General features: G+C 41.5%; 1 protein-coding gene across 2 annotated transcripts; it reads right to left on the reverse strand.

Moving 5' to 3' along the window:
* Positions 1-15,132: 15,132 nt before the first annotated feature.
* Positions 15,133-128,387, reverse strand: GOLIM4 (golgi integral membrane protein 4). 2 transcript variants are annotated; one of them, XM_063442615.1, is made up of 16 exons: positions 127,861-128,386; positions 59,255-59,329; positions 48,970-49,019; positions 45,171-45,224; positions 44,152-44,302; positions 39,257-39,339; positions 37,586-37,669; positions 35,684-35,854; positions 32,457-32,819; positions 22,939-23,174; positions 22,766-22,845; positions 20,166-20,278; positions 19,003-19,164; positions 18,450-18,518; positions 16,699-16,773; positions 15,133-15,528 (listed from the first exon to the last, which is right to left on the reverse strand). In XM_063442615.1, exons 1-16 carry the CDS (start codon positions 128,045-128,047, stop codon positions 15,388-15,390), a joined length of 2,094 nt encoding a protein of 697 aa, XP_063298685.1. In that variant the 5' UTR covers positions 128,048-128,386; the 3' UTR covers positions 15,133-15,387. The 2 variants fall into 2 exon arrangements, with proteins under 2 accessions (XP_063298685.1, XP_063298686.1); XM_063442616.1 differs by lacking the exon at positions 37,586-37,669 and having other exon boundaries at positions 127,861-128,387.
* Between the last annotated feature and the right edge of the window lie 159,971 nt (positions 128,388-288,358).

The following is a 288,358-nucleotide window of genomic DNA, read 5'->3' on the forward strand; positions in this document are numbered from 1 at the left end:
AAACATTTAAATACATAAAGGGAATCAACACCGTAAAGGAGGAGACTATATTTAAAAGAAGAAAAACTACTACAACAAGAGCACATAGTCTTAAATTAGAGGGGCAAAGGTTTAAAAATAATATCAGGAAGTATTACTTTACAGAGAGAGTAGTGGACGCATGGAAAAGCCTTCCAGCTGAAGTGGTAGAGGTTAACACAGTAAAGGAGTTTAAGCATGCGTGGGATAGGCATAAAGCTATCCTAGACTTAAGATAAGGCCAGGGACTTCTTAAAAGTATTTCGAAAATTGGGCAGACCAGATGGGCCGATTGGTCCTTATCTGCCGTCACATTCTATGTTTCTATGTTTAATAGTATGAAAAATATTTTTTAAATGTTTTAATATTTTTAATATATCAATATTGTACTTTATATATGCACTTTTGTTTCTGTTTCTGTTTCTGCAGTCCTAACCACACCTGCCCTCGTTGTGACTCATACACAGCCTGCATGAAAAAATGATTTAATTTTTAAACAGGTCTGAAAACACAAAGTGTATATTTTACTAATGTTCTTCTCCTGCTCTGTTAAATTAATTTTAATCACACAGAGGAGGCTTCTGCAGTCTCTAGCAGGATATTAACAAAGCATGAAATTCAAAACTAAACAGACTGTGCAATAAAAAGTCTAACAATTAGATCTGTCTTTAAAGGAAATGTATGGGGGAGACTGTATGGGTAACACGCGGGGAGGCATGGCTGCCTAAACAGGGTGATTTAACTCCTAAATGTCATAGAAGTAAACAGTTAGACTGAAGGCATGGTCTTCACAACGACACCATTCCATTAAACTAAACTTGTTGTGGTGCTTCGAGTATCCCTTTAAACAGGAGTCCCCTTTCAGATTAGATATCAATTTGTTCCTATTTGGACAGAATTCACTGGTTGAGAGTATCAGCTGATGCTCTAAGCCAATGTATGCCATCTAAAAATGGGTGGAATGGATATTTCTAATTCAGTAGTAGGGACTTCATTTTCCACTAGGGTTATCTCAAGGTGTCAGACTAGAGCAGGGTTGACACATTTGATCTGAATGTAGTAGCCAGCTTAAAAGGTAGGATCCAGTTTTTATTTTTTTTAAACTATTAAATCTTTACTGTATATTCAACGACAAAAATAACCAATCTAAAATTTACACATAAAGAAGACTAGAACCAAATGTCATGGGCATTTAATTTATGCAGATAATGAGTATATTCTGATGTGACATAACAGATGTTTTATGTAATGTATCAGTTTTTGTCACTTGACTTTTTGTGGTCATGAGCATGCCTTGTATTTTTAAAATTAAAAGAACACTATAATGTCAAGAATACAAATATGTATTCCTGACAATATAGTGCTGGTGTGGCAGTTTGGGTGTCTGCACCACCACCTCCCCACCCCCCGTCTGTGCAGTTTACTCACTTTTTTCAATGCTACTCTTGCCGCAGGTGGCAGGACAATTCATAGTCACCATGGCGACCTGGCGCCTGGAACTTGTTGAGCCCTGGACTAAAGGCCTCTCAGGGGACCCAAGTAACTATCAAATTGGTTAAATGTGGTTTTAATATTACGGTAGGATAGTGCCAAGACACTTCTGGCACCATGACCACTGCAGCACTCTGCATAAGTTATAGTGCTTAGACTACCCCTTTAAGTTCTCTTTGGTTAGAACTTAACCATGCCGGTATTAAAATCGCTTTTATGCAACTGTTGGCCATATACAAAACATGCTCTGGCTGGTATCATATTTTTAAGTTGCAAGTGGTTCACTCATTATAAAAAAATTACAGTTTTCCTTCGATTACATGCAAAAATCTACATTTCCATTGGCACGTGAGAGTCATCAACAGATTGTCATGGACCGAGGGCACAGAGGTATCTGTCTGCTTTTAGCCAGTTCCATATTTGCTCTTCTATGCCAGTAAGTAAATCGCTGAAAAGGTTTTCTTTACATCATGAAATAATATTATACACGTACCAATTCAATCACTCTGTATGCTCAAACACTTACATGCTGTGCTGCAGTTAGCGAGGTAGAAAGAACATTAACGTTTATAAAGTGTTCAGTACTAAAACGCTTTCATTCATTAAAGGCAGCTCACTTAGTTTGAATGGAACCATAAATAAACTAAGCAAAGACAGCACAAAGTTTAAAATAAGATTTTAAAACAAATGGCGACTATACTAAGCAGGTAAACTTGTTTTGACATGATTGTATTAACATTATTAGAAGGGAAACGGGCATAAGAAAGGAAAATACTAGAGACCTTCTGGAAATGTGCAAGTGGCTTCACATCAACAGTGCATATTTATTAAAGGAACGCTATAGTCTTATGAATACAAAACTGTTTTCCAAATACTACTGTGTCTCTCTGCCTAACCCTTTCTCCCCCCCCCCCCACCCCACAGACATCCATTTAATTGCGGGTATATCTAAAACAAGCTTGCAATAGCTGCAGAACTCCTATCTGCAGTCTTTGCAAGCCCTCTCTTTTTTGCCAATTGTTTGAGTTTCAAGGCATATAGGAAAAACAAAAAGGTTAATTAGATAGGTACAATTAATCAAGACAGACACAAGTAGTCATTGATTGCTTCAACACAATGCATATGCATGACATCATAACCAAACAGCACCTGTATGTATCAGTTGAGTGTACTTCTAAAATTATTAGCATGCAGTAAGTGAAAGCCCTCCCATTTTAACCCTGCCCAGAGTATCTGTCACTGTCCAATCAGAGACTTCCCAATGCAACTCAATGAGACGTCTTTGCAGGTTCTCTGAGCAATTGCTGCCTCCTGAGTCTAGCTCCACTGAGCTAACCAAACCAGGACGTAACAGGACCTGCTGTCTGATTGAGGGGTGTAACAAGGTTAGGGTATAAAAGTGCCAATTTCTATTGATATCAAATGAAAGCTCAAGAACTTTAGGTGTATGGAGGTACAGCTGAGATACATGGTAATTTTGGAATCTGCTAGGCTCCTCTCGACAGATGATTAAGCATTGTAGCATCATAGCATATTATATATACTCAGTGTTAATGAACAGACATAATCATATGTAGTGAAAAATGCACTCCTACCTATACATTTTCCAAATATGTTCCATGCCAGATAGATTCCTCCAGGGTAGCGACAGGCTGGATACTGCTGATATAATTATATTCCACTGATTTGCATTATATTTACTTTGCTTTTCATGAATTTAAAACATGTGTTTTCATCTAATGAAGTTGGCAGTGATGTTCCTAACATTCTTTGAAGGTCTATTGAATTCTGAGCCTGATTATGACCAGACAGCATGTCAGTTAATATATTGAAAGTCACAATGAAGGTTGATACACATGGAGTGCATGCCAAGTACTCATTATTCTCAAACACAAATAAGTAGCTAAAACTCACTATTTCTGTGTCTTTTATGCTTTTTTTTTTATTTCCTTCCTTCTCCAATCAGTTACTCCAATAACTAAAAACATTTTTTTATTGAGTTATGCAAATGTTTAATGTTGATTTAATTGACATTTAAAAATACATGAACAATTTTTTTCCTTTAATAAAGTATAGAATGTGACTGCAGATAAGAACGATTCGTCCCCTCTAGTCGGTCCAATTTTCTAGATATTTTCATTAGTCCCTGGCCTTATCTTATATCTAGGATAGGCTTATGCCTATCCCACACATGCTTAAACTCCTTTACTGTGTTAACCTCTACCACTTCAGCTGGAAGGCTATTCCATGCATCCATATCCTGATATTTTTAAAATCTTCACCCCTCTAATTTAAGACTATGTCCTCTCGTTGTGGTAGTTTTCCTTCTTTTAAATATAGTCTCCTCCTTTACTGTGATGATGCCCTTTAACTATAAACTATATCCTATGATACAGAGTGGCAAATCCATTGAGTAATTGTTACATTAACCAAATGGCATACAAGATCAAATATTAAAAGGAAATCGTCACATCCCAGGATTTTGTATTATTTTACTTATCTCTATACTTAACAGGCACGAAAAATACAAATGTAGAAATCTGCAAATCATTATTCTGCAGCCGGGCACATTCATTACAGCCCCATGTCGGTTATTATAAACTCTGTCCTTCATTTGTACCTGACATTCAGCATAGAGAAAGCATGCAGAGAAAATGACAAATTAAACAAGATTTGTTTTGGTTTCTCATCTTCACTTGCGTTTGCCCTGACTTTCCCCTGACCAAACTGGATTTTTATGGAATTATAAAGTAATTTGCTATATTTATTTATGTATATGTAAATTTAAAAGAAACAAACAAGAAAGCAGTACAAGTTGTATGGGATTTCCAATGTTCTATTGAATTGTGTAAACTTCAGAAAAGTGACAGCCTCCGTTTGATAGAAAATAGAATACATTTCCAATGGAGACTGCCTGCCATGAATAAGAGACACGGTAGCAAGACAATATTACATCTGTGGCAATCACACAGCATTGCAGCAATGTAATATCTGTCGAAGAGACAAATAGTTCCCTTTGGTAGAAGACATTAGCTGATAGAAGAATAAGAAGGATTATAGAGGTAGAGGAAGGTGTAAATAGAATCTGTTATCCAGGCAATGTTTCAAAAACAGAGAATGTGCTCTTATCACTCCACACCATCTCATTATCCACATGTTCTACAAGTTGCTGAAATGAAAGCAAAATCCAAATTCCATCAGCCTTTTGTAATGGCACTATGCAGGTCTGTTTGATATATATACATCAATATATAAATATATAAAACACCAATAGCAATACTGTGATCAATTTAAAAGCACCTCTAATGTGCACAGGGCCCTAATCCACAATGATGCTACTATTAAAACAATCCAAAATTTCTATTGTCGGTCCATTTTGTGAGGCATTTCCATTTCTAAGGAGGAACCCACTGAGTTTCTATATCATTCTTTTAAAATGATACATCTCATACATGAATCAGATGAGTATGCTGGCTAAATTTAGCAAACACTATATGAATACAGATATTATATGCTCTGGGCTACTGCGCACCTGCCTTGCCCACTTCAGCTCATTGAGAAGCACTGGAAAGCTGCAATTGTTTGTGCACTTATGGCTCAAAGCTACGATTGGTCATTTCCCCAGCACAGACTAAAAGTCCGCAGCATTTGTAAACTTTTTTTTTTTCACATGCTCACAGAGAAAACATACAGGAAAAAAAAAATGCATGCATGTTTAAGATACATCTCCAAAGAGTGAAATGAATAATCAAACAAGTGTTCCTGTCTTATATAGGTTTTCCCTCAAACTGCATATCTGCCATAAGGACACACGTGGCTGAATATGTATCCCCATTTTATCATGTGGTGGAACCTTCATCTGATTATTTACATTTTTATACTTTTGGCAGTTATACAGCTCTTCTGCCTCTAACATTTCTGATCCGTTCTACGGATAAATGCAAATGTGATTGCAATTAATATTACCATAATTATGTTAGTTCTACTTTAGAGACTATTTTAGTTCATTGATCATATTTGTGCCTTTATTTCTACTCAAGAAACAACGAAGGCCTCACACTTTAGTCATACAGCAGGACAAAAATACATTTTACCTTTGAATTTATTAAAAAAATACATTAACCCATCATTATCCTCTTTTAGAATTTTCAAGTTAGTGTACGGGGGAGCTGGCTTAAGAGCCATTGTGCTCAGTGCAGATCTGTTTTTATATTTGTTACTATGCAACTGTTTTTATATTTGCTACTATACTTGTTTAGTGTCACACATTTTAGTTGCAAATGTATATTGAGACTTTTTTTAACCAAATACTCAAAATCACCATCTCATACCTTTTATCCTCTTAAAGCTGCCTGAACAAACCATCTCCCACCAAAAAGTGAGGAATTGTGGAGAAGTTCGCTCAAAGGGTTAATAGAGGTTGTTGTTGGCCAAATAAATATTTAAGAATGTACTGTGATAAAGTGAAGGCAGAGAAGCCATTTAACCCCAGGGGGAGTATATGTAGTTTGTGTTTTGTACAACACAAAGCGTTGTTTAGTTATGGGCCCCTGGGGTGGAGTATTTGGAGAGAAGGGAGGGCCAATGCTCCACTCCACAGTTTAGTGGTTTTCATGGGAGACATAGATCCAGGCCAGGGTTTTTGGACTGTCTCCAACACACTGCCCAGCTGCAGGTAATCGGCTGCAGCAGTGGGAATAAACCACTCCCTGCTAGGCAGGTACAGGGGGATTGCTGGCTTCCTCTCCGGAAGCAGGTAGGAGAGAGGGTGTTCTCTCCAGTAAGAGAATCAAGGAGACTAGGCACTGGGAGTGCTGGCTTGAGGCACTGGGAGTGCTGGCTTGGAGCACTAGGAGTGCTGAGAAGAAAGACTGGAGTGCTGAGAGTGGACAAAGACTCTAGGTTGGTGAAACCAATATTGTTTTGTTTAGTTTAACCCCTGAGAGATAGGGAATCTGATGTGAGTTAGTGCTCAGACGAGCTAGGCTTTTTGTTATAGGGATTTGTGTTACATTATTTCATTTATGGTTACATTTACTGCTGTCTCCTGTGTGGATTTACAATAAAGTTGCCTGGATTATATAAAAGCCAAAGGACTGTGCATGTTTTTGCCCTAGAGGACCGTGCTATCTACAGACAAGGATCACAATATGGTGGAGAATGCGGGCACAGTAGCACATTGAGGGTCTGTGGGTGTGCCAGTCATCCGTTGGTCTGCTTATTGAGGACTTTTATTTTGTCAGACCTGCTAATCGAAAAAAAAAAAAAAAAAAAAAAAAAACACTGTACCTTTAAGACTGTTACCTGTGTGGTGCTATAATGGAGGACCTGCTGAAGGCTCTGGTACAGGCAACCGCTATACAACAAGACACCAACCATTTCCTGGCTGCACAGGTTAAGAACCAGAGGGACGCTCAGCAGGAGCATAGAGCTGCCCTTACTGAGGATTTGCAGATTGCCCCCTGCAGGGAGCGTGGGGACAAGGGACCCCGTAACCAAGCTACTGACATCCTGCATAAGATAACAGAGGCAGTAGAAGAAGTCTTTAGCAAGCTGAAAAGCATGGAGGAAGCAAAGCGTTATGTTGAGAAACACGCAGAAGAGTCAGAAGGCAAGAAGGATATAATTGAGCCTGAAAGTAGTGATAATGTGGAAGAGGGTGAAAAGGCAGCTGGATCCTCCAAGGAACAAAAAGCAAAAGAAAAAAAGGTAGTAATGAGACCAGCAAAACTAAAGGAAAAAGCAGAATTGTCAAGAGGCAGTGATGGTGACACTGATGACATGCGCCAAAGTAAGAAAGGTCAGAGGACTCCGAAGGGAGAACAAGACAAACTGATAACTGAAGTTGACAAGTGTTTATTTGAAAAGCAAAACATTGTAGCTTCACATGAATGGCATCACAACAGAAAAAGAGGTCTTGGGAAAAGAGTCAGAAACAAAAATATTTTCACGCTCAGGAGCTGAATCTTGCATGTTTCAAGAGAATGCTGGAAAGACATTAGAAAACAGAAAGGTGCTGATAAATCTTCCCAAGGCAACGAAAGGGGAAAGAAAGACTGTGGCTGAGGCCAGCAGTGTAAAGTCGGTGTGTGCTATAAAGCATGAGACAAGTAAAAATACACCATGTAAAGGTGATAAGACCAAAGCATGCAGAAACATCCTAAAGAAAACTGCAAAGATGAGAAATAAATGTACGCAAGGCCAAGTGTTGGTCGTAAGCAAAACCCACCCGGAAGGTGCAAGTGAAGCTAGTGGATACAGCCAGGGAAAGAAAAATGAAGCAGAAGCCGCTGATGTTCACCCAAGTGAACAAGTTAAAGGCATGAGAAGCAGACTGACTTGGGGAGTCAGAGAAGACAACAGCGAAGGAGCTGAGCTTAATAGAGAGAAGCAAAGCACCCCAGTTGAGCTAAAAAATACTGTGCACTGTTTAGTAGAAGAGGCTACCCAAAAAGTGCAACCAGCTGTTGGACAGTTTGGCAGAGAAAAGCAAGGCAGAGAAGTAGTGGCAAAACGAAGTCAAAATAAGAAAGGCAAAGTAGCTGCTTCTGATCTAAGTCAAGAGAGAGCGACAGTTACAGAACCAAGCTGTCGTGACAAGATGGGTATGTCTGCACCTAAGCCCAACCAAGTCGAAAGTGACAATGTAGATGACATTGGCATAGCAGAATTAAATATTTCTGAGACACCTGCTGCTGCTACAAGGCCTGGGTGCACTGACTACCTGGAACAGCTGGCAGATTCTGGGGACACAGCCATGGAATTAAAGGCGGAGCTCGGAATGCCTGACCGGCTGTTTGATACCGGGGCTGTCATGACCCAGCGAGAGGCCATAACTGCGTCTCTGTACACCCCTGAGGGAGCAGGGAGACCGCCAGACAGCCCAGAGGAAAGCATTGCTGACATTGGGAGGTGGCCACTCAAGGCCGAGCAAGCAGAACTGATGGAGGGTATTGTGGAGCCCTTCATGGAGGGACTTGTTCCAGTGAAGGATGAGCTGGTGACAGAAGAGGTTGAGCACCTGGAAAATTCAGCTTTTGAAAGTAACTTGGACGAGTTAAAGGTGGTGTTCAAACCCAAAATGGATCCAAGACAACTGTCGGTGATGCTGATGTTAGCGCAGAGTAACCCTCAGTTATTTGCTTTGAATGGAACAAAAGCCAACATATATAAGGAGCTTAATCGTATCGAACGCTACAATAAACTGCAAGAGTCCAGTGAAGACCAGCTACTGAGTAATAACCGTGCACTCTGGGAAGAATGGCTTCACAAGTACAGCACTCGGTTGTCAAAAGACCAAGCAACTACTGGGGATAATGATACATTTGTGGCTGAACGTGTGAAAATAATGGACTCTAACAATCCGGCATTTGTGCTCAGAAATTATATTGCTCAAAACGCAATTGATGCAGCTGAGAAGGGAGATTTCAGCGTGGTACAGCGGGTATTGAGAATGTTGGAAAATCCATACGATGTAGAAGTCTCTTTCCAACAATCACCTGATGAGGCAGGCGATGAAGATGATGAGCTTGAAGAAGAAGCTGACTGGATATATAGAAATACTTTTGCAACACCAACAATATCTCAACAGAAAAGCACGGACTACCTGGAACGTGGACAAGTTGGAGCCACCTTCAGCAGGAAGGGTCCAAGCACTATACAGAAGATCAGAGAGGCCCTAAATTTCATGAGGAATCAGCATTTTGGGGTCCCCTTTATTGCATTCTACAGAAAAGAATATGTGGAACCAGAACTTAACATTAATGACTTGTGGCTTGTGTGGCAGTGGGATGAAAAGTGGACCCAGCTGAAGATTCGAAAGCAGAGTCTTATCCGCCATTTCCAGAAGATGCAGGCTTACCAATATGACCAAATATCTGCAGACCCTGACAAGCCTTTAGCTGATAGAAAGAGGCTAATTACACACCAAGCCTTTGTAAAGTTTGCGCTTGAAAGTTACTCCGACGTTGAGAGATTATCAAATCAGAAGCTGCGGATGTGGAAGCAGATGATGATGATTGAGCGGAACTTGGCTGCTAAGGAGCCACACCGTATTGAACTTCAGCCTAGATCCGCTAACAACCATATTAGCGGGGAAACTGGAAAGAAAGGAGAAAACCTGATACTGAGCCTGGGACAATATAAATATGATGGTAGAGTGTACCCAAAAGTCCCATTATGGCTACGAGACCAGACTGAGAAAAAGCTCAGATGCTTCAACTGCCACCTGCAAGGACATATTACATATAACAGTCCTGAGAGTGAAGAGACAATACAATGTGACATAGTATTAAGGGCTCTGCATAGGATTGTATTGACCTGCTTAAAGATGTGTATGGCGACTGGTGGTGATGTTACAGCACAGTTAAAAGTGGTGATGGTGGAAGGGAATTGTGCACAAGCACTAATTGATTCAGGGAGCGAGGCTACGTTGAAAAGTGTTCTGCTTCAGCCAGAGAAATGTGATATAAGACAAATGTTTAATATTGTATGTACACATGGTGACACCCGCACATACCCCAAGGCAGAGGTAGAGTTTGTCACTGAGGTTGTAAATGTTAAATGCCCTGTAGTACATTCAGCTCAAACGCAAGAGCGTATAAGTAAGGCCAGGTATCTGAGTACCTTGGACCTGGTCATAAGGTATTGGCAGGTTCCCCTGACAGAGAAAGCAAAGGTAAGGACAGCGCTTTCTACTACCGAGGGATTATTACAACATAAAGTATGGCCATTCAGGTTGCGTGGTGCACCGGCCCTATTTCTGCATATGGTGAAAAGGATACTTTGGCACCACAGAGAGTATGCAGCTGCCCACCTTGGTGATGTGGTGATTCACAGGGTGGACTGTGAAGCACACCTGATGAAGGTCCAGTTAATTGTGCATAATGTAAGGGCTGCCGGTTTGACCGCTAACAAGTGTTATCTAGGATTTGAGGAAGCTAACTATTTGGGTTATCCACTTGGGTGGAGGTTCCTTAAACTACAAGGGAGCAAGGTAGCAGCCATCTACAATAGGCCACTTCCTGTAACTGAGGAGCAAGTCAGGGCTGGTACAGGCCTAGGTGACATGAATGTTCACGGTTGGTGTTCTAAGGCCGCTCGACCCGATGGGTCTGAGCTGGGGAGGAGGATATGTGATAAAGTGAAGGCAGAGAAGCCATTTAACCCCAGGGGGAGTATATGTAGTTTGTGTTTTGTACAACACAAAGCGTTGTTTAGTTATGGGCCCCTGGGGTGGAGTATTTGGAGAGAAGGGAGGGCCAATGCTCCACTCCACAGTTTAGTGGTTTTCATGGGAGACATAGATCCAGGCCAGGGTTTTTGGACTGTCTCCAACACACTGCCCAGCTGCAGGTAATCGGCTGCAGCAGTGGGAATAAACCACTCCCTGCTAGGCAGGTACAGGGGGATTGCTGGCTTCCTCTCCGGAAGCAGGTAGGAGAGAGGGTGTTCTCTCCAGTAAGAGAATCAAGGAGACTAGGCACTGGGAGTGCTGGCTTGAGGCACTGGGAGTGCTGGCTTGGAGCACTAGGAGTGCTGAGAAGAAAGACTGGAGTGCTGAGAGTGGACAAAGACTCTAGGTTGGTGAAACCAATATTGTTTTGTTTAGTTTAACCCCTGAGAGATAGGGAATCTGATGTGAGTTAGTGCTCAGACGAGCTAGGCTTTTTGTTATAGGGATTTGTGTTACATTATTTCATTTATGGTTACATTTACTGCTGTCTCCTGTGTGGATTTACAATAAAGTTGCCTGGATTATATAAAAGCCAAAGGACTGTGCATGTTTTTGCCCTAGAGGACCGTGCTATCTACAGACAAGGATCACAGTACGCAAATACAAATTTCTGTAAATCAAGTTTTGCTCCTTCAGTAGTGAGATCTTCCCAAACCAGGAACGTACTCACCCAATCATAATGCTCCTATAACTTTTTGTGTCAGAACACAGCAGGTTATTTTCTTTTATTTGGTAGTTGTGGCGGAGTTGTCAGATTCCTACACTAGAAAGATAACAACTGACCTAAAACAAAATTCTTCGCTTTGCCTCACATGCTGTATTGTGCAAGCATAGGGTGTGGGCTTATGGTTAAAAATTACGAATTCATAAAAGTTTTTTTTTTTTTTAAAATAAAATCTGAATTAATAAAATTCACTTGCACAGATCTCTCTCTCTATCCACATGCTTTAGTAGAATATAAAAAGAACCACCCCCTTACCCTCCCAAAAAACACAATACCTTACTAAGGTACAAAAATAAAAAAAATACACAGTTTTATTGTTGGAAAGAAATTTATTGTTGCAAACTCTAACATCTTTGTAAATTGGTAACAAAGGAGAACTGCATTTATTAAATATCAGAATTATCAATGAAAATACAAACTAAAATATCAAAATAGTTTTTGTATTTTGAAATACGTATGTACATAATATACATTTTACAGAATAAAAACTACACAACCTTCAGGGTTTTTGTTTTTTTTACATAATATTTTGAAAGTTGGCATTATATATCCTGCCTAAATGGTAGATATAGTTTTCCTATGTTGCTTAGCAGCACCTAAAATACATTTTAAATCTCAAACATAATACAAACAATAGACGCAACAATAAAAATATATTACAGTCATAGAAACAATATAAAGTTGCATACAAATAAAGATAGTAACTACTTTTCTTCCACTGTAGGAGACCGGGTTAACAAATTGGAGACCCTTTTCACAAGGCATCAGATAACATACCAGAGATACACCTTAATTTCTTATGCCATCCTTGCTCAATAATTCATAAATATGTATTTTATATTTTAGAGAAAATGCAGTTGCATTTAAATGAATAGAAGTTCTGTGACAGGTCACAGTGATGGCAGCTGATGTCGCACCTCTTAACAGAATGGATAGGGCGGACTACTAAAATACATTTGTAAACTCTATTAGTACTAGAACTATTCAAAGAGCAGTCATTTATCTTTAGAACGTGTATAGAATTACCGAGTTGTGTAGCGTTACAAGAGTTCATGAATTTTGCTTAAGTAAGGTATTTAGAAAGAAAGAAAGAAAGAAAAAAGTATAAGGAATATTTCCCATCATACTTCATTCAGGGAAAGTACATATTTTAATAACATTTTCACACAGTATGTCTTTCTACGTAACAGTAAAAACATCCAAGTACTGGCATGTATTATGTGACATTATATGAATCCAACTGACTTATGCTGCTGGCTATTATTTTTGGCAGCTGGTACATGGCTTCCTTCTCAGCCTGTCTACTTGTGTCATGTCCCTTTTAGAGCATCATTTCACATAGCAGCCAATGTGACAGATAAATCAAAAAGCAGTTTGATGGTCAGAATAAACAAAATGTTGAGTTGGAATGGTAATTAGTCCACGTAACATCAACACTGAAGCCATGAATTTCTTCCAGCCTCCCACATAATTTGTACAATCATGATAAAACATTAGGGGGGGCGACGCAAGTATTGTTCGCATGGTGGGAATAGATGAAGAATACTAAAATCTGATTTAAAAAATAAAAAAATAAAAACCCTGTGGGTTTTATTAAGTTCACGATTCAGAAAATGGCTTCATGTTTGAGTAAAGGTCTTCATAACCCCTATTCAATGCAGCATCCCTTACTGGTAAGAAGCAAAATCTATGGTGCAAGAGGGTTCGGATGTTTAGCATCTTATATGTACTATTTCTCGTTAGGAATACACCCATTGAAAGGCTGAGAACATAAACTGATGCTCTTGGTCTATCATCAGCCTCCTGGGTAACATTCTTTAACTGCACTGCATAGAGCAACGGAAGCAGTTAGGAGAGGTGTCGGATCACCAACTTTAAGGTTAAACTGTTGCTAAACTGTTTAATCTCTGAAAGAAAGAAGGAACCCACATACTGGTGCCCCCATAACAAATTAAATAAATGATTGTATAGCTGGGAGTGTACCTTTAAAAGAGGCTTAAACACTAAGCAAAGCCCCAGTTACAGTGTTAGGAGTTCAGCTGTAATATGGAATCACAACACAGAGCAACAGGAATAAGTACAGGAGGCAGCTGTTGTTCGCATAATATCTGGCTAAAAAAAGCACAGACAAAATGTATTATAACACTACTAGCTAGTCTCAGTCTAGTCACATTCATACACTTAACCTATAAGAAAGCACAGTCACAAAGCTGCTGTAATTCATCTGAATGTATTCAGCATACCGGGAATTTATTACCGTGTTATTAAGGCCAACAATTTTGGGTATACGTGAACGATTTAATCAGTCTGTAATGTTATAATGCTGACAAAGGAAAACCTCCATTTCATGGTGGGCAAAGAATGAAACGCTATGGCTAGACTGCATCTTCCAACAGCCATAAATGCCTATGCTAGATGAACTGAGTCAGCACTTTACGCAGTTATGAGATAATGCTAAATCTGGCCACACCGTTATCTTGATAGGAAATTATTGTTTAAATACCTAGAAAGAAGATCCCCAAAAGCAATTTGTCTAGAACTACATTCGTACCTTCATTTACATGAAAACCGTTTATGAACTATGAGTTATCGACAGTACTATTTAAAATGCTTGCAGTGTTGTACAAGCATGTAAGATTCAAGGTAAAATAATATTTTATGACAATTGACCCTTTAAGATTGCCTCATGTGATGTAAAAAGGTCCTTTAGCTAGAAATGAATTATTTAGGAATCCCTACGTGGGTGTTTTGCACATGTGTACAGAGGCATGATAGTACAATGCTACAAGCAATCAAGAAATACAATCAAGTGCATGACATTACGTTGCATCTTCCGTCTTGCAATTTTTTATGTTTAATAGACAGGTAGCACTGGAATACATATCCATAATGTACTAATTTCTAATCATTAGACGAACACTACCATAAAGCTCGCCATGATATTTATTTTATTTAAAGGCATTTCCACAAATACTGCCAAATTATTTTTGTATAATATGGAGATAATACCATGAAAACCATTTGGAAATCTGTCATATATTGTTAAAATTATACAAATGCTTAAATGGCTATTTTTAAAACCACAATATAGTCTTTGTCTCAAGTATGGAACGTCTCAGAACCTCCAGACTAGTATTGCAAATGACATGCCACCCAATTTATTTTGCAATTATTCTGAGTGCATCAGTAGTGAGCGGTGGGTTTCATTTTAGAAAATGACCAAATTGTTACTAAAATGTTTCGAGGTGCAAAAGTAAGCTTTCAAGGCACAGTCCTTTTGTCATGAAATTTACAAAAGAGAGAGGTTAGGGAACATTGATATTTGCACTTACATACAAAAGGTTACTATTCTTTAACAAAAATGTGACTCTTCTGTCTATTTGTCTTTATTAGCACTGTGTAATTTACAAAGGCTCTCTGCATGTGATTACTGACTGTTGTGGGAAGCAAAGAAGAAATGCCTTTTTAAGAGAAGCATGTAAATGTAAATACTGGAGATTTTATAAATAATAAATAAAGAAGACATCAGGACCATCACTAAATCAATAGAGCAAGGATTAGAAAATCCAAGCTCTGTCAATCTACCTTTGTGACAAGGTAAAAGGTTGCCGCTCTGGAAATCAAAGGAAGAACAGCAAGAGTGAGGCAATGCTCAGCACCACTATACAGTACAACTGTGCTTTATTTTAGATCGGCGATCATCTTTAGCTCAACAGTAAATATCTTTTAAAACATCCTATCCATAATTATTGCATAAAGTCTAACGTTAATAAAATAAGCATTATTTAATAAAATACAGATTTTTTTTTTATATATATAAAATTTCTCATCTGTTCTGATGGAAACAAATACAAAAGGAATAAGATAGAAAAAGGCAAACTTGGAATTTCGGACATTTTATGGGTTTGTTTTAATGTGGTCACATTTCAGCTCTCTGGTTGTTTTTACCCCCGTCCTCTTCTTCCTCCCCCTCTTCTTCATATTCGTCTTCATTTCTTTCTCTGTGCTCCCCGTGTGGGGCTTCCTGCTCTCTTTCCGCACCAATATGCTTGTGCACAATCTTGCAAGAAATTAAGTAAAATGAGACAACAATGAGAAAATAAAGTATGGTTTATCAACATTTGTGGACAATCATACTATGGAAAAGCTTTATATGAAATTAGAACTTCTAGTGGATATATTAAAATAAATTACCCTAAAGTGAAGATTTATTGTACATTTGGTATGATGGAAACTGTGCTTTATTGGTTGAACTTGATACCATTCTTAAAGAGTACTACAAACTTATTTAGATCAACAATACATGAGAGAATAAAAGGCATTCATGCAAGCTGAATGCAGAGTACATTTGTTAGACATCTTTCCCTTTGTCTTGAGCATGGGTCCTCAAACTCCGGCCCCCCAGATGTTGATGAACTACAACTCCCATGATTCTCTGGCTATCTATGTAATTCAAAGAATCATGGGAGTTGTAGTTCAGCAACATCTGGGGGGCCGGAGTTTGAGGACCCATGGTCTTGAGGATAAAAAAAAGTTTCTAAAGAAAGTTTTATTTCCCCCAACAGTTCTTTATTTTCTTCTTTTTTAATTCAGTTTAGTTATTTACCTTTATAAAATATCCTGCTATTTAAAAAAAAAAAAAAATAATAATAATAAAAGTTTTATCTTTTTTTTCTATTTTCAACCTTCTGCATCCCATAGATGTCAGACTAAATGGAATAAAAGAAAGGAATGCACCCCCAAGAGTTGATAACCTCTTTTAAGGAAACCCCTGCTTATTGAAATAACAACCATATGTGACATCTGCAAGGTATAAAGAGCCTAAGGTTTTCACTACTGCTCATGAGTAAATCCTGCCAGCATGGTGACTCCCAGGAGTGAGGAAGTTCAAATAAGTGATGAAATGAGGTTACTGGATTTCGATCTCTCAGTATGCTGCTCGTGTCAGGGAACAAACAGCTATATTTTATTAGAAATCTCTTTGCCGTTAACTGAGCTCAGGTTAACTGGTGCGTGTCAGCATTTTAGAATGTCTGATATAATAGTTATATAGAAATCATTTCAGTGTATAATGGGACACTTCACTGGTTCAGATCACTATCATGCCGATAAGAACAATATTGAATTCTACACAATCTTCACATCACATAAATAATTCCATGATCTCTCCAGAGCCAACAGCTAGCACAGTACAATGGAAAACTGCAAACCTCATCTGTGCAATACTTACATTTTCATCATGCTCCCCATAAGGTTCCTCGCCATTTTGTTCCCTTTTTCTTTCTTCTGTAAGGTCTTCTTGAACCTAACAATGTATGGATATATGTAAAATAAAATCACTCTTATTTTTTTTTTATTTTTTTTTAACTGCAAACGATGAATGCAATAAAGGTGGATTAAAGTATATTCATTTTATTTTACTGCAAGAATAGAGAAAATAAAAATTCTCATATGTCAATTTACATGTAAATTTGTTTGAGCAGGTTCCTCTTCACTTCTTTCCCATATGTCTAAATTCACTTTAAGATATACAAACTAGAAGTTGGTCCTTCCTTTGTATGTATATATTCAACTCCTTTATTTATTCTGGTTTATATGTCACAAGGGTAAGGGAACCCCTTGTTGGTGAATTGCTGTGATATTTATTGATAGTAAGTGCCTATCTCTACATTATTCTGCATTCTCCAAGAGATGGCTGTGACTGGAGGGTTCCGCTGGCTCAGAGCACATGCGCATGCTTCTAGCTGGCGAGGGAAACGTGGGAAGAATTTGTAGGGGTTTAGTTTAGTTTTTTTTATATAACAACCCCCCCCCCCAAAAAAAAAAAAAAAAAAACAGTTTTAAGGGAGGTGGGAGAAACGCAGAGTGGGAGTGAGAGGTGGGCATAGCATCCATTTGCGAGAATCTTTGAACGCTGAGGACAAATTTAGAATATGCACAGAATTGAAATTAGACCGCATATTAAAGACTGCATTACTCTGAATGCCCAGTGTTTCAAGCAGAAACTCTGCACATCCAGACTCCTACCACCATGACCACTTAAAATCACAGACGTGGTCATGGTGACTGCAGTAACCCTTTAGCAACTTAATGTATTATAATAACATTGTAATAAAATAGAAACTGCCAACCATACAATTGTGGGTGACAGGTATACATTCAATAATATTTAAAGTTATATTAGAACTTATGGTAGAAAAGATTTTACAAAATGTGTAAGTGTGCAGCAAAGGAAAAAAAAAAAAAGAGGTTTTCCTTTCTATACTCCAACTATTCCCCTCTTCTCTATATCAATCAAGAAAATAAAATCATTTATCAGTCTGAGATACCATTACTGGTTGGAGAGTTCTATAAATGTGCCAAAGTGATAGGAAAAAAAAAGAAAAAAAAAAGGACAAAATCAATACAGTGTACAGACTCTGCTGTACAAAAAAAATAAAAAATATAAAGAATGAGAACGTGGTGAACAAACAGTAAACTTGTATTTTGAGATATGTTTTCTAGATGGGATTTGTGATTGGAAGCACAGTTCCATAAGCAATCAATTTTCATGTCCTTAGTAACCTCAACTAAACCATTTGTAAGGAACCCAGTCGTGAAATTAGTCACAATCATTGGACACCAAGAGAAAAAAAATGAGTTTATCTTTCACAATTCATCTTCAGGGTCTCTACATGTTTTGACCACTTGAACATGAAGTGTATCCATGTATGTAAATAAATGGACCTGAGGGTGGTAAATATATTGGATGGGCAAGTGCTTGTGAAGTAAAAATATTAAAAACAACAAGTATAATATATCACATTACACTCCTAAATGCATGGACTAATAAATACTTTCTGACCTCTCTTAAAAGGTGTACATAGTGCATTTCACAGAGTCCGGGATGCTATGTGAATGTATGTATGTATGTATGTATGTATGTATGTATGTATGTATGTATGTAACTAAAACACACACACACACACACTATGCACACACCTCTTCTTCCAATTCTTCTTGGTACTGTTCATCAATATTATCTTCCTGTTGATCTGGGTTACCTGCCATCTAAAAAGAAGAAAAAAATGCTGTAAGAAGCTTGCAACACCTATTTAAAGGTGGTATAATTGTCAACTCTACGAAACTACAAACAGTGCAGAGCACACACATTTAAAGTTATACACATGTATTTTTCACATCTGTTTGGAACCTGGAATGCTAAAACAGGATATATAACGAGTGTTACGTGTATTTATTGCTACTAAACAGAAATCATGTTCCATTGTGTAATTGTCTGAGCCTGGAAAAACAGGAGAATTTCATTAAAATAATTATATCATATTGTGGCAAAAAGATTGTTAGCCATTTGCTTTGCAACTGAAGCATAACAATTTGTGCTCTATGAAAGCATTTGCTGTGCTGGCTGGGAAAGCATACTGATAAAGCCCGTGGCTTTTCAGCATTTGTAAAAGACTCTGTGTTTTGTGGAGTACTTCTGCCTCCAAGTGACATATCCTGGCAGTTTATTCACTGTGCTGATGGAATTCCTTACCACTAAATGCTCTTGTCCTTCTGGCTGGCCCTGATGTTGCAGCCTGTGCTGTTCATTTTCATCTGGCAGATTCTCTTCTCGCTCCTGTTCCGCCTCTTCAAATTCATCCTCACCTTGATTATTTGGATCATCTGCAGGGTTAACGTCTTCTGCAGGAGCCTTCTAGGTGTGCATAAATCATGTTACATCCCATTAGAAAAGCAATGGTTACATAATGTCTATTGTCACTTCTATTAAATACTAGCTATGGCTGCCAACTTATGGCATGCCAGCTGTTGTCGATAACATTTCCTCTGAGACTGGCTGAGCCTTATGGGAGACTTAGTCCATGACAGCTACAGGTTAGCCATCACGGCCTCTATCGTCTTTTCATTTTGGTTCTTTTTTTTTTTTTTTTCTTTTTGATTAAATGGATTATTTTATGCTATGCCATTACATTTATTTTAGGAACAACGGATAATAAAAATGAATACTAGTTTATCCAGTGACTAATAGTAGATGACACCATTGTATAAAAATAACCATAGAGTTAATTAACGCAATACTCCTATTTGGTTTACAAATATAGAACACTCTTCACTTCCCTATGACAAGTTGTTGTTTTTTTACCTCTTTTGAGACACATGTGATTTATGGATATTTCCTTTGTCTTGCGCGAGAAAAAGCAACTTTCATTTAGTTGCATACCTACGAGTTCACTTTGATATTGGGAATCTCACCCTTTTTCTCAAAGCTCGTAAGTCATCCTGATTCTCTAACCAAACATTTGGCCTCAGTGAGCACACTGAATCAATCTCTTAAAAACAATGCAGAGAGGGAGAGAGAAAAAACAAAAACCCAAGCTCACCTGTAAGTGTAAAATGATATATTATGGATCGATGCAGCCTGCGAGTTAATAGCCAAATTTACACATGCTACAAACACCCTTATAAAGGAGAGTAAACTTTTAATGCTAATCAATAAAGAAAATGTAAATACTTCATTAGATCGCCAGCCATTGTATCAAGCATTTCAATTAGACGTGTTGGGTAATTTATTTAAAGTGCAGCAACGAAATCCTTCAGTTGTAATAGAGTCGTTGTAATGTACTTAATTTAATTACTCCGCCAATTGTCCACAAAATCTATTACTGCTTAGTTGTTATCTCAACAGATCATACGTACCCCTTGCTGCTCTCTACTGTGAGCTTGCTGAGCCAGGCCCTGCTCCTCATTCCCATCATTTGCAGCTAGATCAACGTCTTCAGCTTCATCATGGTGGTTATCCCTATCGTATGCTAGAATGAAATGTCAGGTGTTAAGGATCCAGCATCAAAACTGCACCTGAAAAGCTATGTGTGATTCATCTCATAAAAGGAAAATGTATAAGGCCATTCTTTTTTTCTTGGTCTGATGTTTTAAGAAGGCTGATTTTTTTTTTTTTGTGTGGGGTCTGTAATAGATGTAAGAAAGGATTACCTAAAAAAAAAGATCCAACTATTACAATGTCTATACTGCTTTATGATCACGTCAGTGACCTTGCATGTAGCCCTTGCTGTCACGAGAGGTACAAAATGTACAAATCACCTTTTTTTTTTTATGGAAGATTAGCTTGCGACTGATTTAGTGTGCACTTCACAGGTTTAATAATGGAACCATCCATCCTCTGTGTAGCTGAATCACTGTGAGAGTCATTTTATTGGGACACATTTTCAAACAAAGTCAACATCAATGAACAGGAAGCTTGGTAATGTAATACTGTAAGCAATATGATCCCATTTATAAGAACATGCCCTCCTTGTATTAGAAATATATATAATTACCCACTTTTGGGTCCATAACATAACTCATATATTTAAAAAAAAAAAAAATGCTTCAAATTTGCTTTACATTTAGGTGTATATATTTTTGCAACGGCAGTTAGTAAAAAGGTTCTAAAAACCATAGGTATTATGACTCCATTTGTTAGCTGGCATTGCAGTTTCATGGACAAAAAAAAAAAAAAAAGTATTTTTACTGGCGGAAATGCTACGCCAACTGAGGCCAGGCGTAAGGTTTCACGAGGCAATTACACGAGCACAATTAACCCTTTCATTGGCACAGAAATGGCAGTGTGATATGCTGTTCTACCTTGTGGCACTAAAAATTAAATGAAAATAGGCATATAAACAATAGAAACCTAAAAGGCTCTCTTCATAATACAATAACAGAATAGTGAGTTACAAAAAAAATAAACAAGAGGTTTAGTGAGTTGCTTCTTCACTTCCTGTACCCTGTGGCTTGGAGGCTGAAGAGCAATATACATGAGATGCCCAGTCTCCTAAGTCCTATTACAATGAAGGGCCAGAAGAGGCCTAGGCTGGAATACCCAAAATTTGTAGGCTTTTTTTTTTTTTTTTTTTTTTTTTAAAGGCCCAATAACATCCCATGAGATACCCAGTCTTCTGGGCGCAACAACTTCTACTTTTGATTTGAAATCTTGTTTGCTCAATCCTATTTTTTAAGCCCTAACAAAAGGCCAAATAAAAAGGTAAAAAATTGCAACCTCAGAAAACAGTTTACAAAAAGACCTCTACAAAAGAAAAGTTCTGGTGAGTGGTTTTGTCACTTTATCTACCCTTTGGGGGTACACTGATCAGTGATTGTTTGGCTTTAATTGCAATGCAATGTGTCCCTGGTGTATATTAATAAAGAAGAAAATATTTTTTTTTGTAATGGCTACCAAAATCCTATTGCACTATACAGAGCAATAGAGGTGTGATGATTCCCGTTTATTGCTTGTTTTGCATTGCCGGACATGGATAGAAATCTACAGTGCTACATTTGTAACTTCAGGACACAATTCCATGCTTCACTGTAAATAATTAAACAAACAAAACCATTCATTTATAAAACAAATCAGATAAATATTAATTTGCAAGGACTAACTAATGTTCTTGGTCTTTGGGATCCTTATTGATGAAATATCCTTATTGATTAAATAAAATAACAGATTATACGCTGTAGACTAATATGTCGTGCTATAAATATTAGAAAATATTCAGTTTCACATGAGCTATTTAAAAAACAAACAAAAAAAAAACGTTCAACAGAAAAGGAGGAAGGTGGCACAGGGTGGAAAATGTACGAGTTTCATAAGTGTGATAAAACCTGTGACGTGATGATGGTAAGCCATAATTATAAAATGTATTAAGTTTAGCATTTAAGTGAAGAAGTCTTATATGCTAAAGCAATAAATGACCCGGTTAAAATTAACAAATAAAACCAGAGACAAAGTAACAAATGTGTGGCAGTTTAGCATCTAAATTTGTGTATGCATAGAATGTTTAGTAAGGTAAGGCAATACTATTTTCTTGACCACACATCATTCCACTGTGTTAATATGCACTCATAATGATATTGAAATATTTCAGTACACCCTACAGTTGTATTTAAGTTGTGCGAAAATATGTAAATTTCACTAAAAGGTTCACAACAGGTTCTACTACACTTGTCTTAAAATGAAATATTCCCAACTAGAAGCAATATAAAGTAAACTCAACAGGGCCAAGCCTAGCTCACTATGTAGACCCAAGTTCTAACCTAACTGGCCGGAGTTTTAACAACAAAACACATTAGATTACAGTCAAAGCCTAATGACTGCACTGAAAATGAAAGATACCGGATATAGGTTTGTACAGGGGATGTGTACTTTGACAATAAAACACGGACAAGATCAAACAAAATTAGAAATGGTCAACAAACAAATTGATTTTTCGGTTATCTTTATTTTTAAGGGTTCATACCTCCACCTTCTTCCTGCATGTGTTGTCCTTCTTCCCCTTGTACAATATCCTGGTCCATGTTGTCATACTGTGCTTGCTTTCTACAAGAATTGTGGAAATCAATTCATATTAATGTAATAGTGTACTTGATAAAACAATTTTTTAACAAAACAACCAAAGATGTAATTGAATACCTAATCTTTTCTACAAGCTGTTCTTTAAATGTATTCTGCCGTTGCAGCTCCAGGTCCTGTTCACGCATTTTTTGCTGCCGCAGCATGTGTTCTTGTAGTCTGTGTTGATGCAGGGATTCTTGCTGTTGTCTCAGTTGCCTGGCTCTCTCCTCATGCTGGGCTGCTAACTGCTGCTGTTCTAATTGCTCCTCGTAGGCAGATTTGAATTTATTTTGAGGCTTCACGGTTTGAGAAATCTGTCCCACAAGAATAAAAAACAAAAAACAGAACAAAACGACAAGCATAGTCAAAAGTTTCCAGAAATCCAATGTGAAAGAAATCTCTCGCTTGCTAAACTGTATAACTGCTACATATATTGGCAGCTGTGTTAGAAAAACAATAGCCATGACAAATCTAAAAAGCAGTGCTTGATTATGTACTAAATTAATTATAAATTGGACAAGCGAGAAAAAAACAGAACAAAAAGATAAATATATATATATATATAAATATAAAAGACTTAAAGCGGCACTGTCATGCCGAACTTACCTTTCCTCAATCTCTTCCTCTTCTCCCCCTCTCTCGGGATCTGTTATTCTTTTCTTCCTGTCTTCTTTAGTTTTCTTTAAAATCATAAGACAAAGTAGGGACTCTTTGTCTTATAATACAGAAAATAGGGCGCCACTTATCACCATGTATGAAAAAACTGGATATAGTTACCCTCCAGCGAATGGGTAGGGAAATTCATGTGGAGAATGCTCATATGGAAAATACAAAGGAGAACATCATAGTGCAAAACTATTTAATATATAAGTATTTAAAAACACATAAATCAAAACACTCACAAACGGTGTGGCACAATTGAGACAATCAATATGTGCAAAGATGCTGTTGCCTTAAATAGGCTAAGAATCTCCGGTCTGGCAGTCTGTGGAGGTCCGTTCGAAATTCTACAGCCAATAATGGCTTAGTTGATTCACCATCCGCTGCTTCAGATATCCGGGTTGGTAGCTGCTCGACGCGTTTCGTCTCTTCTCGTTCAGACTTTCTCAAGAGCGTATCCATCTTCTTCCTGGTTCGGTGTTTAAATATGCCGGCCGGCGTCTTAATTGTGCAGTTGCGCATGCGCGACCGGGCGCCAGGTTGATGACATACCATCAGCTGACTTCCGTCGCGCATGTGCGTTCCACCTTGGAACGCATACAACTGAAGCTTTCTTATTCTAAGCATCAGGGGCAACACTCGAACCCAATAAATTAGGATGGAGTGTGTCCCGGTGCTACAATATATCGGCTGTGCATATATAGATCAGAACATGGAAAAAAGGGTGGAAGAGAGGGAAAAAGGTTTGTGTGCATGTAAATATCATATGCACAACCAACATATTACCCCAAATAGACCATATAAGAAAAAATAAATAAAAAATAATAGTAGAAAATAGTAAAAGATGTATATCATCAATTGTGAGAACATTAATTTAGAGGATATGGTATTTTAGCTTATAAGACTTTAAAGTGACAGTATCTAAGGAGCACAATTTATAATGGCATAATTTTAAACGGCATAATTTTAAAAATCATAAAAAAGGCATAATTTTATAAAAAACAGTTAAAAAATAATAAACTACATTTTACATAATACATTTTCAAATAACGTATTTTAAATAAAAATGCAATCATTATATCAATTTATACAAAAAGTAACTTAGACTAGACAATGTTGGAACTTGGACTAGACAATATTAAAAATCCATAATTCTTTAAAAACCATGTAGTTTAGCTCAATATAGGACACAAAGGAAAATTTATTTAAAATTTAAGATTTAAAATTTAAATTGCAGGAAGGAAGGAAAAGACAAAAGATTAGTATTAGTATTAAAGAATACAGTCATAAAAGCATTAAAATACATTCGCATTTATGCAATAGAGAGAACATCTCGGTGGAATTAGTCCATAAACACTAAAATGTCTAAGTCAGTATTAAGACCGTCTGGAACAGAAGTTTTTAATTTATAAATCCATTCTGTTTCTTTCATCGCTAGACATTTTTCTATGTCTCCCCCCTTCCAATGGGGGCTGACCCGATCAATACCAATACAACTAAAATTTTCCATTTTAAAATCTTTACAATTGTTGCAGTGTCTTGGTACACTGTGTTTTATACTTTTCCTTCTAATTCCACCAAAGTGTTCCAACAGCCTAATGTGCAGTGTCCTTATTGTGCGGCCTATATATTGTATCCCACATTTGCACTGTAACAAGTAAATTACACATTTGCTTTGACAATTTATAAAATGTTTGATATGAAAAGACTCTCCAGTGGTGTTACTTTTAAAATCTAGTGTCTTATATGGTTGGGATTTACAAGTGCTGCACCTGCCACACTTGTAAAATCCTTTTGGTTTTTCGTTCATAAAATTATTCGAGCTATCCTGCTCTTTATCTTTCTTAATTTCCGGTAAGACACTAGGAGCTAAAATTGATTTCAAATTATCTGGTTTTCTATATATTATTCGAGGCCTTTTAGGTAAAACTTTTTTTAAAAATTCATCTTGATTTAAAATAGGCCAATATTTTCTAATAGTCTTTTCGATTAGGTGTGCTTTATTATTATACTTAGTTATAAAGGCTGTATTAAAATCCTTGTTACCTTCCTTTTTCTTTTTTCTTTTTAAGAGGTCCTTTCTATTGTATCTTTCTACTTTTTCTTGAGACTCATAAATAAGGTTGGTTGGATAATTCCTATTCTTAAATTTTTTATTTAAAATCTCAACCTGGTTTTCAAAATCATCTCTTCCTGTGCAGTTTCTGTATATTCTCATTTGTTGTCCCTTGGGTATATTTCTTAGCCAATTAGGATGATGGCAACTTGAAAATTCAATAAAACTGTTGCCATCAGTAGGTTTAAAAAAGGCTTTACTTTGTACTTGTCAAGACGGACAAGTACAAAGTAAAGCCTTTTTTAAACCTACTGATGGCAACAGTTTTATTGAATTTTCAAGTTGCCATCATCCTAATTGGCTAAGAAATATACCCAAGGGACAACAAATGAGAATATACAGAAACTGCACAGGAAGAGATGATTTTGAAAACCAGGTTGAGATTTTAAATAAAAAATTTAAGAATAGGAATTATCCAACCAACCTTATTTATGAGTCTCAAGAAAAAGTAGAAAGATACAATAGAAAGGACCTCTTAAAAAGAAAAAAGAAAAAGGAAGGTAACAAGGATTTTAATACAGCCTTTATAACTAAGTATATTAATAAAGCACACCTAATCGAAAAGACTATTAGAAAATATTGGCCTATTTTAAATCAAGATGAATTTTTAAAAAAAGTTTTACCTAAAAGGCCTCGAATAATATATAGAAAACCAGATAATTTGAAATCAATTTTAGCTCCTAGTGTCTTACCGGAAATTAAGAAAGATAAAGAGCAGGATAGCTCGAATAATTTTATGAACGAAAAACCAAAAGGATTTTACAAGTGTGGCAGGTGCAGCACTTGTAAATCCCAACCATATAAGACACTAGATTTTAAAAGTAACACCACAGGAGAGTCTTTTCATATCAAACATTTTATAAATTGTCAAAGCAAATGTGTAATTTACTTGTTACAGTGCAAATGTGGGATACAATATATAGGCCGCACAATAAGGACACTGCACATTAGGCTGTTGGAACACTTTGGTGGAATTAGAAGGAAAAGTATAAAACACAGTGTACCAAGACACTGCAACAATTGTAAAGATTTTAAAATGGAAAATTTTAGTTGTATTGGTATTGATCGGGTCAGCCCCCATTGGAGGGGGGGAGACATAGAAAAATGTCTAGCGATGAAAGAAACAGAATGGATTTATAAATTAAAAACTTCTGTTCCAGACGGTCTTAATACTGACTTAGACATTTTAGTGTTTATGGACTAATTCCACCGAGATGTTCTCTCTATTGCATAAATGCGAATGTATTTTAATGCTTTTATGACTGTATTCTTTAATACTAATACTAATCTTTTGTCTTTTCCTTCCTTCCTGCAATTTAAATTTTAAATCTTAAATTTTAAATAAATTTTCCTTTGTGTCCTATATTGAGCTAAACTACATGGTTTTTAAAGAATTATGGATTTTTAATATTGTCTAGTCCAAGTTCCAACATTGTCTAGTCTAAGTTACTTTTTGTATAAATTGATATAATGATTGCATTTTTATTTAAAATACGTTATTTGAAAATGTATTATGTAAAATGTAGTTTATTATTTTTTAACTATGTTTTTTATAAAATTATGCCTTTTTTATGATTTTTAAAATTATGCCGTTTAAAATTATGCCATTATAAATTGTGCTCCTTAGATACTGTCACTTTAAAGTCTTATAAGCTAAAATACCATATCCTCTAAATTAATGTTCTCACAATTGATGATATACATCTTTTACTATTTTCTACTATTATTTTTTATTTATTTTTTCTTATATGGTCTATTTGGGGTAATATGTTGGTTGTGCATATGATATTTACATGCACACAAACCTTTTTCCCTCTCTTCCACCCTTTTTTCCATGTTCTGATCTATATATGCACAGCCGATATATTGTAGCACCGGGACACACTCCATCCTAATTTATTGGGTTCGAGTGTTGCCCCTGATGCTTAGAATAAGAAAGCTTCAGTTGTATGCGTTCCAAGGTGGAACGCACATGCGCGACGGAAGTCAGCTGATGGTATGTCATCAACCTGGCGCCCGGTCGCGCATGCGCAACTGCACAATTAAGACGCCGGCCGGCATATTTAAACACCGAACCAGGAAGAAGATGGATACGCTCTTGAGAAAGTCTGAACGAGAAGAGACGAAACGCGTCGAGCAGCTACCAACCCGGATATCTGAAGCAGCGGATGGTGAATCAACTAAGCCATTATTGGCTGTAGAATTTCAAACGGACCTCCACAGACTGCCAGACCGGAGATTCTTAGCCTATTTAAGGCAACAGCATCTTTGCACATATTGATTGTCTCAATTGTGCCACACCGTTTGTGAGTGTTTTGATTTATGTGTTTTTAAATACTTATATATTAAATAGTTTTGCACGATGATGTTCTCCTTTGTATTTTCCATATGAGCATTCTCCACATGAATTTCCCTACCCATTCGCTGGAGGGTAACTATATCCAGTTTTTTCATACATGGTGATAAGTGGCGCCCTATTTTCTGTATTGTATACAGCTTTTTGTTGCACTTTTGGTTAAGGGACACAGGGAGTGCTTCCCTATATATAGTGGCTGGCCTGCACTAAATTGATAACCAGTTTGTCTCACTATCTACTTTTTGGTTTATACTCTTTGTCTTATGGAGGATTCCTCCGCTTGACCAGCTCTGACCAGCGGAGGAGCAAAGTGTGCTTCATTTCCGCTGGTCAGAGCAATTTTCCCATGATCCCTAGCTTTCCTCCCTGTTCCCACAATGCTTCCTGTCAGTATTGCCGAAAGTCCTGTCACTTAGGATGCAATTCGGCAGTTTTGCCGGCGTTCTGTCTAACAGAATGAGAAGCGTTTCTTCATTGGTGTTAGGATGCAATTCGGTACTTTGTTCGGATCGGAATTTCATTCTAATGAATGAAACTCCGATCCTATTCATTGCCGCGGCTGCATCTTGCAGCCGCTTAGTAGATAACTCCCTAATTCCCACGGTATCAGGGAGCTATCTACTAAAAGCTGAATTGGTCTTTCAGCCAAATTTACTAACACTAAGTAAAAATGACTTGGTATTAGTAAATAATATGCCCCCTACTCGCTATACCGCGAGTAGGGGCATGTCTAGTAAGCAGTGAGCAGCCTGTGGCTGCACACTGTAAAAAAAATAAAATAAATAATAATATTGCCCCCCACCCCTAAACGCCGGGTGGGGACCGTAAAGTAAAATAAGGGAGGGAGACCTACTGTCCTCTCCCCGGCCCCCACCCCTGGCCGGCGGGTGGGGGCATAAAGGTAATAAGGGGGGGGACCTACTGTCCTCCCCCCCCCCCGGCCCCCACCCCTGGGCGGCGGGTGGGGGCCATAATAGTAGTAGGGGGGGGGGACCTACTGTCCTCCACCCCGGCCGGCGGGTGGGGGCCATAATGGTAATAGGGGGGGGGACCTACTGTCCTTCCCCCCCGGCCCCCACCCCTGGGCGGCGGGTGGGGGCCATAATAGTAATAAGGGGGGGGGGACCTACTGTCCTCCCCTCCCCCGGCCCCCACCCCTGGGCGGCGGGTGGGGGCACTAAGTAAATTCCCCCCCCAATCAAGGTGACTAGGGGTCCCCAAGCCCCTAGTCACCCACCCAAATAAAAAATGCCCCTACCTACTCCCCTCACCCTAAAAAATAGTGAGGGGGGAATAAAATTGCTAACCTGTAAAGTAAAATTAAACTTACCATTCGACGTCTTCTTTTTTCTAAAATCTTCATTTTTCAGCCCCAAAAAAGGCCAAATAAAAAACCATCATAGCCGTCGAACTAAAAATAACATAAAAAACCCGAGCGCAAAAAAAAAAAACCCGACGAAAAAGAAAAAACCAGAGCGCACAAAAAAATAATCCATCTTCACCCATGGAGGGCTCCACGCAGACTGAGCTCCGCAGGGCGGGGCAAGGTTTATAAAGCCTTGCCCCGCCCTGCAATTAGCCTAAGAACACTCTGATTGGTGGGTTTAAGCCAATCAGAGTGCTCTGTGTCATTTTACAAGCGTGGGAAAGTTCTTTGGAATTTTCCCACGCTTGTAAAATGACACAGAGCACTGTGATTGGATGGCTTGAAATCCATCCAATCACAGTGCTCTGTGTCATTTTACAAGCGTGGGAAAATTCCAAAGAACTTTCCCACGCTTGTAAAATGACAAAGAGCACTGTGATTGGATGGCTTGAAATCCATCCAATCACAGTGCTCTGTGTCATTTTACAAGCGTGGGAAAATTCCAAAGAACTTTACCACGCTTGTAAAATGACACAGAGCACTGTGATTGGATGGATTTCAAGCCATCCAATCACAGTGCTCTGTGTCATTTTACAAGCGTGGGAAAATTCCAAAGAACTTTCCCACGCTAGTAAAATGACAAAGAGCACTCTGATTGGCTTAAACCCACCAATCAGAGTGTTCTTAGCCTAGCCTTGCCCCGCCCTGCGGAGCTCAGTCTGCGCGGAGCCCTCCATGGGTGAAGATGGATTATTTTTTTGTGCGCTCTGGTTTTTTTTTTTGCGCTCTGGTTTTTTATTTTATTTTTAGTTCGACGGCTATGATGGTTTTTTATTTGGCCTTTTTTGGGGCTGAAAAATGAAGATTTTAGAAAAAAGAAGACGTTGAATGGTAAGTTTAATTTTACTTTACAGGTTAGCAATTTTATTCCCCCCTCACTATTTTTTAGGGTGAGGGGGGTAGGTAGGGGCATTTTTATTTGGGTGGGGGGTGGGTGACTAGGGGCTTGGGCACCCCTAGTCACCTTGATGGGGGAGGGGGAATTTACTTAGTGCCCCCACCCGCCGCGTCCACCCCCCCCATTATCGTTATGGCCCCCACCTGCCACCCAGGGGTGGGGGCCGGGGGGGGGGGAGGACAGTAGATCCCCCCCCCCTTATTACTATTATGGCCCCCACCCGCCGCCCAGGGGTGGGGGCCGGGGGGAGGACAGTAGGTCCCCCCCTATTACTATTATGGCCCCCACCCGCCGCCCAGGGGTGGGGGCCGGGGGCTGGAGGACAGTAGGCCCCCCCCTTATTACTATTATGGCCCCCACCCGCCGCCCAGGGGTGGGGGCCGGGGGGTGGAGGACAGTAGGTCCCCCCCCCTTATTACTATTATGGCCCCCACCTGCCGCCCAGGGGTGGGGGCCGGGGGGGAGGACAGTAGGTCCCCCCCATTACTATTATGGCCCCCACCCGCCGCCCAGGGGTGGGGGCCGGGGGGTGGAGGACAGTAGGTCCCCCCCCCTTAATACTATTATGGCCCCCACCCGCCGCCCAGGGGTGGGGGCCGGGGGGGAGGACAGTAGGTCCCCCCCCCCATTACTATTATGGCCCCCACCCGCCGCCCAGGGTTGGGGGCCGGGGGGTGGAGGACAGTAGGTCCCCCCCCCTTATTACTATTATGGCCCCCACCCGCCGCCCAGGGGTGGGGGCCGGGGGGTGGAGGACAGTTGGTCCCCCCCCCCCCTTATTACTATTATGGCCCCCACCCGCCGCCCAGGGGTGGGGGCCTGAGGGGAGGACAGTAGGTCCCCCCTCATTCCCATTATGGCCCCCTCTCGCCGTCCAGGGGTGGGTGCCGGCGGGGGAGGACAGTAGGTCCCCCGTCCCCCCCCCCTTATTACCCTTTTATTTTTATTTTTTTTTACAGTGAGCAGCCACAGGCTGCTCACTGTTTAGTGGACATGCCCCTACTCGCGATATAGCGAGTAGGGGCATTGGGGAGATTTTAATCTCCCTTGTGCTATTATGGGGGTCATATTGACCCCCATAGAGTGAGGGGGGGACCTGGGGGGCTTATGAAGTGGTGGGGAGCACTGCTCCCTGCCGCTTCTATAGTTACATATTACAAGGAGGGAGCTGCAAGCCGGTAGCTCCCTCCTTGTAATAAACCGAACAAACACACGAACACTGATACTCAGTGTTAGTTTGTTCATCTGATTTTTTTCTATTCATTCATTTGTCTGTCTGATGAATGAATGGGTGAAATTCCCGTTCGCATGTCCAGATGTTTCACTGGGCATGTGCGGGAATCTCACAGTATATCTAGTGTGGGCAGATGACGTGTCCCATAGGGACTTCACCTACCCACACAAAGATGGCGGCGCCCTGAATATAGATCGGGGCAGAAAATAAAGAATAAAAAATAGGTAATGTGGGGGCTTAGGGGCATTTGGGGGTAACTAGGGGGTCGATTGGATGTAGTTGAGGCGGGAGGGGGGTTAAAAAAAAACAGAATTCGGCATGACAGTGCCGCTTTAAAACTAAAATATAGCAATTTTCAAGTTATTCAGAAAAGTTACAAAGGGACCGAATAGAAATGTAAATATATATAAGCAAACATATGCATTCCCAGGTCATTGGTTACTTTTATACATTTGTCTGTGTCTTTCTGACATCAGTGCTGAAAACATGAATTCCTGAGCACTCATTTCAGAAGGATGATCTGAGATATAGAGCGGTTTCATTTTTACTTGGCAGATTTTCTCTTCATTACACATATATACTTTGTTCCTATAAGTGTCAACAATTCATACTGGCTGGCTGCTTGCTATATCTGTACAATTCTCACGGCTTATGTGGATAACATTAAACAAACAGAAGGCAAGCTGACTTGACCAAGAACATCTTTAAGATCTTCTAACTTACATTTTCAATTAGAACCAGAGTGTTAATACAAACAAGTTTATGTAATGTAGCATCATGGGTGTGAAACTTTGCTTAATGAGACCCCAATGTATTTTAAATTATTTTGCTACCTGTTAGGTCTATTTTATGGTCTTTGGTCTATACAGGAAAACCCGTAATGGCCCTAACTACTCAATTCCATACCGCTGCTGCGTGATTGTGCTCCTGCATCATGTTGGTCTCTTCTTCCCTTTGTTCTTCCTCATTGCCTTCCACTCTCTGCTCTTCTTCTGAGTGTCTCTGTTCAGGTTCTTCCTGTATTTGGTCCTGATCCTCAACCAAACGTTCTGGTTTTCCAACCTGTTCCATTTCTTCCTCCTCCATTTCTTTCTTGTGTTCCTCCTCTAATTCCACCGCATGTTCAGTCGGTGGTTCCACCTCTTTCTCTGGCCTCATATTCTCCACTGACTTTTCAAGAAAAGATTTTCCTCTAGTTGAAACTATGACTTCTTCATTAGAAACTCTGATATCTGGGTTTTGATCTTCTTCATGGGTTCGGACATTTGTCTGCAGAAAACAGGATGCAGACAATTAATTTATAAAACAATAATGCTGTATTCTGACATCGTACACTATACATATTTCGGTTAATATTACCACTATTTAGTTATATGCGAGTAGATTTAAAAATAAATTACTACGTTAAATATATACACAACTCAATACTTGGTCATACACAAATACACACACACACATATATAAAGGGGACACTATGGGCACCATAACTACTTAACAGCAATTAAGTAGTTTCTGTGCCAGGGCGATTGCCTTAGGTGGCAAACCATTAATAAATGGTTTAAATCACAAAGTTTGCTAAAACGGCACCCAATCACTATGCCCTTTTCATTTCCTATGCAGGTCTGAGATTTCAAATCAGGAAAGTGTGTGTATTATAATTTTTTTTTTTTTTTACTAATTTTTCTCAATGGTGAACTACTGACATGCAGAGAGTGTGCATGGGCCTCCTCACACCATAACAACTCACAGTGTTTCACAGGAAAATAATGCCTTCTTTAGCATGTGGAAACATTTATGAATTGGGATACAGGGAGTAGTAGTTTGAGCGAGGTGAATCAGATTTTTGAACTTGTTACATGACAACTTCATGTCACAACCGGTACAAGCATCAACTAGAAAGGATGTTTGTCTAGATATGGTTATAACAAACAATGTTGATATTTTGACCAGCATTCAAGTAGGGGAGCACAATATGGTATCTTTTGAAATTAACTCAAAAAAGCAAATGCACATGTGGTATACTAAAACCTCTAACTCTAAAATGACAATTTCAACAAGATAAGGGCAGCTTTACAATATATCGACTGGCAAACTATTTAGTGAAAATACGGAGGATAAATGGAATATATTCGAACAAATATTAGAACAGTATATTAGAACGGTAATCAGTATGTACCATTGGATAATAAACATAAACAAATTGAAATCACTGTGGCTTAATGGGAAAGTAAACCATAAAAATAATATGGCATTTGAATTAGAGAAATCAGAGGCATTCTATACAAGATATAAGGAGGAAATCCCACACCTTGTCAGACTTCCTCCATTATATTCATATTGTGTTCATACAGCACAGCCCTCATCTTTGCTAAACAATCCTACTTTTCCGCTCTTGTTAGTTCATGTTCACGCAATCCCAGGCACCTCTTAAATACCGTCAACTCTCTCAAGCCACTCCCCAAACTAATCTTTCAGCCGATAGCCTTGCATGCTACTTTACCGTCACGATTGAACAGCTAAGGAAAGGGTTCTTCCCCCCTTCACTCTAATGAGACTGCTCTTACAAGTTACAAATTACCTAAATCACAGTTAAATCCAAAGGCCACTACTTCATACTATTTTTTCTTGACCTCTCTGCTGCCTTTTACACTGTTGATCATGACGTCCTTGTCCAAACTCTTCAATCCCTCAGGCTCTGTGACACTGTCTTCTCGTGCTTCTCCTATCTCTCCCAACGTTCGTTCAGCATCTCCTTTTGCAATGACACCTCCTCCTCTCACCCAGTCTTGGTTGGAGTCCCCCAAGGATCTGCTCTTGGTCCCCTTCTAGTCTTTCTTTATACTGCCTCTCTTGGCAAACTCATTAACTTCTAACATCTGTATGCCGACGACACTCCAATATATCTCTCCTCCCCTGATCTCTCCCCCACGGTCCTACAACGTGTCACTGCTTGCCTTTCTTCAATCTCTGACTGGATGTTCTCCCGCTTTCTAAAACTCAATCTCTCTAAAACTGAGCTTCTATTTTTCTCCCCTCATAATGCTGATTCTCCTCCTTCGCTTTCCCTGCAAGTTGATGGTACTGGCATCAGTCCGTCCTTGCAAGCTCGTTGCCTTGGTGTTATCTTTGATCCTGGCCTCACCTTTGCACTTCATATCCAGAATGTTGCTAAAACCTGTCGATTCCGATACCTTGCCCCTCTGTCGATCCGTACAATGGTTTCCTGTATCCTATAGGTGTCAATTCAAAATACTAATCCTTACATATAAAGCTTTAACCAACTCTACCCCTCTTACATTTCTTCAGTGATTAATAGATTTACCCCTTCTCGGTCTCTCCGCTGCTCGCACCCTTACTGCTAACTTGCGCTTGCAGGACTTCTCGTGGGTGGCTCCCTTTCTTTGGAACAACCTTCCTACCCCCATCAGACTCTCCCCTAGTCTTCAATTGTTTAAAAAGTCCCTCAAAACACATCTGTTCAGAAATTCTAATGGACTCACAGAGTAACGTATCTATACCTATCCATATCGGTCTCTCGCTCTTCTAAAGAGCCACACTACACTCTCCAGTTATGCTACATTTCCACCTTGTTGGTGGCTGTCACCCTTGCTGCCCTGTTGTGTATTTGTACCCCACCTCCTCTAGACTGTAAGCTTGTTTGAGCAGGGCCCTCATCTATCTATTGTTCCTGTATAATTTATTGTAAATGTCCCCCCCCTTTCATAATATTATAAAGCGCTGCATGATTAGTTGACGCTATATAAAAAACAATAAAATAATATAAGGAAGGCAATAGGACATGCAAAAAGGTGATTAGACTGGCAAAACTAGAAAATGAGAAAGTGATAGCCAGAGAGAAAAACCAACCACAAATATTTTTTGTCCTAGTTACAAAAAGTGGAACACTACTAAATCGAAATGCGTAAAATTAAGTGAACACGTAGTTCTCTGGAAAATATCTAATACCTGGTATAGAATAAATGTACAAGTGTTTGTTGAATTGTGGATCAGTGGGTGTCCTACACACAATTCACATTTTCAGCCAAGGAGCTTGAGGATTGTCTAAATTCATTATGGTAGAATAATGGATAACAATAACATTAGTAACATATTAAACATATTTTGTGGTTTACCTGCTCCAATTCATTATTAACCCCTTTGGCATTTAGTTGTACAGACTGCTTGTGGGCTGTCTCAGTCGGTGGGCTAGCATGTTCAGTCATCGTAGTGTTCTTTTCATTCTGTCGTAGGCTTGACATTTTATTAAGAGCTTCTTTCAACTGTATAAACTCTTCTACCTGACTCTGAAAAGTGAAAAACGTATAGGAGCAGTAATCTTAGCATTTTTACACAAACTTTGTCTAGGAAGAACACATGGTCACTCTTGCAAAAAAAAAAAAAAAAACATAGAAAAAAAAATATATATATTCAAAACAAATTAAAATTGCTGCAACAGGAGAAATGAAAAAAAGGATGAGAAATGCATGAGGTCTGCTGACAGATGAGATTTTTTTTACTTTCCGACAGAGAACCAATGGAACAACTGTCAAAAGGATTTCTTGATTTAGGATTTATAGGAAATAAATTAAAGTCATGTAATCCAGAGGCCTGAAGCAGAGAACGTAAAATCTTCTTCAAATCTTGTCAGATTGCAAATTGACAAACAGTCAAAGGGTGACAACTATTTTTTTTTTTTCTTTTCTAGGATTCAGGACATGGATGAGCAGCAGGTCATAAAAACCTCAGAGACAAACAAATAAACATGATACATATTTCAAAAGCTACTAGCTTTAAATAGAAAGGTAACAAATCAAAACCAGTGAGTTATAATCCCTTTAACAGTTATTCCAACTTGGAAGGAAGAAAAAAAATGTTAAAGAAAAGTGCAGGCAAGTTAAATTAATATTTTTTTAAGTATTTTTTTTTTTTTACTAGAGAACCGCAATAGATAACATGCTGCATCTTACTTAGAACATTAGCAAGCAACAATTTATTACCATGAGACAAAAACTTGTGATTTTTAGGTTCTGTGTAAGGTGCCTATAACACATTGGGAAAATGGTACATGTTGCTTCTCATTGTGACTGAGAGGACTCTGTAAATACATGGTTTCCAGAGAACCTCTTACATTCCCTCATCTCTTTCTAGACTTCAATTTGTAACCTGCTCAAGATACGTTTGGGCTCTTCAATCTTGGAACAGCTAGCAATATATTCTATATTAAGACAGATATATTTGCATATAGACCTTGCCAGTTGTTTTAGACAAAATGCATTTGAAGATTTTATGCTTTAACTTTAGTTTGCTACAACAAATTTTCTATTTTTTAAATAGACTGAGCAGTTTGGACATTTTCTTTGAATTATGATTTTGCGCCATTAGCCTTGTTTAATGTATTTAATAACAGCTTCAGGAGACAGCATTACATGTAAGAAACTGTATCAATAAGTATACATAGGAGCACCCGACTAGACACTGTATGGCAACATTGTATTTATTTTATCTCTGGCCCACTTGGTCCCAATAATGATTTGGATAATAAACGTTCCAGGCCAAAAAGTTTGGGTAGGATTAAAAGAGCTGCATTTCAGCTACAAAGCTGCATTAAGACTATCCCTAAAAAAGACTTGACAATTTCCCCAGATAGACTGAGTATTAACTTCAGAATTATCTGTTTGTAATGTACACCTAACTTTATTTCTGAAGGCATTGCATGAAGTTCCATCACAGCTTTCTACAGTATTGACCAAATCAGGGGATGCTGCTTGCATTGGAATTCAGTTGGGGGAAGATTTATCAAAACTCACATAAATCATTGAGATTGAATGGAAGATAGAAAACACTATATCTTGTCTATCTTGTCTCTTAGCGGTTAGGGTTTTAAATAGCTCCCTTTCACCGACGCAAAGAATCTTAAAGCTCAGATCCCACGAGTTAGAGTAAAAACAGGTTGCCACATGCAAGTAGAAGGCACTGTAATTTAACGGAAGAAAACAAGAGTAGTTAAGATGCAAGGAGGGTGTCTTTCTTCTGACCTGTGCAGCTGCCAGTGCACTCTTGTGGCTGTCCAAGTTCAGTACAACTTGTTCATGTTGAGAGAGCAAGTTCTTATGCTGTTGCTACATTAAAAGGAGAACGCTTGCATTATGTACTTTGTAGCATAATAAGACATGAACAAATAATGCACTGGGAGATAGGAAATCCTCACTTTATAAATATGTAACTTGGCACACATTGAACAGACTTAATCCCACAGCATTCAACATCACACAGTTTGCAGGAAATAAAAAAAAGCTACAGACTCTTCTTGACCTCTAGCATCCCAGAAATCAATAATGACATTAAAAAATATAATAAATGAAGTAGTTGATGTTATTAAAGGAAACAGTTGAGAGCCACTCGTGAATATCTGCTTTAAAAACAAGCTTGTTCCACAATTGCTGGCTAACCTTGGGAAGGTATATAGATTCAAATATGTAAAGCGAAAAAGAACGTCATGGGGAAATATCGTTCATGTCAGGTGCAGTGCGAGAGAAAGGCTTTAATTGCTCTAGAGATGATTTTTTTAGATTATGACCCACTAAGCCTTTCAAATCAGCCCTCAGAAGCCAGTGTCTCTACTGTACCCTGGGCCTACATCAGTCACTAAAAATATGGACACATGGTAATGAAGGAAAAACAGGCAGCTTAAATTATGCACCTCCCCCGGAAGATTTGGTAACCCCATAAATAGCATGACAGCAATTTAATAATAATAATGCTCTAGAACAGCAGTTTGCTAGTGCCTTTCTTAATGACTGCAAACCAGCAAGATGTTTAGCTTATCCCTGTATGAATGAAGGGCAGTCAGTAGAAATAAATTAACAATACTAGGTCCGGTAGTACAACAAATTCTGGTCTATTTAATTGCAGCCTTCAAAGTCTAGATTTCAGAAGGACTATATCTAGTTATGACAAATACAAAAAAAAAAACAAGTCCTGTGCTCAAACTCCCATCACTCCTGGGTGGCAGCAACTACCATAGTACACATCAGCTAAAATACATACAGTAAAAACCAAAGAAAAACCTGCGCTCTTCCCAAATCACTATGCATATTTAAACAAACTGAGGTTATTTAGTTTCTCCAGTGGCCATTAGAGAATTTAGCACATTTTTAGCCCACCTGGTGGGCTGAAGTCTCTCATGGCCATTGGAGAAACTAATTAACCCCTATTTGTTTCACCCCTTAAGGACCAAACTTCTGGAATAAAAGGGAATCATGATATGTCACACATGTCATGTGTCCTTAAGGGGTTAAATATGTATAGGGATTTGGGAAGAGCGCAGGCAACTTTTTTCTTTGGTTTTTACTATATCTAGTTATTATATCAAAACATGCACCCTCAGATTAACAGGAATTGATTTAGTGGTATTTTCACAGACAGTAATGGCAAATTACCGTATCAACGAGGAGGTTTGAGAAGCATGAACAAACATATTTGCTTAATTTTTGCATTAGTAAATATAGCCATTAGCACTGATTTAGCAGCATAGTATCATTTTCCAAACACCAACATTAAAAAAAATACTATTATGGAAGATCTAAAACTATTTAACCCTTGTCACTGAAGCAGAAGCTCTTGTATACATTCCGGACAAGGCCTTCCCAGTGATATACGGATTACAAGGTAGTGATGGAACCTTTAGGTAGGTCAGAGGGTTTTACCTTGACATCTTGAAGCTGAATATGAACATCTTGATGGGCTTTTCGGAGCTGTTTATTTTCTTCACGCAAGTTATAAACATTTTCTGTTTAATACAGAGAAAGAAAACAGATAGTTTAGTCACTGCATATTTGTTTTGTAACAATATATACTACACACACACACACACACACAACCATATATTAATTGCTTGCCTTTGCATATAAAGCACTTAGTTGAAAACTAAAGTCAAAGGCTAAGAGATATAAGGAACATGAAGGAAATGCCCTGTGGGCTCTCATTTAAAGGATTTGGTCTGCATTTTTGCTTAATTTTATTATATGGCCACAAGGGTAGCAGACACAGAAAACAATGGTTTTAATATCTAAATGCCAGTACTGAAACTTGAAGGCATGCCTCAGACTGTAGGTCGCTCCAATGGAAAAGCTAGCTTTGCAAGATTTCCAAATTTGTATACAAAAAATAGAATTAAAAAATGTTGCCCTGACTGTTTCATTACACATGGGAGGAACAGGTCCTGCGTAAATCTTTGTTAATATTATGTTTCATAGCACCATGCCATACATAAAGTACCCACGAACAAACATAAAATAAAATAATTTCCACAGCCTGCTCAAAACCAACATGTTTGTGGTCTTAATTAAGTTCTAATAATAAATAAAACCTTCTTTATATATCATAGAAATAAAAATATAAATAAAAGAACAGCTATGCCTAAAACTATGGAATTAGTGCCATTTAACAAACATTACTTGGTTTCTATTGCATCTACCAACAATACAGAAAAAACATATATACTGAATTACCTTACTGTGATTGTTTATACAGTAAGACTGCGAGGTCCACCATGTTTTCCTGGACTTATACATACCTCCCAACTAGCTGTACAGTCTTGCTTTTTGGACTTCTGCCCAACCATTTCCCCTTTGGTGCCAAGCTTCAGGACACACTAGGTCATTTGCCCAGAAAACATAGTGCAAGCTTATCAAAAGATGTAAAACACACAGAAAAAACAATAACTATCCCTTACGGAGATAGTAAGTGGTATACTAAAGTGCCTGAATTATAAAAGCAGCTCAACACAAAAAGTGGAATACCCTAATCCACTGTAAGGTGCAAAATACAAAAAAAGAGGTATAAACAATATACCAACGAGTGGAGCGCTATAATACATACAAATAATGTGGGGATATACTCACCCCTCCAATACAGTGACAAAATATATCCAAATGTACATACAAAAAAAAGAAAATATATAGTGCAGATGGTTTACAGAAATGGGAATGAATAATAGTAACAATTGGCTTAAACAACTCACGTGGATTGGAGCCTATAAACTATTGGCTCCGTAAGTAGCTCCTTTTTGCCTTTAAAGGTAGCAACACACCCCTTTGTCCCAAACAATGTTCTCCTGGGGATATAGAAGCAAACAGAGAGAAAGAAACAACATGGGTAGAATTGTACTAAGAGTAAATATAATGTAATAAGGTGGTAATAGTTATGCTCACCTTAAACAGAGCCTTGAATTCCTGGCTCTGAAGTTTTTTGGCAGTATGCTAACTTAACTGGGATAGCATTCCCCACATGAAATTCCTGGAGGCTAGAAAGGACTTTATGGACTAATATAAATCAATATAAAAAGTAACGGTTTATTGTAAAAATAAAAGATAATAATAAAAACAATGCTAGACTTTTCAAAAGCATATAAACAAAATGAAAAAAGTCCAAGTGTAAAAGTCCAAAATCCAGCTAAACGCGTTTCACTCTTGTTTGAGCTCCTCAGTAGCTGTAAAGTAGCCTCAGGAATCTTCTGCTTTATAAGTGTTCAAAAATGCATATGGATCCTCCCTTTGAGGTCACTAGATGTGTAATTATCCAATCATAAGATCAGAATTTTTAATATGGTTCATATGTTCTAATCACCTGTGGAAAAAAAGCTCACATTGGCTGAATTGCCTGTCAATCAAATGAAGAGTTTGATTAGAAAAAATGTCATTGGTGGTTGGATGGGGCTATCATGAAAGGCACCCAATCAGGGCAGTGGTTGGCGGAAGTGACGTTTTAGAAAGAAACATCCGCCACTTCCGCCCTCCATCGCCTCCCAGAATAACCTAATTGATTAGAATAAGCGATCTGGGATGTCACTATTTGAAGGGAAATGTCATAGGCTTCAACTTAGCTTAGTGGGACAGCTTTTTAAAGTTGTTCCCATGTAAGGGTCCGGGAGCCGGCCAGGGGGAGTGGGCTCCGGTGACGTCACAGACAGAACGTCGTGCACCACCTAAGGAGTTCACATAACCAAGCCGGCCTAAACGGAACCTTAAATCAGAGAAGGTGTGGATAGGGGAGACATATTACAGATGTCACCATCAAAGTACTGAAACTTCCGGTCGGAGGTTGGTGGAAATGACGTAACAGACTGATCCGTTCGCCAGGTCTGCCCCCCACCGTCGGAATAATATTGATCTAAATTATCAGAATTTCAACAAAATAAAATAAATACAGTAAAAGGAGAGTAAACCTCAAGTATAGAATAAAGAGGTGATACAGAAAAAAGGATCAATATAAAACTTTCTGTATGTGGAAATGCAATCAAAGCAAGCTCCTCCCAGTAAAATTCTCAAGTTTATGGGAATACACAAAGAGGAGGTGATTTTAATACAATTTTAGCTCAAAATTAAATGAGATGGATTTTCAACCTTGGGACTTGAACTCTGCCATTTCCTTTAAATTATTTTTAACATATTTTCTGAAAATTTTTACAATTTCATTTTTAGCAATATTATATTATACATATGTACCATCTGTAATATCTTATGTTATTTGTTTTTATGCCCATTCTCAAAATGGAGTTTTGAATTTTACTGGGAGGAGCTTGCTTTGATTGCATTTCCACATACAGAAAGTTTTATATTGATCCTTTTTTCTGTATCACCTCTTTATTCTATACTTGAGGTTTACTCTCCTTTTACTGTATTTATTTTATTTTGTTGAAATTCTGATCATTTAGATCAATATTATTCCGACGGTGGGGGGGTGGACCTGGCGAACAGATCAGTCCGTTACGTCATTTCCACCAACCTCCGACCGGAAGTTTCAGTACTTTGATGGTGACACCTGTAATATGTCTCCCCCGTCCACACCTTCTCTGATTTAAGGTTCCGTTTAGGCCGGTTTGGTTATGTGAACTCCTTAGGTGGTGCACGACGTTCTGTCTGTGATGTCACCGGAGCCCACTCCCCCTGGCCGGCTCCCGGACCCTTACATGGGAACAACTTTAAGAAGCTGTCCCACTAAGCTAAGTTGAAGCCTATGACATTTCTCCTCAAATAGTGACATCCCAGATCGCTTATTCTAATCAATTAGGTTATTCTGGGCGGCGATGGAGGGCGGAAGTTTCTTTCTAAAACGTCACTTCCGCCAACCACTGCCCTGATTGGGTGCCTTTCATGATAGCCCCATCCAACCACCAATGAAATTTTTTCTAATCAAACTCTTCATTTGATTGACAGGCAATTCAGCCAATGTGAGCTTTTTTCCACAGGTGATTAGAACATATAAACCATATTAAAAATTCTGATCTTATGATTGGATAATTACACATCTAGTGACCCCAAAGGGAGGATCCATATTAATTTTTGAACACTTATAAAGCAGAAGATTCCTGAGGCTACTTTACAGCTACTGTGGAAGCTCAAACAAGAGTGAAACGCGTTTAGCTGGATTTTGGACTTTTACACTTGGACTTTTTTCATTTTGTTTATATGCTTTTGAAAAGTCTAGCATTGTTTTTATTATTATCTTTTATTTTTACAATAAACCGTTACTTTTTATATTGATTTATATTAGTCCATAAAGTCCTTTTCGAGCCTCCAGGAATTTCTGTTTGCCTCTATATCCCCAGGAGAACATCGTTTGGGACAAAGGGGTGTGTTGCTACCTTAAAGGCAAAAAGGAGCTACTCACGGAGCCAATAGTTTATAGGCTCCAATCCACGTGAGTGGTTTAAGCCAATTGGTTACTATTATTCATTTCCCTTTCTGTAAACCATCTGCACTATATTTTTTTTTTGTTGTCTTATTTTGTATGTACATTTGAATATATTTTGTCACTGTATTGGAGGGGTGAGTATACCCCCACATTATTTGTATTTATTATAGCGCTCCACTCGTTGGTATATTGTTTATACCTCTTTTTTTGTATCAAAAGATGTGTTTGCACATTATTGTCGCCATTTATATAGTGCCAACAGATTCCGTAGCGCCTTACAATATTATAAGGGGGGGGATTTAACTATAAATAGGACAATTAAAAAAAATGTACAGTAACAATAGGTTAAAGAGGACCCTGCTCAAACGCGCTTACAGTCTATAGGAGGTGAGGTATAAAACACAATAGGACAGATGAGCTGTCTAAAGTGGGGGTGGTTAGTGTGGTGGTCATATTTCTTTCTGGATGAGCTCCACCATGTTTCCATATATTTTCTTCCATTTTTCAAGTAGGACTGGACCATATGGCATTCCCAGTGATGTACTTTTAGTCACAGGCTGGCCTGGCACACCATCAGCCCACATCCATAACTCCCAATGTTGGGAGGTATGCCTGTGTGACCTCTCCATGAAGATGAGCCATTCTATTGCGATGTGCTTTCTATTGCTGCAGTTTGTAAAACTTGCGATGAATCAATTCACTAGTCTCCTCTAGCATGGTAAGTCTACATACAATAGCAGCATGAAAGAATGGTGTGTGTCCAGGAAAGCGTTGTAGATCTGACGCAGATATGGTTCGACACCGCATGTTCCTTTTTTATACAAACATTAATCCACCCCAGTTGTGGATTACTTATGTGTTGCTATTAATGCTGGAATTTGTGACTTTGAACATAAAGGCTGCTTACCTTTCATCTTTGAGAGCTCTTGCTCTTTATCTTGCTGTAGATGAACATACTTTTCTTTATGGTCGCTGAATGCCCTAGTCAGGTCTTCACTTAGTTTTTGATGTTCAGCTTGGAGGTCAGTATGTTGTTTCCTTAGATCCTCATGTTGACTCTGCACAAAGCAACATCAAAATGTATTCTGTCATTACATCAATTTGAATCTATCATCTATTCACCATTCAATATAATATATATACTAAGCTCCAAATTTTCAGCTGAAAACATTTGTAAAGGTCAACAAATTAAAAGAATTCAAATAGTCTGAACACTAAAGGCACTTGTTATGTTAGTTTACAAAATGTAAAGAATTTTAGCAAAAAAAGCTTGCTAAGAATAAGTTAAATGACTGAGAATTGAAGCAATTATGCTGGTTATTAACAGCCAAACAGTAAGTGAATGGCCAACAATTAAGTCAAGCAAGGCTGCTTCAGTGGTAAAGTCACAGATTTGCATAATGACTCTTGTGGTTCTGAATTTATATACTGAATGTAAGTCTCGCCAGCTGCATTAGCAGTATTTTTTATCAAAATAAAGGCATAAGTATGCAAATACAAAACAGGCGGAGGGGTTAATAGAACTTGGGGAAGACCAATAATAAAGAAAAAAATAAAATTATAAAAATAAGCTAAAGAACATGGTGGAATGCACTCTATTTCCCTAATGATCTGTTGGACGATTACATTGTTGAGCAGATGAGCCTTCAGCTACAAGCACACTTATTCCCCCACACCATGAGCAATAGGGATTATCTTAAAAAATGGAGTAGTCCTCTGGAACCTCTAGTAACCTGCAGGAACACTAGATCCTAGGCTGCATCTATCCCTCTATGGAGGGAGTAAATGTAATAGACCTGATGGGTCCCTAACATCCAAGCCGATGTATTTGCCCACTTCTCCTTTCCTACATACACAATGCCACTAACCGTGTCTAGCTCCCGAGAATGTAATGTGAAAACCAGCTCCTATCAGTCTGGCACTTACCTTTAACATTTGGTGCTGGACACTCAAGGCATTATATCGGCTATTTGAATCTTGCTGCAAAATACAGAGGAAAGGAACATGTTTTGAGATGTTATATTAGCTCTTCATACCAAATACCAAAGGTCAAATTTGTGCCGTTTCCTGCAGTTAGCGGTCTTTTGAATACCCATGGACATTTCGAGAAAATACTAGACTTTCTCAAGTTCATGCTCTTCACCAGCATGGGTCGCCATCAAGGTCATGGAGCCCACATCAAATATGCGGGCAATCATGGTTCTCATATTTTTCTTTTATTAAACAAAAATAAATTCCTATTTCAACGTTATTCATAAAATTTGTGTAAAGTAGATCAAACTTTCTTGCAATGTACATTTACCATTTCCTAGACGTCTTTGTATTGATTTGCATTTTTTCTCCTTTAATATACATTTAGTAACAGTCCATCCAAAATTTACCTGGAGCATTCTTTAAATGTTTTAATTCTTTTTCATGCTAACTCACTTACTTGCACTGCTATGACATAGTCATAGATTCATTTCTTCTAGATGATTTAGTTTTTATTTGACAGAAGAACAAAAAAAAACACAACTGTTAATTCCATCACATGTGACTTGGCCTTAGAATCACAGTAAACCATGTGGCAGAATTGATAATACAGTTTAAAAAACCTGGCTGAGGATGATGGAAATTACAATCCAGCAAAAAGATGGAAATCCAACTGACTACCCAAGGCTAAAAGACGTTGCTATGATGAAAAGAAATGGGGCTAGTTGGCTTTTACAATGTAGTGCTCCTTTTCTTTAAGCAGGGAAAACCTTGTATACTGCACAATAGTATGTAATACAAGCTGGTGTTTAATGTTTCATCTACATAGTTGTTTAATTTAAAAGAACTAAATGAACACAGATGAATGCATAATTAATGCATGTTAACAGATCTGGTGGTAGCATGTGCCAAGGGATTAAATTACTAGTATTTAATAGAAATATGAACTCTTGATATTTTTGATGTATAATTTGTTTTATTGATGTGTATATGCGCTAATATAAAACATCTACAGTTATTTGCTAAATGGAGAATGGCAAGAATTCAATTAATTCAAAGTGAATTTCAAATCTGAAGCCACATTTAATAGTCAAACCGAAAACGGAATTGTCTAGACTGCAACGAAATTTCTGATCTGGCAGGACACTTGGTCAGGAGGTTGAGAGTCGGGGACAAGCTACCCTCAAGTCTGCACGCGCTGAGGTCCTGTCTCACCTTACAGTGTGGATGGCTGCAGCAGCTAAGCACATATATCTACCATCAATAACCCACTTGTATCTATACAGGAATGCAGATATCTTTGTGCCTCTAAAAACGTCCATAGACGTTCAATTATATGTGATTGTTGGGTTTAGATTCATTTACTCACCTGGTTATTTACTACATTATTTTAAAGTGAATTTTAAATTAAAGGCCAAAGTAACTGAAATGGATAATTCTCCCAGACAGATATGCTACCAGAGCTTGGTTAATTTAACCTTAAAGGGTATTTGTCATGCCCATTTCACTAACCTCTATTGAATTCCTTATGAAAGATTATCTTTACATAATGCTAGTGAAATTTCTAAAAAATTTATAAATTTCTCATTATAAAATCGCAAAGATTGCTATCCCCCTTCTTCCAAGCAGGCTGACTCTTGGCATTTACTCAATGCCGACATCTGGCTGCATGACAACACATCTACAGGCTGTTCTCCATGGGTTCTTGTGTGGCAAGAGCATCATTAAATGCAGCTGGCACTCTCACTGAAGACCTGGAAAATGAAGTGATTCCCAGGTCTATGAATGGACTTACTTGCAAATATCTACGCCCTATGTATATAACATGAAGGAGCCTCACCAATATACTAGTCGTTATTTGCGGACCTCCCTTCCAGCTTGCAAGCCCTCTCCTCCAGCTTGCAAGCAATTCTCCAAGGCATACAAGCCCTTCCCTGGAGAACTCCATTCAATCTATTGATATGTTGTCAATTAAGCCAGAACATTAATTTTAGCAGTAGGGTTTCCAGGTGCTGGGAAAGCCATCCGAGACTTTCCTATACATAGGCAGGGCAAAGAAGAGGCAGCACAAACATAAATGTGGGCTAACGGCAAAGTTGGAACATTTGGAAAGGAGGTGAGTATCCTGAAAAAAAAAAATCCCAAACCTGTATTACAAGATATGAAAAAAGAAACCGTTTGGGTAAGTATTTATGTTCATAAGTACAGGTTGCAGCAGAACCGATTAAGCAGTTTTGAGGGGTCAATGCTCGGGCTGTGGTGGGGAAGGCAGGTGCACCTGGTCTCATTGCGTTCCGTCCATCACCCCATTTCAGTAGCCAATATGGTTTGGACCGGAGTACTTTGAGACTTCGCCACGTGGGCATATTTAGAAAACAACCAGTCTGTGATCGCGACGCAAAGAGCTTTTCGGCAACGGTTCAACATTCCGTGCAACGACGACGTTCCTTATGCGAACACAATTCGTCATGGGTTAGGCAGTTGGAGGAAACTGGTACCATACTTAGAAGAGGTACACATGGCCGACGCAGGTCCATAAGAACACTGGAAATGTGCAGCTGGTGAGAGCAGCAATTGAACAGTCGCCAGGACGTTCTGCTCGAAAGCATGCTGTTGCTTTGGGAATGTCAGACCGCAGTCTGAGGAGGATTATTTATTTAGATGTGCCGTTTCATCCCTACAAGATGATGTTGGCTCAGGAATTAAGTGTAGAAGATTATGTCAACCGCAGAAATCTGTGTGAGCAAGTGCTTGCACAGATCATCTCAATGTTGGAAACTTTTCTACAGCCTAGAATGGAAGAGATTGTTGAAGAAGAGGAATTGGGGGAGTTCTGGTTCCAACAGGATGGGGCTACAGCCCACACAGGACGAAATTCACTAAATGTTTTGAAAAAAAAAATGTTTCCCGTCTGGTCTCTCTGAGGCGTGATGTAGGGTGGCAGGTGCGGTCACCAGATTTGAGCATTTGTGATTTTTTTCCTTTGGAGATATCTGAAGTTAAAAGTATTCAAACATCACCCTCACACCCTACCAGAGCTAAGGGAGCAGATTATTGAAGAAGTTAACGTCATACCCCGTGATATTTGTGAACGAGCTGTACAAAACTTCAGAGGTCATCTCCAACAGTGTGTTGCTGCTAATGACCGCCTTCTCGAAGACATTATTTTCAAAACGTGATGAATATAAAATTGTATTTACTGGTGAATTCGAAAATAAAAACAGTTTTTCTCTATATACCTCAGTTAATTTTTTTTATAACCTTTCAAAACTGCTTAATCGATTCTGCTGCACCCTGTATATTTAACTCTTGCTCAGCAATGGACAAGAATTAAATATATTTCACTTCCAATTAGAAATTCACTTTGAATTCCTGACAATTCTCACATTAGTAAATAACCGTGTTAATCTCTCCCTTGCTTGGCTTATTATGGCTATTTCTATCCGTCCTGTTTTTCTCAGCATCTGCTATTTATGACACTCCACTCCACCTCTTTTTCATCGGTATATCACTTTTGTCTTAAGTTACAAATGGTAGATTCCACTATATCATACAGTATTGACCGTAAGCAGAGGAAGAGACAGAAAAAAAATAGAAACCTTGAAAATGTGTATATTTATTGTTAGTCAAAAAAAAAAAAAAAAATAGATGTCAATGCATGCTGCAATTATGTTATTTTAGCACCTAGTTTAGTGATTTGACATAACCACATATATGTGTGTAATGCTGGAATCATTTCATCCCATCTACTTACCCTCCCTTTATTCAACGTTTCCTGTGCTTCTAACTTATAAACAAGATAATCTGAAAAAAAAAAAAAAAGAACAATTTTAGGACAATAAATGATTAAATAATGTAATAATTTGTAGAGCTATATATTTGAAACTGTTTAGAATCAACGGATGGACCCTACAGCCTAATATATCCATAACCAGTACATTGCCATGTAGTGGTGTGTCTTTAGGCCAGCGGTTAGCGATGTAAGGTCAGTAGTGGTAGTAGCGGTGCTCACATTCAATGTATTCTGGTATGCCAGATAGTGCTCCAGTAAAAGAAGAAAAAATGTTTTTTTTTTTAAATAAAAAAAATTGTGCTTTCTGTAATGTTAAAATAATAAATAAATAAAAGGAGATATACTCTCAAAGGAAGAGCAAATAAGTATTGCTCAATCCTAAACAGCATAGATGGTATCTTCCCCACCAAGGATTATGGTTCAAGAAAAATCCTCAATGATGAAGATAAACAGGTGCAGAAATTAATAAAAAAGCTAGCTAGTTTTATTAATAAACAAAATGATAACATAAAAAAGTAGCTTAAAATATTAAAACACACTAACGCGTTTCACCTGCATAAAGGCTTTTTTCAAAATTTCACAGTGCTGAGGACCTTCACTGTTTAAATAGCTCTGAAATTTTAATAAAATGGTCAGATGAGGTCATCGATCCTTTGACAGAAATCAATTAACATAAATACATAATATTAGAGCATAATACTCTAGAGAGCAAAGTAAATATAGAAAGTCTTTTCTTACAGTATTCAAATAGGATTAAAACAAAATTACATTTAATAAAATTTAAAAAGGAATGAAAACCATAAGAGTCCCAAAATGGTCACGTTGTCATGACAACCATATAAACAAGCAGGCAAAATAGACTAGGAGGGACAGGGGAGGGGATACTGAAATTGGAGATTTTATTAAAGGACACGGAGGCTCATATTAGGCTTTATCTCTTTCTTTATTCCTCAGCAGCAAAGAAAGGATATTGATATTTTTTAATATAGCAATAACAAAAAAAACACAAATACCCCTAAGGGTTAACCATGTAACATTCCATATCTGTTAACCAATCGGATCAGTCCTTGTACTATGTCCCTTCATGTGACCTAATCTACTTCCTCTTTCTTTGCTGCTGCCTCAGCTAAGTACCACATAATTTTTAAGCTCTGACAAATTGTTATATTTACTGTGCTTTTACTGTACTTTTAATGTTTAAATTTTGCCTTTTAATGTGATTGTCTATCACTTGTGTTTTTTTTCTGTGTTTGCTCCATCTGTCCTCCGTGCAGGGTACTTGCCTCTCCCTTGGGGCAAGCCACATCCTGCACTGCCTTTTCGGGTTGTTTATAACCCGTTTTTTCCCATCACTATCCACCGAGTGGGGGACGCTCTCGGGACCCCGAGGCATCCCCCTCCCGCCCCCCCCTCACCTCCCCGGGTCGGAACGAGTCTCTTAGCCGCCAGACGGTCGGCTATTACTCTGACCGCCACTCAGACCGCCCGCGCATGCGCAGTGCGCTCTCGCGCATCGCGGCGGCCATCTTGGGGTTGGCAAAATTTGCCGCTCTTTTCGCTCGCGCCATTCTGTCAGGGAGGGGCGCGAGCTGATTGGCTAGGGGTGTTGTCAGGCAGCTTACCGGTGCCCCCAGGAGTCATTCCTGAGGGAACACTCGGTAAGCTACCATATTATTTGTGCCATTTAGCGAATTTGTGCCTTAATAGCCTGTGCCTTGCCATAGCTGCCTGTATACTTGTATACAGCGTTCAGCCAATTAGTTTGGAATACATAAACCACTGCAGTGGTGTCAGTGTGCATCTGTCCGTTGGTGACAGTTCTGCTGTTAGTACATTATTGTATAAAATTACTGTGACATATCCTGGCCAGTATGCAGTCCCCTGCTGATAAACTGACTGTCACCCCCCCCACTTCTACTAAGCCCAGCAAGCGTAATACAGCAGCCCAGTCTACAGACACTGCTGCCACTGGGGGATTTGGGGATGCACCCCAGGAGCACGTAGACTCAGAGGAGTTCCAGGCGCTCCTGGATGCTACTATGAAGAAGTCAGTGACACAGGCCATATATAATGCCATGGGGGTGATGTCGGACACCCTGTCCCACTCTATCTCCTCCGCTATAAGGGCATCCAGCCAACACCCGGGCTCTGCACCCCCTATATCCTCTGATAGCAAGCCAGTGGTCCCTAGCGGCCGCAAGGCGACTTGCAAATCGCACCATCTACCAGGTGCTGCCTCCAAATCTAGTAAGACGGACAGGTTGCGCCCTGTTGAGACTGATGACGTGGTGCTCCCACGGAAAAGAGCCCCCCACCGGGCAAAAACGGTGCGGAGTTGGAAGAGGGCAAAAGCCCTACTTGATTCGTCCGACTCTGATTCGGACTCAGAGGAGGTATCAGATGGGTCCGATAACATCGACCCAGTCGACTCAGATGACTCATCCCCCGAACGCGGCGAAGCCGCGCCTCAAGCGCTGGACGCTGAGCAAGAGACGGAGGAATCCGCTGTGTTAGACCCCCAAGGGGAACCCCTCTTTGACCCTGACACCTTGCACAATCCGCGCTCAGCGGACTGGTACCCCACAAACCATGTGGCTATTTACATAGCGACCAGGGTGAGGAAACCCCTCGACAAGGCCACAAGGAACAAACTGAGGGCGGAATGCCCACGCCCCACTGTCCCAGACATGGCCTGCGCGACCCCCGAGGTGGATCCCAAGATCGCCCAGTTCCTGGGTAAGTCAGGATGGAGGGCCAAAAAGGGATTGGATTACTCCCTTAAGCATTGCCAGGACAAGACCCTGGACATACTCGGGCCTATAACTAAAATCTTCGACATGGTCGAAGCAGCCCTTACGGGGGGGACCCCAATAGACCTAATGGCCATCCGAGGATGGATTCAGAGGGGCATATGCCTGATTGGAAATGCCAACACCGCGTTGGCCACAGAACGGCGTAAAGCCATATTAATGAAGATTGAGCCAAAGCTAGTACACCTGGCAATCTCCGAGCCTGGCACACAGGCAAAAGGTCTCTTATTCGGTGACGATTTTGTTAAAACCCTGGGCAATTACGTCAGCACGTTTACGGCACTGGATAAGGCACAACATAATATGAAGCGAGTGTTCTCGCATAAGGTTTTTGGTGGGGCCGGCAGACAGCGGGGCCGTCTGTCCGGCCGCCCCTCCCGGACTCCGTTCCGGGGCTATCGAGGCTCCGCCACAACACGTTTCCACCCGCCCGAACCAAGGACACAATCACCGTTCTTCCCGACCAGGGGCAGGTCATGGCACCCACGTGGAACCAGGGGATCCTCCTATGGCCGCCGGCCTTATGGTGAGTCACTTCTCTTTACACACCCATTCCGTATCACAGGTGGGGGGCAGATTGTTTCATTTTCAAGAGGCCTGGCACAACCTAACCTCAGATGCCTGGGTCCTAGAGACCATTCGCGGCTACCACATCGAATTCACACAGCAACCAATCCAACTCTCACTGCCACATCGGATTGTCTTTTCCACACGAGACAAACATCTGGTGTCAAAAGAGATTCGCACACTAGAGGAGAAGGGTGCGATATACAAAGTCTCACCTACCGCCCCCGGGTTCCTAAGCAACATCTTCCTAGTACCCAAGAAAGGTGGGGGCACCAGACCAGTAATAAACCTACGGCCGCTCAACGCCTTTGTCACATACCATCACTTCAAGATGGAAGGGATACACTGCCTACGGGACTTGCTACGATTGGGAGACTGGATGGTAAAATTGGACCTCCAAGACGCATACCTCACGATACCGATTGCCGAGGAATGTCACCACCTACTTCAATTCCGATGGGAACAGACTATGTGGCGCTTCCGCTGCCTCCCTTTCGGCCTGTCCTCAGCCCCGTGGTGCTTCACCAAGCTGCTGAAGCCGGTGGTCGCTCTCCTTCGCAGCAGAGGTGTACGACTCATCATATACCTCGACGACATGCTGATCATGGCCCAGGACACCCAACTCCTGACCCAACATCTATCCTGGGCGTTAACACTTTTGCAAAATCTGGGTTTCCTAATCAATTGGGACAAATCGATCCTGCAACCCTCCCACTCGATCGAGTTCCTGGGCTTCGATATAGACGCAATCCAAGGAACACTCAGTCTACCTACCAAGAAGGTAAAACTTATCAAGAAGGAAATCCGGAGGACGTTGACACGACCGGTCCTAACCCTCCGACAACTAGCCAGGATAATTGGACTGTTAGCCGCCTCTATACAAGCGATCTTCCCAGGACCACTACACTACAGATCCCTGCAACAACTCAAAACCACCCACCTACACTTGGGTCAATCCTATTCCGATTCTATACCTCTAGACTGCGCGGCAAAAGAGGAGCTGGCATGGTGGCTTCAACACATGGAAGCATGGAATGGCAGGGCAATCTTCGGAACAACTCCGGATCTCGTCATAGAATCCGACGCGAGCAGACTGGGATGGGGAGCTCGTTGTGGTCCTACCTCTACAGGTGGAAAATGGTCTTCAGAAGAAAAAGAACTCCACATCAACGGTTTGGAACTTCTAGCCGGGTCATTTGCCCTCCGGAGTCTCCTCGGACACACGACCGATTGCTCCATACTTCTGCGCATGGACAATATATCGGCCGTTCGCTACATCAACCACCTGGGTGGCACGAGACCCGCAACACTCACAAATCTAGCGAAAGAATTTTGGTATTTCTGCCTGAGTCGCAACATATCAGTACAGGCGGAATACCTCCCAGGTCTCTCAAACACCGTAGCGGATTGGAATTCCAGACACCTAAGAGACAACAGCGCCTGGAGACTGAATCGCACAACATTCCAGAGGCTTCACCAACTCTGGGGACCTATGCACATCGACCTTTTTGCCTCCCGGCTGAATGCTCAACTTCCCTCATTCTTCAGCTGGAGACCGGACCCAGACGCCACGGCAGTGGATGCCTTCCTACAAAATTGGCCGAACAACAGGCTATACGCCTTTCCTCCTTTCTCACTCATAGCGCGAACTCTCCTACACCTACAGCGCTCCCGAACATCGTTGGTATTAATAACGCCATTTTGGACGGCACAGCCATGGTTCCCTTCACTCATGGAAATGTCGATCGACCTTCCCCGATTGATCCCTGGAGGCACGGAATTATTGTCAGACCCCGATGGGAACTCTCACCCACTCCTAGTGCAAGGCCATCTCAGACTCATAGCATGGCTCCTCTCAGGGGACCCTGGTCCGTGCCAAACGTTTCACAAGCAACTTTGGACTTATTGGCAGGAGCTTGGGCCCCAGGGACAAGACGAGCCTATACTCATGCCTGGAACACATGGTATAGTTGGTGCGTGGAACAACACGTGGATCCCATATGTGCTCCTGTAAATCAGGTGCTGGGTTTCCTGACTACCCTTTACGAACAAGGTTTGGCATACCGCACCATAAACGTGTACAGGTCAGCGATTTCAGCTGGACACAACGGTTGGGAAGGCTCCCCGGCCGGGAAACATTTATTAATTTGTCGCCTATTACGAGGCATGAAATTTGCACGGCCACCACAACCTCGCTACACGACATTATGGGATGTGAATATGGTCCTTCGTCTGTTGCAAGACTGGCCTCCAAACTCAGACCTCACACTCAAACAAGTGTCAGCAAAATTAGCGATGCTCCTGTGCTTAATTTCCTGCAAGAGAGTATCAGACGTGCGGGCCCTGGATATCGATGCACGATCCTTCACCCCACATGGCGTTCTGTTTACGATTACCAGACGTACGAAGTCGAAAATCACTTCAGTCTTCTACCCCTCCTTTCCTCACAACACTAACCTCTGCCCGGTGGCATGTCTGCGGGAATACGAACTACGGACCCAGTCATTCCGGAACCCAACAACACCGGACCTGTTCTTGGCAGTGAGGAAACCTCATCATCCAGTATCCACAGGAACTCTGGCACGATGGGTGAAAGGGATAATGTCAGCTGCTCACATCGACACATCAGTTTATGGAGCACACTCTACTAGAGGTGCTATGGCTTCAAAAGCATTCTCCATCGGATGTAGACTGGAAGACCTCCTCCGCACAGCTGATTGGTCCAGAGAATCGACGTTCAAGGAATTTTACTTTCGTCCAACAGAACATATCTCGTCTATGGTCGTTTCACAGCTTTAAACTAGCCTAATATGAGCCTCCGTGTCCTTTAATAAAATTACCAGATTTTACTAATTACATGACGTAAAGTCATGATTTTATTAAGGACACGGAGGCGAGTATTAGCCCGCCCAATGAAAGGTAAGCAATACATGTAATTTCCCACCCAATTGCTCATAAACAGGTTGGAGTGGTTGACTGTTCAGATTCAAAGTTATATATAAGAATAATTGATGTAAATTGACAATCTAATGGAATGTTTCAGATATGAATGCTGTTTTAAAAAATGGATATCGCTTATATGCATGACAACGATATTCGAACATATTTTACCATATCTCTCTCTGTCTCCTACAGCTTAACACTGTGATGAAACAACCAGGATCATCCGCTATCTCCTAGTTTTATCGGAAGACTCATCGGAACCCTCTACCGGAGATTATCCAAGTTTGAGAAAAGTTTTCCTGTTGATGAGTTCAGCTTCGGCACCAGTCAGAAAGAGGAAGTAGATTAGGTCACATGAAGGGACATAGTACAAGGACTGATCCGATTGGTTAACAGATATGGAATGTTACATGGTTAACCCTTAGGGGTATTTGTGTTTTTTTTGTTATTGCTATATTAAAAAATATCAATATCCTTTCTTTGCTGCTGAGGAATAAAGAAAGAGATAAAGCCTAATACTCGCCTCCGTGTCCTTAATAAAATCATGACTTTACGTCATGTAATTAGTAAAATCTGGTAATTCTCCTGCATGGAGAAAAAGGAGAAGAGAACTCTAGGACCAGGAAGGACTACATATGAAGTTGCCTGCTGTTTTTATAAAACCTCATATTATGATGTTTTTAGGTTAATTGATTTCTGTGCCACATGATCTATGACATCATCTGATCGTTTTATTTGAATTTCAGAGCACTGTAACACTTTGGGAAAGCCTTTATACAGGTGAAACACGTTAGTGTTATTATTATTTTAGGCTACTTTTTATATTACCATTTTGTTTATTAATAAAACTAGCTTTTTTTTTTATTAATTGCTGCACCTTCTTCTCTGCATCCTTGAGGATTTTTCCTGGAGGACTCCATATTCCTTGGTGGGGAACATACCGCTTATGCCGTTTAAGATTGAGCAATACTTATTTGCTCTTCCTTTGTGAGTATATCTCCTTTTATTTATTTATTATTTTAACATTACAGAGATCACTATTTTTTTGTTTTTATTTTTTTTTCTTATATTACTGGAGCACCATCTACTGGCATACCAGAATACATCGAATGTGACACCTCATCACATAGTATCAGGGCCATCTACATATCCACAGACTGGGATTGTACTGTCCAGGCATAGTGATCTGGAGCCGATCTTTAGCTCTGGAAAAGTATAAGTGCAATCTGTTTTATTTGCCATATTTGATACCCTAAAATACTACACTATATTTGGGTTTTGTCCCTTCTCTTTTTCATATTGCTCCATTGGGAATAAGGACTTCAGTTGAAAGCGCTGCTTCCCATCATTCTTTTATTTATTCTCCTCTACGACCAGAAGGAAGAGACTCTGGTTTGGGAAGTTTGAGCTGCTACAGATACAAAAAACCAAGCGCCAGAAATCTCTCTCTTGTGTTTAGACTCCCACTTTAGCATTTGCAGTATGTGTACGTATGAGGTTATAAAAGACCGTTAAAGAGACACTATAGTCACCAGAATGACTACAGTTTAATGTAGCTGTTCTAGTGTCTATAGTTGGTGCCTGCAAGCTTTTTGCTGTAAACACTACCTTTTCAGAGTAAATTAAAGAGAAGCCACTGAATGTGCTTCCTGGGACAGTGCTGCATAGTGTGCAGCACCGACTGTCAATGTCTTCATGCTCTGCATCTCTATAAGGAAATGCCGATTGGCCAGGCCCATGTTTGACCCTGCCTCCACCGCACCTCCTTAATGCTCTCAGCTAATCCAGTGCTTTGGGAAACATTGGATTTCCAATGGGAAACATTGGATTTGCCAAGATCTTCAATTGTGAGTTTGTGGGCTGTGGCTAGGGCTGGTGAACCCATGCAGCGCTGGAAAAAAGGTATGTTTTCTTAACTTTTAAGGGGGGCAAGCAACCTAAATTGGGGTTTTAACACTATAGGTTCAGAAATATAAGTTTGTGTTCCTTTAATGATACAATATTCAGCATGTATAACTGGACATGTATCATTTAATGCTGATTGGCAGCATATGAGGCTCTCTCGTTCTCTCTTTGCTGGGGCCAAGTCATACAAGATCCAGCACTCACTCATCCACTAAACAGCAATTTCAAGGCCCACAGAATGTAATAGTGTGCTGGACCTTGTACGTTGTATGAATTGGCCCCAGCAGCACCCTTATAATGTATGCATATGTAGGTAAACAAATCCATCTTGGTTTCATATATACATATATTTTGGAGTCCAGGCCAACTTCCCAGTTTTGCATCCCTTCCTGTCACAGGTACCTCATTGAAGGGCCCTATTTAACCTTGACCTGCAAAGAGCTCCAGGAGGAAGGATTTCCCAACTAAGTTAATTAATTTCATATTCATAGGCATTAAGTTGCTAGAGTAGGACCTGCCAAGAATGGGGTACATTGGCGTTGTGGCAGGCTTATGCAATGTAGGATCATATACTGTAACTAAACCTAAGTGAGGTGTTTTAAAAGGGACAATAAAGGCACCCAGACCACTTCAGCTCACTAAAGTGGTCTGGGTGCAGTGTTCCAGTCCCACTTAGTCCTACAGTGTAATTTCATACAGATGTTGAGTTATGGTTTTGAGATTAACATGTAACTATTATTATATTCATCATGTACATCATGCCAAAATATTGTGTAAGGCTTTACAAGCAATTCTTACACATGTGCAAAGGTAAAAAATAATCAATTCTATCACTTAGGAAATAGTGTTCTTAAGTAGAACATTTCTTGTCCTTCATGGTCTCATACAGTTAAATAATACCAATTATAGATCATTCCTATAGATATGGACTTGGAAAGCAACTGTTTAAACTAAAAATGTACTTTTGAGCTTAGTACTACATTGCCTAGTGATGGCAAAGATGCATTGAAGAAATGATAAGTGAACACTAGATGGCGGTAGAAAGAAAGAAGCTAACAAAGCCTCCAAAAACATTAAATATTTTGTGTAATAAAAAAATGAGCAGATGTCCAGGGTGATGTCGTAAAATCCCAATAATAATAATAAAACAGGATCACAGGGATGGTCTAGGACAAGCATGCAGAAGTGGATATTCTAACACCACCTACAGCTAATACGCTCTGTGAAACTGCCTTTATAGCTGGGGTGGATGCTATGAAAAAATTAAACCCATATTTCCAGCAATGTTAAAAGGGAAAAATAAAGAAGCATTGATAATACTAGAGGTTAGAAAAGCCTTCCTTTTATTACATAACATTTAGACTTTTTCATTACTTAATTTCTATTTCTGGATCTTGATAATTTTTTTTGTTGGAGGAGGAATTGCAATTTCACACTTTATAGGTTAGCAAGTGACATTCTTAATTGTCTTAGATCCCTTAATTTGCATGGAACATCTTCACGGAAACAAAAACTGCATGCACTTCACTTTTTTTATAGCTGGGTTGGAATGTTTAATCAGGCTGCGTACTATGCCTGCGCTACGATTTAACCCTTTTGTTTCCGAATTGTATAACATAACCTTTTTCGCACACTAATGGCTAAATATTGTGACAATGATAGCTAGTTAATATTCCAGCATTTCTGTCTAGTAAATTAGTTTTTTCCAAGTACTAAAATAAATATTTAGAATATTCCATAATGTCCACTAGCTTTAATGAATTATTTGTGAATATAAATAATACTATCACAGTGAAGCACATGTATAACGAACAGGGTTATTTGGTAAAGTGATAATTCACAGTGAATTTAAATTTAAGGTCACAGTAAATCAGCTTTGATTTCAGTAAAGCTACTCTTGCTATAAATATGAAATTATAAATTCACTTTGAATTCTCAATTTAGTAAATAACCTGACAGTTTCAAATAATTCACTGATTTAGCAAACTCAAGATAGGGAATTCCAGTCCAAATATATGTACCTTCCTTTGCTTTCTTGTGTTCAAGCCTTTCCTTTTGTAATGATTTTTCAAGTCGTGATCTGTGTTCGTACACCACTGAAAAAGAAACACATTTCCACAAAAATTTATATAAATACTCAAACTTTATCTTTCAAAAAAAGAATACAATGTGAAAGCCAAGTGTAGCAATTTTATTACCCATTGTGTTTGAAAACAAAATAAGAAACTTGCTTATTAAAGGGATACTATAGGCATCAAAACAACTTTAGCTTAATGAAGCAATTTTAGTGTATATAAATCATAGCCCTGTAGTCTCACTGTACAATTCTCTGCCATTTAGAAGATAATTCACTTTTATTTCTATTTATGCAGCCCCTAGCCACACGTCCACTGGCTGTGACTGACAGAGGCTGCAAGAAAAAAATAGTTTCATCTTCAATCAGGTTACCTCTGTAAATTGAAATTTAATAACACACAGGAGGCTTCTTCAGGGTTTAGATGGCTATTAACAAAGCAGGAGATAGATTTCAAATTAAACAAACTGTAATAAAGGAAGTTTAAACATTAGAAGTGTTTAGGAAGTGTTTAGGAAGGTTATGCACATACAGGGAGGAGTGCCTAGGGCTGCATAAACAAGGTGATTTAACTCCTAAAAGGCAAAATATTGAGCAGTGAGATTGCAGGGGCATGATCTATACACCAATACGGCTTCATTAAGATAAAGTTGTTTTGGTGACTATAGTGGCCCTTTAAGTGTTCAAGAGCCACCAACCGTCCAGGAATTGAGGTCCTCTTGAATTACACACAGGTGTCACAATGAAAATGACTGAGCCACTGATAAACGCACCTGCGCTAAAACAAGGAAATAATGAAATTCTCATTTGCTGATGGCTTTTCAGGACAGATTTGGTAAACACTGCTTATAAATGGAGTCAAAACTCATATTCAGTGGAATCCTAATCTGATCAGTGATACATGCTTATAAAAAGAAAAAGGATCCAATTGGGGTTGACTTTACCTAGCACTCTCAGTCTATTAGTACTTTAAAAATATGGATAGGCTAATGCAGTAAACCACAACAGGGAAGCCCAGCTGTAGGTTGTGAGAGAGTCCATTTTTCTTTTTGTTTAAACCAGTGATTCAAATGGCAACAACCCAAGAAAAGGGCACCCAGACTCTTTGCACTACGGCTACTTCATTGGGTTATAGTGGCTATGAGTATTACATTATAGGAATATTCCCACACTGAGTGGCAGAACATCAGGGGTCGCAAAGATCACAAGTGTTCCACCTGTCACAGTTGGCTCAAGAGCAGGTCAGCAGGCAAGCTTAGAGTGCCCCAAGAGGGTGGTGCTCAAACCTAAGGAAGAGTAGGCATCGGCTTACCTAGATGTCAGGTTCTTACTAATACCACAGTCTTACAGACCATGCTTTCAAATTAACCTTATAAAAACCTATGATCTCCAGAGAATATGATAATTAACGAAGGATGAGTGGAGAGCGCACATACTACTTTATGTGAATTTTTTTCAAATTTGTTTTAAGGTGACCTGGTAATTTTTTATTACTGACAGCAAGTCACAATCAAAAGGAGTTTACAGAAAATAAAGGTGAAATGGTAACAACGTAACAAGCAGCTAATATTAAAACCACTACCTCAGAAATGCTACACCTGGTAGCACACTGTATTAAAGGCTCTGTATCAGCATTCACAAATTGGGAACTCAAAATTACATTCCCAGAAAGCAATTCCCTTATAATAAACTGTCATGAAGGAGATGGAAATCTATAATGGTTTTCTCCTCTACTGCCTCGAGGAAAGAGTGTAATATTTCCAATATAATCATACAGGAAGCAGCACTGCCCCTACAAACAATATTTATTGTTTCTCTCACATGGAAGGCACAAAAACATGGGGGAAAGAAGTATGCAGCCCAATACTGTAATTTTCCTTCAATGTCATCCCAGTACTCTGATGTACACTAAGAACTGCTGCAGGCATTTCTTTTCCCGAAGTGTCAAATACAAATGAGAGTAAAATTTGCAATAAGCCTTTTAGAATATAATTCATCTTTTGGCCATACTATAAATTTTGCCCTGTCTTGATGTCAAATGTATTCTTATTTCTTGAAAAGTCTGGATGGTTCTGTTTCCCTCGTGTCTTTTCCAACCAAAAGGACATTTAAAAAAAAATGTATTTTATTTTTAAATATAGGAAAATTCAACTGTAATCTTAAAACCATTAGAGAGCAGTAATATACATTCTTAGTTTAAAATTTGGGTGAACTGTGCTGCCTGCTATGTAAACATAACTTAAAGGACCACTATAGTGCCCCCAACCTCATGGCCCCCCTCCTGCCGGGCTCAAGAGGGGTTAAGGTTAAACAGTTACCTTTCTCCAGTGCCAGACTCCCTCGGCGCTGGGGACTCTCCTCCCTCTTCCAACGAATTTCTCAATGCTTTCCTATGGACGGCAGCGTCTTCTCACTGTGAAAATCACAGTGAGAAGCGCCTCTAGCGGCTGTCAATGAGACAGCCACTAGAGGCTGGATTAACCCTATTGTAAACATAGCAGCTTCTCACTCACTCACTCTGAAACTGCTATGTTTACAGCTGCAGGGTTAACCCTAGATGGACCTGGCACCCAGACCACTTCATTTAGCTGAAGTGGTCTGGATGCCTATAGTGGTCCTTTAACTACTATACTTGGTAAGGCCAGCATCTATCCTCTATATATACACGATGACTGGAGCCAGAAATCCAAAACAGTTACTAGTCAACTCAAAGTTGAGCTTCAAGTCAACTTTTATTGGGCCATATGCAATTTTTAAGTTATCATTCTGCCAAACATCATAATGTATATCATTTGAGGCGACATTCCCACATACCACCCAACATTTCAAATTGACAAGAGGGATGCTTCGATTTTAGGTGTGTGAGAGGGCATGTTGGCAGGGACGAAATTATAGTGACAGGAAAACAAAGTTGGAATCAAGTAAGTTGACAGAAGGGGTTGTTAACCCTTTCTGCACTACGGGGAGGGGGAGGAGTGAGACAGAAGGGTGCACTATAGGGAGCTAAAGTGCCAGAAAAACAACTTTTTTTTTTTAAACTGCAGTAATTGCCTTTGCAGGGTTAAGGGACCTTGGACACTGCACCCAGACCACTTAAATGAGCTGAAGTGGGTGCCTATGTGTCCCTTTAAGTGACTTACTAATAACAATTGATGCAACTAAAATGTTATTTAGACCATGTATCTTATTTACACAAACTGCTTCCTAAACACATTTATTGTAGTTTAAAGAAACATTGCTTTTAGTATTAATGCTGTGGAGTGCAATTATATGGAGCTCCTAGAAAAGAGGGACAGATGACTTGGTCCCAAAATAGGAACTGTTCCTCCTCAGTATATACATTTGGGACACCTTGAAGGTATGCACCCATACGTCTCTATTAAGGAACACAGAGCTAATATGGACCAGACTCACTGCATACAGCGAGAGCTGCACTGCACTGATGAGGTCAGAAGACTTCCTATTTTAATTCTACAGATTAAAAAAAACAAACAAAAATATTTTGTGAGAGATCATCCTGATGGGAGGAGAAAATAAGGGGTTTGTTCATGGCAGGTAGGTGCCAATGGCATAGCTTACTAATGAAGTAACAGTGCCATATTATCTGTACCATAAAGTGTGACAGCTCAGCACACACGCAAATTGCATTTGCCCAGGTGTCCCGAGGAGTAAGCAACTGAGCCCAGGGCAGTTTGGAGGGGTGTCTGTGTACACTGACTTGCTGTCTGATTTCCCTTGATAAAATATAGACAAAGTAGAAGCAACAATATCACAAGTGAATAGAGTCCTTGGACATTCTATAGATGTGTAATGTTCACAGAAATATTAAGTTATAAATCCTCTAGAATGTAGGCTTGTTTGAGAAGGGCCCTCAAAATGTTCTGTTCCTGTACATCAAACTTGCCTTGTTGCAGACACTTGTCTGTAAGTCCACCCATTGTACAGCGCTACTGAATTTTTGGTGCTTAATAAATAATAAGTATAATAATAATAAAATTAACTATGAATAGAAGATTACTACTTCTGAAGTATTATTTTAGAAACCATGCAGAGTAACAGTCATGAATGGAAATAAATGATGTAATCTCACTTTGTAGAATGCCAAGATGTGTGTGCAGTGTCTCTGCTCTCATCATTTGTAATATTTGCTGCTGAACCTAGATAAGGGGCTTAACCTCTGTCAAAGGAAGCCTGTGGTGTTTGCAGAAGGCATAGGTTGTGGTACATAAAAGGACTTTGTAATTACAAACACAACAGAGTCCTGTTTTTTTTTTACTGGTACAAGTCTACAAAGTGGAAGCCGTCATCATTGCAGGCAATGGAAGTTAAAAAAAAAAAAAAAAAAAAATGACATGTCATGCAAAGGAAAGAGGCTACCCCAAAAATAGTCCACTGTCCACATCCTTCAAACCTCTTACCATGGTCCCTACACTATCACATTACAGTGTCTTCAAATCTCCCATAGGAAAGCATCAAGTCAATGCTTTCCTATGGAGAAGGCCAAATGCGTGTGCTGCGCATGCGGTTCTCCCCATGGCTGACGTCTGGAATCAGGTAAGTTTTAAAAGGGTTATTTTATCCTTTACTTGCCGGGGTGAGCTGCAGAGACAGCAGACAGGCACTATAGTGTTAAGAACATTTGTATTCCTAACACTATAGAGTTGTTTCCTCGGAACAGCTGAACAAAACATAGGTTTAGGATGACCAAGAAGAAAAAGGAGCATGATATTTGCATGAGCAAAAGAGTATCTTTGGAACACAACTTGTATATGTCAGAAGAAACCAAAATTATTTTACATTTTGGAAGAAGTCAATAACAGACTTCTTATCAGCTTGAATGTCTTTTTTTAGGGTTCTTTTTGCATTGTTGCTTTGACAGCTTTTAGCTTATTTGTCAGCCTCTATAGCTTCAACTAACTAGAAGCATTTAAAGGAGCATTATAGGGTCAGGAACACAAACATGTATTCCTGACCCTATAGGGTTAAAACCACCATCTAGTCACCCTGGTCCCCTCGTGCCTCTCTAAAAATAGTAAAAGCTTACTTGTATTCAAGTCTGGAGCTGCAGTCTTTGTCCCTTTTTCCTTTAGACCTGCCTACTGCCTGCTGACATCAGCAGAAGTGGTAGCCTGATCCAATCACAATGCTTCTCCATAGGATTGGCTGAGACTGACAAAGAGGCAGATCAGGGGCAGAGCCAGCACAATTCAAACACAGCCCTGGCCAATCAGCATCTCCTCATAGATATGAATTAAATCAATGAATCTCTATGAGGAAAGTTCAGTGTCTGCATGCAGAGGGAGGAGACACTGAATGTTTGGATGCATTTTAGGCAGCCATAGCCCAGGAAGGACCTGTAACAGCTATCTGGGGAGTGGCCAGTGAAGTTATCACTAGTATGTAATGTAAACACTGCATTTTCTCTGAAAAGACCGTGTTTACAGCAAAAAGCCTGAAGGTAATTATTCTACTCACCAGAACAAATTCAATAAGCCGTAGTTGTTCTGGTGACCATAATGTCCCTTTAAGTAATACTAATGTTTAAATACTGGGCACACTAAAAGCGAACATTTATGTGGATGGTGTTTTTACTTTATTCCTATCCCCCAATTTCACAGAATGAGATCAGGAGAAGGGCAAGTGAATCATTGCAGGATCTGAATTATTAAAACACATATGGATCTCTTTTAGATATGTTTATGCCTGCCTCCATCAGTAGGGAATTGGGAGACCATTCCAGGCGTTCTGGAATTCCAGGATTTTTTATTTTTTTGTAACTGCTCACCTCCAGCAAAAATGGATTCAGGGACTTATGGTTGTTAAGCCAGTTGGCCTATGTTTATTTCCCAGCTAGCCCAGTATTCCAGGAGGGATGTATTGTATAAATCATGTAAACCTATATTTAAATATTATTTAGTTCAAATAAAAGTTACATTTCTTTTTCAGATTTTTACTGAAGTTTCCATTAAGCAAGATATGATATATTCATATTGAGACGCGCAGGTCCCTGAATGTGGGAAGTATGTCAAGATATACAGAGTAAATTACAGCAAGATTCACAGGTCCCCAGTAAACAGTAGAAGGATTCCAAAGATAGTCTGACTTCATGCTCACTGTGGCAATAGAGTCGTAAAATCCATTTAGAGGGTACCAAGTTAAGCTGGTAATCATTAAGAATGGGTCTTAAAAACCACCATCTATTCTGCACGTCAGCAAACAAATATAGTGCTATACATCTCAGAGACATGTAGTTAGACTTGCAATCAATAGTGTACGGTAGGAATGTATGAATACAGGTGATACTCGAAAAATTGTGCAAAAGTTCATTTATTTCAGTAATGCAATGTAAAAGGGGAAACTAATATATGAGATAGACGCATTACATGCAAAGCAAGATAGTTCAAGCCGTGATTTGTCATAAGTGCGATGATTATGGCTTACAGCTCATGAAAACCCCAAATCCACAATCTCGGTAAATTAGAATATTACATGCAATCAATAAAACATGGAGTGTACATAGAACAATATCGGACCTCTGAAAAGTATAAGCATGCATAGGGACTCAGTACTTAGTTTGGGCCCCTTTTGCAGCAATTACTGCCTCAATGTGGCGTGGCATGGCAGCTATCAGCCTGTGGCACTGCTGAGGTGTTATGGAAGACCAGGATGCTTCAATAGCGGCCTTCAGCTCTTCTGATTCTCTATGAGGTTCAGGTCAGGCGAGTTTTCTGGCCAGTCAAGCACAGTAATCCCACGGTCATTTAACCAGGCTTTGGTGCTTTTGGCAATGTGGGCAGCTGCCAAGTCCTGCTGTAAAATGAAGTCAGCATCCCCATAAAGTTCGTCTGCAGAAGGAAGCATGAAGTGCTCCAAAATCTCCTGGTAGACGGCTGGGTTGACCCTGAACTTATTGAAGCACAGTGGACCAACACCAGCAGATGACATGGCTCCCCAAATCAACACAGACTGTGGAAACTTCACACTGGACTTCAAGCATCTTGCAGTGTGTGCCTCTCCATTCTTCCTCCAGACTCTGGGTCCTTTGTTTCCAAATGAGATGCAAAAGTTGCTCTCATCAGATAAGAGGACTTTGGACCACTGAGCAACAGACCAGGTCTGTTTTTCTTTAGCCCAGGTAAGACGCTTCTGACGTTGTTTGTTGTTCAGGAGCTGCTTGACAAGAGGAATACGACATCTGAAGCCCATGTCCAGGATCCGTCTGTGTGTGGTGGCTCTTGATGCACTGACTCCAGCCTCAGTCCACTCCTTGTGAAAGTCCCCAACACTTTTGAATGGCCTTTTCCTGACAATCCTCTCCAGGCTGCGAACATCCCTGCTGCTTGTGCACCTTTTTCTTCCACACTTTTCCCTTCCACATAACTTTCTATTAATGTGCTTTGATACAGCACTTTGGGAACATCCAACTTCCTTCGCAATTACCTCTTGAGGCTTTCCCTCCTTATGGAGGGTGGCAATTATGGTTTTCTGCGCAACTGTCAGGTCGGCAGTTGTCCCCATGATTGTGATTCCTACTGAACCAGACTGAGAGACCATTTAACCCCTTCAGGACCGCTGACGGTTGAGGATCGTCAGCGGTAAAACGTGCGTTTGGTCCTGAACCGTCATAACGGTCTGGGGCTACTTACCTGATCGCCGTCGGTCCCACGGCGGCGATCAGCTCTCCTCCCGGTCCAGGGGGACTGCCTGTCTGCCCGGGCAGTCCCCCCTCGGCAGATCAGGACCCCACGGCCATGTGATCACTCGATCACATGACCGCAATAGGTGTCCATGTGTCTGCCTGCAGGGGACTGTCTGTGCTGACAGGCAGTCTCCCTGCAAGTGAAAAATCAAAAAAAAAAAAGTGAAAGTAATTTTAATGATTGCAATTTGAGGGACCTGCCTGCCAACCCAGGCCAAAAGTCCAGATAATTTAATTTGCTAGCACTGTGTTTAACCCTGTAACTTTCTATGACACCCTAAATCCTGTACATGGGGGTACTGTTTTACTCGGGAGACTTTGCTGAACACAAATATTAGTGTTTCAAAACAGTAAAACATATCACAGCGATGATATTGTCAGTGAAAGTGAAGTTTTTTGCATTTTTCACACACAAACAGCTCTTTCACTGAGGATATTATTGCTGTGATATATTTTACTGTTCTAATACACTAATATTTGTGTTCAGCGAAGTCTCCTGAGTATAACAGTACCCCACATGTAGAGGTTTTATAGTGTTTGTGAAAGTTACAGGGTCAAATATAAGGCTTGATTTTACTTTTTTTTTTTTTATTGAAATTTGTCAGATTGGTTAGGTTGCCTTTGAGAGCGTATGGTAGCCAAGGAATGAGAATTAGCCCCATGATGGCATACCATTTGCAAAAGAAGACAACCCAAGGTATTGCAAATGGGGTATGTTCAGCCTTTTTTAGTAGCCACTTAGTCACAAACACCGGCCAAAGTTAGCGTTTTTTGCATTTTTAACACACAAACAAATATAAATGCTAACTTTGGCCAGTGTTTGTGACTAGGTGGCTGCTAAAAAAGACTGGACATACCCCATTTTGAATACCCTGGGTTGTCTACTTTAAAAAATATGTACATGTTAGGTGTGTTTCGGGGATTTATGACAGATAACGGTGTTACAATGTCACTATTGATACATTTAAAATATATATATATTGAAACAGCAATTTCCTACTTGTATTTATAGGCCTATAACTTGCAAAAAAAAGCAATAAAGCATGTAAACACTGGGTGTTTTTAAACTCGGGACAAAATTTTGAATCTATTTAGCAGTTTTTTTTCATTCGCTTTTGTAGATAAGTAAAAGATTTTTCAAGTAAAAGTCCAAAAACATGTTTTTTTTTTTACATTTTTCACCATATTTTTTTTTTTTTTTTTTTTAAATACAATATATGACATAATATAAATAATGGTATGTAAAGAAAGCCCTTTTTGTCGTGAAAAAAAACAATATATAACTTGTATGGGAACCGTAAACGAGAGAGCGGAAAATTACAGCTAAACACAAACACCACAAAAGTGTTAAAACTGCTCTGGTCCTTAACGTACAAACATCGCAAAAACAGGCCGGTCCTTAAGGGGTTAAAGGCTCAGAAACCCTTTGCAGGTGTTACCATAATCGTCACACTTATGACAAATCATGGCTTGAACTATCTTGCTTTGCATGTAATGCGTCTATCTCATATATTAGTTTCCCCTTTTACATTGCATTACTGAATTAAATGAACTTTTGCACGATATTCTAATTTTTCGAGTATCACCTGTATTATCAGTGCGGCCCCAGGAATCCAATAAGAAACAGAATACAACATTGACAGAAACACAAACATTGGCCTTGATTTGAGTCGGTGTCTTGCCAAATGAAGGCTGCCTCAAAGGAGTGCAGTAGGTGAGAAGCACGCTTCCCACCGCACAGGTGCTAAATAATAACCATAGGTTATACTGTAATAGTAGCATCATATGACTCCATTATATTTCTTGAATTCAGATCAAAGGCTTTTGAATATACTTTCATTTATGCAAGTCATTAATGGAAATTCTGAGTAAATAACCCTCAAACATTCTTAATGCCTGAGCTCTACATATAGAATCCTTTTTCTATAAAATTAGTTATGGTTTTTTATTTTTATTTTATATTTTTTTTTTTTTTAGAAGAAAACATTTGCTAGTTCCAGATAAGACATGCTTCAAAGATCTTACTATTTCGAAAGCATATGTTACCCCTAAAGGCTTCATTCACAAATAAGCATTTAAACAGATGCCTTATTATTTTAAACCAGCTACTCTAAGCAAACAAAATAAATGGATGAGCTGCAACCTCTGCATCTGTTCTTCTCCGACAAGAGGAAACATTTTCTGAAGATGGTTAAAGGCTCACATTTTCTGTAAGAATTAGGTTGTGGAGTTTGATCAAATATATCTTTTTAGAATATTCAAAAGAATCTGCGTAGCTCAAAAAACAAAACAAAACAATATGGCGACCGTGGGCAAAGTTTGCAATATTATAGAGCCAGCTGGGCAGTATGAAAAGAAGGATAAGAACAATGGACAATCACGTATTTCAGGTATGTGTCAAATCTAAGGTGAAAATAGTTTTTTGTTTTACGGTTATGCATCTGAACGATTTTTTCATTAATATCTTTATGATTAAGGTTCGGCAAATCCCTTATTAATGTGAATAGACATGGTGCCCAATATATTATGTACAGATAGCTTATTTAGCAGAGGTCACATAAAGCAGATAGTAAAATGTATTACCCATTCAGCAATGGTTTAACTGCAAATGGTTGACAAATACACAATGTGGAGTTGAATGGCTGCAGAGACATTTAGAATGGCTAATAAACTTCACTTAGTAATTTTTATGGGCAGTGCAACAGAGGATCCTTTATTTCTGTCACAGCAGAAACCTGGGACCAAAAGTTACACCTACGTCCACCTGCATGTTTATCAAGCTTGAGTGCTCACATTGATTAATTCACCTTATTAAATGTGTTTTCTGATCACATGCTCTAAGCTACAGATAAAAGGTCACTGGAGCGCTAGCAAAATGCCCTCAAAGTGAACTCATTGCTGATTTTGAACACCTGCTCTCCATTCATTGTCTGACCAGTCTTGCTGCGGTAAAATTTAAACATGAGAATCGTGCTGACAGAACGACACACTATGAACTGTATTCTAATTGGACTATCATTCCCCTTTCTTACCAACGATGTGAAATCGTTTTTAAACTCACCTTTGCTTTAAAGAAACGATAGTCCCCCAGACTCAATGGTCTGACAATACCCTGTTAATTCTTCAATTTAAACATTGCAGTTTCTTTAGAAACTACAATAATAACATTGCAGGGTTAAATATGTAAAGACGGAGGTAATTGTACAAGTTCTGACAAAAGCAAAACACAGAATTTGAGCTATATCTGTTCAACCATAATTTACCTATTTTATATTAAAGGAACACTATAGGGTCAGGAATACACATATGCATAGCATTACAATTGCCCCTGGCCACCCCTTAAAATTCTGGTACAGGCCTTGTTCCCGATCCGGCTCCTTGGCTGTCAATTCTGATTACCTCAGCCAAGTAGATAGGACGGGGGGCAGAGCCAAACATCAACCTTGCCAATCAAAGTTCAGGGCCTCTATGCAGAAATTATGCAGCACTGAGCCAGGAAGGACTTGTAGCGGCCCTCTGAGTGACTGCTGTAGCGGAGCCCTGGTCCTAACAGGGACTATTCTCCGCAGGATCCACCAAAGTAAACTCAGGAACAAGTAAAACACCAAAGAAATATCCCATCTCCTTCCCAGCAACTGGCACATACACAGCTTTTATTCCCAGTTTTATGCAAGGGGTTTCACACAAATATTCAGGGGTTTCAATCCCAGGATCTTCTGTGCCTGGGAGATAATTAAATTAGATGAGTTCTCAGGCAATTATCTCCCAGGTACAGAAAATCCAACAAAATATCCTGTACCCCAAAAGTACCTCAACCATACCCCAGAACCCCATGAAAAGTAAATTCCCGATTGCCCCGATCTGAGTGTCCAACATATTCAAGAATCACTCAGAATGGTTCAGCAGAACGGGAATGCCATTGTGGTAAGGGTTTGACCCGCCAGACACTAGGCGCTAGCCCAAAACAGTTCCAGGGAATTAGGTGTCCTGGCCGGTCTCTGTTCGTGGGGTTCTTGCGCGAACACCAAACAAGGGAATCTCTTTGTGCATACAAATGCTCCCCCTGTTCGGTAGTTCATATCTCCCGAACGCCGTTCATGTAGGTGGTCGGGAACAAGAACGGGCAGCGGTCTAAGGTTTACCGGTGTTCGTGTGAGTGCCTAGCCGAAAAGAGTTCCAGGCACTCACTGACCAAGTGCCAACGTTAGGGAAACAAGATAGCCGTCATTCACTTTGCCACACGTTCGGTTATACAAAACGGTGGCCACCCAGGGGAAGCACTCATTGTTTCTCTTGCGCACTTAAGTGGTTGGTGTCAACGTTCTAATGGGGACCCTGGGTAGTCCTCGTTCGGGAGACGTAGGGATTCTGTTCGTATGAAGTCCACTGAACAGCCAAAGAGAAAACACACAAAATAACAGGGGGAAAACACATGAAAGGTGTTAAAGGGGGTACAGACAGCTAAAAAAGGGGAATAATTTTTTTTTAGCAAGCGTCCAATTCACTACAACTGCCACTGGAGGTGTCCCTAGGCAGCAATGTAAACACTGCCTTTTTTCTGAAAAGGCATTGTTGACAGCAAAAAGCCTGCAGGGACAGGCTATAGACACCAGAACCACTACATTAAACTGTAGTTTATCTGGTGACTATAGTGTCCCTCTAAGTGTATGAACAGGTTACATAATGTTTTGGAGTCATAAAGAGCTTGCCCATTTTAGTTTTTACACATTGTAATTTGCCAGATTGGTTTGCTGGGCCTGTTGCCTTTTAGATTGTATGGCAGCCCAGGAATGAAAATTACCCACCTCATTGCATACCATTTGCAAAAGTAGGCAACCCATGGTATTAGACATGTGCAATTTGTTTCGGTCCGAATATGTAGTCGGACGCATTTCGGACAATTCGGACATTCGGGTACTTCCGAATGTCTGAATTGCCGAAGTACCGAAGTTCCAAAATTACCGAATTTCCGAAGTGTCAAAGTGTCGAAGTTCCGAAGCACAGTATTGCCCAAGTATTAATATACTTACCCAGTGAAAGAAGAAGAATGTTACATTGTAAACAATTTTAAATAAAAAGTATACAAACATAGCCAGGATTCAGCTGTAAGCAGTTGCAACACTTACAACAATCAAGTAACATACATTCATATAAAATGTAAGTTACTTGGCCAGTCAATGTTATGACAGGAATGAATAAGTAGATAACTCCCTAATTCCCACGGTATTGGGGAGCTATCTACTAAAAGGCTGAAAGACCTAAATTGGTCTTTCAGCCAAATTTACTAATACTAAGTAAATATTACTTAGTATTAGTGAAATATGCCCCTACTCGTTATACCGCGAGTAGGGGCATGTCTATTAAACAGTGAGCAGCCTGTGGCTGCTCACTGTAAAAAAAATAAAATAAAAAATAAGGTCCCCCCCCCCACCTGAGCGGCGAGTGGGGGCCCTAATGTAAAATAATGGGGGGGCCTATTGTCCTCCCCCGGGCCCCCACCCCTGAGCGGCGGGTGGGGGCCCTAAATCAGAATAAGGGGGGGACCTAATGTCCTCCCTCTTGGCCCCCACCCCTCAGTGGTGGGTGGGGGCCCTACGGTAAAATAAGGGGGGAGGGACCTAATGTCCTCCCCCCTGGCCCCAACCCCTGAGCGGTGGGTGGGGGCCCTAAATACTAATAAGGGGAAGGACCTAATGTCCTCCCCCCTGAGCGGCTGGTGGGGGCCCTAAATTGGAATAAGGGGGGGACCTAGTATCCTCCCCCCTGGCCCCCACCCCTCAGCGGCGGGTGGGGGCCCTAAATACTAATAAGGGGAGGGACCTAAGGTCCCCAAACCCCTAGTCACCTCCCCCCCCCCCAATAAAAATGATCCCCCTATCTACCCCCCTCACCCTAAAAATAATGAGGGGGGGACCTTTAACTAAGTACCTGTAAAAAATAAAATAAAACTTACCATTCAATGTTTTCTTTCTTCTAAAATCTTTTTTCAGCCCCAAAAAAGGCCAAATAAAAAAAACATAATAACCGACGCAATTATAAAAAAAAAGAAAAAAAGAAAAAAAAACAGCGCTAAAAAAAATTAATCCTTCTTCATCCATGGAGGGCTCCGCGCAGAATGAGCTCTGCAGGGCGGGGGAAGGCTTATAAAAAATTCTATGTTGGGGGATCTGCCTGACAATCCAAGCAGTGGCCTTGCAGTAAATCTCATGCATGAGATTAGGTCCCAAATTCTCCTCTATGAGACATGGTCTCTTCCATTTTGTCACGGGAGGCAGAGAGGTGGACATCAGCGCGTAAAAAAAAGAAAAAAAGTTAAAAAAAAAAAAAAAGTTAAAAAAAAAAACAACAACTTATTTTAATACACATTGGGGGGGATTTAAAAACAAGTAGGGACAGGAACACTATAGTGTTAGGAATACAGATTTGATTCCTAAAGCTTTATTATCTCTTTAACCCCTTAAGGACACATGACATGTGTGACATGTCATGATTCCCTTTTATTCCAGAAGTTTGGTCCTTAAGGGGTTAAAGGGACACTCATTCAGCTCATTGAAGGTCTGGGTGTAGCGTTCCAGGTCCCTTAACTCTGTAATAGTAATTATTGCAGTTATTGAGAAACTGCAATAATTACTATCCATTGTTAACTCCACCTCCAGTGAGCGAGGTGGGCACTATAGGGAACTATACTGCTATGAATACACTTTTTTATTCCTAGTCTATAGCTTTGGTTTAACCTAAAATAAACGTCATGCTCTTTATGACAAAACCTTCTTGACATGTTAACACAAATGTCTTAGACGCTCACTGAGCTCTTATAACTATCCTTTCTTGCTGCTATGCACTTGTTTATTCTGCAACTCTTCCACCACCTTAGCACTTGTCTGTCAAATGTCCCTCCTCACAAACCCTTTAGTTTCCTCTCTACACTTGCAGCTCTCTTCTTTTTTTAGACACAACTATAAAGTAAAGTGAATCAACACAGTAAAGGAGGAGACTATATTTAAAAGAAGAAAAAAGTACCACAACAAGAGGACATCGTCTTAAATTAGAGGGGCAAAGGTTTAAAAATAATATCAGGAAGTATTACTTTACTGAGAGGGTAGTGGATGCATGGTATAGCCTTCCAGCTGAAGTGGTAGAGGTTAACACATTAAAGGAGTTTAAGCGTGCGTGGGATAGGCATAAGGCTATCCTAACTATAAGATAAGGCCAGGGACTAACGAAAGTATTTAGAAAACTGGGCAGACTAGATGGGTGGAATGGTTAAATAACAGTCTATTGCATTTGATGCTCATTATCATTAGCTCACAAGGAATTATTTCAATAACATAAAATGCACTTCTTGCCTGTACTACTTTTATATACAAAATGATTGTAAAGTATTCATTTCCCAGCTTTCTACAAAATAGGCCTTTTAAATTATTTCACAATTGGCTCACTACAAATGGATAAAAAGAATAACATGTCTCCAAGTGGGTTAACCTCTAGACACTAAAGTTTCAGATTTGCCATTAACAGTTTCAATACTGGAATTGCATTTGGAACTTTTGGATCAACAGCAAAAACCATATGTGAGGAAGGCTGAACTTAATGGACGCAAGTCTCTTTTCATCTATGTAACTTCACCCAACATAAAATAAGTAACACGGAAATATAAAACGTAATCACTCAGGAAGCAGAGTTATTGAACCAGCGTATGATCACCCACAGTGTTGTGGACAGTCCCAGAAATCATAACATTGGCCTACATCCCAGGTATCTCTCTAATGAGCAACATCATTGATTTTATGAGCAAATAAATCTGAACGGAATGAAATGCAATGCAAATTGGTTCTACTGTGCAAATCCAATGAATATCAAGTGACTAGCAAGAGATCAGGCTTTATCATATAATGAAGAATGATTCATAGAAATAGGGTCACATCACACTATTACACCAATAACAAATTTTCATCTTGACATCTGTACATTTTTTTTAATTATTTTATTTTTTTAGAAATTAACATAAGTACATGCAGACACACACACACACACTCAAAAGTTTGCATACCCTGGCACAAATTGTGAATTTTTGGCATTGATTTTGATAATATAACTGATCATGCAAACAATGTATTTTATTGAAGGATAGTGAGCATATAAAACAATTTATTATCACATAGCTGTTTGGCTCATTTTTACATCAGAATGATAACAGAAATCACCGAAATGGCCCTGACATACCCTTGAATGTTTGGCCTTGTTACAGACAAACACAGGTTAAAATGGCAATTAAATATCAATTTTCCACACCTGTGGCTTTTTAAATTGCAATTAGTGTCTGTGTAGTAAATTAGTTTGTTAGCTGTCATGTGGATGCACTGAGCAGGCTAGATACTGCGCTATGGGGAGCAGAAAAGAACTGTCAGAAGACCTGTGTAATAAGGTAATGGAACTTTATAAAGATGGAAAAGGATATAAAAAGATATCCTTTAACATGCCAGTGAGTAATGTTCAATCACTTATTAAGAAGTGGAAAATTCAGGGATCGCTTGATACCTAGCCAAGGTCAGGTAGACCAAGAAAGATTTCATCCACAACTGCCAGATGTATTGTTTGGGATACAAAGAAAAACCCACAGGTAACTTTAGTAGAAATACAGGCTGCTCTGGAAAAAGACAGTACGGTTGTTTCAAGGAGCACAATACGACGATATTTGAACAAAAATCTGCTGCATGGTCGAGTTTCCAGAAAGAAGCCTTTACTGCACCAATACCACAAAAAAAAAAAAAAAGACTAGTTACAACACGTTGAAACACCTCACTGCTTCTGTGACACTGTAATTTGGAGTGACGAGGCCAAAATAAAGCTTTATAGTCACAACCATAAGCGCCATGTTTGGAGAGGGCTCAACAAGGCCTATAGTGAGAGAATTCCATCCCCATTGTGAAGCATTGGCTCACTGAAGTTTTGGAGGTGCGTGAGCTCTAAAGGCACAGAGAACTTGTGAAAATTGATGGCAAGATGAATGCAGCATGTAGATCAGAAAATACTGGCAGAAAATTAGTATTCTTCTGCACAGTGGCGGATCCAGAGCCTGATCTCGGGAGGGGCACTTGTAGATTATTTAAATAAATAATCCAGACACAATAACCACTACAGCTCAGTGTAGTGGTTATAGTGCCAATAATGCCAAGACCCCCTCCCAGAGTAAGTAGTCAAACTGTTTAAGAACTGTTTGACAACTTACCTGAGGTCCTCTGGGAAATGGGGCTGTTGTAGGGCAGAGGAGCAGTGGTATGTGTGAGTGGTGCAATGTGTGAGGGGTGCAGTGTGTGTGTGTGTGAGGGGGACAGTGTATTAGCAGTGTGTGTGTGAAGGTTGCAGTGTGTACGTGAGGGCGGCAGTATATGTCAGGGGTGCAGTGTGTGTGGATCAGTATGTGTGTGTGACAGTTACAGTGTGTGTGTGTATTGCAGTGTATTTGTGGGGCAATGTATGTGTGTGGGGGCAATGTGTTTATGGGGGCAGTGTGTGTTTATGAGGGGCAGTGTATGTGTATATGGGGGCAATGTGTATATGGGGGGCAGGGGCAATGTGTGTGGATATGGGGGGCAGGGGCAATGTGTGTGGATATGGGGGGCAGGGGCAATGTGTGTGGATATGGGGGGCAGGGGCAATGTGTGTGTGTGTGTGTGTGTATGGGGGGCAGGGGCAATGTGTGTGTGTGTGTGTGTATGGGGGGCAGGGGCAATGTGTGTGTGTGTGTATGGGGGGCAGGGGCAATGTGTGTGTGTGTGTATGGGGGGCAGGGGCAATGTGTGTGTGCGTATGGGGGCAGGGGCAATGTGTGTGCGTATGGGGGGCAGGGGCAATGTGTGTGCGTATGGGGGGCAGGGGCAATGTGTGTGCGTATGGGGGGCAGGGGCAATGTGTGTGCGTATGGGGGGCAGGGGCAATGTGTGTGCGTATGGGGGGCAGGGGCAATGTGTGTGCGTATGGGGGGCAGGGGCAATGTGTGTGCGTATGGGGGGCAGGGGCAATGTGTGTGCGTATGGGGGGCAGGGGCAATGTGTGTGCGTATGGGGGTAGGGGCAATGTGTGTGCGTATGGGGGGCAGGGGCAATGTGTGTTTATATGGGGGGCAGGGGCAATGTGTGTGCGTATGGGGGGCAGGGGCAATGTGTGTGCGTATGGGGGGCAGGGGCAATGTGTGTGTGTATGGGGGGCAGGGGCAATGTGTGTGTGTATGGGGGGCAGGGGCAATGTGTGTGTGTATGGGGGGCAGGGGCAATGTGTGTGTGTATGGGGGGCAGGGGCAATGTGTGTGTGTATGGGGGGCAGGGGCAATGTGTGTGTGTATGGGGGGCAATGTGTGTGTGTATGGGGGGCAATGTGTGTGTGTATGGGGGGCAATGTGTGTGTATGGGGGGCAGGGGCAATGTGTGTGCGTGTGATAAGAAGGATTTTTTTTTTCATGTGTGTGTTGTTTTTTTTTTTTATTATTTAATTAAATAAATGTTATGTCCCCCCTCCCTTCTTACCTTTACTGGGAGGAGGGGGGACATCTTTCTTTCCCTGGTGGTCCCAGTGGGGTTCATTGGTGGTCCCAGTGGTAGAACTGAACTCTAGCCCGCGCTCCAGGGCTAGAATTCACTCTCGCGAGATTTGGAGCGTTGCCGTGGTAACCGCGGCAATGCTCCAAATCTCGCGAGAGGAGGACCCGGAGGAGCTGCTGGTAACAGCTCCCGGGTCCTCTCTCCCTCCCCTTCCGGTCGGCTGTCAGTAATGTGCCTGCGGACCGGGGAGGGAGATCACTGTTCTCCCTCCCCGGTCTGCAGGCACAATGCAGGGCTGGCACTTGGGCAATGTCAGCCCTGCATTAGCCGGCAGGGGAGAATCTCGGGGGGGGGCAATTGCCCCGTTGCCCCCCCCCTGGATCCGCCACTGCTTCTGCACGAAGGCTGCACATGTAACGCTCTTGGAGTTTCCAGCATGACAATGACCCTAAGCACAAGGCCAAGTTGACCCTCCAGTGGTTACAGCAGAAAAAGGTGAAGGTTTTGGAGTGGGGGGATATCAAACGTGTAGTTCATGCAAGATGACCAAAGACTTTGCATGACCTGCAGGCATTTTGCCAAGACGAATGGGCCTCAGACAACTATTACAAAAGACTGCACGCTATCACTGATGCTAAAGGGGGCATTTAGTAAGAAGAGTATGCAGACTTTTGGACAGGGGTAATTTAATTCTTTTCGTTGTTGCCATGTTTAGTTTTAGGATTGTGCCATTCTGTTATAACCTGCAGTTGAATATAAATCCCATAATAAATAAATTAAATGTGTTTTTTGCCTGCTCAGTCATGTTTTCTTTAAACATGGTACACATATTACCAATTCTCCAAGGGTATGCAACCTTTCGAGCACAACTGTATATACATATGCACACTTACATACATATAAAATCCTATGTAGTAAAGTGTTTTAACAATGGTGGATATTTGTGCATTGGGACTATCTGCTCTAGCTATAATCATCAAGCATCACAAAGAACTAGTACGAGGATTACATGTACACAGACTGGTTTCCCCGAATTTCCAGATGATGAGATTCAGTCTATCCAGATCTTTTGTTCAAGAGTGTAAGGTTGAACATCAGTTTACATCTAAAAAGAGCGCCAAAGGAAAAAAAAATGTACGAAAGATTTATAAAATATATACGGTACTTTTATTTAGATGACATAAAACATTAAAAAAATAAAATAAAAATAAAAATTAAATACAGAAAGACTTACAATAAAAAAAGGGGGAAGGAATATTCACACTGATACTCCCAATCTCAAGTGTGCACACTACAACTCCCAAATATGAAAAAAAATAAGTCAAACCTGAGCTGTATGATTAGAGCTTGTTCCCAAGTAAGTCTGCCAATCTTTTGGTGCAAAGATGTCATAAGTGTGTTGATTCCAATCTTGTAATTCAAGAGTGGACGTAAACAGGAGATATATCAGGTCCACGAGCTCCGAGGGAAATCTTTTCTCCATCTTTGCGTCTCTCTGGTAAAGTGCCCAAGAATACAAATATACCCTAATGATTTGGGAGGGACTAACTAGTGCTTTGGGATTCAAATGCCCGCAAGTGTATCCTACATTCAGCTCAAGGTATTTCATTCATTGTGGGGAATGTATAAAGTCATTTGCAGCAGTATAAGTTTTGGTAGCAGAGAAGGTATTTTCAGCATCTTAAACTGCTGACAAACAGAACTTTACCCACACTATAATTTCCTGAGATTACATATACAATATCCGTCCAGTGAACCGCATGTTTGTGGGAGAAAGCACAAAAGATGTCAGGCAGAATTGCATAACAAACGTGTGGTTGACCTGCAGCAGACGACGACCAAGAAAGATTTGACTCTATTCAGATAATAGGAAGATGAGGCTACACAGGTTCCTCAAAACTGGATGATGGAAGAATTACAATTCTCATTGTAGTGTTTATGGGGCACAAAAGCCTTTGGACACAGTACCTACAGTTTTCGAATGGTTTAACAAAAAACAAAAACAAAAAAAATCAGGGCTTTTATGTCTCCTTACTGTACCTAGATAATGCTTTTATTTATTTCTGCAAAAAAGGTATAGTTACAAAAACATACCAGATGGGAGCGCCATAATCACAAAACGTGTATATAGCTACCATACATATTCAATGGAGGACATATAAAAGATAAAAAGCTCTGCAGAAAGTCCTCGGGATGAAACGCGTTGAGCAGAGAGGCTTGCCAGTGTCACCCCAGAGATTCTGAACTTATTTATTCGTCTTTGCCTGGTTCATCCTCTTATATTTATTTGGAAGGAGAACATTTACCATCAGAAGGCATTGATACCGGATCTACATTTAAAGGGGACTTAACCCAGGAGGGGTTGACAAGCTCATTTGCACAAATTGATATCAGTCTCTTTGTGCCATCATCTTTGTGAGTGTACATATTGTTATTTTATCATCTTATGTGCCAATAAATACTTCACCATATATGCTTTTTATCTATTATATGTCCTCCATTGAATATGTATGGTAACTATATACATGTTTTGTGATTGTGGCACCCCCATCTGGTATATGTTTTGGGAACTATATATTTTTTGCATTTGTGTATCTTTTAGGATTGGGAGTGATCCCTGATTTGGAGTGGCTAGCCTGCACTACTTAAGCACTTTATCCCTACACCGCTTTCCTATATTTATTTATTTTCTACTGGGTTTAATGCACAAACATAGGCTATCAGTTTTATGTAGTTGTTTTGGTGTGTTTTGTATTTCCCTGTATGTCCCAGGCTGTGTTTACTGTCAAGTAATACCCCTGCGTGCAGTCATTAAGGCAACCACTAGAGGTGCTTCCTGGGGCAGTGATGCACAATATGCAGCAGTGGTGTTCAGTGTCTCCACGCTCTGCATGGAGACGCTGGACGTTTCTCAGAGAAGCATTGAGTCAATGCATCTCTATGAGGAGATGCAGATTGGCACAGCTCAGGGTTCTGCCACGCATGCGCAATAGCCTCACAATGCATTCCTATAGGAAAGCATTGGATTGGCTGAAATCATCAAATTTGATCTCAGCCAAGAGGGCAGAGCCAGCCACAAGGCAATGGGCACAGTGCTGAAAAAAAGGTGAGTAAATCAACTTTTACCTTGCATACAGAGGGGCTGGACACCTAAACAGCACTATTTGAACTATAGTGTCAGGAATACATGTTTTTATTCTTGACTCTATAGCGTTCAGACAAGTCCAATGTTCACAAGCTTATTATCACCATTCAAATTGATACAGTGGTGACATTTCTCATTACATTGGCTGTACAAGAGGTTATTGGCTTTGAATACCAAGAGTTTTTTTTGGTTGTTTTTTTTTTTTTTTGACCTGTTGAAAACAGTTTATAAGAAAATGGAGAGACTACACTCAAAACACGTTTTGCACCATGACCACCACAATAAGTTGTATTTGTTATGGTGCTTTGAGTAAAACACTATAAGCTGCATTAACCATGCTGTTTTAATGCTCATACTTTCGTTTTTCAGATTTTACAATCACGGAAGTGAGAGCTATGTAGATTGAATTTCATTGGAAAGAAAAGGCAATTTGTCAAAGTACCAGTCAAGTTACAACATTCTACAGACACTTCCAACTACAGCAAGTTTGCCCTAGGGCAACTTCTATGACTCATAGAGCTTTTACAGTTTCTTTGCTGCAAAAAGATTTCAAAAGGACCTAAAAAGGTGAGACATTATCAGTAACAGTCATAGCTTTAATCATACTTAAGAATCTTCCACCAGCAAACAATACCATACATTTAGGACAGATTTAGGCTAAAAGCAGGCCATCAGTGCCACTTTTTGATCATGTCATATAGTTTAAGTAGCTCAAGGGCATCTAAATGTTATGGGAGGTGTATTAAATAACAGCCACAAATGGGTAACGGCTGTTATGGAACAAGCATCATAATAATCTATTGTATTCTCACTTAGGGAACTAAATGACAAAAGCTTTTTCATTCAACTTGTACCCAGTAGGTTTTGAACACGATGTGCAATGAAAATGTAAAGCACAATATTTCGACATGGCAAATTTTCCTTCCTCTGTTTAACCCCCAATCCCTGAAATGTTTTACAGCGCTGCTAGGAAGGAAGAGATGAAAGTTTCAGCCCTGAATGCACAGTACATTCAGTCATTTACAGAAACAACAGCCTTTTAGCTCAGTGTGCTCCCGAAAGACAGAATCTGCCAAGGAAAGGCTTGCCAGAGACGCTTTATACATTCCCAGCTGAACAGAGCTTTATTTCAGCTAGCTTGAGACAACGTTTGTGTTCCCAATTAATCAGGATATCGTTTTTATATCCAGGAGTATTCATTGATTCTTGATGCGGAATTACCTCTAAGACAAATGTCGAACTGACAGGATGATAAATAACTCTCTATTTATAGCTAGGGCAAACAATGTATGGCCATTAAGCTTCCATGATCCATTGACAGTTTATGAGTGATGGGCGTTAAATTCCAGCTTAATATGTAGTTTTTTTGACGAACCCAGATTTTTAAGGCCAGCTCCTCTATGGGTTGCAGTAATTTATTTATTCACCATGCAGGTTGTGAGCCGACAACAGTGTTGCAAAATGTTAGACACCATAGCAGAGGTGGGAATATGAGTTGGTACTTTTTATCAATTCAAGTTAAATCGACAACAATCACTGCAAAGCAAATAATGCAAAACAGAATCTGAAAAAAAGGCTCAAATAGTAACTCATTAACTCACTTATAAACTGAAATCAATTAATAGAAATGGGATTCGCTCAGCTTCAGGTATCATAGAATATATGGTGAATTATACAGACTGATCACAACATTTATAATTTGGCTTCAATTCACCACAATTTGCTAAATAAACCTTACACTCTGGGCTAAAAATACCGCTATCAATGTATAAGTTAATGGACATTCTTTGCTAAAGACCACATGATTCCTCTGTGGCAGTATCCAGTAATCAGTTCAACTAGCTGTGTGCAGCCTAATGCCCTGCGTAACACCTTAGCATCCTACGATGTGTGGTGCTGGCATCGTTCGGAAAGGGTGGGAGGAGGTTTGTGTTTTTACAAAATAAGGGGTGAATTGCAGTCTGGAACACTTTAGATCAGGGCAGCCCAATAGACAGATCCCCAGATGTTTTAGAACTACAACTCCCATGATCCTTTGTCATTCTAAAAGCATGCCAGTTTGGGATCTATTTAGTGGGCAGCCCGGCTTTAGCTTCAATGTACACATGTCAGAATCCACTATTAACAAACTCACACCAGCGGCAGGTCTAAATTCGAAACAATCAAATGCCAACACTATGCATTCACTTGGGCAATACATTTTTACTGATCAAGCTGCTAGAATATTGGTAAACTGCTTCTGTCCACTGGATGCAATACTTTCTGTACAGCCTAACGCATTTCTAAATGGTATGCAATGTTAGCAATGAATGCTAAATGCCCTGACAATTGTATTGTGAAAAGGTTATGGAGCAATGAATGTCAAGGATAATTAGAGCTGCTATGATGAATCAAACATGAAAATGATACAGTAGCAAGATTGCAGAAAGCTAAACATATCAGGAGATACAGACATCAGAGTTAGGTGAACATTATTTATTTGGTATCTTCTTATCTTCAGTTCACATAAAGAAACATGTACTTGCTTGTGTTGTTTTGCCAAGTTTGTTTAAAGCGGCAGTGTCACCCCCGCTGAAAAATAAGCATTTTGTAAAGTAAAATCTTTATGAAATACTCATTTTGACTGTGTTGGAATTTTAATGAAATTCCGACCCAGTCAAGACATATACAGAGACAAAGTATGGACTGATTTGTCTCTGTAAATTTCATTTAGCTGAAGCTATAGTGACAGCTGCAGGGAATTGGTTTAGTCTAGGGATGATCTTGCAGGCTCCTCCTCAGACCTCAATGCTGCACTCTCCCCATATTGGCTTCTGGCATTTAAGCACTAGGAGCTGAAAAGGATCCATAGGAACAAAGTGGCCATGCCTGTGAGGTACTGCTACAGGTAAGTATATGTCAGATTTACCTGCATCCCCCCCCTCCCAGCAGTGATGTCAACGAGGTCTTTGAAAATTTGGCAAAGTTCCCAGACGGTGACAGTGCTGCTTTAAGTTTATAAAGTACAGAGGAAGACTTCCATTGTGCAATATCATTAATTGTATTACAATTATTCACATATCAAATAAAAATGTAATAATATGCACAGACCAGGACAAGTATGTGCACATAAACCACAGTCTCCGTTGCCTTAAATCCTCCTTGCAACAAGAAACCTAAGGATACTCCAGTGGCAGATTTCATGAAGAGAGGTTTTTGGTGCAAAAGATTTGTTGGGACGCTCCTATATACCAAGAATGGAAAAAAAAAGGTAGATACTAAACTATCTTAAAACACCCAACATGCTTTGTCAACTGTAGATGTACCATTTGCCCATCCTTGCTAGTTTATGTTTGAAAGCTGTGTGTATGTGTTTGAATGCAAGCATTTTTGTATGGTGTATGTTTGTGTGCATGCAGTCAGGGGCGGGCTGGGCCGGGGGGCAGGGAGGCAATTGCCCCCCAGGCCGCCCGAAATTATTTTAGGACCGGCCGCGGCGGGCCGGCCCTTTAAATGCTGCAGCCGCCGAGCGCTCTGTAAAGAGCGCTCAGACGGCTGCAACTGCTTTTCCCTCCCTCCCTCCCCTCCCCTGTAGGTGGCCGAGCTGCACTCCGGTCCGCGGTCCCGGCCGGAGTGATGGGAAGGTGCACACTGAGTGTGCACTTCCTGTCAGTCCGGCCGGGTACAGGAAACAGAAACTCCTGTTCCGCGCGGAACAGGAGTTTCTGTTTCCTGTACCCGGCCGGACTGACAGGAAGGTGCACACTGAGCACCTTCCTATCACTCCGGCCGGGACCGCAGACCGGAGTGCAGCTCGGCCACCTACAGGGGAGGGGGTAAGAAGAAGGGGGGGGGGCGGAGAGAGAGAGTAAAAAGAGGGGGGGAGAGTAAGAAGAGGGGAGGGGGGGGAGAGTAAAAAGAGGGGAGGGGGGGGAGAGTAAAAAGAGGGGAGGGGGGGGAGAGTAAAAAGAGGGGAGGGGGGGGAGAGTAAAAAGAGGGGAGGGGGGGAGAGTAAAAAGAGGGGAGGGGGGGAGAGTAAAAAGAGGGGAGGGGGGGAGAGTAAAAAGAGGGGAGGGGGAGAGTAAAAAGAGGGGAGGGGGGAGAGTGGGGAGGGGGGAGAGTAAGAAGAGGGGAGGGGAGGGGGGGAGAGTAAGAAGAGGGGAGGGGAGGGGGGAGAGTAAGAAGAGGGGAGGGGAGGGGGGGAGAGTAAGAAGAGGGAAGGGGGGAGAGTAAGAAGAGGGGAGGGGGGAGAGTAAGAAGAGGGGAGGGGGGAGAGTAAGAAGAGGGGAGGGGAGGGGGGGAGAGTAAGAAGAGGGGAGGGGAGGGGGGAGAGTAAAAAGAGGGGAGGGGGGGAGAGTAAAAAGAGGGGAGGGGGGAGAGTAAAAAGAGGGGAGGGGGGAGAGTAAAAAGAGGGGAGGGGGGGGAGAGTAAAAAGAGGGGAGGGGGGGAGAGTAAAAAGAGGGGAGGGGGAGAGTAAAAAGAGGGGAGGGGGAGAGTAAAAAGAGGGGAGGGGGAGAGTAAAAAGAGGGGAGGGGGGAGAGTGGGGAGGGGGGAGAGTAAGAAGAGGGGAGGGGAGGGGGGGGAGAGTAAGAAGAGGGGAGGGGAGGGGGGGAGAGTAAGAAGAGGGGAGGGGAGGGGGGAGAGTAAGAAGAGGGGAGGGGAGGGGGGGGAGAGTAAGAAGAGGGGAGGGGGGAGAGTAAGAAGAGGGGAGGGGGGAGAGTAAGAAGAGGGGAGGGGAGGGGGGGAGAGTAAGAAGAGGGGAGGGGAGGGGGGGAGAGTAAGAAGAGGGGAGGGGAGGGGGGGAGAGTAAGAAGAGGGGAGGGGGGGAGAGTAAGAAGAGGGGAGGGGAGGGGGGGGAGAGTAAGAAGAGGGGAGGGGAGGGGGGGAGAGTAAGAAGAGGGGAGGGGAGGGGGGGGAGAGTAAGAAGAGGGGAGGGGAGGGGGGGAGAGTAAGAAGAGGGGAGGGGAGGGGGGGAGAGTAAGAAGAGGGGAGGGGAGGGGGGGAGAGTAAGAAGAGGGGAGGGGAGGGGGGGAGAGTAAGAAGAGGGGAGGGGGGAGAGTAAGAAGAGGGGAGGGGGGAGAGTAAGAAGAGGGGAGGGGGGAGAGTAAGAAGAGGGGAGGGGGGAGAGTAAGAAGAGGGGGGGGGGAGAGTAAGAAGAGGGGAGGGGGGGAGAGTAAGAAGAGGGGAGGGGGGAGAGTAAGAAGAGGGGAGGGGGGAGAGTAAGAAGAGGGGAGGGGGGAGAGTAAGAAGAGGGGAGGGGGGAGAGTAAGAAGAGGGGAGGGGGGGGAGAGTAAGAAGAGGGGAGGGGGGGAGAGTAAGAAGAGGGGAGGGGGGAGAGTAAGAAGAGGGGAGGGGGGAGAGTAAGAAGAGGGGAGGGGGGAGAGTAAGAAGAGGGGAGGGGGGAGAGTAAGAAGAGGGGAGGGGGGGAGAGTAAGAAGAGGGGAGGGGGGAGAGTAAGAAGAGGGGAGGGGGGAGAGTAAGAAGAGGGGAGGGGGGGAGAGTAAGAAGAGGGGAGGGCGGAGAGTAAGAAGAGGGGAGGGGGGGAGAGTAAGAAGAGGGGGGAGAGTAAGAAGAAGGGAGGGGGAGAGTAAGAAGAGGGAGGGGGGGAGAGTAAGAATAGGGGAGGGGGGAGAGTAAGAAGAAGGGGGGGAGTAAGAAGAGGGGAGGGGGGAGTAAGAAGAGGGAAGAGAGGGAGTAAGAAGAGGGGAGGGGGATAATAAGAGGGGGGAGTAAGAAGAAGGGGGAAGTAAGAAGGAGGGGAGATAAGAAAAAGAGTGGGGAGTAATTAGAAGAAGGGGGTAAGAAGAAGAGGGGGGTAAGAAGAAGAAGGGGGAGTAAGAAGAAGAAGGGGGAGTAAGAAGAAGAGGGGGGAGTAAGAAGAAGAGGGGGGAGTAAGAAGAAGAGGGGGGAGTAAGAAGAAGAGGGGGGAGTAAGAAGAAGAGGGGGGAGTAAGAAGAAGAGGGGGGAGTAAGAAGAAGAGGGGGGAGTAAGAAGAAGAGGGGGGAGTAAGAAGAAGAATGGGGTAAGAAGAAGGAAGGGGTAAGAAGAAGAAGAGGGGGTAAGAAGAAGAAGAGGGGGTAAGAAGAAGAAGAGGGGGTAAGAAGAAGAAGAGGGGGTAAGAAGAAGAAGAGGGGGTAAGAAGAAGAAGAGGGGGTAAGAAGAAGAAGAGGGGGTAAGAAGAAGAAGAGGGGTTAAGAAGAAGAAGAGGGGGTAAGAAGAAGTAGGAGGGTTAAGAAGAAGAAGAAGGGGGTAAGAAGAAGAAGGGGGTAAGAAGAAGAAGGGGGTAAGAAGAAGAAGGGGGTAAGAAGAAGAAGGGGGGTAAGAAGAAGAAGGGGGTAAGAAGAAGAAGGGGGTAAGAAGAAGGGGGTAAGAAGAAGGGGGGAGTAATAAGAAGAAGGGGGAGTAAGAAGAACACAGGGAGGAGGGGGGTAAGAAGAACACAGGGGGGGGTGAGAACACACAGAGGGAGGAGTGAGAAGAACACAGGGAGGGTGGAGGGGGGATGAGAAGAGCACAGGGAGGGTGGGTGAGTGTGAGAAGAGACCGCTATGGGAGAGTGGGGGAGAGACCACTAAGGGGCAGGGGAGAGCTCTAAGGGACAGCTCTATAGGACAGGGGGCAAGACAGGGAGCTCTTTAACACTACGCACACACACACACACACACACACACACACACACACAATGCACCCCTATACATACACAGAAACACAACATGCTTCCCTTACACACAGAGAAACACACAATGCATCCATTACACACACACACACAATGCAACCCTTACACACAAAGACAATGCATCATTTGCACACATACACAGAAACATACAATGCAAACCCTTACACACACATGCAAACACACACACTGTTTTTCTTACATACACACAGAAACACAATGCATCTCTTACACTCAATGCAAACACATACAGACACACACCTTGCATCCCTTATGCATACAAACACAGATTCACACAATGCATCCCTCACACACAACCAGAAACACATAATACATCCCTTATACACAAATACACATTGCTTCCACTACACACAAACACACTGCATCACCTGCACAAACTGGTATCCCTATACACTACATACCATAAGCACACATATGAGATAACACATAACACATCCCCTACACACTCCACTCCCTGTGAGCGAGCTCATGGGTGGGTGGGTGGGTGGAACATATAAGTGGACTTATGAGTGGGCCTTATGGGCATACTCACCGTCAGGCACTGGGGCCCAGACCTTGAGCTGTGTAAGAGGCCCCCAAAAAATGGAGCTGCTTCCAATTCTCCCAGAACGTTGAATTTTGTGACCACAGTTGCAAACAGCCTCCAGAGGTCCTGTTCTACACCAGACCAGTGGAGCCAAACTGCAGCCCATCATCATCCTCATCTAATTGTAAGTAGGCAATCTAGTATATTATTAGTGACACTAATCTATAATTTACCTCACATTAAAGGGACACTATAGCTTAATGAAGTGGTTCTGGTGTCTATAGCTTGTCCCTGCAGGCTTTTTAATGTAAACACACACTGTGTGCAGCACTGGCGTTAGTTCATATGGCAGATCATATGGGTGGGGCATTGTGATGTCACATGGGGGGGCGGCAAATTTATATTTTGTCTAGGGCGGCAAAAATCCTTGCACCGGCTCTGATCCTGGGCAGGTGCACCAGTCTACTGGTGACCCACAGGAGGGGAGTGCACTGATTGCACTGCACTCTCCTCCTGCCCAGACCCGTCTTGACCGCAGTGCAAGTGCCCTCTGCCCCTAATTTACAGTGGCTCACACTCACAACAAGCAGTGCCTAGAGCCCTTTGCAGAGACGGAAACAAAGAGGTTCTGCGGCAGCTGGCCGTCCTGCAAGCATTACATTAAACAGCTGTTCCCCATGCAGCCACAGGTGGCGTTGTGCTGAGAGACTGATTACTCTTCACTTCCTCCCAGCCTACAGAGCAGCGCATGGGGGAGAGAGAGGAGGAGGCATGATTTAATCTTACAATAAATCCTCTAAGCAAACCTTTATAAATTTTGGGGGATCAGCTCTGTTTCCACAGTTTATTGGTGTTTACTCTGATGTCTGTATTAATATTGAGGGATGTCTAAGTAGTAACATCAGTGTGTGTCAGCAGGGCCAGCCGTTAGGGTGGGCAAGCTGTGCGGTCACGCAGGGTGCCATGACAACTGAGGCGCCCGGCGGCCAACACAGCTCACAAGTTGGGTACACCAGCATATTTAATTTAAACGATTCGCTGGTGGTCCACTGGTGCGCACCAGCAGTAGGTGCAGTCAGATCATATCCTCTCCCTCGTGGTTCCGGCGCTCAGTTAGTGAGTCAGAGCACAGGCTCAGAGATTCTCAGCCTGGCTCTGACAACATTGAAAGTCAGAGCCGTGAAGGAGCGGGTATGGCAAAGAGCTACTGATTAGCCTCACATCAATATCCATTATAAAACCAGAAAAGGGTGGGCATGGATGGTGAACTGATTTGGTGGCGCAATGGGCCACTTGACTGGTTTTGCCCCCCAGGCCTAAGGCTGCCAGCCCTCCCCTGCATGCAGTGGTATATGTCTGTGTAGTGTTGCCATGTTTAATGTAATGCTGTATTTTCCTGCAGTGTTGGCTTTTAAATGCTGGTGTGCATTTGTGTATATTGTTGTTGTTGTATTGAAGGGGTGTATTTGTGGGTAGTGTTGCTTATAGGTGTATTTGTTATTAGTGTTGGCATTTGAATGCAGAGGTGTTTGCACATACACTGCCACACAAAAAATTCATAACTTGCATATTCTAACCACCGTACTGTTTCCATTCCTGTTTGGTAAATGGCTTCACAATACTGGAGTCCAGTATGAACTGTGTGTTGTGAGAGGGAGCAGGTCGGGCTGGCTGACGATGATAGAAATCTGACTAAGGCTAGTTGATGTTCTCTCACTCCTTTCCATCGTCTCTTGCAACTTTCCTCTCTAACAAGATTGCTCTACAACAGAAGGACGTGTACTCCCTTCCACCCAGCACTGCCACAATATGACAGGGGCAAAGTCCACTATGTAGTTAAAGGTCTGTGGATGTATTGTGCTTTTCATAGGATATTACTTAAAACTGTGCTCAAAAAACAACTAGAAACCTAGGAGTTGAAAAGAGGTCACAGTGCTTACACATGACAGGTGCATTGTTGCCATAGGGGCGGGAGGAGCTGTCTACTACCTTATACCAAACCCACTCCTAATAATAATAACACTGACTCTTAGGTGTGGGTCAATATGTCCACAGCTTCAGTTTTATTATTATCATAACAACAACAATAACAGATGAATAAAAACTTTTTAAAGTCATTGCCCACCCACAAATCCTCAGCCATCCAACATTATCATTACCCCACATACCAAATCACAAGGCAATGACTCATGACATAACATAACATCTGTAAATATAACAAACAAGATCCAACATTTTCCACACGATCCTGGTAGAGGTATACTTTGATACGCCTACACCACCCGGGTTCTGAGCTCCCAACGAGCTCGAAACCCACCAACATCTTACCAACAGGTAACCAACCATATTAACCAGCCAACTAACTTCTCTTGCTCTTCACTAACCTAAGCAGGCCCATTACCCCCTTAACCTTCCTTATACCAAGAGAAAAAAAAAAAAAGACAAACCCCTAGAGAAACCGCTCACACCAGCTTCTCCAATCGAACGTATGACCAGAAGCTCACTGATTCCCACCGCCCGATCTTCTTGACCAGCTCATCACCCAAGCCTAACCGAGTTGCCTCAGTGGCTGCCCCTATACGGAATGAGAGTGTCCTGAACTGAGTGAGCCACAATTCCAGCTTGCCAAGCCCACCCTGAAAGACCCTGAAGAATTAAAAACAGGGAAGTGACGAATGGTCCTCGTGCATCAGAAAGGAACCCGGCCCTTTCAGGCGCTGCCCTAAATATCAAGCAACACTAGCCACAGGGCATAAGGGAGACCAGGGGAAACCATACAGCACGTCATCCATACCTCTACTCCGAACATCCGTTTTGGACCCGCGGAGATGTACCACAACTCTGCCGCCCAACGAACGTAGGAAAGCTGAACACCCCAATAATCAACCCGATTGGAGCTAACCAGTTCCCCAATCCAAAACGCCCTGAAGAAAGCCAAGAGGAACGCCGCTTCAAATAAACCCGCCTCATAACCGTTGTAGCAAAGCCCCGGAAGACCGCGCACAATGCCCTCAAGTAAGTTCAGCGAGACCAGCTTCCTCATGTCAGGGACACTGCACCCCTTCAAAGCCTACCAAATGATAAAATTCTTGGTATAGTCCTCCCACCACTGAAACTTAAACCAAAATGCTAGCGCAGACATGTGCCAATCCACGACTGCAGGGGACGAACCCTTGGCCAAAAGTCGGAAGTTTTACCAGAACAGCGTATCCAACCTGAAACCCCGGACTACTGCCAATATCCAACCCTGCAATAGACTGCTCCCAAGCATCCCAAACCTTACAATAGGCCATCCATGTCCCAGGGGCCAATGATGACCAAGTGGGCTGTTCCGAGACTCCACATCTCCCCTGGGCATTCCTGAGCTTCTGCCTCCGGTGCCTCCTTCCAAAATTGGGACCACTGCGAACAGAGCATCAGCCACCACATTCAAATACCCTGGCACATGAAGCACGCAGAACACCAAGTTAAGCGACATACAGAGCAAACTAAGCTATGCAGGAAGCGCACCACGGGGGCCGAAGAGGCCGATTATTAACCGCGTGCACCATGGGCATGTTGTTAGTGTAGAAAACCACCTTCCTATCCCTGAGGAGATCACTCCAGAGAGATAGAGCCACGAACAGAGGGATGAGCTCCAGGAAGGCCAAGTTCTGCATCAGCGGGTCAACCACGACCAGGCCTCTGGCCACGTCACATCACACCACCGCCCACCCGAAATAAGCCCCAAAACCAGAGGCGTCCGCGTACAGCTCTAGGTTCCGCTGCCGACACCACTGCCTTGCGAAAGAATACTGTACCATTAAAGTGCTCCAAGAAGGTGTCCCAGACATCAAGGTCCGCCTGCATGGGATATCCGAATAAAATTATGCGGAGACCGCACCCCCGTCGCTCGTGAGAGACTATGACTGAAAATCCGTCCCATCAGGATCACCCAACATGCAAAGTTAAGCTTCCCTGTTAGTGACTGCAGTTTCTGAAACGCGACCTTCCGAGACCGACAGACTTCTGCAACCGCCTCTCGCAGACCCAGGAGTTTTTCATGGGGAATATGATATTCCCCCCTGGCAGGGAGTCAATTCCTCAGGAAACTGAGACTCTCCGTCAAGCCTTCAGTCTTGCCTTCCGCCAGTGGCACCCCGAACACGCTGGCCACCTATTCGATTGGCCGCAGCAGATAGTGGAATACTCGAGAATCAGCCGGGCCTACACAGAGAAAATCGTCCAAGTAGTGCACTACTGACCGATTCCCTGATTACTTCCAAATCATCCATTCCAGAAGGGTGCTAAACTTCTCAAAATACGAGCAAGAGATGGAACAGCCCATAAGGAGGCAAAGATCCACGAAGTAATAGCCCACAAAGAAACACCTCAGCAGGTGATGACACTCTGGGTGCATGGGCAACAGCCGGAATGCCGGCTCGATGTCCACCTTGGCCATCAGCACCCCCCACCTGGCCTTCTTAGCCAACTCAACAGCTTGGTCGAATGATGCATACGAGAACAGATCTCTGGCAATGTGGTCATTCACAGAAGCCCAATCACAATCAGGCTCCCCCTAGGCCAGCCTCCAAGCCCTGTCAAGGCCCCCCTCTGCTAAGCTGCGCTTTTCTCCTTGGGACTACATTTTGTGAACCTTGTGAATCTCTGCTCACTGAACATCTGCTCACTGAATTCTCTGTTTGTTACTAAACAGACAATTATTGGAAATTGAATGGACATTTTAGACCAAAATAGTGAGTGAAGTTGAAGTATATGCTCAAAGATGTGCTGGATTTTTTTTTAGTTATAATGAAAACAGAATTGTGCTTCACATATGCAACTTGTAATGCTTATTGAATAAATACTCGAGGCTGATTTAAGCATTTAATACACAATGAATGAGGCAGGTTTGTCAGATCTTCAAGTGCTTTCTTGGCAAATTTGTCACTATTTCAGGCTGACTGATAACATTTGAAGAGCCCTGTAGTATTTAGCAGGTGGGAACATGATCAAGGTTGTTTGGCACTTATTTGGGATGCATACTTTATAGATCTGATTTCTGGCACAGATCACATCAATGCAATATATACAATTCCAAACAGCATAGATGAGATATACAAATAAAGATATACAATATTGATATTTAAAAAAAAAAAAAAACACATGTTGAACTGGTAACATTAGTTTCGAGTGAATGTCTCTCCCTCAGATGAAAAACAAAGACCTTTTTGTTTTTCTCGAGTAAGTTAGTTTTGCGAAAAGGAAAAGAACAAATCTTCCACACAAGTCTCATCTCTCTAATTTAGTTTAAACATAGTTCCCTGATTAAAGAATAGCCATTCACAGAGGGGTATATCTTTTATAACCTGAACATAAAAAAACCAACAATAATAATAAGGAAGAAAATAAACTGACAATTATCATGAAGCAAACATTTGAAGAATTAGCAGTTTGGTATATTCAGCTAACTGGTGAAACCTCATCTGCTCAATTTGGTACAATTCCACAGGACAATACGCAGCTATGTAAACTAAAATAAGTATTTATGAGAAGATGCTGATTGGCCAGGGCTGTGTTTGGCTTGTGCTGGCTCTGCCCCTGATCTGCCTCATTGACAAGCTCAGCCAATCAAATGTATTTCTATGGGAAAGCATTGTGATTGGCTCAGTTCATAACTTCTGGTGAGGTCAGTCAAGCAGCCAGATCAAGGGCAGAGCCAGCAGCTGCAAACTGGAATAAAGGTAAGATTTGCTATATTTAGGGGGGAAAGGGGGCCAAGATGATGTTTTTAACACTGTAGGGTCAGGAATACAAGTTTGTGTTCCTGACCCTAAAGATTTCCTTTAAGCTACAGTGGTTTGACATCAGACATGTAAAAACTAAGTCAAATAGAGTTTGAACAAATATAATTATGCAATACCCGGAAACTAGCACTGCATAAATTCCATGAGATTAATAAAGAAAATAAGGCAAAATCTCACAGCATGTCAAATAGAGAATATGAGTGCCTTATGACTCATGGATTTATGGGAAGAAAATAATGAGACTAATCACCTCAAATACACTGATCTCAAACAAAAAAGTAAATTCACTCCATATTTGGGAAACTATTGCAATATTGATTTATTCCTAGAAACTATGAAAAATGAAATTGACAAACTAGACACTAGATCCCTTGAATTTTACTCAAACATGAACCTGTCCAGAAAAGAGCAAATAGCCCTAAAGTCTCTTAAAAACAACACTGAATCATAATTAAACCCGCGGATAAGGGCGGGAATATTGTTATGATGGATCTCACAAACTATGTGAAAATAGTACTTAACGTTCTGGAAGATGGGAATACATATAAAATTCTAAGGTCGGATCCCACCAATGACTTCCTTAAAGGGACACTGTAGTCACCTGAACAACTTTAGCTTAACGAAGCAGTTTTGGTGTATAGAACATGCCCCTGCAGCCTCACTGCTCAATCCTCTGCCATTTAGGAGTTAAATCCCTTTGTTTATGAACCCTAGTCACACCTCCCTGCATGTGACTTGCACAGCCTTCCATAAACACTTCCTGTAAAGAGAGCCCTATTTAGGCTTTCTTTATTGCAAGTTCTGATTAATTAAGATTTTCTTATCCCCTGCTATGTTAATAGCTGGTTAGATCCTGCAAGAGCCTCCTGTATGTGATTAAAGTTTAATTTAAAGATTGAGATACAATCAGTTAAGGTAAATTACATCTGTTTGAAAGTGAAACCAGTTTTTTTTCATGCAGGCTCTGTCAATCATAACCAGGGGAGGTGTGGCTAGGGCTGCATAAACAGAAACAAAGTGATTTAACTCCTAAATGACAGTGAATTGAGCAGTGAAATTTGCGGGGAATGATCTATACACTAAAACTGCTTTATTTAGCTAAAGTAATTTAGGTGACAATAGTGTTCCTTTAAAAAAATATAAGGAGATTCAGGACAAGGGCCGCAGTGGAGGGTTGCTATCGGGGATGAATATGAATTCATCCTCAATCGTTACCCTAAGATAGCAACCTTCTACTGCTTGCCTAAAGTACACAAAAGCATGACTTTACCCCCGGGTCGCCCTATCGTTTCGGGTATAGAGAATCTGACACAAAATGGGAGCATCTATATGGACAAAATTTTAAGACCCTTTGTTGAAAAACTTCCATCTTACCTTCAAGATACAAAACAGACCCTTGCCCTCCTAGCTAACCTTGAGGTACCACCTCTGGCTAAACTCTGTAACCTAGACATCGAGGCTTTATATTCATCAATTCCTCACTCAAATGGCATTAGGCATATATGCCATTTCTTAGAACAAAGAGGCGAGTCTGCTAGGCCACACACTGCATTCCGCCTTGAACTACTTGAATTTATACTCACACACAATTACTTTACCTTCAAGAACAAATATTACCACCAAATTAGGGGGAATACAATGGGGACAGCTTGTGCCCCATCGTATGCCAACCTCTATTTAGGGTGGTGGGAGGAGTGTCTATCCCAACATACAGGGATTTCACAATATCTCCCCTTTATTTATCTTTGGCGTCGCTACATTGACGATGTCCTTATTGTGTGGCTGGGCAACCTCGAGGACTTCAATGAGTTTGTCCGGATTCTCAACATTAATGATGAAAATTTAAGATTTACGAATGAATTCGGGGGCTCAAGTCTAAACTTCTTGGATTTAACGATCTCCATTACAGCTGAAAATAAAATACACACTACTCTCTACCGGAAGCCATCTGCATCTAATAATCTCCTGACATGGGACAGCTTCCATCCGACACCTCTTAAACAAGGCATTCCAACTGGCCAATATCTCAGGATTAGATGCAATTGCAGTACGATCACCGAATTTAAGATTAAGGCCAGAGAACCAAGGGGACACTTCAAGGCAAAAGGGTATCCTAACAGATGCCTAAAACGGGCATATAAGAGAGCCCTTGATTCAGATCGCAATAACCTGATTAGTGTGAATCCCATAAACCATCAGAAGACCCTAAGGGGACCATACGTTTAATTGCCACCTATGACGCAGGCTGGGAGAATGTAAAAAGTTCCCTCAGACGTTTTTGGCAATTACTAACAAGCGATTTACATCTACAAGAAGTACTAGCTCCAAATGTTACTATCACGGCCCGTAGAGGCAAGAATTTACGAGATCTGCTAGCCCCCAGTCATTTGAAAACTGGACCCCCCACAACATGGCTCCAGACCCCTTTAGTCGGAATCTATGGGTGTGGGAGATGCATTTCCTGTAAATTCATTAAAAGGGACTCCAAAAAGGCGAAAGACAGTTTAGAGAAGGAGTTTAGACCTAACCTCCTTCTTTAACTGTAATACGGCAGGTATTGTTTATCTAATGACCTGTGAATGTAACAAGAAATACGTGGGCAAAACATTCCGCCCCTTTAAGAAACGGATACAGGAACATATCAGATCATGTAAGAATTTGACTGATAGCCCTAATTCAAGACACCTTTGCGAATACCACGACAGCAACCCTAAAGGGTTACGCTTTTGCGGTTTGGAATTAGTCAAGAAGAATCCTAGGCGAGGAGATTACGATAAATTCCTTAGGCAAAGAGAATGCTTTTGGATTTACCAACTTAAAACCTCGAGCCCACAAGGTCTCAATGAAGGATTCTCGTTCTCCCCCTTCCTATAAATAAATATAAACATTTAGATCTTGTTTCTTAGACACTTCTGACTAAGTGGACATATATTCTTAATGTAATGTTTCATTTTAACATACTTTATTTGGTAATTTTTAACTTCTTCAAACTTCTCATGGTTCTAAGTACCTACTATTTTGAAAGTTCTAAAAATGTATTAGCAGTCCATATTTATGGTGCTGAAAAACTTTATTGTTACTTTATTGCACTTTTCAGCTCTAGGATACATTATTATTTTTTCAATTAAACATTATAGTAATTACAACCTGTCAAGGCATAACAGTGATACATTTGTTTGTTTTATTAATGAACTACTCTAATAGGTATACACGGTTTCCAATATTGAGACTGAGGGACTACATGTGTTACTTTGATGTAGCGATCTACTTCAATAAGTTATGTATTTACACATGTTTCTCCCTGGTCTATAATACTATCTGATCGAGACGGTTAGGCCCCTCCCTCTCTCGCTACGGGGCGGTTCAGGATTGGCAGCATGACGTGTACTGATGAGTACTGAAAAAGTCTCGGCGGGCTCTGAGTAACCTCACCGCTCTTGACAAATGCGCCACATAGCGCCGAAACGCGCGTCGAGTAAGACGCCAGACTTAGGCTTTTAGTTTTAATTTCACTATGGGCAGTCTCGTTATACATCTCGTGGGATGAATACTATTTAACTAGGGAATATTGATAGCTTTGCCTGGATAGTGGACTATGATAATGAGACAAGAGATTTAGGGATCTTTAGACAGCATATTCGTTCTATATCAATCCCATAAGACTACTTAATAAGCTCTCTTTCGCTGCAACTATGTATCCTTGTCTGTCTAATCCATTATTTGGATACTGATTAGCTATTGCTTATAAGGGGGATGATATACATGTTTTCATCACCCCCACAATTTTGGCACTGAAGTTGCTGATACATTTGTTGCAGGTGGAGATATCTGGCATTTCAGATTGAGAGTGAGACGATTAATATAGACATTCATTACATCTATGCCTCTATCTACTGCACTGCAGTTTTTTGTTTGATTGCTTCTACTACCAGCAGCATGTGACAATTCATTATAGAATAAAGGTTAATAGGAAGACAGTTTATACCATTTTACTGTTCTATATATTTAGTTAGTCTGGGACTGATCTTAGACTTAGAGGAGTGTTTATCTCCCCCACAATATAGGTACCAATAATATATGCAGGTCCTTTGTAACTAATACTCTATCTCCTTTAGGCTACTGACTCCCAGGCAAATACAAGGTCTAATCGCCCCAAGTACCTTTTACACTTGAATTGTACTAGACAGACTTCACTTAAGATTCAGACCCAGTATGTTTAGCACTTTTTTTCACTTCTTTCACTATTTTTAGGTTGTAACACTGATTTTTAAGATTTTTCCATTAAAGATTTATTATTTTATTGATACCCTATATACCATGGGACTTGAGCTATTTATCCTTACGTATGGGCACACCCTTTGTTAGCGTTTGTTGGAAGCTGGACTCTTGCTCTCCCTTCTAGCAACTCTGACTTTTTGGGAATTTCTTTCTACTGTTTATTGCTCTGGGTTATGCCCATATTTGTTGCCCATCCAGTCCTTTCCTTGACTCCAGGGTCAGTTTCATCTCACTCTGTAGTCATTTTTTCTTCATATCTAGTAAATGTAATAATGTTACATCTAGAAAATTTGATTTTTTTGAGATTAAAAAATTAAAATGTCTGCTTGTTGTACGTTAATGTTCATTAAAAGAAGTTAAAACAGATTTATAAAAAATAAAAAAAATAAAAAATTACATTAACATTTCACTTCTTGTGATTTTAGATTGATTCTTATGAGCTTATAGCAAGATTTCTGAATGTATCAAATTTTGGGGAGAAAAACAAATCTCTTTTTTCGATAAGCTCTATAGAAGAAGATCATTGTTGATACATGGAGGAAATTGCAGGTTTGTAAAGTTTATTATTTGACATCATTTTTTTTTTAGTCACCTGGACTGTAATCTGTGTAATTTTGTATTTTAGCATTTATACCAGATTAAGACACTTTTACATAAACTATATTATGGAGAAGTAAAAATAAGTTTAATATTGACCATGGGGGGAAAAAAATAATATACATACATAGCTAGATATAGATATATCTCAATCCCCATCTATGTGTGTATATGTATGTATATTTCCCCCCCACCCCTTTTTTTTCTCTCAATATCGTTTTCTTCTCTATAATCACACACACACACACCACCCCCCTCTATCTCACTATCCATCTATCTACCAACAGAGTTGTGGTGGGGAACAAAGTGTGGAAGAAAACCCCTTCCACCTGAAGTGGATAGTTAATACATTGCTAAACACAAATACACACATCAGTCAAGCCATTAGACTTGCTTTTCCCACAGAAATCTCGCTTTAACCATGCTGTCAGTACGGCAAGGGATTCTGGGTAGGCGTCTGCAATTGAACTCAACAGAACCTTATTTTATAGGTTTTTCCGAACTATAAAGGGTTGGTGTGTAATTACTAATACAGACTAAAATACTAAAAAAAAAAAAATAAAACAGCTTAAAAAGGGTTGAAGAAACCCATTAACTAACCATTTTGCTCATGAACAACCACCCACATTCAGCTTTGATGTTTAGAGCAACAAAGACTGTATCCTGGGGCAATATGCAATACTGTCCTCATAACAGCTGTTAATGTAGACTAGTGCCAGGCAGCATTTTCACAATACAGACTGAATGAGTCCTAGAACTTTTGGTGGCCCAACAAGATTTCACTAGCTCATTCCTTTGTATGTCTTTTATCTCTGTGCTTCAGCTGCTCCTATGACAGAGTAAGAATTTAATGCAATATCGTTGCTACTAAGTAGCAATGGATTTCTCTTAGATTTAATATATAAGGTACACGGATACACATTAAGTACATTTCCATAGTTACTGTTTCAGATGGTACTGTATAGTTCCTATAAGTACAAGGCATAAAATCTCCCGCTTTTAACACATAGCTTCCCTTCCAGTAGCGAGTGGGGTGTCAGCCAATACATATAAAGGGGCTGAGGATCTGCAGGGAGGCACAAAGAGTGCAAAAAATGTGCAAATAGAGAATACTGTTCTGTGTGCTAAATAATCTAGGCATGCTTCTGTTTCCTTCCTCTTACTCCTCATCATAACCATCTCTCACCCCTTAAGTATTCACATTATTAATATTTCTCTCTCCCCCCCCCACTCAAAATCTCAGAATGTTTCTTTGCTACTATTAGTTATAAACCCACTCTCCTCACCGATTGTTTAGCACAGTAAATATATTTTACAGCTAGAAAGGTTTTTTATTTTTTTAGAGAATATTACAAAATTAGAATATTCTCTACTTGTACTCCAATGTTCATAAAAAGAAGGTAATATAGATTCAAATAATTAATTTGCCATTTCACTTCTTATAGGGGCTTTAGATTAGCTGTTCTGAAACTGTACTTATCCAACATCTTATAGCAAGATTTCTGAATATATCAAATTGTATGGAGGGGGGAGGAAAAACAAAATCTTTTCCCCCCCATACGCTCTAGAGAAGAATATAATTGTTCCTACATTTAGGAAATGGCTTGTTTGTAAAGTTTATTATTTGACATTATTGTCGAAGTCACTTAGACTGTAATGTCTGTGATTTTGTATTTTAGCACTTATACTCTGGTAGGGCAGACGCAGAACAAAAAGCAGCCTTGGGGGGAAAAAAAGTCCTAACCAGCCCAATAATGTGTGGCTCCAGAATAGTTTGCAGACATAGAGGCAAAGAATATAAAATTAAAAACTATTACTGCAACATAAAAAAAGCACTCATAGGGCTACAAAATAAATAAGAGAGCAAATATATTTCAAGCAGACGTGCATTTGCATATAATCAATGTTTCAGTCCAACTACCTTGACATATTAAGAACAGTTTGGTAATTGGACTGAAATGGGTAATGTATGCTGCTGCACAGCTGTAAATTGTTTTCACTACGCAGTCTAATAGAAAGTGCTCACAACTTTACTTGTATGCTCGGCCATGCTAGATGCACTGACCAGCAGGAGGGGAGCGCTTCTCATCTTGCCAGTAACCCAGTGACTGCGACCCCCCAACGTGGAGCGAACTAGGCAGCAGTGTGCCAGCCCAAAGGTATGCCTGTCCACTGAAAACTTTTCCGTTATCCTTTTCCTTTCTTCTTACATGCTTCTTTTTATTTTTTCTTCACAACGTTTATCTTTTCTCCACTGTCACTTCTCTCTATACTTTAACCCAGCGGTTTCTAAACTGTGTGTCTCAGCACCCTGGGGTGCCACGATGGGCACAGAGGGGAGCCACAAGATATTTTCCGGGTGTTCTAATCATAGCTCCGGGAAATGTGCTTCTCTCTCCCCTGTCGGCTCTGCAGGACCAGAGGGGAGAGCAGAGATCTCCCTCTCCGACCCGCTAGCAGTGTACTGCTGCAGCCGGCAGGGGAGGGAGAGAGGACCCAGGGGAGCTCTAACCTGCAGCTCAGCTGGGTTCTCCACTCTGAGCGTTACAGTGCTCCGAATTTTGCGATCGTGAACTCTAGCAGCTCCTGAGGCGGCTAGAGTTCACCCTCACCACTGGGACCACCAGGCACTACAGGAAATGTCCCCCCTCCCAGGCAAAGGTAAACAGGGAAGGGGGATATTAAAATAATTATTATTTTTTTTTAAATCAAACTAAAAAAATAAATAAAAGTGTATATTTATCTGCCCTCCTATCCCCCCCCCCCCCCCGACCCACAATAACTCGCCCTATACACACACACTGCCCTCCCACACTATACCCCACACACACACACACACACACACACACATATACAGTTGCAAGAAAAAGTATGTGAACCCTTTGGAATGATATGGATTTCTGCACAAATTGGTCATAAAATGTGATCTGATCATCATCTAAGTCACAACAATAGACAATCACAGTCTGCTTAAACTAATAACACACAAAAAATGAAATGTTGCCATGTTTTTATTGAACACACCATGTAAACATTCACAGTGCAGGTGGAAAAAGTATGTGAACCCTTGGATTTAATAACTGGTTGAACCTCCTTTGGCAGCAATAACTTCAACCAAACGTTTCCTGTAGTTGCAGATCAGACGTGCACAACGGTTAGGAGTAATTCTTGACCATTCCTCTTTACAGAACTGTTTCAGTTCAGCAATATTCTTGGGATGTCTGGTGTGAATCGCTTTCTTGAGGTCATGCCACAGCATCTCAATCGGGTTGAGGTCAGGAGGTCAGGACTTTGACTGGGCCACTTCAGAAGGTGTATTTTCTTCTTTAAGCCATTCTGTTGTTGATTTACTTCTATGCTTTGGGTCATTGTCCTGTTGCAACACCCATCTTCTGTTGAGCTTCAGCTGGTAGACAGATGGCCTTAAGTTTTCCTGCAAAATGTCTTGATAAACTTGGGAATTCATTTTTCCTTCGATGATAGCAATCCGTCCAGGCCCTGAGGCAGCAAAGCAGCCCCAAACCATGATGCCCCCACCACCATACTTCACAGTTGGGATGAGGTTTTAAAGTTGGTGTGCTGTGCCTCTTTTTCGCCACACATAGTATTGTGTGTTTCTTCCAAACAACTCCACTTTGGTTTCATCTGTCCACAGAATATTTTGCCAGTACTGCTGTGGAACATCCAGGTGCTCTTGTGCAAACTGTAAACTTGCAGCAATGTTTTGTTTGGACAGTAGTGGCTTCCCTCTGTGGTATCCTCCCATGAAATCCATTCTTGTTTAGTGTTTTACATATTGTAGATTCGCTAACAGGGATGTTATCATTTGCCAGTGACTTTTGTAAGTCTTTAGCTGACACTCTAGGATTCTTCTTCACCTCGTTGAGCAGAGAGGGGGAGAGAGGGGGAGAGAGGGGGAGAGAGGGGGAGAGAGGGGAGAGAGGGGGAGAGAGGGGGAGAGAGGGGGAGAGAGGGGGAGAGAGGGGGAGAGAGGGGGAGAGAGGGGGAGAGGGGGGAGAGAGGGGGAGAGAGGGGGAGAGAGGGGGAGAGAGGGGGAGAGAGGGGGAGAGAGGGGGAGAGAGGGGGAGAGAGGGGGAGAGAGGGGGAGATCCCATGTAAGTTGGCAAACTGTTCTTAAACAGTTTGACTACTTACTCTGGGAAGGGCACTACAGCACTACTGGCGCCATAACCATTACAAAGTGATGTAGTGGTAATTGTGCCTGGATTGTTTCTTTAAATAATCTGCCAGTGCCCCTCCCTAGATCAGGTTCTAGATCTGCACTTTTACGGCAAGCATTTCCGTACATTGCCAGTACTGCTGTGGAACATCCAGGTGCTCTTGTGCAAACTGTAAACTTGCAGCAATGTTTTGTTTGGACAGTAGTGGCTTCCCTCTGTGGTATCCTCCCATGAAATCCATTCTTGTTTAGTGTTTTACATATTGTAGATTCGCTAACAGGGATGTTATCATTTGCCAGTGACTTTTGTAAGTCTTTAGCTGACACTCTAGGATTCTTCTTCACCTCGAGGGGGAGAGAGGGGGAGAGAGGGGGGGCGAGGGGGGGCGAGGGGGGGCGAGGGGGGGAGAGGGGGGGAGAGGGGGGGAGAGGGGGGGAGAGGGGGGGAGAGGGGGGGAGAGGGGGGGAGAGGGGGGGAGAGGGGGGGAGAGGGGGAGATCCCATGTAAGTTGGCAAACTGTTCTTAAGCAGTTTGACTACTTACTCTGGGAAGGGCACTACAGCACTACTGGCGCCATAACCATTACAAAGTGATGTAGTGGTAATTGTGCCTGGATTGTTTCTTTAAATAATCTGCCAGTGCCCCTCCCTAGATTAGGTTCTAGATCTGCACTTTTACGGCAAGCATTTCCGTACATTGCCAGTACTGCTGTGGAACATCCAGGTGCTCTTGTGCAAACTGTAAACTTGCAGCAATGTTTTGTTTGGACAGTAGTGGCTTCCCTCTGTGGTATCCTCCCATGAAATCCATTCTTGTTTAGTGTTTTACATATTGTAGATTCGCTAACAGGGATGTTATCATTTGCCAGTGACTTTTGTAAGTCTTTAGCTGACACTCTAGGATTCTTCTTCACCTCGAGGGGGAGAGAGGGGGAGAGAGGGGGGGAGAGGGGGGGAGAGGGGGGGGAGAGGGGGGGGAGAGGGGGGGAGAGGGGGGGAGAGGGGGGGAGAGGGGGGGAGAGGGGGGAGAGGGGGGGAGAGGGGGAGATCCCATGTAAGTTGGCAAACTGTTCTTAAGCAGTTTGACTACTTACTCTGGGAAGGGCACTACAGCACTACTGGCGCCATAACCATTACAAAGTGATGTAGTGGTAATTGTGCCTGGATTGTTTCTTTAAATAATCTGCCAGTGCCCCTCCCTAGATTAGGTTCTAGATCTGCACTTTTACGGCAAGCATTTCTGCCGAACAGGGGCCCAGTATATGTTGTGATTCTGTACATATATACAACCTAAGAAATTATTTTAACTTTGGAAAATATTGAAATATTAAGGGTACCTTGGACCTAAAAAGTTTGGGAACCACTGCTTTAACCCATTTATATATCTGTTGCACGGTTTGGTCACTTCCCTATACGTATGCAACTCTTCGCCCTTTTGTGTATGGCTCCCTTTCTTTTCTAGCATCAACTTTGAGCAGGGCTATTTGCCACCCTCCAATAACCACTCCCAAAATCATTCTGGCTGTTTTACTGGGACATCACACTTTCCATTTAAATGTGGTTGCTATACTGGCAGATCATTTTCATTTACTCCAAATAACACTGTAAACAGCAATAATTTCATTAATCCTTGATGCAAATTAAACAGAATATGCCCAACACAGAGTTTCCACTAGAATGATTCCAACATGAAATTATTGACTGGGTGTGTTACTAAAATGTACCATACCAAAGTAAAAAGATGTATACTTAAAAGAAAACTCTACATTACTAAATGAATATTTTCCAATGCATATGCATGAAAAAATGCATCTGATTTTTGTTTCTTTTATTCTAACCTCTAAAAGCATACATTGTATTAGCTGCAAACCTTGCTTCTACGTGCTAATGCTGACTAATTGGACAGAAATGGATTAATCAATGAACCCAATGCTTCTCAGAGATAAGCACTAAAATATAACCAGCTTAGAGAGATGGGAAGAGAAAGAGGAAGCACACCCGTTGACCTGGTACGGGGAATGGATCAGGCCGTGTGGGTGCGAGCACTGTGCACACAGAACAAGCAAGCAGCCTGTACTTGCAGGAATGCTCACATACTATGCACACTAATAATGAACACAAAAGCTGCACACATTGTACTAAGCCAGCCCAGAACTCTAGTTTGTGGCTGGGAGATCAATAACAACTGCTGCAGGTGTAGTTACACTAGAACAATTTAAATATCTCTGTAATTGAATTATTGGCTGAGAGCATTATACTGAAACACTGCGCATACAGACTTCACGCACTACGATTTTTGTTTTCCTATGGAGATTTAACCAAGCAGCGTGAGGACGTCCAGCATCAGTTAGTTGTCCAAAAGTCGCCTAGCAAGTATTAAGTGCCTCTAGAGGCTGTCTGAGTGCCAGCCACTAGAGGTAGTCTTAGTCCTACAATGCATTAATTGCAGTTTCTCTAAAACTGCAATGATTTACATTACAGGACAAAGAGGGACAGGGACATTGCACCCAGACCATGTCAGCTCATTGTGCCTAGAATGTTTTAGAATATAAAAATTTACAGACACCACATGCCCTGAAAGTAGTGGTTTATTTTAGATTTGTGCTGCCCTAGGTAGGACGAAACTCGGGCACCCCTTCCTGTCAAGACCGCAAGCACTTTGCATGTCTCAGTGAGAAAGTGTCTTTCATTCATTCACTGAAAGATACAGACATTGGGACACACACACTTTCACTGATTTGACAAACTCACAGACACACACTATTACTCAAACACACACACTCACTGACAGACACAAACACATTCACACACTCACACTCACACATTTGACCCAACACTCACAAAATATGATTTATTTAAAATGTTAATTTAAATCCAGCCTACCTGGGAGAGCTGGAGTGGATTCCTTAGCTGGAGTCAAGTGGGGCTGCTGGGCTGGCTGTTGGGGCTGCTAGGTAGGTGTATGAGCACGCAGGAGGCAAGGGAACTATGATCTTCCTCCTCAACTCATTCGCTCACCGCTAAGTGAACCCGGGAGCTGGACTGACGTCATATTCCGGCTTCTGGCTTCACTAAGTGACGCGCGAGGGAGCTGAGCAGGAAGAGCTTACAGATCATTGCTCCCTCGCTGCATACCAGGTGCCACCTGCCTCCGGCGGGGCCAAAAGGTGGCCAGTCGGCCATCGCTTGGGCCCCACAGGACACGAAGCTAACAAGGCATTCGCCGGGGCGTTTGGGGGGCTGCTATTTGCTACCCAAGGCAAATGACTCACGGTACATACATTACTGCCTGAAAGCTTTGTAGATAAAGCTTTATTGTGCAATCATACACCGGAAAATGTGTCAACGTTTCACTCCTCTATGGCATATTTCTCAAGGTCAAGAACATAGAGGACTGAAACGTTGACACATTTTCTGGTGTATGATTGCACAATAAATCAATTTTTTTTTATCTATATGGGATTTGATGGAGCAATGTGCCCTGATTTTTCCATTAAAATTTACAAAATAAACAAACATTTTCTGTCAACCACCACTAAGGCCTTTTGGGTTTATGTTCAGGATACCTGCACCTTTGCAAAACACCAAAATCTTAGTATTATGTAGTTTAGTATTAGCTAGGTTTCCAAAAACACTGTCTTATGAGCTTTTTCTTCACAATTTAACAGCTTACTAAGCATTAGCTATTGGTTGTGCTACTGGTCTGACTATTCTCAATCCTTTTTATTAAATGGACAGTGTATGACTGCATGTCCTTATTCTGCAATATAAGTTAACCTCCATGGTGCAATATGCACACATACTACAATATGGAAGAGATGCCCATTCATATTTGTATAGCATATTTCTGCAAATGCCAGAGCAAGTATGAGCAGCCTTCTTCCTCTTGTATTTTATGCCTCATCTCCTCTACATTGTAAGTTTGGTTGGAGCAGGGTCCTCATTTTCCTCGTTTCATGTTAACACTTGTAATACTTTCTTTCTTACTTGTTTCTTGTTATATCCCCACATTGAATTGAAAAGCACTCTAGAATTTGTGGACGCTATATAAATGCCAAGAGTAGTAATATGTATATATTAATAATGAGAATAAATTTTTATTATGGTGGACATAGAACTGTATAATTCTCTTTACGTACTTTTGTTGCATTCCTCAACTTAGTAAAGTGTTTAATATTGTTTATTGGGGAGATGGAACTGTCAATTAACAGTTCTGCTTCTAGATTAGCAATTACATTTAGAAATCAAAGTGTGTTTTTCAGGTTTATCACAGTTATTACACAGATTATTGTGATAATTATAGGGTACTGACCAAGGGCATTGCCTAGATGGCAAAAATAACAGGGGTTTCAGCCCAACAGTAAATGTTATGGCCCCTCCTAAACCTATAGATCTTAATCTGTGCTATACATCGCATTGTGACACCAAGTATCACAAATGTATTTATAAACTACACACCTGCTGTATCAACATTCAACCCACTGCATTAAATACATGCACCCCTATTAATACCCCCACACTGTGCTGTATAAGTAACTGCAAATGTGGTGAGTTGAAATGGCATGGTTACACTTTATATAATTGAAGGTGTTATTTCTCACTCACGGTTACAGAAGACTCTGGGTAAATAACAAAACTATAACAACATTTGACCTGGTGCTTTTTTAAAAACACTCTGGGTTCCACTCCATCAGTCCCACCCCCAACAATGCCCCTGTTATGAGATTGCTTATTTTAAAGGGATAATGTAGGTACCCAGAGGGGAGCAAGCCACCTAAATGGAAGGTTAAACACAATAGGGTCAGGAATACAAGTTTGTGTTCCTGACCCTATAGTGTTCCTTTAACTCTTCCTCTAGTGGCCGTCTACCAGACAGCCACAAGAGGGACTTACGGGCTCTCAGGCAAATCATTCACTGCCATCTAGGTTGGAAAGAAAATAATCATTGTTAAAGATGATATGTTGTCTACAGATGAGGTGGAAAGCTGCAGTCTATGACAAATCATTCCTCAACAGCACACTTAAAATGTTCTTTAAGATGGTTTTAATTTGACAGTTACTGTATCTTTGTTAATGCCTATTTTACCATATGGTATTCAGGGATTATTTGAAGTGAATGACTCTATTTAAACCCCATTTGCACGAGTTTCATGCTGTTGTGTTAAATGGCAAAATTATACACTATTACGAGAACCTCCAAAGTATTGGAGATCTCCCATGATATTGCAGGATACATGCTGCATGATGCTTATGCAACCAACGGAATGCTTGACAAATTAGATCATTATAAACACATGTAACAAACCATTCCTAAAATATGGTATTGTGGATGTTCTTCATGAATACAGTTACAGATCATTGATTAGTACCACACATATTCCATTGATGGAAAGGGAGGAGGGGTTAAGTTAGATTTTCTATGAATATAGTCACATGTTAAGATCAAATTACAGGTCAGTGAACTTTACTTTTCACGTACCAAGATGATGAGGCTACTTACAGAGTTCTTGAAAGTGGACTTGTTTGTGGGCGGAAGGCCTTTACAAAGCACTTTACTAGTACATTGCATATATGGTTAACATATTTGCTGGTGGTCTTGTTTAGAATCAAAGGACCACAGTTTACTTAAAGGGGCACTCTATGCACCATAGCCACTACAACATGCTGTTGTAGTTTTGGTGCTAGAAGTCCCTTCATGCAATTTCCCAGATAAGTTGTGAATGGTTTGACACTTACATGGGTTTTTCCAAGTGCCAATTGCATACCCAAAGTGTCCCTGTTTAGAGGGGACAGTCACTCTGTCCATCTTTTCTTTCCTAAAATCCATCTTTTCACAGAGTCCTGTGTCTGAGTGTATAACATTTCTTCACAGCAATAATACTCACATAAATTAGTCTTCAAAGGCATTCTATAGTTTAAGGAATACAAATCTGTATTCCTAACACTACAGTGCCCTCTGGTGCCCCCTTCCCCCGTGTAGAACATAACAGGTTTAAATACAATTTAAAAAAAAAAAAACAACGGGGGGGGGGGGGGAGGGAGCGGAGCCTAACTGCCGAGCCAGCCGGACGCTTTTTACGAGCTCCTGGGGAAAACTACCCAAACCATCAAAAAACTACGAATTACATAAAAAAAAAAAAAAGGATTGTACTGCTCACAACGCTCGTATGGACCCTCACACTTATTAAGCCACCGGAGTTTGACCGGCGTCTGGCGGTTCTGGACCGCGGGAAGATGGAGGACTACTACACGAGGGAGAAGGGGAGGCGGCCGATCCCTCTACCCTCGAGCTTCCATGTCCTCGCAGGGCCCATCACAGCACAGCCCACTCCCCCCTCCCGCCGGTGAGGGAAATCCCGGCACCTACCAGCCTGCTGGGGGGTCTGAGGGCAAGCCTGCTCAACCACGAGAAGAGACAGATAGCCCCAGGCAAATGGCAGTACAGACCTCCCCTGAGAAAGGAAGACAGCTGCCTGACCTCGAGCTCAGACTAAACGAAATCGTCGCAAAATGTTGGCGCAAGCTAGAGAGCAGAATGCACCCATCTGCCTCTAAAATGCCCAGCAGCCATCCACCCAAAAAGCTGCCTCAACAAGGGAGAAGGAATCTAAAAGCCACAACAGCAAACCGGGCATTAAAATGGCGGCGGACCGAGCGACGCACCCAACCCCTGCACAAGAAGCCAAACATCCACATGACACATCACCAGGGACACAGGGCACAACTGAAGAGCATGACCACACAGATGTACCTGACGGCTCCGGAATCCAGAGTATCGCAATGCCCCACTCCACTCCAGCTGCGGACACTGCACGCAAGCCAGCCACCAGTATTGACATACGGGCAGGGAAACCTTTACGGCCCGGCCACACTACAGAGAGGTGGGCTACCCCTGACAGGCATTGGATGAGCGAGCTACCCGGAACAGAGTACATAGCCCTGGCATAGACGCATTGCAGGGACCCACATGCAGCGGACGCCAGAGAGAGGTTCCACAGCACATACCACAGAACTGTATTATGTTTATGTCTATGACTAAGTCTAAGTCCCAGATTTTTCACTCTGTGATATAACGAACCATGTGCATCTTAGCCCCCCTACCCCACAGTTAGGAATGACTAGCAACTACTCAGGGGCCTAATGCCCTCATTTTAAGCAGATCTAACCAGTGCTTCTTTTTAAAAATATAGTTGACCTAAAGTTAAAAAAATAAAATGTATGCATAGATTTAGCATGATCTACTTTACCAAAATAGTGCAGTATCTCTTGATGTTTTGTGTATCACTGTTATGACTTGTATTGTCTATTTTCTCACAAAATGTCATTCAAAACTTGTATGCCTATCAATGCACTACAAAAATAAAGAATTACAAAATGTAAAAAAAAAAAACACAACACAACTTTATTCACTTACCCAATTCAAGCACTAATGTCTCTTGGTGCTGTATCACGCTTCACCTCCTCCAACGTCATCCGACGGGGGGCACCTAATGCGCATGCGCATCGAGCACCGCAAGTGCATTAGGCCCTTCCCATAGGAAAGCATTGCCTCAATGCTTTCCTATGTGGTTTCACTGACACACTCATGAAGAGTGTGGGGATGTCCAGCATTGTTTAACAGAGTCAAACTCTGTTAGAATCCAGGAAGCGCCTCTAGTGGCCATCTAATAGACAGTGACTAGAGGCAGTCTTATTCCTGCAAAGTAATCATTGCAGTTTCTCAAAAACTGCAATGTTTTACATTGCAGGACTAAGTGGAACAGGTACACTGCACCCAGACCACTACAATGAGTAACAAACATCTGTTTTTTGGAGCTTTGAATGTCTCTTAATGCTGAAGTCCACACCGCTACCACAAACCAACCTTTAGCTCATGGTGTCGGGAAATTTTGGTGGCATTTTATATATTTATACAATAAAAAAAAAAAAAAAACAGTCTGTGAGCAATAAAATAACAGATCAGAGGTCCCTGCAGTGACAGCCATGCAAAGGATGAGCACATTTATTTACCACAATGGAGTAAAACACATTTGCTCTCTCGAACGAGACTTGAATTGTTCTTGATATAATTGCATGGACACAATGACAGGTTTGTTTTAATACCACTGGTTTGCTGGGTATACAAACCCCTTATATTCATTGTGGCTTTTTTGACATTACAGTCAGTAAAGTGGTTAATTATCCCTATGCTAACATTTCAATGTTACCTAAAAATAAATTTAAAAAATCTTTTGACTTTCAAAAGGGGATGAGGCAGCCCAGTGCCATGCCCCCCCTACATCATACCGTACCCCCCTTGTGTGTCCCTCATAAATGCAGGGCCAAATGTATCAAGGGGTGTGGGAGCACAGTTCACACAGGTCCAGCTAGCCGCGTGGAGGACTTCATTATTGTCCACCCTGGACAGTTTAAAAAAAACAACAACAACAAAAAAACATTGTGGTGGGGCTTACCATGCAGTGGGGGTGGGGTCAAACGACTGTGGGGCGGAGCTATAGCACCCAAAAGACTTGCCGGTCGGGGGCACAGGAAGGAGTCCCTGCTTCCCCAACATCCAGACTCCAGGAGCTGCAATGCCTCCACTCCCCTCTTCCAGCCCATAATGGAAAGATGTAACTGTGTGTGTGACTGTTTGTGTTGCTGTCTGCCTCTGTATGTCTAACTTTGTGTGTGTGAGGCTGTCTGAGTGTGTGTCTGTCTCTGTGTGTGTTTTTTTTCGCACAGGGCGCCTAAAGACCTAAGGCCAGCCCTGGCTGTATCTATCCTAAAATTACCACATGGACATTCCCGGTGCTTCCTCCTGTCATGGAGGAAGCAGATTATGAACCCCTGAGGTGGGCGGCTGTGAGAACCTCAGAGGCGGCGAGGAAGCTGTAATCCTCCTGCTCTGCTCCCTCGCACGCCATCTACTGATGCCAGGAGCCAGAATCCTATTCCGGTTCCCTGCATCAGTAGACGACGTGCGAGGGAGCAGAGCAGGAAGATTACAGCTCCATCACCGCCTCTGATGTGCCCACAGCTGCCCCAGTGGTCCACGGGGACAGATCTACTCCAGTTCTCCTAAAAGTAGGGTGGCTTGGTGGACAAATTAAAATAATAATATATTAGTAATTTGTGAGTGTATGTGAGAGAATGTGTGTGTGTCCATGACATGATAGAAAAAGGACATGAACAGAGACATAGATTGAACGGTATGGGGGGAGGGGGGCAGAAAAGACATGGATTCTTCAATTCATGTGGTAGATGCGAGCTCAACGGACAGTGAGGATACATCTACATTACCTACCTGGCTGAGAATGCACTTTGCAGAGGGATTAAGGGAGCGTGTGTGTGTATACACATACATACACACACACACACACACACACGTTTTATAACTGTCCCCCTACTTTTGTCCCTGACCCACCATGTGCCCTCCTCTCCCCCCTCCTACCCTCTACTATGAATCAGAGAGACTACACTGGGGATGAGAGCAACCCCCCAGGGCTTCTGATTACAAAGCACTTAATTATGGAGTTCTGCAAATTCCAGATGCTACTGTGTTAGATGTTACATTCCCAATAAACCACTTTTCTACTGCAAACACTGAAGTTAATTTACCCCAAGCAATAAGAACACTAAAAGGGTTAAGGCTGAAACCACAAAGTTAAACAAATGTTCTACCCTTTATCTTTGATGAATAACCACATTGTGTTCATTACATTATAAACCCTCCCTTGTTTGATAAAATTTAAAATGCATTTCTAGTTAATCAACTGAAAGTTGTATACGGTAATATTGGCCTTGGAAAGTATTTGCATATATGGATTTACATTTTATTGTATTGTTAGTATTTATTTTTCTTTCATTTTGTAAACAACTTGTTCTTTACATATGACTAATCTTGAGTGAGGTAAGCTCTTAAACAGTAAGAAACATTGACAGTCTAAAAGGGAGCCTTATCAAAGAGTCACTTTATGAGAAGCGATGGAGAGACATAAAACTGGGACAATTACTAGTGGAATATCCCTGCCGATGACATTGGCTTCCATGAGGTTTGTCTCTCTTTAAGGAGTTTGCACCAATTTTCAAAATGCAACCCTCTGAAATGGCAATCGCCATGGAAACCAATTAAATCTGTTTTCTATTGACTATTTCATTACTTTTTAGAAAACATATAAAGGTTATTTACTAAAGGGAGAATTTCCAGAAATACAAAGTGAATTTTAAATCTAAAAGAACACTATAGTATCAGGATGACACACGTATTCATGACACTAGTGTTTAACAATTTAGGTCCCTGCCCCCCTAAGATCACATGGGAAAGGTGTTTAAATTTACCTCACAGTGCTCATTCTGCAGGTGCAAGAATTTAAAGTAAACTATGCTTACATTTCAGCTACTTTGGCTTTACATTTGAAATTCACTTTAAATTCCTGAGAAATTTCACTTTAGTTAATAACGCTGCTTGATAAATCTCACCATATGTTTACTTTCATATTCACTTTGGTTGTGTGCACATACACCCCTTTCTTGTATAAAACTGTTGAGGACTGCCATCATAAATTTTGGTGCCCCTTACACATGCCAAGGCCTGGGCCCCAGAGACTCGCATAAAGCCTGACCACATGGCAGACCTTACATTCATTTCATCACCATCTCGCATACACTTAAATGAACCCTATAGGGTCAGGAACACAAACATGTATTCCTGACCCTATAGTGTTAAAACCACCATCTAGTCCTGTGGTGGAATCTCGGTAAAAATAAATTTAGTAGGCAGAGATTACCACGTGGCATGTGTACGTGCATATGCTGACGTATCGGTCGGTTGGTTGCACGTGGTAAAGATACGATCAGTAGTGTACGGAGCATGTGCAAGAATACCGTATGTAGTATTCCCCTCCTCCATTGTGCTGGACAAGCCATGCGGTCAAGCAGGAAGTTAATTCTTATTTGTTTTGATTGGTTAAGAGAATGTGCGGGTGGAGCTTAATATGGGAGGAGTTATGTGCCTATATAAGGAGCCTGCACTATTGTCCGGGTCTCAGAACTTGTTGTATTTTGGTGACATTAGTCCCTCTGAGTCCCGATCGGTGAACCGAATAAAGAATCTCTTCCTTCCTGAAGAAACCTGTGTCCATCTCTCTGTGCTTGGCTTCCGTCAGTTTCTCCGGTATCAGTCCTTCGGCCCCTTCTTGCCTCCCTAAATATAGCAAAATCTTACTTTTATTTAAGTCTGCAGCTGCTGGCTCTACCGCTGACATCATCAGAAGTGGTGGTCTGAGCCAATCACAATGCTTCCCCATAGGGCTGTCAATGAGGCAGATCAGGGGCAAAGCCAGCACATGTCAAACACAGCCCTGGCCAATCAGCATCTCCTTATAGAGATACATTGAATCAGTGCATCTCTATGAGGAAAGTTCAGTGCCTGCATGCAGAGGGTGAAGACACAAAATGGCAGGAAACACCTCTAGTAGCCATCTGAGGAGTGGCCAGTGGAGTTATCCCTAGGCTGTAATATAAACACTGCATTTTGTTCTGAAAAACAGTGTTTACTGCAAAAAAAGCCTGAAGGGAAGGATTGTACTTACCAGAACAAATACAATAAGCTGTAGTTGTTCTGGGAGAGCGAGAGAGTGTGTGTGTGTGATGTATTGTGTGTTTAGAGAATGTAGTGTGTGTATTGGGAATCCAGTGTGTGTGTGAGGGAGTATGTGTATATATAGTGTAAGCAGTGTGTAGGTATAGTGGATGCAGGTTTTGTCTAGTAGATGCAGTTTGTGTGTGAAAGGGATGTAGTGTATGTACAGTGTTAGGGCTGAGACAGTGGCGGTTTCGTGAAGGGGAGAGGAGTGTTTATTTTTTTTTTGTTTTGCTTTAATAATTTTTCCCCTCACTTTGCTTACCTGTGGCCAGGGAGGGGCATACTTCATTACCTGGTGGACGGGTGGTACTGTAGGGGCTGTCTGTTTGCTCCTGTAGGCAGAGTCTGAGTGTTGCCAGAGTGTTGCAGCAACGCTCTGATAGCCTTTACTTGCAAGAGATGGAGAACTCGAAGAAGACAGCCTCCCAGGCACCCTCTCTCTCTGGAAAAGCCAGCAATTTTTGATATCCCTCCAAAATATATATTTTTTTATTTTATTATTTTTTTAAATTATTTTTCCATATGTACTGCCTGTACCACACTAGTGGTGGCCCTGAAATGGTTTATTCCACGTTTTATACTTTGGTGCCTTTTTCTTCCTCCAGCTCTATAGTGTACCAAAATAATCAATCTTTTGATACCTCTTTAAAAAATGTTTACTCCTTTTTTTCCTGATTATTTTACTTCTCGTTATAATAGCATAATACAAATAAGCAGTATCTCATAAAAATAATGATAAAATAAAATGATATAAGGGGTGTAGTAAGTAATATTTTTAAACAAATACTTTTCATGTATAACCATTTAAGGCTTCACTTTAATATTTTTGGATACATTTTAAAATGTATTTTAATAATTTTTGGGGAAAGACACCATATATAAAAATATTAAAACTAATGATTTTTTCCAAAATATTGCCATTTTAATGTGTAAGCCATTACACAGAACATCTACTGTGTATATAAACAAACATGGATTTGGCATATAAAGACACAGAGGCACACAGGTGTGCCTAATGAAGGTCCAGAAATAACATCTTAAGCGTTGTGTGACATGTTCCATTTTTTAATACGTAACATTTTCTTCAACTGCAACTCTCAAATAAATGCATCCTAGAAAAATAAAAACTGAATAATCCACATTGTTTTACATTTTAAAAGACATACAAGTATATTAAGTATATCAAGTATAGACACATTTTAAAGCTGATGAGTAACAAAGAATATGGATATTTAATATTAATGTTTAAAAGTATGATACCCTTGTTCCCCCCCCCCCCCCACCCCACTTATTATTTTTGAAAAAACTGTAGGTTAATCACATATCTTGATACATTGTACAGATTGTACAAAGAATACAGAACATTCAGGCAGGTGATGCATGAATGCACAGTTGAACAGGCCTGGGTGCTGTTATATCAGCCAGCAGGTAAGCCATCTGTCACCTGTGCAGGCATGGCAAAGCAATTAAAGGGGAACTGTAACATCCAAGGATTTTTAATACTCTATTTACTTATACCTATATATAACAAATATGTATCTGGGAAGTGCCATTATAAAATGAAATGTAATAGTTCAGTCCTCTTTAAAAGAGCACTATATGGTCAGGAACACAAACATATACTTTTGAACCTATAGTGTTAAAACCACCATCTAGTCCCCCTGGCCCCATCTTACCTCCCTAAATCTAGTAAAATCTTACTTGTATTAAAGCCTGAAGCTGCTGGTTTTGTCCCTGTTTTTTTCAGAACAGCAAGCTGCCTGCTGACATCATCAGAAGTGTTGTTCTAAGCCAATCACAATGCTTCCCCATAGGATTGGCTGAGACTGTGAAGAAGGCAGATCAGGGGCAGAGCCAGCACAAGTCAAACACAGTCCTGGCCAATCAGCATCTCCTCATAGAGAAGAATTGAATCAATGAATCTCTATGAGGAAAGTTCAGTGTCTGCATGCAGAGGGAGGAGATACTGATATATTGTGATGCACACTAGGCAAGACCGAGATAAAAAGCACCTCTAGCAGCTATCTTACGAATGGCCAATGGAGTTATCACTTGGCTATAGTGATTTCCCGAACGGTTCGCTGGCGAATAGTTCCTGCCGAACATAGCACGTTCGCGTTCGCCACGGACAGCAAACATATGCAATGTTTGGTCCGCCCCCTATTCGTCATCATTGAGTAAACTTTGACCCTGTACCTCACAGTCAGCAGACACATTCCAGCCAATAAGCAGCAGACCCTCCCACCTCCTAGACAGCATACAATTTAGATTAATTCTGAAGCTGCATTCATTTTTTTTGTGTTTATTATACATTATCCCCCCACAACCAGTAACCTGTGTTTATTATACATTATCCCCCCACAACCAGTAACCTGTGTTTATTATACATTATCCCTCCACAACCAGTAACCTGTGTTTATTATACATTATCCCCCCACAACCAGTAACCTGTGTTTATTATACATTATCCCCCCACAACCAGTAACCTGTGTTTTTATACATTATCCCCCCCACAACCAGTAACCTGTGTTTTTATACATTATCCCCCCCACAACCAGTAACCTGTGTTTATTATACATTATCCCCCCACAACCAGTAACCTGTGTTTATTATACATTATCCCCCCACAACCAGTAACCTGTGTTTATTATACATTATCCCCCCACAACCAGTAACCTGTGTTTATTATACATTATCCCCCCACAACCAGTAACCTGTGTTTATTATACATTATCCCCCCACAACCAGTAACCTGTGTTTATTATACATTATCCCCCCACAACCAGTAACCTGTGTTTATTATACATTATCCCCCCACAACCAGTAACCTGTGTTTATTATACATTATCCCCCCACAACCAGTAACCTGTGTTTATTATACATTATTATTAAACTTACCCTTTGACGTCTTTTTTCTATAATCTTCATTTTTCAGCCCCAAAAAAGACCAAATAAAAATCCATCATATCCATCGAACTTAAAATAAAATAAAAAACCCGAGCACAAAAAAATAATCCATCTTCACCCATGGAGGGCTCCGCGCAGACTGAGCTACGCAGGGCGGGGGAAGGCTTATAAAGCCTTGCCCTCCCTGCAATTAGGCTAAGAACACTCTGATGGGTGGGTTTAAGCCAATCAGAGTGCTCTTTGTCATTTTACACAGCGTGGGAAAGCTCTTCGGAATTTTCCCACGCTGTGTAAAATGACACAGAGCACTGTGATTGGATGGCTTGAAAAACCTCGCCCTGCGTAGCTCAGTCTGCGCGCAGCCCTCCATGGGTGAAGATGGATTATTTTTTTGCGCTCGGGTTTTTTCTTTTATTTTAAGTTGGTCGGGTATGATGGCTTTTTATTTGCCCTTTTTTGGGGCTGAAAAGATTTTAGAAAAAAAGAAGAAGACGTCAAATGGTAAGTTTAATTTTTTTTTTACAGGTTAGTTATTTTACCCCCCCCTCACTATTTTTAGGGTGAGGGGGGTAGGTAGGGGATAGTTTGATTTGGGTGGGGGGGGGTGACTAGGGGCTTGGGACCCCTAGTCACCTTGATTGGGGGGGGGGGAATTTTCATTTTCAGTGTAGAATTTAATTTCAGAGAAGTGACCAAGTGCATGATTAGATGATGCAGGTGGTAGGTTGTTAAAGGAATACTTTCCTATTGGCATTTTACTGATGTTGGATGTCCTCATGCAAAGTTACCAGTCGCCTAGCAAGCAGGAAGTGCCTCTAGTGACTGATGATTGACAGCCACTAGAGGCTGTCTTAGTCCTGCAATGTAATTATTGCAGTTTTTCTAATACTGCAATCATTTATATTGCAGGACTAAGGGGAACAGGGACATTGCACCTAGACCCCTTCAATGAGCTGAAGTGGTATAGGTGCCTATAGTGTCTCTTTAATCAGGAAGTATGTACATTGATCAGCCACAACAATCTAAATAGAGACTAGGACATTACAGCATTGGGAAAACATGTTAGCATTCCTTACGCTATAGTTTTCCTAAGTGTGTGAGTTAGCAGACAGTGATAAAAACAGAGTTTAAAAATATATGTAGATTGGAGTATAACCAAATTCATTCATAGCGAAGTTAGTTCCTGAGTAAGGCCAAATCTTGATTTATTACAAGACATCTAGGGGTTTCAAAAGGGATGTTAAACAAAACAAGAATGGAAGAATAAATGAAAGGAAGAGAGAAAGCCAAGCGGTGGCATGTTCACAGAAAAAATGACAACCAGACAGATGGTATTAATAAACATACATTAATGATGGATTTAATAGACTGAGATGTAACTAAAGTGATGGACATGATAGACTTCAAAAGGAGATGAGAAATATAGGGTCATAAAAACCTTTTTCAGTCTCTAGCTATGGGTTTGGACAAGCTTAAAAAAAAAAAAAAAAAAAAACAGATTGAATAAATAAAAGCACAGCTAGCAATGCCACCAAGTCATGTTTATGGAAGTGCTACCAGGAAGCAAAACTGAAGCATTCAGCTACTGAAATCGATTTGTGTATTATATCAGATAAAACAAATGTTTGAGTTAGGCACGAGAAAACAGGAAACAATGGAGGGGTCACAGAGCATTCGTGATTGCCAAATTTGTATCAATACTGATTGTAGAGTAAGGGGATCCCACAGATTCTAACAGAGGATAAGACTTGGAAGACCCAAAAACTTTTCCTGAATTGCAGCAACAAATGCAATAAGAAATTAACATTTTACTTAGGATGAAAGAGGGGGGAATGATGCGGGGCAGTTGATGCGGGGCCAATGATGGGTGTTGTAAACATAACTAACAACAAAAGTGGCAAAGAGGAAAAGAAACAGAAAATATTGTGATGAAAGAGCAAGGATAGTGACAAGGTACCAGGAAGGACACATGGTTATCATTTAATCAGACAGCAGGATAAGGAGAGATACAGTTAGCAGCACTGCAAGGAATCCAGGAAGAAAGGCATGCTAATTACAGGGTTCATTTTGGGTTACACCCAGATGCAATTATTAAAAGGTGGTGCTTTTGTATGAGGTGCAAAACATTTAAAAGGGGACGGCTAGTTACTAGAATGAAATAATTACCCAGCAACAAAAATATAATGGAAAGAACAATGTTTACTAAAACAACTTATTATTAAATGAAAAATAATTCACATAATTACCACCACAATAACATCTAGTTACCCATCATAGTATTTTAGACACAACTGCCAAATTAACATTGCCATACCGGATCTTGTACGGTTTGTGGTATGTATAAATTGTAAAAATACAATATAACATTCTGGTGTTTTAGCAATTTAATAAATACTTCTGTATTCAGCTTAATATGTTTAAAGATTGATCACACTTTTACCTTATGCGCTTAACATACCTGAGAATGCACTAACGAAATATTTGGAAATTATATTTTCCCTTACACGCTAAACTCAGCACTGACCATAGTTAGAAAGATATGCAAGAATATTTAACAATGGATTTTTCCAGTTGATATAGTCAAAATTCTACTAGAGAAGATTTTTAAAAACAAAACACAAATGTGGCAATATACGGTCTTAGATGATTAAGGACAGGATGCATAAAATGGAAAGATAATTCAATCACAAAAGTTCTTCACCTGAGTAAACCATGTAGGAATTTGGCATAGCAATGTTACATTCTGATAGACTCCAGCACAAACAAGGCTCATACTGTGAGATAGATCACTCAAACAAAATATAAAATCTTCTAGTGTATCTAAATATGTGGAAATCCCATAGAATTTAAATGCCAACAGAGGGTTTATAATATACAGCAAAAACAAACAATTAGAAGGATGTCATCTAAGCACTGCACAATAGTGATATTTACTACACATGGACTTCTCTGCCTTTTCAATATCCATGGGGACACTGATTTAGATATATATTATTTAGTAGATATACCACAATAAAAACATGCATGCATTTAATTAAGGGGAAAGGGTTATATCTAAAACGGCTTGCAAAACCTGCAGATCTAATCTGAAACTTTTCCAAGCTCTCCCAATGCAGTTCAGCAAGAAGTCTTTGCAGATGCTCTGGGTAACGGTCTACCTCTTGAGTTAAAGGGACACTATAGTCACCTGAACAACTTTAGCTTAATGAAGCAGTTTTGGTGTGTAGAACATGCCCCTGCAGCCTCACTGCTCAATCCTCTGCCATTTAGGAGTTAAATCCCTTTGTTTATGAACCCTAGTCACAGCTCCCTGCATGTGACTTCCACAGTCTTCCATAAACACTTCCTGTAAAGAGAGCCCTATTTAGGCTTTCTTTATTGCAAGTTCTGTTTAACCCCTTAACACCGCAGCCAAATGTACAAGTTGTGAACGAAACAAAACGTAAACAAAACCTGGCATTTGCGCTATATGTCTGTCCAACCGTAATTCACCTCTTTCATATTAAATGCACCCCCCCTTATTATATATCATTTTATTCAGGGGAAACAGGGCTTTCATTTAATATCAAATATTTAGCTATGAAACATAATTTAATATGAAAAAAATGGGAGAAAATAAGATTTTTTTTGATTTCTTTCGTTCTACATGACATTTTAACTGTCAATGTCATAATACTGTTTGCTTTTACTGCAATAAAATACACATATTTGTATTCAGCAAAGTCTCACGTGTAAAACAGTACCCCGTATGTACAGGTTTTATGGTGTTTTGGGAAGTTACAGGGTCAAATATAGCGTGTTACATTTGAAATTGAAATTCGCCAGATTGGTTACTTTGCCTTTGAGACTGTATAGTAGCCCAAGAAATAAATTTACACCCATAATGGCATACCATTTGCAATAGTAGACGACCCAAGGTATTGCAAATAAGCGATGTCCAGTCTTTTTTAGTAGCCATTTGGTCACAAACACTGGCCAAAGTTAGCGTTTGTATTTGTTTGTGTGTGAAAAATGCAAAAAATGCCAATTTTGGCCAGTGTTTGTGACTAAGTGGCTACTAAAAAAGACTGGACATACCCCATTTGCAATACCTTTGGTTGTCTACTATTGCAAATGGTATGCCATCATAGGGGTAATTTTCATTCTTGGGCTACCATAGGGTCATAAAGGCAACGTAAGCAATCTGGCGAATTTTAATGTGAAAAAAATTAAACACAAGCCTTATATTTGACGCTGTAATTTTTGAAAACACCATAAAACCTGTACATGAGGGGTACTGTTGTACTCAGGAGACTTCGCTGAACACAAATATTTGTGTTTCAAAACAGTAAAAAGTATTGCAGCAATAATATCGTCCCTGTAAGTGCTGTTTGTGCGTGAAAAATGCAAAAAACGTCACTTTTACTGGCGATATCATGGTTGTAATACATTTTACTGTTTTGAAACACTAATATTTGTGTTCAGCGAAGTCTCCCGAGTAAAACAGTACCCCCCATGTACAGGTTTTATGGTGTCTTGGAAAGTTATAGGGTTAAATATAGTGCTAGCAAATTAAATTCCCTATACTTTCGGCATGGGTGGTCAGGCAGGTCCCGCTAATTGTAATTAATTAGGATACCTAATTATGTAAAATTATTACATAAATATATGTGTAGAATTAATATATGTATATATATACATGTGTGTATATATATATATATATATATATATTTTTTTTTTAATATTTTTATTTATATATAGGTGTATATATATATAGTGATATATACGTATATATTTATGTATATAGATATATATATTATTTCATTATAAGTGTATTTTGATATAAATATATATTAATATCAGAATACAGTTAGAACGAAATAAAACACATCTATATATTTTTTAATATTTTATTTTTAATTATTTTTTTATTTTATTTTTTTACGTATTTACATATTAATTTTTTTTATATTATTTATAAATATATATATAACAATAATTATATATATATTTAATCAGTATCAGTCTACGTGTAATTTGATATTAATATATATATATAATTATAGATATATTAATATTAAAATACACCTAGACGGTGTATGTGTATGTGTATATATATACTTAGATCATATATATATAATATATATATATATGATCTAAGTATATAATTTATTTATTTTTACACTGTTTTAAAAAAAAATTATTTGATTTTCAGCCAGCAGGGGGACCAACTGTCATTACAGTTGGTCCCCCTGCTGGCAATGCAGCAGGCAGCTATACCGGCCATGTGATTGTGAGGTCCTCGCAAGGACCTCACTCTCACATGGCCGGGAGGGCTCCTGGAGGGCGGACGTGCCGCGGGGGGCTCCCTGGGAGTCCCCCGAACCGCGATCGCCGGCGTGGGACCGCCAGCGACCGGGTAAGTTACTAAAAACCGGAGGGCGTACTATTACGTCCGGCGGCGTTTAGAGCCGCTTTTAAAAGGACGTAATAGTACGCCCTCCGGTCTTAAGGGGTTAATTAAGATTTTCTTATCCCCTGCTATGTTAATAGCTTGCTAGACCCTGCAAGAGCCTCCTGTATGTGATTCAAGTTCAATTTAGAGATTGAGATACAATTATGTAAGGTAAATTACATCTGTTTGAAAGTGAAACCAGTTTTTTCTTTCATGCAGGCTCTGTCAATCATAGCCAGGGGAGGTGTGGCTAGGGCTGCATAAACAGAAACAAAGTCATTTAACTCCTAAATGACAGTGAATTGAGCAGTGGAATTGCAGGGGAATGATCTATACACTAAAGCTGCTTTATTTAGCTAAAGTAATTTAGGTGACTATAGTGTTCCTTTAAGCATTCATCATACATAAATTACTTCAGCAAACTAAAGTATTTTAGTGGTCTGGAGTGTCCATTTAACCCCTTAGTGACCAGACTGTTTTTCAATTTTCTTACCGTTATGGACAAGTGCTGTTTTTACATTTCTGCAGTGTTTGTGTTTAGCTTTAATTTTCCTCTTTCTTATATTATATACAGTTATTCTCGCCATTAAATGGTCTTTCTAAAGATATCATTATTTTTATCATATCATATCATATATAATTTACTATAAATTTTTTTTTTATAAAATATGATGGAAAAAAAGTTTTAAAAACAAACTTTCTAACTTTGACCCCTAAAATCTGTTACGCATCTACAACCTCCAAAAACCAACCATGCTACATAGTTTCTAAATTTTGTCCTGAGTTTAGAAATACACAATGTTAACATGTTGTTAGCTTTTGTTTGTTTTTTTAGCAAGTTATAGGGCAATAAGTACAAGTAGCACTTGGCTATTTCCAAACCCTTTTTATTTTTTCAAAATTAACGAGCGTTACATGTTTTGCTGATTTCTTAATTTCATAGCAAATCATTTAGCATATTATAAATATAATTTTGTACTCTACAAATATGTCATGACCACCAAATAGGTGTCATGCTAATGTTAATGTCAAGCATAATGTATTATGCCGATAAAATTTAATATAATATAAATGTATGGGTTTTACATTTTCATTTGCCTGTCCGTATTTTTATTTTTACTATATGTACAGGTTTCCACTCTGTAATTTATTTCTTAAGTCTTCACTGAGTGCCTCGACACCTCAAGGCACTCAGCACACAGGCAGAACATCGGAAGCCTGCCGCTGGCTTCCGATGCTCGGCTACACTGCTGGGCACCACATGGGGCAATCCAAAAGTGATCGCTCCTGGGGAGCGATCACTCGGTGGCCCGGCAGCCAGGAGACGTATTTAAGGATGCCTCGACATCGACGTAGTCCTTAAGGAACGTTTTTGTGGGACGTACCTAGTACGTCTGCGGTCCTTAAGGGGTTAAGGTAACATCTAAAATAATAATACAGACATGTCAGAAGTAACTAAACCATCACCCAGGCAGATAGCATGATCCACCTGATCCTATTACCCAAGACATTAGTCTGCACTTATGATGCTCCAATGGCAGTAATGAATTCCATCATTGGGCTCATAATACTATACCAATAATACACGACAACTGGGACAACTAGTATAGGCAAAATCCCGTTTGATGAAGTGCATGGTGTGTCTGGAGTCTGACATAAAAGTGCCAATTTCAAAAGAGCTCTGCATTTTTATAATTGGGGCAAACACATACCAATGTTTTCTTCTATTGCCTGCCTTCTTTTCTTCTTAATCAACTGTATAACCACACATTGAGACGCACAGAAAAACTGCGATCGAATGCGCAGGTCCAGCACAGATGCTGTGAAAGGGCTGTTTCAAAGGCAAGTCTGCAGCTTTTGCAAGCATTTTTCCCGCAAAAGAAAACATGCACAAAATACTACAAATATGTTTTCGTTGGCGATATATTTATTAAGTTGTAAAGAAAAAAAGAAAAAAAAAAAGTTCAAAAAAAAATATACATATATCAAAATAAGTGTTCCTTTAATTCTGGACTTCTCAGGAAGTGGTGTTTCCCAGTGGTGTGTGGGCACCTTTCCACAGACTCCAAAATATATATTAAAAAAATCTTGATTCCACTCACATTCACAGACACTATGACATACTATCTCCACCAGTGCATACCAAACAAAAAAGTTTTATAACCTTGTTCTCCCCCTACATTAATCATAATACAATTTAGGTTCATGTTCATTCTTTCCAGTGTACTATATGTTGTCTGTGAGTAAGAGAGCCATATAATCATGTTGATCCCTGCATTAGATGACACAGTATGACGGTTTGGCACCGGGTCAGCTAGGAGAGGGTACCATGTGTTCGGCCCAGAGCTCAGCTGTGACACAGACAGTATTAAAGGCACAGTCTTACTCCTGATGCATGGTTACTAAACTGTTAATGGCTTAAAAAAACAAAACACAAATCAGAGAAAACTCCGTAGGTGACAAGGCAAACTTCAGCAGCGCATAGATTTCCTTTGAATTTGCAGACAAATAATGCATCAAATTGTGACCCATTTATGATTGAGGGAAAGTAGACAACGATACACAAAACTAAAAAAAGAAATAGATAGTAAAAAACAAACATTCTAAAAAAATCTACATCTTATCTCCTACACTTGACCAAGAGGAAAAAATAAACATTAAAAACACACACACATTTAAAAAAAGAATTAGCAAACAATATAAAAAAAAAATTTAATTAAAAAATAAAACTTTTTGCCAGCTTTTGTTTCTGGTGTTTTGAGTGGCAGTTGTATGTGTGATTTAGCTGAATTGTCAAACATAGATGTTGAGAAATCTTGATTTTCTAATACACTTATCTGTTAAACTTGAGTTTCAACTTTATGAACTGCATTTTAATCAACATAAAACTAATTACACGCACATGAAAAATATTCAAAAAAAGCAGGTCCAGGCCACAACCAAAATGCAGTTACACTAGAAATAAATTAATATACAAACATAGTGCAAACACTTATGCATAATCTATTAACGATTAGCTACAAATAATGATTGTATCTTACTTGCATTTTGCCATTTACAAAAAATATGTCATAAGAAAACTACTAAAAAGTTATTGGCAAAGCATAAGCTGGACAGTAGCAGAACTCTGTCAATCCTGGGTGAGATGTGGAATAAGCGCTTAAATCGATGGGTAGGAGTAGATATCAATGGTTCATATATTCCTCAAAACAATATTTCATGGTTTATTTAATAATAAACAAACAAACAAAAAGTCCAAAAATTAGGCTGACCATATTGGGACTTGATCTCAATTACAGTCATATATTCGTTGTGTTTTTATAGTGTAATTTGTAAAATTAATTGATTTACTCTTTTTATAAAGTGTATGAACACACACACACACACACACACACACACACACAGAGTTAGAAATGAAAACAGTAGTTCAGAAATTGATTGAAGACTTGCAAATTTTAGGCCCAAATAACTGAGCTAACAATTTTCCCAGTTTGGCCTAACATTTCTAATTAACTGTCAAATCCCTATTTTATTAAAGAATACTAAATGTGTCTTGATGAGCCATGCAATAAGTGTTCCGAATATGGACTAGCACAAAAAGGAAATTTCTGAAGGTTGCCCCCAGTCATTCTGGTATACAATCCATGTGCTAATGGATATTGCTTAGCTGTGCCATTTCATTGTGCATTGTTTGGTGTGTATATTTGCGTGGTATCTTACTACAATCTATGTCCATGGCTGTCAAGCCCTGGGCACATGCTTTAGAATTTGACTTTTCCTGTGACTGCTAAAAGCACACCCATTTAGAAAAAGTGCCTTGTTCAAAACAAATCAAACACCACAGCTGCTTTGCATTCAAAATGCTTTTGAATAGGCCAAAAAAGTACAGGCATATTAAAGGATTTGAAAATGGTCCATAAATAAAGGGACATCATTATTATATCAATCTTACAGCATGTTCCTGCTGAATAATTTGTCATCCTACTAGGAAACCAAAATAAATAAATAAATATATTTTTATTATTTTTTTTTCCTGATATACAGTTTTATTTAGACACAAAATAAAAAATAAAATAAAAAAACATTTTCACATGAGGAATTCCATCAGATATACAGCCTTAATCTTTCTGAATATCTGCACATATTCTAATTCACCTTGAGGATATAAGCCATGACTCATTTATTTTTTATTATTTTAGTGTAGGACAGTTTTCCCAACAAAAGAGCGGAGTAGGGATGAGCCATTCAGTTCTGAGACTTCCCAGAATATGGACACGTCTAGCAGCCTGGAGGGGAGGAGGAAAGGGTATTAAAAGTTTACTTTAGAGGTAGGGGATCGTGATGTCTGACATTCCTTTCAGATAAGTGGGACATGCAGTTAGATCATCTGCAAACACTTTCTCACATCTAACAATACCATGCAGCACTGGGGGCTGTAAACCCAGCGAATGCATGCAGTTTTCTAATAAAATAACTGTGCCTTCTTTGATTTCCATATCCTCCTGGAAAAAAAAAGTATTAATGAATGAAAGGGGGGAGAACGACGACAAACAAACAACTAATTGTTCAGAGATGTATCAAACAGCTTAACCCCTTAAGGACCAAACTTCTGGAATAAAAGGGAATCATGACATGTCACACATGTCATGTGTCCTTAAGGGGTTAAACTTGTTTCATTTTGAACATAATACACAAATCAAAAACGTGCTGCATACACTAACATTCCAAACACTGGACACTGGACAAAACATCACACTACAATACAGCTCACGCTTCCACATTCATTTTTCTAAAAGTTTGCTTCAACAGGTCACACACCACTTCTGGTCCACAAATCATGGTTTATTTCAGTTGCATCAGATACATTAGGTATCCTTTTAGGAGACATTAACATTTACATAAAGTAAAAAAAAGCCAAAGCCAACCGTAAAAATACACTGTAACTAGAAGTCCATGGTTCTGTGGAATCTTACAGCAACTTTAATAAACACTGCAGACTAGCAAACACAGCATGGGACTGTACGTACACATGGAACACCCAGCCAGCCCTGAGCGATAGGTGGTTCTTCAAACACTACTGACTCCCATAACTCTCAGCCCAAAGCAACCGTTGTAAGAAATGACATATCCACCCATGTCTCTCCCAATATAATGTGACCCTTACCTTGCAGCTGTGCTGATAAGGACTCCTGATGCTGCTGGTATTTCCCAGCTACAGCCTCCACTTTCTTTAGCTGCTTCTGCAGATCATAATTCAGCATTCCTCCATAGATGAATCCAACAACCACAACTAGGAAGGCGAGAGCCTGGAAGACCCTCTTCTGTTTTCTGGAGCACATACCGTTTCCCATAGTCCCTGGTCATGGGGCAGGCTGGAGTGCAATCATAGCACACTATGTGGCAGGCAGGTAGCCTCTCTCTCCCCCTGCTTGCAACTTTGTATCCTGTGTGCACAGCCCCAACAGAAACTTATAATGAGTCAGGAATGTTAGCAGAGCCTCAGCATGTCCCTGTGCCCCTCTCCAGCTCTGCCTAGCAAGACACAATCGTCCTTCTGCTATTTCCTTGCCACAGAAAGCTTGCACACAAAGGAAGGCTGGCTCTTATTAAAACATCCTAGCAATGTGAACTGCAAACTATGCTGGGCCCTCTAGCTCTCTTTCTCCCTCTCTCTCCAGCTCAGCTCAGACTAAAACTATCTCTCTCTCTCTCTGCCAAAAGCTTTTTTTTTTTCTTTTTTTTTTTTTCTTGCTTTATTGCTACCAGACAAGGAGAACAATATGGTCAGGCTAAAGCCCCCCTGGCTGGCTGTGATTGATGACAATTGAAGCAAAAGTAACGCAGGACTACTGCTTCTTGTCTGCACACAGAGAGTTTTTTGCTAAACCCCAAATTAAAGTGAATTAAAAACAAATGGAGAAAAATAGAAACATATATTAAACTGTAGATTTGTAAGCATTTCTTAAATTCAGCTACAGTCACAGCTTGGCTTGTATAGTTTGATTTTTCTAATATGCTTTTCTGGTCTCTACAATTCAGTGTCAGTCAAGTGAATAAAGCCCAAACAGATTTTTTTAAAGTGGTTTATTCATTAAATTCTGAGTTATTATTATTATTGTCAGATTCTGTAGCGCTTTACAATATTATGAGAGGGGGGATTTAACTATGAATAGGACAATTACAAAAAACTTACAGGAACGATAGGTTGAAGAGGACCCTGCTCAAACCAGCTTACAGTCTATAGGAGGTGGGGGGTAAAACACAATAGGACAGGAAACAGCAATCAAATAAGGTGGGCGTGAAGCAGAGCTGGAGGAGAGAGTAGAGTGCTGCCCTTTAGGCATGGGCGTAGGAAACAGGGGACATGGGGGGGGGCATCCCCCCAGCAAATCATGCGGAGGGGACAGGTTATGGGGAAATCCCCCCCAGCTCCGCCGGCCCCCCTCATGCTGCAGCCGCTCTGCAGAGAGCCTCAGGCGGCTGCAGCTTTGCCTTTTTTCCATGAGGGCGCACTGCCTGGGCACAGCATGAGGAGAGGGGCTGACAGGAGGGAAGCGCTCAGCGCTCCCTCCTGTCACTCCCTCACTGTAGCGTGTCCGAGCCCTGTATGGTCCGCGGGTACAGGGAGCATTTGTCTCCTGTACCCGGCTGGACTAACAGGAAGTGCACACTGAGTGTGCACTTCCTTTTAGTCCGGCCGGGTACAGGAAACAAAATCTCCCTGTACCCGTGGACCATACAGGGCTCGGACACGCTACAACAGAGGTAGGGGAGGAGGGAGGAAGAGAATGACGAGGGAGGGGGAGAAAAAAGAGAGTGACAAGGGAGGGAGGGGGAGAAAAAAGAGAGTGACAAGGGAGGGGGAGGAAGGGAGGGAGGGGGAGGTGGGGAGGGAGGGGGAGAAAGAGTGGGGAGGTGGGGAGGGAGGGGGAGAAAGAGTGGGGAGGGAGGGAGGGAGGGGGAGAAAGAGTGGGGAGGGAGGGAGGGGGAGAAAGAGTGGGGAGGGAGGGAGGGAGGGAGGGGGAGAAAGAGTGGGGAGGGAGGGAGGGAGGGGGAGAAAGAGTGGGGAGGGAGGGAGGGAGGGGGAGAAAGAGTGGAGAGGGAGGGAGGGAGGGGGAGAACGAGTGGGGAGGGGGAGAAAGAGTGGGGAGGGAGGGAGGGGGAGAAAGAGTGGGGAGGGAGGGAGGGGGAGAAAGAGTGGGGAGGGGGGGAGAAAGAGTGGGGAGGGAGGGAGGGGGAGAAAGAGTGGGGATGGAGGGAGGGGGAGAAAGAGTGGGGAGGGAGGGAGGGAGGGAGGGAGGGGGAGAAAGAGTGGGGAGGGAGGGGGAGAAAGAGTGGGGAGGGAGGGTGGGGGAGAAAGAGTGGGGAGGGAGGGGGAGAAAGAGTGGGGAGGGAGGGAGGGGGAGAAAGAGTGGGGAGGGAGGGAGGGGGAGAAAGAGTGGGGAGGGAGGGAGGGGGAGAAAGAGTGGGGAGGGAGGGAGGGGGAGAAAGAGTGGGGAGGGAGGGAGGGGGAGAAAGAGTGGGAAGGGAGGGAGGGAGGGGGAGAAAGAGTAGGGAGGGAGGGGGAGAAAGAGTGGGGAGGGAGGGGGAGAAAGAGTGGGAAGGGAGGGAGGGAGGGAGGGGGAGAAAGAGTAGGGAGGGAGGGGGAGAAAGAGTGGGGAGGGAGGGGGAGAAAGAGTGGGGAGGGAGGGAGGGAGGGGGAGAAAGAGTGACAAGGGAGGGGGGAAAGTGTGACAAGGGAGGGGGAGAAAGAGAAAGAGTGACAAGGGAGGGAGGGAGGGAGGGAGGGGGAGAAAGAGTGGGGAGGGAGGGGGAGAAAGAGTGGGGAGGGAGGGGGAGAAAGAGTGGGGAGGGAGGGGGAGAAAGAGTGGGGAGGGAGGGAGGGGGAGAAAGAGTGGGGAGGGAGGGAGGGGGAGAAAGAGTGGGGAGGGAGGGAGGGGGAGAAAGAGTGGGGAGGGAGGGAGGGAGGGGGAGAAAGAGTGGGGAGGGAGGGAGGGAGGGAGGGGGAGAAAGAGTGGGGAGGGAGGGAGGGAGGGGGAGAAAGAGTGGGGAGGGAGGGAGGGAGGGAGGGGGAGAAAGAGTGGAGAGGGAGGGAGGGAGGGAGGGAGGGGGAGAACGAGTGGGGAGGGGGAGAAAGAGTGGGGAGGGAGGGAGGGGGAGAAAGAGTGGGGAGGGAGGGAGGGAGGGAGGGGGAGAAAGAGTGGGGAGGGAGGGAGGGAGGGGGAGAAAGAGTGGGGAGGGGGGGGAGAAAGAGTGGGGAGGGAGGGAGGGGGAGAAAGAGTGGGGATGGAGGGAGGGGGAGAAAGAGTGGGGAGGGAGGGAGGGAGGGGGAGAAAGAGTGGGGAGGGAGGGGGAGAAAGAGTGGGGAGGGAGGGGGAGAAAGAGTGGGGAGGGAGGGAGGGGGAGAAAGAGTGGGGAGGGAGGGGGAGAAAGAGTGGGGAGGGAGGGAGGGGAAGAAAGAGTGGGGAGGGAGGGAGGGGGAGAAAGAGTGGGGATGGAGGGAGGGGGAGAAAGAGTGGGGAGGGAGGGAGGGGGAGAAAGAGTGGGAAGGGAGGGAGGGAGGGGGAGAAAGAGTAGGGAGGGAGGGGGAGAAAGAGTGGGGAGGGAGGGGGAGAAAGAGTGGGAAGGGAGGGAGGGAGGGGGAGAAAGAGTAGGGAGGGAGGGGGAGAAAGAGTGGGGAGGGAGGGGGAGAAAGAGTGGGGAGGGAGGGAGGGGGAGAAAGAGTGACAAGGGAGGGGGGAAAGTGTGACAAGGGAGGGGGAGAAAGAGAAAGAGTGACAAGGGAGGGAGGGAGGGGGGGGAGAAAGAGTGGGGAGGGAGGGGGAGAAAGAGTGGGGAGGGAGGGGGAGAAAGAGTGGGGAGGGAGGGAGGGGGAGAAAGAGTGGGGAGGGAGGGAGGGGGAGAAAGAGTGGGGAGGGAGGGGGGGAAAGAGTGGGGATGGAGGGAGGGGGAGAAAGAGTGGGGATGGAGGGAGGGGGAGAAAGAGTGGGGAGGGGGGAGGGAGGGAGGGAGGGAGGGGGAGAAAGAGTGGGGAGGGAGGGGGAGAAAGAGTGGGGAGGGAGGGAGGGGGAGAAAGAGTGACAAGGGAGGGGGGAAAGTGTGACAAGGGAGGGGGAGAAAGAGAAAGAGTGACAAGGGAGGGAGGGAGGGAGGGAGGGGGAGAAAGAGTGGGGAGGGAGGGGGAGAAAGAGTAGGGAGGGAGGGGGGGGAGAAAGAGTGGGGAGGGAGGGAGGGGGAGAAAGAGTGAGGAGGGAGGGAGGGGGAGAAAGAGTGGGGAGGGAGGGAGGGAGGGAGGGGGAGAAAGAGTGACAAGGGAGGGGGGAAAGTGTGACAAGGGAGGGGGAGAAAGAGAAAGAGTGACAAGGGAGGGAGGGAGGGGGAGAAAGAGTGACAAGGGAGGGAGGGAGGGGGAGAAAGAGTGACAAGGGAGGGAGGGGAGAAAGAAAGTGACAAGGAAGGGAGGGGGAGAAAGAAAGTGACAAGGGAGGGAGGGAGAGAAAGAAAGTGACAAAGGAGGGAGGGAGAGAAAGAAAGTGACAAGGGAGGGAGGGGGAGAAAGAAAGTGACAAGGGAGGGAGGGAGGGAGGGAGGGGGAGAAATAGAGTGACAAGGGAGGGAGGGATGGGGAGAAAGAGTGACAAGGGAGGGAGACACACACACACACAATCATGCAACCCTTACACACACAGAAACACACAATGCATTCCTTACACACACTCAATGCACCCCGTGCACACACACACACACAATCACACAATCATGCAACCCTTACACACACAGAAACACACAATGCATTCCTTACACACACTCAATGCACCCCGTACACACACTCAATGCACCCCTTACAGACGCACACACTGCATCCCGTACATACACAGAAACACACCTTGCAGCCCTTACACATACAAACACAGATTCACACAATGCATTCCTTACACACATATCAGGACATCCCCTACACACTCCACCCCCTGTGAACAAACTCATTGGTGGAACATGAAGGTGGACCCTGGGACCCAGACCTTGAGCTGTGTAAAGGGCCCCCGAAAAAGGGAGCTGCTTCCCGTTCTCCCAGAACATTGATTTTTGTGACCACAGTTACAAACAGCCTCCAGAGAGCCTGTTCTACACCAGACCAGTGGAGCCAGACTGCAGCTAGAGCCCATCATCATCCTCATCTGGTTGTAAGTAGGCAATCTAGCATATTATTCGTGGCACTAATCTCTAATTTACCTCACATTAAAGAAACACTATAGTCCCCAGAACCACTGCAGCTTAATGTAGTGGTTCTGGTGTCTATAGCCTGTACCTGCAGGCCTTTTAATGTAAACACGGCGGCACTCCAGCACTGGCGTTAGTGAACATGGCAGAAAAATAATTGGAAAGAGTTAGGGGGGCTACTAATAAGGATAGGGGGAGAGGGGTAGGTAGAAAAATAATTGGAAGGGTTTAGGGGGGCTACTAATATGGATGGGAGGAGGGGGGAGGTAGAAAAATTATTGGAAGGGGTTAGGGGAGTACTAATATGAATGGAAGAGGTAGGGTGGGTTCTAATATGCATGGAAGGGGTTAGGGTGTACTAATATGCATGGAAGGCTTTAGGGGGGTACTAATATGCATGAAAGGGGTAGGGGGTTAATATGCGTGGAAGGGGTAGGTGGGGTTCTTTTGTGCATGGAAGGGGTAGGGGTGGTTCTAATATTCATGGGAAGGGTATGGGTGGTTCTAATCAGGAGGATCCCGGCGCTGTATCCGGGTAAGTAAAACCCCTTCCCTGAAGTGACCCTTTAATGTTATTATTGAATCATTTATATAGCGACTGCAAATTCCGTAGCGCTGTACAATGGGATAAACAACTCCTAGTTTATGGAATAAGAATATACCCGACGAGTAAAAATTTTATCCCCCCAGATTTTTGGGGGTTCCTACGCCCATGCCTTTAGGAGAGAGCAAGAGACAGGTATGTGAGCTTACTCTGGGAGGCCATAAGCTTTCCTAAAGAGATACGCGTTAAGGCACTTCTTAAACGATTGAAGACTAGGGGAGAGTCTGGTGGCGGTAGGCAGGCTATTCCATAGGAAGGGAGCCTCCCGCGAGAAGTCCTGCAAGCGTGAGTTGGCCGTATGGGTACGAGCAGCTGACAGGAGAAGGTCACAGGCAGAGCGAAGAGACCGAGAAGGGGCATACCTCTGGATCTATGAAGAGATATAAGAGGGGCTAGAATTGGTCAATGCTTTATAGGTATGGGTTAGCACTTTGAATTGACTCCTATAGAATACAGGAAGCCAATGTAAGGACTGACAGAGGGGTGAGGTGTGAGGGGACCGACTAGAGACAAAAATCAGTCTGGCGGCAGCATTCATTACAGACTCCAGTGGGGCAATACGGTTTTTGGAAAATAAAATACAACTTGAGTGTATAGTCACAGTTTGGCTTTTTGAGCTCCAATTATAGCTGAGATGAAGCATTTTGGCCTAACTGTTGTCAGCTCAAAGTTTCATGAATCTTTTTGAATTCACATTGCATTTATGATAACTAACATTTCACCCTGAAAGTGTCATTTTATTTAGTAATTTAGTTTTGCTAAAGGGAACTGAATTGTTTTGTAGTATTAAATCATGTATTTGTACCATGTTTTTTCTACATACACTAATGACTAAACACATTTGTAAACCCTTTTCAACACAAACACTATTTCCAGATACAGGTATTTTATAAAAATCATGGCCCAAGTCAATATAGAAAACATACTTTTCCCCACAGTTTGTAGTGTTACAGCCTGGAATTAAAACACATTTTATTGAAATTTCTGCTATTTTATTCATTCTCTAACATTTTAAAAATGCTAAATATTTGTTTTGTTCATTGCAAAACAGCAGTAATTAACCTCTTATCAACTCAGGTTCTATTACCATTCCAAGCTTAATCTTTCAATATACCCATGCATAATAAATATGGTTTTTAAAAGGGCATAGTGCTCTTTCTTCTGATTGGATACGTATGTTTATTAGCCTCATCTGCCTTGCCTGTGATAAAGACGTGGGTTGATTTTCATCGGGGGCAGACTGAGCTTGCACAGTGGGAAAAGGCCTTATAAGGACTTTTCCACACTATACAATCTTAATTACAGCTCTATGATAGGTTGGCTTGTAAACCGACCATCTGATAGGCAAGTCAGTCTACTTTAAATGATCTAATTGTAAGTAGCCGAATAAAATAAACGCATGATTTAATTTTTGGCTATGATCAAATTTTCTTTGTTAGCATTTCGTGCAACTTACAATTAGTTAATTCAACTTTCATATGAATTAACTAATGCAGGGCTCGACAAATCCCAGATGCCAGATCGCCATGGCGCCTAGGAATTTTGTCTTGGCGCCTGGGATATATGAGCCCGTTACCTCCAGGGCGGACGGGAGGCCTGCTGGGGAATTGTGGAGGCGGGGGGCAAGTTAGGGGATTATGGAGGCTTGCGGCATGCTGGGGGGGGGTCACGGAGGCGGGAGACTTGCCACTTAGTGAGACTGGACCGGAACCCAGAAGTCATATTCTGGCCCCGGCCTCACTAAGTGGTGTGCGGAGGAGCAGAGCAGGGCATCACAGCTCCCTCTTCGCCCGGCATTAATACGGGCAGCTAGCCGCCCGCCTCAATGAGGCCTCAATGATGATGTTGGGTGTCCTCATGCAGAGCGTGAGGACGGCCAGTCTCTAGGCAACCACCAGAAGTGCCTCTAGTGGCTGTCTGGTAGACAGCCACTAGAGGTGTAGGTAATTATTGCAGTTTATCAATAACTGCAATAATTACATTGCAGAGTTAAGGGGACTGGGACACTGCACCCAGATTACTTCAATGAGCTGAAGTGGCCTGGGTGCCTATAGTGTCCCTTTATTGACTATTTTTTATTTAAAAAGAAATACAAAAAACAACCTATGTGGGTCAATATGACATCCATATTCATATAAACATAGAAACATAGAAACATAGAATGTGACGGCAGATAAGAACCATTCGGCCCATCTAGTCTGCCCAGTTTTCTAAATACTTTCATTAGTCCCTGGCCTTATCTTATAGTTAGGATAGCCTTATGCCTATCCCACGCATGCTTAAACTCCTTTACTGTGTTAACCTCTACCACTTCAGCTGGAAGGCTATTCCATGCATCCACTACCCTCTCAGTAAAGTAATACTTCCTGATATTATTTTTAAACCTTTGTCCCTCTAATTTAAGACTATGTCCTCTTGTTGTGGTAGTTTTTCTTCTTTTAAATATAGTCTCCTCCTTTACTGTGTTGATTCCCTTTATGTATTTAAATGTTTCTATCATATCCCCCCTGTCTCGTCTTTCCTCCATGCTATACATGTTAAGATTCTTTAACCTTTCCTGGTAAGTTTTATCCTGCAATCCATGAACCAGTTTAGTAGCCCTTCTTTGAACTCTCTCTAAGGTATCAATATCCTTCTGAAGATAGGGTCTCCAGTACTGTGTACAGTACTCCAAGTGAGGTCTCACCAGTGGTTTAATACTTCCTTTATGCTCCACCCGCCATACCACAGTTAGACAAAGGTTTGCCAAATGGTGAGCAATTGGTGGGCACTCACAGTAAATGCTGCTCCGTCACTAATAATATATCAAGAGGACCAACCAACAGGAGGGCTCTGACTGAGCTTGCATAGCTTATGAAAGCCTTATAAGGACTTTTTACGCCTTGCAAGCTCATGGATCTCATGAAGTCTTCACTGAATGAAGATGGATTATTATTTTGTATCTCAATTTTGTTTTTGTCACTTTTGTAAATAGGGTGTTGTTTTTTTTTTTTATTCTTCATTTTCGTTTTTTTAAGTGTAAATAAGTTGACATAGACTTATTCATGTTGTCACAATGTAACAGACATATGAAAACGCACATAACAAGGCGAGACATGGATATGGCATGCAGAAACATTGCACTTTTATATTTCGGACTAAGCAGTTGTAGCAAGTTCATTGCTAGGAAATCAAAATTGAAGCAGACTCGGGTTAATGCAACTACACAGTGAATTTGCAGTATAAATTAGGCAAGCTATGTTTGAAGCTATTGGTAAGGTGTTGTGCATCAGAGAGCAGACTATAACCTGGTGTTAGGCCTTTCCCAATGTATCTGATCTGAGCGATATTGCCCATCCTATGAGGTAGGTACAAGTGACTTGGTCACTAGTGTGCTTGGGGGGCCTAATGAGTTATGACAGCTCTTGTAACAGTTATGTGTTAAGATAGCTACATGTGAGTCAGCTAGGTAGAAGCAAGCGAATATGAAGCGTGAGGGTAGTCGTCTGTAACATACAAAGCTTAGTGAGGGCACCTAACGTGCTGAGAGTGTGCTTTAATGGCCATAGTACCCCGATACCAAGAGGCGATGGTGGGTACATCACCAGAGCAGAGAATAACAGCCGGAACCTGCAGAATTTGCGTCAGACAAACACAGAGTAAAATAAGCTCTTATATCTTGGACTTGGTAACAAGCAAACAAAAAATAATCATATATATTAATGAAAATATATAAGTGAGCATTAGTATGACTTGAGGTTTCAGGCTTTAAGTCATGGAGTCTCTTTTATCTCCAGGTGTTGAGATATGTACGCTTTCTGCATTTCTGGAATGGGATCTTGGTAGTCCCTTTGTGGTTGTAGTACAGTCGGAAAGTCCTAGTGTTGCTAGTGACCTAGGGGTTGACCACTGTAGTTAAGTCCTGCAGTCTGGAGGAGGTTAAGTGTGGCTCTACTAAAGTCCTGAAAGGAGGCAGTTTGGCACGATTAAAACTCGTAAGGTGTCTTCTCTTGAAGTACTGTCATTAAGACCATCTTGTCGGGAAGTAAAATAAGGTTGCATTTCACCGAGTTTGGGGCTTGTGGCAATTTGGTTATTTGGTATACGCCATCAAATGAGAAATATTCTGCTGGTTTTGTGGGTAGGACACCAGGCGCCTGATGAAATGTGGGATTTCATCCAAGAGCACAATTTCTGACACCCCCTGGATTTAAAAAAGAAAATTCTCCTACCTCTGTTGTCTAGTAGGTTAACTTGCCGGGTGCGGTTGGCTTGTGAGGTTTGCAATTGGCACACTGTTTTGTTTAGTGCATCCATGCCTTGCTTAAAGGACCACTATAGTGCCAGGAAAACATACTTATTTTCCTGGCACTATAGTGCCCTGAGGGTGCCCCTACCCTCAGGGAGCCCCACCCGCCGGGCTGGATGGAGTGGAAGGGGTTAAACTTACCTCTTTTTCCAGCGCTGGGTGGGGAGCTCTCCTCCTGCTCTCCTCCTCCTCTCCGCCTCCTCGGCTGAATGCGCATGTGCGGCAGGAGCCGCACAAGCATTCAGCCGGTCTCATAGGAAAGCATTTACAATGCTTTCCTATGGACGCTTGCGTCTTGTCACTGTGATTTTCACAGTGAGAAGCACGCAAACCCTCTAGCGGCTGCCAATGAGACAGCCACTAGGGGCTGGCTTAATCCTAATATAAACATAGCAGTTTAGGGTTAACCCTAGCTGGACCAGGCACCCAGACCACTTCATTAAGCTGAAGTGGTCTGGGTGCCTATAGTGGTCCTTTAAGGTTGTGGGGATATTTATGGGATGATTATATTAAACAGTCGAGAATTGCCCACTATTTTAATTCTCTCAGATCTTAGAGATCGTTATCATGTAAGTGAAATGTATTCCATACAAACAAAATCACAATTTGTTATAAAAATAGATATAATTTATTGTGACAAATAAAATAATAATATTAGGCAGCATGCATGATAATAATCAGTGAATATTTAGTATAACATAAGAATGCAATACAATGGCAATGTTAAAACACTTTCCAATGGCTAACACATCAACTGTCAAGACTTTAGATTTATGAGGGTACAGACAGAAAGTTAAACTTCAGCGAACAGCCATAAAACCTTGGCTAACAGTTAACTGAGTAACCCTTTCAATGCTGGCTAGATCCTCCTAGGAATTTAATATCCTATTCTTATGTAATTTTCAAATAAAATAACATTCCAACCAGCTCATTAATCGTTTCCTGGAACCATCCAATAAGAATAATCTACCAGATTCTATAAGTCGAATTTTAATTTGCCTAAAAAGATATCTTATCCTATTAAGAGCAAATCAATACACCTGAATAAAACATTGGTATGTTAATACGTGATAATATCACACTAATATATAATTATTCTTAATTCCACCTGCAGAATGGAATGTTTATAACTATATATTCTTTAGTTAACTAAGATTTCTAAATATTGAAATCTAACCGTGATTTATCCAGTCATATATCATGCTATTAGATTTTTAATTAATTTAGATTAATTAAATAAAACCAGCATAATTACCAGTTAAGTAGATGTTCTCATCAGATGTTCTTAGGTAGCTAAGTGTACAGGAATGTTTCTTGAGTTGTGTCCAAGAGTGAATATCTGAACAGAAAAAGGATAGGGGGCACACCCGATACCTGAATTTTGTATGAAAGGTGCTGCCGCTGTGACCAAAACTTCATGAATGAGAGAATAAATAGTTGCGGCGCACTACAAAAAAAACAAAGAAGGCTACTAAAATGCCTATCTAAGTATAACTATGGGGATTTGGTTTCACCATATGGCCATATGTTGTTAAGCCCACCACTACTTTCAAAGTACCCCATTATTGGTGGGTCCTACACTAAAATGTGGGGGGCAAATAAATAGTAATAGTGTAAAAAATAAAAGTGTAAAATTAAATACTGGTAAGAGCATAGTGAGTATACAAACATAAGTGGTGAAAGCAATTAAAAACAGTGTTAAACTAAATAGTTAATGTGTTTGTGCTTTCATCACTTATGGTTGTATACTCACTATGCTCTTACCAGTATTTAATTTTACACTATTACTATTTATTTGCCCCCCACATTTTAGTGTAGGACCCACAAATAATGGGGTACTTTGAAAGTAGTGGTGGGCTTAACAACATATGGCCATATGGTAGAACCAAATCCCCATATTTATACTTAGATAGGCATTTTAGTAGCCTTCTTTGTTTTTTTTGTAAAACAAGAAACAGAGAAGTGGAAAACACCTTCAAGTAAGCATATAATTTATACAACCTGGAGAATATATCCAGAATATGAATATTCTATATAGGAATATAGTAAAATCTGCAATAATAAAAAATATATATCATAGCGTAATACAGTAAAGTATGATAGTGGGAAAGTGAAGCAAGTATTAAACTCACAAACGAAAATGCAAATCAGGCCTCTCACCCCCCTGGGGTATATGTGATATAGGTCTTGATAGTAGATCCAATTGAGAGTGTGTCTTTAGAGAGATGGATAAAAAGGTCCAAATCCAATTCCAGTAGTAGAGAGCAGGAACAATAAATGGACATAAATAAAAATACAATAAAATAAAATATCAACAGAAAGTCCAATATCCAACGCGTTTCGTCCAGGTATATGAAGGACTTCTTCAGGGATATGTAGATGTTCGTCCGTAGAGGAACTTCTTATACCCGTCGTAATCTTCTTTCATGTCGTTCACCGGCGGCGTGCGTTCCACGTTGGGATGCAGAGGACACTTCCTGTGACGTCCGTCTTTCCAAGAGCGCATGCGTAGAAACAATCAAAGCGCTCAAGAATCGAGCGCGTCAATGCGCATGCGTGAGGTCTAAATGATAGAGAAAAAGTATACACAGCCGGCGAACATGTCGCCACATAGATAAGTAAACCGAAAAACATAATTCTTGATCGTTCTGCCAATTAACAAGCATATAATAAGTACATGTATAGTAACCTAGAGTCAGTGGTATTAAATATATAAATGGATATGCAAAACCCATCTAGAAAAATAACAAAGTGGAAAACTGAAAGAACTACCAATAATTATACATATATATGAAAAACAATATATATGTAAATAAAAATAATATGGGAAAAATACTAATGATAATAATAATAATAATAATAATAAATAAAAAATATAAAAAATGAGAGGAAAAAGGATAAAGGCATATCTACCAGTAAGATATTATAATCAAACATTAAATCAGACCTTGTAAATCTATTTCGGCATTAAGGCCATAATGTAATGTTTTCAACGTATATATCCAGAAGGCTTTCTGACAAATTAATTCTTGGAGTTTATCCCCTCCCCTACATCCTAAAATAATATGGTCTATACCAAAGGCTTGGAAATTTTCCCACCGAAAAAGAGGACATGTGCTACAATGTTTTGAAACACTATGGTCAAGTTTACCCTTCCTGATATTATTAAAGTGTTCTAGAAATCTAATGTGGAGTTTTCTAGTGGTGCGACCCACATATTGGGCTCCGCACCCACATTGGAGTAAACAGATCCCACCGAAAAAGAGGACATGTGCTACAATGTTTTGAAACACTATGGTCAAGTTTACCCTTCCTGATATTATTAAAGTGTTCTAGAAACCTAATGTGGAGTTTTCTAGTGGTGCGACCGACATATTGGGCTCCGCACCCACATTGGAGTAAATAGATGCGCTTTGATTGTTTCTACGCATGCGCTCTTGGAAAGACGGACGTCACAGGAAGTGTCCTCTGCGTCCCAACGTGGAATGCACGCCGCCGGTGAACGGCATGAAAGAAGATTACGACGGGTATAAGAAGTTCCTCTACGGACGAACAGCTACATATCCCTGAAGAAGTCATTCATATACCTGGACGAAACGCGTTGGATATTGGACTTTCTGTTGACATTTTATTTTATTGTATTTTTATTTATGTCCATTTATTGTTCCTGCTCTCTACTACTGGAATTGGATTTGGACCTTCATACTTCCATACTGCTATCCAGTTCCACTGAGAGTGGAGACATGCCCACTACTATTTTATGTCTGTAAGTGTTTCCAATAAATACTTTTTGTACTTTTTTATACATACTTCACCATGTATGGCTCTTTTTATCCATCTCTCTAAAGACACACTCTCAATTATATCTACTATCAAGACCTATATCACATATACCCCAGGGGGGTGAGAGGCCTGATTTGCATTTTCGTTTGTGAGTTTAATACTTGCTTCACTTTCCCACTATCATACTTTACTGTATTACGCTATGATATATATTTTGTATTATTGCAGATTTTACTATATTCCTATATAGAATATTCATATTCTGGATATATTCTCCAGGTTGTATAAATTATATGCTTACTTGAAGGTGTTTTCCACTTCTCTGTTTCTTGTTTTATCACTTTGGGTGTTAGTGAGGTTCACCTGGAACCCCTTCAAATTAAAGAAGATTTATTATTCATGATTAGCTGGTATACTACTGTTTTCTTTCACTTTTGTTTTTTTGTAGTCTGAGTGCGCCGCAACTATTTATTCTCTCATTCATGAAGTTTTGGTCACAGCGGCAGCACCTTTCATACAAAATCCAGGTATCGGGAGTGCCCCCTATCCTTTTTCTGTTCATATTATATTTGGAATCCAGACCAGATTCCTTAGGGGTTAAGCACCCCGCCCAGGCCCCCCCCCCCAGCTTCAGTCTCCTTTAGAGGTGGCCACAGGTGTGTATATATAGGAGGAGTTTATCAATAGTGGTCACTTTTATTATTTTTTCCAGCTAGCATAGTTATCTACAATAGTGAGTATACCCATTTTAGCACAAACACATTAACTATTTAGTTTTAACACTGTTTTTAATTGCTTTCATCACTTATGTTTGTATACTCACTATGCTCTTACCAGTATTTCATTTTACACTTTTATTTTTTACACTATTACTATTTATTTGTCCCCCACATTTTAGTGTAGGACCCACCAATAATGGGGTACTTTGAAAGTAGTGGTGGGCTTAACAACATATGGCCATATGGTGGAACCAAATCCCCATATTTATACTTAGATAGGCATTTTAGTAGCCTTCTTTGTTTTTTTGTAGTCTGAGTGCGCCACAACTATTTATTCTCTCATTCAAGAGTCAATATCTGTCATGGATCTCTCTGCATGTCCGAACCTGAAAGCCCAAACTCCAACTCCAACTTTCTCTTTTCCTCTCACTTCCACCCTTTGTCCTAACCTTTAAAGGGCCAGACTCTCTGTACGTCATTACTTGATAAGGCCAATAGGAAACTGAAGGTATGGTCAACCTGCAGATTACAATTTAGGTATTTGGTCCATAGAGGGCAGTCTCGCCTCACTAAACCTTCCTATCCAGGAAACAGTTAACTTTTCCTGATGACGTTTTTGATGTCATTTGGCTTATCTATATGACTACCTATAACTTAAATTTGCTGTCAGTTCAAAGCGTTTCTTTGGATTTTCTCCAGACAGTGAGTCGACAATTCCTGTTGTAATTTCTAAAATTGACAGTTATAAACTTAATTTCACCTTTACTTTACAATGGGACCTTGTAAAATTTAGAAAGTAATATTAATTACTTAATCTTCTCTGTCACTAATGTCTGTGTTTAGAATTATTTTGATTCCATTAACACTTAGACATAGCATTCCATCCCCTTGCCTCATTGCTTATCACTTGGCTTGTTTATATAATGCATTCCTTAGCTCAGGCTAGTGTTTAGTTACAAAAGGCAATTATGTGTCTCTTTGTTAGCCTGAAAATAGCAAAATGGAGTCTGCTCTGTTCTCAGTGACTCTGACAATATAAACTTTTAATTTCTATCATAGCACAAAATGTCTGCCGATATAAATATCCTGACAAGGTCCTGTACTTCTTTTTCTGTAGCTTGGGTGCGGGATGTCACAGCTTGCACTTCATTTGTAAGTACTGTCAAGTCTGCTTCCCACATTTGTCAGAAATTTTGCTGGAGCCCAGCCAGCATTTCCTGGATATCCTGCTTAGTAGCAGGGACAGATTCTCCAGTAGCTTTTGGGGTCTCCCGGTCTGTTGTACTAGTAGCCAGGCTCTGTAATGAATCCACAATGATGGACTGTATGGGTGAGGCCTCTGAAGGGGCTAGAGTCTGGCTCAGCAGAAGAGATGGGAGCATGAGGCTGAAGTCGCGCTGCGGCTTGGATTCAGGTGGCAGCACTTTTTGAGACTTTCATCCCATCTCACCAGGTATATAGAAATCACTATTTCCTGTCTGATGGGGATAGAAAGAAAGGTATCTGCAGGTTCGGCAGAGTTTGTGGCTGACCTGTTTGCTAGCAGATGGGCAGTAGGTCTGCAGGTATTGAGCAGATTATGCTCTGATCGATCTGAGCCAATAAAAATGGCGACTGCTCCTGTGCACTATTAGGTTCTGCTTGGGTGTCTGCACTTGACTAGATAATGTTATTAGCAACCACACACTTTGGGGCCGATGAACAATTTAACCTTAGAAAAAAAAAAAAAGAAATCTGGGTTCCAATGCCTGCATCCCCAAACCAGTGTCAGTCACGCATAGCTGTTTGCGAGACAGGTATTCAATTAAAAAAACACTAAGATCACAGGTGTCTAACCCGAATAGTCTGGATGTTGAGTTTTGACAGGGCTGCGAACACCCTCCAATCCGTCATAGAGTTCTATAGTGCTGGGTGGAAAATCCTGGTCACATTTTGGCAGTACATTGAGCTCACTCAAGTCTTTGGTATTATTTGATGCCTCACCACATCCCCTGTCACCCCTCCAAATAGCGCCATATTTGGTGGACCTGGGACTAAGAGCGATCTCAAAGATGTTTAACTGGGTTGCCGCAACTCCACAATCTGATTTGGAGTTCCAAGCCCTTTGTTAAGTTTCCCCTTGGTTTAGTGTGCTGTGCCTCCGAGAGTTTCCTACGGGTCTCTGGTGTCTCCTGGGCCCAGGGATAGTGCACTGAGCTGACATGTACAGCCTGGAGAAGGATAGGCAGGTAATATAGTTCTTTTGAGAGGAGGTGCTGAGTGGGGGCCCTGTATAAGTCCTGGGTGACCGGGTGGGGTGTCACACTCCCATATTTTATTCCACCTCAGTCCATTGCAAGATTTCATATCTCCTGAGATGTGTATAACTAAAGCATTCCTTCCACAGGAGTAATTAAGTTCTGCAGTTAATTCTTACTATGGACAAAATTATTTCCCATTATAGCATTCTAAATTCTGACACACAAACTCTTTTTTACTTACTGTAGCGCAGCTCCCTGTACCATGGCTGGGTACCTCCGCCAAGGACCGCTTCCTAGCTGGAACTACACTTCTGCCCACAGTCGCCATGGCTTGACTGGGGCCCTGGGACTGCTCTCTCCTGGAACCAAATGGGGAATTCGCTCTAGACACCCCCAGGTACTGGACGACACTCAGTCCTGGGAGCTCTAGTCCTTCTAAGGACTTTCCCCGTTAAATCCTCCACACTGGAACAGTGATTAAAGAGTAGCCCTTTCCCCTCCCAGTAACCAGACGACACATAGTTAATGGCATCCACAACTGGCCTTATATGCATGTCCCCATGCAAGGGGCACTACCCCCTGGACCTGAGAGTAAACCACAGTAGAAAAAAATACACAATTACATTGGCCCTCAGATCCAGGACACTCCCATACACAATCAGATAATCCCTCCCCTGTGTCTGGGAGATGATTGGATCAGGAACTGTGCTAATCTAATCCAATTATCTCCAAGCACAGAAAAAACATATTTTTTCTAAAACACCCCAAAAGTACCCTAAAAATACATAAACACCTCACAAAAGTTACATCCTCTGATAGCCCTGATCTGGGTGACCAACATATCCAAAAATCACCCTGATCAGTTTAAGGGTTCAGGAATTTCCTGGAAGTCATTTGTTTGACCGACCGCACGCATGGTCCCATGCACCAAAACAGTTCCAGAGAATCAGGGCTTGCGGTCGGTCTAGTTCGGTAGTTTAAAAATTAAGAAACTACCCAACATAGTCAATAGTCTTACCCTTGAGCTTGTTCCCCTTGTTCGTGGGAATGTTTCCACCGAACAGTGTTGTAGAACCGAACACAGGCGATCATGGAAGTCCAGCAGTGTTCGGGAGTTTCAGTATCCGAAAATAGTTCAATGAACTCGACAACCAAACACCGCTGCCTGTGTTCATGTGAACAAAATGTCCGCCACCTCGTGGTCATCCATAGGAATGGCAACCACCCAGACAAACACTTAGAACACTGAGGTGGAAATTGTTAGAAAGCAGAAATTAGACTTAAGAAGCTCCAGGGTGGTCTCCGGTTCGTGCGGCTGTTCGGTTCCCACAGAGAGTCCACATACATGAACGGAGACTTTTACATCACATTTTACAAGGTCCATAGTCTGTAGGAAGGAGGCTGGCAAGCAGGCTCCTCTAGGAACTTGTGGCAAACTCACTTGAGAAGGGGAGTTTGTCACACTTACTAGCTAGTCAAACTTGCAAAGTCATGCGGCAGTACAAATTTTATGGCATAGATTGCTCGCTAGCAGTGAAAGTTGGTTGGGTGGAACTGCATTTAAGAGAACACAATTAATGTATTCATTCATTCTTTTAGGAAATATTGAGATTAAAAAAAAGTATATATGAATTTGTGGTACCTTTATTTTTTATCAGAAGCTAAAATATTGGCATTGAAATAAAATTGCCATTTTTGTCACATTCAGCAGGCCAGACAAATATAGATGCATTGAAATGTCCTGTTTATGGACATTTGTAACTGATGGAATTATTGTGAATGTGCTGCTGAATATGAAAATGCAAAAATACTGTTTCTATGTGGGAATTAGCCTAATACTATTTTACCAGGTACCAGCTGCAGTGTTGACCTATTTTGGATTCTGCTGTATATTATACTGCTAGCACATATTAGCTAGCTGTAGACACTGTCACACAATGGTGTCTAACAGGTTCTTCTTCATAGAGGAACATTGTGAGCTGATGCACATGTGCATCTAAAAGCATAAAATAGGAAAACACAAAAGTTAATGCTTCTCTATAAACTTCTGCATCACTTGACCAAGTTTTACAGAAGCACATAGCAAAGCAATAGATTGGAACTAGACATCCTAAGGGCAGTACTTAAATTCCAGGACTGAGATTCCCTAGGTTCTGAAGAAGAAATTGCCTCTAGTGGCTGTCAGGATGACAGCCACTAAAAGTGAACTTAACCCTGCAGTGTAAACATTACGGTTTTTACAAAATGTAAAACTTAAAGGGCAACTGTATTTAGAACAATTCACTGATATGAAGTGGTCAGAGTGACTTTAGTAGTCCTTTAAATAAGTCTGAGCCACACCTCCTCTTCCTTTAACTCACACATCCTCCATGGAAAAAAACAAAACCATTTGATTTTCAATCTGCACTTACAGCACAGTGTGTTTACTTTAGATAATCTTATCTCCTGCTATGTTAAATTAACTTTATACACAGGAAACTGTTGCAGACTCTAGCAAGTGATAGCAGAGGAGGAGATAAGAAATTTTAAATTAAAAAGCCCAGTGCAATAATGGAAGTTAAAAAATAACTAGGAATCTGTAAATGGCAGAGAATTGAGCAGTGAGACATAAACCACTTACACCAACTTGCTTTACAAGTCTGAAAAGTAGATAATTTTGTCTAGGATGGCCCTTATGTAATGTACGGAGAATGATTGTTGCAACATTACCATGTTGTTTCAAAATATATAGCAAACAGAAGCTATTAACATTCTATCAGCTTGCACTAGTATTAGATGGTTTAGGACTGAGTTCCAGGAATATCTCGATGAACAGTAGGCTTTGAAAGGAACAGTTAACAGATTAAGCCTACATACCAAGGCAAGAGTCAGGACCAGTTTCTATAACAAATTACAGACGTGTAGGAGAGCACGCACCAGTGTATTAATAAGATAATGAGAAGTAGCTGTCACATGCAATGGAACCTCAGCAAAGGCCCAGAGTAGGGATTGTTTTAATATAAGGTAGGTCTGTGCACTGACTTGCTGGAAACCTTTGTAAAGATCTGTCAAAGCCATAAGAGTAAATTACCATGTGTCTAAGATGTCAGTGCTAAAATGTACGCAAAAACACATAATAGCATAAATAGCAGTTAGATTTGACAGTTTCCTTCCTACGTAGGAGGATAATTTAAACAGTGGACTTGATTTTATGAGCAAGACATTTGAGTAAAGGGGATAACCTTCTACATTGCTACAGTTTCACAGAAATAGGGTAGGGAACATGGAGAGACTTGAAGCACTATACCAATCAGCAGGCAGAGATGGAAGTGATAGTATTCCTTTTGTATCTCAAAACACAACTTTGAGTAACAATATCATGAAGCATTGGTTGAGCATTGAGCATTGGTTCCTTTTTTTAAAGTATGAGAATTTGTCCCCTGAATTAAAAAATCCATCTCTGTTTTCTTTTAAGAGGCCTTAAATGGACACTATAGTCACTAGAACATCTTAATGTCGTTGTTTTGGTGAGTATAATATGTCCCTGAAGGCATTTTGATGTAAACACTGCCTTTTCAGAGACAATGCAGTGTCTTCATTGCTGCCTAGGGACCAGGGCCGGTGCCACCGTTAGGCGAACTAGGCATTCGCATAGGGCGCCGGCCTGCGGGGGGCGCCCACCGGCATATTTCCTGGTGGGCTCCCCCGTCTTAAACCGCAGTGTTGGGCAAGCAGCTCTAGAGTGCCCAAAGGTGGGGGTGCCCAAAGTAGCCCTGTCACAGTCTGGCAGTGCAGGCACCTTCTTACCTTGATGACAGGTGCCTGCTCTGCCATCAAATGCCGGTGACCAGAGGAGGACGGAGCAGGCAGGAGGCGTAGGAGGCTCTTCTTGCAGCCTCTCACTCCTCCCTTGCGCGCCCTCTGTGATGCCGGAATCCGGAATATGACGTCATTACGGTCCCGGCATACTAAACGGTGGGCAAGAGGAGTGAGGAGCTGCCTCACACTGGACCCCAGGGAGGTGAGTGTTTGAGTGTTTGTCAATGAGGGAATGAGTGTCTGCCTGTGTGTGTGTGTCTGTCAGTGAGTGTATGTATGTCAGTGAGTGAGTGTCTGTGTGTGTGTCTGTCAGTGAGTGAGTGTATGTCTGTCAGTGAGTGTCTGTGTGTGTGTGCATGTGTGTATCAGTGAGTGAGTATATGTCTGTCAGTAAGTGTGTGTGTGTGTGTGTGAGTGTATGTCTGTCAGTAAGTGTGTGTGTGTGTGTGTCTGTCTGTCAGTGAGTGTATGTCTGTCAGTGAGTGTCTGAGTGAGTGTCTGTCAGTTAATGTGTGTGTCTGTCAGTGAGTGTCTGTGTGTCAGTGAGTGAGTGTATGTGTGTCAGCGTGTTAGTGTCTATCAGTGTGACATGAAGGGGCTGCAAAATGGATCTTTGCCTAGGGCGGCAGAAATCCTTGCACTGGCCCTGCTAGGGACACCTCCAGTGGCCACTCCCCAGATGGACATTAGAGGGGTTCCTGGGTCAGTTCTGTGATGTTAAGCGTCTCCACACTCTGCATGGAGATTGATTCAATGCATCTCTATGAGGAAATGCTGAACAGGTCTGCCGGCGCTGGCTCTGCCCTCTATGTGTCTCCTTTGCTGAGATCATTAGCATTGAAGCTTTCAGCCAATCCAATGCTTTCAATCAATGCATCTCTATGGGAAGCGTTTAGCGTGGAGACTATGAACATCTGTGCCCATTGTGCAGCACTGGACCTAGTAGTACCTCTAGTGGCAACCTGAGGAAAAAAGGTGAGTTTTTATCCTATTTAAGGGGGGCAAGAGGTGGCCGGCGACCTAAATAGTGTTATTAACACTATAGTGTTTCTTTAAAGATTTCTTAGTAAAATCTGTCAGAGGTGGAGATGAGAAATAGGTGATGTGATATACAGTATCTCACAAAAGTGAGTACACATTTTTGTAAATATTTTATTATATCTTTTAATGTGAAAACACTTAAGAAATGACACTCTGCTAAAGTAAAGTAGTAAGTGTACAGCCTGTATAACAGTCCCCTCAAAATAACTCATCACACAGCCATTAATGTCTAAACCGTTGGCAACAAAAGTGAGTACAACCTTAATTGGAAATGTCCAAATTGGGCCCAATTAGCCATTTTCCCTCCCCTGTGTCATGTGACTCGTTAGTGTTACAAGGTCTCAGGTGTGAATGGGAAGCAGATGTGTTAAATTTGGTGTTATCGCTCTCACACTCTCTCATACTGGTCACTGGAAGTTCAACATGGCACCTCATGGCAAAGAACTCTCTGAGGATCTGAAAAACAGAATTGTTGCTCTACATGAAGATGGCCTAGGCCAGGGGTAGGCAACCTACGGCACTAGTGCCATGCACGGCACTCGAAGTGTCTTTCCATGGCACTCAAGGCTTCTAGAGCCAAACAGGGTCTGGCCTATCAGGAGTCTCAGTGAAACTTCAGATATCTGCTAATACAAAGAGGTAGTGAAGGACAATCCTCAATTTATGCATTGCAGCACTTAGAGGAAGTGATCACAGATCACTTCCTCCCATCACTTGTGAATGGGAATCCACACTGTAGTAGAGCAGCCCACAGCTGATGTTGCAGCTCCTGTCCTTGACCTGTACCTGGCCAGCCTGGTCTCCACTGGAACCCAGGGAAGCCAACCACACTGCTAGATATACACAGACCTGCAGAATAAGCCTCCCCTCATACAAATAATACGAACAGCCCACACACAAACATACACACAATCCCCACAAATGCAACACCACTAACAATCTACATACATGCACACAATCCCACATGCAGCGTCTCACATGCAAAACCCTAAACAGCCCCCATACACTACCTAACACACAATGTGTCATATCCACCCACACACAATTCCACAAGCAGCCCTCATACACAGCCCACATTCATATGTATCATACACGATACCATAAACTACTAATGAACATATACAATATAATAGCTCAAATACAACGATACAAAGCAATTACAGTATATATAACACAAGCAGAATACAGCAGCACACACACCTCAATTTAAAAAAATAGGAACGGCAGGGCCGTTTGAAGGAATTTGGGGGCCCCAAACAAAATGGACATTACTCCCCCCCCCCCCCCGCCTCTTTATGTTCTTCTCACCTCCCCTTCCCTGTAGCGTGGCTGAGCTCAGGGTACACTTCCTGTCAGTCCGGCCGGGAACAGGAAACTGAATCTCCTGTACCATGTGGTACCCGGCCAGACTGACAGGAGGAAGAGGAGCTCGGCCACGCTACAGGGAAGGGGAGGTGACGAGAGAGGTAGTGCTGCAGCCGCCTGAGGCTCTCTATAGAGCGCTCAGGCGGCTGCAGCCTTATAGGAAGCGCCGGCCCTGCTTGGGGGCCCAGGCCAGCTCGTGGCCCCAAGCAATTGCTTGGTTAGCTTGCCTGGTAGCGACGGGCCTGAGGATCGGCACGCTACGGGACATCACAATCCTATATCGGCACAGTGCTACTAAAAGGTTGCCTACCTCTGGCCTAGGCTATAAGAAGATTGCCAAGACCCTGAAACTGAACTGCAGCACGGTGGGCAAGACCATACAACGGTTTCACAGGACAGCTCCCACTCAAAACAGGCCTCGCCATGGTTGACCAAAGAAGTTATGTGCACGTGCTCAGCATCATATCCAGAGGTTGTCTTTGGGCAATAGATGTATGAGTGCTGCCAGCATTACTGAAAAGATTGAAGGGGTGGGGGGTCAGCCTGTCAGTGTTCAGACCATACGCCACACACTGCATCAAATTGGTCTGCATGGCTGTCATCCCAGAGGGAAGCCTCTTCTAAACATGATGCACAAGAAAGCCCGCAAACAGTTTGCTGAAGACAAGCAAACTAAGGACATTGATTACTGGAACCATGTCCTGTGGTCCGATGAGACCATGATAAACTTATTTGGTTCAGATAGTGTCAAGCGTGTGTGGTGGAAACCAGATGAGAAGTACAAAGACAAGTGTGTCTTGCCTACAGTTAAGCATGGTGGTGGGAGTGTCATGGTCTGGCCCTGCATGGGTGCTGCCAGCACTGGGGAACTACAGTTCATTGAGGGAACCACAAAATATTGACACTTTGGGCCCAATTTGGACATTTCCACTTAGGAGTGTGCTCACTTTTGTTGTCAACGGAGTAGACATTAATGGCTGTGTGTCGAGTTATTTTGAGGGGACAGCAAATTTACACTTTTATACAGGCTGTACACTTACTAGTTTACATAGTAGCAGAGTTTCATTTATTCAGTGTAGTCACATGAAAAGATAAAATAAAATATTTACAAAAATGTGAGGGGTGTACTCACGTTTGCGAGATACTGTACATTTTGAAATGATTTAGGGTAGAATATTTGTAGGGGAGACTACTGTTACAGGGAGCAGAGTCAGGTCAAACAAGTGTTTCTTTTTCAGTGTCATGTTTATTCATTTATAGTCAATAAACGAGAATATGCAAGTATGGTTAACAATGGAATATTTGAGCAATCTTCTACAAAATAGAATCTCTTGCTTTGTTTTTATAACCTTTAAAACATAATCAATATTATGTAAGTGTCAAAAGACTGGCATGATCACATCTTGGACAAACACATAGCTATAATTTAAACTTGTTTTTGCCAAATCGCACCTTAGATGCAGAGGTTCAGGTCATTTAACAATGGTTTTATCAATCTAGTCTATCTATTGGACAGTCTCCCAGATCTTTAACAATGATGTTATAAACCTTGTCAAGATCTTGGAGTGCTGCCTAGTTTATTTGATTACATATTGAACATATAGGATAAGATTATTACAAAATGGAGTTTTTTCTTATCCCGTATCAACCACCAGGCTATACAGGAAACAAATATAAGGTGCATAACAGGAGTTTAAGGGTGGCTCTTACCAAAGACAAAAGTGATTCTCCAGTATTATGGGGGAGGGGTACAGAAAAAAGAATCTGGGGGTAAAAGTTTATAATACATACATCGCATAACGATAACATAAATAGTATTATTGTGACAATTATACAAATTGAACAAGTATGCAGGTGTTTCATCAGTGGTTTCAGCATATTTTAACCTGTGAACATGTTGGGTACATTTACTGCATTAGGGAGATTGTCTTCCTTTTGTATGGTCTATAATAGGTGTGGAAGGAATACAGCAAGAAGTTGACATAACGGGGAAACCCGTTTGCCACTTTGACTTTCGTTGGCAGTCGTTCTACAGGGGTTAATCAGTACAGGTGAGTTTACGTACCCATGACCCTTCGTGTACCTTGTGTGAGGACCTGTGGCTAGTGTGATGGCATCACTGTAGTCTGTGGTGCCTTGGTGTGTACATCGTCATTTGTCACTGTAGTGTAAGGGGGGGGGGGGGGGGTAGGGGAGAGGTGTTCATCTCTGTCTGAGTCCTCCTGGAAGGCCTGTCTGTGCAAGCCCAGGGGGTGGCCAGGTGTTCCCTCCTGCTTGCGTGGCATACGAGTTGCGTACTGGGCCCTCAACCATGTTGTTAGCGAGACATTTTAAGGCAGAGAGACACAGTGTAAGTAAACTAAGATTCCAGATCATTGTTGGAGTCACACCACTAAGAAGGTGTTGAAATATGCAGCAATTACTAAAAAGAGAAACGAAGTGGACTTGTGCCTTAGAGGCACGGTATTCACATGGATGATGGAATGAGGACTACATCCACATGGATGATGAAGGAGGAATACAATCTTAAACACTTCCTGTAATAGGCCAGTGTATACAGAGAAGAGTTTATTTTTCTATAGATATCTTTTTTGTTACTTGTGCACAATAGGAGTTCATTAATTTATACGTTTATTTAATGTGTAGTCGTTTTTTTGGTTTGAAGTTTCTTGAGCATCTGACCATGTTTGGTCCACTACCCATGAGGACACATAAGTTGTTCTGGACGTGTTGGTGCTCGAGTTTTTCATTATTACAATTTTATTTCCAATGTAGAGTCCGGTGCTACTTATGCATATTTTAAAATTGCAAATACTACTTATATTAGAATGTTTCCTTGGTATATGATATACAACAACAGGGAAAGTATTCCAATACTGAATGTGGAATTCCACTCCTCCCATCCCCCCCCCCCAAAAAAAAAGACATTTGTCAGTAATATTTTTCCTTTATTCAATGCTCAATGTACACTTTCAATAAATATAAGACAAAAAGGTCCACAGCACTGTACTATCTTTAACATAACCAACTTAGATAATTAAAACTCTTACACTTTAAAATGGTGCAACTCAACGAAACATCCTACAATAAAAGAATAAGGGCACTCTCAGCAGGAGCTGTTTTATCACTCGACAGATTGCTGTCTTTCCCAGGATTTCTGTCATCCTTCTGGCAGGACACCAACGCAAAACGTCACACCACTTAAATATCTGTGGCTCTGCTTGCATTGCAATTGCCACAGCCTTTCATAGCATTACATTTTAAAAAATAATAATACAGCGGATGAACATACCTAATTTCACCAATGGTGGTCGGTCCATAGGGGCAGGTGGGACACCAACCCCCAGTTTTTGTTGCAATAAAAAAATAAAGACATAAAAACATTATTAGTGCGGTAAATATTAGTGATAGGTGCGTGTTGGAAGAAAGGCATGTGTCTGTTACGATTAGGTTTGCAGTTCTCGGCACTATCAGGCTGAGCAACTAACCTGGGGGGGATTTTTGAAAATTTAAGGGTTGAATACATTGGGATTTAATGGGCAGTCGCTAACAAGTCAGAGGGTAGAATCAAATTCTGGCAGTACAATCTACTGCCCCCCACGTTTAAATAATATCATCTGCCACTAGTGTCACAGAAGGCTAACAAATTGAAGCAATAAAGTTACGCACTTAAGAAATTAAATACCCTTGAAAGCTGCCAGCAAGGATGTTTTTTTTAGATTTTTTTCCTTTTTTTTTTTTTTTTTTTTTTTTTAAGATTGAGCTTTAACAGATGGTGATGTGTTGGTATGAGCATTGCATAAGATAGTATAACATGGCCGAGACTGACTAAGGCCTTCATTTAATATTGTTGGCTACGCTTTTCAAATGATTTTATAATTTTGGATGAGATTTAAACATTTTTTCAAAATGTGAAAATATGAATATATATTTTAACTACAGACCGTGAGTGCAGCTACAATTGTAGCATATATATATATATATATATATATATATATATATGCATAGAAAAAAGGAGAAAGTTCTTGCACTCACGCTGTAATATGCCTTGAGAACCGGGTGCTTTGCCAGGGCTTGAATATCCAGAAAATCCAACAAGGTAGCAGCACTCACGGAGTAGTTTTAAAATCCAATCTTTATTTAGAACATGTTAAAATGAGGTCGACGTTTCAGTCCCACAAACAGGACTTTCCTCAGGACCAACTGTCCTGAGGAAAGTCCTGTTTGTGGGACGGAAACGTCGACCTCATTTTAACATGTTCTAAATAAAGATTGGATTTTAAAACTACTCCATGAGTGCTGCTACCTTGTTGGATTTTCTATATATATGCATATATATATATATATATATATATATATATATGCAACAAATGTAGCTGCACTCACGGTCTGTAGTTAAAATCTTCATGTTTGATCCTGAGGAAAGTCCACAAGAGGAACTGAAACATCGATCCTTATTTTACTGTGAACCAATAAAGAATTGAAGATTTTAACTACAGACCGTGAGTGCAGCTACATTTGTTGCTTTTTCTGGATACTTTTGAGCCCTGGCTGGCACCCGGCAATTTATTGATTTACTTCAGCTTGAGTGCGGGGACATCGTTTTTATATATATCAATAAATTGAGGGCTTAGGCTAAATTTTCCATATTGTTGTATACTCCTTTCAAATGATTTAATATTTTTGGATGGACTTTTAAGATGATTTCATATTATATAGAAAAATATTTATATATATATATTCATTATTATTTTTTTTTTTACATATTATGCATTTTTTCATATTTTCACATTTTTTTAATATTTACCATTGTAAAACTATATCCAATATGAAAGGAACACTGTAGTGTTAAAACCACCACTTAGGTGGCTTGCCCCCTATACCCCGTTTAAAAAAGTAAAAAATTGGATTGCCTGAGATTGTCAAGGAGGCGGTGTGGGAGAGAGGGGCCAAATGCCGGCATGGCCAAGCAGCATATCCTCATAGACATCATTGAATCGATGTATCTCTATGAGGAAGCATCTCTAGTGGCTGTCTGAGGAATGGCCAGTGGAGGTGTCCCTAGGCTTTAATGTATGCACTGCCTTTTCTTTTAAACGGCAGTGTTTACAGCAAAAAGCCTGCAGGACTGACTACATTTACCAGAACAACTACATTAGGCTGTAGTTGTTCTGGTGACTATAGTGTCCCTTCAAATAATTTGAGAATCTTATCCAACAATATTAGATCATGTGCATGATGCCTTAGGAGATTCTTAAACGATGGTAAATATGTAAAAAGAGAAGAAATGCCAAATATAGTGTAGTATATTTAGTATATATTGTTCACAGATAAAAAAGAAACACACTTACAGTCTATAGAGCTAGGAGTAGCTTCCCCCACCTGGGGATGCCTTTAGGAGCCTTAACAGACAGCCAGACGTGGTCGCTCCAGGAGTTCCCAACAGGGGACTTGGACCGGGGAACTTCTCAGTCCTGGTCCTGCTTCCTACCTCTGAGCCACAGCAGCTTTATATATTGACAAGTGATTCCGGTCCTATTCATCCTGGCATGTCTACAACACTTGGGGTTGTACCTTGACTTGGCTGTGCTTCACCTGACCCTGATCAGACATCAGCAGGGTATTTAAACTCAGCCTCGCCCTGTGATCAGTGTCAAGTCTTTAATCCTGTTGTGTGTTTTGTACCAGTGTTCCTGTCGTTTGATCTGCTACTTATTATTGACACCGGCTTCTGACTACGTTTACTCTGACCTCTGGCATCCCTTGACTTTGGCTACTCTTCGTTGTTCCTGTCCTTTGGCATCCTTTGACCTCGGATATCCCTTGACCATCCTGCTGGTTCAGTCCTTCCCTGTCCTGCGTATTGGTACTTCATCCTATATATCCTATATATGAAAAGTATGGGGATTTAGTTACATTATATGATCATACATTGCATAAGCCTGCCACAACGCCAATGTACCCCATATTCGGCAGGTCCTACACTGCCTAATGTATGCTAAAACAACCAAACAAAGACATATATAGCACTTACCTGCAAGAAAGGGCAGAAGCCTTGAGCAGCTGCCTGCAGGACACTGAAACAAAAAGGAATGATGGAAAACAAACAGGTGTGGCAAATAAAACAAACATTTAAATGAATCCAAGAGACTGGGAAATCCAGGGACGGAATATAAGAATGAACCCAGAAATCCCAGCATAAAGAAAACCAGACATAGAATAGAAAACCAAAAAAACCAATAAAAACTAAACAAGAATTGTAAAAAGAGTACTGGATACAAGAAGCCAAGGTCAGACATCTCCACAGAGCAGAGCAAGATGCGACAAAAAGTCTAGAAGCTGACAAACTGTTTGCGAACTACATGCCATGTCTTCAAACAGGTTGTCAGCATGTAACCTTTTCCATTCAATTCTGCCAACCTGTGCATTTCGTGATGAGGTGGAGATTACAAGAGGGGCCAGGACCTACTGCGAAGGTTGTGGAGCCTATCACTGCACACCTTGCCAGTCCATCTCTTTGCATCCAGCATTAGATATACAAATGTGTAGGTTAATGGAGGGGCGGGGTTTTAGTTCAGTCATATATAGTACGCAGGGCCGGCGCGTCCATAAGGCAGCACAGGGCAGGGGGGTCCAAAAAATCCAAATCCCCTGCCTCTGGCTGGGTACTTGGATTTTTCAACGTACCTATCTCCCTGCAGTCAGTACACAGCACACAGCAGGAGCAGGGAAGTGAAGTCATCAGTTCTCCTCTGATGATGTCAGACTCCCCAGCAGTCCTGACTCTCTTTGCAGCTCCAGCATCCAGTGCAGCAAAACCAACCAGACCACCATGGATAAGGTTCTCCACTTCCTGGCCCAAGGTAAGCCTCTGGGAAGGGGGAAGACGTTTTGTGATGGGATTCCAGCATGGTCAAGATTTAGTAGGCCGAAATCTCCACATGGCATATGCTAATTAGTATCTGATTACAAACAGTTGGATGATTCATCAGTATACTGAGCATGTGTGGAAGTGGATAGTACATTCCTTTGTCTGCAAATGCCATGTGGTCTGCCATATAAGGTGATCCTGAATATCATGTGTGCTGATTGGTCTGAGGAATATAGGAGGGGTTATACTGTATGGGAGGGGATATGCTGCTAACAAAAGGCCTCTGCACCATGCTTTTTCTCTCTCAAATATTTTTGAAACAGGAGTTCATCTGAGACCCGATCGGTGTGTAACTAAAACACCTGTTACTTCCTGAAGACTTGTGTCCATATTTCTATGTGTAGCTTCTGCAGTTTGTTCCTGTTATTCCTCCGGTAACACTTTTAGTATTTTTTTTTTTTTTTTTTAGCAGCCCCTTTATTTCACTCTACAGCCCCGGTCCCCATTATACTGCCTCTGCCCCCTCTATTTCACTCTACTGCCCCTCTATTTCACTCTACAGCTCCTGTCCCCATTATACTGCCTCTGCCCGCCTCTACTGCCCCTGTGCCCCTCGATTTCCCTCTACAGACCCTGTTCCCCCGTTTACTGCCCCTCTCTACAGCCCCTCTATTTCCATCTACAGACCCTCTATTTCCCTCTATAGCCCCTGTCACCACTATACTGCCCATGTGCCATCTTCTGTCCCCCCATTATTGCTTTTGTGCACTCCTCTTCCTCTCTACAGCCACTCTATTTCCCTCTAGAGACCCTGCCCCCACCATACTGCCTCTGTTCCCTTCCACAGCCCTGGGCAACCCTCTACTGCCCTTGTGACCCCCCCTCTACAGCCTATGCCCCCCCTCTACTGCCCATTTACCCTTACCATACTGTCCCTGTGACACCACTATTTTGCCTCAGTGTCCTACTCTATAGCCCCTGTGTCCCCCTCTACTGCCCCTGTGTCCCCACCACAGCCCCTATTCCCCCCTCTACAGCCCCTAACTCCCCTACTTCACATTCCTTCCACAACAGCCTCTATTCCCCCACGTGCAGGCCCTAACCCCCTTTTACACCTCATAATTACACTACAGCCCCTATTCCCTTACTACAGTCCTTAACCCCCCCACTACAGCCCCCAATTGCTGCCCATATCCCCAATTGCTGCCCATATCCCCACACTATAGCCCCTGTCCCCACTCGCAGCCATCAACCTACTTCAGTCCCTAACCCCACTACTACAGCCCCTATTCCCCCACTACATTTCCTAAACCCCCAATTACAGCCCCTAGCTCTCAACTACAGCCCCTGGCCCCCTATTACTTGTCAGGGTCTTACCTGAGTTGGGAGTCTGTAGCGCAGATTTGTTGCTCACCCTTGCAGATAGCCACAGGCCGAGGTGGTCAGGTAAGAATTCACCTGGCCTGTGGGTCTGTGCACGGGGGCTGTGCAGGATGCAGTACCAAACACGCAGGTCAGGCAAGGACTGAAGCAGCAGGATAGTCGAGGGATAGCCGAGGTCAAAGGATGCCAGAGGTCAGGAACAACGAGGAGTAGCCGAAGTCAAGGGATGCCAGAGGTCAGAATACACGAGTCAGAAGCCGGGGTCAATAATACGAAGTAGATAAACAGGAACACTGGTACAAACAGGAACACAAGATCAAAGACTTGACACTGAGCACATGGCGAGGCTGGGTTTAAATACCCTGCTGATGACCGATCAGAGTCAGGTGAGACAGCCAAGTCAAGGTGCAGCCCCCGGTGTAGTAGCCATGCCAGGATGAACAGGACCGGAAACAGTAGTCTCTGTGTAAAGCTGCTGTGGCTCAGAGGCAGAAAGCAGGACTAGGGCTGATAAGTTCCCCGGTTCAAGTCCCCTGTTGGGAACTCCAGGAGCGACCACGTCTGGCTTGGCTCTTTGGGGGCAGGTTCTTCGGCAGCGGAGGGTTGTCTTTTTGACAGATAACTTGACAGCCTCTTCTGTTCCGGTGGTGCAGTTGCTCAGGCGTTTTGTATTGTTGTGCATGTAGTTTAATATCGTTTTCCATGCTCGTCACGTGCCTGGGTTGTTGAATGTGGTGGCTGATTCTTTCTCATTTACAGTGGGAGCGCTTTCGATTGGCAGTGCCAGGAGCTTAGGAGGTGGGTCACACCTGTTCGGAAGAGAGGTGGGTCACACCTGTTCGGAAGAGCTTGGGACATCCTGCTTGGAGGGTACCTAAGGAACTCGCTGGCTCCAGGCACGTGGGCAGCTTACAACAAGGTCTGGAATGCTTGGGACAATGCTATGGGATGCAGAGGGGTTGGACAGTCGCAAGTGGGAACATCTGGACACCCTCTTGTGGTTTTTATGCTGCTTGTTTGCACGGCGGGCACCCCCGTCCCAATTGATCAGACTATGGCGGCACTGACTTTCCTGTTTAAGTTGCACGGTTTGGAGTACTTAACCAAGCACTTAATAGTTCGGCAGGCGTTATGGATGTTTAGAATGGGTAGGGCATTGCAGGACACTAGGAAATCGGGAGATCGGCCGCCTCTCCCACCCGGTGAGCACCAGGCCACACTTGCCACGCGGAGGTAAGTAAGGCTCTGTCGAGTTGCTGACCGCTATTAAGCATGTCAGGTTGGTCCGGTAGGAGCAACATTGCTGGGTCATCCCCTTCTGGGGTGAAATTCGCTTGTTGATAGCTGCTAAAAGTGAGATATTGATGGAGCTCACACGAAGTGCGTCTTTCCTCCATGACAGCTAGGCCCCGCCCCCGGAAGCTGCATTCTTAGTGAGAGGAGGGACAGTGTAGCTGCTGCTGATTTAATAGGGAAATCGATAGCTAGGCTAGTGTATTCAGTGTCCACTACAGTCCTGAAGGACTCATCTGATCTCTGCTGTAAGGACAGCACCCCAAAAAGCCCTTTTTAGGGCTAGAACATCAGTCTGCTTTTTTTTTTTTTTCCTGTGCAATCTAATTGCAGTTGCCTGCCTGCCAGCGTGTGTGTCAGGCTCACAGCGTATACTGTGCCCACTTGCCCAGTGCCACCACTCATATCTGGTGTAACAGTAGTGTACATTAAAAAAAAACTAGAAATTTGACTGTGAAATAATAGCAGTCAGTTTCCTTCACACGTGTGCGTTTCAGGGCCTGCCAGGGCACAGTGTCACACCAGTGCAACTCATATTTGGTGTTACAGTAGTGTACATTTAAAAAAAAAAATACAGGGGGCTTGTTGTCACCTTTTGGGGACCCTTCGTGTTGTACGTGGCTGGGTGGAGAAAGAGACCTTCAATGACATCAGTGAGGACAAGGAAGGGGACATGACTAGCTTGGTATCCAACCTTGTGCAAATGGGGAGTTTGCGGTTGTGCAAATGGACTGTTTGTGGTTGTTTGCGGTGCGTTAAACGGGGAGTTTGGTCTGTCACTGTGAAGCGGGCGTAACCCTTACACTACCTGAGCGATACAACATCATACCTGATGTTTTAAAGCACGTTATTCCAAACAATTTAGGAATGTTACGTGATTTATGCCCTTTTTGGATTAAAACCAGACTCTGCATCAACTATGTAATTTTCCATGGGAGTTTTGCCATGGATCCCCCTCCGGCATGCCACAGTCCAGGTGTTAGTCCCCTTGAAACAACTTTTCCATCACTATTGTGGCCAGAAAGAGTCCCTGTGGGTTTCAAAATTCGCCTGCCTATTGAAGTCTATGGCGGTTCGCCCGGTTTGCCCGTTCGCGAACATTTGTGGAAGTTCACTGTAACGGACCGTTTCAGCAGACAAGGGGTTAAAATCGTTTAGGCGATAATCCCCTTTTCACAGACAGGCACTGCTTCTGTAGAATCACCAAAACTCACGAATTGGATATAAGTGAATGCACCAAACTCCCGAACTGCATACAAGGGAATAAGGTAGCACTCCAAACTCCCGAACTGGAACCTCACGAATAGCTGCTAGCAGACGAACAGGAAAAGCTCCCAAGCGGCTTACACTCCTGGCAGTCAGTCCCTATCAGCATACAGTAAATCCCCCCAAGAACGAGACAAGGCTCCGTGTTGAGGGTCAAGCAGTGGTCTGTTTATTGAGGGCTACCTGCCCTTGTATTTATGCAGGTCTCCCACCTGGTGGACACTCCCCTAGGGGACCAGATGGAAGACTGTAACAACGGACAGACAAGTACCGATTACAGACATACAGCAGTAAAACATCCCCACAATGCATCCTGGCTTCCTCCCCTCTGCCCTGGAGAAGTAATTCAATTATCTCCCAGGACAAAGGCAAAACTCCATTACACACGTGGGGACACAAAGACAGACTATCACTTTAAAATACATAAAGACACGTTTTATACATAAAACACAGACATGTCACATATCCCCAGATAGCTCAGGTCTGAGTGCACATTATTAGGTGAATGGCACTCAGACCACACAAATACAGTTTAATTGCCATGGAGCCAAAGTCTTTAATTACACAAATTGGCTCCATGGCTGTGCTATCTGGGTTAACATTCACATATACAAACTACCGAATTTACATGTATTCGGTTAAATATACACAAATTAGAACCAGGGGCTGGAAGTTCAGCGGTGCCTGCACTTAAAAGTGTCTGGGTTTGGTGCATGAAAGCCGGGCATAAAAGCGCTGGCTGCCCGGGGGAGCTCCAGAACACCGCCACCTAGCGGCCGCTAAGTCTAACCGCGGCCACCCAATAACAGTCAATTAAGCTGCGGTTAACCGCAGCTTCAGGGAGGTAAATTGGCAGCACACTCCAGCTCCTGGGTGGCCAATTAACGGCGCCGGCCGGCTTCCCACGGCTCTGGGGAGGTTGCAAACAGGCTGTTTGTTCGGTAGATAGAATCTACCGAACGGCTGTGCAGAAAGGGAGAAATAAATCCTTCTGCACAGTAAAATTAACCCTTTAGCTGCCGGTCCATAATCCAAAGGCAGCAGGCGGGCGACCAGGCTCCTCCAATGCAATGTGGCGAGATTGGTCGTTCGCGAATGGAAAATTTTATGTTCGCGACATCTCTACTGGTGAGTGTTAACCAGCTCAGAGTCGGAGGACTTTAATAGTTGGCTGTCGATGTGGGGTCAGATAGGGTGTCGATTCAGCTCCGGCACTCCAAGACTGGGTTTCAAACATACATGCTGCTAAACCTCTTCCTTACCAGTACACCAGCCTGCCTTTTAGCAAATGTACCTGAGATCTGGTAACCTTGACTCTACAAGCATTGGTATCAGTGGCAAGTCTCTTCAGCTGTGTCTGGTCATGTGTCTGGTTCTTGGCCTATAAAAGCCACTTCCTGTCTCTGTACCTTTGCCAGATTATTGTGGTTCCTGTACTCTCTAATCAAGCTTGTTCCTGTTTCTCCTACCTGTTGCTGAATTTGGACCGTTTTGACTTTGCTGCTTCTCCTTCCCACTGACCTCGGCTTGCCTCACAACGATTATCATCTCTCTGTTCCAGTCTACCATCTCTGCTTAAGACCAGACGGACACTCAAGGCTCAGGGGCTCAACCACCTGGGTAACGAGTGGCTACCTCTGGCAGAAAACATTGCTGTTCTGGCTACTGGACTCCAAAACTTTCTAGCATCGATATCATTACACATGTTGTCACAGGTGGCGGTCCGAAGACCAGGAGCCCTGTATGCCTGATGATGGTAGGAGCCACAGCATGAAAATGAGCTATCAGGGTCTGGTGCAGGGCAACCACATGCCCTCTGGTGTTGAGCACCAGGGTTTGCGTGGCCACATACCAGGGCCCTGATACAGCTTCTGCTGTTCCCAGGAGCTTGATATTAAGCAGATATGTATCCAGTACTAGAAACAAGGTAAGACTAGAACAGGCACCAAACAAGATAACGAGACAAGACTAGAAGAACCAAGAAACGGAGCAGGACAGAAAGCAGAATCCAGAACATGTACACAAGACATGAGGGAAACAAGAACAGGACATGGAAAGGGCTGTACATGAACTGGGAATATAAGACAAAATAAAACAAAACAAGTGTTACAAGGCAAAACAAGAGGAGAAATAACTAAGTACTATATATGTAATAAACATTGGAGATTTAGACATACATAAATGGCCAAGATGTATGCAGCCCACCACTGCACCAAAGTACTCCAATTACAGTGGGTCCTAACTGCCTAGATATGCATGTACTAAACGTACAACAATAAAACACACACAGTACTTACCTGCAAGGATAGGAGTAGAGGAATAAGACCACTGCTAGCATGGAACACTGAAACAAAAAGGATAAATGGCAAAGGAACGGCTTGTGGCAACAAAAAACAAACATTTAACAGAAAACCCAGCATAAAGAAAACCAGACATAGAATAGAAAACCGGAAAATACAAGAAAAACTAAACAAGAATTGTAAAAAGAATACTGGATATCAGAAGCCAAGGCAGGAACAGGATGTGACACATGTACATATACATATTTGGACATTCGCCCACGGGTTGAGGGTTCTTTTTGTTACACAAGGATGGGTCTGCCCTGTCATGTTTTCAGTTTTTTGTTTTTTTTTGGCTGGGGTTCACAGAGGTTTGGTTTGGATCCCTTGCAGTTTGGGATCCACTGGTTCAGGATTGGGGTGGCAACAGAGGCCTCTCGCCTAGGGCTCGGGTATGGTTTGGTCAAATGGATTGGTAGGTGGGAATCCTACAGTTTAGGTCCTAAGTGCGCCTAATTGGCTGGGTTAGGATGGGGTGTGGTGTTGGAAAGTGGGGGAATCTGTTATGTTGTTAATTTTGTTTTCGTTTTAGATCAGGTAGCCTGGTTGGTGAGCCACTCTTACATATACTGGGCACAGAAGAGAGCCACAGTTAGGACATGTGGCGTGCAGCTGGGCTTTCCTCTGGAGCAAGTTTCGCTGATGGGATGTAGGTTGCGAGGTTTTGGTTGGCAAGGTGTCAGTGGGGAAATTTTTCAGAGGGTGTTAGGGGGAGTGGCCCCATATATATTGTTAATATACACTCAGGGTAATGACTTAGGGCTGGTCCTACAGAGATTCTTGGTGCAAGGGATGAAGGGGGAAGGGGGCGGTGTTGGGCGAAGTGAACAAGACGATGGTGATGTTTGTCAGAATAGGGGATATAGCGGTGAGGCATCAGGTATCGGAAGGTATGCTTCCTGGGTATTTTGGGAGGGATGGGGTCCATACATCGGATGTGGGTATGAACTGTTTAACCTGGGTTTTCAGGAGGGTATTGCCAGGACCCTGTTTTTGTGTGGTGGGGGGTGTTCAGGAGCTTTAGGGGGTCAAGTCCTGAGCTATGGCAGAGAATGGCAAGGTTAAATTGGGAGCTACCTGGAGGAGGGGGCATGGATAGGTTTAAGGTGATTAAGGCAAGCGTTTTCTTGGTTGGTAGGTTTGAGCTCAATGGTGGCTCAAAACCTGGTGGTGTAGGGGTGTCTCGCTACACCCCTGCAGTTATCATGGGAAATGGGGTCACATGGACGGCCATGTTATGTGTTATGTGTTATACATATTGTTATATATATTGTTTTTTGTTGGGTCATTGCCAGGGGAGATTATGTATGGGGGGATTATGGGTTTAAAATGCTGTGATGGTTGTTGGCAATGACCCTAATTGTTATAATTTATGATATATTTAATAAAGCTGTGGACAAATAATTCCAGCATTAGAAATTGGGGCCTGGGTATTGGGTTATAGATATGCTGTGAGACGAAGGTGCGCATGTCAAGAGTGTGTCTGTCACACATGCATACTGGTGAATATTGCCATACAGAGAAACACACATACAATGCCACACACAGATGCCCACTGACAAATTTACACACAGAGATACTGTCAGGGTTTCTTTGCTGTTTTAAACAGCAAACCTGTCTGTTTCAGTGATTGAGTTTGCAGCTGCAATTACTATGAGCTGCTTCTGCTTGTTGCCACGGTTACTCACCTGTGAGTAATAATCTACCCTGCTGCTAATCAGTTCTGCCTATTTAAGCAGCTAAGCCCAGAACCTCCTTGCCCTTGCGTGGTTTCCTGTTTCCCAGAAGTCTCCTTGTTCCTGTGTTTCCTGTTTGATCCTGGTTCCTGACTCCGGCCTTGTTCCTGACTCCGCTGCTCTCCGTGCTCCTGATCCTGGCTTGTCTGACTACCCGCTCTGGTGACTGACCCCTGCTTGATTCCTGGACTTTGCTTTTGTTTATTATTTGTTATTTATTAATAAAGGTGTGTTTGCATCTACTTCTGTCTCTGTCTGGTTCCTGGTCCCTGACATTACGCAAGGGCCATGAATACAGATGGTACAGGCAAGACACCTATACCTAACCTGCTTACCCAGTGGGACCAGCAGAACCACCATTTGGACCAGTATGCCCATCTGGATCCAGTACCCGGCCAGCCTGCGATTGCGGCCGCCTCTGCCTCACTTCCTGTTCTAGCACCGGTTGTAACCTCCAAACCTGTAGCGGCTAGAGAAATGACTGGGTCTGTCCCGCTCCCTCAGCATTTTGGGGGCGACCCAGCACAGTGCAGAGAATTTATAAATCAGGTTAAAGGATACCTTGAAACCCTGCCCCAGGCATTTCCTACAGACAGTGACAAAGTTCACTTCATGATTTCTTTGCTGTCTGAAAAGGCCCTAGCCTGGGCAAAACCTCTCTGGGAGGCGGAGAAGCCTATTATTTACAATTACCCTGAATTTGTTGCATCCTTCAATAGGGTTTTTGATATTCCAGCTCGCTCCACCCCTACTGCCGAACTACTCATGTCTAATTCTCAGGGCACAAAAACTATTGTCGAGTATGCCAGTGAATTCCGTACCATGGCAGCAGAGGGTGGCTGGAACAACGAGACTCTTACATAGTTACATAGTTAGATAGCTGAAAAGAGACTTGCGTCCATCAAGTTCAGCCTTCCTCACACCTGTTTTTTGCTGTTGATCCAAAAGAAAAGAAAAAAACCCAGTTTGAAGCACAATTTTGCAACAAGCTAGGACAAAAAATTCCTTCTTGACCCCAGAATGGCAGTCAGATTTATCCTTGAATCAAGCAGTTATTACCCTACATTGAAAGATTATATCCTTGAATATTCTGTCTTTGCAAGTATGCATCTAGTAGCTGTTTGAACATCTGTATGGACTCTGATAAAACCACTTCTTCAGGCAGAGAATTCCACATCCTGATTGTTCTTACAGTAAAAAAACCTTTCCTTTGCCTTAGACGAAATCTTCTTTCTTCCAGTCTAAACGCATGGCCTCGTGTCCTATGTAAAGTCCGGTTTGTGAATAGATTTCCACACAATGGTTTGTATTGGCCCCGAATATATTTGTATAATGTTATCATATCCCCTCTCAGGCGACGTTTTTCTAAACTAAATAGGTTTAAATTTGTTAACCTTTCTTCATAGCTGATATGTTCCATTCCTTTTATTAATTTTGTAGCCCGCCTCTGCACTTTTTCTAGTGCCATGATATCCTTCTTTAGAACAGGTGCCCAAAATTGCACAGCATATTCAATATGTGGTCTTACCAGTGATTTATAGAGAGGCAAAATGATATTCTCGTCCCGAGAATGAATGCCCTTTTTCATGCATGACAATACCTTACTGGCCTTGGCCACTGCTGATTGACATTGCACATTGTTGCATAGTTTGTTGTCTATAACAATTCCCAAGTCCTTTTCGTGTGTTGTTATCCCTAATTCGCTTCCATTAAGGGTATACGTTGCTTGTGTATTCTTTACGCCGAAGTGCATAACTTTGCATTTTTCAACATTAAATTTCATCTGCCATTTGAGTGCCCAGTCCCCCAGTCTATCTAAATCCTTCTGCAGCAAAGTAATATCTTGCTCACATTGTATTATTTTACAAAGTTTTGTGTCATCTGCAAACACTGAAACATGACTTTCAATGCTGTCTTCAAGATCATTTATAAAAATGTTAAATAGAAGGGGTCCCAGAACAGACCCCTGAGGGACACCACTTGCCACCTCTGTCCAGCTTGAAAATTTACCATTAACGACAACTCTTTGTATTCTGTTTTTAAGCCAATGTTCTACCCAAGAACAAGCATTTTCATCGAGACCAATTTCCTTGAGTTTGAACACTAATCTTTTGTGTGGAACTGTATCAAATGCCTTGGCAAAATCCAAATAGATCACATCCACTGCAACACCCTGATCTATACTTCTACTTACTTCTTCGTAGAAAGCAATCAAGTTAGTTTGACATGACCTGTGCTTCATAAAACCGTGCTGATTTTTGCTGATAACCATATTCTTCTCAAGGAATTCTTGAATATTATCCCTTAATAACCTTTCAAATATTTTACCAGCCACAGAAGTTAAGCTCACAGGTCTATAATTTCCAGGCAAGGATTTTGAACCCTTTTTGAATATAGGAACCACATCTGCCTTCCTCCAATCCTCCGGAACACTTCCTGAAAGAAAAGAATCTTGAAAGATTAAAAACAGAGGTTCACTTATTTCTACACTTAGTTCCTTAAGTACACGTGGATGGATACCGTCAGGCCCTGGAGCTTTGTTTATATTAACTTTCTTTAGTTGCTGCAGCACATTGTCTTGAGTTAACCAATTACAATTATTCTGCAAGTTTTTAGTAGCAATCATTTGCACATCTATTGCCATGGGTTCTTCTTTAATATATACGGAGGAGAAATAGTTATTTAGAATTCCTGCCTTTTCTTGGTCTTCATTAACCATCACCCCCGTTTCAGTTTTAAGTGTACCTATACTTTCATTTTTGGGTTTTTTGGAATTTATGTACTTAAAAAATGCTTTGGGGTTGGTTTTGCTCTCTTTAGCTATCATTTTTTCATTTTGAAGTTTAGCAAGTTTAATTGCCTTTTTGCACGCATTATTTGCTTTCTTATATCTTTTAAAAGATGCATCTGATTTGTCTGATTTAAATGCTTTAAATGCCCTTTTCTTATTTTTAATCTCTTGTTTTACTTCTCTACTAAGCCACATTGGTTTTAATTTGTTTCTTTTATACTTATTTCCCAATGGTACATACTGAGAAATGTACCTTTCTAATATTTGTTGGAAGATGATCCATTTATCCTCAGTGTTCTTTTCACTAAAGAGTTTATGCCAGTCAATATATTGTAAAGCTTCCCTTATCTTATTGAAATTGGCCTTTTTAAAATTATATGTTTTAGTATACCCCATGTGCTTTTGTTTTTTTGAGTTTATTTCAAAGGACACTATATTGTGATCACTATTTCCCAAGTGCTCACCTACTTGAATGTTGGTCAAAAGATCAACGTTGTTTGTTAAAACCAGGTCCAGACAAGCGTCCATTCTAGTTGGTGCTTGTACAAGTTGTGACATGAAGTTGTCATTTAACAAGTTTAAAAACCTAATTCCCTTTGCTGAGCTACTAGTCCCTATGTCCCAATTTATGTCTGGGTAATTAAAATCTCCAATAATTAAAGTGTTACCAAGATTTGCAGCTTTCTCAATTTGCTCAAACAGCTGTTGTTCCTCGTCAATATTAACATTAGGTGGTTTATAACATATCCCAACCAATAGTTGGTTTCCCTTCTTTTCCCCCAAGCAGATATTTACCCATAAAGCTTCCACATTTTCCTCATCGCATTCAATTTGCTTAAGATTTGGCTTTAAATCATGGTTGACATACAAACATACCCCACCACCCTTCTTGTTTTTCCTATCCTTCCTAAATAATGTGTACCCATTTAAGTTAACTGCCCAGTCATGTGTCTCATCCCACCATGTTTCAGTTATGCCTATTATATCATATTGTTTAGTGTATGCTAATGCCTCTAGTTCCCCCATTTTGTTATTTAGGCTCCTTGCATTAGTAAGCATACATTTAATATCATGCGTCTCTTGTTTATTTTGTGAATTACCAACATTACATAGCTTCTCTGTTCTGAGCTTGCCCCTCCCCCCGTCTCCACCCTCCTTATACTGTTCTAAAGCCCATCTCCTTTCTGTCCTATCTCCATTTTGTAGATTGCTATGACCCTCCCCCCCTACTACTAGTTTAAAATCTCCTCCAACCTTCTAGCCATCCTATCCCCCAGCACTGCAGACCCCCTTCCGTTTAGGTGCAATCCATCCCTACTATATAGGTTGTACCCAATCGCAAAGTCGGCCCAGTGCTCTAAAAACCCAAAACCCTCCTTCCTGCACCAAGACTTCAGCCACGCATTAACCTCTCTAATCTCCCGCTGCCTTTCCACTGTAGCACGTGGCACAGGTAATATCTCGGAGAATACCACCTTGGAGGTCCTTTTCTTGAGTTTGCTACCTAATTCCCTGAAATCATTCTTTAGGACCTTCCATCTTCCTCTTACTTTGTCATTGGTACCAATATGGACCATGACCGCTGGGTCATCCCCAGCCCCTCCCAATAATCCATCCACTCTGTCAGCAACATGCCGGACCCGAGCACCCGGGAGACAGCAAACTGTCCGGTTGAGCCGATCAGAGTGGCAGATTGCCCTATCTGCTCTCCTAATGATAGAGTCCCCTACCACCACAACCTGTCTTGCCTTCCTTACATTTTGATCCCCACCCGTACTAGAGGGGCTGTCACCTCGGCTGTTAGAAGTAACAGCTTCCTCTAATACAGCTACTCCTGAGCTGATGCTCCCAACATCTTCCCTCAAACGGGCAAACCTGCTAGGTTGCACCAAATCAGGACTAGCTAGCCCTTTCCTCTTCCCTCCCCCCCTGCTTCCTCGCCCCACTGTCACCCAGCTACATGCCTGTTCCCCATCTGTCATATCTCCTCCCTCTCCACTACCTGTCCCCACTAAACTCTGCTCAGTCAGCAGCAGACTCCTCTCAAGATTGTCGATCTCCCTCAAAGTTGCGATTTGCTTCTCAAGATCTCCAATCTGAGCTTCCAGAGAAGCCACTCGCACACAACCATCACAGAGGTATGGACCATGGACGGGTACATCCAGGCATCCATACATGCAACAAGATGTGCATTGAGTCAAACTAACAATCTTGCTAACACTCATTTCCCCAGATACAGATGAAAAAAAAAAATCTATATATATATATAAATAAAAAAAAATTAAAAATTACCTTGATAGTTTAAACCCCTAGTTAGTTCCAACTCCTGGTTTTTTAACTCCTACTTGAAAGAGTCTACTTAATAGAGTCTGCTTCCAAATAATGTGAGCAAGCTCAGTGAGTTAGGGGTGTGCCTTTATAGGGATACAAATCCCACACAGGTGCAATTAATAAACACTCCCCCCAATCAATCAAGCAGCAGCAGCACAAAAGAGGGGGAAAAACCAGAACACCAGAAAAAAAAAAAAAAAAAAAAAAAGACTTTTTTTTTTTAAACTTTACAGACTGAACCAATTAAACAAAAATAAAATACAAACCACTCTCCACAGTATACAAACCACTCCAAGCAACTCCTGGTTTTTTAACTCCTACTTGAAAGAGTCTACTTAATAGAGTCTGCTTCCAAATAATGTGAGCAAGCTCAGTGAGTTAGGGGTGTGCCTTTATAGGGATACAAATCCCACACAGGTGCAATTAATAAACACTCCCCCCAATCAATCAAGCAGCAGCAGCACAAAAGAGGGGGAAAAACCAGAACACCAGAAAAAAAAAAAAAAAAAAAAAAAGACTTTTTTTTTTTAAACTTTACAGACTGAACCAATTAAACAAAAATAAAATACAAACCACTCTCCACAGTATACAAACCACTCCAAGCAACTCCTGGTTTTTTAACTCCTACTTGAAAGAGTCTACTTAATAGAGTCTGCTTCCAAATAATGTGAGCAAGCTCAGTGAGTTAGGGGTGTGCCTTTATAGGGATACAAATCCCACACAGGTGCAATTAATAAACACTCCCCCCAATCAATCAAGCAGCAGCAGCACAAAAGAGGGGGAAAAACCAGAACACCAGAAAAAAAAAAAAAAAAAAAAAAAGACTTTTTTTTTTTAAACTTTACAGACTGAACCAATTAAACAAAAATAAAATACAAACCACTCTCCACAGTATACAAACCACTCCAAGCAACTCCTGGTTTTTTAACTCCTACTTGAAAGAGTCTACTTAATAGAGTCTGCTTCCAAATAATGTGAGCAAGCTCAGTGAGTTAGGGGTGTGCCTTTATAGGGATACAAATCCCACACAGGTGCAATTAATAAACACTCCCCCCAATCAATCAAGCAGCAGCAGCACAAAAGAGGGGGAAAAACCAGAACACCAGAAAAAAAAAAAAAAAAAAAAAAAGACTTTTTTTTTTTAAACTTTACAGACTGAACCAATTAAACAAAAATAAAATACAAACCACTCTCCACAGTATACAAACCACTCCAAGCAACTCCTGGTTTTTTAACTCCTACTTGAAAGAGTCTACTTAATAGAGTCTGCTTCCAAATAATGTGAGCAAGCTCAGTGAGTTAGGGGTGTGCCTTTATAGGGATACAAATCCCACACAGGTGCAATTAATAAACACTCCCCCCAATCAATCAAGCAGCAGCAGCACAAAAGAGGGGGAAAAACCAGAACACCAGAAAAAAAAAAAAAAAAAAAAAAAGACTTTTTTTTTTTAAACTTTACAGACTGAACCAATTAAACAAAAATAAAATACAAACCACTCTCCACAGTATACAAACCACTCCAAGCAACTCCTGGTTTTTTAACTCCTACTTGAAAGAGTCTACTTAATAGAGTCTGCTTCCAAATAATGTGAGCAAGCTCAGTGAGTTAGGGGTGTGCCTTTATAGGGATACAAATCCCACACAGGTGCAATTAATAAACACTCCCCCCAATCAATCAAGCAGCAGCAGCACAAAAGAGGGGGAAAAACCAGAACACCAGAAAAAAAAAAAAAAAAAAAAAAAGACTTTTTTTTTTTAAACTTTACAGACTGAACCAATTAAACAAAAATAAAATACAAACCACTCTCCACAGTATACAAACCACTCCAAGCAACTCCTGGTTTTTTAACTCCTACTTGAAAGAGTCTACTTAATAGAGTCTGCTTCCAAATAATGTGAGCAAGCTCAGTGAGTTAGGGGTGTGCCTTTATAGGGATACAAATCCCACACAGGTGCAATTAATAAACACTCCCCCCAATCAATCAAGCAGCAGCAGCACAAAAGAGGGGGAAAAACCAGAACACCAGAAAAAAAAAAAAAAAAAAAAAAAGACTTTTTTTTTTTAAACTTTACAGACTGAACCAATTAAACAAAAATAAAATACAAACCACTCTCCACAGTATACAAACCACTCCAAGCAACTCCTGGTTTTTTAACTCCTACTTGAAAGAGTCTACTTAATAGAGTCTGCTTCCAAATAATGTGAGCAAGCTCAGTGAGTTAGGGGTGTGCCTTTATAGGGATACAAATCCCACACAGGTGCAATTAATAAACACTCCCCCCAATCAATCAAGCAGCAGCAGCACAAAAGAGGGGGAAAAACCAGAACACCAGAAAAAAAAAAAAAAAAAAAAAAGACTTTTTTTTTTAAACTTTACAGACTGAACCAATTAAACAAAAATAAAATACAAACCACTCTCCACAGTATACAAACCACTCCAAGCAACTCCTGGTTTTTTAACTCCTACTTGAAAGAGTCTACTTAATAGAGTCTGCTTCCAAATAATGTGAGCAAGCTCAGTGAGTTAGGGGTGTGCCTTTATAGGGATACAAATCCCACACAGGTGCAATTAATAAACACTCCCCCCAATCAATCAAGCAGCAGCAGCACAAAAGAGGGGGAAAAACCAGAACACCAGAAAAAAAAAAAAAAAAAAAAAAAAACTTTTTTTTTTTAAACTTTACAGACTGAACCAATTAAACAAAAATAAAATACAAACCACTCTCCACAGTATACAAACCACTCCAAGCAACTCCTGGTTTTTTAACTCCTACTTGAAAGAGTCTACTTAATAGAGTCTGCTTCCAAATAATGTGGCTTGTGGCTGCCTTTGCACAAGGTCTCTCCGATGTGTTTAAAAATGAGATTGCAGCCAGAGAATTACCTAAAGATCTCGAGGAACTGATATCATTTGTCACCCTCATTGACATCAGACTCCGAGAGAGATCCTCATCCAAGGAGCGCCTGCGGAGGCCTCTTGTAAATTTGACACCGAGCTTTTCTTGCCCACCCGAACCTCCCTCACCTCCCTTGCCTCCTGGTCTTGAGTCCTCTGTCTGTGTGGAGCCAAGGCGGTTAGGCTTCTCACGCCTCTCGGCCGAGGAGAGAGCCTTTAGGAGGAGGGAGGGCCTGTGCCTATACTGCGGACACCACGGTCACATGTTAAAGTTCTGCCTGATCCGTCCGGCAAAGGGTCCGTACCCAAGATACTGTCAGGGGCAGATCTTGGGTGGTCTTTCTGCAGACCCAGAGATATGTGTGCACAAACCCTTGGTGCCTGTTATTCTCTCCTGGTCTGATTCATCCATTGAAACCCGGGCGTTACTTGATTCTGGGGCCGCAGGCTTGTTTATAGATTGTGCATTTGCAGCAAAGCACTCTATACCCTTACAGTCTCGCAACTCCCCACTAGCCTTCGAAGCCATCGATGGCAGACCAATACAGCCAACCCACGTGACCCAAGAAACCGTGCCCATATCTCTGGCTGTAGGGGCTCTACATCATGAGACGACCCAATTCCAGGTCATTTCCTCTCCATATTACCAGGTTGTTTTGGGATACCCTTGGTTACAGAAGCATAACCCCACAATTGATTGGCGCAAAGCTGAGATATTATCATGGTCCCAGCAATGCACATTGTCCTGTCTCAACGTCCTAACCCAGAGAGTTCCAGGCATCCGTGCGGGTATTTCTCGAGGAAATTGAACCCGGCGGAATGCAACTACCAGATTGGTGATAGAGAACTTCTAGCCATAATTTTAGCTCTCAAAGAATGGAGGCACCTTCTTGAGGGTACTTCAGTGCCAATCCTCATACTCACAGACCACAAGAATCTAACATATCTTTCTGAAGCTAAGCGACTTTCCCCCCGGCAAGCTAGATGGGCTCTCTTCCTATCAAGATTCAATTATGTGGTTTCTTACTTACCCGGTACAAAAAACATCCAGGCTGATGCCTTGTCTCGACAGTTCTCCCCTCCATCTAGAGAGGAGATAACCCCTACTCCTGTGATTCCTCCGGACCATATACTGGCAACCATCCGTACTAACCTCACCTCACCCCTAGGCGAGGAGATTCTGGCTGCACAAAGTAATGCTCCTCCAGAGAAACCTAATGGCCGTTGTTTCGTACCTATTAACCTCCGTACGAAACTATTGAGTACATACCACGACTCCAAAGCAGCTGGACATCCAGGCAAAAACCAGTTAATCTGGTCCGTATCCCGGCAATTTTGGTGGCCTAGTCTCCGTTCGGATGTCACCGCTTTTGTAGCTGCCTGTCCTGTGTGCGCTCAAAACAAAACCCCACGACGCCCTCCAGTGGGTCTCCTGCAAACCATACCTAATGGTGAACGACCCTGGACCCACTTGTCCATGGATTTTATCGTAGATCTTCCGGTCTCTCGTGGCAATACAGTCGTTCTCATGGTTGTTGACCGATTCTCGAAGATGTCGCATTGCATTCCCTTGAAAAAACTACCAACTTCCCAAGAACTTGCAACAATTTTTGGTCGGGAGATCTTTCGTTTGCATGGGTTACCCAAAGTGATAGTCTCAGATAGGGGTAGCCAGTTCGTGTCCAGATTTTGGAGAGCTTTTTGTACGCAAATGGGAATTCAGCTTTCCTTCTCCTCGGCCTACCACCCGCAATCCAATGGTGCAGCGGAACGAACTAACCAAACACTGGAACAGTTTCTGCGTTGCTACATTTCTGACCACCAGAACAACTGGTCTGATCTGCTACCCTGGGCGGAGTTTGCCCACAATAGTGCGATTAATGCCTCCTCCCGGCTATCCCCGTTCCTGGCAAACTATGGGTTTCAACCATCCATGTTGCCTGATACGTTCTTGCCACAGGAGATACCGGCATTGGAGGGACATCTCAGGGAACTCCGTTCCACTTGGGTGCAGGTTCAGAGTTCTTTGCAACGCGCAATGCAGAACTACAAACTCCAGGCTGACCGCAGACGCCTTCCTGCACGTACCTATCAGGTCGGAGAGAGGGTCTGGCTGTCTTCCCGCAACCTACGCCTCCGTGTTCCCTCACAAAAACTGGCACCCCGATACGTTGGGCCATTTCGTATACTTCGAAGGGTTAACCCTGTAGCTTACGCACTTGACCTTCCTGCTAACATGCGCATCTCAAATGTTTTCCATGTTTCCCTCTTGAAACCGTTGGTTTGTAATCGCTACACCAACTCAGTGCCACGTCCACGTCCTGTTCTGATTGACAATCATGAGGAATATGAAATACGCAGCATCATTGACTCACGGGTCTTCAGAGGACAGATCCAATACTTGGTGCACTGGAAAGGATACGGTCCAGAGGAACGCTCCTGGGTTCCAGCCTCTGATGTCCATGCACCATCCCTCCTTCGTTCCTATCACGCCCGCTTCCCCATGAAGCCCGGACCCACCAACAGAGATGGGGGGAATCGTTGAGGGGGAGGTACTGTCAGGGTTTCTTTGCTGTTTTAAACAGCAAACCTGTCTGTTTCAGTGATTGAGTTTGCAGCTGCAATTACTATGAGCTGCTTCTGCTTGTTGCCACGGTTACTCACCTGTGAGTAATAATCTACCCTGCTGCTAATCAGTTCTGCCTATTTAAGCAGCTAAGCCCAGAACCTCCTTGCCCTTGCGTGGTTTCCTGTTTCCCAGAAGTCTCCTTGTTCCTGTGTTTCCTGTTTGATCCTGGTTCCTGACTCCGGCCTTGTTCCTGACTCCGCTGCTCTCCGTGCTCCTGATCCTGGCTTGTCTGACTACCCGCTCTGGTGACTGACCCCTGCTTGATTCCTGGACTTTGCTTTTGTTTATTATTTGTTATTTATTAATAAAGGTGTGTTTGCATCTACTTCTGTCTCTGTCTGGTTCCTGGTCCCTGACAGATACACTTTAAGAGATACACACACACACACACACACACACTGACATACATGCATAGATACACACGTATTCACAAGCACTGATACATGAGCACAGATATATACACTGACATGTACATAGAAAGACTGACCCTCTTTCCCCTGCAATGTTGTAGTGCACACTTCAAATGTCACCCACAGACCCCTCATTTATGATTCCAAAAGAGTTTGCCTGCAGCTTGCTTCCTCTTCGCTTGCATCACAGCCCAGGTGGTCCATTGGCTGTTAGCTAGTATTCAATCCCTGGTGATCCGGTGGTGTACTGCATTGTTTGTACCTGTCGCTGATACAGACCATCATGTCCTCTCCTTAATGATTCTAGTACTGAACATTGAGTCAGAACACACCAGAGGGGCTTTCTAACCGGCGCTGTGACTCATTCACAAGTCAGCAATGGAACCGCAAGGGAGAAAACATGATGGTCTGTACTAGCAACAATGCAGGACACCACTGGACCACCAGAGAAAACATTTTATTAATTTTTTTTTTTGCTGATCTGGCAATATACTAAATAATTTCACACTTGGAGGCAGCAATATTCCTGAGGCGGCCTCTGGTGTTGTGAGCTATGTTGGCAGATTGGTGACCCTGTTGCCATGGCGCCTTGGCCCTGATTACAACATCGTCATCATCATCTATTATGAGTGTGTAGCCTACTGGACAGTAGGTGGATCTGTAAAAAATGTTTTGTATAATTTATAGAAGAGTGTAATGTGTTCTTGTGGGATGTGCTACATAAAGACAGGCTTGATGTAAAAAGTAAAATGTAGCAGGAAGAAAAGACAGTCAAAAACAATTACCGGCCTGCTCGGGGCCACCCTTAACATTTGCAGTGCCCTTGGCTAGACAACTTTGCAGGGGCCCTATATTCACCTCAATGTTCACCACACATTGTTGCTCCACCATCTTGAGTCCCACCCTTATTAATATTACTAGTATTTTTAATTTTCATAGGGTTTTCCTACTCTCATTATCTCTCCATTATTTTGTTTCTTTTGCCATTCCACTTTATTTTCTCTCAAGACCCATTCCCTCACTTATGTCATCCCCCTTACCCTTTTGCTGTTTTCCCTTCCCATTCAACTCCTCTACCCTCCCAAGCTCATGCAGCATTTTCTTCATGTATTTAACCATCGTCCTACTTCAAAAATAATAGAAAGCTATCTCAGAAAATTATATTTTTGGGGGTATTAAAAATAATTCACACTCAACAGATCCACCATACCACCCACTGTAAACCACGGACAGCCCTCTGAGATATTTCAATCTGTCCCAGTTGGACAGTCTGTCTAACCATGCATTAGACTATGCCCCAGGACCAGATTAACATAGGGGCTAGCTCCAGGTCCATGGATCAGGCCCATTGATACTGACGATAAATTATTAAATATGTATTTGCTTCATTACTTCTCAAATGTGATGAGTATGAACACTTTGCTTCTCCACCTTTTGTGTATAATTAGCACCTTTTAAAGTGAATAAAAAGGAGAAATGAATGGGTACAACAGTTAAAGGAACACTCACACACATAAAGCATGTCAGCTTGGAGTCGATATTATTTAGACAGTTTATAAAGGTATCGGTTTCAAAAGAACCCGGCACTTTTATAAAACTTTGCTGAAATACGTCTTCAGAATCTTTTTTGATACTCTGTTAGCTCCACAGTGTGCCTACCTTTCCCATTTGAACGATAAACAGGTTAAAAAAACAAACCAAAAAACAGGACGAAGAAGCAGTTTGTGGATAGAAATAACATTCTAATATGCCCGGACTTTATCATCTCGGTTAAAATTCTTCAACTTTATTTTATTTTTAGAACAGACAAAAACAATATTATGCATAAGAGAAATTCATGTGACCATATTTAGAATGATGCTAATTTTAGTCTGTGAGCAATTAGTAAATGCCTGTCAAAATTAAAAATTAAATAGTTAGGGATTACATCACAAAATGTAATTTACTTACATAAATAAATGAAGAATGCTTAAAATGTTGTACTAATCCAATGTATAACTACTAAGTAATGCTTGGGGCTATGGGACCAGACAGGAATAAAAAGAGATATTAACCTTTAAATTTCAGGGTTCTATTCACTTCATATTCTTTACTTTGTTGTCTTCCTTTCTTTTCCTCCCTATTCTGTTCTATTCATCTGTTTCATCACACTTTTATTGTTGGTTTAGGCATTCCACATTCACTCTATACACTCTGTTTAGACATGCTAAGGGTTTTTCACTCATTATGTGATTCACATTGCCACACATATCTTTAAATACACATTCAGTGGCACACATCTCCAAACTAGATTATTATTTTCTGCATACTTTATGGTAGAACTGGTCCAAGGCTTGCTCTCTGGATATTCTATAAATATTTCATTGTTTCACTTATACCAATTAAGGTACTTGATAGTCCAATTAAATTGATGAACAATATTGTTATTCGCTGTATTCTTTTACCAGACAGCATTTTAAGTTTTCTTGTGACCATTTGTTGTTCCCGAGTGAATTACATCAAATACATGTTGTAATATTGTATAATTGTACTTTACATAGATATCCTTTATCTGTCTGTCTGTCCGTCCGTCCATCTATCCGACAAAAGATTTTGCAGTATTCTGAAAAGTGGAAAAGATGCTGGGAGAACTGTGTGAGGTCCCAAGGTGCCTACTTTGAAGGGGATTGAGGCTTTATTGTCCTATGTACAATGTGTCTTGTATCCTGTATCTTCTTCAATAAGTATCTCTATTTTTCATATTAAATGGCTGGATACTTTCCGGACAGACCACGTATAGCTCTCTCTCTATCTCTATCTCTCCATCCATCCATTTCTCCATCCACCTACCTACCTACCTACCTACCTATCTCTCCATCTATCCATCCATCCAAATATTTATGTCTATCTGTCTGTGTGTCTGTCTAACTGTCTGGCTTTGTGTCTGTTTTTCCATTCATCTGTCAATCTATCCATCCATCTATCAATCTCTCTCTATAATTATGTACACGCAGAGTAAGTCTAGACCACTAAAATTATTTTCTGAAGTCAGCCTCAAATATGGATTAATCAGGAAAGAACAATAAACATGTCAGATTAAAGAACAGCCTGGATTATAAAACACTAAAGATAAATTTTAATCTTCCAAATATTTTTTTTTTCCTGCAAAACAAAAAGAAGGATGAAATGAAGATGCCATGAAACACTGTGGTATCCGAGCAGCTGGGAAACAGAAATCTTGGCTGAGATGGGGAAAGATAAGAATACACCAGACATAGCACAAATGTGTCCTTAACCCATTCAATACCAATCCCATGTACAATCAGGCTAGATTTCATTTTATCTTGCTGTAAATTTTAATTATTTTAACAAATGCCCACTTACCTTCTCCTCCAACCCTGGGCATATTTTCACCAGAGAGAGAAACATATATTTTTAATGGGAAACAGGTGGTTTCTCTCATTGGCCTGCTCTACATCCTGCACCAAACCTATCTCCAATCCCCTTGTTTGCTGTACTGTCTGTCATCCTATTAATGCAATATTCCAGTGTGTGTTTTGTGGCGTTCCATTATATATACGTAATAAAAATATGTCAGTGTTTCTGTTTGTGTGTAATGCCAGTATATGTGTATTTTGGTATTCACAGGGCTGCCATCAGAAATTTTAGGGCCCTTTACACAAATCAAGGTCTGGGCCCCTGGGACCACCTCTAAGTCCGCCCTCAAGGACAAAGTGTGTTTGTACTGAATGCAGTGTGTAGTGGATGCACTATGTGTATAGTGGATGCAAAGCGTGTGAGTAGTGGATGAGGAGGGTGTGTATAGTGAATGCAGTGTGTATGTGTAGTGGATTCGGTGTGTGTGTAAAGTGGATGTAGTCTGTGTAGTGGATGCAGTGTCAGTGTTTGTATAGTGAATGCAGATTGTATGTTTGTGTAATGAATGCAGTGTGTGTAGTGAATGCACATTGTGTGTTTATGTAGTGGATGCAGTGTGTGTATAGTGAATGCACAGTGTGTGTTTGTGCTGTCGATGCAGTGTGTGTATAATGAATGCACAGTGTATGTTTGTGTAGTGGATGTAGTGTGTATAGTGAATACAGAGTGTGTGTTTGTGTAGTGTATGTATAGTGAACGCACAGTGAGTGTTTGTGTAGTGGATGTAGTGTATATAGTGAATGCAGAGTGGTTTTTATGAAGTGTATGTAATGTATGTATAGTGAATGCAGAGTGTGTGTTTATCTAGTGGATTTAGTGTGTATAGTGAATGCACAGTGCTTGTGTGTGTATAGTGAATGGATAGTGTGTGTGTATAGTAAATGCAAAGTGTGTATTTGTTTAGTGGATGTAGTGTGTATAGTGAATGCATAGTGTGTGTTTATGTAGTGGACGCAGTGTGTGTATAGTGAATGCACAGTGTGTGTTTGTGTAGTGGATGCAGTGTGTGTTTGTGTAGTGGATGTAGTGTGTGTTTAATTAATGCAAAGTGTGTGTTTGTGTAGTGGATGTATAGTGAATACAGTGTGTGTTTGTGCAGTGTATGTAGTGTATGTATAGTGAATGCAGGGTGTGTGTTTATGTAGTGGACGCAGTGTGTGTATAGTGAATGCACAGTGTGTGTTTGTGTAGTGGATGCAGTGTGTGTTTGTGTAGTGGATGTAATGTGTGATTAATTAATGCAAAGTGTGTGTTTGTGTAGTGGATGTATAGTGAATACAGAGTGTGTGTTTGTGCAGTGTATGTAATGTATGTATAGTGAATGCAGGGTGTGTGGATGTAGTGTATGTATAGTGAATACAGAGTGTGTATTTGTGAAGTGGATGTACTGTATGTATAGTGAATACAGAGTGTTGTTTGTGTAGTGGATGTACAGTGCATACAGAGTGTGTGTTTGTGCAGTGTATGTAGTGTATGCATAGTAAATGCAGGGTGTGTCTTTGTGAAGTGGATGTAGTGTATGTATAGTGAATACACACTGTTGTTTGTGTAGTGGATGTAGTGTGTAAATTTTGTATAAAATTTTTCCTGCATTCTGTGGGAACAGGAAGGTTACATTCCCCGGTGGTCCAGTGGCATTGTGTAAGCTGTCACGCGCTGTATACTGCAGAGGGGGGCCAGCCAGTGCCATCTTCACTTTCCACTAGCTCCTTTCTCTCCAGCTTTTACGAGACCGGATTGTGTGCCGCGTGGACCATTGCCATGGTAACCCGTGGCAACACTCTGATGGCCACGGGGTTTGCGTGAGTTATAGAGAGAGGAGCTGCTGTAAAGGGAAGATGGTGCTGGCTGGCCCCTTCTTCAGTGTACATGCAGCCAGGGCCCCCCTAGGTGCAAATATATAGTGATAATCACTAAATATATGTGCACATTGGGGCCGTGTGGCCCTGTCTAATGGGCCCGAGTCTCTCCAAGCAGTCCAGTCCCCCAAGACCGCCATTCTCATGACAAGTGTCATGGCTGTCAACCCCTGATGGCGGCCCTGGGTATTGGTGTGTGGGTGTGATATGTGTGCAGATATGAGATGAAGTGTAGTTCCCATGATGCTCAGTCAGCCCTAGGGTGGCTAAATACCATGGTAAATATAGTTATCAGATATCTGACAGCAAAAGAGATATCAAACTGCAATTGTTATGCTATTTGTCAAGCCTTTACAGCTAACTAAGCATCACAGGAATTATAGTTCCCTAATATCAAAAAGGTTACCAGATGATATTTTTTAGAGAGCTCTTCCCATAATGCCCATGGGAATAAACACACTGTGCATTCACTACACACACTGCATTCATTACACAAACATACAATCTGCATTCACTATTCCCAACACTGACACGTTTAAGGGTTGACTGAGCATCGTGGGAATTATATTACATATTTTATATATACCCTCCTTGGGTGTCCACTCTTCTGTTGTGAGCCCTCTTTAGCCTTTCTCCATAGCACCCTCTTAGATGTCTCTTTTCTCTTATCCTTCCTTGTATGTGTCTCTCTCCTCTTATGGCAACTTAGATGGTACTCTCTCTTTAAATCCCCTTAAATGCCTCTCCCCTTAGCCCGTTTTGTTTTATCTCATTCTCCATAGCACCAGATGACTCACAAGATCCATTGTCTTCCCTTAGGTGCCTGTCTATATACCATCCACCCCCTTGTATGTCTCTCTCCATAACCCTCTCTTTTTAGCCTTCATCATCAGATGTATCTCTTTCATCTTAGGCCCCTTTAGATATATGGCCCTCTCTCCCCCAGCCAATTCCTACATGTCTTTCTCTCCCCTTAGATATTATTCTCCCTAACCTCCATTGACTTTCCCCGTTTCCTTCTAGTCCTCATTTAGACGTCTCTGCTTCCCCTAGCTCCTCTGAATGCCTCCTTCTTTAGTCCCTGGTATTTGTTTTATCATGGACAGTCTGTTATAAACTAGATGAAGGCCTTTTGGGCAAAAAGATCACCTGTCAGTTTGGCACCTTGACTAAAGGATACGTTTTAATTTTAGGACCATGCTGGACCTTGTCTTTCTTTTGAATTAAGCTTCACATGAAGGACTCAGGTGCAGTTGTCACTTTGTGCCAAACAAGATCTGTACATTAACAGCCACCATCACCTGCAGTTTCAAACCTTGGACTTTGTTGGTCCCAGGATCTTAGCTGATGGTTGTCACCACCAACAGACTCAGAAAAGTCAGCAAGACTGGTGTGGAATGGGCTGGTGCAGAAGTCAAGATTGTAGTCAGGCTGCTTAACAATGAACTGGTAAAGGTTTAGTGTAGGATGTGACAGGAAATATTGTCACGAACATGCTGGGTCAACAAAAGTATTGCTTAGAGACGAACACTAGCATACAGGAGCCAGCTGGGCAGCAGTCATGTTGTGTAACCAGATTGCAAATGAAGTACTTTGCAAATAAAAAAACATCACACCCCACTGTTTGGTAACACTGTGTTACTGAACTTAGTAGAAACAGTTGACTTGGCATACCAAATAATAAAAGCTGAAATAGACTGTATGGGAGAAATGGGAGTGGACCAGCGATAGCGTCAGAAAATTGCTTTGAAATAGTCTCCAGAAAATTGTATTTGGCTATGAACCTGTTTTAAAATGAAACTTGGGTATATTGGAAAACTATCCACTAGTTGCAAAGTTGAAAACCTCATGGAACAAGCAGCAATACAACTCATTAAAGTGTAAATTATTGGCAGTTGAAAATCTATTTAAAATTTAAGGCCAAAATTGCCCAACTGGAAATTTCTCCAATCTTTTTTGTGTCACTGGGGATGCTATCATCCCCCAATGTGGGGCTCATTATCCCCAAATCTATTTGGCCGAGACTTCTGCAAGTGCCCGGCTGAGATTTATGCTTGCAGGGAGATGAGCAAAACTATAAAGAATTATTTACCAGCCTGCCTGTCTTTTCCACCCCAACCGGTATCAGAACCAGTATCCTTTTTTAAATAGTGAGTGTGTCTGTGCATGTGTGGGTGTCTGTCTTTGTGTGTGTGCCTGTCTGTGTTTGTATCAGTACGTGTCTGTATGTGTGCCTTTCAGTTGCAGTGCAATAATGTCTGTGTGTGTGCTTTTGTGCATATTTGGGGGTGTCTGCATGTATCTGTTCCTGTGTTTGCATGTCTGTATGCCTGTGTGTGTTTGTGCATCTACGGCTGTATGTATGCATCTGAGAATGTTTGTGTTTTAACTGTGAATGTGTATTTTTATTATGAATCCATCAGTGTGTGAAGAGGTGTCTCTTGCAAGTGTTAAGGGGTAGCATTTCAGGGGGTTCAAGGAACGAGTTCAGGAAAGGCCAAGGGTTGGGATATGGTGAGGGTTCAACAAGTTTTTTGTGAATAACCCTGTGAGTGATTTATAAGCATAAAAAAAACATGTGCAGAGACTTGCGTGAAGGCATAAACTCTTTTATATCATATTGGAAAACCGGATCTGCTGTGTTCCTCTCTGATCTATTGTGCTTTTAAGCAGATTTATATAGCATTAAGTTAATTCAAAGCAGACTGCTCACATTGAAGAAAAATATGCACTTATTCACTAAACGACAAATTGCAGTGCAGCCGAAAACTTTAATATCAGACAAATTGGAAAAAAGCACACACTTCACCTTCTAGCAATAATTATTATAATTAACCCCTTAAGGACCAAATTTCTGGAATAAAATGGAATCATGACGTGTCACACACGTCATGTGTCCTTAAGGGGTTAATTAACATACTATTTACCATATATTAGTTACTTTGTTATTTTTTGTTATAGTACTTAAACACGCTTTTTCCCCCCAACAGGTCAGCTTTATGTCAGCGTCATCAGTACATGCTGTAAAACAAACTGTAGATTAATTGGAATCTCTACGATGAACAGCTTAACATTATTTAATGTTGGCAGAGTAGACATGATCTCACTTGCTTTTCTTACTACGCCTGCGTATTCTAAATGTCATGTTTGTATTTACCCAATCCTGTTTGCAGTCATTTATTTGTTTAGTGAACAAATACAATCTCTCTTTATTCATTCATAATATAGGCCAAAAAGGAGCCTGCTCTGTTTCACATTTTCAGATGATTACTAATATGTTCAAAAACAGTTATTTGTACACTCCACCCTTAAAACATTTCGTAATGAACAGCAAAATTGCAGTAACTTCTCATATCCGACAGCTGTCTCCAGCCTAGAAAAATACCAGCAAGTTTATTTATAGATTCGAGATATATGAGGGCATTTGTTATACTGAGCTGTAGGCAGTTGGGTATATCAACCAAAGAATTTGTGGATAGAAAAAGAAATGGAAATGGCTCAAATTATAATGCAGAGAAATCCCTCTTGTGAATTGCTCTAAAAATCCTTCTTTCCTACAGAGCCTATCAAACAGCGCCACCTGGTGGTCATTGAACAAAAGTAAAATATGTTTTCTTTCATTTTTACATACATTCTCATAAATCATACTCTTCAAAGCCTAGCACCAGCCATGTGGTTAAATAAATTATGGTTGGACTGCATCACTGGCAGCAAAGACTCAGAAGATTGTAAGCACTAATTCATCAGAGCTCATCTGCCATCTGCATTCGCTGAGCACGCTGGTTTAGTCATGAACTTATAAATGATATACACACTGCAGCATTTATAATGTGAAGTACTTGCTCAATTGTAGATCTAAATAAAATTTTACTCCGCTCTTACGTCGCAATTAAATCAGAATACAGAATCCATAATTCTTACTCGTGCAAATGGGTTTGTAAGCAGTACCCTTTTTATATCAAATGCTGCAGTGTAGAAATATATATATATATATATATATATATATATATATATATATATACACTTTTTAAATGAATGTGCATTGAGGTGGCACTTACAATTACATTACAGTAACATGTAACTGTCAAAACTGTTACTGAATTTGCTCTTTTCATGTATTTCACCAAAGATAATAATAATAAAAGAGTTTGAATGACCAGTGCTTAATCAAGTAACTACTGTAAGGATTTAGAAACTGGTGTTTCTGCTTAGTTCAGTTTAGTTTTAGTCATGGTCTTTTGACTAAAAAGCCATTTTAATCACGTTAGTCATCTGAATTGTTTTAGTTTTAGTCTAGTTTAAGTCAACTAAATCTGCAGTAGATTTTAGTCAGCACAACTAAAATCTAATGTATTTAGTTATAGCTTCTGTCCTTTTGCCCCTTCCCCAGCCCCCCATGTGTCTCATTCCCCCAGCCCTTCCATGTGTTTCAATCCCCCATACCTCGTGTGTCTCAATCCACCAGTACCCCATGTGTCTCATTTCCTATCCTCATTCCCCCATGTGTCTTACCCGTCAGTGTTAATTTTGGCTTCAAATTTCAATTTAGTTTCAGTCACAGTCTTTTCAGTCAAAGCCATTTTAGTTTTAGTGGTATTCTAGTCATCTGAATTGTTTTAGTTTTAGTCTAGTGTTAGTTGACTAAATCTTGAAAATTTTAGTGGACTAAAATCTGACTAAAATTGTTATTCGACAAAATTAACACTGATGTGTTGGAATAACAGATACAACAATAAAACAAAGGAACACAACTAAAGAAAGATATCATGGCACTAGAAAAAGTGCAGAGACGAGCTACAAAATTGATAAAAGGAATGGAGCATTTTAGTTATGAAGAAAGGTTAAAAAATTAAAATCTCTTTACTTTGGAAAAATGGCACCTGAGAGGGGATATGATAACATTATACAAATATATTCGGGGCCAGTGCAAATCATTATCTGGAAATCTAATCATAAACAGGGCTATACATAGGATAAAAGGTTTAGGCTTGAAGAAAGGAGATTTCATCTAAGGCAAAGAAAAGGTTTTTTTACAGTAAGTTCAATAAGGATATGGAATTCTCTGCCTGAAGAGGTGGTTTTGTCAGAGTCACTACAGATGTTTAAACTGCAATTGGATAAATACTTGCAAAAACATAACATACAGGGATATAATTTCTAATTAGTGGGATAATAGCAGCTTGATCCAAGGAGACATCTGACTGCTATTTTGGGGTCAAGAAGGAATTTTTTCCTAGTTTGTTTCAAAATTGGAAGAGCTTCAGACTAGGTTTTTTGCCTTCTTTTGGATCAACAGCAAAAACATATGTGAGGAAGGCTGAACTTGATGGACGCAAGTCTCTTTTCAGCTATGTAACTATGTAACTATGTAACATAATCTATCCTAATGAAATCACTAACATAATAAAGTCAACACATACAATATAACATTTAATACGTTTTGTTAAAAAGGTAAAGGAACCTATAAACACGGGAATATAAGGGAGGTGAAATAGATACAGAGGATATTGCTCTATATTATAAGTACATTTACTAAGGAGTTACTTATTAATATCCGTTTTTAAGCTGCAGATCATAGAAATAGTTACATTTCAGTAAAGTCCATGAACTGGAAACAAGTTACTAATTTCTAAACATGTAGCTGTCTGTGACAACAAAAAAAAGGAAAGAATAAATGTATCTTATAGAGCAAAAATATCAGGCGGAGGAGAAGGGGAGATAACACCTAAATGTCTAGTTTGGAGAAATCCAAACTGGCTGATACATTCCTATCTATACCACAGTGTGACGGACCGCCTGGAACCCCGACCGGGTACCTCTGTCAATCGCTGCTTCCTAGTACTTGCGAGTACCATAAGCACTGCACCACCATAACCACCGTAAACCCCACGAACCGCCGCAGCTTGGTTGGGGTCTTGCCGTCCTCCACCCACCCTGGACCCAAGACCAGGATCCAGCTTCCAGTGGGTAGACCTCTCCTAGTCCAGAGAGCTTTAGCAGGTAGTACAAAAGTACATACTTGACATGAACAGAGCCTTTTAAAGTGCATTGGGCAAAGTATATTGCAGGGCCCGTAGTCCTGAGGCAAGAGGCTAGCAAAAACCAAAAACCCCTCCAAAAACCAGTGGTGAAGTCACTTTCGCCACACACAGTATAGTCATCAAATAAAAACAAAATGTTAATTATTAGTGCAAGGATATAATGAAATATCTCCCCTTCTCCTCCGCCTGTTATTTTTGCTCTATAAGATACATTTATTTTTCCTTTTTTTGTTGTCACAGACAGCTACATGTTTAGAAGTTAGTTACTTGTTTCCAGTTCATAGACTTTACTGAAATGTAACTGTTTCTATGATCTGCAGCTTAAGAATGGATATTAATAAGTAACTCCTTAGTAAATGTTCTTATAATATAGAGCAATATCCTCGGTATCTATTGCACCTCCCTTATATTCCCGTGTTTATAGGTTCCTTTTACCTTTTTAACAATACTTATTAAATGTTATATTTTATGTGTCGACTTGATTATGTTAGTGATTTCATTAGGATAGATTATGTTCCTTTGTTTCCATGTTGTAATTCTTTATAAGGGTTATCCCCTCCAATCTGTCACAAGATAATGAGGCACCCAAATAAGTCAAAAAGTGCAGATGCCATAACAATAAAAAAAAAAGAAGCCAAAAATTCAAGGATGAGCACGTGAATGTCTAAAGGGGACTAAACCACAACGAGCATTAAACAAACATAGACACAGATTTACACAAGAGTAAAAAGGATGTGAGTAAGAATTTACAAATATGATCAAACAAAGTGCAAACGTTTAAAAGATACAGTGCACTAATAGTGGGACACTGTCAGTGATATTCACTAGAGTGAGAATGTAAAGTGAATTTCAAATTTAAGCTCAAGAAAGCTGAATCGAAAAACCGTCCTAAGTCAGCTATGCTGCCAGTTCGCCTACTCCGGCCTGAAATTTGAATTTCTCTTTGAGTTCACTTTGAATTCTCAATTTAGTAAATAACCCTGTATATGTGAACAATGGCAGCTTAGAAGGGGGAATAGGCACCTTTTCTGTTAAACAAAAACACAAACACTTTATGTGTTGCCCCATATAACACTGGCATTCTACGAGAGTTTGTCTGCATCAAATAAGTAGATACTAAATTATTTATCTTAGATTATTAAACTGCATCCTTGTGATTTTATGTTATGTGTTTGTGTTTAGTACTAGCCAATATGCCATGTTGTCAAGGACAAAGTGCTAAAGCTGCCTTAGTGGTATTGTTTGTTACATTTCGCTTGTTATAATTACTCTGCGTGTCTGATATGTATTGTTATTCTGTAGCTCAGGAGCAATATTTCATTGATCACAGTGATAAATGTTGAATGTTGTCTGTGATCAGATAAATCACTCTTGTCCTCCTCTCCAAGTTTTAATTTACGAATCAAAATATGGCCAGCCCTCGAGTCAAACATCTGAGAACAAAATGTAATCATGTCATTTTGAACTCCGTAATGAAACATTTTACTGGACGTGTCGCAAGGGAGCACTTTCCAGTTCGAAATGCATTATGTAAAAGATATTAATGTGGCAGTGAAGGAAAATATTAAGTAAATGGGGAATTGTGTTTCAAAAAATAAAAATAATGATGCTGAAAGAAATTATATTGATCTTGAGTATCCCATAAAACTGAATATATCTGTTGGAAACAGAAAATATTTCCTTACTTACCATTTGGGACCTATTTCCTATGTCATAGGCAAGTTTTTTTCGAGAAGCCATTACCCGCTACAGTGACTGTTGCTAATGTTCGTGAGTAGCGGCTGCTTGTATTCTATAAAATTTCACCATTAGAATCTCAGAATTACCAGCAGACACAACGGTTAACTGCTCTCATTGACTATAATGGGAGCTGTTAACAATTGGTTTCCGAAATTGTTGCTACTTTTTGCTTGTTGGTGCTATCCCTCAAAGTTTAAAATCTCCCTCTGCCTGCTGGAAAGAAACAAAAATCAGGTGAACCATTGCTACTACTCAGACATTATATTAGAGAGATGAATATTTAGTGTGGGGCCCAGCCAACAGGGTCGCCAAGCCCCTTGCCATCCATCCAAAATGTGTTTGTAGCTTCCCCCTCTCTCTAATAATAGTTAGAGATAAGCACAAATAAGTTAACACAAAAAAAAAGGTATACTATCATTGACGTCTGGATTGCAAGTCTCATTTTTTTTCAACTTCCATTCTTTGGCCCAAAAATGCCAAATTGAAAGTTGTCATAACTCAATGGAACTGAATAAAATAAACAAGACCTGATTTATGAAAAATCGATGAAAAAATAAAAACTGTGTAGCTAAAAAATAGTAACCCATAAGAGCCCATTGAAGTCTTTGTTGAGAGCCCCTTAAATACATTTACAAATGACTTTCCTGCACTGAATTCTCTTTACTAAGGGTTACGTATATGGGTCCTGTAGAATGAGTATCTCTTGGGCCCAATTTCAAGTTAACCTTCAGAACATTCTGTAAAGGATGGGGTTAGGGCCACTTGTTGGCACTACTCTGTATAATTTGGATGCCAGGGCACCCAACTTCTTATGTAACATTATTTTAATTTTTGTTAATATGTTTATATGCCACAGCTGAGACATTTCCTCTCTACATCCTTCACAAACACAATGCACCCCTGTACCCACACTGCACCCTTTAAACCAGTGGTAGTCAACCTTTTTCTACCTACCGCCCACTAATGCATCTTTTTGGTTGAAAAAATGTCCTTACCGCCCACCAGTTTTCGCGCAAATGTGGAATATTTTTAAGAAAGGAGGGTGTTTTTTAAAAAAAATAAATGTACGTACATTTATCTTTTTATTTCTACTTAATGCAGGTTTATAAGGTTTTTAACTTTATAACGTTTAATGAGAAAACAATAAAGTAAATTGAAATTACCTTTACTAGTGATTAATGAGATCCTTGAGGTTGATGCTGCGACACTAAATATTTGATATCTGGTTCGATTTTCGTAAGGAACAAACGAAGGTCTCTTTCAGTGATATTCAGACGACTTCTCTGTTTGCGCATAATATGATTTCTCATTTGTGCGTCAGCTCATCTCCTCTCCCTCCTCAATTCCCCTCCCTACCTTTTTTCCCCTTTTTTCTATTTTTTAACCGTCCTTATAGCAATGCCCAGTAGGAAGGCTGAGCTAGGTAGCCCACTTACTATAGTCCACTATAACAGACAGGCACACATACACACAGACATGCACACACACATGCAGACACACACATAAGACATACATAGACACACAGACATGCAGACACACATACAATGACACATACATACAAAGACAAGACATACATACATACAGACACACACACACACATATATACATACAGACACATACACACACACACAAGACACACATACGACACACACACAGACATACAAGACACACACAAGACATACATACAGACACAGACAGGCACACATACATACACACACAAAGACACAGACAGGCACACATACACACAAGACACATACATACAAACAGACAGGCACACATACAAACAGACACACACAGACATGCACACACACATGCAGACATACATAGACACACACACACAAGACACACATACAATGACACATACATACAAAGACAAGACACACATACATACAGACAGACACACACACACATATATACACAGACAGACACATACACACACACACAAGACATACATACAAAGACACATACAGACAGACACACACATTATATTTAAGTCACCCTCCTGTTTCCTACCTTTAAGGTGCAGGAGGGTGACTTTCCCTGGGGTCCAGTGGTGGCTCAGGTGGATGGGAGTCAGAGTTCCCACTCTGACTCCCTGGTGTTCCTCCCGCGCGGCTCTCAGTTTTAGCTGGGAGGAGTGACCGGGGAATCACTTCCTCCCAGCTCTGATGTCATTACAGGGGGCCCGGTCGCGCTGTTAAAGCGCCCAGCGCTGACCGGGCCCCCTTACAATCTGCATCCATCGGGTGGCCCTGACAGCATGGGCCACCCGATGGACACTTTGGAAGGCGGCCCCGGCGGTTTACCGGGCTGGCCGGAGCCGCAAATGGTCACGGCGGTACCCAGTCGCACGGGTACCGCCGGCTCGCACCCGCCCGCCCGATCAACCTGGAAATCCCTACCGCCCACCTGGAATCCTGAAACGCCCACTAGTGGGCGGTAGGGACCAGGTTGACGAACCATGCTTTAAACAAACACACAATGCACCTCTCACACACACACACACTTTACCCCAAACACATTGCACCCCTTACACACACATACATAGAAACATAGAAACATAGAAACATAGAAACATATAATGTGTCGGCAGATAAGAACCATTTGGCCCATCTAGTCTGCCCAATTTTCTAAATACTTTCATTAGTCCCTGGCCTTATCGTATAGCTAGGATAGCCTTATGCCTATCCCACGCATTCTTAAACTCCTTTACTGTGTTATCCTCTACCACTTCAGCTGGAAGACTATTCCATGCATCCACTACCCTCTCAGTAAAGTAATACTTCCTGATATTATTTTTAAACCTTTGTCCCTCTAATGTAAGACTATGTCCTCTTGTTGTGGTAGCTTTTCTTCTTTTAAATATAGTCTCCTTTACTGTGTTGATTCCCTTTATGTATTTGTTGTAGTTGCTGTGCTAATTTATTGATACATGCAGTTTTTCAGTTCTTACAATAATAAAACACTTTGTGGTGATTGCAATATGTTATAGATGGCAAACCTCGAAACCTGCATGACAAGATTGGAAATGAGTCAGTGAATTGTAGTTTAAAAAATCTACCGACTGCTGCGTAAATTAAAGATGCACTGTCACTGTTTTGTGGACTTTTCAATTCACATTCATTAAGTACTCCGAGTACTCCGATGATGACATTGCCGCTGGTGGCCTGGTGGCTGGAAACAAGCCAATGGATATCCACCAAGCATACCAACTATAATTAAACCAGTGGTTCCCAAACTTTTTAGATTCAGGGCGCCCTTAATATTTCAATATTTTTCCAAGACACCCCAAGTCAAAAAAATGTCTAGGTATACATGTACAGCTCTGCGGCATATACTAGGCCCCTGTTCGGCAGAAATTTTTTCCTGTCAGGGGTGGATCCAGAACCTAATCTCGGGAGGGGCACTGGTAGATTATTTAAAGAAACAATCCATGCACAGTAACCACTACAGCACACTGTAGTGGTTATGGTGCCAGGAGTGCTGTGGCACCCTCCCAGGGTAAGTAGGCAAACTGTTTAAGAACAGTTTGACAACTTACCTGGGGTTTGCCAGGATAGGGGCAGTGGTATGTGTGTGTGTGGCGCAATGTATGTGTGTGTGAAGGGTGCAATGTGTGTGGGGTAAAGTGTGTGTGTGTGTGTGTGAGAGGTGCATTGTGTGTTTGTTTAAAGGGTGCATTGTGTGTACGGGGGTGCATTGTGTTTGTGAAGGATGTAGTGTGTGTGTGTGTGTTTGAAGGGAGCAGTGTGTGTGTGAATGATACAGTGTGTGCGTGAGGGGTATTGTGTATGCGTGATGGGTATAGTGTGTGTGGGGGGGCAGTGTGTGTGTATTGAGGGTTACAGTGTATGTTTATTGAAGGGTACAGTGTGTGTGGGTGGCAGAGTTTGTTTGACGGGGCAGTGCGTGTGTATTGGGGCAGTGTGTGTGAGGGGCACAGTGTGTGTATGGGGGCTACAGTGTATGTGAGGGCTACAGTTTGTGGGTATAGGGAGTGATGTGTATATGCGGGGGCAGTGTGTGTGTATGGGGTAGTGTGTGTGTATGGGGTCAGTGTGTGTGTATGGGGAACAGTGTTTGTGTGTGTGTGTGGGGGGGCAGTGTGTGTGTATGGGGGGGCAGTGTGTGTATATGGGAAAATGATTGTGGGCCTGTGGGGTTGGGGGGTAGATTAATAAATATAATATTTTTTTTTTAATTAAAAAAATTATAATTTTGATATTCCCCCTCCCTACTTACCGTTGCCTGGGAGGGGGCAATACAAGGTGATCCCTGGTGGTCCGGTGGAGAAGCCCTGGTGGTCCAAGTGTTGAGAGTGAACTCTATCAGACTCAGGAGCTTTTAGAGTTTACTCTCGCGAGATTCAGAGTGTTGCCGTGGTAACCACTGCAATGCTCCGAGCTCGCGAGAGGAGAACCCGATGGAGCTGCAGGTTAGAACTCCCTGTGTCCTCTCTCCCTCCCTGCCCTGCGGCTGCAGAATTACAGTGCTAGAGGGCCGGAGAGGCAGATTTCTGATCTCCCCTCCGGTCCTGCAGAGCCGGCAGGGGAGACGGAGGCACAGTTCCCGGTGCTTTGATCATATGAACCACTGGTATAGACTACACTTTAAACTAGAGACACAATAAGCCTGCTTTTTTATGTAGTAGATATTTTACCACAAAAAATTGAAGTGGGCAGATCACTCTTTCTAAGTATACCTATAATGAATAAGTGTGTAGGGATTTAGAAAAATACCCATCTCTGTATCAATAGAGATTTTACCTTAAAGCTAAAGACATCAAGGTGAATTGTTAGTGTAGGATTAACCTAAAAGGTTTTGCCTTGACATGGCAGGTGAGCTTACATTTCAATGGCCATTGGAGTGATCCTAAAAAAAAAAATCTGTACTGTACATTGGGATTTGGCATAGTGTGCAGGTAACTTTTTTCTTTGATTTTTATTGTATGTATCGGGGCTGATGTATACTATGGTCATTGCTGCCGACCAGAAGTAAAGGGAGATTGAGAGCAGGGCTTAATTTTGTATACCTGTAATGATGCCTACAGCTTAAACATATAAAGAGCATTACATTTCTCCTGCTAACTGTTGTGGACAAAGTCATAGCAAATGTATAGATTTTTCTTTTCTCAGGAAAAGGAAATATGTAAAAAGGCCCTCTTTTGGCATAGCAAAATATTCTGAGTATTGATTGGCAAGTGATGAGCGGCAGAATCCTTCATCTGGTGGTTATCATGCTTGTTTTCACAGCAATACAACCAATATTTAGCATTGCTCTGTAGTTGAGGTGATTATAGCCTGGCAAATGTAGATACATTAAACATGCTGAGACAAATGTTTAATGCAGCTTTCATTAATATATAATGGATGAATGTTAACCACCCACTTGTGTTTATTTTAATCTTTTTTGGCAGTACCTCAAGTTAGTTTCAATGCAATTATATAAGTTATCCCAGAGAATGTTTTTGTTTATCTTAAAGGGACTATCCAACTGGTGGCCTAAGGGCTGCTTGTACCCAGCCAGGTTTTTATTTCTGGCACACAACTTTATTTGCCAAGAGGCAAAATCATTATTTGCCTACATTTGTTTTTATGATGTCTGTAAAGTGACCATTACCATAGATACCAGGAGCACGTCAGAGGCCACCAATAATATCTAAATTTACCATTTTCTGTCAGATCAGTGACGGGCCTGTATCTCTGCCAGCTCTCACTGCAACTATTTGTACTCGACCTCCTCTGCAGGAAAGCTTGTTAGAGGATGGCATGGGGATACCTCTCCTGTAAAAGATCACACTCGCAATTGCAGTGACAGTCAGCCACAATATAGACCGCTTCCAACAGAACACCGGCAATGCTGGGGAAGAGGGTATAGGTGGATCAAAACGTAATGACAAGGCATTGAGAATGGAGAATAGTAAGGGAGAAACAAAGAGGGAGATAATTGAGAGACAATAAGGTGATTGGAATTAAAAAGGGAGTGATAAATGTAATTAACAGGGAAGACGGAATGGAGAATTAATAAAAAAAGGTAATTTATAAGGCTAGGAAGGTGAAGAGGTATGGTATTGTTAGGAATGCTGAGACACCCAACACTCAGTGTGTAATAGTATACCAAGAATTAACATATATCAGACCGGTGGCTTTACTTATACAAAGACAGAGAATAGTCAGGGAAAAGCCATAGTCAGAGAAGCCAGGAATCAGGATTAGTGAATAACAATAGCTGAGTCAAAAGAGTATAGAAAGTAGAATAGTCAGTAAATGCCAAGAACAGAACCAGAAATACAATACGAGGATTATAATGCGCTATTGGGAACAAAATAGAACCACAACAGGGCAAAGGTCTGAACCCTAACGCACTATTTATAGACTGGCACTTTAATTAGTAACCACACCCTCAAAACATTTGAATGAAATGATTTTGATGGTTCGGGATGTCATTCATGTCATGAGGTCAGTGTGCATGCGACGTGCCATAATAGGGGTGGGGCCTCAAAACTGCTGAGGTGAGGAGAGGGACCATAGGAAAAGGTCCTCCTGCACTTGCAGCAAATACCCAGTCTGTGCAATAGCCTGGACAACAAAAGGTACCCTGACAGGTATGAAGAAGGAAGGCAAAAGTGGAATGAAGAATGGGAGGGGAGGTGGTGGTTTTATTAAAAATGGATTACAGATCGGGGGCGTGGCCAGCAGAGCAACTGACTAGACACACTATTGCAGAGCTCCGGCTCCATAGACCCTAAAAGTAGACTTTAAACTACCAAAAAAGACAAAAAAATCTAATCAAACCCCGGCCCATACCTTCCCTACAGAGATGGGACACAAGCACCGCAATCTGGCCCAGTCGAAGAGCCTTTACCAACCAGATATCCGCAGATCCTTCAATGAGCCGCGGCATCAGGCCCAACCCAAGATGGCCCCTGACAACACACAAGGCTCAAGCGCAACGGATGACTCAGAAAGAGAAGAAGGCTAGGAGGCCTATCTTACTCATAGCAGGGTGCACCAAAAAGCAGATACGGATACAGATACAGCCCCATCAACCAAAGGGGACATCAAACAACTGCTCGTGGACCTACGTGCAGTGTGGAAGGCCGATCACACGGGAGTGCAGGTCGAAGTAAGCACCCTGACGCACCGCATAGAAGAAGTAGAATCCCGGGAAGATGAGCGAAAAGGCCAGCTCACGAGACCCAAACACAGCTGCACATCATGTCCCAGCAAATACAGAGACTGTTCAGAACAGTCACGACGCTGGAGGCCAGGAATCGCAGGAGAAATATAAGACTCCGCAGAGTGCATGAGTCTGTGGACCCCGGGGCACTAATGGACTTCGCTGCAAGAGTAGCCGGGTCGCTAGGGGTGCGCGGAGACAATGGACCACCACCACTGGTGTCAGCATTCCGGGCCTGGAAGGCCCCCACAGCGCCGGTGGATGCACCACGTGATACCATAGTGGTAACAAGGGACATCTCAGTTAAATCAGCCATCCTGTCCCGCGCTAGAAATCAGGCAGCTGTAGCCGTGGACAACAGCCAGATACAAATTTACGATGACTTACCATTCGCAGTGCTGGTGGAACAGCGAAGATTTCAGCCAACTACAAGGGTCCTAAGAGACCATAGCATTCGGTACAGATGGGGTGCGACCGGAACCTTGGTGGTGCCCCACGAAGACAAGGTGCTGGTACTATCAGCAGAGGAAGACCCCACTAAGCTCTTCCGCACACTGGGGTTACCGCAGGCAACAATACAATCACAGGACTTAGCCGCGGACAAGACCGACCTGACGGCAGGCCCAAGAGGTGCATCCCAAGGCAGAACAAGAGACTCACCATAAAGGGACCCTCCTGTCCAAATACAACTCATGCTACACTTGGCGAGGTTCCAGCGCACCAAAATGCCACAGCAGGAACTATAACGGACTACTAGGGACAGCAGCGTATATATCCAAGTTAGCCCAAAATCTTCTTTTTTTATTTTTTACCCTTTTTTAAATTTTCCTTTTTTTTTTCCACAAGAGCTACTAACATATTAATGTGCCTATATTAACTCCACTTGAACTGCTAACGCATGCCGCCAAAGTGTTTATTTTAATTCCACATGAGTTACTAACATGTGCTATCAATATGTTCAACTTAACCTCACAAGAGTTGCTTACATGCTTTACCAATGTGTTCATGTCTACCCCACTAGAGGGGCCAACAAGTGCTATCAGGGTATCTGCGTTAACTCCACAAAAGACATAAAGGTGTTCCACCATGGTAGATACATAAACTCGTAAGAGTTTCTAACAGGCCCTACCAATGTGTATATCTTAACCCCACATGAGTTGCTAACCACGGCGCTTATTTTAGTTTAAACACACAGGAGCGACCAGCATGCTTCAACCCCACAGGAGCCACCATGCTGCCCATCCTACACCCGCTTACGCAGGCCAACTCATTAACCCTGAGCCCTCAGGAGCTGTCAGCGCGATAAACCACGGTGTACAATGTAAGTTCACTAGACCAGCCAAACTCACCACACCAAGCTATAAATCTTAAGCCCCCACCTTATGCCCATTTGAGCTACTAGCACATTATACCACTGTCAGAGTGACCACAAACGAGCCGCGAGAACGCCACACCATAATGTACATTTTAAGTCCACAAGAGCGGCTAGCGTTCTGCTAGGATGCTTACCCAAGAATGACTTGTGTATTTTGTACATCAATGTTCTGTTTAACCCTTATTCTTCTGCATTGGATCCATGTTTGATATTGCCAAAACCAGTGAAAATTCTCCACAACAAAAATAAGGAATAAAAAAAAAAAAAAAAAAGGATTACAGATGAAAATGGATATGGCTTGGAAGATGTTAAATAAATCAGAAAGGAGAGATGTGATAAAGTGTGAGCTTACAGCCTGTAACTGCTGTGGCAAAAGCACACCTGCGGCAGTGGTTAAAAGATCAAAATTAAGTAAACGCCCCTCACCCCTGCTCCCCTTGATGCATAACGAGCACTTCCCACCTGGACTTGACTCAAACGCATTTCGGGACATAATACGTACACCCACTACCTGACTTTATCACGTTCACACCCAGGAGGGCCATAGAAAGTTGAACGACTTCCTTGCGGGAGCCACCCCCACCTTTTTACAGACGTCAAAGTATAAAAAACTGCCAAATTTCCTTGACACCCTCCCTAAAGGACAAGCACTTAACAGGGAACAAACCCAATTTGAAGAGAGCTGTATGTACAATGTTACATAGTTACATAGCTAAAAAGAGACTTGCGTCCATCAAGTTCAGCCTTCCTCACATATGTTTTTTGCTGTTGATCCAAAAGAAGGCAAAAAAAATAAATAAACCCTAGTTTGAAGCACTTCCAATTTTGCAACAAACTAGGAAATAAATTCCTTCTTGACCCCAGAATGGCAGTCAGATTAATCCTTGGATCAAGAAGCTATTACCCTACATTGAAAAATTATACCCTTGAATATTCTGATTTTGCAAGTACTCTTGGATGAATATCGTCAGGCTCCGGAGTGTTGTTTATATTAACTTTATTTAGTTGCTGCAGCACCTTGTCTTTAGTTAACCAATTACAAATTTTTCTGCAAGTTTTTAACAGCAATCATTTGCACATCTATTGCCATGAATTCTTCCTTAATATATACGGAGGAGAAATAGTTATTTAAAATGTCTGCCTTTACCTGGTCTTTATTAACCAGCCCCCCCATCCCAGTTTTAGTGTACCTACACTTTAATTTTTTTTTTTTTTTTTTAATTTATGTACTTAAAAATTGCTTTGGGGTTGGTTTTGCTCTCTTTGGCTATCATTTTTTCATTTTGAAGTTTAGCGAATCTAATCGCCTTTTTGCATGCATTATTTGCTTCCTTTTTAGGATGCCTCTGATTTGCCAGATTTAAAGGCTTTGAATGCCCTTTTCTTATTTTTAATTTCTCAATTCACTTCCCCACTAAACCACATTGGTTTCAAATTGTTTCTTTTATATTTATTACCCAATGGTACATACTGAGAAATGTACCTTTCTAATATCTGTTAGAAGATGATCCATTTATCCTCAGTGTTCTTTTCACTAAAGAGTTTATGCCAGTCAATATATTGTAAAGATTCCCTTAACTTATTGAAATTGGCCTTTTAAAAATTATATGTTTTATTATACCCCATGCGCTTTTGTTTTTTGAGTTTATTTCAAAGGACACTATATTGTGATCACTATTTCCAAAATGCTCACCTACTTGAATGTTGGTCAAAAGATCAACGTTGTTTTTTTAGACCCAGGTCCAGATAAGCATCCTTTCTAGTTGGTGCTTGTACAAGTTGTGACATGAAGGTGTCATTTAACAAGTTCAAAAACCTAATTCCCTTTGCTGAACTACTAGTCCCTCTGTCCCAATTTATGTCTGGGTAATTAAAATCTCCTAAAATTAACGTGTTACCCAGATTTGCAGCTTTCTCTATTTGCTCAAACAACTGTTGTTCCTCATCATTAGGTGGTTTACAAATCCCAACCAATAGTTTATTTCCCTTCTTTTGCCCCAAGCTGATATTTACCCATAAAGCTTCCAATGGTCTTAAACCACACGGTCTGTACATGGTCTTTACCCCTCCACTGGGTCCAGACCATGCGTAACTGTCTCAGGGACTTGCAGTGTCCTGTGGTGATCTGCGGCAGCGCTCTGATTATCCCGAGCTAGGAAGACAGCTACTTATGGTCTGCAGCCAACAAAAGTGCAGGCCAGAAGTGCCAGACTACCTCCCCTACATTGCAAAGGAGCAGACTAAGTATGTCACATAATACTGTGAGTGGTTTTGCTTTGGAGCTCTGGATTATACTCATTTACCTTGACCTCTTTGGAAATAAAATTTTGTAGTAATGCGCTACTTCTCAATTTATCACAGAGCTCCACAACAATAAAACTCCCAGTAACATGGAGCTCTGTGACAAGATAATACACTATACCACAATACAACTCTAAGTAATGTGTCTATTAGTGTATCACCGAGCTCCCTAACTATAAAACACAGAGTAATGTGCATTTTATATACCAAAGCTCCACTGTAATAAATCTCACTATAATATGATGTAATGTTTGTGTTATCTGTGTATGTGCTAGGTGCGGTGACTGTGTGTGATATGTATGCTGTGTGTTGGCTGTGTGTAATATTTGTAATGGGTGTATTAACTGTGTGTGGTATACGTGTATTGGTTGTATGTGATATTTGTGCTGGGTTTATTGGCTGTGTGTGATGGGTATTTAATCCAGATAAAAATGTGCATTTAAGCCTATGTGTGAATGCAGGTGTATATGTTTGCAGAGTTATGTGCACACAGTCAGATGCACAGTTAGACATATACACTGTCAAATACACCACATGCACACAGTCGCAGGCAGATAGTCGCAGAAACACACTGGTACAGGCAGATAAACACACTCACACACAATTACAGGAAGACAGCCACACACACACAGCCACACATACAGTGTGACTTGCACACACATACTTACATGCAGACAGCCACACACACACACACACACAACCACACACAGACAGCCACACACAGACAGCCACTCACAGACAGCCACACACACAGGGAGGCAGTCACACACAGACATACAGGCAGACAGCCACAGACACACACACACACACAGAGGCAGACAGCCACACACACACACACACGCACAGAGGCAGACAGCCACACACACACACACACACACACACACACAGAGGCAGGCATAGAAACATAGAATGTGATGGCAGATAAGAACCATTCTGCCCATCTAGTCCGCCCAGACAGTCACACACACACACACACACACACGCAGATAGTTTCACACACAGGCAGACAGTCAGTCAGTCACATAGACACACACACACAGGCAGACAGTCACACACACACACACACACACACACACACACAGGAAGACAGTCTCACACACACACACACACACACAGGCAGACAGTCATACACACACACACAGGCAGACAGTCACACACACACACAGGCAGACAATCACATAGACACACACACAGTCAGACAATCACACATAGTTACCTCTGTTCCTTATGGAGGTGGAAGTAGTGCAGCTCCTGGAGACTGGTTGTTTGGGGAAGCAGGGGCTCCTTCCTGCTTCCCCTGCAGCACTTACCCGGTACTTTTAGCTCCGCCCCCACTGCACGGCAAACTCCGCCCTGCCGCACGGTAAGCTCCACCCCCACCGCAATATTTTTGAAAAACATTTTTTTATCCCAACCGGCCATGTGTGAGCTGTGTCGGACGCACGGCGACCTCCACTCCATGACGCCTTGTGCAGAAGCACAGCTCGCACACCCCTAAGGCCGGCCCTGACCTGACGAACACAGAGAACTCAGACACGTACCTCACCTTCCCCACCTCTCCATCCCTTCAGCCCCCTTCCCCCTTCTTTTTTGCTTTCTACTGTCTCCCAGGATCCTTTCCTGCACTGGGACACCTGACGATAGGGACCCTGAGCAGAGATCCCTCACAACAGAAGGGACTCGCAACCCTGAATGTGGTACACTGATGCTTGAATAAAACCCAGAGATAGGAAATCACCCACTAAGGGTAAACCCAAAATCCATTGCATGAACCCAAACAAATTTTTTTCCTGGGTAACGGGTTCCACAGATACTGCTATAAAGGCAGCTTCCCTATATAAGCTGATAATAGCACATTTACCAGATATTTGCAATACGGATGGGAGAACCTAATTGCCGATCCCACACATGACTAGATGCTTTCGTATTAATGTATGTATGCTGTATGTCACACCCACCTGGAAATTTGTGGAGCTGATGGAACCCAATTGCAGCGTAACATCACTCCCTTACTATCACGACCCTTAGGAGCACCTGGAAGTGGAGACAGAGTCCCAAAGGGTCTGTGATGGCGTGGAGGCCTTTAATGAATAGAAAAATTCCATGAAGCAGGAGCAGGAAAAGTAAATGATAATTGCATTTTGGCAGCAGGCAGAAGTAGTCAATCAATCTGGATTTAGGTCAGGAAGCAGGCGGGAGCAATCAACCAAGGAATCGAGGATCAGGAACCAGGAACATAAGCTGGAAATTAGGGCAATAGGCAGGTATAAAGCAATAAGAAAAATAACCAAGCACTGACTGAAAGGTGTACTGGGTTTCAATAGGTGGCTGGGATCACATGACCGGCCACCTCCCACCAGTAGGTGGAGCACACAGGGGTTATGAACTCGGTCACTCGGTAAAGAGGTCACGGACTCGGCGCCATCTTGTTTTATATCAGGGTCCCTGACCTGTTCCTCCGATATGGATCTGCAGCTCTCCTCCTCCTCCCTGTGCAGAACGCCGGGTCTGCATGGCGGCCCTCCATCTTGCCGCAACGGCGTGCTCGCCGCAGACCTCGGCGGTGAGAGAAATAGAAGAAGCCGCTGCAGACCTAGAAGGGGAGCCTTCAGGAGTGGTGAGAACTGGGATTCTGCCGCAAGGGCGGGGCGGGTGCCCAGGGGCAGGTGAGTACCCGGCCGTGCCGTGACACTATAGGACCCGCGAGTCAATCACGGTGATGCTACCTACAATATTTTGAGACCAGTGCGTCTCTGAAGTATGCTTATAATAATGTAATTTCTCTTGTCAGTTGGATGTCTTAAATAATTGATGGGACCTGTGAGTCCACACTGTACTTCTTATTATAAAGTAACAAAAAATAAATGTTGAAAAATATCCAATAAAAATATATTTACAAAAAAAGACAAAAAGGTCAAAATCAAGTTGACCATCTGTATTCTGCCCTATCCCAATGAGTGTGGGATGATACTAAGTTAATCATAGAAGAGTCTTTATGGATGTCCTCCTGCCAATACAATTTACTCCTACCTAAGTTAGGAGTTAAATAAAAATTTGCATATTTAAAAAAACAATATCCAAACCACACCAAATTATTGAAAGGGTACTCCCCAAAACTGCTTAAGTTATTAAAGCCTTTCACTCTCCATCATTGAATTAGGGGTTCATTCATTGATGGTGGGTGAAAGAGTTGATTAACCTAAGCAGTTTTTTTTGGGGGGGGGGGGGGGGATTAGGGGGGTTTCTCTGAATATTTAATGTAATGTGAACAGTTAAAATGGTTAGCCCAAGGACCATGACCACTTTAGGGAATTGATGGTGTATGTATGTGCAGTGTTTCACTTTAAACATAGAACTTGAGCTTATAAACATACAGAGCTCGTTCTTAGCCACAGTAAAAAAGTTATAAGAATGAACACACTCATAATTACATTTTGGAAAATTTGTTCTAGATATTGATCTTTATCATCCACTAGAGAATAACTATGTTCTTCCAGGGTTTTATGAGCCATTACCTTTACTGGCCAGATTAAACTCTCTGTGCAAAGTGTTTCCAGGGTTTTATTTCAGCTTTTGTATCACAGCCTATGGGAAATGTGTGATATATCTACAGTTGATTCTCAGTCAGCCATTAGGTAAATGGATAAGGAACTTTTGTGGATATAGAGGCCAGAACATGCTGTGTAGATTGACTGAATATAAATGATTATTCAACACATTTTCCAAAATATGTTTTAATATAAAATAATTAGATACTAAGTAAGTATTGAAGGTTATGACTGGTGAGCAGGTAGCTAGTATCATTGATCTACTGAGACTGCTCTTATCAAAGTTTCTAACGACCTAATCGCAGATAAATCCAAAGGCCACTGCTCCATACTAATTCTTCTTGACCTCTCTGCTGCCTTTGACACCGTTGATCATGCTCTCCTTCTTCAAACTCTTCAATCGTTCGGTCTCTGTGACTCTGTCCTCCCGTGGTTTTCCTCTTATCTCTCCCATTGCTCATTCAGTGTCTCCTTTTCCAAGGTACCTCCTCTCCTCGTCCTGTCTCGGTTGGAGTCCCCCAAGGTTCTGTCCTTGGTCCCTTTCTATTTTCTCTTTATACTGCCTCTCTTGACAAACGTATTGCCTCTTTTGGATTCCACTACGACCTGTATGCTGATGACACCCAGATATATCTCTCCTCCCCGGACCTCTTTCCTGCCGTCCTGCAATGTGTCACTGCTTGCCTTTCTTCCATCTCTGATTGGATGTCGTCCCGCTTTCTGAACCTCAATCTCTCTAAAACTGAACTCCTTGTCTTTCCTCCTCCTAATACTGATCCTCCTCTCTCGCTCTCTCTTCAAGCACGCTGTCTTTGCAAGCATGCTGTCTTGGCTTCAAACTTGACTCTGGTCTCACCTTTGAGCCTCACATCCAGTATGTTGCCAAATCCTGTAGATTCCAACTTAAAAACATAGCCCGCATCCGCCCCTTTCTTACGAAAGATGCTACCAAGGAGCTTGTCCATGCTCTAGTAATTTCCCGCATGGATTATTGTAACCCTCTCCTGATTGGTCTTCCCAAAAGCCATATTGCCCCACTACAGTCTGTAATGAATGCCACCGCCAGACTGATTTTCTTCTCTAGTCGGTCCTCTCACACCTCACCCCTCAGTCCTTACATTGGCTTTCTGTCTCCTATAGGAGTCAATTCAAAGTGCTAACCCATACATATAAAGCACTGTACAATTCTAGCCCCTCTTATATCTCTTCACAGATCCATATGTATGCCTCTTCTCTGTCTCTCCGCTCTGCCCTTGACCTTCTCCTGTCTGCTGCTTGCACCCGTACAGCCAACTCGCGTTTGCAGGAGTTCTCACGGGCGACTCCCTTCCTATGGAGTAGCCTGCCTATCCCCATCAGACTCTACCCTAGTCTTCAATCCTTTAGGATAGCTTATGGCCTCCCAGAGCAACCTCTATCCTACATACCTGTCTCCTGCTCTCTCCTGAAGGGCAGCACTTTACTCTCTCCTCCAGCTCTGCTTCACTCCCACCTTATTTGATTGCTATTTCTTGTCCTATTGTGCTTTATACCCCACCTCCTACAGACTGTAAGCGCGTTTGAGCAGGGTCCTCTTCAACCTATCGTTCCTGTAAGTTTTCTTGTAATTGTCCTATTTATAGTTAAATCCCCCCTCTCATAATATTGTAAAGCACTACGGAATATGTTGGCGCTATATAAGTGGCGATAATAATAACAATAATAATAATATTAATAATAACTAAAGTAGAACATAAATTGTCTTAATAGAATTGTAGTTCTGAATAATCACAGGAAGGTGGTGCTGTGCTGCTAAAATAGCACCATAGAACTGAGCTCTGCATCTTGCATATAGATGAGAAGGAGAACTGCAAATTCTCTGGTAATTATACCATTGGAAAGACATTGGATATCTCCTATAACATGTGACAATCATATTCATGTCATGCTTTGTCATGTTTTCTTTGAAAAGGTCATTAAAGATTTCACAACTGATATTTCAATCCAAATCAGTCCTGGCAGAGCGAGGGCATATTTTGCCTTGCAGAAAAGTAAATAGAAGCATTGTTTGTTGACTCTGTGTCGACAGGAGTGCAAATGGGAGGGTTCAAAACACCGACTGACACAGAGCCAAGATGGAGGCACTCATAGTTAGGATAAAATGCTATGCATAGAAGGCATATATATATATAAAAGCCGATAAATAAAATAACTAAATGATTTGATAAATCTCCCAGACCCGGAATTACAGTGCATTCAGAAAGTATTCGTACATTTTTTTCCTTCATTTATTTATGTTGCAGCCTTATGTAAATGTTTACATTATTTTTCCACATCAATCTACATTTAATACCCCATAACAACAAAGCATAAAAAAGTTTGAAAACTTTGCAAATGTATTAAAAAGAAGAAACAAACAAAAAAAAAATATCACATTTACATAACTATTTAGACCCTTTGCTATGACAGTTTGCTATGCAATTTTGCTCAGATGAATCCCATGTCTCCGAATCATCTTTGCGATGGAGTTGGTCGTTCTTGTTGTTAAACCCAATATCAGGAATACAAAACACTTCTCCAGGAAGACATTAGGCTAGGGACATGCTCCAGGAGGCAAGCACAGACATGGACACAAAGACAAATATGGCAGATGAGATTAAAAGACCAGATCAGTGAAGTAAAGGCAGGGGAACAAGGTATCAAATCCAGTAAGAAGTAATAAAATTTGTCATCAAGTCAGATAAAGAGGCTGTGGCTGTAGCAAGTTAGCAATGTCCAAAAGGCAAGTCAAATTGTCCAGTAGCTGAAGACCAAACAATGGAGCATTACGGGTAGGAAAGAGATGCAGGGAAGAAATGAGTAAAAAAAGAACGGATCCTGTAAATAAATGAGAACATTTTCAAAGGCTGAGCAGGGCCCAACATGGACAAGAACAGAGCTGTAGTGGAGTTATATAAATCCACTCAATATTCTAATATCATTATGGCTCACGTACATAACCCATGATACGCAATGTCCACTCATCTAACTATGCTGGGTAACCATGATCAAGCTAAGGATCAGTCTGACATAAAGATAGATGTTCTGTCCTTTCTATGCTGTCTCCTGACGTACATCCAGGTCACGTCTCCAGATAAAAGAAGAAGTCCAGGTTTAAATATGATTCTATATTTCTGAGATAATAGCATACGGTTCAGGTCCACAGGCTAGGATAAGCAACAAGAAATCAGTATACAGAGCAAGCTCACAGTAGCACATCACTCGAGCGACAGAGCACAGTCTGAGTTGCTGGAAGGTATTTCTTCAAACTGGATTTAACCTGTGCCTACAGGCTATATGGCAATGGCTCTTGAGGACAACATTCTGTTTATAAATCTGCACAGTAGCAAGCAATTAGTGAGGAGGAGACGAGGAGTAAAAAGTTGAAAAATATGTGGACCAAGATTGTTATTGTTGCTTCTTTGAGATATAATGCTTGATTTGCGGAATTTGACGGCGCTCTATAAATAATAATAATAATAATAATAATAATAATAATTTGAAAGTAATATTCAGACCATATAAACAACAATCAATAAAAGTGTCAGGAGAGAATTTGCTAAACTTGCACCCAGGGATGGTTAATATTTACTAAACAATATTCTGGGAAGTTATAAATGCATACACAAATGCAAACACAACTTTTAGGCCAAAATGTTGAATCAAACACTATTCCAACACAAATATTTCCCCGTTTTGATTATTAATTTGCAACTCCTTTTAGAGTATTGGTTATTGCTCTGGCAGATCCAGGGGAGTAGCACTATGGCATCAGGCATCCCAGCAGACCTGCTTTCGACAGAAAAGCCATCTCCCACCACTCTGCTTCAGTTCCCTGGTTTCTTGCATCTGGGGACACCAGGGAACTTTTCAGCACAGTGTGAGCACACCATTATATGCACTAAAGCTGTGCAGCAGGGACTTGGACCATGCAGCGAGTGCTTTACTGCATGATCATGTAGGCTGGGGGCCAGCCATAAAGCCTATCAATGGGCGAGCCAGTACATTTTTATGAACAGGCCCATCAATTATGAGCGTTGCAATATCAGAGGGGGGAACCAAGAGGAGTGGGCCGATGGCTGGTCCCAGGAGGTGGCTGACTGGCCACCTTAGGACGCAGCCAGAGCAAGCACTTGTTTCCTTAGGCAGATTAAGCACCTGCTTACCAGGGCGGCAGGTGCCTACTCTGCCGAAATATACTGGGGGGAAGAGACAGGATGATGTGGCATTGGTGTGGGCGTGCTGATCTTCCAGTTCCTTAAACTGCTCCCTCGCGCGCCCTCTGTGGTGATGCCAGGAGCCAGAATATGATGTCACTGTGAACCAGGCATCAGTAAACAGCATGAGAAAAAGCAGTGTAAGGACCGGGGAGATTGCAGGAGCTCCCTGGATCCCAGGGAGGGGACCCGCACCAGATCTCCTTGAGGTAGGGAGGATGGATGGGCATAAAAATATAAATCCCAATAAATAAATTACATTTATTTGTGTGAGTGTGTCTGTCAGTGTATGTATATGTGTGTGTGTGTCTTTCAGTGTATCTGCCAGTGTATGTGTGTGTGTGTGTGTGTCTGTCTGTCAGCATGTGGGCATCTGTGAGTGTCTTTCAGTGTATGTGTTTCTTTCAGTGTATATGTCAGTATGTCTGTAAGTTAGTGCATGTGTGTCTGTCAGTGAGTGGGTGACTGTTATTGAGTGTGTGCCAGTGGGGTATGTCTGTCAGTGAGTGTTTCAAATCAGTAAGAGTTTGTGTCTGCCATTGAGAGTGTGCCTGTCAGTGAGTGTGTAGTAGATTCTTTTATGCAAACCAATAAGTTTGAATGACTATCTGTTCCTGTCCAAATTAAAGATAACAAAGTTGCGTGCACGCTGAAGTAAGTTCACACTGAGACACGAAGTTCAGGTTAAATGAAAGAACTTCAGAAAATGTAATGGCATCTGTTAAAAAGTTGGTGCGCAGACCCTTATAAAGGCATTATTACATCATTGAAGAAAATCAAGAAATCAACAAGTAAACATTATTAATTGGTTTAGGTGTTAAGTGGTTAGTTAAATGCCCTCCCTACTGGGTGTACCATCTTAGGTCACTACTGTCGTCATGAACTTCTCCTCCAGATTCCAGCACCATCTTGTTAGCACGAGGAGTTTCACTCGATGGGAGGGGGGCTTTGGCAGCCATTTTGAGTAGTTTGGCACTGTTAGTTTTTCAAGGTTAGTTTCTCAAGGCTTTTAGTAACTTCACATTTTATTAAGACTAGCTGCTACAATGTTTCACTCAGCAGGAACCTAACATTTCCTGCTGACACACAATTTCTATGAACAAAGCATTCTTGTAAGACTCTGAGGCCTGAGAAAGAAATATAAGAGTATAGATTTAAAGGGGCCTAATAATTCTACAACAAGTGTGTGTCTGTCAGTGTATATCTGTGTGTCAAAAGATAAAAACACTTATAGCCACTTAAAAGTGCAGTGAAATTATCACAAGATAAAATGGTAATTACCCTTATAAAATTTGTCGATATAATAAAGGATTCCTCTATGTCCTCTGAACACTTAAACTACAACTGAAAAATATATCTACAAAAAAACAGAATACAACTCATGAGGTAATAAAGTATGGGCACTAGAAATGTTGACATTTCAAGGTCACACTCACAAGTATGATTTAAATTCAGGCTCATCAATACAATGTTGATTCCATATCAGGGGTTGGTTACCAAAAATGAAAGAAACAAAAGCAAAATATAATGCAACACTCTATGTATATTAAACAAACACTTTATTATGCTACACTCACAAAAATAAATGTAAAAGGAATGCCCATCAATACATTAGTCCTGTCGTCACCAGTTCTGGTCCCGGGATGTTGGAAAGTATGGTGCAGAAAGTTTCCATGTCTAATGAATGGATAAGGTAAAGTAAAATAGTGCAAACAATGCAAAATAATACAAAATAAATGATGAAGACTGATTCCAGTTCGTTCCAGTGTGAAGACAGCAATAATAACGTTGGTGGAGCGCATATGCGTTCCACTGACATTTAGAAACCGGAACACCATATATGGAAATAATTTGGGGAAACCAAGTATCACGTGACTCAGTGGTGGTCTGCTAACAACAGACATAGATTATGCATTTCCCCTGAGGAAGCCCTAAGTGTAAGACGAAACGCGTAGGGTTACCTATATTGTCTACCTCATTTATTTTATCTTTTTTTGCATTGTTTGCAGTATTTTACTTTGCCTTATCCATTCATTGGCCCTGGAAACTTTCTTCACCATACTTTGCCACAGACCAGAACTGTTGACTACATGACTAATTTATTGATGGGCATTCCTTTTAATTTTTTTCTGTGAGCGTAACATAGAATAGAGTTTGTTTAATATACATACAGTGTTGCATTGTATCTGTGTGTGTATGTTTCTGTGTGTGTATCTGTGTGTGTTTCGTGTGTTTCAGTGCGTATATGTGAGGCAATGTACGTGCACCCAGCATTCAAACACCAACTGTGCAAACAAACAAAATTCAAACATAAACACTAAACACAAGTACACCACTGCTTTCAAATAGCAACAGTACATACAAACATACAACTGTATTCAAATGCCAACACTACATACAAATACATACATACATATATATATACATACATTCAAATACTCAAAACATGATTGCGTTAAGAGGTGTTTATTCATAAAAAATGTAATGCATTTTATCAACAAATACTATAGTTTTTACATGTGTTGATTTAGCCTTACAACCAGAGGGACAGGGTGCATGGTGGCTGGTGGGATAGTACATGGAGGGTGAGGCGTAAAATGTTGTTCTGCCGGGAGACTGTACTGGTTCTGTAACTGGTTCTGCCGGGAGACTGTAACTCTGGTTACACCACTGTGTATATGTTTATGCCCGACTTTGTGTGTATAGGTGCTGTGTGCAGTGTCTGTAGGAGTGTATGTTTCTTACTGTGTGTTAGGTAAAGGTAAGGGAAAAAAACAGCTATGGAAATGGAAACTGAATATTTGGAGAGGGTTAATTATCAGGGGAATGTGATTTTTTTTAATGGAGTGTTGGGGGAGGTGACATTGTAGGAAATTGACAGTTTGTGGAAGGAAGGAGTTAGTTGGCAGGGCAAATTCGAAACTTGATCGGGTAGGGATAGGGATTAATATATGCAGGATAATATTAGGATTCACATTTTGGGCAGTATGAGACATTTAGTAGGTGTGGGGATGTAAATAAGCAGTTCATATGATTGGATAAGTGACCGTCACAATTATATGCAGTACATACTAGTGTTTTAACGAACTACACAGCAATATGCAGTGCATATGAGTGTTTTACAAAGCACTGCAGTAACATGCAATACAAATTAGTGTATTTTAGAGATCCATAGTAATAAATGAGTGCATTACAGAGCTCAACCATAATGTCAGCCATAAGGTAATTTGGTTGTGCCTCTCCCAAAACCAAGCTGTGTATCCGCCCTTATGTTACTGCAAAAATGAAGAATGTTTAGCATCAGTGAGTAATGAGGCCGCTCTCGAAACAATAGTAAAAGCACAGAACAGACAGCTGGAAAAATGTTTGTAAATATAATTAGGGAAGGGCACCAGAATAATGAGTTCTGCCTACGGTGATCTCAAACACTAACAGGGTTAATCACTAAATGGAGAATTGTTGAGAATTCAAAGTGAATTTCAAATATCACTGTCACTCATGCTTCTCGTTGACTACTTTGGTCTTAAATTTGAAATTCTCTTTAGAATGACTTTGTATCCTGGGCAACTTCTCACTTTATTGAAGAACCCTGTACATTTTCCCCAGAGAAATTGAAGACATCAAGAAGTGGGAATGAAAATCCCAGAGTAACTACAAAAATAATGTTTATAACATTTCCTAAAAATAAATAACTGCTGGGATTTGGCTCCTATCTTCATATTCTTGAATCCCAAATTATAGAAACATTTTCATTCATCACGCATCTATAGTTCTAAATCTACTCTTATCCTGCTAAAAAGCACTGAATAGTACATAATTAATTAAAATGAAAACATGTACTATTCTAACACAAAAATGCTTTTTTTTCTGTATTTTTTAGTATTTCCACAATGTAAATTATTTCCAAAAAATTTTTAGGGGAGGTTCTAGAAATGAGATTTATGTGGACTGAAATAAATGAGCATATGCTTTTTTTTAAAACAACTTTCTAATATAAAATAGATTATTGACAAAAATAATTAGCTAAATAAAGAACTACTAAAGATGATCACCAAAAATTCGGTTAAAATAACAAGACGTGTTTCTCGCAATAAAAATGGAGCTGTGTGCTTTTCAATTGTTCCAGCATTTACTGCTGTTTCCTGCTGTACTTGTTTTAGACAATCAACTTATTCACAGATATTTTTTAATTGAAGTCTGGAGGATGGGATTTCAGCCTTGCATGTCCTATTATTATCCCTGCAAGTAGCACACATGGGCCTGGAACGTACAAAACAAATATTACAGCTAAAGCACAGTTTTACTATCTACTGTTAATAATGTTCAGAATTATATCTTAAAATAATAATTTTTATTATTTTTTATTCCGGTTTTATTCAAGTGCGATGGTGTCCAATTTTAATGTGGGTTTAATTTAATCTATACTTTGTGATAATGAAAAGCTAGCAAAACACATTTATATAGAAGTATGAGATATAGAAAATTGAAACATAGGTAGTTTGCCTGGTAATCCCCAGTCCTCTGCAGTAAACCATACGGAAGAGGATTTGGGGTGTTGACAGGCAAGAGATAATGGTCAGTGGGTGTTGCCAGTGCCACCAAAGGGCATGTACCCGGTTAAATATAAAGATTGAGAAATATCAATTAACTGGCAAGATGGTTATGCTTAACAACTTGGAGGTCTGTGCCTACTAGGCCTTACAGTAGTATATTGTGAGGGGTAAACTTGGGAGATTGGAGATAAATAGCTCCTTTCTGTTTGGAACAACGGTACTAATGCACAGAAAAGCTGACTGCTGTCTTTATTAAGTCCTTAATAGCAATAGTTGCCGATAAAACAGTCTCCCCTTGTTTTAGCTATAGCCTGACCAATAAATCAATAATGTCGGTGGCTAAGGTCTGGTTACCAAAAAGCTAACAAAAAAACCCCATAAGGTACATTGGCAGCAAAAAAATCATCAAAAAAATCATAGGATCAGGAGTTACAATACTTGCTAAATACAGTGTAGCAATGATCAAAAAGTGATCAGCTAAAAGTAATTCCTTCCTTCCTAATCCTACTTGGGAGGTATAGATTGGAGACCGGTTCCCATAATATTATTGTAGCGACTTGTGACCCACTCTCCTGGTATCTTATCTAACCGAGAGCCTGTACAACAGTCCCTAATAACCTCCCAACACCTTCGAGGGTGTTCTAATCTGTTACTAACTCTAAAGTAGAGCAAAATGCTGCCTAATGTGCCATCACAATCGCTGTAAGGGCAACACTGTGGAAGTGAAAGTAATTACATTAACCAGTGAGGGTCTAAATACCCATAGTGTGCAAAACAAGTGGTGAGGTGAAAAAAATAATAAATAAGGCTAACGCCCGACGCGCGTTTCGGTGTACTCAGACACCTTCGTCAGGGGCTAAGAATTTGTCACCTGGGAAAAGCCGGGACTTTTAAATCCCCTGTGTCCAATCACCATCGTCCGTACTTCCTCCGTCGGCCGGTCACATGACTGGAGTCCTGTGACGTTAGTTATGACGCCCTGCATCATGTGACCAGAGCGTCATGTTTCGCTGTCCGTCCACGTGACTAGCCGTGGGCGGACTGGTAGGCGGGGCGATGTGTGTTTGACAGTTAGATTGACTGAATAGCAAACGTCAATAATGACGCCCTGCCTCACGTGACTGTCACTCGGTGGTGGCAGTGGGAGGGACCCTGTGACAAGCATCGATTATGATTGACGGCTTCTATTAGAATAGTGCCAGTCTTCAAAATCGGTATGCTCGTTGTTCATCATACTTGGATGTATATAATACATTAGATTTCCTCCATGATCCATTTGCTATGTATTCTCTCTACTTATCAGTAGAGGTGGTAGACTTCGTATGGATGTTTATTGCTATGTTTAAAAATAAACTTATATTGTCACATTGTACTGTCTTCCACTTCAAAGTGTTGTAAACCAATATGTCCCTAGAGGATTGGTGTACTTTGAGTAATTATGGTAATCCTCAACGGGTGTCGTCCTCCATGGGAGATATAGTATAAAGAGTATTTATATAGGTATAGATCAGGGGTTCGTTTATATAAGTGATGTACAGGGATGATGCTGCACAGAGAAAAGGATTGGGCACAGGTTTTTAAAGGAGATATCTATATGTGCTGAGTGGTTAACTAATTTATTTACAGTGAATTATTTACAGTGCTGGAAAGAATATATGTTCCATATATTCATCAAGTTGTCAGTCGTTATAGGTAGAGATTATGTTATGAAGGGAGTGTATGTGAACCCTTCATTCAGTCCATTGGGGGACAGGGTTTTCAACCGGTAAATCCAGTAACACTCCCTTTTTCTAATTTGTTGGTCCCAGTTTCCCTTCCTTTGATCCTGTTTAATCAGTTCAATTCCCTGAAACTTCAAGACTGTAGGGTCTCCACTATGTGCATTCTTTACATGCCTAGAGATGGGAGTCTCCATATGTCTAGTAGTTTTAACGGAATTGATGTGTTCAAGGATCCTCCTTCTAAAGGGGCGGAAGGTTTTTCCCACATATGCTATTGAGCATTGGCAGGTGATCAGATATACTAAGCCTTTTGAGCTGCAATTAAAGAAGGAAAGTGTGTCAAAATGCTGTTTTTTGGTACTGTCGGTGAAGGTTTTTGAGTCTTTCTTGATGTATTTACATGCCTTACACCTGCCACATTTGTACGTACCTTTAAGGTTATTTGTTAGCCAATGCGTTGGTACTTTGGGTCTCTGAAAGTGGCTGTGTACCAAAGAATCTTTGAGGTTCTTACCCCTCCTTGCTACTAGCGCTACCTGTGCTGGGATGACGTCCCTCAGGTGTTCGTCCTGTTTTAACAGTGGCCAAAATCTGTGCATAATTGATCTTACACAGTTCCATCCAGCATCGTACGTGGCTATACATCTTAGTTGCTTGTTGTCTTGTCCCATCAATTTCTTGCGTGGAGCAGTGTCCTCTCTTATTAGGCTCTCCCTGTCTACTAAAAGGGCTCTGTGATAGGCCCTTTTGAGACATTTATTGGGATACCCCTTAGACCTGAACATTGTTCTTAAGGTCCTGGCCCTAGTCTTAAAGTCTTCAATATCTGTACAATTGCGCCTGAGGCGTAGATATTGTCCAATGGGGATTCCCTTTTTCTGGGGTATTGGGTGATGACTCTTCCAGTTTAATAGGCTATTTGTGGCCGTGCTTTTCCTAAATAGATCGCTTTTGATCGTCCCATTTGAATTGGGGATCAAAGTAAGATCTAAGAATGTCAAATTTGGGGTTCCAACTTCAGTGGTAAATCTGAGGTTAAGGTCGTTGATGTTTAACGACTGTACAAATTCTAGGAACTGGTCGTGTGTTCCAGTCCATACGATCACTATGTCGTCTATATATCTTTTCCAATAGTGGATACATTGGACTAGATGGCTTTGTGGGTGAGCAAACACTATTTTTTCCTCCCACCATCCCAGGTGCAGGTTGGCATATGAGGGCGCACAAGACGTCCCCATAGCTGTTCCCTGCACCTGGTGATAGTATACCCCATCAAATAAAAAGAAATTGTGTGTTAGTATGAACTTGAGTAGTTGTGTAGTGAAATCGCTATGTTCATGTAGTTGGATACCTCTTTGACGTAGGAAGTAGCTTGTGTGTTCTAGACCCAAGGAGTGAGGAATAGAGCTGTACAGAGATTCCACATCTAAACTGCACAATAACGAGTGTGGGGGCATCTGTATCTTAGTTAGCTCAGCTAGGGTCTGTTTGGTATCTCTTAAATATGATGGGAGTTGAGTGACCAATGGTTTTAGTATTTGGTCAATATAAATGCTTGCATTTTGGGTTAAGTTGTTGTTTCCCGAGACTATTGGTCTCCCTGTTAGGATGTCGTATTTCTTGTGTATCTTCGGGAGGCTATAGAACGTAGCAATGCGTGGGCTGTCTCCTATAATGAACTCATATTCATTTTTGGAGATTACATTTTGGTTCAGCCCTGTTTCAAGGATCGTTCTAAATTCCTCCTGAAATTTCTTAGTGGGGTCATGAGGGATAACTTTGTAGGTGTTTACATCTGTCAATATTGTTTTAGTCATATTGGCGTAGTTAGTAGTATCCATAATGACCACATTGCCCCCTTTGTCGGATGGTTTGATTGTAATATCCTTATTATTTCTTAGGGAGTCTAATGCTTTTACTTCTGCAGTGGTGAGGTTTGAATTGGGTGTGAAGTCTAAATCTGACATTTGGATTTTCTCGATCTCATTGCACACTAGTTCAACGAATGTCTCTATATACTTAGCATCTGTTAGTTTGGGGCAATATCGACTTTTTTTCTTTAGACTGGTTAGTGGGGGTGAGACTGATTCTCCACCTTCATTTTCTTCTAAGAGTCCCACTAGTAGCATCGTCATTCTATAGTCTTTAGGATCTAGTCCTAGCGTCTTTGCTTTTTTCTCCTCTGTGAGGAGATAATTTTTGTGTAGCAAAAGTTTTCGGGCAAACAGGTGGATATCTTTCACCCAGGTGAATTTGTCAATACGTGGGGTGGGTATAAAGGATAGACCCTTGTTAAGGAGGTCCAGTTCTGTTTGTGACAACTTGTATATAGATAAATTGATCACTTGGTTTTTATTCTCTAGAACTGGCTCTTTCGGTTGTACTGCCTCTTGGTTCTTGGTCTTAATTGGGGGCGGCCTACCCCCTGTTTTTCTAAAAAAGTCACCCCTTTTTTAAGGATACCACTGCTCTGTTCGTCTCCAGTTGAAGTAGACGCTTGAGACTCGGGATCTGACTCACTGGTTTCGTATTCGGAGGTGGAGAACTGATCTCTATTAACCCTCCGCCTCCTTTGGGATCTCCTGTATACGTTTCCTGTTTTAAAGTCTTTTGTGTCCCTTAAGAATTTGTGGTGTTTACGTTGTTTTATAATGGATTGGAATTTCTCCAAGTTGCTTTGTAATTTGGTTTCATTCAGACTAAACGTTGGTTCTGTTTTGAACTGTTGTACCCTTTCTACCTCTTTTTCCACCTTTTTCTCTATCTCCTTTAGCTTTTTATTTTCATATTTACAGATGATTTCCATGAATTTTGCCGAGCAATGTCCGGCTGCCTCTTCCCACTCTTTTACGAAATCTTCCTCATCTAAATGTGAAGTTGATGTTGTGGGAACTCTCAGACCTCTTGGTATTAGGCCTTTCTTTAAATAATTTTCCAGGGATGCTATTTCCCAGCTAGTTCTGATTTGTTGCTTATATAGCTGAGTTAAAGAATTAAATCCCGCTGTTAAAGAATAGTTTGACTCATCAGGTGGTAAGTTAACCTCAGAAAAAATAATATCAGCATCTAGACACCAATTTGAAGCATTAGGTAAGTTGGAGAGAAAACCTGCCATTTAGTCCTGGGAGTAGTTTGATGAATTTTATTAGAAAAAGAGAATCTCTATAAAGTCTGACCAATAAATGGGTCCTTAACCCTTAAATGGAAAATTGAAACATAGGTAGTTTGCCTGGTAATCCCCAGTCCTCTGCAGTAAACCATACGGAAGAGGATTTGGGGTGTTGACAGGCAAGAGATAATGGTCAGTGGGTGTTGCCAGTGCCACCAAAGGGCATGTACCCGGTTAAATATAAAGATTGAGAAATATCAATTAACTGGCAAGATGGTTATGCTTAACAACTTGGAGGTCTGTGCCTACTAGGCCTTACAGTAGTATATTGTGAGGGGTAAACTTGGGAGATTGGAGATAAATAGCTCCTTTCTGTTTGGAACAACGGTACTAATGCACAGAAAAGCTGACTGCTGTCTTTATTAAGTCCTTAATAGCAATAGTTGCCGATAAAACAGTCTCCCCTTGTTTTAGCTATAGCCTGACCAATAAATCAATAATGTCGGTGGCTAAGGTCTGGTTACCAAAAAGCTAACAAAAAAACCCCATAAGGTACATTGGCAGCAAAAAAATCATCAAAAAAATCATAGGATCAGGAGTTACAATACTTGCTAAATACAGTGTAGCAATGATCAAAAAGTGATCAGCTAAAAGTAATTCCTTCCTTCCTAATCCTACTTGGGAGGTATAGATTGGAGACCGGTTCCCATAATATTATTGTAGCGACTTGTGACCCACTCTCCTGGTATCTTATCTAACCGAGAGCCTGTACAACAGTCCCTAATAACCTCCCAACACCTTCGAGGGTGTTCTAATCTGTTACTAACTCTAAAGTAGAGCAAAATGCTGCCTAATGTGCCATCACAATCGCTGTAAGGGCAACACTGTGGAAGTGAAAGTAATTACATTAACCAGTGAGGGTCTAAATACCCATAGTGTGCAAAACAAGTGGTGAGGTGAAAAAAATAATAAATAAGGCTAACGCCCGACGCGCGTTTCGGTGTACTCAGACACCTTCGTCAGGGGCTAAGAATTTGTCACCTGGGAAAAGCCGGGACTTTTAAATCCCCTGTGTCCAATCACCATCGTCCGTACTTCCTCCGTCGGCCGGTCACATGACTGGAGTCCTGTGACGTTAGTTATGACGCCCTGCATCATGTGACCAGAGCGTCATGTTTCGCTGTCCGTCCACGTGACTAGCCGTGGGCGGACTGGTAGGCGGGGCGATGTGTGTTTGACAGTTAGATTGACTGAATAGCAAACGTCAATAATGACGCCCTGCCTCACGTGACTGTCACTCGGTGGTGGCAGTGGGAGGGACCCTGTGACAAGCATCGATTATGATTGACGGCTTCTATTAGAATAGTGCCAGTCTTCAAAATCGGTATGCTCGTTGTTCATCATACTTGGATGTATATAATACATTAGATTTCCTCCATGATCCATTTGCTATGTATTCTCTCTACTTATCAGTAGAGGTGGTAGACTTCGTATGGATGTTTATTGCTATGTTTAAAAATAAACTTATATTGTCACATTGTACTGTCTTCCACTTCAAAGTGTTGTAAACCAATATGTCCCTAGAGGATTGGTGTACTTTGAGTAATTATGGTAATCCTCAACGGGTGTCGTCCTCCATGGGAGATATAGTATAAAGAGTATTTATATAGGTATAGATCAGGGGTTCGTTTATATAAGTGATGTACAGGGATGATGCTGCACAGAGAAAAGGATTGGGCACAGGTTTTTAAAGGAGATATCTATATGTGCTGAGTGGTTAACTAATTTATTTACAGTGAATTATTTACAGTGCTGGAAAGAATATATGTTCCATATATTCATCAAGTTGTCAGTCGTTATAGGTAGAGATTATGTTATGAAGGGAGTGTATGTGAACCCTTCATTCAGTCCATTGGGGGACAGGGTTTTCAACCGGTAAATCCAGTAACACTCCCTTTTTCTAATTTGTTGGTCCCAGTTTCCCTTCCTTTGATCCTGTTTAATCAGTTCAATTCCCTGAAACTTCAAGACTGTAGGGTCTCCACTATGTGCATTCTTTACATGCCTAGAGATGGGAGTCTCCATATGTCTAGTAGTTTTAACGGAATTGATGTGTTCAAGGATCCTCCTTCTAAAGGGGCGGAAGGTTTTCCCCACATATGCTATTGAGCATTGGCAGGTGATCAGATATACTAAGCCTTTTGAGCTGCAATTAAAGAAGGAAAGTGTGTCAAAATGCTGTTTTTTGGTACTGTCGGTGAAGGTTTTTGAGTCTTTCTTGATGTATTTACATGCCTTACACCTGCCACATTTGTACGTACCTTTAAGGTTATTTGTTAGCCAATGCGTTGGTACTTTGGGTCTCTGAAAGTGGCTGTGTACCAAAGAATCTTTGAGGTTCTTACCCCTCCTTGCTACGAGCGCTACCTGTGCTGGGATGACGTCCCTCAGGTGTTCGTCCTGTTTTAACAGTGGCCAAAATCTGTGCATAATTGATCTTACACAGTTCCATCCAGCATCGTACGTGGCTATACATCTTAGTTGCTTGTTGTCTTGTCCCATCAATTTCTTGCGTGGAGCAGTGTCCTCTCTTATTAGGCTCTCCCTGTCTACTAAAAGGGCTCTGTGATAGGCCCTTTTGAGACATTTATTGGGATACCCCTTAGACCTGAACATTGTTCTTAAGGTCCTGGCCCTAGTCTTAAAGTCTTCAATATCTGTACAATTGCGCCTGAGGCGTAGATATTGTCCAATGGGGATTCCCTTTTTCTGGGGTATTGGGTGATGACTCTTCCAGTTTAATAGGCTATTTGTGGCCGTGCTTTTCCTAAATAGATCGCTTTTGATCGTCCCATTTGAATTGGGGATCAAAGTAAGATCTAAGAATGTCAAATTTGGGGTTCCAACTTCAGTGGTAAATCTGAGGTTAAGGTCGTTGATGTTTAACGACTGTACAAATTCTAGGAACTGGTCGTGTGTTCCAGTCCATACGATCACTATGTCGTCTATATATCTTTTCCAATAGTGGATACATTGGACTAGATGGCTTTGTGGGTGAGCAAACACTATTTTTTCCTCCCACCATCCCAGGTGCAGGTTGGCATATGAGGGCGCACAAGACGTCCCCATAGCTGTTCCCTGCACCTGGTGATAGTATACCCCATCAAATAAAAAGAAATTGTGTGTTAGTATGAACTTGAGTAGTTGTGTAGTGAAATCGCTATGTTCATGTAGTTGGATACCTCTTTGACGTAGGAAGTAGCTTGTGTGTTCTAGACCCAAGGAGTGAGGAATAGAGCTGTACAGAGATTCCACATCTAAACTGCACAATAACGAGTGTGGGGGCATCTGTATCTTAGTTAGCTCAGCTAGGGTCTGTTTGGTATCTCTTAAATATGATGGGAGTTGAGTGACCAATGGTTTTAGTATTTGGTCAATATAAATGCTTGCATTTTGGGTTAAGTTGTTGTTTCCCGAGACTATTGGTCTCCCTGTTAGGATGTCGTATTTCTTGTGTATCTTCGGGAGGCTATAGAACGTAGCAATGCGTGGGCTGTCTCCTATAATGAACTCATATTCATTTTTGGAGATTACATTTTGGTTCAGCCCTGTTTCAAGGATCGTTCTAAATTCCTCCTGAAATTTACCCCTCACAATATACTACTGTAAGGCCTAGTAGGCACAGACCTCCAAGTTGTTAAGCATAACCATCTTGCCAGTTAATTGATATTTCTCAATCCCTATGAGATATAGAAGTATTAGAAAGGCTTCGGTCACTTCTATCGTTTTGATTTGATATGATTTGATGCCGTGCTATTGATAATCCGATGAACACTGGGGATTTTGGAACTTGTGACACAAATTATTTTTTCTTTCATATTTCCTGCTAACTGGATTGAAATTTCTCCTAGTAGATCACCTTTTTTATTGCATGTGAAGCATTTTACTGAACTCCTTTTCTACCGTAGTCTTATTTTCTTCGATTAGCTCATAAAATTCCTGCTACTGAGTTTGCTTTGGCTGACCACTTAACTAACCATGTCATTTGTTGCAGAAGTATGGGCAGTGTGACCACTAGGCAGATCACTTAACCGCCTAGTGCACACAGGCCCTGGGGGCACATTCTCCAGGTGACCGTCAGAAGGAGAGCACACAGCCCATTGCTCACCTCCAGTCAATCACTGAACGAGGCATGGCTAAGCCACAGACCTCGGTAGAGAAGCTTCTGTATCCTCTACCCGGCCTGATAGGAAGTGCATGCAGGGAGGCACACAGTGGGCTGAGGTTGGGGGAAAAGGCACACAGAGAACTGAGGGTGGAAAGAGGCACACAGAGGACTGAGGGAGTAAGAGACACACGGAGGACTGAGGGAGTAAGAGACACACGGAGGACTGAGGGAGTAAGAGACAGACAGAGGACTGAGGGTGGAAATAGACACACAGAGGACTGAGGGAGTAAGATACAGACAGAGGACTGAGGGTGGAAATAGACACACAGAGGACTGAGGGAGTAAGAGACAGACAGAGGACTGAGGGTGGAAATAGACACACAGAGGACTGAGGGAGTAAGAGACACACAGAGGACTGAGGGTGGAAAGAGGCACAGAGAGGACTGAGGGAGTAAGAGCCACACAGAGGACTGAGAGTGGAAAGAGGCACACAGAGGACTGAGGGAATAAGAAACACATAGAGGACTGAGGGTGGAAAGGGGGGGCAAGAGTCGCACAGAAGGCTGGGCGGGACAAAGACACGCAGATGGCTGGAGGAAAAGAGACCCACAAAGGTGCTGTGGGGAAGAGACACAGAGATGGGCTGGGGAAGGGTGAATAGAGACACACAATGGGGTTGGGGGATAATCAGACACACAGAGGTGTTAGGGGGGACAAAGAGACACACAGAGGGACTGGGGGAAGAAGAGAAACACAAAAAGGGTCTAAAGGGAGAAAGAGGCCCACTACTGTGCTGGAGGGAAGAGACACAGAGGCTCAGTAGAGTGGAAACGTCTGACCTTTATATGGGGTCAGACTTACCTTCCAATAGACTTCACTGTACTAATAAGGGCTAGACACCGTTAACTGTTTAATGTGAACTGTGTGGCTGTCACATTCAAAATGACAGAGTGAGTAGAGCAAGGAATATTTCTCAGCGGAAACTATTCGGATGATTCAGAAGGCTTTCAGGATTGATGTAACGAGTTCAGCGCAAATAAAAGTGTGGCACAAACACTTCAAAGATGGTGGAGAAGCTGTTGCAAGATTTGTTTTTTCCCAAAACCTAAATTACCTCTGAAGAGATTTACGACTATCAATGAGATTCAGGTAAATACGATGAGGCTGCTGATGGCAATTCCGACAAAGGATTTTGCAGTATTCTGAACAGTGGAAAAGATGCTGGGAGAACTGTAACGGCACCCCCAAGCATAAAAGGGGTTAAACCGCCATTTAGGAGATCTTCCCCTTCCAGAGATACAGGCACAGCTACTGCAGAACACCAAACTCCCGAACGGGATACAAAATAGCACTCCACCTCCCGAACTGGAACCTCACAAATAGCTGCTAGCAGCCGAACAAGAAAAGCAGATAATCAGCTTACACTCCTGGCAATCAGTCTCTAACAGCATACAGTAAATCCCCCCAAGAACAAGACAAAGCTCCGTGTTGAGGGTCAAGCAGTGATCTGTTTAATGGCACCAAAAGAACCTTCTTTTATGACAGTTTCCCTTAGGTAGGATCACCCACAGGGTGTTACAAACTAACCAATCATACACGTACATTACAGAAGACTGCCAGCATTTACACACAAAATCCTCCCCTCTGCCTGTGATACGATTATGTTACACAATGGTTTAACATAATTATCACAGACAGTAAAAATACTGTTTTTAAAGGGCCCAATCTCCCAGGGCCATAGTCCAGAGGCAATAGGCGGGCAACCAGGCTCCTCCAATGCAATGTGGCGAGATTGGTCTTGTCACAAGAACTGTGTGTCCCAATGTGCTTTCTTTGAAGAGGACTGAGACATCATTTTCCTATGTACAATGTTTCCTGTATCCTGTATCTTCTTCAATAAATGTCTCTATTTTTCATATTAAATGGCTGGATACTTTTCAGACAGACCACGTATATATCTCTATCTATCTATCTATCTATCTATCTATCTATCTATCTATCTATCTGTCTGTGTGTGTATATGTACATACACTTCCATTATTCTGATATTTAATTAGTTATGAAATAGTTTTTATTTTTGTTCCCCCATCACCCTTGGCTCCTACAACCAAGTTTTTATTTTTGTCCCCCCATCACCCTTGGCTCCTACAACCATGACAGAGGACTCCTCTCTAGCATATGAATGCTGTATACAGCCGAATAGGAAAAACCATACGAATAGGTTTACACTCCTAGCAGTCAAACTGGAACAGCATACAATAAATCCTCCCCCAATAATGAGACGACACTTCACTTTGAGGGTTAAGCAGGAACTGAGGCTGGCACTCCCAGCCTGGTTTTTATTACAGTTGTTGAGAATACAGGACCACCCACAGGGAAAAAAACAACCAATCAATCTGTACAATACACACAGACACTCCCCTCTGCCTGTAATAAGATTACTGAACACAATGGGTAATCTCATTATCACAGGCAGAAGAATACAGTTTTATGAAACATATCACAGGGACCCCAAAACATGCAATAACCCCATATATATATAACCCCTCGTATATCCTCAGAACCAGGGGATCTGGGTGAACCACATATCCAAAATTCACCCAGATCCATTCAGTAGTTTGGAAGATACAGTTTAATGCAGATTCCACAGAACATATACAGATTATATAAAAAATAATTACTGTATAATGTGTCCCCTGTTGTATAGTTTAAAACTACTGCACGATGTCGTTGTGTACCAAATACCGGCGAGATGGCACCGTGTAGAAAAGTCACAACAATGTCTGTGAGTTAAAATGGCCGCCATCCATTGTTCTCACCATGTGCTTCATCCATTGTTCTCACCATGTGCCTCTGATACATGAAATGGTGGCCACCCAGTAACTCCACAGTATGTCCCAAGATGGTTTTTGAAGGGCCAGCAGCAGCACCATACAAATCCAATATGCCCAAATATTGTACTTTAAGGGCCAAATAACCCAGGGGCAATAGTCAGCAGGTAGGAGGCGGGCAAACAGGCTTCTCCAATGCCCAGTGGCGAGGTTGGTTTCGCCACATTTCTCCCCTTTTCCAAACAGACTAACGGGGTATTTGACCTCCTGCCGGTCAGTGCCCTTGTTAGTCCAGCAGCCCACTCACAAAACAGAAACAGCAGTACAGCCCACCCACAATAAATGGTTACTACACCTGAGCAAGGGAAAAACTTGTCCAGGTCCAGGTGCCTCACCACGGCTGTGTGGGGGACTGGTAGGCTGTTTTGGTGGGTTGCTGAGTGGGCAGAGACCAGCGGTACTCTGCCCTGGTGCCACCACTACCACGGGAGTAGTCTGGTTGGAGCCTGGTTGCTGGAGACCGACTGTCTCCCCTTTAGATGTACAGCTCTGCTGCTGGAGACTGACTGTCTCCCCTTTAGATGCACAGCTGTGCTGCCGGAGGGGGAGACGGACTGTCTCCCCTTTGGATACATAGCTCCGCTGTTGGAGGGGAAGACCGACTGTCTCCCCTTTGGCTAAGCAGCCTTGTTGCTGGGGGACAGGACTGACTGTCCTTACACCCTGTGCTGTAGGTGCAGAGTCCACGGTCCCATCTGCACAGTTGTGGGGCTTACAGTCTCCCCCTGGTACACTAAGCTGTCGCTGGGGATAGGGGGTAACAGGCTCCTCTCCCGATAGAGCACTCTGCCGCTGGGGAATGGAGACTGGGCTCCCAATTCCCTGCACATTAATAATCTGCCGCTGGGGAGAGGGGGTAGCAAGCTCCTCTCCCATACATTCTTCACACTGCCTTCCCGGCATACCACTCTGCTGCTGGAGGGCAGGAACAACTACCTCTGCCCCCTGTAACTCAGCCTGCCGCTGGGGAGGAAGGATGACACCTTCGACTCCCTGGAACTCACACTGCTGCTGGGGAGGAAGGATGGTACCTTCGGCTCCCTGGGACTCACACTGTCGCTGGAGATCTGGGTTGGTTGCCCAGCATCCCTGTAGGGCCGGTAGAGAGACCTCGGTCCCATCTCTACCTGCCATCTGGAGGTCATCGCAGGACCAGTCAGTGAGGTCTGGTTCTGCTTGTCGGGTAGGTTGGGGCTGCACGAAGCTGAGCAGGTGTTGGTAGTCCTGCTCCAGCTCCCACTCCCTTGTTACCAGGTGGGTCATGTCTTTGCTCACCTCGCGTTCGTCAGCCCAGACAAACATGCCCATCCGGTAGTCGTAGATGTCCCAAAACCTAGACCCCTCCGTGCTGCCAAGATCAATGTCGTCCTCCAAGGCATCCCATAATAAACCCGGGCCATCATAATCAACCCCCTCCGGTAAGTCGTGCTCGGCCGTCCAGGGGGTAAGTCGAATGGTATGCCACCAGAGGGCCTGGTATGTGTTGTCTAGCCAGATCTCTCGCCATACCAGGGTCTCTAGTCTTGTCACCCACTCATCCAGGGGCTGCTCTCCCAATAGATACATCCGCATCGCCACACGCTTCTGTAGCCGCTGCTCATCACTGGGGAGACTCTCACCTCGCCGCCACTGGGCATCTTCCAGGGCATCATACCAGAGTTCCTTTCTGTCTGCATCCCTGTAGTCCGCGGCCGCCTCCTCCTCCTCATCATGGAACGCTGTCCGAAAACTAGCTGATTCCATCCTGCTGTAGCCAGGGGCGCTGTACGGATACTAGCGTTGCCCTCAATTTGTAATTCCAAACGTTACCAGTGTCTCCGAGCTGCTTCTCCTCGCACTAGGATGCCATCCCACCGCTTGCCACCAATGTAACGGATCGCCTGGCACCCCAACTGGGTACCTCCGTTGAAAGATGCTCCTAGCGCTCCTGAGGACTTCAAGCACTGCAGCAGACACCACAACCACCGACTCTGAGAAGCATAGGACTCCTCTCTAGCATATGAATGCTGTATACAGCCGAATAGGAAAAACCATACGAATAGGTTTACACTCCTAGCAATCAAACTGGAACAGCATACAATAAATCCTCCCCCAATAATGAGACGACACTTCACTTTGAGGGTTAAGCAGGAACTGAGGCTGGCACTCCCAGCCTGGTTTTTATTACAGTTGTTGAGAATACAGGACTGCCCACAGGGAGGGACAAAACAACCAATCAATCTGTACAATACACACAGACACTCCCACACAAAATCCTCCCCTCTGCCTGTAATAGGATTACTGAACACAATGGGTAATCTCATTATCACAGGCAGAAGAATACAGTTTTATGAAACATATCACAGGGACCCCAAAACATGCAATAACTGAGTATATCCTCAGAACCAGGGGATCTGGGTGAACCACATATCCAAAATTCACCCAGATCCATTCAGTAGTTTGGAAGATACAGTTTAATGCAGATTCCGCAGAACATATACAGATTATATAAAAAATAATTACTGTATAATGTGTCCCCTCTTGTATAGTTTAAAACTAATGCACAATGTCGTTGTGTACCAAATACTGGCGAGATGGCACCGTGTAGAAAAGTCACAACAATGTCTGTGAGTTAAAATGGCCGCCATCCATTGTTCTCACCATGTGCCTCTGATACATGAAATGGTAGCCACCCAGTAACTCCACAGTATGTCCCAAGATGGTTTTTAAAGGGCCAGCAGCAGCACCATACAAATCCAATATGCCAAAATATTGTACTTGAAGGGCCAAATAACCCAGGGGCCATAGTCAGCAGGTAGGAGGCGGGCAAACAGGCTTCTCCAATGCCCAGTGGCGAGGTTGGTCTGGAGAAGGACGAGGAGGTGTTAAAACAATTAGCAATGCTTTAAATTATGTTAACGTTACCCTAAGCTATTAGTGTATTCTTCACTTTTGATTGATATAATTAATAAGCTTCTAGCCATCTGCTAATTAAATGCCACACATTTCATTGTGACCTTGAGATATTGGTATATCTCACCCAGAAGCAAGGTGGATGAAGTTGTATGTTATTGTTTTTTTATTTTTTATTATTTTATTTTTTGTAACACTAGGCATTCACCATTTCTATAGTTATTTTTAAAGAAATTGCTATTGCAAATATGTGGTAGTGTTTGTGCTAGCAATGACAGTGGTTGAGCTACTGTGCCACAGGAGGCATAGCTAATGTTTATTGGGGGGTCTCCAATAATAGCTGTGGTCTAAGGAGCTGCAGTGCCAATGGAAGCATCAGCACAAGTTGTTGCAGCTTGAAAAGGCTGAGGAAAGAAATTGCCTTCTGGATGTTGAATCCAACATAACGGACATGCTGCTAATCCCACTGTCCTGAGGCTGAATACTACTAAAGTTAAACGTGATGGTAGTGTCAGTCATGGGTGTCCGCAGGAAATTTTCCAGGGTGGGGGATAATTGTAATAAAATTCATGATCTGCCCCTTTTTGAGAGTGCCATGAAGGGGAGGGGCATAGTTATTATCACATAAAGCGCAGGCATGGAAAAGCTTTATAAAATAATAAAGCTGCCATTGTCTGATTTGAGTGTTGCAATTTCTTTTTTTTTTTTTATTATAGTTTATGAGGTACAAACAACAAATATACATTGTTGGAATATACATATAATAATTTACATATTGATGACCACAACAGTTATCTTATAGCAAATCAGTTATAAGTAATCAGTTATAATTTCAAAGTATCCATACATTTCAGAGTTACTTATATCTTCCAATTTCATAGGCGCATACATCAAATCCATTGTTCTTTACAATACATGTCGAGTTGAATCTAGTAGCATGTCCTTACTAATTTGAGTAATTGTATTAGTGTAACCCTGAGCTGCGTCATTTTTCAGTTAGGATCCAATGGCGCATATGGAAGTCTTAGTATTAATGGTCTTACTGCCTGAAGTACAGTGTACTTTGTCTCTATTGTCTGTGGTGCCATCACTGTATAATAGACTGGGAAATTAATGTTCCCCCTATATCCTCCTGCTTATGATAGTCATTCCGTTTGTACCCGTTTTCTTAATATATATAAAGAACCTTTCTGTTAACAAAAACAAAAAGTAAAACAAAAACAAAGAAACTATGGGGGGGGGGAATACTGGGTGGAAGGTAGGAGTGTTGAGGGGGGGGGGGAAGGAGGGGGAACACATATTCCCGGTAATTTTTTTTTCATTTAGCTCTTCAGTTTAGTGTCCAGGGTTTACCCTATACCTTTTGTATTTTATTTATGTGCCCTATTTCACAGGGTTTCTGTACGTGTCCCACATTCTCCACGCATCTATCCAGAATTGCCTTGGCATTCTATGTGCTCGGACCTTGCATTCATGTTGTCGAGGTGTGTGGTAATTGTGTTCAATAATGGAGGATCCTTTTGTAGCCACATCTTGGCTATAGCTGTTAGTACTGCCATGGTTATATGGAAGAGGAGGTATTGAAGGGATTTTGAAAGGTCTCGTGGTATGTGTTGTAAAAGGAATATCTCAGGTTTGAATTCTATGTCCACCTTTCCTATTTGGCTGACAAGGGACTGTATAGTCTTCCATAGTTTTGTGATGACAGGGCATGACCACCAAATATGTATAACATCACCCGTGTCATGACCACAGCGCCAACATGCTCCTGTCTGTTTCGGGTCGATGTGTTTCAACCTGTTGGGCACCATATGCCATCTATAGAGCATTTTTCTCGACAATTCTATGTGGGTTGTGGACAATGTGAGGTGTTTCTGGCACTTGTCTCCCTATATCCTGTTCCCATTTTTTTATGAAAGTTAGGTCCCGTATCTTTTTCACGGGTAAATAGCTGCTATACACGTTGGAGAGTATACCAGATGTTTTTTTAGTTTTAGTACATAATTGTCTTAAGGCTATCATATTCCTCTTTATGTCTGTGGTGTGAGTTGATCCCTTATTTCTCCCAATCCATGAAATTATTTGTCTATGTGCATATTCCGCCGTGATTGGCAACTTATACTTTTTTTGTAGTGAGGCGAAGGTTATATATTCTTCTTTATCCCTAAGTTGGTGTAAGTGAGTTAGGCCTGTGTCAGCCCATTTCCTTATATTTAGTTGTGGGATCAAGACTTCAAAAGAGCGTAGGAGCATGTTTGGGAGCAGCTCCTTATCAAGATTTAGGAATTTGGTATATTTATCCCATTCTTTTAGGGTTAAGGATGTTGTGGGGAGAATATCATTGAAATGCTTCCTATGGGTTTTGCTTATTCCTGCCAAAGTTGTAATTTCGTATCCCTCTGTGTGCGAGGCCTCCAGGTGTACCCACGCCGGGGGTGTGGAGTGGGAGTGTAGTGCTGCTACTAGTGTGCTAATCACTGCTGCTTTATAATACAAATCTAGGTTTGGGAGACCCATACCTCCCGTTTTTTGCGATAGGTACAGTATGTTTGCAGCAACCCTAGGACGTTTATTCGCCCAGATGAAGGTGTTAATTGTTTTTTGTGCGTCTTTAATGTATGCCGTGTTCAGTTGAATGGGTAAAGTACGGAATAGGTATTGGAGCTTGGGAAGGATCATCATTTTAACAGCAGCCATCCTTCCGGTCCATGATATATATTTGTTTGCCCAGCTTCTAAGTTGAGATTTAATAGATTGAAGGAGTGTGATATAATTGGGTTTGTACAATTTGTGTGCATGTGTCGTAAATTTTATCCCTAGAAATGTGAGGTGGTCCTGTCTCCACTCAAAGGCTGTGGATTGCTGTAATAATTTAGTTGCTTCGGACGTTGTAAAGAGACTCATTGCTTGTGTCTTAGACACGTTTAACTTGTAATAAGAGCAAGTACTATATGCCCTCAGTAACGTGTTGAAGGTTGGGATGGAGATTTGTGGGTTAGTTAATGATAGCATGACATCGTCAGCATATGCTGTTATTTTGTATTCTCGCCCCCCTCTTACGATGCCAGAGATTTGTGGTTCATCTCTTATGGCTTGTAGCAGTGGCTCTAAGGCCAATATGTATAGTAGTGGTGACAGTGGGCAACCCTGCCTTGTTCCATTAGTAATATAGAAGGGTTGCGATGCAAACCCTCCATTTGTCACTCTAGCCGAGGGCTTGGAATATAGTGCCGCTATTAATTTTAGGAATTGTTGTGGGAAATTCAATTTCTGTAGTGTTTCTCGTAAGAAGCCCCAGTGCAACCTGTCAAACGTTTTTCAGCATCAAGCGACAGGAATACACTGGGTTCCCCTTGTTGTTGCTTGGTATATAGTAGATTGTATAGTTTCCTTGTTCCTTCAGCCCCTTGTCTGCCCTTCACAAACCCCACTTGGTCTTGATTAATGATCGTGGGTATCATATCTATTCTAGTGGCATATAATTTGGCTAATATTTTGGTGTCCGTATTTAGGAGGGATATGGGCCGTAGGTTTTGAGGTTTATTTGGTGGCTTACCAGGCTTTGGCAGCGTAACTATATGTGCCATCAGCATTTCATGTGGCATATTGCCTGTGGATATTATGTGGTTAAATGTATCTACCAGATGTGGTCCTATTATATGGCTAAATGTTTTATAGTAAGAGTTAGTGAGACCATCTGGGCCCGGTGATTTGCCCGGTGGAAGCGATTTTATTACTTGTAGAACTTCAGGCAGGGTGATGGGGTTGCTAAGCGTTTCATTTTGGTCTTCTGTGAGGCTAGGCAAGGAAATGTTAGATAGGAAGTTTTGGATATCCTGCGTGGAGGGTTGAGGCGTCTGAGAGTCCTGTCTTATATTGTATAATGTTTCATAAAAATTTGCAATTTCTACCAAAATCTCCCTTGGGTCATGCACTTTTCCACCTGTACGGTTATGTAGATATGGGATTTTTGATTGGGCTTGCTTCTGTCTTAAGAGCGATGCCAAAGCCCTACCTGCTCTATTGCCCTGTGTGTAGGTGCGTATTTTCAAGTTCTGAAGCATGTGTGCTGTTTCATCTAAGAGTAGTTCGTTTATTTGAGTTGTGATTAAGGCTATTTCTTTTGACAAGTCTATCTTAGGGGTTGAGTGGTGGGCTTTTTGTAGATCTCTCAATTTTTTTAATGAATCAAGATATTTTTGTTCCTTAATTTTTTTTAAGTAAGCCGCTCTGCTGATAAAGATCCCTCTGACCACTGCCTTATGAGCCTGCCAGGTAGTGGTAGGCTCTAATTCTGGCAATGTATTATTATGGAAGTATTCCCTAATGTCCTGGCTTAGTTGGGTACAGAAGTCTTTGTGCTTAGTTAGAGCATCATTTAAGCGCCACGGGGGTTTCCCCTTATGATCATATTTGGTTTGGAGTTTTACTGTCACTGGGGCGTGGTCAGACCACACTATGTCCCCTATTTCACTATTCGTTGTTCTTGGTAAGATGTCAGCAGTGACGAGAATCATGTCTATTCTAGAATGAGTTTTGTGGATGTGGGAAAAGTATGAGTATCCCCTTTCAGTTGGGTGTTGTATTCTCCAAATATCGTACAAGTTGTGTTCCATAATTACTTTATTTAGTGTTTTACATTGTTGTATGAGGATTTTTGACCTGGGAGCACCCTGAGCTAGGGAGGTGTCTTCTATCGGGTGTAGTACATGATTCATGTCACCGCACAGCATCATTGATGTTTTTTGCGTGGGTGGAATCTTGTTGAGGACTTTGAGCAAAAAGTTTCTCTGATGTACATTTGGGCTATATACACCTACCAACGTGTATTTAACAGCATTGATGGTGCAGTAAATTATAAGGTAGCGATCTTGTGCGTCTTTTTTGAGTTGCAACAGTTCAAACGTAAGGGACTTATGAAAAAGGAAAGACACCCCCCTGGACTTAGAGGAGTGGGTCGCATGGTATTGGGTGGGAAAATCTTTCGTGCCAAAAACTGGGACCTTATTGTGTTTAAAGTGCGTCTCTTGTATACACATAATATCCGTGTGATTTCTTTTCATTGTTTCTAAAAGTACCCGTCTTTTATGCGGGGTGTTAAGACCCCTTACGTTATGAGATTGTATTGTCACACTCATTGGTGGGTTTTAAAATATTGCGGTCAGGTAGTATAGGTCGTTCCGAACCCAATACCCTATGTCTATTGGTTTGTCTGTTTTGTGTTAGTGCGTTCCATAAGTGTGTCAGGTGTGATGCTTGGTAGTATACAGTACAAGGTAAGTACGTTGTTATAGCGGCAGCTTTACCGGGAATGTGGAAGGGGTAGAAAAGTTTCAGATAACCGGGGGGTATGTAACTTGGTTCTGTAGAACTTACCCCAATTGGGGTCATGGCGCCTAGCTGCGGAGCCATGGGGGGTAGATATCGAGATATCTGTGTGGGTGGCTAACGGCCTTAACGTATTAGTTTTTTAGATTAGGACCTTATCTTGTGAGTGACGACCCATTTGTATCCTATTGTGACCTCGAGGAGGAAACCTCATGACCAGCAGTTAATAGAAATATCATAGCGTAAAACATGAAAATCAGTGCACAACAATGCATTCTTTCAGTTAACATCATAGAGAGCTTGCATAATATTAATGCCTGTCTATTGTATTTCTGACTTTTGGAATATATGCATTCCGTATCCAGACTGAAACACATTCTATCAATTTACACACTAGCATAAGGTAATATATGTGAGTATTTAGGGTTCATGCATCATCATTACATTTTTTTTTTTTTTTTTTTTTTATTATTATCATCCCAGTGACCATATGTTTCTTAATTCTACCACTCTATCTACGTGTGTGGGATAGTGTACTGACAGTCATCAAATAACGTATATTAGTCTATAGTCTTCATTCCGACATCTAAGAATTTTTATCCATCATGTTGTACTCGCCTTGGGATCACCTTATATATTGGGATAATGCCTAATTCTGCCTCCGTTTAGCACAGTATACATGTATACATGTATGTAAGGGTAGAGATTATGTAGGCATTTTTGTGGAGTGTGATGCGATTGTTTGGTTGTACCTCTCGTGTCTGGGCATGTACAATACCTGAACCTTTAAGCAGTAATTGTTTTGCATTTATGCTTCTCAATGTCCTCAGTTCTTGTTAGGACTTTTCTGTGTTACCATTAGCTGTATTCGTGAAAAGGAATGTCACAGTGTCTGTCCGAGTCTATTGATGTTCTTAAGGTGATTATAGTAACCATGTCCCATGTTTCTTGTCAGTGTTATACGCTGGTCGTTGTGATCGTCGTCGTGTTTCAGATGTTATCGACTTGTACTTTAGAGGGATCCTCCAGAGGTTCAAGGCATATCGAATGCCTGTGTGGTATATCGTAGTGTCTTATACGGGTCACTAACGTTGTGTAACAATAGACGTGATCTTATTTTTTTTCAGGTATTTTATTCCAATCCACCTGCAGGCGGCGTGAAGATGTCACCGCTTTTTCGACCGTTTTGCTTGTTATACCCCAGGTTTGCAGGAGCATCTCCCCTTCCTCAGGTGAGGATACGGTGTGTAGTTTACCCTCTCGGGAGATAAACATTTTAGTCGGGAACCCCCATCTAAACCTCAGGCCATTGGCTCGTAGACTATCTGCAATGTGGGCAAGGTCTTTTCTTTTCTTTAACGTTGTGACGGACAAATCTGCAAACATTTTCACTGCTGGGTAGTCTGGATGTGGTGCAGACATATTTCTACTGGTACGTAATATCAGCTCCTTTATGTGATAATAATGTACCCGTGTGAGTACATCTCTCGGCACGGTTTCTGTCAGATACCTTGGTTTTGGGATCTGATGTACTCGATCCAGAAGCAGCATTTCCCCTGGTATATCAGGTGCATATGCCTTGAGTAGGCCTCTTACAAATGCCTGCAGATCCTCCGGTCCAACTGTTTCGGGGATTCCCCTCAGTCGTAGGTTGTTCCTCCTGGAACGATCTTCGAGGTCCACTAATTTCATCTCCGTTATCGTAAGTTTTTGCTCCAGATGTTCTACATGGCTCGCGAGGTCATTATGCGCCACGGCAAAGTCGTCCATTTTGGATTCGACGTGCGTGGTTTTTTTACTGATCTCTTGGATATCTCTTCTAAGCGAGTCCATAGAATGTTGCCAAGACATAATTAGCTTCTGGGACAAGTCATCAAGTGCTACTTGCAGGTCACCTTTGGTAAGTTGATCCTTTGTCATAGGCAATCTTGGATCTTGTTGTGAGTCTCGGGGGTTCGTTCTGGCGTCGCCATCTTGCGAAGGCCTCAATTGCTCTGCGGTCTCTAGTTGTTGTTTGCTGCTGAAAAAATTTAATTTTTCATTCTTTGTCGAGTTCTTCTTTGTTTTAGCTTGTGCCATTTTCTGTTTTAGCAATAAGCAGGTCCTAAGCGTTCGGATTGTCGTGGATTGTCGGCCTTGGTAGCCAGAGCTCGGGTTCAAGCGACCATTAAGCTCGGCGGTTAGCCACGCCCCCCGTTGCAATTTCTAATCTGTTTTCATGTTAACACTATTCAATGCACCACATTAGTCATACACACATGATCAAGCCACTATAACTGTATTATAAAAGTAAAAATGACTGCTCACAAAGCTACTGCCACAGCACTAGGTAGCATGCACAGCAGTTGCCACAGTAATAGGAGATACTCACAGCACTAGCTACAGCACCAGAATGTACCCACAGTACCAGATTGCAACCACAACACTTTCTGCACCTTATACATGCCAGTAGTAATAATAATAATAAAGAGACTGTGATGAAATCCACTTCGCCACGTGGTTTTGGGGAGGACTACTTGCTAGCTTTTTACCTTTTAACTATGGCCCCTGTAACTTTTTTTTGTTCTAAGGCACTATTTCTGCCTATGGGGATTGTGGACAATGGCTCTTTAAACTTTCAAAATAGTCGAAATGGCACTTCGGATATAGCCAAAGTGTCGAAGTCGTTGAAGTGGCCGCCATTCGACATTCGAACATGTGGTGGCGGCGGCCATTTTGTTTAGTCGAACATGTTCAGCTGTATTTTGTCATCATGCTCATGGAACTCAAATCAGACACGCAACGGCATGAACACAGCTTAAACTTTACCTTCACTGAGACTTCGACGGGAGTCGAACGGTGTTCGACAATTTGAACGGCACTTCAACATTGACTTTGTGCATGAACAGTCCCCGTTCGTGCATTCAAAGTGAACGTAGCCATTGGAAATAGACCGGCCCCGCAGCCAAATTCTCTGGAACTGTTTTGGGCATGAAATCATGCGTGCAATCGGTCAAAAGAGACCTCTAGCTAACTGTGGAACCCCTGCTCTGATCTGGGTGATTTTTGAATATGTTGTTCACCCAGATCAGGGCTATCCAGAGGTGTAGGATTTATGGGGATGTGTTGGAGTCTTGTGGTGTTTCTGCACTTTGGGTAAAAATGGGTACTTTCTGCCTGTGGATAATTAAGTTAGATCATTATCCACCTTAATTATATCACAGGCAGAGGGGAGGGATTGCTGACTGTATGTGGGAGTGTTACAGTGATAATTATTGTTCCCATTGGTTTATGTTCCTTGTGTCTCAGAGAGAGCACTTAAGTCTGTGGTTTCTTTGTAGTTAATGAGCCTTGAGGGTGGTCAGTGTTCGGTAGATATGTCTACCGAATGCAGGAAAAGTGTTTCTGTTCAGGAACAGAATATAAAACAACCCAGGGAAATTTCTTGTGAACAAAAGGGAAATGTATTAAGTTTGGCCCATAATGGGCAGAAGGCTAGCTTCCACATTCCTCCAGAAATTTGTGGCAAACGTCCAGGGTAAGGAACGTTTGTCACAATATCCATGTCTAATATTTATAAACTCCACATTTGCTGTATTAATCCAATACCATACTGTACTAGCCCAGCATGTGCATCATTACCCCCAAACTTGCAGCATTTTACATGCACCCCAACCTGTATATTAACAAATATGGGGCATTAAATTGGCACTATCGCAAATTTACTTTTTAAAAAAAAAAAAAAAAAAATATTACAGGATACTTACATCTAACAATGATAGAATGCCAAAATCAAACTCTGATGATGTTGGTGGACCCTCCCTTAGTTGCTTCTTTGGAGTCAATAATAAATAACTAGCTGTGGTCAAAGGAGATGCAGTGCTAGTAGAAGTTGTTGCAGAATGAAAAGGATGAGAAAAAAAACTGCCTTCTTCATGTTAGATCGAACATACCGGACATGCTGCTAATCCCACTATCCTTATCCGAATACTACAAAAGTTAAAGGTGATGGTAGTGTCAGTGGAGGTTGCAGATCAATGATACAATGGCAAGCTTCTGTCTCTCACTCAAAGGTAGCAGAATAGCACTCCATATTGCCACATTTGGTGGAACATTCCCATATTTTTGGTGATGGGTAACACGTAGAGGAACGTAATCAACTCTGTTCCTTTTAGACTGATTCTTTATCACTTTATTTCCCTCCTGCAGCGTATGACTGCTAATTTCTGCAGGGAGGCACTATTCCTATACTACCCACATTGTATTTAGATCTTCCCAGTATAATAAGAAATATTCGTCCCTGGATCTTTCTTTCTGCACTGCTTCTCCTAGGCTTTAAAAAGTGAAAATACTTTCTTTTGATGAATACTCTCCAGTTAATTGACAATGACTATGATAATATGTTTTTGTTGTTATTATTGTCTTTATAGTTGAATTAGAACAACAGTAGATGGTTGATATATCAAAATAAACAATACGATGATGGTTAATAATGCATTTTTCAGTACTGTAAAATAAGTATAATATATGTTTTATTTTATGTTTCCTTTTTTACCTTGTAATATGCCTAAATTTCATTCATGAGATTACAGATGTCATATTTCATTGATTTTTTGCTTTCTCTTCTATTCACAAGGTAGACTTTTCAATGGGTTTGCCCTTCCTCCTGTGATATATGGATTGGTCAATCTTATTTCGACCAGGTAAAAACAAAAAGACAATTTATAGTGCTTTCAAAAGAATCACAAAAAAAAACCTCAGACACAAAGAAACACGATGGGGGAAAAGGCAGAGAATGGTGCTGTTAAACATATTTAATAGATTTACCTGTAATGTTCTCTTGAAGAAAAGAGACAACTCTTAAGTAGCATTAAAACAGATGAACGTAACGACCTTTAAACAGCAAGATAATTATTCTGTCTTCTGCAGTGACAAAGCTTTCCTTCCTGGACAAATCAATGCTCAATTGCAATGCCCACATTCTTTTATTTTTGATAAAAAGAACAATTCAAATGGTGATAATTTATACTAATTTAAACACAAATTATATAAATAGGTAACGTTTTGCTATTGTCCAACATAGAAGATGAATCCAGCATTGCATGTCTGTCACAAAGAACCATAGATTGCTTGCATAAATGTGTATCAAACTCCTTACTTATACACATACATATATAATATGTATTTGTTCAAATATATACAGGATTTCAAAGTTAAATTGTATGGTATTTCCTTTTTATATGTCTTTGCTTAGACCCAAGATTAGATACACAGTTCTATATTGTGTAAAATCCACAGGAATGTCAAATAAGAAAACATTTTTTATTTGAACACGACTAACTAAATTACGTTAAAACATAAGTTACAACCACAGAAATCAATTGACCCACTTAACCTTCCACAAATGTAAAAGTTTGTCTTCTAAACACAAAGGTAGAACCACTTAACCAATGTTGATAAATACCTAAGTATATCATATGAGCAGCTAAAATCAATTCAGGCCAACATAGAAAGGGACAAGAAAATGCAAATCATGTTCAGTGTTAGTTGGGTAACAAAATGTCATCTACAGCAACACAATAAGTGTTTCACATTTTAATCTGCTCTCTATGGTGTTGCAGATAGAGAAGAAGACCCAGATGACATTTGGGCCATACAGTATTTACTGGCATAAGCCAAGCACTTACACAGCTGTCAAGACCCGTAGGACAGTACATGCCTAACGGTGGATGTACTTGATGATCCTTGAGGCCAACTGCATATATTTTTGATTCTGATATCTGTCCTATAAAATGAAACCCATCATCCAGGATCTTAGTTGAGATCTCCATCACATTGTTGATTTTCTAACTAGCAGAACTTACCAAAAGCACAGCAGTCTTTGGTTTAATGCAATTAAAAGAGAAACCAAAAGGATGAAATTGTTAATTTACCCAATGTATTAGTGGACCAAAAACTAATAGAAGCTACCCAAATTCAGAGTCTACAACTTAGTGGAACTTGAACTCTTCTTTAACAGAACAATTTTCTAATTTATGGTGTCCTAAAACCAATGCCCACTCGAGCACCTGGAATTTTTTTTTCAGGATTATATACAGGTTTTGGTACCCAATGCAGAATCTGAAATGGTGGCCATAGACATGTTCAGACTACTTAGAAGGCACTCCTTCCCAAACAGGCAAATTTAAAAAAAGCCGGCTTTATTTGAGTTGATCAGTCAATACCATGTTTGGGAAGATAGCATTTCACTGCCTTACACAAGCACTATGTGAGATTAAAGTGTTCTTCTTCTCATTAACATCTTCATTGGCTAGGGGAATACAAAACCAAAATCAATAAGGATGACAAAGGAATGAGTGGATCATTCTCACATGATCATCATCATCCATGAGGAGCACCGCTATCACACACAATGTTTTTTTTTCCTTTTGTGTTTTTCACAAAATAGACTTTGGTACAGTCATTATCCAGTTATAGCATCTGTCCAGCAGTGTAAGTATGTAAAGTCTGCTGATGCCAGATTCTGTTTTCATTAATTCGCATAGAATATACTTTTTATTTTCAATTAGTGCACCTCAAAAGGGACACTCTGGGTGCCATAACCAATTCATCATGTATGTCCTTAAAATTGAGTGGAAGAAGCAGTCTGCCCCTGCTGGACTACAACTCCCGGCTCAGTAAGATTCCAGCTGAGACTGACTGGTGGGAGTTGAAATATATACCTAATGTAGTAGTACAGTGAACCAAACACTTGCCAAACAGCTCATGTAGACTATAATTCTAGTTAACTTCATCCAATGGTTGGTTGAGCATTATAAGAATGTTAGCACACAAAAGCTATATATAGAATATCATCATTGTAATGGACTAATGAATATTATTTAAAAGCAACACCTTAACTAATACAGTCCTAAGGGTACCTAAATTTCAATACCAGGCTTGGAGGTGTGTTTGTAGCTGCATCGTTATTCAGCTAAATTTGGGCCAATTGGCTACCCAACATAAACACAGAATTCCAATTTGCCACATGCCCTAATACCGAAGCAACCGCAATATCCAATGGTTAAGATATTTCAGTTGCTTCAGGATTCAGAGTTAGCTATTTGCAAATAGTTAATAACTCACTTTGAGGGTCACTACATTACTAGAAGGGAAGTTTGATAACCTCCCTTCTAGTTTGATAATATCTAATATTGATAACTGGGGGAATCTAGTGTCCTCCCCCACCTCACAATGGTTGTGCGGCAGGTGGATACAGTGGGGTTGAATTGCGATCCCACAGGTGGGAGAACAGAGGGTGTACGCTACTAGTGACTCCGTGTTTAGCTGACATTCCCCCACTCGTGGTACGGTAAGTGTGGGCATGGGTAAACGCTCAATTGTACTAATGTAGATGTCATATTGACCCACACAGGTTTTTATTTAATTTCTTTTTCAATGATTAACTGGATTAGACCAGTTGCTTCTATATTTTTTTCCCCAATATATTTTTTAATTAGGCCTACTAAAAAAGGAACAGAGTAACAAATAAAAAGCACCAACGAAATATTACATGTCAATAAATAATACATCTAGAGTTAAAAGCATTACAATACAGGAAAACAATGGATTCATATATAAACAGGCATAATATGGGTTCTATTTGTAACCCCTCACTCGTCTGCAATGAGTGAAACGCAATTTTGCAAACAAAGTTCAGGCAAACCAAACCAGAGCATGACCGAACTTCGGCTTGGCTGAAAGTTTTTTCAAAATTATTCCAACAAATTGAATTTTTCCACCATGTACAAATCTAAATACCATCCATTTCTAAAAAGAGGGAGAGCTTTAACTTCAGAAGCCATGTCTGGAGCTAATTAAATATATTTTTAGGACTTGAAAAATATCTGTGCAAATTGTATTATTTGCCATAATTAATAATATGCATTGAGACAAAATATATACAGTCTTAGGCATATCATTAACATTTTTTTATAATTATTATTGTTTGTTTATTTTCAACTGAAAATGTAAGCGTGTTAGATGAGATATAAACACATTTCCAAATGCATTTCTCAAAAACTCAAGAACTATTTATGACTTTGTTGAGTGCACTTTAGTGGCCGTCGACTAGACAGAGCAATAAAAATAAAATGCATAAAATACATTTTATTAAAACAGAATACAGCCTCTCTCTGTTTTGTTTGGGGCTGTTTCCTGTTACAATCTGTGGAGACTGCAACTGTCTGCAACATTAGCCATCAATATGCAATAACTGGACACAGTCTTATCTCTAGATATCAATGTACAGATAGTTAACTTGAGTAGCGGTTCTATCAGATGCCCTGCAGATTTTCATGTGACTAGGATAGCTTTCTAAAAAGATTTATTTTTTAAAGGGAGAAAAAAAAAATAAGATTATCATAATGGATATGTGTTAACCTTTGGTGGTATAGTATAGGAGATTTGGTGGAAGATTTGTCGAAGCAAAAATAAAGCACAATCACCATGGAAACCAATAATGTCTCTTAAAAACGTGCACCCATATTGCCCTTAAAGGAAGATAATAGAAGGGTTAAAAGGGAAAATTGTATGCTCAGTAGTGTAATTGCAGTATAATTATTTTGTAACAAAACTTTTACTGTATGTAACTAAGGTTTTCAAGGCCAGCAGATGTGAGGAGTATTGATACTCCCATTATATGGAGTTAACTTCCTCCTTATTAGAAGAGTCTAGTCCTGTTAGGAGAATAGACAAAGAATGGTGTGTAGACAAACAGGTGGATCAGCGCTAAATGGCAAAACAGAAAGCAGTAATAATAAAGGCAGCAAACTTAGATCATAGGGTTCCCTCACAGACCACAAAGAGAAGATACACGAGAAAGTAAAAACAAGGATAAGTTGCGCCTAAAACTAGATAAAATACCAACTATTAAACTAAAAAATGTATGAATGATAATTTGGACTTTTTATTATTTCTAATTTGTTTTTTAGTTTAATAGTTGGTATTTTATCTATTTTTAGGCGCAATTTATCCTTGTTTTTACTTTCTTAAGAATGATGTATGCTAAGCCTGCCAAGATAAAATGTATTTCAGTTTTTTTTTAATTTTAATTCTCTTTCACTGATATCATGTATATATTCAAGATCTTATTGTGTATGCTTTCAGAATCAGTTTTGACTGCTTCTCTTACTTTTGCAATAAAAACTTGATCCTATACTTCCACTACTCTGGCCTCTGACTGGTTAATTGGAAAAGGCCTTACAGAGGGTATTGGATATTTGGCTAACAATTCTGGCGGCTCTGGTGGGATTTCCCAATATCCTGATATGTGGGAGCACGGTAAGGCCGGTGCGGTGGAAACAAGTATGCCGGCTTGTAGATCCATTGTGTTCAACGTTGCATTTAGCCTACACCGATATTGTATGGAATCCCTAACCTGAGGTGACGTTTTTTTTTGACCAGTGGAAATAACATCAGATGAACTTGACTTACCTGTTCTCAAGACTAGTAGGAAATATATTTAATTATATTGCTTTATGATATAAAGAAGGGGCACAAATTATACTTGTCTGGTAACTCTTTGGCAAGGTGTACAAGTAGAACTTATGGGGTAACTCTTCCAGGTAAAAGAAGGGGTACGAATTATGTTTGTGCAGAAATTCTTTCAGGTTAGGAAAGGGGTACAGTTATTTGGTTTTAACTGCAGGTACAGCTTTTCGTCCTGGGTTCTGGTTGGTGACTAGATAGTAGTCTTGGGACAGATGACATTTTGGCTCTCCAGTAGGAATAGGGGAAAAGAGAGTTTTTAATTTGTTCAATATCTGGTCAAAATGCATCATGTAAGACAAAGGTACTGACAGCTGCATGCAACATGAATACTAAACAAAATGAGCAAATAAAAAACGTGTTGTTTTTGAAAAATAATTGTACATTGGTTGCAAAAATAATATTTGAAAATTAACCATTTCACCCCTATTGTCCAACAAGGGTATCTCTCTGAAACGGTTGTTGAGGTAGAGTTAAAAGAGGAAAGGGATGGGAAAGAATGTTCAAATGTTATCTTAAATGATGTTGAAGATTGTATTACCACAGGCGTTACTGGGCTAAAAAAGGAGTTAAACACAAACAGAACACAAAATGAAAACAGTTTGTTTTGTGAAGGAGCAAAAGATTCCCTATCAGCATCGCCCACCCCCCTCCTTCATAGATAATAACTGAGCAGGTGAACTAGAACTGCAACGTTTTCCCCCCCCCTTTTTTTTTGCAAAAGGAGGGGCATGAAATTCAGAATATGAGAGATTAGATAGGAGAAATGCATATTTTTATTGCTATATCTTAATAGAACAAATGGGTACCCCCCAAAAAAAATTTTGTAAACGGAACTTGTTTAAGGTGCTACATAAATTGTTGGCACTGTAAATAAATGTTAATTTGTTGTGCTACATTTAAAGAAAAGCACCCTGCATGCTACATGGTGAGCAAAAATGTATGATCAAAAATGATTGGAGAAATATATGATCCTCAATTCGAACTAAGCAGGAGGGGGACCACAATAATTCCCCTCCAAGAGACTTTGATGCCTGATGGAAGTGGTGATTTGGTTACTAGACGTGTACGTCCCATACTCAACCCTTGACCTGGTAAATTGTAAATCATATAACCCCTCATATGCCGAGGACCCTGGTAGAATAACGGCTTTATTTTACACTAATTTTGAGTAATTTAAACCTTCATGGAGATCTACAGATTTTATTGCACAGCTTATTAACCCCTCAAGAGAAGTTCATTGATATTATAGTGTACATTATACTAGTTTGCTTCTTTAAGGATATATGTAAAAGGCAGACTGCTCATTTAATGAATTCTGAACAGCCTTTCATCTTTTATCCTGGGACTAAAAAGTAATCTAGACCCAATTCATAAATTCTTTATCCCTTGTCTTCATGCCAATTAAATTTGACCTATCCTTTTTTCAGGTTGCACCTCGTCTAAAAGTTAGTCTTGAGACATATCATAGGAATGAGGGTCACAGACAGCACCCACTATGGATAAGTACATCTGCTACATTGCTAGCATCCTGGATCGTAATCTGATGACCCTTATACCACTTACCTCATCCCATGTAATTAAGTGTTTTATAGAGATGAACAACAGATGAAATTGTTGTTGAGGAGGGTTGTGGCAAATATCCATATAGTTATGTAACGCTCAAGCACAAACCATACCAAACCGACATTTATTTCATAAGCTTCCTGTCTGGTTATAGAAGGGTTAATAGGCAAGAGTGTGTGCTCAGTAGTATAATTGCTTAGCTGAATAAGTATTTTTTAACTAAACTTTTACTGTTTTCAAGGTCAACACGTTTGAGGAGTACTGATACTCCCAATGTGAATTTATTCCTTATTAGAAGAGTCTACTTTCCTGTTAAGAGAATAGACAAAGAATGGTGTATGCTAAGTCAGCCAAGATAAAATTCCTTTCTTTTTCTTTTTTTATGCTCTTTCACTGATATCATGTTTATATTCACGATCTTTATGTGTATGCTCTCTCAGAATCAGTTTTGACTTCTTTTCCTCTACTGCAATAAAGATGTAATCATATACTAATACTATTCCAGCCTCTAACTGGTTCATTGGAAAAGGCTTTTCAGAGGGTATTGGCTGTTTTGCAATGGTTTAACTCTGACGTTGGGACTCCCTGCGTTCTCTGCCTCCACAGTATAAGTAAGGCTTATCCTGCAGCCTGAGACCACCTCAGACCCAGTGGCAGAATTATCGCAGTCACAGGGGTTGCAACTGCAACCAGGCCCATCACTCTAGGGGGACCGGCTGCCCTGTGGACTTCTGTGACCCGGGTGCCACGGCAGGTATAACCGCCGGGGCCATGTGTTCAGGAGTCCATAGGGTGACCCATGCTGTTAGAGTCACCCGATGGCAATGAAATCCCCCTGTGATTATGTCAGATTTTAGGAGGAAGTGACAGCCCCGGTCACGTCCTCCCAGCAATCACCGTGCAGCAAGGGAGGAGGAAGAAGAGGAGGGAGTCAGAGTGGGAACTTTGACTCCTATAAGCTGGAGCCAGCCACTGGACCCCAGGGAAAGTCACCCTCCTGCACCTAAAAGGTAGGAAACAGGAGGGTGACTAAAACATTTTGCATGTGTGTGTGTTTGTGTATGTGTGTCTGTATGCATGTGTTTCATTAATATTTTTTTTATTATTATTTTTTATTTTATTATTTTTTTATTTTATTATTTTTTTATTATTTTATTATTATTATTATTTATATATATAAATTTTTTTGTCCCCCCTCCCTGCTTCCTAGCTGGCCAGGGAGGGGTGATCTCACTCCCTGGTGGTCCAGTGGCATTGGTAGTTCAGTGGGGGGAAGAGGGGGGCTGGCAGGGAGCACTTACCTCTCCTGCAGCTCCTATCAGCTCCCTTCTCCTCCGCGCCGGTCCGGTCAGCTCCCCTGTCAGCTCACAGTGTACGTCTCGCGAGAGCCGCACTATGACCCCGCGGCTCTCGCGAGTCTTACACTGGGAGCTGACAGAGGTGCTGAACGGACAGGCGCAGAGGAGAAGGGAGCTGACAGGAGCTGCAGGAGAGGTAAGCGCTCGCTGCCAGCCCCCTGTCTGTATTATGGCAATGTAAATGACAGTGACTCGAGTATAAGACGAGTTGGGGTTTTTCAGCACAAAAAATGTGCTGAAAAACTCATCTTATACTCGAGTATATACGGTATATATATATATGTGTGTGTGTCGTGTGTGTCTGGTGAATGTATGTATGTCTCTGTATATGTGTGTATCTGCTTGTGTATCTGTTTGTCTGCACGTGTATCTATATGTGTATATGTATGTCTGCGTATCTATATGTCAATGTCTGCCCAGGGCAATTTCGCACCGGGGCCCGTGTTTTTTTTTTAGTTACGCCTCTGGTCAGATCATAAACTTTTTGTTCCCCGGTGCATGAGGAAGAACCTCAAACACCCTAAATGTAAATCAAACATGACAGAGGATGCAATTAAAAGGTTTTATTTATTGAGCCAGAGAAGATCGATAAAACTTTTTGTTTAGTCATGTATATATATATATATATATATATATATACATATATATACACACACATATATATATATATATATATATATATATGTATATATATATATATATATATATATATATATATATATATATATATACATACAGGGACGTTTTAGCCGCGAGGCAAACAAGGCATTTGCCTTGGGGGGCATTTCCCAGGGTGCAGCAAAAAAAGCCGCCCCCAAATGCCCAAGGCAAATGTCTTGTTAGCCTAACAGACATGCCGGCGGGCTGCTGGGCTGGGCGGGCGGCGCTGGTGGGCGGCTGGCGAGGGAGCACAAAACCAGGATACACCACTGTATATATATATATATATCATGATAAAGACCTCTCAGCAGGTCGAAACTTTGCTGCATCTTTTTTGATCCAATAGATCTGCCTGTGGCTTTTATTCTGTGAGTGCCTGAAGATGTCTCCTGTTTTCTATTATACGTGCTTTAAATTTGCTGCTCCTACTGCTGTGCACCCGGAGTTAAGTGGATTTGAGAGAATTTTAAATTAAGACCAAAGTAGCTGCACTAGAAGCATAGCTGACTTGAAGATTTTTTCCAGTTTTGCTATTTTGGCCTTAATTTAGAGATTAACTTTGGAATCACTAATTCTATTTCTCATCTTAGTGTATATCATTACTAATTATTTTCAGTATAAATCCATAGGAATACAGATCCAGTTTATTCATACCCGCATATAACTGTTCTTTTGTTAATCACGTTTCACCTGACTGGGACACATTTATCCGGTAATAAGAACGTAAAATGTCCCTGCGCTGCATAACTGAAGATAACACAGTAGGGAGTCCATTCAAAGTAAATTCCACTGAAGATTTTACTGTCTCACAGAAAGCCATGAGTTCCTGCATTTTTACCATTTTATACTGTTTTACATAATTTATTTTGAAAGCTAAATAGCTTTGAAGCTTCTTTCATAATAAAGCAATGCATCGTGGGTAACTGACCACATTTTAGTTAGTGCTAAATTTTTTAAAAGGGACAGTTTACCCTGACAGAGACAGAGTTAAACTGGATATTGAGGAAATTGATGTTATGTTACATTTTACATTCTAACATGAATTCATTGTTTTCTACATTGTCAAGTAGTATTATTTATTAAATAAAAAATTGTAATGAGTTGAGCACTTTAACAGCTTCATGTTTTTGAAGTTGTTATAATGCCTTCAGTACTGGCCACCCTGTTCTACCGCCCAAAACCCTTTATTAAATTAGACAGAAGGTTCGGAAGCTCAGCTTCAAGCCACGCCTCCAAGCCCTTTGGGTATTCTTTAACATACCGTGACATCACATGCGCCTATGTCCCCAGTGGTCTTCTATGAGGATTATTAGATTGGCCAGTCATCCTGCATGCACACCTCCAGGATGACATAACCCAAGGAGGACGTTGCAGCACTTGAGAAAAGGTGAGTTATTTGTTTATTTGCACTTTATTTTTTATTTATTTTTATACACCCTAAAAGCATGTTTTCTTTTTTTTTATTTTTTTTTTTAACCGCAAAAGTGTGAATTGTTGGGAATTAAGAATGAATTTTCTAATTTTAGCTCATAGTAGAAAACTTGTAAGAGTTTTAATTCACACTTCAGTGACATCATCAATTAGAGCTCTGTCCTCAGCTACCCGGCCAGGCATTAAAGTTTTGAAACATGCAACCTTCCACTTGTAAACAGAGGAGTACCCTCTTACCAAAAAGGTTTATACTATGTCTTAATATGTATAGTAAAAACCAAAGAAAATAGTTACCTGCGCTCTATCCTTAATCCCTATATATATTTAAGCAAATGGAGGTAATTTAGTTACTCCAATGGCCATTGGAGGGAATGCCCGCCTGCCAACGTCAAGGCAGACCCCCCTACACTGACCCTTCACCTTGCTTCCTGGAGCTTCTGGCAAAGATATCTCTAATGAGACAGAGAGGGGTATTTTTTATATACACCCCTAAATACTTAATCACTATGTATATTTAAACAAATAGAGGTCATTTAGTTACTCCAATGGCCATTGGAGGGAATGCCTGTGTGGCGGAACCAACCTCGCCACTGTGCACTGGAGAAGCCTGGTTGCTAGCCTCCTGCACTGCGACTATGGTCCAGGGATGTATCACCCTGTTAAGAACTGTATTTGGGCATATTGTATTGTATTATGCTGCTACTGGCCCTTTAAGAACCATCTGGGGACATACTGTGGAGTTACTGGGTGGCCACCATTTCATGTATTAGAGGCACATGGTGAGAACAATGGATGAAGCACATGGTGAGAACAATGGATGGCAGCCATTTTAACTCACAGACACTGTTGTGACTTTTCTACACGGTACCATCTCGCCGGTATTTGGTGCACAAAGACATCGTGCAGTAGTTTTAAACTATACAACAGGGGACACATTATACAGTAATTATTTTTTATATAATCTGTATATGTTCTGCGGAATCTGCATTAAACTGTATCTTCCAAACTACTGAATGGATCTGGGTGAATTTTGGATATGTGGTTCACCCAGATCCCCTGGTTCTGAGGATATACTTATATGGGGTTATTGCATGTTTTGGGGTCCCTGTGATATGTTTCATAAAACTGTATTCCTCTGCCTGTGATAATGATATTACCCATTGTGTTCAGTAATCATATCACAGGCAGAGGGGATGATTTTGTGTGGGAGTGTCTGTGTGTATTGTACGGATTGATTGGTTATTCTGTAAAACCCTGTGGGCTGTACTATGTTTGTGGATTGGGAATAAAAGAGACTGTATGTGCCAGTACAGTCCAGTTCTGCTTGACCTCAGAATGAAGTGTCTTCTCGTTATTGGGGTAATTGGATTGTATGCTGATTACCAGGAGTGTAAGCTGATTGTATGCTTTTCCTGTTCAGCTGTTTACAGCATTCATATGCTTGAGAGCATTCGTATGCTTCTCCGGTTCGGTGGTTGTGGTGTCTGCTGCAGTGCTTGGAGTCCTCATGAAGCGCTAAGAGTGCATCAACGGAGGTACCCAGTCGGGGTGCCCGTCGATCCGTTACAGCCTGTCTGCCATGTGTTCCCTATTAAGTTTTAATAAGAATATAAGGGTGTAATCTAACAGGGCGTATGATGATTAGCACCTTGCCCATGAGTAGTACTACGACAGGTAACTAACAGGAGAACTATTCACTGAAAATTTAGACATCTCTGCTTCACTGCACTACCTATAGTACACAAATGGAGTGAGAATAAAGATTAATATGAACAAGGTTAATAGTAGTGAAGTAGTAGTAATATCTACAAGTCGTGTATCAGGCATTACAAATTAAACAGCATCTGCCATTATCAAATATATTCTCAGGGTGCAGGCCGGTGCTGGAATCAGCAGATTCCCACAGGATCTAGAGTGGGTGTGTGACTAGGAAAGTCTGGGTGAGTAACTGCAGGACTTCGCCAGTGTGGGATTCTCCTTCAGCCCCAGGCCTGTGTGAGTAAACACAGGATCCGGATGGTGAAAGTCGCTGTTAGGGGGTGATCCTCCGCATATATGCTTGATGCAATGAGGCTGTGCCTTTGGGGTCTCGGCCTAAGTAGGCGGACATCAGGGTAAGTAGGCACTGGCAAGATAGGATCACCCTGAGGAGGCCCCTTCTGCTTGTCATGGTAGCATGTTTGTGGATTCTTGCCCAGAAGCTCAAGAAGACTGCAACAAGCTATTGCAGGATGTGTTCTAGTGAACCGCGGTGAGGCCGTTAAGGTGGCCCCAGGCAGTACTTTACAGATGGAAGGGCAGCTGCCATTTTGTATGAGCAAAGCAGTTGAAGTTCAGCTAGTTTGTGACTTAGAACCCAATGTAGATGCAGCGTAAATAGCTTAAGATAGTCCAGTGTGGACCAGTATAAGCCTTATGTGTCCAGAGAGGGAACATGATAGTTGTGGTCTTATGTAAAGCCTCTAATTGTTCTACTGGGAATCCTCGACTCAGGTGGTGCTCGTTGGTGGGTGTAACTGCTAGTTGGTAGGGTTAAGCACCCCAAAATCAGCCCAAATGCTGGAGTTCTGGCACTAGACATCTGCTCTGCGTAGAAGCTAGGTTCCGCCCCTCTTCTGCTGTATTCATATGTAGCAGGTGAAAGCCTTGAGTTGTAAAGCAAACATGGGCATGCGCAGCCTATTGCATTAGGGTGTGCACCCTAAAGCACAAGCACACGCCGCGTGTATATGTATGTATGTATGTATATATATATATGTTTATATATATGTGTATATATATATATAAATATATATACACATATATATATACACACACACATACATACACTGCTGTGTGTGTGTGCTGTGTGAGGGTGGTGTGAGGGTGCTGGTAGTGTGATGTGTGTGTGAGGGTGCTGTTAGTGTACTGTGTATGTGAGGGTGCTGTGTGTGTGAGGGTGCTGTGTGTGTGTGTGTGTGTGAGGGTGCTGTGTGTGTGTGTGAGGGTGCTGTGTGTGTGTGTGTGTATGTGTGAGGGTGCTGTATGTATGTGTGTGAGGGTGCTGTGTGTGTGAGGGTGCTGTGTGTGTGGGTGCTGTATGTGTGTGGTTGTTGTGTGGGTGCTGTGTGTATGTGCTGTACGTTTGGGTGATTTGTAGGGGTGGAGGTGGGGGCAGATTAGTTAATAAATATCCCCCCTCCCTTCTTACCTTTTGTAGGGAGGGGGGACCATGCTGCTGCCTTCCCTGGTGGTCCAGTGGAGGTGGGGGCAGATTACTTAATATCCCCCCTCCCTTCTTACCTTATTATGTAGGGAAGGGGGGATCCTTTCTGCCTTCACTGGTGGTCCAGTGGAGAGTGAACTCTAGCCGTGGCAACACTCAGATCTTGCGAGATGAACCCGGCGGAGCTGCTGACTAGAGCTCCCCGGGTCCTAATCTGCCTCCCTCCCTGCTGCCGTGGGCCGGTGGGGAGGCTTAGAGCAGAGCCGGCGCTCGGATAGCGCCGTCTCTGCATGAGCTGACAGGGGGATCCTTAGATCTCCCCTCCTGGTCTCACTCCAGAGGCCTGCCGGGGGGATTAGGGTGTGCCCAGGCACACCTGGCACACCCCGTGCGCACGCCTATGAAAGCAAAGTGAGGGCAGAGGTCAAATTGGTCTGTGGCCTTTTAGTCTTATGTAGGAGCAGGTCATGAAATAATCTGCCAGTTTATTATTATTGTTGTATTTTGGGGGGGGGGGGGCAGTGGGGTGGGGGGTTATTATGTAATAGTTGTCAGGTAATCTCTACAGTAACACTGATAGCCTGACAAATAACACTTTCTATGAGGTTAAATTTTTGTGTTATGAAATGTAGAATCACAAGACTTTTATGTTGAAATTTAGGAAGTAACCAGTAGAACATTATTGCATATATTGCACTTTATTAGAAATTCAAGCAAAAACACTTCTATGCACTCTGGCTAATGTAAAAACATAAAGTATGTGTGGTTAGCTCACAGAAAATTGCTGAAATGTGTGTTTCAGAAAAACAAGCAAAAACAGTAAAAAAATATCCTCAGTTGTGGGATATAATCATAAGTGAAGAAGATAATAAGCCCTACAGGCCTACACCGTCACTAAGCATGAATAAAATAACCCTTGCAGCAGAGTGACAAGGTGAAGGTCCCTGCTGTAGTAATTAAACAAATACCCACATAATAATATAGGGTGGAGTTTGCTGTCAGGATTATTTGCTAAGGTGAGTACAGGATTATTTGCTAAGGTGAGTATTGTAGGAAATTCCAAGTGATTTTCAAATTTAAGACAAAAAATCCTGGAAACATAGCTGGGTTGGAGGATTTTTCCAGTTGATCTATTTTAGCCCTTAAATTTGACATTCACTTTGAATTCACTTGGAATTCCCAAGAATATTTCCTACCCCAACACTCTCAAACAATACACACAAAACACTGAGAATCCCATCCACACACACACACACAAATAACCTCAGACTCCTCCACACTCAAAATTCAGCCACCACACACAAGACTCAACCAGCACACACAAGCACAATAAGTCTCCCACAGGCACACAACAATCAGCCACCACACACGCTCACAACACTCACAGAAACAGAGCGAAGAGCGCCAGGACGGGGCCCCAGTCTAGCACCCTGCCTAGTGCCCTGGGCAAACTTAATCCAGCTCTGTATGTGTTCATTCCATAATAATATTCGGTATTATCATTAGGTGCTATGATACATATTATATTTCTTTTTATTTTATTTTTAGGACAGTTAGGGCTTTCTTTTAATATCATGTATATGTAATTAAGACAACATTTTTTAGGAAAATATATAAAAATAAATAATTACTGCTAAAAATAGGTTTCCTTATTGTCCTGATTGCTGAAATGTATTATATGTCTAGGTTTTTAATTAATGTTTGGAAATTATAGGAGGAAAATAGCAATCAGCAAATTACTTTATTTTAAAACTAAGTCTTAGCCAAAGTAGGCATGCTGGCACTTTAACTTCAATAGCAGACACAGACTTCAAAATCATTACACAAAAGTATATATCTGTGGAAAGTACCATCAGGGTATTCAGCAATCAGTATTTTGACAGTTTTCATTTAACCATGTTGTTACCAAGCCAACCTTAACTGCTGACTATAATTACATTGTATGCAATTTTCCTAAACGTGTCATTGAACAGCTATACCCCACATATATATATATATGACAATGAAGGGGGAAGTTATCATCATGGGTGACTTTAATCTTCCTGATGTGAATTGGAAAACAAAAATAGCTACTTGTGCCAGGAGCACACATATTCTAAACTCCCTACTAGGATTGTCTCTAAAACAAGTCATTGAGGAGCCAACTCGTAAAGAGGCCATACTAGATTTAGTGTTATCAAGTGGAGATTTGGTATCAGATATTACTGTAGGTGAAAGTTTAGGATCCAGTGATCATCAGTCAGTGTGGTTTAATATAAGAACAGTGACTGAGTCACACCACACAAAAACAAAAGTGAGGGTGCTGTGAGTGAGGGTGGTTGTTGTGAGGGTGCTGTGACTTTTCTAAAATTAGAATATGTGTAAAGGAGTCATTATCAGACTGGAGCAATTTAAATGGAGTCCAAAAGAAATTGGATTATTTAAAAGTTGCACTACTGAAGGCAACAGAAAATTGCATTAGGCTTGTCAGTAAAAGCAAAAAATTCAAGAAACCACTGTGGTACTCCGCAGATGTGGCCAAAATAGTAAAAAACAAAAAGTTAGCATTTAGTAATTATAAAAAAACCCAGAGTGAGGAAGACAGAATGACCTATAAGATTAGGCAGAAAGAGGCTAAACAAGTTATAAGAGCTTCCAAATCACACACAGAAGAGAAAATAGCACAGTCAGTAAAAAAGGGGGACAAAACTTTTTTTAGATATATAAATGAGAAAAGAAAAGTAAAACACGGATTAGTCAGATTAAAAACAAAAGAAGGAAGGTATGTAGATGAGGATAAAGGTCTAGCTGACTGCCTCAATTATTATTTTTGTTCGGTATTTACAGATGAAAATGAAGGAAAGGGACCTCAGTTAAGAAAAAGGATAAATGAGTCATTTATTACACGTGAGTTTACAGAGGAAGAGGTTCTATTTCAACTGTCAAAAGTAAAGACAAATAAGTCAATGGGACCTGATGGAATACACCCAAAGCTATTAAAAGAGCTTAGTGGTGTACTAGCAAAACCATTAACAGATTTATTTAACCAATCATTGTTAACAGGAGTAGTCCCAGAAGATTGGAAGTTAGCGAATGTTGTGCCCATTCACAAGAAAGGTAATAGGGAGGAGTCGGGCAACTATAGGCCAGTAAGCCTTACTTCAGTAGTGGGGAAAGTGATGGAAACCATGTTAAAGGTTAGGATTGTTGAACATCTAAAAACTTCAGGGAGATCATGCCAAACTAATCTTATTGATTTTTTTGATTATAGATCAGGGTGGTGCAGTAGACATTGCTTACCTGGATTTCAGTAAGGCTTTTGACACTCTTGCACATAGGAGGCTTATCAATAAACTACAATCTTTGAGTTTGGATTCCAATATTGTTGAATGGGTAAGGCAGTGGCTGAGTGACAGGCAACAGAGGGTTGTAGTCAATGGAGTATATTCGAAGCTTGGGCTTGTCACCAGTGGGGTACCTCAGGGATCTGTACTTGGACCCATTCTCTTTAATATTTTTATTAGTGATATTGCAGAAGGTCTTGATGGTAAGGTGTGTCTTTTTGCGGATGATACTAAGATATGTAACAGGGTTGATGTTCCAGGAGGGATAAGCCAAATGGCAAATAATTTAGGTAAACTAGAAAAATGGTCAGAGTTGTGGCAACTGACATTTAATGTGGATAAGTGCAAGATAATGCATCTTGGACGTAAAAACCCAAGGGCAGAGTACAGAATATTTGATAGAGTCCTAACCTCAACATCTGAGGTAAGGGATTTAGGGGTGATTATTTCTGATGACTTAAAGGTAGGCAGACAATGTAATAAAGCAGCAGGAAATGCCAGCAGAATGCTTGGTTGTATAGGGAGAGGTATTAGCAGTAGAAAGAGGGAAGTGCTCATGCCATTGTACAGAACACTGGTGAGACCTCACTTGGAGTACTGTACACAGTACTGGAGACCCTATCTTCAAAAGGATATTGATACCTTAGAGAGAGTTCAAAGAAGGGCTACTAAACTGGTTCATGGATTGCAGGATAAAACTTACCAGGAAAGGTTAAAGGATCTTAACATGTATAGCTTGGAGGAAAGACGAGACAGGGGGGATATGATAGAAACATTTAAATACATAAAGGGAATCAACACAGTAAAGGAGGAGACTATATTTAAAAGAAGAAAAACTACCACAACAAGAGGACATAGCCTTAAATTAGAGGGACAAAGGTTTAAAAATAATATCAGGAAGTATTACTTTACTGAGAGGGTAGTGGATGCATGGAATAGCCTTCCAGCTGAAGTGGTAGAGGTTAACACAGTAAAGGAGTTTAAGCATGCGTGGGATAGGCATAAGGCTATCCTAACTATAAGATAAGGCCAGGGACTAATGAAAGTATTTAGAAAACTGGGCAGACTAGATGGGCCGAATGGTTCTTATCTGCCGTCACATTCTATGTTTCTATGTTTCTATATCTTTGCCTAGTTTGGGGGCAGTTTATAATGTCACATTAGAGACATCATTTTGACATCTCTCTTTACTTGCTTTCCAGATATGCAGTTTGGTGGTGACACTATCTGTGCCACCATATTGACCTGCGTCACACTTTCATGTTATTTCTAACCCTACCTTAACCCTAACCATAATTGTAACTCTAGCCCTAACCCTAAATGTAATCTTAGCCTAACGCTTAACCTAACCCTAAGTATGCAATTTAGTAGATTTATCCTCACGCTGACTGATCACACTGGGAGCCAATTAAGGTATGACATGGCTTAAGGCAGGTTATTCCTGTGATTGTCTCCCAGTGTGAATGGTGAGCCTTGACTGCCTCATTATGAATAGTCCTGCCGTGGCCAATTGACAGCTGAATTCAGCGTGCGCTGCGGCAACCGGGGGTCAGATGTCAATCATGCCATAGGGACGCTGTGACAGACTATCACAGCAGTCCAATGGCTTTGGCAGCCCTTAGAGGGTGTTACTGGACAGTCTCAGGTGTGAGACTGTTCAGTAACAGTATCTGCCGTGATCCCTTAGAGTACAACTATAATGTAGGTCTGTCTGAGCATGATAGGCCTGTCTTGTAGAACCTCCATATAGCTATTTCTGTGAAGCATCCAATATCACCACAATCACAGTGATTGCATGAAAATGTGGCTAGTTTATCACAATGACGTGTTCCACGCACGATCAGTAGCCAATGCATATATTACTCTTGATGTATGAAACACGTCAACAGTCACCAATGGGTTGAATGAACCCTGAATCCCTCATACTGTGACTCTTGTGAGCAACACTCCTATTTGTCTTTACAAATAATCCTGCCATACGCATGGGAGTATGGTTAATGTGGTTTATATGATATAAAATAATATCCAGATTACAGCTTGTAAGCGCATGGCTACAATTCTGTATTTTGGTACAGTGGAGTATCTAGGAATGAAAGCCAAATGATTAATAGACCAAATAACTTGCACCTGTTGAATCAAACAGATATATATATTTAGACTTTATGCTATTTTTATTTTTTTTTGTAAAACTCAGAATCCCTCATTAAATTACTAATAATACTTACAGAGAATTCAGGTCTGTTTACTAAACAACGCATCGTAGTGAACTGTAAACTGAACTGCATAGTTTAGGCTGAAGTTGTAACTGTAGATGAGTTGGTAATTTTTTCCAAATGAGAACTTTTTGTCTTATAGGTTTGTAATTAAGTTTTCACTACATTATATTACAGTACTTGCCTAATGAACCACAGAGTGCCATTAAACTGCACTATTAAATATTATCAATATTTAAATACGCTTCCAACAATAATAATTACAATGTTGCTCATTTTTTAAATTTATTTTTACATTTCCCACAGCTTTTTATACACCGTATTTATCGGCGTATAACACGCACCGGCGTATAACACGCACCTCATTTTAAGAAGGAAATTCCAGGAAATTTCCCCCCCTCCCATAGTATTCCCCCCCCTCATCCCATAGTGTCCCCCCCCTTTCCATAGTATTCTCCACCCCCTCCCATAGTATTCTCCACCCCCTCCCATAGTATTATCCACCCCCTCCCATAGTGTTCACCCCCTCATCCCATAGTGTCCCCCCCCTTTCCATAGTATTCCCCCCCATAGTATTCTCCACCCCCTCCCATAGTATTCTCCACCCCCTCCCATAGTATTCTCCACCCCCTCCCATAGTATTATCCACCCCCTCCCATAGTGTTCACCCCCTCATCCCATAGTGTCCCCCCCTTTCCATAGTATTCCCCCCCATAGTATTCTCCACCCCCTCCCATAGTGTTCCCCCCCTTTCCATAGTATTCTCCCCCCCCATAGTATTCTCCACCCCTCCCATAGTGTTCCCCCCTTTCCATAGTATTCTCCCCCCCTCCCATAGTATTCTCCACCCCCTCCCATAGTGTTCCCCCCATCCCATAGTGTTCCCCCCTTTCCATAGTATTCTCCCCCCTCCCATAGTATTCTCCACCCCCTCCCATAGTGTTCCCCCCCTCATCCCATAGTATTCTCCACCCCCTCCCATAGTGTTCCCCCCTTTCCATAGTATTCTCCCCCCCATAGTGTTCCCCCCTTTCCATAGTATTCTCCCCCTCCCATAGTATTCTCCACCCCCTCCCATAGTGTTCCCCCCCTCATCCCATAGTGTTCCCCCCTTTCCATATTATTCTCCCCCCCTCCCATAGTATTCTCCACCCCCTCCCATAGTGTTCCCCCCTCATCCCATAGTGTCCCCCCCTCCCCTTGTCCCATAGTGTGCCCCCCTCCCCTTGTCCCATAGTGTCCCCCCCTCTCCTTGTCCCATAATTACTTACCTGTCTTGAAGTGTGGGCCGGCTTCACAGCGCGCACCGCGGTACTGGAACTTCAATTTCAGGTTCCGGTTACCGGCGGGACTGAAAGGAAGTGTGCACACTTCCTTTCAGTCCCGCCGGAAACCGGAACCTGAAATTGAAGTTCCAGTACCGCGGTGCGCGCTGAACACCGGCCCACGCTTCAAGACAGGTAAGTAAATATGGGATATCGGCGTATAACACGCACCCATCATTTTCCCCCTATTTTCATGGAGAAAAAGTGCATGTTATACGCCGATAAATACGGTAACTTTTTGTTAATATCATTGTCATTCACATAACAGCAACACGTTTTAAAGAGGCACAGTGGTACCCAATTACCTTGCTATCCCTTAAAATAATGTCTCTACATACATGATCCAAAAATTGAGGATATCAAAGTTAATGATGTCACTCATTTTTTTGCAGACCAGTGGTATATCTTGGTTTTGTCCTGCCCTAGGCGAGACTAAACTCGGGCACCCCCCTAAACAAAATTTGACGCAATCCTTCCTGTTTAAAAACTACCCCTTACACTGTAAACTCCATCCTTCCTCTTTAGGTTCCACCCTTTCCTGTTAGAGCTTCACATTTTCCTTTCTGTATTTAAAAGTGAATAATGAGGGCCAATATATATTTTTTTATTTTATTTTACCATTTTGTTGCATCTATTGTTTTTAGAGATAATCTTTACATATAATAATATAAAGTGTAAATTCAACCACTTTACAAAGATCAACCATCCAGGTCAACTATACTATATTGATCACAGACACTCAAATTGTTTGAATTAGCATGTGGTCAGTCCACATGAGCAGTAACAGCACACCAAGGCTTCAACAGCTGTTACTGGGCATGCATACACAATTTGTGTAATTCATACAAGACAATGCCACTGTACATATCACCACATCCAGTCCATTACACTACTTTAGCCATAGCACAGACTATCACACACCATTTACACCATTTACTTACATCAATCAATCCATCATGAAACTGACATGATGAGGTTATTAATAACTTAGATAACTTTAATTAAATATATAAATATATTAAATATAAATATATTAAACTGAATACAACAAATAAAACTGTAAACATTTCCAACTTAAATAAGTGCAAACTGTTGAATATTGGACAATTAGATCTAAATCATACTTGTAAACTAAAGTGGCTTTCACCGAACTCTCTGTGCGGCAAAGCTGTTGATAAGCTCATCACAGTCCAAAGATTTTGTGATCTCAGACTCTATTGCCAACACTACCAGGGAGTTCAATATTTCCTCTCCCATTCTGGATCGCAAGTAGTTCTTCACGCGCTTCAAAGTCGAGAAAGAACGCTAAGCTGAGCAGTTTAGTTGCTGCAGTACACAAAAACGTTCTGAGAGCAATGTCCACGTTTAAATAAATGCTTTGCAATCCTCTTTTTCTTATCATTCGGGACATCTCCAGAGGTATCTTCTGCAGAAGACCTTATGAGGTATGAACAAAAGTGGATGCACTCATCAACAAAACACTCCTGTTCCAAGTCTTTGCTGTAAGAAGAACAAAGCTTATTTGCATGCTGTGATATTGCTGAAGGCTCAGTTTTTGATAGATCAGTAATGAATTTAAACTTTCTAAAGAAAGAGTCATGTGCCCCTTTTCTTCTCATAAGTTCAGCAACCAAGTTGTCACAAATAACATAAACGGTTTTAATGCGAAAATTTTCTGGGATTCCTCTGCCTGTGTCTTGCTGGAAGTTGCTGAACTTTTCCTTCCATGTACACCTTTCCTCTTAGTCTCATAATCCTTCCCAGCTGATTTTTCCATTGCAGCAGCTTCGAAAGTCAGGAATATGTCTCTGGTTTCTCAAACAAACTGGATCAATGACTCATACAGCTCCCCTACAATCCCAACATCAATGTCAATGCTTTGTTTTTTTTTTTGCTAACTGCACCAAATCTTTCCAGGATAGTACCCCACAAACCACTCATAAGTGCAGACACAAGACATTGTATTTTATTCAGAAGACCTTCAACTTCATTGCATGTTCCTGGTGCCTCTGATGTATTTTCCTTATTTTTTGTTAAGGCTTGCATTACTTGAGTCCAGGCATCTTCCCTGGCTGACCACTGTGTGTCAGATAATCTCTTTACCACTAGAGTGTTGGACACAGATGATGTGTTCTTGTAAAATCTCCCATCTGTGAGTGGAAGCAGTAAAAAAAATATAACGGTATTGTAGGAGACCAAAGAATGAACAAGCTTCAGGACAACTTTCAGCAGCATGCTTTCCTACTAGATTTAAAGAATGTGCAGAGCATGGAATATACACAGCAAGTGGATTTCTTTCCAGAATTCTGGCTTGTAATCCTCTATAATGGCCAGCCATATTGCTTGCATTGTCATATGATTGACCAAGACAGTTAGCAATATCAAGATCATATGACTTAAGAGTGGTGAGGACCATTTTAGCCAGTTGTTCTGAATTATGTCCAGGATTTGGAATAAAACGTAGAAAGTGCTCAACCGGTAAGCCTTGACATACCTTAAGATGAAGGCACTTATAGATCAACACTTATAGAAAAATATTTACCAACCTTTGCCTCCTTATAGTACTACTATAGTGCCAGAAAAACAGACCAGAGCTGCGCGTGCATGCAAACTGCCCATAGAAAAGCATTACTCAATGCTTTCCTATGGACGTTCTGCGGGCTCAATGCGATTTATAGTGGTCCTTTAACTATCTGCTTTGTAACAGAATCTGCCACAAGCTGAATAAACTGCTCACAGGTAGTGAATGAGAGGTAAGATGTGACTCCTTTTCCTGCATTGCCGGATTGCTGGGCAATGTGTTCAGCTATAAATGGGTCAAATTCTGACAGATATTCGATCATCATGTAGTTTCCATTGCGTGTGGAACCAAAATGGTAATCTTTCCCTCTGAAAGCAATTCCTTGAGTGCCAAGTACCTTAACTGCAGCAACAACTCTTTTTAAAACATTTCTCCAATATTGAATTTCAGCAGAACGCTGCTTGGTAAGACCTTCATCAATTCTCCCCAGTGTACATGCTCTTTATTTGAAAGATAGCACGCAGGACTTGTGTTCAGCTGAACGCTCGTAATTATTTAATTGAGCTGTACCATTTTTCCAGTCATTGAAGCCACTTTCTGCCAACTGGGATTTGCCCCCAAACAAACGGCATGGAGCACAAAACACTACTCCTTTGCTTTTGGAGTAAACCAAATAGCTCCTTTTTCTGTTTCTCTCCATTTAAGTTTTCTTTTTCCAAAAAAGGTGTTTAGTTAGCAACCTAGAATGGTCAGCGTACAGCCTTCTCAACTGTGTAAAGTCGAGATTCTCATTTTTAATTATTCCATGTTTAGCCACATGGTCTCTGGTGCAATCATTTAAAACCCATTCAGCAGGGCCAGAGCTCACTCCTATTTGTACAACAGGATTATCAAATTCTATTGAACTCGAAGGACCTGATTTAGAAGCTTCAGTTTCTCTGGCAATACTACTAGTAGCTAGTGAAGTATCATAAATGCATGTAGCATCTACATCAGTTTCACAAATGTCAGCAGTTAAATCTTCAACTGCCTCCTCACCCTGCTCAGTATTAGAAGCCACATGTTTTGAAAAAAATGAATACATTTTTCCTGTCTGTTCAAGCTCCCTGGCTTGTTTTTCACACCTATTTTTTTAATTTTTTTCGGTAGCCTGATCCACTTAACCTTTTTTTTGACAGTCACTCATGGCCGCTAAGGATAGTACCAATGCTGTAAAAAATCAACCGACATAGCATCATTAAAAATCAGCTGACAAAGCATCAGTAAAAATCAACCGACAAAGTATCAGTAAAAATCAACAGGCATAGCGTCATTAAAAACCAACCGATATAGCATCAGTAAAAATCAGCTGACAAAGCATCAGTAAAAATCAACCAACAAAGTATCAGTAAAAATCAACCGGCATAGCGTCATTAAAAACCAACCGACATAGCATCAGTAAAAATCAGCTGACAAAGCATCAGTAAAAATCAACCAACAAAGTATCAGTAAAAATCAACCGACATAGCATCAGTAAAAACCAGCTGACAAAGCATCAGTAAGCATCAACCAACAAAGAATCAGCAAAAATCAACAGACATAGCGTCAGTGAAAAATCTACCGACATAGCATCAGTAAAAAACAGCTGACAAAGCATCAGTAAGCATCAACCGACAAAGCATCAGTAAAAATCAACAGGCATAGCGTCATTAAAAATCTACCGACATAGCATCAGTAAAAATCAACAGGCATAGCATCAGTAAAAATCAACCAACATAGCGTCAGTGAAAATCAACAGATATAGCGTCAGTGAAAATCAACAGATATAGCGTCAGTGAAAATCAACAGATATAGCGTCAGTGAAAATCAACAGATATAGCGTCAGTGAAAATCAACAGATATAGCGTCAGTGAAAATCAACCTTCAAAGCATCAATAAAAATCAACTGAGAAAGCAGAAGTAAAAATAAACACACATAGGATCAGTAAAAATCAACCGACGTAGCATCAGTGAAAATCAAGTGACATAGCGTCAGCCGTCAGTGAAAATCAAGTGACATAGCATCAACCGTCAGTGAAAATCAAGCAACATAGCGTCAGCCGTCAGTGAAAATCAAGCAACATAGCGTCAGCCGTCAGTGAAAATCAAGCAACATAGCATCAGTGAAAATCAACAGACAAAGCATGTCTGGATGTGCTGAATAAATTTGTGCAGGATAGGGGGGTGATTATTGGGGCAATCAGGGGAGAACCTATTGTGACTTTTGAGGACAGTCAATTTACCCTTGAAAAAACAAACAAAAAAATTACTTTTTTCTGAGTAGTAATAATAAAAAAAGAAAAAAATAGCATTACTACAAAAGACTTATAAAATACAAGTTTTAAACAGTGCCAAAAAATATATGGGGGATTTATTGCTGTAAAAAAATAGACATTCATATGTTAAATTTAAATTACTAACCCTGCAATGCCAGGTCAGCACAGAAACACACACAACAGACTGCAGCTTTTCCCGGTTTCTCCCTGTCGCTGCTCAACTGAGCTTCACTATGCAGACAGCATGCCTCCACTTCTCCTCCACACATCGCACGTGCCGCACCAGGATAAAATAGAAGGAGGCCCGAAGTTCAAAATGGAGCCCTAAGTGTTACACGAAGGGTGCATTTGGCTTCTCGCGGGAGGTCAGCTTGCTCTCCATGGCAACAGTCTGTTGTTCGCGCAGTCACAGACTGCGCGAACATTAATGTTGAAGCAGGGACAGAGCAGAGAGAGAGCGGCAAGTAAGTTGCGAGTGGGCGTCGGATTGATCAAGTTTTTTTTTTTTATTACATTTTCAAAACCTGAAATATGTATCTCTCACTAGGCTAACAAGAAATGTTTCCATACCATTGGCAAGTTCCGCCCAATGCAAATGCCTCGTTTGCCTCGTGATAGATACACCCCTGTTGCAGACGAAAACATATTATCTCTGGGTATCCAACAACCTCTCTTGACTCTCATTTCCTATTTGGGTATATATCTAAACAAAAATCTGGTGAACATACATACGTGTAATTGGGCAAAAGTTTAGCGAGATTTACAGAAAGAAATGGAAAGATGGAGGAGTTTAAAAGTCTCATGGTTAGGAAGGATAACTTCATTAAAAATTCATATTCTCCCAAAGAATGTATATTTCTTAAGGGCCATACCCCTGTCCAACCCTTTATCATTTTTCTGTAAAGTTAACTTGGCCATATTAACATTTATCTGGTCAGGCAAGCCTGGCAGGATACAGTTGTCTGTGTTACAGAATTTGAAAATGAATGGTGGATTAGGTATGCCTGATTCTAGAAATTATTATTACAAATCCTGCACAAGCACTAAATGTAATATGGATAATAACTCACCACTGTGTCTTTTTATTGAATGGGATAAGTTGCTTCCTTACTCGATCAAGGAAATATTGTGGCTGCCGCATAAGCTACGCCCAAGAATTAGGTATCGCTAGATAATTGACTTCACATTACTTTAAATTTAAAAGGCATAACTCCGTGCTCAGCCCATCTGGAGAATCATTACAAAGTTCTACACAGGTGGTACTTAACACCATCCCATCTCTAGAAAATGTACTCAACTCCGTCAGATCTCTGTTGGCGTGGTTGCGGACACATAGGCACTTACTCTGATATGTGGTGGCAATACCCACGTATTCAGATATTTTAGAAATGTGTACATGCTGTAGTTAAAGATATTGTTACCGCTGTTGAGAATTTATCACCAGAATTGTGTCTATTCAAGAAAATTCCTGATGATTTCACTAAAGCCATGTTTTAATGGCTACAATGGTTGTACCTAGATATTGGAAATTGACTACGATTCCAGTTTTAAGATTTATCCCTGGTTCTGGAACATAAAAGTTGAATCTATGTTTACCATTACGATTCGGTTTACTCTCAATCTGGTGCAGTACCTCACAGTGCCTCGATTTTAGGAAGCGGGAGATGGAAAAAGATGCTTGGTCGGTCCTCCTACTTCAAATTTGGGGCACTGCGCGTGCAATCTAATGTGCCACCAGATAGGAATAGTACTACTTAACACACCACTCCTATCAGTTTAATGCCTGTTACGTCCCCTATCAGGGGACGTGTATATAAGGCATCGATTTTAGGAAGCGGGAGATGGAAAAAGATGCTTGGTCGGTCCTCCTACTTCAAATTTGGGGCACTGCGCGTGCAATCTAATGTGCCACCAGATAGGAGTGGTGTGTTAAGTAGTCCCCTTCATCAGGCCTTTTTTAGTCGAATGTATCGCCCACTGTCAGTCCCTTCGGGATCCATCCCTCATTCATCTTAATAAAGGTGAGGTAATCTAGACTTTTTTGACCTAGGTGACTTCTCTTCTCAGTGACAATACCTCCTGCTGCACTGAATGTCCTTTCTGACAGGACACTTGAAGCGGGGCAGGCCAGAAGTTCTATCGCAAACTGGGATAGCTCAGGCCACAGGTCAAGCCTGCACACCCAGTAGTCAAGGGGTTCATCGCTCCTCAGAGTGTCGATATCTGCAGTTAAGGCGAGGTAGTCTGCTACCTGTCGGTCGAGACGTTCTCTGAGGGTGGACCCCGAAAGGGCTGTGGCGATGCATAGGACTCAAAAAGCTCCGCATGTCCTCCATCAACAACACGTCTGTAAAGCGTCCTGTCCTTGCCAGCGTGGTCGTGGGAGGAGGAGGATTACTTTCACCTCTTCCTCTGTTCCTGTTCCCGTTGTGCTGTGACATCACCCTTATACGCTGTGTAAAGCATACTTTTTAATTGATTTTGGAACTGCTGCATCCTTTCCGACTTGCCGTAATTCGGTAACATTTCAGGCACTTTCTGCTTATACCGGGGGTCTAGTAGCGTGGACACCCAGTATAGGTCATTCTCCTTCAGCCTTTTTATACGAGGGTCCTTCAACAGGCACGACAGCATGAAAGACCCCATTTGCACAAGGTTGGATGCCGAGCTACTCATGTCCTGTTCCTCGTCCGCAATTATCTCTCTGAAGGTATGTTCTTCCTCCCAGCCACGTACAACACCACGGGTACCAGATAGGTGACAACGAGCACCCTGGGATGCCTGTTGTGGTTGGTCTTCCTCCTCCTCCTCAAAGCCACATTCCTTCTCTGACTCCTCTTCCTCACAATCCTCTTACAGCGTTGCCGCAGGTCCAGCAAGCGATGCTGATAAGGCTGTTTCTGGTGGTGATGGTGACCACAACTCTTCCTCTTCACGCTCATCTACGGCCTGATCCAGCACTCTTCGCAGGGCACGCTCCAAAAAGAAAACACATGGTATGATGTCGCTGATTGTGCCTTCGGTGCGACTGACTAGGTTTGTCACCTCCTCAAAAGGACGCATGAGCCTACAGGCATTGCGCATGAGCGGCCAGTAACGTGGCAAAAAAAATCCCAGCTCTGCAGAGGCTGCCCTAGCACCCCGGTCATACAAATACTCATTAACGGCTTTTTCTTGTTGGAGCAGGCGGTCGAACATTAGGAGTGTTGAATTCCAACGTGTCGGGCTGTCGCAAATCAAGCGCCTCACTGGCATGTTGTTTCGCTGCTGGATATCTGAAAAGTGCACCATGGCCGTGTAGGAACGCCTGAAATGACCACACACCTTCCTGGCCTGCTTAATGACGTCCTGTAAGCCTGGGTACTTATGCACAAAGCGTTGTACGATCAGATTACACACATGTGCCATGCATGGCACATGTGTCAACTTGCCCAAATGCAATGCCGCCAATAAATTTCTTCCGTTGTCACAAACCACTTTGCCGATCTCCAGTTGGTGCAGAGTCAGCCACTGATCCACCTGTGCGTTCAGGGCGGACAGGAGTGCTGGTCCGGTGTGACTCTCTGCTTTCAGGCAAGTCAACCCCAAGACGGCGTGACACTGCCGTATCCGGGATGTGGAACAGTACCTAGGGAGCTGGGGGGGTGCCGTTGATGTGGAGCAAGACGCAGAAGCAGAAGAGGACTCAGCCGAGGAGGTTATGGAAGAGGATGGAGTAGGAGGAGTAGAGGAGGTGGCAGCAGGCCTGCCTGCAAGTCGTGGCGGTGTCACCAACTCCTCTGCAGAGCCACGCATTCCATGCTTGGCAGCCGTCAGCAGGTTTACCCAATGCGCAGTGTAGGTGATATAGCTGCCCTGATCATGCTTTGCAGACCAGGTATCAGTGGTCAGATGGACCCTTACCCCAACACTGTGTGCCAGACATGCCATTACTTCCTTTTGCACAATCGAGTACAGGTTGGGGATTGCCTTTTGTGCAAAGAAATTTCGGCCGGGTACCTTCCACTGCGGTGTCCCAATAGCTACAAATTTTTTGAACGCCTCAGACTCCACCAGCTTGTATGGTAAAAGCTGTCGGGCTAAGAGTTCAAGCCAGCTGTCAGACGCCGGGAAAGGGGGTGACTTTGTGACATTGGCTTCTTACGCTCAAACATGCCCTTGACAGACACCTGACTGTGGGCAGATGAGCAGGAACTGCTCAAGGCGAGAGACGGAGGGGCAGATGGTTGAGAGGGGGCAAGGAGGACAGCAGTGGTTAACGTGGCTGAAGATGCTGGACCAGGAGGAGGATGGCGGCTTTGAGTTTGTGTGCTGCTTGTACTCATGTGTTGATCCCATAGGCGTTTGTGATTTGCGATCATGTGCCTTCGCAAAGCAGTTGTACCTAGGTGGGTGTTGGACTTCCCACGACTCAGTTTCTTTTGGCACAGGTTGCAAATGGCATCGCTGTTGTCAGAGGCAGACACACAAAAAAAATGCGACACTGCTGAGCTCTGCAATGACGGCATTCTGGTGGTGGCAACAGCATGCGTTGATTGGCGTGCTGTCTGGCTTACCCCGGGTGCCGATGCATGCTGTCTGACTGCCACTAGCTCCTTGCGACGACCTCCCCCTGCTTCCAACTCATCTCCTCCTCCTCTCTGTCTCCCCATCTGAACTTTCCCCCTGTACTTCTTCTCTTCTAGCGGGCACCCACATGACATCCACGGACGCATCGTCATCATCAACCGCTTCACTTGTATCTGACAACTCAGCAAAGGAAGCAGCAGCGGGTACAACATCATCATCATCACACCGTACATGTGTAATGCTGCCTGACTGAGACATATCCCTGTTATCTACATCCTCTGGCAATAATGGTTGCGCATCACTCATTTCTTCCAACTGATGTGTAAATACCTCCTCTGACAGATCAAGTGAAGCGGCTGTGGTGCTAGTGTTGGTGGTGGCACCAGGCGGGCGAGTGGTAACTTGAGAGGTGCCCGAAGCTAAGCTGGAGGAAGATGGTGCATCAAGGTTCCGAGCGGAAGCTGTAGAAGATTGGGCGTCCTGTGTTAGCCAGTCAACTATGTCCTCAGAACTTTTCAAGTTCAGGGTACGTGGCCTCTGAAGACTGGGCATTATTCTAGGGCCAAAGGGAATCACAGCACCACGACCATGACGCCCACTGTGGGGTGGCCTGCCTCTGCCTGTCATTTTTTTTTTGATTAGTGGTACTATGCGTGCAAGCTACTGTGACAACAGTATGAGTGGCACTGGTGTGACAATGTGCCCTGGCAGGCCCTGAAACGCACACTTGTGAAGGAAACTGACTGCTATTATATTACAGTCCAAAAAGTTGTTTGTTTTTTTAAATGCAAGCTATTGGGACACCAGTGAGTGAGTGGTGGCACTGGGCAAGTGGGCACATTATACGATGTGAGCCTGACACAGACGCTGGCAGACAACTAACTGCTATTCAATCTATTACAGTCAAAATTTTATTTTTTTAAAAAGTGTACACTACTGTTACACCAGATATGAGTTGCACTGGTGTGACACTGTGCCCTGGCAGGCCCTGAAACGCACACTCGTGAAGGAAACTGACTGCTATTATATTACAGTTCAAAAAGTTGTTTGTTTTTTTTTTAAATGCAAGCTATTGTGACACCAGTGAGTGAGTGTTGGCACTGGGCAGGCCCTGAAACGCACACTAGTAAAGGAAACTGACTGTTATTATATTACAGCCCAAAAAGTTTTTGTTTTTTTTAAATGCAAGCTATTGGGACACCAGTGAGTAAGGGGTGGCACTGGGCAAGTGGGCACAGTATACGCTGTGAGCCTGACACACACGCTGGCAGACAACTAACTGCTATTCAATCTATTACAGTCAAAATTGTATTTTTTTTTTTTAAATTTACACTACTGTTACACCAGATATGAGTTGCACTGGTGTGACACTGTGCCCTGGCAGGCCCTGAAACGCACACTAGTGAAGGAAACTGACTGCTATTATATTACAGTCCAAAAGGTAGTTTTTTTGTTAAATGCAAGTTATTGTGACACCAGATATGAGTGGTGGCACTGGGCAAGTGGGCACAGTATACGCTGTGAGCCTGACACACACGCTGGCAGACAACTAACTGCTATTCAATCTATTACAGTCAAATTTTTTTTTTTTTTAATGTACACTACTGTTGCACCAGATATGAGTTGCACTGGTGTGACACTGTGCCCTGGCAGGCCCTGAACCGCACACTTGTGAAGGAAACTGACTGCTATTATATTACAGTCCAAAAAGTTTTTTTTGTTTTTTTTAAATGCAAGCTATTGGGACACCAGATATGAGTGAGTGGTGGCACTGGGCAGGCCGTGAAACGCACACTAGTGAAGGAAACTGACTGCTATTATATTACAGTCCAAAAAGTTTTTTTTTTTTTTTAAATGCAAGCTATTGTGACACCAGATATGAGTGGTGGCACTGGGCAAGTGGGCACAGTATATGCTGTGAGCCTGACACACAGGCTGGCAGGCAGGCAACTGCAATTACATTACAGATAAAAAAAAAGCAGACTGATGTTCTAGCCCTAAAAAGGGCTTTTTGGGGTGCTGTCCTTACAGCAGAGATCAGATGAGTCCTTCAGGACTGTAGTGGACACTGAATACACTAGCCTAGCTATAAATTTCCCTATCAAATCAGCAGCAGCTACACTGTCCCTACTCTCACTAAGAATGCAGCTTCACAATGAATGTAAAATGGATGCTGTCCAGGAGGTGGGAGGGTCTGGGAGGGAGGGTCTGCTGCTGAATGGCTGGAATGTGTCTGCTGACTGTGAGGTACAGGCCAGGGTCAAAGTTTACTCAATGATGACGAATAGGGGGCGGACCGAACAGCACATGTGATCGCCATCCGGGGCGAACGCGAACAAGCGATGTTCGCCAGGAACTATTTGCTGGTGAACAGTTCGGGACATCACTAATAGTTAATAACTCTCGCCTCTGTGAGGTTTTATTATATAGCAGATGGCCAGCGCTTGCTAACCAGTATCTGCATTAAAAAAGTAAGCAAAAATTCTCTATGAGGGTTTGAACCTCTCTATGCATCTCCTAAATCTCCTAAATGTTTAAATCTAGAGAGATTGGTCAACCATTGCTGCACAGTCGCTAGAAAGGCTCTATTATGGGATGGGACTTGTAAAGTAATACAGGGGGACATACACTGACCATCCACAACATTAAAATCACTGACAGGTGAAGTAAATAACTGATTATATTGTTATAATGGCACCTGTCAAGGGGCGGAATATAGTAGGTTGCAAGTGAGCAGTCAGTTCTTGAATTTCATGTGTTGGAAGCAGGAAAAATGGGCAAGCGAAAACAGTGACTGACCAGGGCCAAATAGTGATGGATTGATGACTGTGTCACAGCATCTCCAAAACAGCAAGTTATGGGGATTTCCTGGTATGCAGTGGTTACTACCTCTAACTACCAAAATTGGAACAAGGAATGACAACTGGTGAACCAACATCATGGTCATTGGAGTTCAAGGCTCATGAAGATTGAAGTTTAACCCATCCGGTCCAAGCACACAAAAGAGCTACTATAGCTCAAATCAATTAAACATGTAATACTGGCCATGATAGAAATGTATCCGACCACACAGTGCACCTCAGATTGTTGCATATGGGTCTGTGCAGTCATAGACCTGTTAGAGTGCCCATGATGACCCCTGTCCACCGCCAAAAGCACCTTCAATGGGGATGTGAGTGTCTGAATTAGACCATAGAGCAATGGAAGAAGGTTGCCTGGTCTGATGAATTATGGGAGGGGGTTGCAGTTTTTTTTAGAACAGGTGGATGGTTGAGTGCGTGTGAGTTATTTACCTGTGGAAGGAAGTAGGGAAGAGGGTAGACAGAGGCAGACTGCTATGGTCTGGGCAACTTTTTTGCTAGGAAACCTTGGAACCTGCTATTTATGTGGATGTAGACCATGTACACCTCTTCATGGCAATGGTGTTCCCCGATGGCAGTAGTCTCTTTCAGCAAGATAATGCACCCTGCCGCAGAGCAAAAAAGTTCAGGAATTGTTTAAATAACAAGGTGTTGGCTTGGCCCAGGGCTTGACAAATTTGCTTGGAATCTAGGAGCCAGCTAGAAGAGTTAGGAGTCAGAGAAATCAATGCCAAAAATACAAATTTTAAAGGGACACTATAGTCACCAGAACCACTACAGCTTAATGTAGTTGTTATGAAGTCTATATCCTGTCCCTGAATGCTTTTCAGTGTAAACAATGACTTTTCAGACAAAAGGCAGTGTTTACATTGCTGCCTGGTGACACCTCTAGCGACAGTCACTCAGACAGCGTCTAGAGATGCTTCCTGGGTCAGTGCTTCACACTGTGCAGCCCCTACATTAATGTTCCCTAGAGGCATGCATTGATTCAATGCATCTCCATGAGAAGTTAAATTGGTGCAGGGACATTTTGCCGTGCATGCGCAATTGTCTCCCAATGCATTCCTATGGGGAAGCATTGGATTGGCGGAGATCGTCAAGATTGATGATCTCAGCCATGGAGGTGTGGCCAGGTGAGTAAAAACACCTTTCCAATGTGATTTGAGGGAACGCACACTCTCTGATTGACACACTCACAGATAGACACAGAGTCACAGACAGACACATACACTCACAGACACAGACAGACATAAAGACATAGACACAGACACACATACACACTCACAAACAGACACACTCACTCACAAATAATGACTTTTTTATTTTAATTTAAATCCACCCAGTCTCCACCCATACTTTTGGAGAGCTGGAGTTAATAGGCTTTCCGTGGGGTCCAGTGGGGCTGCTGTCATCTCCCTACTCAGCTCCATCTCGCACACTGTTTAGTGAGCAGGGGGTCAGAGTGATTCATAGCCCTGCTCCTGGCATCATTACAAGGCGCGAGAGGGAGCAGATAGCTCCTCCCTCACTGCTGCACTAAGTCAGCCACCTGCCTCACTCCCTCAGTTCTCCATGAGCCACCCGCCTCCCTCCCTCAGCAATCCATGAGCCAGCTGCCCCCCCCCCTTAACCCCTTAAGGACCAAACTTCTGGAATAAAAGGGAATCATGACATGTCACACATGTCATGTGTCCTTAAGGGGTTAATTAGCAATACATGAGCCGCCTGCCTCAGCCCTCCGTGAGCCGACTGCCCGCCTCTGCTCTCAGGCAGCCAGTCACCTTGGGGGCTGAACAGGCTCACATATCCCAGCTGGGATTTATCTAGCCCAGGCTTGGACTCCAAATTCTTCAGATCTCAATCTGATTGAGCATCTGTGGAATGTGCTGGAACAACAAATCCAACCCATGGAGGTCCCACCCCGCAACATGCATGATTTAATAGATCTGTTTCTAATGTCTTGGTGCCACATCCCACAGGACATTTTCACTGTCCAGCTCCCTGCCCTGTGCCATAAGCAGTGGGTTCGGTCTATTAAACATACACTGGGGCGGCCATAGTATCCCACCCTAGACCCTAGAGGGGATTCGGATAGAGGCTAATATAATACACCGGGGACGGGGTACCTGCTGTTAATGTGTCACAATTTGCTTTTATGAATGCACACACTATATAGTTAACTATATAGCAAAATACAATCCTTTACTTATATAATGTATTTTAAAAGACCTAACAATATAGTTCTGCTTTGTAAGCTTTGTTAAATTGGACTATGTTGCATTAAATGTAATTATTAAAAATATATTTCTTAATCTCTTTTTTGAAAGGATTATAAATATGTTTTGGGTGAGTGTGCCAGCTCAATTCTGTGTGGGTATATGAGCAATATTAGACTCAACCCATTTAGGAATACTGTGTTACTGTTTTAGATGATACTAATAAGGATTGAGGACCAGTAAGGTGCTTTGCACTGTCTGGTGCTCTGGCTTTAAGAAGTTTATAGTTTGTGGATGGCTATGCATGGGGCCATACTGCTGAGATCCTCACTGCAGGCTGTGTAACTGCTCCCCTATGGCAGAAGCTGGGTTAAACACACTGAGGATAGATGACAGGGGCTGTGTGATCCAGAGATGGGCACAATGTATTCACAGAGGGAAGGAATGGATTGGGAGGGGAGATATGTTAGAGGAGGGGGTGGAGAGCCTGGGCTGTGGAAGGGACAAGGAAGGAAAGTCAGAGGGAAGAGCTGGGGGTGGAGGAGAAGACTCACACACTGGGCTCTCACCATTCACTCCCTGACACCCTGCTCACAGTTCACTCAGTGCGCCCCCTGCAGCCCACCTCATTCATTAGACACAAGAGCGAGCAATGACAGACGCGTTCTCATCCAGCTGCAGCGAGGGGATCATCATTTTGGATCCCAAGGTGGGCTGGCACGATATTACTGGTCCTGCCTGCCCTGTACTTACTGGACTTCTACTTTATTCCCAGACAGAGGGCTCGCTGGAGCTGGCATTGCAGGATGTGTGCTGCTCACCCCTTGACAGCCAGAGGAGGACTGTCCTGACTACAAACGTCCTGCACTAGTTCTGCCATCCGGAGACCAGCTGCCCTGACATGACAGGTAATGTTTTACCCCCTGTTATCTATCCTGCCATTACAGATAATGTTACCCCTTGTTATCTACCCTGCCCTGCCATTACAGATAATGTCTTACCCCCTGCTATCTACTCTTACCTGACATTACAAGTAATGTTACCCCCTGTTATCTACCCTGTAATGACATAACAGGTAATGTTTTCCCCCTGCTATCTACCCTGCCCTGCCATTACAGGTAATGTTTTACCCCCTGCTATCTACTCTTCCCTGACATTACAAGTAATGTTACCCTCTGTTATCTACCCTTCCCTGCCATTATACATAATGTTACACCCTGCTAACTTCCCTGCCCTGGCATTACAGGTAATGTTAACCTCTGCTATCTACACTGCACTGACTTTACAGGTAATGTTTTACACCCTGCTATCTACTCTTCCCTGACATTACAAGTAATGTTACCCCCTGTAATCTACCCTGCCCTGCCATTATAGGTAATCTTACCCCTTGCTTCCTACCCTGCCCTGCTATTATAGGTAATCTTACCCCTTGTTTCCTACCCTGCCCTGCCATTATAGGTAATCTTACCCCCTGCTTCCTACCCTGCCTTGACATTACTGGTATTATTAACTTCTGCTATATATTCTTCCCTGGCATTACAAGTAATGTTACCCCCTGTTATCTACCCTGCCCTGCCATTATAGGTAATCTTACCCCTTGTTTCCTACCCTTCCCTGCCATTATAGGTAATCTTACCCCCTGCTTCCTACCCTGCCCTGACATTACTGGTATTATTAACCTCTGCTATCTATTCTTCTCTGACATTACAAGTAATGTTACCCCCTGTTATCTACCCTGCCCTGCCATTATAGGTAATGTTACCCCCTGCTACCGACCCTGCCCTGACATTACAGGTAATGTTTACCTCTGCTATCTACCCTGCACAGACATTACAGGTAATGTTACTCCCTACTGTCTACCTGCCCTGACATTACAGGCTATGTTATCCACTGCCTTCTACCTTGTCCTGAGATTACAAATAATGTTAACCCCACTATCTACATTGCCCTGACATTACAGGTCATTTTAACCCCTGCTATCGATCCTGCCCTGACATTATAGGTAATGTTATCCCCTGTTATCTGCCCTGCACTGACATTACAAGTATTGTTACCCACTTTGATCTATCCTGCCTTGACATTCTAGGTATTGTTACCCCCTTCATTCTACCCTGTACTGACATTACACCTATTGTTAACCATTGCCTTCTACCCTGCACTGACATTACATGTTTTGTAAACCCATGCTATCTACCCTATCCTGACATTCGAAGTATTGTTATTCCCTGCTATCTACCCTGCCCTGACATTACAGGTAATTCTGCCCCCTTCATTCTACCCTGCCCTGACATTAAAGGTATTGTTAACCCATGCTATCTACCCTACCCTGTCATTCTAAGTATTGTTACCCCCTTCACTGACATTGCAGATATTTTTGCCTCCTGCGATCTATCCTGTCCTGACATTACAGATATTTCTACACACCAGATGATTTACCTGCCCTGACATTCGTTCTTATGATCGTTTATTTGCTTGTTGTGGTCACTGTTGCGCTGTATTTACAAATAATGTTCTAACATTATTCACCCATTGCTAGTGTCTCATGTTTCCCTTGCTAGTCACCCCTTAATGATACAGTTTCTCTTCTCTTACTGGCCATGCCATGTCCTGTGCATGTACAGTGGTCCAATTAATAGCCCTAAGGCAAAGCATATTCCCTGGGTGAAGGAAATACAACAAACATCAGATCTACTCTTTAAGTTTACTTCAGAAACTCCAAACACACAGCATGTTCTGAATGAGACATGATGCTGTTTATTTACTTATTTATTTTATCATGTTTTCATGTTAACTCTTTTGTTAAAAATACCACTCCAAATCACATAAGAGTAATATTGTTGTTTTTTTATTTTATATATAATTTTTTTTGTAGTGTTTATGTGGATACAAGTAACCAAATCTATAAAGAATGAGTTTATTGTACAGTCAGGGAAAAGGGAAGGTTGCTCAATACTCTTGCTTTGTACAACAGTGGCAATGACTCACTCATTTGTTGGAGGAAAAACCCAACAGCGGTATTCACAAAAGTGTGAATTGCCAGGAATTACAAGTGAATTTTAATTAAGGACAATATAGCCGAATTATAAGGTATTCTACATGTTAGCTACGTTTACAGTTGGGCTGTTTTGCCCTAAATCTTGAAATCCACTTTAAGTTAATTTTAGGCTTTATTTGTAAACACCAAATTGCAATTAATTAATTAACCAAATTGTTAAATGTAGGCAAAATGTTCGGATCTACAATAAATTGCCAACTCAACTGTAACCTTGGCACGGCTAATTTAACCTACATTTTGCAATACTGGTTTCAGTTTACTGCAATTCACTGTTAAGTAAATTTACCTGTTTTGACCATTTTTACATTCGCGAAAAACCCTGTAATTCTTTTCGCATAATAACAAACATAAATAAAGGGCTTGGGTGGCTGATAATCAGTTTGAAAACATACAGAAAAGAAGGTCCAGACAGTAAGAATCTCTATGTCAAAGACTTATAAGATATATAGTGGTGTAACTATGCGGGGTACACGTATTATATTACATTCATTTTACAATCTGCTCTACATGATGCATTATTTAAATCATCTTTAGCTTAAGGCAAAGTTTTTCTTCCCTGTATTACATGAAAATCACTTACTTGTTTAAAGTTAACCTTATGCTTATTAAACCTAGCAAGTAAGAAATATATAATAAAATAGCCTGTGGTAGAGTGAAGGGTACCTTAGAAGCAGTTTGTTATATTTATTGTATATCTTGCCTTTGCTTGCATCTTCTACATATGTTGTCATCTAAATCTTAACTCTTTGAGTGACACAGGGTGTTCTCTGTAATGTGCTAAGAACACTGAAAGGGTTACTTACAGCAAGCCCTTATGAACGTCATATTATATGGGTCAATATAGGAAAATTTGTATTCAGCAGTATGGAGAAATTAAAGTAATTAATCTAGGAGGGATTATATGCCTCGAGGAAAGCAACATAGTATAACATATAAGCAATACAAAGTCATTTATGGAACATTTACAGTGATATCGTCAATGTCACATCGATACCCACTACATCTACATGTTTAAAAAGGACATGGGATCTACATTTCGTTTTAGATTTTTTTCCACTGTCATCAATCATTGAACTGCAATGTGTTAATAGTTTGTGTTAGCACACCCATGTTTCCCATATTTTTTAAATCTCTTTTAATAATGGCTTATCTGCTAGTCATGCACACCATCTTGATTACATGAGCATCTTGCAATTTGTAGTCCTCAGCAGCTGGAGTGCCGAAGGTTAGCTATCTCGGATCAGAACATAACAATGGAATGTGCACCCTCTATGAGACAAGCATCCTGGGGGGGTTGTTAAATTAAACTGCGATACAGTTTAAGACAAGTAAAGATGAGAAACATCTCTAAAAATTAGCATAGAAGATAATGTGATACTGAGTATAATTACACACTTTAAACCCTATAATTAGCATTACTTATTATAGGGTAAGGACTGAAGTGTATTATTGCCATATCACTTGCAGAAGAATTTTCTTTAGAACTGGCCAGCTCTTTATTCTTAAGCTTTTAAAAGAATGATAGCTTTTTAAGTGTAGTAGTTAAAATATTATATTTTTAACGGTGCAGATGCCTTCATATCAAACCCTTCCCCCCCCCCCCCCCGCCCCCATCTCCCCATTCCTTCACTCCGGCATTGAAAATGGAGAGTTTGAATATCAGATTCCCCCCAAATATTCCTATCTGTGTGTTCTTATTAAAGTACCATGCCACTGGTAATGCAATATGAGACAGGCATAGAATAGCACAATACATCTCATAACTCAATGGAGGTTTTTGTCACTTACCTCTATCCTAGCCCCGTCCTTACTCAGTTTCCTTGTCTAAAATATCACCTTTGCTACCCATCACTGCACACTTTCCCTGTATTATAATATTCCTTCTTCTTCTCTCCCTCATCCTCCTCTTCATCTATGTCAGCCTTCTTTATCCTATATTCCCCTTACGTGAATCCTCTGCCATCCTTTCTCACTCTATTTTCTCTATGCCAGTTCATTTGTCTTCCCTACATTTCCCTTCATTTGTACCTGTCTTCTTCTTTCCCCTTCTTCAGTCTCCCATATGCTTTCTTTATCTATGCCTTCCATCTCTATTTATGTCAAACTCCACTGGCTCCTTTCTCCTTTCCTTGCTAATGCTATGAGTACCCCTGCCTTGCACTCGTTTTATGTCTGTATCCCAGAGTCTGAACCTATTGATCTTCTTTATTTGGCACATCTCTTTCCATAGGCTGTTGTCAGTGCTGCCTGAGACCTTTAGATGAGATAACGTCTGGCAGTGGCAACGGCCGTAGCAGTGATTTCTGCCCAAGCTTTGAACTTCTCTGATCAACTTGATAAGTTTGTGAGAATAGTTTTTCTGTAAATTCTGTTTTTGCCAAGAGACTCCAAGCTTTCATAGGCTGTCTTAAGTCAAGTCTACAACCAATTAGATTGGATTGGGACTGGCCTTATGAGTACAACATGGGGACAAACTACTGGATCCATGTTGCCAGAGAAGTTCCCGCAAGTTGAACAAATCAAAAAGCCTGATGTGACTGATCCTGTACCAAACTGATTAACTCACAAAAAATCCTTACTTTCAGAAGAATGTGTGTGATATTTCAAACAATTTGGTCAGGAGTGATGATAGATTGGGGAACAAGCCAGAAAACAGATGTAATGTGACAGTAGACTAGACAATGGGTTTAGAACTGCGCTGAACTCCTAACTGTTTGTGGGCTACAACAATTATGGAAATTGTAGATCACAAATATCTGATGGATAGTACACTGGTTACACTTGAATCAACGAAAGAGATAGAGTTTGTCAATAGTCTTTGTAGAGAGAGGTGGTATGGTGATCTTGAAAGTTGTTTTGAAGAGGGATGCTGGAAGGAAGAGAAAATGGGAAATGGGAAGAAGAATATCACAGCGATAGATGTAAGTGGAGGAGAGCAGATAAAAAGAAAAGGGGGATTACAGGCTGAGAGGGTAAAAACAGCTTGAGACACAGATAGGAAAAGTAAAGGAATGAGAGATTTTTAACTTGAACTGGGTTCCATCATCAATTTTTTATTTTTATTTTGCCTAGTCAAGTGGTGGGTGCGTTTGACAAGCAGGGAGAATCATGCATCTGTTCTGCATTCAAGAAGCTGTGACTGGAGGGGGGGGGGGAGAGGTCACTGGGAAAAATTTCATATTGATTCACTGTCATCCAGTTAATATATAAGGACATGCACGTATTCAATGAAGGTGAGATGAGGGATGGTCAGAGAATGTGTTTAAAGACTGTGATACTTATATTACATTCAATTTAACACTCTGTATGCATAAATAAACAAAAATTCAGTAAGATTATCCCATGCAGTTCTCTCCGGCGTGATCTTGGATGTTCTGTGATGTGTATCTTTCACCTCACAATCTCTTAATAATTTTCAAAATTTCTACTTTTATGTTTCCATGTTGTGTTACATCTACATTCAAAACATAACAGGGGCGGTAGTGGAGCCTGGAGGTGAAGGTACCAAGTGTTAGCAAGTGATAGCAAGACTATCCGTTATATAGTTTCTGAACTGCAAACTCATCTTTCTTCTAGAAAGAAACACAGTGTATGGTATATGCCTCTCGATTAATGATAACGTTGGTAGTTATTTGATGACTCCATATCATCCATGGTGGTTTTGCTGAAGTCTCTGTCCAGGAACCAGAAGCTTGTATACAAATTTTATAATCTGACCTCATACATAAAAGGCTTATTTCCCATTCCAGAAGTATGGTGACTGTTCCAATTTATTCATTTTAGTGATTGTTTTGTAGTGGATATTTTTTTTCTATTGGTCATAGACTCTCTTGGATGACTTTTGTATTAACCATTTATTTATATAAAGGAGGTATTTAACTTTGGCGATAATATTCCGTTTCTCTAGGCCTTTGTTGGTTGCTTTTAAGATGACTGATAGATGGTGATTTGATTTTGTAATGGGGTGATGGTATGCAACATACAATTAATTGATGGAAATAATAGAAGAGACAGGAATGTTATAATATTCACCCACAGCAGCCATACATCCCAACATTTATGTGACTATCAACCCAGCAGTAGTATAGTGTTGTTTTACTTTAAAAGTGGTAGATACTAAAATAATAAACACATAAAATAAAACAATGGACACAAATAAAAAGTAAACTTGATTTTGTTATAACAGGGCAACAAGGAACAAGTGGCAATAGATAAAAGAAACTATGTTAAAATATAGGTGGCAGGGGGTAGCAATGAGCTAATAGCTCTACATTAGTAAGTGTACTGTCACTTTAACTATAAACCTGATATTTCCTATGATTCAAAAACGAATAGCATGAATAACACAGATCACAAAAATAACATGTCACAAAGCTCAGTCCTACTCCAATTTTAACACCACATAATGTGTTTTACTAGGAACATAGTCATGCATGAGGGCGTGCTAGGTGTTTGAATGTATAACTAATACTTCGCTCATGGGTCTACACTGCATATTTTAGTCCCTACCTGCACTTTTGTGCCATTTAAAGACAACTTATATGTTGTCAAAGATGAAAATGACCGTTTAACACTGTAAAAGAGGTTTATTACTAAATAAAAATGTCTCGTGATTTTTTTTAAAACTTTGTATTATAAATGTTCAGTTTGTAATATACATAAACATAGTTTATATAAGCTTTACCTTGTTTAATAAATATGAATTACTCCTTATTTTTCTATTTGCATTTTAATAAATATTCTTCTTTTAGTAAAAAAAATTCCCAATGATTATCCTCATGAAATATGACAAACATATGGCTAGGGTGTAAAAATACACATGGGTAACACTTCATACCACATTCCCCCTTATTAATATACATTAACAACCAAATATAGGACAATGCAGATAATGATTTAGTTTATCATTGTTTAGACAAAACCCAAGCGCATCTAGATAATACACGCATAAACCGGGATGGACTGACCTCCTTCTCGGCCTCTAGGCAGAATTAGATCATGGGCACTTTGAAGACCAAATATTAAGTAAATGTTAAATATAATTTTCAAATAAAACCCTGCCAGAGTTATTCTCTGAAGTGAGAATTGCTGGGAAAAGTTAATTTTAAACATAGTCGCATTAGAAAAATAAAAAAAGGTAAATTTTGTTGTTAATTTTGATTATTTAGTCATTCCATTTGAAATTCACTTTGAATTTCTGGCTTTTCTTACTTTAATGGGCGGCAAAGCACGTCCACGCCGTCCTTCCCACTTACCTGCTCACCGGCGATCGTGATAAGGGGACTTACCTGGCATCCCAGGGAGTCCCCCTGCTGCTGCCGGCCCTCCAGGGGAATAGCCATCTATAACAGTGCCAGCAGGGGGAGTGCCTGGTGCCTGAAATAAATTCCCCTGCTGCCTGAAATAAATTGAAATAAAGTTAAAACACAGTTTAAAATTAAATAATATATACTTAGATCATATATATATATATATATATATATATATATATATTATTATATTATATATATGATCTAAGTATATATATATATATATATATATATATATATATACACACACACTTACACATAAATACACATACACTGTATAAGTGGATTTGAATATTAATATATATATATATAAATATCAAAATACACATAGAATGATATTAATTAAATATTTATAATTATATATATATGTATATATATATATATATATATATATATATATATAATTATAAATATTTAATTACACATATATATTTTAATTATAAAATAAATACATATATAAATACATTAAAAATAAAAAATAATAACAAATAAATAATAAAAAATATATATGTGTAATTTTGTTCTAACTGTATTTTGACATTAATACACATTAATACACATACCGTATGGTAGCCCAGAAATGAGAATTACCCCCATGATGGCATACCATTTGCAAAAGTAGACAACCCAAGGTATTGCAAATGGGGTGTGTTCCGTCTTTTTTAGTAGCCACTTAGTCACAAACACTGGCCAAAATTGGTGTTCAAATTCGTTTTTTGCATTTTTCACACACAAACAAATATTAACGCTAACTTTGGCCAGTGTTTGTGAAGTAATTACTAAAAAAGACTGGACACACCCTATTTGCAATACATTGGGTTGTCTACTATTGCAAATGGTATGCCATTGTGGGTGTAAATTTAATTCCTGGGCTACTATACAGTCTCAAAGGCAACGTAACCAATCTGGCGAATTTCAATTTCAAATGTAACGTGCTATATTTGACCCTGTAACTTCCCAAAACACCAAAAAACGTGTACACAGGGGATACTGTTTTACACGTGAGACATTTCTGAATACAAATATTTGTATTTTATTGCAGTAAAAGCAAACAGTATTATGACATTCGCAGTTAAAATGTCATGCAGAACTAAAAAAAATAAAAAAAAATCTTAATTTCTCAATTTTTTTATATTTTATTCATATTAAATTATGTTTCATAGCTAAATATTTGATGTTAAATGAAAGCCATATTTCTCCTGAATAAAATTATATATAATAAGTGTGGGTGCACTTAATATGAAAGTGGTGTATTACGGTTGAACAGACATATAGTCAAATTACAAGTTTTGTTTACGTTTTATTTTGATCAAAACGTGTACATTTGGCTCAGTCCTTAAGGGGTTAATAATCTATTCTTTTTTTCTTTTGAATTTGTATTTACCTTTTTTCTTAAAAACAATAATTCACATTAAATACACTAACAATTTTTTTTTTAGCTGTGACACAATATTTGTGTTTTTAGCTAATCGAATTAAACGTTTTGGATTGTCATGTAAACTTTTTTTTTCTTACAGTGTAATACAAGTTACAATAAATTACTTTAACTAGTACTTTAACTAGTACTTTAACTAGTATTGCCATTGGAATTTAGTAATTATTGTTTCATATATAAATAGTGTGGCACAATTATTGTTACAATTAATGTCATCCAGAAATAAATAGAGAGATGCCTAAAAGCTGACATTTACAGTATTAAAGAAAGAAATAGAATAAAATGAAGCAAAACTAATATATAATGACAAAGTTAAGTGAGCATCTTTGCTATTAAATTGTCTGTAATCTTGAAGACTACACTGGTCATTCAAACCATGCATATCAATCCATCTCAGAATGCATTCTTGACATCTCATCAAAGCTTCAAAGGCTTCCAAGATTTTCACATTCGCATCATCAGCTCCCTGCCATGCTTACTTATCTCACCATATTCCCACTGTCATTTTCACTATTTCTAAACCGCCACTGAACCAACTCCATCAATCATACAGTTAAAGAAACACTCTAAAGTTAAACATAAATATGTCTTTGTTAGAAGATATCTTTGTCTTTTGCAGAGCTCATCTGTTGAAATCAATAAGCATTTTGTTGGCGAAGCTGGCACTGTGGGAAGTAAATGAGCTGGTGAAGTTGGGGGGCCCAAAGAGGTGGAGTGGCACTGGTTTCCATAGAAAATGGGTGTAGCTCGACATAATATGTTTGTGATCGGTCCTGTTAGTTCTGATGACTTTAGTCCAATCCAGTGCTTAGAGTGCATGTGCCATGAATCACCAATCGTGGCTCGAATTGGTCCTTAGGCAAGTGAGCGTGTGATGGCCATGGGTAAAGGCCAACAGGGGAGATCAAGGAAACTCTCCAGCCAGCCCCTGTAGGGCTGACTCTTCTTGTGGGCTGACCAAAAAGGGAGCGTCATAGGCGGTAAAGAGAGATAAAAGATCACCCTCACCAACCAACTCACTTTATTGAAAAGGAGGCAGAGCAGAGTATGAGATCTGCATCTCATAAGGGTGCAGACCATGCTTTCTGCTGCAGATATTGTATAAAAGCATTGCTATTAGCACTTTAATGGTTTTCATGCACCAGCCACAATGCAGAGAAGGAACATGCCACCAAGGCTCTGCATTCCCCTCTTCTTGTCTCAAGGTAAACCAGAAAGGGGGGATAAACTTAGTTAGACTTTTTTTTTAGTCCCCTTTCTCTTCCAAGTCACATTACACCCTTTATCCACTCCACAGACACACTAAACCCTCTATTCTCCAATCACACACTATACCACCCACCCCACAGCACACTTCCTCCCTTTCTTCTCCTCACATACACACTACACCCCCTACACCTCCACATTGCACCACTTCCCCTATCCTCCCTTCACAGACACACTCCTTATACCCCCACACAGATGCACTAACCCCCTATCTCCTCCACAAATACATTACACCTACTACCCCCCCCCCCATGAACACACTACACAACCTATCCCCCCAACACAGGCAAACTATACAACCTATCCCCCTCACCACAGTTGCATTACTCCCCTAACAGCACACAACACCCCCTATGTCCCCCAAGGAGTCACACTGCACCATTGATCGTCCTAACAGCCACTATACCTTCCACTGACTAATTGCACTCCTATTTTCCCAGCACTATAATGATTGTAGAATGCTTTAGTGGTTACAGTACCAGCAGGGCACTTAACCCCACACTCAGTGAGGGCTCTGCACATGTGCGGCCCTGGGGGAAAATCCAGCTGACTGTAGCAGTACTTACCCTCTCCAGGGGCCGGCTGGGGTCCTCTCTTCTCGCCGCGTGCGGTCCTGCTGCTGCACGAGCAGCGCGCAGCTCATCCGACGGCGAAATCAGGAAGGCGGGCAGTGACCGCGAGAAGCGGTCACGTGTCCCGTCTGACTCTAAGAGCGCGCCGCGTGTCTCGCGCGTGCTCTTAAAGGGACAGTGGGAGATGAAATTTGAAACAGTCTCCCATTGGCCCCTGTCATGCCACATTCCCCATACAATCACGTTTTGGGGGCGTGGATATGACAGGGGCCAATCAAAGTGATCTCTAGGGTATTTATACTCACCTGTTCCTTAGTACCGTGCCCTATCGTGGTTTCTGTTCAGTTCCCTTTAGTGCTTGTATCGTTCAGTTGTTTTTTGGGTGCTTGACCTTGGCTTTGTTCCTGACTCTGCTTTCTCTTTATCCTTGCTTGTCTTATCCGCCGGTTTGCTCTCCTGTGTACCAGTCCTTGGCTTGTTCTACTTTACGCTGTCTCTCTGTTCCCTTGACCTCGGCTTGTTCTGGACTCTGTCTTTTCTTGTACTCGTCTAGTCCGGCCATTCTAAGGTCCGGTAAGACGTATCTTGTTTTCTTGCCTCTAGACTATCTGGACTATTCTTGCGTGTTGGGGTATATTACCGTGACATTACGATAGGGCCATGGACCCCGCAGGTTTAGGACAACAGATGGCCACTCATGAGGCTAGATTTGCAGGATCACCGTATGGATCAAATGGCTCAAGCCATCCAGACACTTTTATCCAGAACAGCTCCGGTGCCTGTACCTGCGCCTCCTGTATCCCCTGTACCAGACACAGCTAATATGCCTAATGCTTCAGCACATCTAACCTCGCCACCTAGGTATGGAGGGGATGCTAAGACATGCACGGGATTCCTTAATCAAGTGGAATTCCACTTTGAAATGTATCCACGTTCATTTCCCACTGATAGATCTAAGGTGGGTTTTTTATGCACCAGCTTACTGATAAAGCACTTGAGTGGGCAAATCCTATTTGGGAGGCTAATGGACCTATGGTACATGATTTCAATAGCTTCCTCACGGCTTTTCGTAGAACATTTGACACGACTAAAAGGTCAAAGAATGCCGCCAGGGCGTTATAGAGAATTAAGCAAGGATCTAAATCTGTAGCCGATTATGCTATTCAGTTCCGTACCCTTGCCTCACAGGCAGATTGGACTAACAATGGGCTTCATACTGGGTTCATAGAAGGCCTATCTGAAACTATGTTGGATGAGGTAGCAGCTAAGGATCTTCCTGTACCCTTAGATGACCTTATCGACTATCTCATTGATATAGATAACAGGATTCGTGACAGGCTATATACCAAGTCCAGAAATAGACGCTTTGTTTCCTTTAATTCACCTAGAGCTGAAACTCCCGAGGGATCTAAAGTGTCAGAGGAGGAACCCATGCAGTTAGGGGTTGCTAAACTTACTGACGCCGAAAAACTTTATAGCAGAAAAGAGGGAAAACTATTGCACCTAAGACCGTATAGAGGACAGGCCTTGGGTGTGATATCAGAGTCCTCACATTTGCCTCTTAATAAATTGCTTCTCCCTGCTTCCCTGCACCTTGGAAGAAACTGCATAGCAGAATATTCCTCCTGTGTCTACTGTTATACCCCCTCAGTACTTGTCTCTTAAATCTGTTTTTGATAAAAGGGAGGCTGAAAAGTTGCCACCTCACAGACCTTACGACTGTGCTATTAATTTACTACCTGGTGCTATGCCTCCCAAAGGGAGAATATATCCTTTGTCTCCTCAAGAGAATCTTGTTATGGAAGAATATATTAAAGAATCGTTACAAAAGGGATTTATAAGAAGATCCTCTTCTCCGGCAGGGGCTGGTTTCTTCTTTCTATCCAAGAAAGATGGCGAATTAAGGCCTTGTATCGACTATAGGGGCCTTAATAAAATCACCGTCAAAAATGCGCACCCCATACCTTTGATCACGGAACTATTTGATAGGCTTAAACATGCCACGGTTTTTACTAAATTGGACCTTAGGGGTGCTTACAATCTCATACGTATCAAAAAGGATCATGAATGGAAGATCGCATTCAATACCAGGAGTGGTCATTACGAATATACAGTGATGCCCTTTGGTCTTTGTAACGCTCCAGCAGTTTTTCAAGAATTTATTAATGATGTCCTACGTGAGTACATACACACATTCGTAATAGTATACTTGGACGACATATTAATATATTCAACTGATTTACATACTCATCACATGCATGTTAAATTAGTTTTGAGGACTCTTCTTGTTAACGGTCTATATTGTAAACTCGAAAAATGTTCATTTGATCAATCAGAAGTCCAATTCTTGGGTTATATAATCTCTGCAAAGGGTTTTCGTATGGATCCCAAGAAACTTTCTGCCATCATGGAATGGCCTCTACCTCAGGGTTTGAAAGCCATTCAGCGTTTTCTGGGTTTTTCAAATTATTATAGGAGCTTTATTAAAGGGTTTTCTGCCATTGTAGCACCTATAACCAGAATGACCAAAAAGGATGGTAATACTCATGTCTGGAAACCGGAAGCGCTTGAGGCCTTTGAATTCCTGAAAGCTTCATTCGCTTCTGCCCCTATTTTACAGCATCCTGTCCCTTCTTTACCCTTTATTCTTGTTGACTGTGTACCAGTCCTTGGCTTGTTCTACTTTACGCTCTCTCTCTGTTCCCTTGACCTCGGCTTGTTCTGGACTCTGTCTTTTCTTGTACTCGTCTAGTCCGGCCATTCTAAGGTCCGGTAAGACGTATCTTGTTTTCTTGCCTCTAGACTATCTGGACTATTCTTGCGTGTTGGGGTATATTACCGTGACACTGACATGCCCACCTGCAGGGGGAAAAGGGGGCTTAGTGTCATTGGTAATGACACTCATGCCCAATCTCTGGCCCTGTCCTCCTTAAATTGGGCTGAAGTTTTCTTCCAGTACTGCTCTCTGCCAGTCCAAAATATTTTTCTACTATGGAGACTGCTTGATAACCTTAACAAGCCAGTGAGACAGATTATTAGTTAGTCCTACCGCTATATATTCTTTCCTACCTGTAAAAAAATCAATTCAACCTTTTATCCTTCAGAAGTTTCTGCTAAAATTTCTGAACATACAGCTTTTGTATTTACTGTGAATGTAGAATACTCTACATTGCTAAGCTCTGCCCTAATGTCTTTTATAGGTTAAGGTAATATTTATTTGAGAATTCTGGTAAGTTTTGGCAGTTCTGGCAAGTAAAAGATTTGACATTTTAAGCAAGACTTTTGATCACATACTGTACCTGTGCCTAATTCCAATAGGGCCTACATAATAGTTGGTGGGACCATTGCTGGTTTTATACCCACTAAAAATAAAGTATGAAGCTCTTCGGCGTTCAGTGCAGCACTAACCCAGGAAGCACGTCAAGTGGCCGCAGTGACTGCAGTGTTACTTGGCAGTAATGTAAACACTGCCTTTTCTTTCAAAAGGAAGTGTTTACATTAAAATGCCTACAGGGACAGGTAGTAGACACCAGAAATAATACACTAAGCTGTAGTTGTTCTGATGACTTTAGTGACCCTTTAAGCTTAAAATATCACTCTAGGTTAGTGAGTTAGTTGGTTTAATGAACATGCACTGCATCGTAATACGCCATGATATAATTGCTGACGTGTTTTGCCCTGCCTATGTTGCTTTGTCAAAACTTGCATAATTAGCTCCTCCTTCTCAGTTTTTATATGCTAATCAAGTCCTCTGATTCCCCAATTAGTCCATAACTACTTAATCAAACAATGTTAAAACCAAAATGTCCACAACAGGTCCATAAGAGCAAGGCCGGCCTTAGGCCTTTAGGCGCCCTGTGCGAAAAATCTTCACAGCGCCCCCCCCCACCCCCTCGTCATCCATGTATGATGTAATGTTTGTGTTGTCTGTGTATGTGATAGATGTGATGACTGTGTGTGATATGTATGCTATGTGTTGGCTGTGTGTGATATTTGTAATGGGTGTATTAACAGTGTGTGATATGCGTGTATTGGTTGTATGTGATATTTGTGCTGGGTTTATTGGCTGTGTGTGATGGTTATTTAATTCAGATAAAAACATGCATTTAGACATGTGTGTGAATGCAGGTGTATATTTTTGCAGAGTTATGTGCACACATTCCCACAGTCAGATGCACACTGTTATACATATACACTGTCAAATACACCACATGCACATAGTCGCAGGCAGATAGTCACATACACAGAATCAGGCAGAAACACACAGGTACAGGCAGTAACACACATACACAGTTACAGGTAGATAAACACACTCACAAATCAAAACTTGCAAATATCTTGGATAATACTCACCATCCGAACCGGAACAAGCCAGAACAGAGTACAGGTCCACACACCGAACCGGCAGATGCCTTTCCGGTACACTCCAAAGCCTGGAAGTGCAAAACGCAGGCCTAAGGCCTACCAAGCTCCGAGCTTACACGGCCTCGAGCAGCTACTCGGCGGGACCTACCTACAAGGTGATTCCGATCTGGAAGACTACTTTGACCCATACGGGCAAGAGACTCCCGAACCCATGGGGAAACGCACACAGAAGGCTCACATGGGCTCCTC

This window comes from Pelobates fuscus, chromosome 2 (assembly GCF_036172605.1).
Source record: "Pelobates fuscus isolate aPelFus1 chromosome 2, aPelFus1.pri, whole genome shotgun sequence".
NCBI classification, from domain to species: domain Eukaryota; kingdom Metazoa; phylum Chordata; class Amphibia; order Anura; family Pelobatidae; genus Pelobates; species Pelobates fuscus.

Excerpts from the sequence above, each read along its gene's own strand:
- GOLIM4 (XM_063442615.1), bottom strand. The coding sequence starts at position 128,047 with ATGGGAAACGGTATGTGCTCCAGAAAACAGAAGAGGGTCTTCCAGGCT. Across the intron at positions 45,225-48,969 it reads AAACGTTGAATAAAGGGAGG|CAAGATTCAAATAGCCGATA; the intron begins GTAAGTAGATGG and ends TGTATTTTGCAG. Across the intron at positions 18,519-19,002 it reads AAGGACAAGAGCATTTAGTG|ATGGCAGGTAACCCAGATCA; the intron begins GTAAGGAATTCC and ends TCTTCTTTTTAG.